This window comes from Dromaius novaehollandiae, chromosome 1, assembly GCF_036370855.1.
Source record: "Dromaius novaehollandiae isolate bDroNov1 chromosome 1, bDroNov1.hap1, whole genome shotgun sequence".
Taxonomy (NCBI): Eukaryota; Metazoa; Chordata; class Aves; order Casuariiformes; family Dromaiidae; genus Dromaius; species Dromaius novaehollandiae.
In genome coordinates, this window is record NC_088098.1 from 34,554,860 (window position 1) to 34,843,217 (window position 288,358).

The window sequence follows — 288,358 nt, forward strand, 5'->3', positions numbered from 1 at the left end:
ATATTGCTGTGCTTAGCCCTGCCTTTAATGTGATGGCTGGCTGTGTGTGTGACTGCATCCCAAAGCATTTCTCTGATCTCAGGGGTCTGCAAATGTTTAAGTTAACAATGAAAATAAAATATTTTCCTTATCAAAAGCTTGCCTTTCTCATGAACTGTGCTGGTGTGTCACAGGGAGACATGAAAATCCTTGCATTCTCTGGTTTCTGTCTGGTCTTCACCCCACTCTTTCTGCCAGGCCCCATTTCCCCTGCTCTTTCCCGCCTCCCCACTGGCTGTCCTAGCTCCAGCCTCTCCTCCTGCCTCCTGCCAGCCTCCAGCTTCCTTCACAGACAAGGAGGGAGGAATGGAGGAAAAGATTTCCCAGCTCTTCCATTCAGCTGATACTCAGTCAGCTCCTTCCTCGCCCATAGCTGTGCATGCACTTCCAGGCAGGCACTGCCGATTTCCTCTGCTACCAAATTCTTTATCCCTGAGAAGGCAAGAGAAAGCTGTAAAGGTACCATTTTTAATCGTAAAGAGTAGCTTTTCATTTGTCTTTCAGGGTCTGCATTTTGAATGCCAAATCATTGCACTCTACAGAAAAATGAGAAGATAGGAGCTGAGCCTCCACCTTAAAGAAGACCCATCAGATGGGCTTAGATTTTTTGGCTTCAGCTCATGCGAGTAGTATGGTCAGTTATCAGAGTGTAATTACAATGTACTTCAGGAGGTGCAGACCCAATTATGTTGCTGTATAAACGATAAGTACATTCATTCATGCCATTAGACAATAGGCAGAGATAACTGCTGTTGGCTTTTGCCAACAAAAAAAATAAAAGTGTTGTTGAGGTGCACATCTATAATCTTTGACAAAAAATATAGTATTGGAGAAGCGAAAATTACTTATGCTAAGTGAGATTCGTGGAATGGGACGCTACGTGAAGGGCGGAAGGATTCATATCTCATCTAAAGGGCTAGCGGGTATCTGAATTTCAATTCTACAGTTTAAATGCAGAGCAATAGCATACGATTCTTTTTAGATCAAATTTAGGAGTGCATCAGAATAATTCACTGCACTGCATAGGATGGTTTTCCACAGGAGCTGTTGTAAACCAGTTTTTCACTTTAGCTCCTGCATCTGAAAGAAGAGTTTTCACTAGCCCTGTTGGCCCTTTGCTTCTAGGTTAAGGAAATAAGAAAGTAAAGTGAATGTTACAAGGGCTGTTCTACGCACTTGATTTTTGATAATGATGCTTCCTTTTCTTCTCATTGCAAAAGCATTGCTTTTGATCACATCTTGTCCTATCCACTGCATTGTGCTTTGAACATCGCTTCCCTGTGCCGGTCCCGTGCTTGGCGGAGATAAAGGAGGGAGCTGTTTGTAGCAATAAACCAGAGAGGAGGACAAAATGGCCATGACCCGCATAGTTCTGACTCTCCCACTAATGCTATATTGCTTGTCAAAGATTGCAGACCTGCACCTTGATGCCAGCTTGGAGCCCTGCAGTGCCCTCAGTAACACACAGTAAGGATACTTGTATCTTGTACCACTGTGGATGCACTGACTCCAATCAAGGGCTGCCAGAACCTTCTCATCTACCCCAGAAGCAGCCAGCATGGCCCTCCAGGGCACTGCACTATCCCAAGGCTGCCCCACGTCCTTCTCCTCTACTTGCTACAGCAGAAAGTGACCTGTCCTGGTCAGACCTACTCCTCAGGATGTCAAATTGTAGCTGCATTCCTGAGAAGCCCTAAGTTTCTTTCTGTGGGCCTGTGAACTCTGAGAAGTTGGGATCCTTGGAAAGCTGAATTAAAATTTGTAAATTATATACAAATATATTAACTAAAACCTTTCCAAGGTCCTGTGCCCCAATAATACTTGAATAGACAAAATTTTATCAGCTACATCTCCTCAGCTCCACTCTTGCAAACACATACTTCTAGACACACAACTAAAAAGACAAAAATAGATGCTAAATTCCCCAACTGTTATCCTGATTTCCCTGGTATCCAAAAGGCCTAGCAAACAAGTGAGATTTGTATGCACTTTAAAGATCAAAAGCTGGGTGAACATTTTGAAAGTGTCTAAGTGACTTAAAAGTTGAACTCTGTTTTTCCAAAGTGACTAATTTGCACTTGATTCCTAAGAGATATGAACATTTTTGAGACTAAGACTTGGGGTTCAGCTATTCTTATGCATGCCTCATCTGAAAATAAGTCTTGGCCTATACTCAAGAGTCGCTTTGGCCTTTGTGAAAATGTTATCCTTTAGTTACTGCAAGGAAAAGTATAAGGAATTTGTACTATGTGAGGTTTCATCATATTGCCAATATTTTAGCTAATATACGTTTACGTGATCTTTCAATGTTGATGGAAATTGAGCTACCCAGCATATTTTCCTCTAGCATTACCTGATACCTTCTTTGTCTCATGCGCTCAGCACAAATCAAGCAATGTCTCATGATTAAAACAGTTATGGCAGGCTTAAGTCTGGCTGATCAACACGTTGCTGTCTGGAGGCTTGCTGTACAGACTGTACGTAAGGGAGCTCCGTGGGAGTCTGCCCTCTGACAGCACACTGAGCTGGGCCCTCTCTGCAGGAACCACAGCAGTGCCCATGTGTTTCATCCCACTGGTGCTGCCGGTCAAGGTGCAACCTCCCGAAGAGCAGTTATAACACATAGCTCAGGAGGTGATGGGGGGGAGAGACTGTTATCTTCTTTAGACTCTGCAGATAGTTGCTGAGTGGATATTTCTCCAAGTTCTAAGAAAACAAGTTCTTAATGTACAGAAAAGCATGGAGAGTTTCTCCTCCTTCCTATTTCTCAGTCCCTTTATGATTCTGGGAAACCTCCAGAATGAGGCAAAGATCCTCTTTCAACTAGAAAATGGTATATTTACATGGACTGCTTCTGCATAGAGGAACTGAGTGGCCTTGTTTTAAGTAAGCTTTGTCTCTCTTCCTCTAGTTCTTGGCTGGCATGCCGTGCACTAACAGACCAACTACCTTGCACATTCTTTTTCCTCAGTAGATATTTTATATGAGATTTACTATTTCTTTTTTTGTTATGCACTGAGGACCCCTTTTCTTGAGGAATTTCTGAGGAAATTTGAGGTAATACCAGTGAATTCTGTTAGTGCACTCTTCTCTTCTGCATGAAAATTCTCGGTGTGTCAGGCAGGTCAAGGTTTCTGAGGTTTGCTTGCTTCTAACAATCTATTTTTGGCTTTGTCAGAGAGCCTGAAGCTTTCTTTCATCCTTCACAATGACAACACAGGTAGCTAATCTTTGGGGAAATGCCTGTCAAACTTCTTCAGTTCCTTTTGTTGTTAAGTTGGTTTAGTGTCTAGTGGTCAATCACAGCCTTAGTCTTGCTGTTGAGTCTACCTAGACTTCCTGCATACTGCTGCTACTCCTTTGCTGTGCTAGTGTCTTTCAGATCTTCTTCAAATATCTGCTTTCTGCTGTAGGCTAGGTTAGTGGTAGAGGAAATGTTTGACTGCCTCAGCTCATCCAAAGCTCTTGAAAATCCATGAAAAAGCTAATGTTGATTTGCTATGGGCTTTGAAGCCTGGCCTTTTATGCCTATGTAGATATACCTCTCGGTTACTCCAGGGAGACTCAGCCGACTGTTAAAAATATGAAGGGTATGGGAAAGACATTTCAATACCACAGAACAGTGAAGCTTCATCATGAAGTCTTTTCCTCAGGAAGGCCAAAACACTTCACAGGGTGGAAGAAAAATGAGTGTGGGTGCATTGCTGTGTCCTTTTTGAGTCATGGTGTACTGGTTACGATAATAGTTCATTTGCAAACCATATTCTCATGCGCTGGCAGGAAAAGCAGAGCCAGATCCTCATTCTGTGGAAACGGGCATTGCTCCACTGGTGCCTCCAAACCTCTGTTGATTTATACCACCTGAGAGTGACCAAGTAAGTCCTGGAGAAACTGCATACATGCCTTCTAAAAGGGGAGGACTGTGTCTTCTTGGGGTTTGGGTCACATCCGGAATTTCCCTAAATTCCCCTCGCATGAAACAAATAACTCAGAGCTCATTATTTCTTTAATCAGTCACTAAAGTCTCTGTTTATATAAAGCTCTGCAGAGATAATTGGAACTAATCATCATATGTAATACAAATAAAGGCATTCCTCCCTTAATAGTAGGAGCAGATCTAAGCCAGTTGTTCTCCAAATGAACTCAGTTGCACTAAGACGGGTTTTCTGCACTTGTAGTGATTGTTATTCTATCACTAAAAAGATAATGGGAGGAGATATTCTGTTTTACAAGGCAATCATTTGGTTTGCAAGGGAATAAACCATGAGGAAGAAGTGTGAGTCATTTATCTCAGTGAAGAGAGTGGATTATTCCTGAAGAAAATGAGGCATTCCTTCTGTTCTTTGAGAAGGGAAACAATAACATTTATATTATCACTAAAACTGAAGTCACTCCTTCCCACCATGTCATCCTGAGCTTGATATCTCCTACCCTCAGATGCATCTCTCTGGGCTTAACCTGTACACAATTGCCTTCATTAATAAAAATAAGAAATCTCTCCACCACTCTCCCAGTTCCATCCTCTGTGCGTTTCTCCATGGCTGATTTAGCCAAATGTTACATGGAATAAATCAAATCTTTTCTTTCTTTTCCCATTGTGCTTGCTGCTGTCTAAAACCAGCATCTGTGTTCATCTGTCTCCTTCAGAGCTGAGTGGATCCATGTAACTCAGGAGTGCTCCAAGCTGCTCAGGACTCAGCTGACACCCAAAATTGGTGAAAGGCGTTACAACCATTGGGGGAAGCAAGGAGAAGGTTAGACTGAATGGAGTTAACATTTTTGTAAATAAACACGGGAAAACACTGAATGATTGTTTGGGAGATGTATGGAGGAAAAACTGTTTCCTGAGGTAAAACTAGAAAGAGAAATTTGAATCTCAGTGGGGAATGCTGTCCTTTTCACAAATAGGGGCATTGCTGAGAACACTGCAGGATTATGATGGAAGTGGTAGCATTTCAGGTGTAGCACTAGAAAACTGAAATATGTATTTCTTAATAGGCGGAAAGGTTTCCTGGCTCAAATCTGCGTGAAAGATAGCAAAAGGCTTCACTATACAGTGTTGCTCTTTTTGTTGGCTTCAGCTGAGACCCTGGGGGAGCCAGACTCTCCCACTGCTTTGTGTATGCATCATGAACAAGGTATAGGGAATACTGCCATTCTCACTTGATGGAGCTGAATGCACACCTCCACTGATTTAAAAGACTGACAGTATCTTAGGAGATCCAATACCTCAGAAATAAAGACAGAGGTATGGAGAAAAGGAAACCCCAAAAGGGCAAACATTCCACTGAAGAACTTCCTTCCATAGAACCAAATAATCATACAATTGCCTACAATATCTGAAAATGGCTGCAAGTACAGGAGACGTACTGTCAGCATGGTTCGGGTGATGCACAGACAACAGGCAGGAGGAGAGGCCATTTTCTGTCTCTGCTGGATATGCAGAAGATGATCTGTATTGTGCACTGGTACAGGTATTATCACAGTTCTCTTCTATTTAGATCACAGCCAGTGCTATGCACTTGTTTTTCACACACACACACACCCCTCGCAAAGAGCCCGAAAGAAAGCATGTTGTAAATCAGCATATGAGTTACCTCAAGGTCTGCAGTGGAAAGTGAGGGATCCCATGCACATGACATTGGTACCTCTTTTACCAGCTTCATGGGGATCCCCTCCAGAGCCTGCAGGCGGGAGGGTGAGACACATGTTAGACACCCGTATCTGAGCTTGTCAGCTGGATTCCCTTTATAGTCAGTGAAGTGGAAGAGGCACTTCCAGGATATAATTCATCTCACCCTAAAGCACATATGTCAAATAGGTCAAATGACTCACACTCTACCCATTTCTTTCCACTGACTGTAAAGTGGATCTAAAGCTATTTCTACTTCAGGCATTGTGTGGAGCAGTAGAGGCAGCTCTGTAGTGCAAAATGGTTGGTGCTGCAGACCTGACATCCCCACTATATGTCTTCAGGGAGTTCATTTTGGACTAGCTCTAGTCTGCTCCTTTGGACTGAATGCCCATTAGCAGTTTGAGCACATTAAAAGCTCTTTGGGAGACTATTTCTTGGCTTAATTTCATCCAAAGGGTATCCAGTGTGCAGACTCTAAGATGAGTGCAATGCAAACCAAAGTGTGGAAGATGGTAGCAATGTGGAGGATCACTTCAAAAGCGCTATCCAGATCCAGCTTAAAACACTGATAGAGCTGCACCCTAAAATAGTTACCAGTTAGTTCAGCAGTCAGCAATGTAGACACGTACCATTAGGTGACATGAGTTTCACTCTATGTGTCTCTAACACTTATTATGAAGTATCTCAATAGCCTGTTCATATAGAAGAACGGTGATCAGCCAGCAAAAAGAAGGGCTTTCCCAACTGCGCAGGCATGTTCTGAGGTAACAGCAAGACTAATCTGTACACGGAGAAAGCAAAATCAGTTTGCAGTTCAGTTCCTATGTAGGTTTTGGAACATGAGGCTCCTTTCATGTCTAGCCTTTGCATCCGTTCTTCATACATCTACATCTCCAGTTTAGCATATTGCAGAGCTCTCTGTGGCATGTATGTGGCACAGCACAGTGCAGAGATGCCCGTACTTTTGTCCCTCTAATGGGACACAAGTAGCGAATACGCTATATTAGGCTGTTCATGTCATTACATATCATCTATTCTATGTGTACATGTATAGAGTACACAGTTATCTTTTCCAGCAATAACCTAGCACATAATTACTGCCTGATTCTTGCCATCTCTTTTTAGCAAGTGTTTCTGTAAAGACTTTTTCCCACTATGCTTTTGCTCATGCTGTTGCAGAGCTGGCCCTTCAAATTTGACACAGATGTGCAGCTGTGGTCCTAGAATGATCATTTCATACTTGGGGCTGCTATTTCTTCCTCTTTTCCAACAAGCTGATAAGTACACTTAATGCTTGCCATAGTTTCTCCTAGCTCTCCTTTTCTTATTTCTCCGAAGTCGGCACTTTTGTACAGTGGCAACCTGTCTGTATCCTTAGCACAGAGTATCACTGGATAATCTAAGGAATGCCAAGTATCTTCTTGAAATGCACTGTCTGTGGGCAGCATACTGAGAGAGAAGTGCTTTGGAGATGCTCACAGCTTCTTGACCCACCATGGTTGTTGCACTGGAACAAAGGAATTAGCTAGAACCATTTAAAGAACAGTCAGCTTCCCTTTCATTTTTCTGGCCACCTAGAAGTAAGTAGATATAGCTCTAATTCTAAATAACTTCTACACCTCCCAAATATTTTCCAGGAAGCTGTCGAGAGGGGAGCCCTATGCCCCCTCAGCTAGTCAGCTGCAAATGCAAGCTGCGTAGGGGTTCAGGGAAGGCAATACTCCCGTCTGACGATGTGAATCCCAGCAGGCACCTCTCTGCTTCTTTAATCACTTTTCCTTTAAATGCCAGCCCTAAGGGCGGGCTGGTTTTCTGGGTCCCAAACAAGCTGGGCTGAGCCCCTGTTTCTCCACTGAATTATGTGTGCGGAAATCCCTGGGTACCAGGGACTGGCAGGATGGGCAGTCGGGGGGCCCCAGCAGCCCCCCGCACTCTCCGTGGAGCTCAGCCTCTCCTGGAGCACAAAGGTTCGCTGTGGCTTTGGTAGGAGGAGGAATTTTGAGGAAATGGGATGTGGAGAGAACCTTATCAAATTTTATTTCCTTCAGGATCTCCACTAGCAGTTTTTTCCCTTTGTTAGGGTACCGCCATCTCTCTGCCACCCTCTGGAGAAATGCTGAGCACCTGCTATTTGCATTAACTTCACAGGGAATTGCAGGTACTCAACACCTCTCAGCAGTGTCTCATGGACAACAACGGGCACTGAGGGCACTCAGTATCTCACAGCTGGTGCTTAGGGGGATCAGGCCCTGGGAGAGGCTCAGGGAAAATCCATGACAAGCTGTAGGACACATGTACATCTGTGAAAGAAACTAAAATTGGGCTTTTCCAAAAAATACATGTGCAACTGAGACTCCGAGGATACTGAAGTATTAAGGAGCTTGTAGTTCTTCCTGAAATTCACACCATCCTGTTGATGTAAAAAAGGTCTCCTGCGTATGAATTTTAAGAGACCTGACTGTGCTCTTCAGAAGGAAAAAACACACAATACCGTAAGTAAACATATAAATCAGTTAGAGAACCTAGAGATTAAGGATTAGGTTCATAAAGCTTTACGTCCCATATACGGAAAGTGCCAAAAGTTGCTCTTAATGACTTTGGAAGAGGTATGTGCTTTTTCTGTACTCTTAGCTCTCTTTCCCCCTTTTAGCAAATGGTTTTATTCTACACTTAAAAAACTCACGAGCCAAAAAAGGGAGAAAAAAAAGGTGAATGGAATTTGACCAAAAAAATAATAAAAGTCATTCGTGGTTCAAGTGCTCAGCCTAAGCTATATTTATTCAGTTGACATTTTTTCCAAAAAGACCAATGCGTAAATTAATGTGCACATGGGCAGGTCTGAATTATACCCTGGCCATTTATAGTATGCAGGATTTTATGTGACTTTTTACTCTCTTGTTCAATAAAACAATAAGTAGTTATGCAGCAGCCAGAGGAGCCAGTGATTCATTTACTTCCAAGGGATGCCAAGAACCTTCTTAAGGAAATACACTCACCAATATGTAATGAGAACCTTTTGTACTGTGGTGCTTCAAGGATTAATAGAATTTCCAAAGACAAGAGATGAATGAGATACAGTAGCAAACGCTGCAGAGGTCAGGGCTGGCCCAGAGGTGACCACATGCAACTCAGCCTTCTCTGAAGCTTCACAGCAAGTGCTTTGCTCACACTGTGGTAAATACAATCAAATGCTGCCTGCTGCCAGATGACTCATCCTGCACAGGCTGCTTGATTCTGCTCCTTCAGTTGATTTTGTTAAGGTTATTGAAACTGCAAGTCAACTGTGATATGTTTACTCAAGTGTGCTCTGTGTGTGCTTGTCATCTTTTCTGACAGACACAAAGTTTCCTTTTGGGTAGCTATAGCGAGTGGAGAAGGGGTTTTCATTTTCTGGGCTGGAATAGGGTGCATCTCTAGGCCATTAAATATTAAGTTCTTTATCTGCAAAGGAAACAAGGAATCAGCCTTGAACTCAGCTGATGGGTGGTCATAAAGAGAGACTGCTGAGAATTGCTAGAAAGGAAGCAAAAACAAGATAGAAAATATCACTGTGCCACCGATAAATCCACACCAAGGGCACACACAGAATAGTGTGCCCATCTCAGCAAGGATATACCTGAATGAGAAATATTACGAAGAAAGGCAGTAACAGAAAACTCAAGTTATGGAACCATAGCCATACCAAGAACAACTAAATGTAGTGAGAGTCTTCAGCTAGAAAGAGATGCAACTGAAGGGATATAAGACAGGTCAAGTCAAAACAAAATGATTATTCACTTCTGCTCACAAAGTTTTCATTCCGTATGATGCTATGAGGTAGCCTTTGCCGGCCACTGCCAGGTTAAGAGGTTAGGTCTGGTGCATTGCAGCACTTCCCCTACTCTTAAGCAACAAATGCAGGGGTAGGTAGAAAAAGTGTCATGGTTGACTCTTTTGGCTTTTTAGGTCAGATTGGTAGAGTAATTACTGATACACAGTCAGACAAGTAGATCTACATCATTCAATAAAATCATGAAAAATCCTAACTATTCTTCTGCATGGATACCAAAATAGGGTATGAGTACTGCCAAAGTATATTCTCTGACTAATCATGTCTCTTGACTGCAGCTGAGGATGCTAGAGAAAGTTGATGGGTCTAGAATTATACCCAACTAAATCCAAAAGGTATTTGTTTAGAAAGACCAAAGGGAAGATGAGAATGGATCAGCATAAAAATATAGTCTGCTCACCCTGAAGAACAAGAAAGGCATACTGAAATGAAAGAATACAATCAGCAAAACAGAAGGGAAAAAAGGGAAAAAGTTTACCTCACAAATATAATATATTGTATTTATTTAGTTGGCCTGGAATATAATAAAATATGCCAAAACAAGTAAATTATTCCAAGTTCTGCACTTTTCTTTGAATATAAATGAAATATACAATCATGCTAAAATTAAGATCAGCAGTCTTTTGTCATCTGAGACCGTGAAAACAACAACTGGTCATAGTCCAACTGTCCGATCTAGGCACAGCACTCCTGATAACATCCTTTGCCCTCCAAAGCCTGTTTAAATAGATCATGCATTTCAAAGACAGGAGGACTGAGAAATAGGGACAAGGTATCATCCAGGCACAGGGCAGAAAGCAAATTGTCTCTGAATCACTGGTCACTCCCTCCATGCCCATCTGCTCTCAGAGCTCATCTCCATCCTGCACAGGCTCTGCTGCTAGGTCGCAGGGACAGGAGCAGCCTGATTGCATATCTAAGCAGATCGCTACTAATGGTAAATGGGAGTAACAAGGGTCTCTTTAACCCTTACTTACTCGCCTGTGTGCGTATGTGGGCAACACTCAGCTGTACCTGATGTGGCTTATCCAAGACCACAGAAATATCCGGGTGTGTTGCTGGCCCCTCGTCCTGCAGGCAGCACAGGACAGCTTGCCAGTCTCCTGCTTGCTTTCTTCCAGAAGTGCTCATTTCTAGTGGAATGAACCCCAACTTACAAATTCTTTAATGTTTTTGGACTCCACATATTTCCAAACGGACCTAGGAAATAAGCCAGCCTTCAGGTGATGTTAATTAAATTAATGACTCATTAAACATTAATTTAATTAAGAAAACCAAAAGACTCAGCCCCAATCATACCTGCAAACAGTAACTTATCATACATTAAATTCCAGATGTCAGAAATTAACTATCATGATCCATGAATGCTGCCATGTCCTTGGGGAGCTGAGTGATAAATCTGCATCTTCTGCAAGAGATGAAGCATTATCATGCCCCAGAGATTCACTGGCTTTATTTGCATGAAAGTCAAACAGGGAGCCAGTGACCCTGGAAAAAGTCTTATACTGGTCATTAACAAACAGCCAGTAACATACCTGTAAGACTTGTTTTTAATGCTTACTGATAACTGCTAATATATATTGCTAGCAAATTCTCTGAAAGAAATCCAGCCCTTGAACGGGCTGTTTCCTGTAGAGACAGTCTGACTGGGATTTTCATTCATATACCTTTGAGGTTATTCCAATACGTCTGACAGTACTATACACACCAGAGCTTCATTCTTCCCTCTTACACCATGTGTATCAGAAGTAACTTCCAGACACAGTCAAGGAATTCTCACCAAGGAAGTGTTGATATGTTGGTAAGAAAAAAATTTTTTTTCAAAATTAAGTCTTTTTTGTAAAGAGTTTTCACCTGTTTCATATTAATTTTTAATGGAAAATGCATTTGGTTAAAAATGTTTCTGCTTTTCATCCTTATGGTAAAATATTTTGGAATTAGAATTTTGTGAATAAGCCAAAAAAATAAACAAAAATCACTTTAAAAAACTGAACGATGTTCAGGATTCTTTCTCAAACTTTTGGCAAGGAATCCTGAAATCACAGAAAATATTGACTTATTTTCTTGTTGTTTCAATCAACTTTTCAAATTTTCTAATCAACTATGTAAGCTTACTATATTCAAAAACAGTTTTAATGCTATTAGGCAAGCGATGGTCTCTTCTCAAAGCAGGGATAAAGCCTTGAAGAATTCTAAAATGAGATACTAAACAGCCCAAAGCATGTTAACACATGAACTTATAACTACTATAAATAGCGTTACAGTTTCTCCACATATTTTTAGATTTGCACACATGATCCATCTCTCACCTCACACCAGTCCCCATTGTCCATGTTTTCACTCATCAGCCTCACACAGGATGGGAGAGGCAAGAGGACTCACAGTGTTTGAGGATGCTGGCCTTGGAGACCAGCAGCATTTGGTCTTTCTTTCTTTGCAACAGGTGGTAGACCAAAATTGACAGGTTGATCGTTGAAAGGATCACCAGATCCACTGGAGAAATCTTCAGAGGAGTCAATGGAGCTGGTGGCATTGGTGTTGGTGTGTAGTCCGTAGGAGATTCCCTACATGGCAACTGGTGCCCTCTGGATGTAACACAAGCTCTATACCCATGTTATTGTAGAGAGCAGTTTGTGGGGCTGGCCAACAGGCTTTGACCCCCGGTATGGAGGCAGTTGGTTGTCAGGTCTTCTACTTCTCTCATTCATTACAGGGCAAGTATTCTTCCTTGCTCTTAATGCTGTGGTCAAGGTCTTTCAGGATGGCCTTACAGTATAACAGATCCATCTAATTTTAGTGCAATAATAATGTTAATAACAGTGCAAATCACAGAACTGAATAATTCAGGCTAGGGACCTCAGCATGTCACCTGCTGAATACCCTGCTCAAAACAAGGTCCATACTGAATTCAGACTAGGTCACTCAAGCTTTTTCCAATTAAGCCTTGAAAACCTCCAACTATGGAGATTTCACAGCTTCTCTGGGCAATCTCTTTCAGTGCTTGACTCCACCGACAAATGGAAGTGGCTGCTATTCATCTAGCCAGGAAACTGGCTCATCAGTAGCCATGATCCATTTGTAGGGGAAACTTTTGACTCATGAATTCTACATCATACCGGTTGCCTCTCAGTTTCTGGAAAGCCATGGGAGTTTAAGGGGGATGTGAAGCAGAAGCATTTGGATTACAGCCTGGATAGGAAATGGCTGAAGAGCATCATGGAATTTGATCATTTGTTGGACTTTGCAGGTATCCAGGGAGAGCGGCTGCACAACTAAAGCTGAGAGGTACTATTGTCCTTAGCATTATGTGCTACAAAGTATTATCCCTATGAATTCTTTTCTCTGTTCTGATTAATCCAAGCTACCTTCTATAAAGTGGTTTGAATACTTTGGTATTGTTCCTTTTGGAAAAGGTCGATTGGCTTTCATCAAGTTTTCTGGTTTTTTGACTGGGAGCTCAGGGTTTCCATGGGCTGTTGCTCAGCGGCCGGGTTCAGGTCAGCTTTTGATGGGGCTGCCTCCGACATTCTTAAACCCTGAGAACAACCACTTGTAATTCTCTCCTCTCCATCACAGTTACTTAAGGCAAGTGTAAGGTGCAGTCATTATTAACACATTACTTACTGAAGATAAAACACCAACTACTTTAAAACTCATGGACATTTCACTCAGTCCTCAAGAAATCACCTCTTCTTGTGGAGTGCTTGCCAGCAGCAGCCCATCTTAAACCTCCTGTTTTGGAGAAAGGTGATGATTCTTCTACTTTGAGGGATGTTGGTTCAGATGCCATTCTGTCATTCAGTCTTTCTTTGCAGTAAGGATCATGCATGAGAAGCTGAAAATTGTTTGCTGCTTATGTAAGATCAAAACCTCCAAGCTATTCCACTTGTGTTGGACTTCTTGGCAGCTAGTGATATATCTAATCAGGGACCATTGCTTCAGCAGCCAGAGATATTGCTGTTTTATTTGAAGCTGCTCTCTGGTGGTTCCTGTCCTTTCGGAGTACTGGAATCCACTCCTGGTGATGGCTGCTTGGACTCGTCACTGAGGGCTCTGAAATATGGGTCAGTTCTGCTATCTGTGTTCTTTAAAGTATAGCCAGATGGGGAGATCATTATAAAATATAAGGTAGAGTATATTGACAATACTCGGCTTGTATTTCGTGTGGACGCTGCAAGTTCAGTCTAAGTTATGGAGGAATGTCTGAATGTTATTGCTTCTTGGCTGCATTAGAGGTGTCTTGTCCTCAGCTTTGGAAAGACAGAAATATTGTTGCTGGATATACTGTCGTCTTGGCGAGAGAGGACTTATCTGGAGACTGTGAATCAGGTTAATAATGCTGGCATCATTTTTAGCATCTCTTTGCACTTGGAAAGCCTTGAGTTGGCTATAAAGTTAAAACGTGATTTCCAGCTACATGCTGTGCATAAGTAATTCCCCTATTTATCTCACTAGCTGTTGCCTGGAGAAGCCTGACTGTGAGACTGGGGTTTTGTACCTCTTCCTCTTGCTGGCTTGTAACTTATTTACAATGCTCATGGGCTTGAAGACCTGTGACAATATTCAACCAATTCAGTGTTTCTTATATAGGGTACCTTTTAAGTGACAGTGAAGCTTAAGCGAGCCTTAAGGCTGTGTAAATCTCTAGCCTAAACTAGAAACTAGCCTGGTTATACCAGCTTGGTTCACCACTAGCCTGGTGGTTTTGCAATCACAAGTCCTTTGGCATATCAGTATTCTTCCAAGAGACCAATAGTGTGGGATTTGCCTCTCCTGAAATCTAGCTCATTTTGTCTCACTCTACATCAGAAAAGAGTTAATTTTTTTTTCTCCACAGTGATGAATTTATTATGACCACCAATGCTGCATAACTATTTATTTCTATTGTTTTTATTTATACATCTGCTCTGAAATTTTGTTGAGATTGAAGTGTCCTTTAATTACTACAAAATTGGTGTGAGAATCACTGTTGAGCACCCTCCCTGGTCTTGAGGTTGAGGGGATAACTTTGCAATGTTTTTAATACTGTCACTTCGGTGCTGTATTTGTTTGACATTCACTCCTAAGTATTAAGTCTGGTTTTGTCTTGCACCTATTCGGGAGGGCTCTGTATATCTCAAGCATTTATTTCTCAGGGTACACTTATTCTTGCCTGACTGAACACATCTTTAAAGACCTTTTCATATAGCTGCACTCAGGAGTTTACTATAATGGTATTATTGCACCTTCTTTCCTCCCTTTTCATGTAACTCTTTTTTCTAGGGTTTTTTTTTTTTTAATCATACACTAACACCTGCGTCATTTCCTGCCAGCAAGTATATGCTCATTGTCACCTCTTGTCCAGCCTGAGCAATGTCTGCCTGCTTTCTCCCTATAAGTCATGGCCCCTGACCTTTTTATCAATTGTGTTGTTAGATTTTAGACTACCCTGGTGTATCACCAGCCCTTCTGAACCAAGGGACCCAGAACAAAGCAGACTATGTGAGTTATGCTCTTGGAGTCAGTGGGACTGCTGTTTTGAGTAAGTGCTCACCAAATTGAGCCAGGGTCTCCTGCCTAAGTACTGAGCTGTGAAAAGGGGAATGCTTTATGTCACTGACTTGCTTAAGTTCCCTCGGAACATGTCCAAAAATAGCAATTTACTTTTTTGAACAAAGCATCCTGTCATGCACTCGTGATTAATTTATATACCGTCACTGCCTCGTCTCTTCATTACTGCCTTCTAGTTGGGGTTCTCTCATTCAGTGCAGTATTTCTGACGCTATTATTTTCCCCTAGCCTCCTGTCAACTGGAGTAATAGCTATAAACAAGTGATATTGCCCATATTGGCAATCCTGAAAGAAAACTCAGCTTTTGTTTTTCCTCAGAACGCCTCCCTGCATGAGGAGGTCAGCTTTGTGCATTCAAACATGTTTTATGGGGAAGGCAGTGGAGAACAGCAAGGAGCAGAGGCAGCAGGGGAAGTACTCCCAGTAATTACTTGGGAAATTGCGCGTTGTTCCCTCTGCGAAGAATTACCCCGTACACCACCAAGCGCTTCACTAGGGCTCTGCTGTAATGAACGCATAGTTTTACTGTTTGCAAAAGTCGCTGTTCATATTGGGCTGAGTCAGCTCCCCAGGAAGGTAACTGTAGTTTTGTCAGCGACTTGCATGAGAACAGGAGCAGACTCTTCTCTATGCAAACTGTTATCTTCTCCAAGTGCCATACTCTCCCTACGTTATTTTGCTGTAAACATAATGAAAGGCTCCCTGTCACTACGAGTAGCACTACTCCGAATGGAAAGTCTTGTTTATTTTGGCCACAATGGTTGCGCTCCGTTGTATTACTACTCTCCACGATCTGTGTATGTATTATTTCTTGACTAAGCACCAGGGGAGATGCAGAGGCCAAATGTGATCCGCAGACGTCAGCAATTCACCTGGTGGCTCCCCGCAGCTCCATGCGCGACCCATGGAGCCAGCAGAGGGGAGCTACCAAAGTCCAAGCCGCAGCTCGGACCATTGGCAGCCGGCCATCCCGCCCCACTGGCCACAGGGCAGCCGCGCGCTGCGCCCTTGTATGCAGATCAGAAGTGGCCTTCAGATGTCTGGCGGGTTGCCAGCGCCGCACTCGGTTGAGCAATATTTGGGAGCTCTTGTGTGTTGTTTGTTGCAATTACCGCTAGGCGAGCCCCGCAGAGTTGGGTTTGTTTGAGCTGCTACGATCTAAGCTGCAGAGCTCAGTTTTCAGAGGTTAGTGCTTGAGCAACCTCTATATATTTACTTGGAGGTTCAAGATCTATTAAAAGAAACCATTCTCCTCCTTTGTCTCCTCTAAGCTGTATCACATTTGGCAGGAATGAAAGAACAATGGTTTCTTTGTATGCAATATACTGCCTAAAAAAAGGTATGTGATTGGAGTGAGAGAGGTGCTGGCTGCAGTTGCTGCCTGGCTGGAAAGGGATGTATTTTTGCTGAGAACAATTGTGCAAGCTGAAGAAATGGTACAAATCAATTGACTTATTGCACATAAAAGTAAAGTTTGTACTCACAACTCTTTACTCATGTGATAGATAACATCTTGGTAAAAGGAAAGAGTTTTACAGATCCAGTGCACTTGCCATGATTTATTGACACTTTATTTTTCCTTTTTTTGTCATTTGTTATTTTATCCCGGACAGTGAAAATTAAAATCAGTCTCATCTTTTACAAATAGCCTCATTAGAGATCTTAGTGCTTGGAGTTCATAGGACAATATCCATTTGTTTTAATGCAGTTTTTTCAATTCACATGTAAAACCAAGAGACGGTTGATTTTAAAAGTTTAAAATATTATTTCTCACGAAATGCTCACTTAACAGCATCTCCAATTAATCTTGAATGAGGAGATCCAAATAAGAGCCATACAGACGAGGAAACCTTTTTTTTTTCTTTAGCTTCATGCTGCATTTCCACACACAATTGTAGGACAACACAGGATACTGCAACTGGGATAAGAGATTTAGTTTCTTCCTTAAGATTTAGGGATTTTATTTATAAAGGGGAGATGGAGTATGGGACAGAACCTAGGTTATCGCACTTTGTTAAAAATGGATTCTTTACTCATGATAAAAAATTACTCTTCAAAGCACTGCTCCTCTCAGTATTGGTAAGAAATCAAGAGTTACAAACAGGAAAAAAGTCCCCACACATGATTGATTGTGTCTCATTTCTTGAAAATAATTCTTTTATGGCACCTGTAAGCTGTAGGTCACCAGTTCTGTCCTGGTGGACTTATAAAATCATGCAGTAGTTGAGCCAAGCCTGTCCTATTTCAAACTAAAACCACCTTTTCCTTCCTTGCTGAGCAATAAATTGTCCTTCTCTGCAGCATGGGTTCCACCAAAACAATTTTTGTCAGCTGTACCAGTTCAGAAAACAAATGATATTATGCATTTTGGCTAAGTATAGGACATACATATCTTCATACAGCAAGGTTAAAATCAATATGGAAAAGTATTAAATTGTATTAAAGTTAGAATCTTTTCTAAATGAGGATGATGATGATGCAGAGATTTAATGTAATCTATCAATTAAGTTTTAGCTTTTTATCTTATTTCACACAGCGTCAGTTTCCCTGAAACTTAGTGTCTCAGGAAGACAAACTTTGAAATGTTTCTGAAATATCTCCACTTATCTTTCGGGAAGTTCTAGTTATTTTGCGAGAAGGGAAGCTGAAAAATCAATTGATTATAATTGAAAGAGGAATCTTACCTCCCTGAATACTTCTTTCTTTAACAGATAGAGTTATTCTGAGAACCTGAAAGTTTTAAATAACGGTGTAAACTTTCTGCCCACATCTTGGTTGAATAGCGATTAAAATCCATTATTTCTGAGCTGATGACCCTGTAATATTTCTCTTCTGAATGTGGATATTTGGGTTCTTCCTTCATTCTTGATATTTTCCTGGAAGCTTTCTTCACCTTTAAAAGCTCAGGCATTTCACCCCCAACTTTCTCAAGGATTTGTTCCTAGCGTAAGTAAGTCATGCCTTTGATCTGGTGCACGGACTGAAGTAAATAGGTGTTTTCACAGGCTATAGACCTTCTGTGACTATAATAGGACCCATGCATTTTCTACTCAATATTTAAGATTTTCTGAATTTCATCAATACCAGATCCTTTTCATTTTTTCCATCTGAGTTGCCATATCAGCCCTTGTTGAGCCCTTGTTTCACAGTATTGCATTGCATACTTTCTAACTGGCAAGGTCACAGCTTGCCCATAATAGTGTATATTTGTGGCTTCTCCTACTGAAATCAGATTGCCAAGCAAAACCAGCACAGCATCATCCACGACAGTAGTCAATACTGAGATTTAGATGTGACTGTACCTACTGATACAATCACCTATGCCAGCGTATAGGCTGTCTTGCAGCAAACTTCACAAGCATTTGTGTCACCTATGTACTGTAGATATAAAAACACTCATCCTTAATAGTATGTCAGATTATCTACCATAGCAGCATGCCACTTTCCTGGAAATATCCTTTACTGCAGCATGATTTACATTATTTCATTTTGCACAACAGAATCTGTGAATTTGATTTGACTCTCTCAACCGTTTAAAAATCCAAGGATCATATTTTGATTTCAGGAAAGGCAGCTGAAAAAGTTGCGGTCAAACTCCTCATATTTTCATCTTGTTCTGAGTAGTGGTTTCATAAGACAAGCCCTTGTTGGCAATTTTAATCTTCCTGTTTTCTTCCTTCTTCTGAAAACTAAGTGTGTCACCACCATTTCTTGTGGTCTTTTGAAGAATATCAACTGTCCCGTGATGACATGGGGAAACATGGTGCCGTTCAGATTTGTCTCAAGTCTTTTTCCAATTAGTGAATCCAGATTATGTGAAAACTTCCTCTGTGTACTTGATCAGAAGTCATTTGCAAAAGAGTAGACACAGAGTGCATTACCATCAGCATCAGAAAAATAGGTCCACTAGAAAACACAAGACCAGGAAAAGCATAATAGAAAGGCTTGTTTTTCCAAAGTCATGCACAGGGAGAGCCCTAAGTCACAGCTGACAAGGTGTCTAACATTGTCAGGCAATTAGCACTTGGTTCTTGTTGCAGATGACACTGGAGACATGTGAATCCTACAACCAGCAAAATTTGATCCACTTGTTGTTGAAGGTATAGTCTCCTCCTTTTTAATCAGCAATGGTTTAAGTGATTCCATTTTTGCACTTTTAAAATGTATACTTTGGGATTTTTCATTTCAGTCAGTCACTGAGCACTTAGTAAGAATGGCACGGGATTAAGGAATTAGACCCACACAATACCGAAACATGTAGCTGGCCCCTGGCTTTTGTATAGCCCCTTGTTCTGTCTGAAAGGGTCTAGAATGAGACAGATGGAAGAAAGGAAACAGCCTTCACCTGATCTGTTCATTGCCCAGAAAACAATTGCTTTTATGTTTTGCTTATATAACCTCTGCTTTCCTGTCTTAGCCAGGGATCCTGACAAGGAAAACAAGACAAATAAGATGCCAGTTGGCGGTCCTTCGACCCCCAGGGATAATTGCGCTGGGGTCAGAGACTCTGCGGTGTCTGGCCTCTCCCCTCCTTTTGTGCAAAGAGCACATGGAAAGCCCACAGGAAGGGGAGAGGAGAAGAACCAAGGAGGAGGCTCTGGAAACCAGGCCCAAGGGATGGGCTGATCTCAGGTCCCCAGCGAGGCCCAGGCTGCTCCACTGCATGTGCAGGGGCTTGTCCACAATGCATGAAGCAGCCTGAGCTCCTCCAAACACCAGCTATCCATGCCAGCAATGCAGGCGCCGTGCTGGGGGGACCCAAGGCCCTCCAGGTGTGCCTGACATTGGCCACATGATGTGCCCAAGGGAGCAGAGGTGCAGCCAGGTCTCCAGACCTGGAGCGAAGAGATTAGGCTTGTCCTTTGCTTGTCCTCTTCTGCTCTCCCTCCCTCCCCATGGGGCCTAGACCCATCCGTGTACTGACACCCATGCAGAGCAAAGATGAGGAATGCTTGAGCACGAGAGAGGCAGGTGGCTGGAAGCTTTGGGGAGAGATGGCAGGAAGCAGTCAGCTGGCAGAGTGATTGGAGCTTAGCCTCAAGCGGGCACACAGAGTCTGCTGTCACACCAAGAGAGTTCCTGCTTACAGAGGTGTTTCTTTCCTGGGGAATAAAGAAGTCACAGCTTGTCACACAAAAAAGATGCTGAATGCAACCTTTCTTGACAAGAACAGGTAAAAACCAGATAGCCAGGACTGCTGGAAAAGTATATCAATCCAAGGCTGAAGAGAACAATGAATTATCAGGGAACTGTTTCTGTTACAGTATTTGATGTAAAACAACATATACATTGTTATATACAGCTATCTATACATATATATGCATACATATATATGTGTGCATATATATGTGTGTAAATATAAACCGGGTGAAGGTGTGGGTGTGTGTTGATTGATTCTAGTCTCCTCAAAATCAACAAACAAAAAAAAGTTGAGTACACCCTTGACTTGTTAGGGACTATAACTACAGAAATGTGAAATCCACAAAATAGCCTGAGTAAAACATGTTCCAGTTTTCTGTTTGAATTAGATACTTTATGCTTCACTGCAAAAAGATTCCAATTACAGTCTCAGACAAATACAATAATTGAATAAGGCCTTGTCTACATGCCCTTCTAGACTGAGTATTGTTAGAGACCAGTTTGGTCATAGACAGCAGTAGATCATCATGCAACAACTGACAGAAAACCCAAAGAAACTTGTATTCCCTTTCACCACTGAGAGAATAAACAAGATGCAGAAAAGAAAAAGCAGAACCACAGCTGTTCAAGGTTTAGTCCAATTAGTTGATGTCCCCAGGTGAAAATCTGTGGAGGATACAAGATGATATGTGGACTGTTTTTGAAAGGTGAGCTGAAGGATGCATATCTGGTCACATAGCAAGGTATCATGGGGAAAGCAGGCCCAGGCAGCAAGCACAGATTGGTAGGACAGCTCATCTGGCCCACCCCAACCCTGGCTTGCCTCTCAAAGACTCTCAGGAAGGACAATAGATTATGGGTGGGAGGGGGTTTTGATCTGGCTTTTCCGGTGGGCTGGATCTGGCCTGTTGGCCGCCTTGGAGTATAGGATCTTTTGAGGTCCGTGCAAGCCTTATAATTCTGGGAATTTTCAGTAAACCATCCAACATTACAGGAATCAGATCTAACAAAACACTGTCAGGCACGGGGAGGAATTGCTTTAGACAGATGCAATAGTGTGAAGAGGACACAAGCCTTCTTGTCATTATTTGATATTGCTCAGAGGAAGTGGAGACAAAAGAGAATAGAAATATGTGCTTTGGTACCTTAATGCTTGCATCACAGCTACGTGTGGTACCCATGCCTCAGAAACAGTGCAAAGGCAAGTGATTTCCGAGAACATACTAGGAAACCCAAGACTTCTGTGATTTCATTTTCCCCTGTAATAACCTCAGTAATCACAAAATCTTATCTGTTAGAGCAATTCTTAGCGCTAAACATATCTTAAACCAGAAGTGTTTTCTAACAGTTATTAGCTGCTCGGTGTTAACAATTACTAGATGTTTTTATCACACAAATAAGAGTGAAATCTACCCTATAAGTAAATAATAAGAGACATATTATCTGGGACATAACATTAGAGGCAGTAAGTAAATATAGAGGCTTTCATAGAGATCTGAGCAAGAAAATGAGAGTCAATGGATTTACACCAATACCGACTGTTGCCTAGATGTTTTTTTGCTGGTTTTTTATACTGTTAAAGAAGAGTTTATTGTCACATTAGGAAAAAGTGGCTGGAAGTTCTCCTAGTTTGCTCCACAGGGGATTTCTCTGACGTGCCTGCTTATCATTACTGCCTTGTGCAAGAGTCAGCATCAAACTGAAACATGGTGCTATAAGTTACCTGCCTGTAAACTGCTGTAAGTGGATACCTGCTGAGAGCAAGGGGTGAGTCTGTTGTAGTGAAACCTATTAACAAGAGTTTGTGAGGAGTACATGGCAGGTGCCTTTACATTACCTCTCTTTCTTCACCCTGCTGCTTGACTTCCCTTCTCAAAAACTGCTCTTTGGTCCCTATGGCACGTAAGTGACACCAGCTTGTACTCCTGTATGCTTTCCTTCCTTGCCAGCATGGTAACTCATACCATTCACATGTAACTAACTCACGCTGCCTCTGAATTCGGCTGCCCAGGAGGCCTGGCTGGTTATTTCACAGCTACCAAGGATGAGTGAAATTAAAAAATGAGCCTGAAGAACTTGGACAACCCCCCAGCTGTGCCCAGCTGCAGTATGCAGGAGCCCGAAGAGCTTTTGCCGGCCAACAGCTACAACAACCGTTTATTACCCTTCCGTTGACTGCCAGCCATGGCGTGCCGGTTATTAGGGAGATATGGACTTCCATGAGTTATAGCTCAGACATGTGCTGCGCATACATGCACAAATAATGACAATAATGTGTGCATATGGTACATGTAAATATAGGTACATGTGCATGTGTACATACATGCATATGGTACATGTAAATCTAGTGCATTTCTCTGAGACCAAGCAGAGTGTGAAATGGGCATGACCTTAGTATATGTTTAATTTTTTAATTCACTCCAAAGCAAAAAGGCAATCTATATGTAAAAATGCTGTAATCTGAAAATGGGTGCCCAGTTCTTATCTCAAGGGACTGAGATACCAGGCTAGAAGCCAGGGGAACTAGATTCTACACTTGGTTTTCATAGTAATTTAATGTCCAATTTGGGGTGAGTTGCTCAGCAAGTCACCTCATCTTTCTGTGCCTTTTTTCTTGCACTGCCTTTGATTTGTCTGTAAAACATAAGCTTTTCTCAGCAGAGGCCCTGTGCTCTCACTGTATTGTACAATTTGTGGTGATCTTGTTGGAGTTTAGTGATACAGAGTAATTCGATCCGGTGTAGCTCAGTAGCATGTCTGCTCACAAATGCCTGTTTGGTTCACACAGGTAGAAGCTCGATGCATGAGAGAGAAGTTCAGGATCAGATGATTTTTTAGTATGAAAATGAAATTCTTAGCTCTGCTCCAATCCCTTTGCACAAAAGGGTGGCACTTACAGCAGAGGCGATCTGGCTGGCCTGGGAAAGAGTAGTCCTGGGTCAGAAAACACAGACAATGTCAGAAATGCTTTTGTGAGCTGCCTGTTGTGCTGCTCAGAAGCTCTGCTCTGACTATCCAAGCATGCATGTTACTCAAAAAATAATTTAGGAAACCAACAAATTTTAAAAAAATCCCCTCAAAGCCTAGGGCTTCATAAATGTACAGTCTAATTCTCCTCTTTCACCGCTTCCTGCGTGTCTGCGCCACGGCCCTTGGCGTTGCTCCTCAGCACAGCCTGCGTCAGGTGGGCAGCACAAGCCAGCAGGAAAGACAAAGCCGTCATATAGTTGAAAATGTCCCTGGACTGACTTTCCAAGTGCACAAACCCACCTGCTTTCTCACTTGCATCATTGCGCTCGTGTTATGGAAAGACTTTGAAATCGTGTAGAGTCTGATCCTGAAATCCTATACGAGTGGCTCAGCCACTCAGCCCTGGTCCAGCTCTGCATCTCCACAGGAAAGTGTGCTCTGGGAGCCTGCTGCAAAAGTTGAGGCTGTGCCTGGTTCTTCCTATGTTAGAGGGGCGACATGTCCCAGCCCAGCTTTCAGTCTCAGTCACTGCCACCACACCGAGATAGGTCTGAAGTGGCTTGGGTCACACGAAAGCAACTGCTTTAGGGTCAGTCACAGCAACAACACCCGCTCCCCACCAGGAGACCTGCTCCCCACCAGGAAAGACTGCAGGAGGGCCCAGGAGCGCGGGCTGAGCCCGCCCCATCCACACACACGCGACGGACCGGCAGCTCGGTTCGTACGGCTCAGCCATGTGGCCGCAGGGAGGACGATTCGTCCCATCTGTGTAACCCCCCGAAAAACGTTGGAGGTTACACAGGCGTCACTGAGGCACTGTTTGGTCCTCGTAATCTTTACTGCTGTTGATGACGGTGATGATGATGTGTGAGAAGGAAATAGCGCAAGCTTGACCTCCACGTCCCTGGGGGATTTTGCAGGGCTGGCAGTTATAAAACCCCTCAGCTTTTCACTTGCAAACTGAGCAAATTTGTTCTGGGAATCATTAATACATAATGCCATTTTGAAGCCAGTTTTCAGAGTAGGATTGCACATTCAACTATCCAAATCCTTCTGTCATCCCCATACGATTCTGCAACAGGGCTTGGACTGAAAGAAGTCAATTGTACTTCGGAAATTGCAGGCGGCTAGTTTAAATAATGAAAAGTATCTGCTATTTGGTGCTTTCCATTCATAATGTGATTCCGCTCTGTTAAAATTCATTAGGTGACCCAGATCCTGAGAACCCATTCCCGCAAATTGCTGAATGCTTCCTGGGAAGTGCTGAGAGCTTTTGACTCTGTGTAATGGGACTTGAAAGAGGTCAGCGTTGTCCAACAACGTCCCTCACGTCTCTTCAAAATAGCACGAGTCTGTTCTCTTTCCTCGAGGTGATGTAGAGGCAGCCCTAACGGTTCGAAAGCAGGGAGAAACGGAAAGTCGAAAATACCAGACTCAAAGTGTAAAAATGAATGAATTCATGACCTCTTGCACAAGCCCACAGTTAGCTCATGCTCCAAGTAATTGCTGAACACGAACTAGAAAAGTACTGCAATCCCAGCCAGGTGTAAGAACTTAGAGACTAGTCTCAAAGCTTTTACTGACACGCCTAACCTTAGCACATCTTACTGTATCAGCTTTTTCCATACATTTCCACTGTACTTTCCTTTCAAATGAAGGCCTAATATCACATAGGAGAGGGCTTCAGCTCATCCAAATATATCATTGGTATTGGAATTTCATGCAGAATTTGCATTTTTTTGCACATTAACTATACAAAAATTGAAAGGCTGTAATGTGCTTGGAGTGCAAGCTCTCCATTTTTGTACAAACCCTCCTTCATGAGAGCTATGCAGACACATCCGCTGAGCTCGCAGAGAGGAAATCATGTGACATTTTAATTTACCAGGGTTATTGTACTCAGTCTGAACTAATCTAAAATTAAATGGAGGGGAAAAGCCTGGACTGATGGCTTACTATAGACACATGGTTAAAGTCACAAAATGTCAGGAAATGCAGAAGTGAAAGTTCCAGCCGCCAACCTTAACTTAGCTACTCATCCTCTGTACTTTGGAGTCTCCATTTTCAAAATGTAGATAATTAATACTTTGGGCTTTTAAATAAGGAAAACAGGAACTGAAAGATGTCCCTGTGTGGCTGAGCTGACATTCTTCTTGAAGGCTTAAAGCCAGTGCCTGGTGCACGTGACTTTTGCCCGCGCAGCCTGCACTGCCTTCCCTTCCTGCACAGCCGAGAAGCAAAGACTGCTGCAGCCCCACCGCCTAGGCCATGACACTTTTTTTTACCACCTTCTTTTGTACAGGGGATTTGCCCTTGGACTACGGCCCTTTTTAAGAAGGCATGTGTCCCTCTTCAAGCACGTAAGCTAGTTGTGCCGGACTCTCCCATTGCTGAATCATGGCTCTCCCGCAAACTGGCAGGTCACGGCTACCTGCGCTGCAAACCGGGAGATGCCACTTTTCTGAAGGCAGCCTTAGATATAGAACAACAACGTGCTGAAGAAGAAACCAGTCACAGCCAGGCAATGGAAAGGTGTGATACTGTCACCCAGCTTCGAGACTAATATTTCAGATGTTTTTGCTAATAGCTGTGTCCAGAAAACTGCTTACCATGGGAAAACTGTCGCTTCTTTTCCTCTACTGTTCCCATAAGTAAAAAAAAGCTGAAGGGATCTCTCTTCGATTTTAAAAAGTAACTGCCGTCCGGCAGTGATTGAGAATGGACAATTTCAGCCCAGAAGAGATTTTTCAGGAGGTTACAAGTCTGTGAAACCAGGGAGTTATGATGGAAAATGTTTATGAATCTTAACTGAAGTGGCCACAGCTATCACACTTCATGAGGCATTATGCTCTGGAAGATCAAAGAGCCACACAGAGCTGAAAAATATATGATTGTCTTTTAAAACAAGCTCATAAGACTTAAACCTGAGGCAATGTTGGTCTCTGGGAAAAGAAAAAAATGAGAATAACACACAAAATATAATCAAGATAATAAATGAAAAGCCTTTCTTTTCATCATTTCTATAACTACCTTAAATATCTGCTGGAAATGATTATATCAGCACAGGCTGGACTGTATTAAAATAATGAAGAGTGAAGTTTTCACTGTGTTCCCATTTAATCATCACCTCACAACTTTACATTTTAATGTCTGACCTTAGGATATCCTCTTCCACTATCACATTAAGAATGTTGAAAGGAAACAGGAAGGGCCACAAGGGCTGTAGTTTCCTCAGAAGAACAGTGGCTATCAGCCTAATGGAGCCTGAATTTCTCAGACAAAGAGCAGCAGCGACTCAGGCTGCAGTGAGAGTTATCGAATGTTCACACAATATGAGCCTTTCCTCTGAATAACAGAGTTGCCTTCAATGAGGGCACTACCTTTTTGCATTATGTTACTGAAAAAAAAGTTCAGCTGCATGGTATGACCTACTCTATAAACAGCCTGATGAAATGCAAAAGCCAAAACAAAATCCATCTAGTTGCTTTTTTCAAAAAAGCTATAGTAAAAAAGTCGGAAAGAAGACCTGCCAAAATATTAGAAACTGCATTTGACCCTTTTTATCTCCACCATGGTTCAAAGCCTAGATCTGAAGTTAATTCCTGAGGTCATTAAGGAAGAATATGGCAGGTTTCTGGATGTCATCTCTGTAGGGAGAAGTTGAACGTTACATAGAGGGGAAATGGCTGAAAGGAAGAACCGGACTGGCTTGTCCACTGTAGTAAAATTTGTAACATTCCCAGAAGGCATGAGAAAAGAAATTATAATGGATGAAAAGAGAAGAATTATTAAATGGAATGCTGTCATCAGACAGGCTGATGTTAAAACTCGGACGTCATCGGTCATGGAAGTCACCATATTCACGTAAGGAGTAAACGGGGAGAAGAGGAGGGCTTTCCATCACTGTACGCTTTGTACAGGGTGGGAAGTCTTGAATACTGTCTTAAAACAATTCCAAATGTGAGAAATATGTTTGTTTTGTGCAAGCCTACATGAAATCTAATATCTAATATCACCTACATGAAATCAGTTTCACATGGTTTTCTCATTTAGAAGTAGATGAGGATCCATTCTGGAAAAAAATATAAAGAGCAATATCACTTTCAACAGTCTCTGAGTCTGGCTGCATGTGAAAAGTGCAGTGTAAATGAAGCTGGATAGTCATGAATTTTTTTAGATGGGAGGAGCTATGGCATGAACTATGGACCACAGTTCTTGATTCCTGTAATTTTTTATGTACAACTTTAAATTGACTTTTCTTTGGTAATATCAGGATGTTTGTACTACATTCATGGGACTCCCTCTGGTGTATAACTTAACAAATGAAATTTCTTGCCTTATTCTTTACCAAAAAGCCTGTGTAGCCCTGTGCACAAGAGGAGCTGCTTTCACGAGAGTGCAGAAGATGTATGACACATACGTTTCTATTAAAAATGGGAAGAATGACAGCGGGTCAGATCGCTGTCATGGTGGGGCTGGGAACCAGGGAAACACCAGATGCTTCCCTGTTTGATGTGTGTCCATTGGTACAAAATGGCTTATTTCTACGTTGGCTCTGAGGCCCCACCAACAAAGGTGCTAAGGATCCCTAGCCTCTCTCCTTTAAACAGGACCCTTCTCTGAAGGAGGCAGCAAAATTTTAGCCAGGAAAGCAGGGTTCTGATAAAGTGACTGGTTTTTTACACACCATCTTTTCTTCACAGAGTTCTTTCCTCTATCCATCTCATATTCAATTCCCTAGAAAAAGGGGGGGAAACACCATAAAAGTCTCAGTCCTGCTCATCCCCAGCCACAAACTATCCATCATATGGGAAGAAAAGGCAGGTGTTCTGCAGGTGAGAGTAGGAGAACATTGTAATCAAAGCCTTTGTTGTGTTAGGGCAAAGGTATGGGTGGATGCTTGGGCAGCTTGATTTTGACATTTCTTGGTAGGCAGGTGTCTCAGTACCCAGCTGTTCTTTTTTTTTCTCTTTCATTCCTTCCATCCTTCCTTCCTTTCTTCCTTCTTTCTTCTTTCTTCTTTCTTTCTTTTTCTTTCTTCTCTCTCCTCCTTCCTTCCTCCCTTCATTTATTCATTCATTCTTCCTCTGTTTCTCATTTTTTCTTTTTCTTTCTTCCATTTTTCTTTTCTTTCTTTCTTTTCCTTCCTTCACTCCTTTTCTCCATTTCTCCCTTCCTTTTCCCATTCCCTTTCTCTCTTTGCCTCTTTCTCTCCTTCTTTTTTTTTTTTTTTTTTTTTTGAGGGTTGGTAGTATGGAATTTCTTAGATGTATTTAAGAAAATAAATAGAGCGAGGGATTCCTTTATTTGCTAGATAGCAATTCATTGCTCCAGTCTGCGCAATTTTTGTGCTCAGTAAGGCAAAGGTTTTGTAAAAAATGACTGGAAATAAAATATGGGCAGCAAAAGAACTCCTTTGCCATTCTGTCCTTCAATATAGCCTATTATGAAGCTATGTTCTTTGTGTATTTTATGGAAAGAGGAGGAGATGCAGGGTTATTTTATGTGCATCCACCAATTAGAAGTGAAAGTCTGTTTTCTTTTGCTTACTCTTGCATTCATCTCCATATAAAATAACAGCAGAACAGCTTCTGGGTTGGAATTTTCCTTCAGTTCACCTGCTGGCACAGAATATCAGCAAACTGATATTATTTATGCTTTGTATTCTGGCAAGAACATGTAAAAGGGTGACCTCCTTTTCCCTCCTTCCATATTAAACACCTTAGATATTCAAAATAAAAGAGATTCTGCAGGGAGTGTAGGGTCTGTGAAGAGATTAGGATTATTTTCATTTTATTCATAAGGATTTGATGAGAGTATGATATTAAAGTAATTTTTATCTCAGTAATTCGAGCTGACTAAAAGCTAAATGTTTTAGGTTCTGTCTTTGATCAAGGGTACGGCTAAAGAGTGATTCATCCCCTCTACCTTAGAAACACCACTTTATGATAGTCAGAGATTCCTCTCATGGTGCCCTGTCTCTTGTCATTGATCACAGACTGTCTGAACCTAGGTACCAAATTTGTTTGGTGGTTCAAGTGAGATTAATCTTAATCCTCTCTGTCTTTCCTGATTTCAGTGCCTAAACTTTAAATATCCTTCTTCCTGCATCAATAGTCCATTGTGTGACAAAATTTACTGCACACCTGTAAACATATTGCTCTGAATTCTTTCAACGTGAAACTAATCTTCTCCAAGGAACTAAGCTACAGCTTAAGGACTGTGGCCTCAAAAGGGATTTTGATACCTAATTTCTACAGAGGATGAAGTCTGATGCCAAAAGTCTGATGCCAAGGCCTACCACTCATGGCAAATTAAAAGTTGTGTTTCCTAAGAAGCAACTGTTCTCAATTTAAAAAAGCACAACAAGTAGTTTTTATAGTGCCCAAAACATATTATTTTACTCTCCATTTTCTCAAAAGGCCTATCCAATTTTGCTTAAAGCAGTTCAGTCCAGCATTGGAAACAGGCATTCCAAAAAGGTGATGTTTTAACATAGTTCTAAGTATCTGAAAATGAGCTTTTGGGATGAAAGCACTTGTGTAACTTCATCTGCGGGAGCTGGCATGCACTCCTGTAGAAAAATGAATGGTATAATATTTTATGTTAGACTTTTAATGGCTTTGTAGTCATTCCCACTTGTCTGATACTAATGCAGCATAAATATCATACACTTTACTTTTAGTTGCTAGAGATAACCATGAAGGGAGCCCTCATTCATAATTTCACTTTATTTTAGTACTTCCTAAGTCTGAAGTAATTCTTAATTCATTAAAAGGAAAATATTTGCTTCAGATTTATGATCCTCATGTCCTTTCTCTTGTTCTCAGAATTGTTCACATTAAAATTACTCTGTTGTTACATGACTGACGTTCTTTTAACAGGGTGGTAATGTCCCAGTGATCCTAGCTGCTATGCATAACAGCAAAATTTTCAGAAAAAGCAGGAGAATAGCTCTGCTAAAGAGAGGCAATGCTGCCCAGAGAGGACAAGTGCCTATGGTCTCAATGAAGGAGCTTTTAAATCCTGCCCGAACTTTTATGACTAGATCACTTGGTGATGACCTTGGCCCTGTCTTTTCATTTCTAAAATGTTATTGGTTATTTCTGACAAGTCTACAGTAGTAGCACAAATTCTACCAATATAGTATCATTGGGAGTCTTTGTTATTAATTTCGATAGTATAGGTAAAATTTCCAAGAGTGTCCACATTCCATTTTTAAAAGTGACTGAGAAGCATACATCTTGAATGACTTCTGACACACTTCTGAAAACAGGATTTGAGCTCCCAAGTCACAGACTTTTGGAATTATAACTTCGTACCTAGTACTTTTCATAGTGCTTCATTTCCTTGTGATAACTGACGGTCCATCTTCACTTGGGCTTAGTATTTAGGTTTTGTGGACCATTGAACAACTGTTCTGTTACAGCGAGTAAGGCCTGGACCTTGACTTGTGCTCTTAAAGGCTGCTGCTATATAAAGTATTACTATACAGTAACTGGAGTACTAGTGGGACTCCAGCAGCTCGTATTGCTGACAGGGCTGTAGCTGTGTTTGTAACGGTAGGAAAACGTTGCAAATGTTTCCTACCATAAACATGTAACTTCATTTCCCCACCTATAAAATAATGCTCTCTTCTTTCGCAGGGGTATTCAGAGGATTATTAGTTGGTGTCTCTCTGTTCATCACTTTGAAAATATAAAGCACTATGTAAGTGTTATTATTGAAGGACTGAGATCTGTGAAATACAGCATGTATTTTGAATTCTAATTTTAAACCAAGGAAAATCAAGTAAGCAAGAACTGACCATGTGTTAAAAACACTTGAAGCCCTCTTTCTTGTAACTGTTTATCTACATTTTAAAACCTATGTTTATATTGTAGTAACAGCTGTGTTTAAAGGGGACATGACAGAGCAGACTGATTTGTAAAGCTAAACTTGATTTTGAAGAAAAAAAAGCTAATGTTTGAAAAAACACTTCAAAAGAAGACAAAAATGATTAAAATAGACATAACCATTTGTTTAAACTATGACTTTCCCAAGAAAAACCAGTCTAATATAAACTGGCCTATGCATAGTCCAAGCAGCTGTTCTGTGTAGCTGTTATACAAACGCTTTGTTTCAGGGAGGGAAAAAATGAAGACAAAACAGGTCATTTTCAGTGAAGGAACCAAGCTAAGGACTGGATTAACAATCAAATGTGCATACACAGGTGAGATTTGCCCCAACCCCTTAGAAGAAGGCATGCCAACTTTTTGACCTATTTGCCCTCAACTGAGTTCTAGCCATGCGTATTGTAAATTTTTTCAGTATATTTATTTTTGTCCACACTTGCAGCAAACCCAGAGCCAGCACTGGCTGAGTTTAAATGAAATGACTCAACTTCCTACTGTAGACAGAGATTTTGTTAGGGGGTTTATAGAATTCCTTACTAGGATGCTGAAATGCTCCTGAGGTAAATCAGATCTATATCTGTTTCATGCAGACTATCAGGAGAGATTTTCTGTCTCTGGTCAAGACAATGGGAGATACATATATATATATGTACACATGTACACATAACTATATATAAAACTGCCTGGATCATTATTAAGCTGTTTATAAGAAAAAATGCTTTATCAAGAGGAAGTTGTTGTCACATGCCCTAACATTAGTCACACTAGATTAAACCTATCTTTGAAAGCTCTTTTGAAATCCCTTTCATTAAAAAAAAAGTTTTCTGTTTATTTGAGTCATGTGAGGCTTTGTAAGCTGTGCTGTCTCAGTAGAGTACAGCTGAACTGGGTGAATCAGGGTTGGTGATGTGACAGTAGTGATATGACTCAAGTGGGTCCTAAGTCAGTCTTGGAGTCTTGTTGAAAGTAAAGTCTGGAAGCAGAAAGCAAAGTGCATTGTAAGCCAACACAGGGCTAGAGAACAGAAAATGGGGGTCCATGCAAACTTGTTCCACTGAGGAGAACAGATGTGTTTGCATCTGGATTCACCCTCTCATAATAAGTATAGTAACCCATCCTGGAGAGGGTGGACACACACATCAAAGTATCCAGACTCTTGCTTACCCAGGGGGAGTGTTTAAGATTTTGGTCCTGCTCAAGAGTTTTTGTCAGTTCCCATTTAAGAAGAACTGAGATCTCATAACTGAGGTTCCCTTGCGGTAAGACCGGTAGCCAGCATTTATTCTGGATAGCAGCTGGCCGCCCCTGTGAATATCTCTGACTTATAGGGTCTTCTGCCAGTGCCAGAAGAGAGGGAGATGCAATCACAGTGCAGCTCTCTGTGATGCTCCTGTTCAGGGAGTTTGTGGGAAGGAACAGCAGTTACATCCTTCAAGTCACTGGGGTTATTCCTCTAAAGGATATTGCCAAACAGATGTCATTTTCTAAATGTAGCTATCTGTAAACACCCTCTCCCAAGATCCTGTTGAAAGTATGAATCTTTTCTTTGAAGAAAAATCTCTTCAGAAGACATGTAGGCACAAGGAAGGTGACTCAGATGCAGGTAGGCTGCCCGCTGAATCTATTAACTTACCTTTGTACAAGATATAGCTCAAGAATATCCCATTTGGGAGAAAACAGCAAACTCTCTGAATATGCCATCCTACCCTTGAGTTCCCTTTTCCAGGGGGAATCTGGGGGGATCCCTCTGAGAACAGGGAGGCAATGTTGCTTTGCTGCCCCACCAGGCTTCATCCTCAGCTCTGAAGATGGCTGAAGGTCAGCTTTTGCCACTTCATGACCTTCCCAGCTCTCATTTAGCAGATCTAACAATCGCGGATGTCTAAAAGGTGATCTCATTGCCAGCTTGGCCTACCTCCCCGGCAAATCTGATCTCACTAGGGGCTAGGTTATTGTCTTGGTAGGGAGGTTTTCAAATGGTTTTGACAATCCAAATGTAATGAGAATGAGGAGGAAGTTCTCATGCACAGCTGGATGTAAAGTTCGCTTTGGCCACTGATAGCTGGCACGGCTGCACTTCAGTGTTACTACTCGGGAATATTTGCACCTGAATGCTGGGCTATTTCCTTCTAGCATCCTTCTCTTATTTAGGCTTTTGCTATCGCCCATTGGAGCTTTACCCCCAAGGAGGTAAAAAATTCAAGGAGGTGTTCAAAATGGAGCTGGCCACTTGGTAAAGAAGCAAGCTCACCTGGAAATCGTGCACTGCGTGGAAGCACTCTGCTGCTGCCACTGGTGTCCATGTGTGCTCGTTTCCTGAGCTTCGTTTTTAGTAATAAAGAAATCAGCACTAAAATATCAGTGCTTGCCTCAAACCTTTTCCCTCAGAGCTGGCTGCTCCTCATCTTCCCAGCATGTTGAGTGGCTCCTCTACCACAAGACAGGTCTCCCATCTCTTTTCTATCAAGTGAGTCAGCTGCAGCATAAGCAGTCACTGGATTTACACTAGGGCTGTTTTTACCTTCCGCTGCGAACAGCATTTGCTGAATGAAAAGATGGGTCTTGTCGTTTGGTCACCAGGTGACAAAGCTGTTAAGTGCTCCTGTAGGCACAAATATGTGCAAAGGTCTGATCCAGTAGTATCCTACACCCACTTTCTGGAGTGTAAACAGCCATGAGACAAGAAGAAAGGGCAGTGGTAGCTAGAAAGAAGGCAAAGACGTGGCTGGCTGGCTGCTCCACTTTCCCATCTGTGGTGGCACATCACAGTTAAAAGGCATGTTACACACTGAGGACCCTGTTTTTCATGTACCCTGGAGCCCTATGGCATTGCAAATGTATTGGAAAATGGCAGCTGGAATAGATCTGCACTGTCAAAATAGCACAGAGGAGCACAGTGTAAGTATAAAACTTATATTTGCAGGCAGGTACTATTTTTTCATGGCATATTTCCACAGAACTTACCACAATGAACTCCACTTCTTGGAGTACCTAGGAAGTCCCATGGTGTAAATAATGCTAACAGTATATGGCCATGCGGAAATGAGGAACATTTTGCCCGTCCAGAGAGTCTGTTGTATCTCAGTGTAATCTGCTTTTGAGGGAGATCGTGGCTATTTTTAAGACAAAATGGTATTTTTCTTGGTCTTGTGTTCCAGTTAAAGACACTGTAATGGAAAGGTGATAGATTATAAACTCACTTAATGGACATCCCACTGCAAAGTTTCCAATAAGCTCAGTCTTTGTACAGAATTCCAAGGGAAATGTTTTCTAAATGCCAGTTGTATTTATTTGTTGCCAGATAAAGGAGAGAACTGTATTTTATTGCTAACTAATTCTGTGTATTCTTATTTTCCCATGGAATAAAACTGACAAATTTAATTTATATATTTAATTTTAGATATATAATAGTTTATAAAGCTGAACATGCAGTTAGAGAGTACCCATAGCAGCCCCTCATTTCAGTGGGATATTTGAGTGTGCAAGTGCTGAAAGACTACTCTTGTTAAAAGTATATATATATAACTGAATATATAGCTGACTATAACTCATTAATTTCAATATACTAGGGACAGTTTCATCTACAATGACAAAATCTCCTTTCAGCTGTATGAACTGAATCAGCTATATTTCACTGCCTGAGTTTTTATACACAAATGTAACATATTTTTCTTCAGGTTGGGTGGACATACATGAATACCTAGCTTGCATTGTTTATTTTTTACATTAATTTTTAAGAGTGAGAAGGATCTTCTCAGCATGAGAAGTGATCTCATTCAACTTTAGATCGGACCCCAAATAGGAAATAGAATACTTGTGGCCTGATACTTAATGCAGTGTGTCTCATTTTCCAGGTGCATACATCTGGTCTTTAATGGCCATTTTATCAGGACTGCATCATTTCATCTTGGTCCTTTCACCACAAATATTTGATTGTAGTGAGATCTGGCCATTGGATCTCTAGCACTGAATATATAGAACAGTTTGGGTTTACAGTTTCTATCTTCAAGGCATCCTATACACTGTTGGGGGTGACAATTTTTTCATGGCAAAACATTGCTGGCAAGATATTGTGCAATGACATTTGCATGACCAAATATCCTGTGAGTAGTCCAGTGGTTAGGATAGGAAACAGAGAGTCAGGATAGCCTGGCTGTGTTCCCACCGCACAGACTGACTCACTGCGTGACCTTGGGGCAAATCGCTTAGGCTGGAATTTCCAAAGGGGCTGCGATGCACAGCTCCTGGGGAAAAGCAGGGAGAGATGGGTGCCTGTCTCCCTTCCATCTCGTGGAAAATCTCGAGTCTCAACTGCTCTGCATCTCAGTTGACCCACTTTAATATAGGGACAATGTTTATAAAGCTAGCTGGATCCTCCAGCAGAAATTGCTTATTAAGGATTGATCATTGTGTTAATCATTGTATGAATATGTGGTCTCTAGCAAAGCATGCTTTTTGGGGGGTGCAAGCAGATGAATGAATTATCTCTTTTGTCCCTTGAGAAATGGATTGTAGGTTATTTTTCTTCTGTTAAGAGGACAAACTAATAAGACTTAGATTATGTCCATTTTCTTGTTAAACCAGTGGTTCCAAAGGTAGTTTGCTTCTGGGGAAGGTTCAACTGGCAGCCATCATGTGTCTCTGTCAGTGGCAGCTCTTGGTGCGGTGGCAGGTCATCTGTATGGGCAAGAGGAGACATGGCTTCTTCCTCCCCCATCACCGCATTCAGTCTAGGATCCCACACTCTACTGCTCTTCCCCACCACATCAAACCATGACCGAGAATATTCCCAGCCCTTTGCACCCTCCACTCTCCTTGCCCAGCGCACAGAGGTGAGTAGACCCACGTACCCTCTCTATTCACCCAGTAGGACACCTCGAGTTGCATCTTTTCCCCCCCACCTTGCGCTCCCTTCTCTTCTCTCCTCGTCCTGCTGCTGTGGCCTGTCAGGAGATGTGGGCGCTGGCATCAGCAGGGTTTTTGTAGCCGGCCCTAAAGCAACAAAGTGTTGTTGATCTGCTGCTGGATGCACGACAACCAGTGTGTGAATACACTTAAGCCAAAACTTACAAATTATCTCCACCTACACTGCTGGAAGCTGTCTGCAGGCCTCGCTTCAAAGTGGTTTACGTATCACCAGTGTACCACAATGTGAGGAGATACTTGTTAAGCCATCGGGCTTGATTCATAGCAGTGCTACAGGACAGAATTTTTTTCTCTAAAAAGAGAACAAACTGTCATAGTATAGGACATTTTACAGTACAAATTTCAACAAGCACTTGGTTTGAAAACAGCAAAAGAAAGAAAGGCAACTCTTCAGATCAAAGCAAAACTCCATGTTTTAAAATAACTATTTAAAAAGAAGCACTGGTTTTTGGATGGGCACCTTCTTGATATTGTTAATATTTCTAAATTTCTAATGAACAATGAGAAAATGTTCTCAAGAATTGCCATTTTCTGATGGAAAACTGTGATTGTAATGAAACTTATTTAATTGGCCAACTTCTTCGAGTTGGGAACATCTGATGACCTCACTTGACTTTGCATTGGGTTTGGGTCTTGTTTAATGTGGGGAAGTGAACAAAAATGAACAAAACCTACAGCATCCCAAATCTTCTGTGAAAGCAGTGCAGTTCCTCCAATTTACCCCAGCAATTAAGAGGCAAATAGACAAGCTGGGAGCTTGCCTGCCTCTGGCATCTTGTGCTGCTTTAGATACCTAAGGTGTCTCTCCTAGTCTCTACCTGCGATTGTGGGAAGGCCATGGGTCTCTCATAAAATCTCTGCCGAAGATACCAGCTTTGTGCAGATGTGTGCAGACCCTAGCAGGTCCAAGGGGCACTAGACACCTATGTTTATGCTCACAGTCCCTCACTGCCCCGAGAGGGAGTTTGCTGTTTTGGAGTCCTGCCTGGCTAGAGGAGCAATGTGTGTGTAGGTGTCGATGTCTGCTCAGCAGTGGCTGGAAGGTTGCGTGTTTGCATGCAGGATGTTGCTCAGCCTTTGCGAGAGGTGCGAAGGGAAAGGCAAGGAAAGGAAAACATTAAGGTGAACAGCACAACAGAAATGAAAATGAGGAAGCTTAGCTCAGCACTGAATGCCCTTCGCATGAGGCCAGGCAGAAGAAGGGGAGGGGGAGCAGTAGGGAGGGGAATTTGGCACTGAAATAACTTTTAGCTCACATACAGTGAATTTCCTTTTATCACTAGTAGCCTGGGTCATGAAGACTCAGAGGAAACTCTCCCATTCCAAATGTTTGATACTGAATATATTTGGCTGGATGCTACTTCCAGATGTGAGTGAATTCAGTTTGTACATTTGTGTGATAACATAGTTTGGCCTCAATCTTTGGTCTCACTTACAAGCACAGAGTACAACTCAGGCACCTCTCTGCTCCCCCAGTTCCTGACCCATGCTCTGCTAAACAGTCTTCTGGCACAAATTAGAGCAGCTTAGAGGCCGCTGTAACTTGCGCCAACTTTCAGTGTTTCCAAAGGGCTGCTACAGCAGCTGGGACCACAGAGATACCAGAATACCTTCACGCTCATCCCGTTTATCATAACATGAGCACCGTGAGATGGCAGCAAGCAACCTCCCTCTGCCTTCCAACACCACTGAGGCAATGCTTGCAGCGACTCTCCTGAGGCCAGCTAGATCTGTTTCAGCACAAGCTTACCGTAACAGAGCAGCGCAAATTTGTCTTAGATCAAAGATGATCTGGCCTCATCTCAAAGGTTTTTTTTTTTTTTAATCTCTCCTTATCTAGCTACCCTGCCCAGCAGCTTTACAAAGCGCGTGAACTCGTGACCAAAGAGAAGTGGAAGTTCACTCACGCAGCCCATGCTGGTGTCCGCCTGTATCGCACGCAGGCAAAGAGTTCCCTCCTTTGGCTTTGAAGAAGATGCAGCTCAGCTAGTGTGAGGGAGGTGACTGGGCAGATAAATTATTAGTGCTGCAGCTGTGAGGCAAAGAAGTTGAGAGAACAGTTGTGAGTACAAAGAAAGAAGGGGGAGACAGGGTGTACTCTCCAGATAAGATTAATCCAGAATGCTATGAATTCTACAAATCTCTTGATACAGTGAACTCAACTCCTCTGGCGAAGATTTGATTGAGAGGGAAGCATTCTTTCTGCTGCAAGATACATAAAGTTTGCCACTCTTACATTCGCTTGTTTGCAAAGCACTGTGGGCTTCTCCAGAAATCATTTTTGATGTTTACAAGTAAAAAAAAACGTATCATCGCAAGTTGTGAGTCTTTGGAAAGCAACTTTAAGAGAGCATTTTTGTGAAAAAAATAAAAACAAGCAACACAGGAATGGTGAAACTTTATTGCATTCAAGGCCTTGCAAGCATTTCAGTGTGTTTAGGGGTTTTGTTGTGCTGTTATCAACTTTTACAAATGGTTTTCCCCTAAAATTTTATCTTGTGTTTTACACACTTTTCAGTTTACATATGTGTTTAAACCTATTCTATTAAAAATAAAAGACTAGGTTATGGCTGCTTTGTATTATTTGTATGCATTGAGAGATGATGGAGAGATCTTCCTGGAAAGGATCGCTCCACCTCATGGAGGATGAGACCCTCACGGAGAGATCCTCAACAGCCCAGCAGAGCAGGTTCTCTCCATACACTGTTTCTGTGCATGTGTTTGTAGTTATTTTATGTGCGCGTGTTTATATGGGCAAAGCATAGGGAATTAAAATGTCACCAGCATGCCTTCTTCGTGCACATACAAACACGTGCAGGATCAGAGGTACCACCGCCTTTTCCCGATGCATATACTCCCAGGCGCTGAAACACGTATTTCCTCTCAATCCGTTTCTGCCTCACTGCAGTCTTCCTTGGGCAAAATCTGCACCTAAGCGGGCAGCGCGAGGTTCTTCAACCAGACCCCGCTAAAACGCCCTGCAACGCCCCCGCCGCCCCCCGCAGCCGCGCCGACCGCGGAGCCCCCGCAGCCGCGGGCGCGGGCCGCTAGGGGGCGACGCGGCTCCTCCTCGGCCGCGGAGCCCCCGCCCGGCGCAGACCCCGCGGGGCAGCGCGTCTCCGCCGGTGCCGCCGCGGCCACACGGGCCTCCCGGGCGAGGAAGCCCCGCGGCCGCGCTGCCTCCGGGGCTGCGCCGCGCCGGCCGCGAAGCCCCCCGCGGCAGCCGGACGCGCGGGGGAGCCGTTCAGCCCCGCCGCGGAGGATTTCTGGCCGCTGTGGTGCTTCTTGCAGCGAGAGCAAAAATCCCGTTTTCCTTTGTGAGGAAAAGTAGTTTTATTGAATGCTATTCCATGTTAATATTAAGACACTAACAGCACTGTAGAAAGAAGCCCCTATATATCACTCGGTCAAGTAGTCTAAACAACCGTGCTGGAAGCTTTCCAGCGTTGCCCAGTCAATGACCACAGAGCGTATCTGGAAAGCAGTCATTAGCAGCGGCAGTCGTGTAATCCCTCATTGCTGCCGGTCGGTTCCTCAGGAACTCTTCCCGAGAGACACACATGCTGGTGGCTTTGCGACGGATACTCCTGGGGGGTTAAGTGCCTGTTTAACACGCGATTTTCACACCCAAGACGCAAGACTGTATGGGTTTTCACGGCTTCAAGGGGTCACAGCTACTTCCCACTCCTAGAACATTTCTGCACTCAGTCCATTAATAAGTATTAGTTTGTAAGTAAGCAGTAATCTTCCGTGTATGTCTTTTTCATGGGAATCTTAGGAGATACTTGAGGCATTCCCCCAAATCTGTACCTTCGTAGAATGAGGCTACAATGTTTAGAATATTGGATAAAAGAGGAATGATACCCCATCTCATGCCCCATCCCTCTAACCATATACAGTGACTATCAAAATAATATAACAGCTAGTTCATTAAATGCGTTGTTTAAAACAACAGTGCAGGGATGCACAGCATATCTTGTCCTATACATAGGAGGTGGAGATCAGAAACATATTCAAGCAATGGTTAGTTTGCAAGAGAAGACTTACAAGGGCAAAGATCTAAGCCATGTGCCTCTATCTGTGTCTCCGTTTCCTTGCTGATACATAGGAGATAATCCTGCAGTGCTCATCTTCTTAACAGGTTTACTGAGAGACAAACTCTGTTAATTGGAGCAATGCATCTGTTCTTTCAGAAAGTAATAAAGAGGGGTGAGGTAATACATCCTAAAAATCTTCTATAAAACAATAAACTTAATGTACCTGATTTGAGCAGACAAGTTTTATATAGGTCATCATACTTAATTAGTATATATAAATGATTTTGAAACATAAAATGGTATGAACAGCAGCTTAGTTTTAACTCTTACTGTAATTATATGAATAGATTTCCTTGGATTCATAATGTACTTGGTGATGTTATGACACAGAAATGATAAAGTTGCAGGGTGAAGTTACAATGTGTCTGATGGATCTATTTGTATTAAACCTTTCATTTTTGGAAATTATCCTGCATCTGTGTATTATTTCCATGACACAATGCAACTTAAAGGATTATTCTTGCCAGGTATTTAGACCTGAAAAATGCGACGACAGTGACTTTCTTTCTTTCTTTCTTCCAATAGAGTAAATGGGAATAGGCGATATGTTTGCTGGCCATGTCTAGTTCCCATGATAATGAGTCTTTTATATACACCTTCTTACCTTCTCTTCAAGCATTTCGAAATGAATTCTTCCCAACAGAAATGCTGAAAGTTACATAAATGTATTTAAAAGCTCGATGTTCCCCTCGTTTGGAACAATATGCAACTGAAATCCTTGATTTCCACAACCTTCCTCTAAAATATAAATTTTATATTATGTAGCCCTGCATCAGAACAATATCTACTGTAATTCAACAGTCTTAACTTGCATCAGATTCATTTCATCCCATGTGAAGTTAGGATATAGAAACCTGCCTGTTTCCTACTGAGCAGCTGCAAATTGCATCCAGTATTTCTCTACCTTCACTAGACCTTCTGTCTAGACTTAAGCAGCAGAAAATCCTTTTTTGAATGTATTGGACACCAGTCCGTATGGCTGCTACAAAAATGAAATTTTCACAAAATTGCTCACTGTAATCAATATCTTGACACTCCATTGCGTATGTTACAGGATTGTCACAAAGTCTCTGATTTCATCATCCCACAATGAATGTGGCTGCAGCAAGTAACCTTAATACCTAATAAAATTATTTTACAGACATGAAAAAGCTCTCTTCCCCCTGGTATTGAGGAATTTGTGGGTAGGGCTTTGCAGACTTGCAATATTTAAATGAATCTTACAGACAAAACAACAAGATATGTTAATACTTTTAATGACATGGTCAAAAACCACACTGGCTCTTCTTAAAGGCAGTCATTTAAATGGCTAAATAAAATGCTTGATTAAATGTAGAGTCAGGATGGGATACTTTATTATGTATAATTATTTGTGACACACCTGAATTCTTTTAACACAGACTCTCATGGCTTTAAATAGTTGCAGTTTCTCCAAACAACAGTATAGATTAGCAAATAGATTAGTGTATTTACTCAGCTTTAAAACAAAGCTATCTCTGAAGCCAGCATAGTGATGACTGTCACCTTCTGTCCCATGCTGTTTTTTTGTGAAATTGCAGAGCTGTGATCCAGAGCAGGATTTAGCCCAAAGGAATTAATTTTACCTGAAAAAGAATGGCAATTTTTGGATCATTCTTTTCTGTAGGATCACTTTTCTGTAAGAATTAACTGCATTTTTGTTGTTTGCCATTTTGTTTTTCTGCATCAGCATCTTTGGCATCCTTGGAAAAACAATTGCTTAACAGTTAAATAACCCTAATAAAACTGATGCCAGGCTCAGGAGAACTGTTCCTAATAAACTCGGATTACAGTTTGTGACTTCACGGTAATTTGTAGGAGGTCTTAGCACGACTGATGGATCCGCTCCCCAAGCACGTACGCAAGCACCAGTCTGCCCGTGAACGTGGAAGCAGAGCTGCCTCGGGTACACACGTCTTCCTCTCGAGGCCAAAGCTCTGCCCTGCCAATGCACCGCTTTAAACTGCGGTTAAAATTGCTTCCTTTGCCTCAGAGGGAGGAGAACAGCTGAGACACAGGTATCCTGGCAAAATCCATGAGAAGGTGTGAGTTAGAGGTAAAAGAAAGTCCTTTTAGGAAAACAGCATATATCATCCTCAGGATGACTTGTCCACAGCAAAAGGCCGTTCCAGCTGTGTCTCTGCTACACCTTTGCCGGTACGGCTCTGCTGGGAAAGTCTTCATGGTGTCGACTGAAACCGTCTCAGTTTCTTGTGAGGGCTTCCCGGGGATTAGCGCGGTTGCCCGTACTGGGGGCCAGCCCTCCGAGCCCAGTCTGGCCCCAGCATAGCATGCCACATATTTGAAGAGCTTCTCCACCATTACTCCTCCAAACGCCCCAAGACCAAGGCAGTTTGGCAACATTACGCGTGCCACGCCATGGAGGTGGCACAGAAGGAGCATGATTTGCACCAGATCCGCAGAGAACCCATGGCAGAGCCCAAAATAGGGCTGTTTCCCACCCTCTGCTCACTCTTCCAGACCTTTCTTTTTTTTGGCGCCCCCCCCAAACTCATCCTGCAGTTCATGAACCTGAACAAACCTTTCAATGAAACTTGTCTGGGGTTTGGATTGGTAACGAAATTTGAAACCAGGCAAGGTTTTGTGTTGGTGCGTGCTGCGCTGTGAAAATTTCACGTCTCTTTTTCACCCCACTTGTTCAGCCATAATTCCCGACACAGCAGTCCAGAAAGCTGCAGGTTTTACTGAACGGCACAGTTTACAAGTAGAAGGCGGTGAAAGCGGCGGGTATGGAAAATGGGCTTTTCGAGGGTTTATGAAGGTTACCACTTCCTCTGGGAATCCACATTCCTTGCCAAATCTATTGCTATTCCCACCCCTGCAATCCCTTTGTTTTTAGTGCAATGGCTCAGTGTATCTAGGAATTTGGCACCACTTATTTGTTAACAGACTCTTCATGTGTAGTTTCAGTTACTTGTAAAATCCTGTTTTCCACAACCTGTACAGAGAAATACAGAGTAGCTAGTTTAACTGAAATCAAAGGAGAGCAATTTTTAATCTTTCATAAAATTTTAAGCAAAAAAAGAGATAAAGGGCTCAAACAATAGTAGTTTTTAATAATTATGTGCTAGCACGCTCCTGAAACCAGTTTGTAAGTCAGCCATGAAAGTGTACAGTCTGAAACATGTTTTCTGCTTGCACTGAGGCAACTAGCTCACTGACCTTCATTCCTAATGCAGACATACACAGCAAAAAGAGGAAAGCTTGTGCAAACTCGTACTCAGCACAGTAGTCCTCATTGATTCCCTGGGGCTTTTTACTGTGCCCACTACAGTCTATAGACTACTAAATTAACGGGAGCAGAATTAGACCCTTACGTGAGATCAGGATCCACGCCACTGCTCTGCACTGGGGAGTAAGAAGCTACAAGAAGCTCTTTTACTTTCATAGCCTGTTGGTATTGTGTTTTAAGGGACAAAGCTGGCTGTCAAATTGCCATTTTAAATTTTAATCCATCTACTCAAGCTGAGCTAACATGGAAGGTAAGTAAGCTGGAACGGTCAAAGTGTTGCTGCATTTTTTATTTTCTCAGTACAGCTAAGGTGGTAGGCAGACATCCACTTTCAGATCCCATTGCGCTGACCAAGGAATCCCCCATCTCTGGCTGCACAACACTTCCCGCCATCTGTTTCGCCAGCAGAAGGACTTGTGGGAGAGTTTAGATAACCCACTGCACACAGAAGCTGCTCCGAGGGCTAAATCCACTCTCAGCAGCCATCTGACTTGACGAAGGCCGTTCATATGCAACTGCTCAACTTTTTTTAGCCACATCAGTTGGTCTTAAAAAAAAATAGACACCACCTCTTATCACTTTGCTCTACAAATCTCACCTTACTTACATTGTTATCCAGTGCTACAACAATATTATAAATAGATAGATAGATAGATAGATAGATTTGTGTGTGTGTGTGTGTGTGTGTGTGTGTGTGTGTGTGTGTCCTGTAAAGTCTTGAAACATGAGCTACTGCACACTTAAACAAGCAATCACATATCCTCAGACTGGACATTTCTCCTCCTCTGCATCTGAACAGCCCTGGTAAATGTAGATGTGCACAAACTTTTGTGTATAAGGAAGCTTATACAACTTTTCCATCCTTGTCTTTCAGTTTCCTGAAGAGATGCAGTTGCTGCTGCTCCTGTGGAACACATGTAAATGCGGTAAAGGGAACATTTCCTGCCATTAAGGAGAATCAGCATAATTGCTGCAGATGGGCTTAGCTTAGGTGAGCTGTGATGGCTCTGACTGCAACCCATTGTTCCATTGTTCCCACCACTGCTTTTGACCCGTTCCCGTTCGCCATGACCTGTCACCCCTGGTTAGCACTCTGGCTTCAGCTCGCCTCTTCCCTTGCTTTTTCTCCTTCCTCGTATGAATACAATAGTTATGAGAAGAAATTTGCCATCTATACCTTGCACATCCAAGGAGAACGTATCATAGACGCACAACATGACACAGTGAATTAGAAAGTTGATTTTACAGAAAAACGTTTTGTTGAGAATTTTACCCTTTTGTGGTCTTTGACAGACTTTTTCAGCAGGCGCCTTCCAGGCAGCTCTGTAACATCTAGACTGAACTGTGTGTTCTGCTGCATTCAATGGAAAACATGATCAACAGCACAGCGGCATCCCAGCGGCCCAGCAGATAAAGCAACTGTATTGTTAAATCTTAGCAGTTTTCTGACTCTGGAACCATACTAGTTATTTACTAAGGATATCTGTAATACCGATATCAAACTAGCTCCAAGCATTCAGTCAATATACAAACCTCCCTCTTGCCAGCGAAAAGACTCTGAAAGCAAATTTTCTGTAAAAGAGTAATAAATGTTAAATTACTACAAAGCTCATTCAGAAATTGTAGCATTCACCATGGTATATTTTAGGCGTGTTTCTTTTTTCTTTTCTTATGAAAGTAAAGGTCACACGTTGGTTGACCCACCGCACACATACATTGTGATTGCCAATTCTGTATGATTTTTGTTTTAATTATGATTCCAATGTGATTTTATTATGCATGATAACCCTTAAGCTGACTGTCTGCAATGGATGGGGACATAGAGGTTTGTCTAAATTTTTACAAGTGTGCTGAAAGTTTCTTTTGTCTAACACACCAGCTAAGTTCTTGATTAGATAAGGAACTAAGAAAACCACTCTGGTGGATAAGATGGCAATCAAATGTGGAAATCTTCACTGTATAGAGCACCCTGGGGTTTGTTAAATATCGGCAGATCTGCTTGTTGTAAGTGACAATGTTTATTCTTGCAAGTGAATTCCAAGATAGCTTGGGTTCCTTGAGGTTTAATCTTGGCCCTTTTTTGTTTCTCTGATTAGTTGAAAACTGTAGCAGGTCACCCAGGCTCTTTGAAGGATGAAGGGCTCATTCCAGGGTGAGGCCCAATGAATTTGTGAATGAATGAAAAGTTAATTGAGGAAAAAGGTAGAGCATATTTCGGTCATAGTTAATTTAAGCAAAGCTGATAAGTTAATAAACAGAAACACCAGTGTGTTCTTTCAAGTAGAATTTCTGCTCCCACCCGATATCTTAGGTGTTGTTTCTCCGGGCTTTTTAAAGGTTGGTGCTTGTCATAAACAGTTTATTATCTAATCTTCTGCCCAAGGAGAGATTCTGTAGTGTTGAGTAATTACAAATAGATTGATCTCAATTGGACGGTGTGTTCACAAAAATAAAAGGAAAGATTATGCCCTGTAAACTTTGTGGATTTTTACTTTTCTTTAAAAATATATACATATTTTTAACAACCAATCTTTGTGGAAAATAACCTGAATGTTACAAATAACCATTTTTAGGAAAGTGAATGAAACTATTGAATTATATTCTGGATTTTTATTACACTTGAAATTTCTTTTGTAAACATTTCGGGATTGTGGTAAAATACAAAAGATGTAATAAAGGCTTAATAATACGTATTTATTCAGTTTAAAACTATTACAAACAAAATACAGAAAACTCATGGAAGCAAATTGAAGGCACTCTTTTTTCTTGTTTAGAGAGGTGGAAGAGAAAGTTGTGTTTTGCTACAGGAAAGCTGCTTAAGGAAAATGCATAATTATGAGCTCTGTAATGCAGAAGAGAAGAACAGTGAAAAAAAAAAGCATAAGGCAGCAGGCAGCAGCTTTTAAAGCCTCTATAGTAACATTTTTTGTGAGTCAGGGAAGCCACAGCAAACAGCTGGAGAGATGGAATCAAACATTTCTTCAATTTTAAATAAATGCTTTGTACTTCTGTGGAGCTTCCCACCCATGCATCTCAGACCCTCTGCAAACCCTAATGAATTTACTCTCCTGCAATACTCTAAGGTGAGCGTTATCCTCATTTGGTAGATAAGGAAAAAGGAGCAGGAAAAGGTTAAACAATCTGCCATACGCCATATGAGAAGACTGCAGAAGAGTTACAAATAAAAGATAGTGCCGGTGAAGACAGACAGCGCGGCCTGGCAATGGGGGCACCACGGCACAGCATCTCCTGTGACACTGCCCCCCCTCCCAGGTGTGCCAGGACAATTTTAGCTGGCTTGTGCTGCAAATGAATTTGTTCGAGTTGTGGGCATTAAAACTACCCGTCTGAAGTTTAGAAAAGGAAAAGGGGAGGGGGGACAACTTTCAGTATCAATCATTTCAATAATCTCTGGCAGTACGGTGCCACACACAGCTGCATTAGCAAAACTGAGGGGCGGACGTGCTGCAGTGCAGCAATGGGAATACGAAGCAAAGCACTGCAACTTATTTAACTAGGTGTATCCCCATGCTCCGGGCGAGGATTTAGGCAAGTGGAGATCCTGCTCTCAGGTTCTGCCATTGCTTTGCGGAGCGATTTCAAGTAGGTCACGTCCTCCCCCTGCACATCAGTTGCTCGCTTACCCAGGGTGGGGACCGTGATGTGGATCTCTGTACAACCTTTGAAAACGGAAAAACAAGAGATCTTAACTCCTTAGATACAGCACTGAAACTTTGGAGTTTAGCGTAATTTAATTTTAGGTCTAGGTCAAGCTCACTGAATTTGATTTAAAAATCATCAAAGCAAGAAATATGAGACTCCAGTTCACACATGTCCAATGTACAATTTTTGCAGGTTTGTAACAGGGCCTAGAGGGGCCCATCTCTCCTCCTTCTCCATCTCCGGTGATGGGAAAGGCTGCAATTCAAATGTGGTCTTTTGGTTTCCCCAGTGGAGGGCAGGTACTCCTGAGATGCATGACTAGGTATTGCCCTCCATTGCGTTATTTGCCTGCATGTGCACATGCGCAAACTAACCTGCTACACAATTTTCTGTGGAAATCCCCACCAGCTAAAAAACTTGAGAGCTGCTCTTACTAAAATAGGAGCTATTTAAGCCATTACAAATTAGAATCCTAATACACGACTACATTAAAGGTGAAAAGTACTAGTCCACTGCTTATTGATACCTAACAGCTACATGTATGTAATGAAAATTAAAATTAAATTTAATTAATCTATAGTCAGATAATAACAATTGCAATGTGATTTAAAGGCGTCTACACTGGCAGAACTGGTTTAAGGGGCAAGAAAACAGGCCAGTTGCCTGAGGTCCCAACCCTAGGTAGGCAGCAATGCCAGACATGCAAGGCTCAGGCAAAGGAGGGGAGAGCCTGCGCCTCTGCCTCTCCTTGACTCCACCATAAGTCCAAAGCATTGAGTCTCCAGCTATATGCTCCCAGAAATATGACTGACTAAAACCCTCCCACACATCCTATTAATAAACTCTACCAATTTAATTTTTGTACTTAATGCCAGAAGAAAGTGCCTGATCCCTCAGGTCTTTGCAAACCTTGCTGCCCCCTAGCTCAGCTGAAGGAGGTATTTATCTTACAAAAATAGAGACAAGAGTTGGGCTTTTTCTGCTGATACTCAGGCATCATTATCAGCAAAATAAACAGCAACTGGTTAAACAAGAAGCAAAAGCTTTAGTCGCTGGGGCAATTTGTAGCAGCCTTAGGATATGCTAATCATGGTCGGTCCTACACATAACCACAACTAAATAGCATGATTTTCATCATTTTTCCCCACAGATACAAAGCACAGAAGTTTTTTTAAAAAAATAACACGTTGATTAAAACACAGGAGTGAGCCCATTTTAAAACTGCATACAGGGGTCCAGATGCAAAAGAGAGGAGACACCTGAAAGCTGCATGATTCAGCGGTTCACTTTTGAGCCCTGACTCGAGAGTGCGGTGCAGGATGTCGGCTCCAGCTCGGGTGCCGCGCCTGGCCGGCGGCAGCGGGTGCCTTGGGACGGGACCTCCCGCAGCCAGCCTGCTCGGGGGCTCTCCTGGGCTTTCTCTAGAGATGCAGGAAGGGTTTCCCTTCGCGTGGGCACCTCAGTGGGGCAGCCTCTCCGGGGGGCTGGTGGCTGCGTTGTGGTGCCCGTAGTGCTACTTGTTGTTCAGCCAGCAGGGCTACCTCATTTACGCAGGCAGCGAGGGAGCTGGGTTTTGCCCTTGCCTCACGCTTACGCCCACCTCCTGCTACGTAACCTCCAGCCTCTGCTAGATCAGGCCACCTTGGGGAAAGACTTCACCTTCCTCACTGCTGGGTGGGCAGCGTCCCGCTGTGCCAGGCAGGGGCAGCTCTGTTTAGATGCTACGCGCTGACTAGTCAATCTAAAATACATAATTTTAGAGATGGGCCCAGAATACGGCTCTCTTGCGTCTCAAGCCCAATCTTCTACAAAAGCAGAAGCTGGCCCACATTCACCTTCCTCCGCTGCATGTTTTTCAGACGGCAGCTGTGGCTGCAAACAGCTTTAGTGCGAAGTCCAGCCCCGTAGATATGTGTTAGGTGCATGCCCTCCACACAGCAGCCTTCTGAGGAGGGGCTGCGCTAATGCAACTTCCGCTGGCATCGCTGGGCCTCTGCACATGTCTGAGGAGAGCTGTGCAGGCGGCCTGGCTGCGGCGTGGATCGGGCGCCTGGTGGGTAGCCAGCAGCAGCCTCTCACCCTGTCCGCCGCTTTGGCCCAGTGCTCCAAATCCATCTGCACTGCCAGGCTTGCAAGTGAAATTGTGAGTGCATGAAGATGCTGCACGCGTACCTGCCACGGACTTCTGCGCTCCCCTTGGAGAGTGGAAATCCTTGGAAGCTTTGTTGTATTACCCTCTTTCTTTCTCCTCCTTTCATTTTAAACATTTCTTCCTTACTTTACCAGCACCTCTGCTATCCACTGCATTGCTGGCTTTTTTTTTTCTCTATAATGGGAAAAAGTGTAAATTTTATTTATTATAGCTTAAAACAGTCAACTTTTAATTTGAAAGAAGTGATTTCCCTCCAGCATTGTTTCCCAGCTAACCCACCACATCCCCAGCACCGCGTTTTTCCTCTGGCGAATTCCCATTGTGATGCTTCTTCTCGTGGGCCCAAACTGCCTCCCTGCCACGCTGCCGCTGCCGCTAACCAAGGCGCAAGGCGACGAAGGAGCAAGCCCTGTGCGTAGAATTCAACCCGCGACCAAGCAAAGCAGCAAGCTAATTGTTAACTTTGACCCTTTCCCTCTCTCTGCTGCGATACGCAACAGGCACTTACCAAGCCAAAGCGGGTGAAATAACAGCCTTTTTTGTTGTCGTTTTGTTTTGGTTTTGCTAACTATGAAGCTGTGCCAGATGAAAAGTCAAGCTTTTGATCTTGTGCAAAGCTGCAAAATACCTCCACGTTACCAGGTGAGCTATAGGTGTGAAAAATATTTGCAGGGTTTTATTTAAAATTAAAAAAAAAAAACAGTGACCAAGTCTCCTTCCACTCTCAAAAATAAGAATCCAAGCCTTCCATTAATTCTTCTCTAACGTTTTTCTTATTTTAGGTATAGAAAACTGTAGCTCCCTCTGGGAAATACACTTTTAATTATAACTACCACTTTCTCTCTTAATTACAGATTCAATGCTTAACAAAATGATATTTTAAATGAGTTAAGTTCTCTATTTTTTTAAAAATTTTTAGGTCTTTTAAAAGTCAATGGGACAAGTCTTTTACATCTCCCAGTAAGTTAAGCAAAACAAATGCCATTCCTACTTGATGTTCTTTAGGCTTCAGTGATTTTGTTATTTTAACATCTCTTAAATGTAAAGAACTTTTCAAGATGTCAATTCTCCCACCAATAAACTTAATTAAAATGTACATTTAAATGAAAGAGATAATTAATTCACACCATTCCATCTGCTTATTACTTGACAGTGAGCATGTATTAAAAGCTCAGACCTGTGAAAAGAAAACACACAGAAAGAGGCACAAATAAAACAATCGGCATCAAAATATCATTTTCTGTCACCATTTTCCTATGTTCCTACAATAAAACTGTCAGCTGAGTGAAGTTATTTTCTGCTTTTTATGAGAGTGGATTATCCTCACTTTCCAGTGAATTAATTTCATTGACACTGTAAATTCTTGTTGTGGCTGTTTTTCTTTTTAATTTTAGAAGTCATGATAGTTATGGCTATTGCTATATTTAAACACCCCTACCCCCCACCCCGAGAGGCCGCCTGGGCTATCAGTAACTTTTTCCAGTTAACTCTGTATAACAAGTCAGTGCTTCCTTTGTTTGAAAGGTGACTTCTAAAACCAGCAGTCACTTCCAAACTGGAATAATACCCATTTCGTTATTTGTTATTATTATTTTCCTTGCAAAAGCCTAACCCATTTGGGATTGTGACTGGAATGTGTTTTGTTTCTAGGCAAATACATAGTGTTTGCAGAAAGTCTAATAATTTGCAAAGCGCTCCTTTCTCGCTCAGGGGGCTCTAGGGACGGGGACCAGAGCTCCCTCGGTAATGCCGGGGCACGCTGGCCTTTCTGTGGCCGGCTGATTAGCTCCCGCAGATCTAGTGCCAGCAAGAAGAGGCAGAAAGAAGCCAAGCTGGTGGTGTGGAGAGCGCCGGCCGCCCCTCGCTCTGCCCCGGAGGTGCCTCCGCCATGCGGGTGGGCACCGTGCTGCCTGCCCCGCTCTCCCGGTGTGCTCGCACGGCGCACACCAACTTCCTCCCTGGCTCCCCACGGAGGAAATTACAGGCTGTCAAGCGGCCGGGGCCATTCCCGGCATAGCTGCCCAAAGCCCCTGCTAGCAGCCTTCGCAGCCCTGCAGCCCGGGGCAGCCCGAGCAGCTGAGCAAAGGGGAAAGAGCATCGCTTTTGGGCAGAACATCATGGACGAGCACAAGTCGGAGCTGTCGCTTCACTTCGTTGTTCGGTCGGTGGCTTGCTTTGGAGAGAGGGGTTTGCTCAGCCCACCTGGGAAAGCCACGCAGGGGGATGAGAAATCGCAGCTTCTGGAGATCCCTCCCGTCAGCCCCAAAGCCCTCGGAGAACCCCTCCCTGGGAGGCTTTCCCAGGAAGGGCAGGTCGGATTACTGAAAAGTGGGGGCTCGGGAACAGCCGGAACATTTACCTAAAGCCTTCTTTATGGAGCTGCGCTTAGGAAGTTGTGGGAAGCAGCGACGCTGACGAGTCTCTGTGGCACAAGCTGTCTTTGGCAGCGTGAACACAACTGATCTGTTCTTGATTGTATGACTGGCTAGGAAATTTTGACTGCAGAGACTCAGTGTGACACTGTCAAGAAAAAAAAATGAGTAAAGTACAAAGGCTATTTTGGGCATAATAGCTAGTCATTCTGCACACTAGGGAAATATCCCTATACACACAGCACAGCACCTTATGTATATGGAGATGCTGTGATAGCTCAGACTGTTTCATAGTTTCCAATAAAAAGTTCTGTTTTCAAGGATTTTACAATCCAACCAGAAGCATTTGCTCTGGGACAAAACTAGACATACAGCATCCCTTGAAAAATGGGGAAGAGGGTTGTAAAAAGCCTGCTACACAAACCCAGTAATTTGATGCAAAGATAATATTTTATTCATAAAAATTCTAACCAAAAATGGTTAGTAGCAGAATAACATGATTGCTTTGTACACCTAACCTTTCAGAGACCATCAATATCTTGTACAGCTTTGATATTCCATCTCTCACAAGGGGTTTTTAAAGTGTTTGCAAAAGTTAATTATTTCAGTGTTGCTGTCAGGTAGACCATAATTATTCCCATCTGACAAGTGAGGAAGCCAAAGGCCAGGGAGGTTCAGCTTGATAAAGAAACTAATGGCAGAAGATGAGATGAATTCCAGGGTCACTAATTCTCTACTGTCTTTTTCTTCTTGTTTTAGGTACAGAAATGTGTCTCTTTGCTTTCGGAGGGAAAAACAAAGACAAGTTCAATTGATTTTCGTTATGATTTAGAAATGCACGTTGATGAACATGTGCTATATGCCCCCTGAGAATGCTGTACTCTGTGTTTTTGTCTCTGTCATGAATGATTGAACATAATAAAAATAGATATATTATCACTCTAGAACATTTGAGCTAAAATCTACTAAGTGGACAAAGTAAAGTATTACAGGGGCTAAAGTTGTTCAGGTTATAAAGTGTAAGGTGGTATGTGTACTGGGAGGAGCTTGCTCCCATTCATTTAACTGGAAACACCCTTCCAGTCAGCATTGGTGGTCAGTAGTGAGTATCTAAAAAACATCAGCTGGTCCACACTTCAAAAAACCCCAATTTTCTATCCTGAGTGATTTCTTTTAAATCATTAGGATGCATTTCTCTCACCTTTTCAAGCTTCCCCCCCCACACACACACACAAAACGTGGAAAGGGAGCTTGTGCTCCCTGACCTCTGCATAGAAATTGAAAGTCACTGGGCTCCAGGAGCTGGAGATTCAGGAAAAAACACAAATACTGGAGATGGGCAATAACTAAACATTACAGTTCCACTTCTGTTGGGCTTGCAACCCCAGATGCTGCTGTAAACAATCTAATTTCTGTCAAGCTCGTGACCCCACTTGTAACTTCTGTGACCTCACTTGTGGTCATGACTTTTAATTTGGGAACTGTTACTGGAGATACCCAATTCTTTATTTTAAACACTAAGCACAATTTTGCTAACCCCCTCAACACCACCAAAGGACATCAGCAGTCAGACTCCAGAAAAGTCATGAGAGACAGAATTTTGAAACACGATAATTTAGAGCCTTTTTTTCTGAGCCTACCTTTTCATCTTAACTCCTCTTTGCCTTCTGCAGAACGCATGCATGGCAACTACAGTCCTACCAACTTCCACGAATTTATAGTGAGTAAAGTAGCTGTCACCCCTTCTTGAAAAGCTCTTGTTAAAAAAAGCCCAGCACAGAATTCATGCGCTGATACTGTTGAGAACTTAAGCTTTTCTTACAATGTAGAAATTCCTAGTGACTGATGGCAGTGGGGGCAGCCCACCCCTTCCCTCTCCTCCCGCTGAGCCTGCTGCTGCTCTGGTGCCGGGCAGTTGCTCCATGCCTGTGCCCAGGCTCGCAGGCACCCAGGCAAGGGAGGGCATGTAGTGCTGGACAGGTGGCTGCCTGGTCCCCAGCAGTGCCAGCTCCTAAATTCAGGACAGATTTAGTTCCCACATCTATTCAAATAGCCACACTTGGGCTATACCTGGAGCTGTAGAGACCTGTCATCCCCTGCTTTCTTCAACGTTACTGGGATCAGATCTAGGCAGTGGACCAGCACCATTTCTGGAAGCCAAGAAGGGAGTCAGAGGGTGAACAGTCCTTCAAAAAGAGGAAGAGGAAGAAGAAAGGAGATCTATCTGCACAAGCGCTGTGGGGCTGTTCCTAGATTTCCTTCTTTCTTTCCCCAAACACTTGCAGCAGTTGTGAGGAGGAAACCAACCCTATTTGCCCCCCATGCTGCCCACCAGGGCAGTAGCTTGCAGATGGGAGCGTCTCCCATGGGCAAGCTGGCTCTTATTACAGCCAGGATCCCCTGGGCTCGCAGGCTGCCAACACCGCAGCTTGCCTGAGTGGCATGTGGCCTTTGGCACTTCTTTATGATGCGTAAAGAAACCCTGAAGTGATATTTTTCTTTTAGCATTAGAAATTCAGGTGTTGTCTGGCTTGAAAAGCTCCATGGCAACCGGGGAGCAAGGGGAAACAATGGCATTACAAGAGCCAAGAGAGTGAAAACTGAGCAACTGAGAACCATCAGTGGAGCTGCCAGCTCTAATGGTTTTCCTTACAGGTTATAGGCTTTCAGACCCTGTGAAGGTTTTGGAGGGATAAACCGTCTCTCTGCAAGAAGAGCACCCCTGGCTGGTCATCACCATCCTCCTGGGTTGAGAGTCTCCCAGAGGTGCTCCAATGGCCTCCATTTAAGGCACCAGGTGCCCCTAGGCTTCATTTTCTGGCTGCCTTGGTCTCCTGCTCACCACATCACTAGAGAGCGGGTGGAATAGCAGGGGGCATATGACAAGGGCTAAAGAAATAGCCGTAGCCAAGTTAGCTACTCAAGTATTTCATGGAGCAGGCTAAATCGTGTCTGGGGGAAGGACAGGTGGATAATTTTGTGCATGGGTATATTAACCCATACGAGAGGAGTGCATAATCATATTCCTGTGTTGGAGCTGGAGGAATAACTACAGATGCAGTAGCATGAATAATTGTGGTACACCATAATAGTGGCTGAGCTTCCAGCTCTTTTTGTCAGTCGTATGGGAAAAGCTGGGAGTTAGAACAGAAAAACTGTGATAGAAATGGGTTATCCTTCCCCAGGGTTGTGGGACTGTCAGCAGCAGTACTGCCCGGGGATTTGGGGAGGTACGGTAGTGGGAAAAAAGAAGTGAGTGGTTTCTCTGTGGTAGGGTACAGTCTGCTCATTATTTCCTATAAAAGTGCTGTCAAGAATTCAAAGCTAGTATACACTGTTCTGACATAATATTCTAGGGACTTAATTTTGAGTAGTAGACACTAGGCCTACTGATCACCGCCTGGTCCTTGCATTATGATAAGCTTTTCTGATTTGCTCCATCTGTAATACATTATAGCTTTTTGTTTTGCCCATTAAAGAAATATATCATTTATGGTATGGCAATGAATTAAATGTTAAGGAAAGCCTATGATAATGAGAAGTTTGTGGAACAAATCATGTACACGGAGTTTTAAGTTGGTTCTGAAATACCTACCCTTGCTACCCACAGCTACCCTTGCTGTGAATATCCTAGGTATTTCACAGTTGCTTTGTATGTTAACATGTTCCACACAGGGGTCAGCAGTAGTTAACCATAATGAGGTAATTACAAGGTACATTGCTTACGGATGTATGTTAGGGGACATACATTAAGGATGTAGACTAATGGTGCTGTAGTGACAGCAAGTTCAAGATTTGTAATAATGTTCTGTATACTGAATGTCTTTAATTTCACTTTTTAAATAGGCTTTTTCAGCTTTTTTCTTCCTTAATACTGTATATATTGCCATATATACATTTATCTGTGTGGAAGCTAACGATACGGGAGTATGTTTTCAGATGTCAGGGATGTCAGTCTAATGAGGCAAAAGAGGTAATCAGTGTGTTTGTATCATTTGGTCCAAGTTTTCTTCCATAGAGTTAAAATGAAGCCATCGTTGTTAAAAAAAAAAAAAAAAAAAAAAAAAAAAGCAAGAGAAAAAACTTTTTTCTTTTTCTGTTAATTTTTGAAAAATCATGGCAGATTAGGTGAAGAGGAGAGGATAGGAAAGCTGGTCTGGTGAAACAGCTGTATTATCCATTGGCTGCAGAAACAAGAAATAATGTGTGAAAAGAATTGAGAATGGAGTAGAGACAAAGTGTATGTTCACATCATCAGCACAGCCCTGGCAGATATCTGAGCTATCTGCAGCTGGGCAGTGCGAGTTCTGCTGGCAGGAGGCACACAGCAGCAAGCACATTCACCATAAAACTTGCTTCAGACTGGCTAAGATCTTGGGTGGTTAATCTGCGCTGAGCAATGCACTGATATAATATTACTACTAGCAACTCTTGAGCTGGTAGTTTAATCCCTGAGCTATGGTGACTGCAAAACAGGTACACCTCACAGCTCTGAAGCACAAAGATATTAAGGTCAAATTCTGAATATTCTTTTGAAGCAATATGGAACCTCACTAGGAGAAGAATGCCCAATTTTTAAGCATTGAGGTGATACAGTTGCACTTTTGGTTCAATATCTTGCCATGGTTTGATACCAGTCAGGAATCTAACTCCATAAGGATGTTGTGTAGATAATTTTATTAACATGTCCAATAATAAGATACTATGATGAAAGAATAACAGAAAGTCTCCTGAATAATTTTATTAACATGTCCAATAATAAGATACTATGATGAAAGAATAACAGAAAGTCTCCTGAGCATATTCTGTATTCAATGTGAGGTTTAAATAGTGTGCAATAATCAATACAAGAAGTCACATATTTAATAAGGATAGAAAAACGATAGTATAGTTTAACAAAAAGTATCCTAAGCATGAAAGGAAAGGTACAGTAGAAAAAACAAGTGTGTTAACATTGAATTAAAAGACCATCATATAGACAGAGGATGAATTTAGATTAAACCATCAGTCTTAACCTATTTTCTAAACTTTTTATGCTTGATCTTGCAACTTGATTTTTTTAAATTACAGTATTTCTATCTTCAGTAACATGTGTACAAAATACACATTATATGTATAATAATACATATCGTTACATAATACATATATAATATGTGTAAATAATACACATACACCTACTTACAGTTAAATCACTGTAGGGGTAATGAATCTTCATCTAAACCAACGTATCAGCACAGATTTTGAGAGACTGCTGGTTACCCGTTACAACCTTACACAGATATGCAAGTGTATGCTTGCATAGTAGATATATATAATTATGCTTATATAAATGTACACGTTTAGAGCGAGATTCTTATTTACCTTCCTAAGGTAATTATCAGCAAAGTATGAAACTACCGTTTTTACTAATACTTGGAGACATTATCAAATTGAACCTGCCTTAATATTTCAAATGTTGAAACTGTCAACAACAACAAAAAACCCCTAAAGCTAATGGAGCCTTTGCCATATAAAGCAAATATTTTTACAACCAGAAGGGGTAGAAATGTAATTTCTTCTTAAATTAAAGCTGTTCCTCAAGCAATCACCTAAGTGCAAGGGCTCAAGAAGCAGCGCCGTGAGAGGCAGATGAGGACTGATGAAGTCTCCTTTGCTGTAGGAGCACTATATGGCATTTGGATTCTCAGTTGCCTAGAAAGATAGAGGTAATAAGTGATGCTTCCCGCAGGACTGAAGCATTCCTGAAAATCGGTTTGTACGCGAAGGAGCCGAGTGCACTGCCAGTGCTGTGTGTGTGTGGCCACTAACAAGGTGTTTGTCTGGTTTTTTTTAAGCCCATCCTGATGCTTTTCACGGAACACTTAAGAAAAATCATTGTATTTGTGATGTCTGCCGTTTCTGTCAGGTTTGGCTAATGCTGGGCGACGGTGACGCAGGTGACCGGGGCGGGGGCACCAAGGGCGGCGGCCGCCCCGGGCCCGCAGCGCCCAGCGGGGGGGCAGAGGGGAGCAGCGGGCGGGCAGCGGCTCCTGCCGCCGCCGCCGCCGCCGGGGGAGGCCCCGCTTCCCGGGGCGATTACGCAGAGGCTGCGAGGCTTCGCCGGCGGGGGCTCCGCGCTGAGTCAGTGCTTCCTGTGCCGGCCGGCGGCGGCCCCACGGCGGCCCGCCTCACCGGCGGTGCGGCCCCGCGGGGGCGCCGCCGCCCGCCCCCGCGGAACAAGTTGCAGGACGGCGCCTTAGTCACCTTCCTCGCTGCCGCTGCCCCAAGCCGGGGGTGTCGATCGCTTCCTATTGAAAAAAAAGCAAAAAACAAACAACCCCGAAACCCTAGGTGCGAGCCGAGGGGAGGCCGGCGGCGCCCGGGAGCCTCTCAGCGCCGCCGGCTCGGGCTGCCCCGCGCAACCTGGACGCAGCGCGGCCCCGGCGCCGCCGCTCCTTCGCGCCGGGATCCCCTGCCCTCCCCTCGGCGGCCCTGCCCGCCCGCCCAGGCGGGGGCGCGGGCGCCGGGGGCGGAGGGAGCCCTTTCTGGGGCTGCGGCAGTGGAAAGTAATCGATCTTGTTTAGGAGCTGGTGTGTAGCTAACACTTCCTGCAGTAATTTGTGACCATGGCTATTGATTGTGTTCATCCTATTCGCTCGCAGCCCTGACGCCGTGTAGTCTGCGGAGGAGGAGCCCGGCCGCGGAGGCGGGGGGGCAGGGTCCATAAACAGAATACCGCGGGGGGCGGGGAGGAGGGAGGAAATCCCCCTTCGCAGCCGCCTTCTTTGGGGGTCCCTGCATCCCTGCACTGAGCTGGCTTTTTCTTGTTTTTTTTCCTTCTTCCTCTTCTCTTTTTTTTAATGAATGGACTGGATGCCCAGTGACAAATTAACCACTTCTCTTTTTCTTGGAAAAGCCAGCCGACATGTGATGAGTTCAAACCGAGTTTCAACAACAAATCTCTCCATTCAGAGCGGGCCAGGAAGGGAAAAGGTGCCTTCTTGTCCCCGCGCCGCGCCAGCCTCCCCGCTGCGCAAACACGGCCCGCGCGCCGCTGCCTGCGCGGGCCGCCCTCCGCCGCGCGACCCTCCTCCCCCCTCACCCAACGGCCGCCCAACGGCCGCTCGCGCGCAGCGCCCCGCGGCCCTGCGGGACGTGCTGCGCGGCGCGACGGCGGCCGGCAGGTTCCGCTCTCGCCGTGAGGTGCGGGGGTGAGCGCTCCCCACCGCGTTCTTCCCCCCCCGCCCAGGTTTCCCTCAGCTCGGCCGCGGGGGGAGGCGGCAGGTCCCGGTCACCCGGAGGTTGGCGGTGCTGCCTTGGCTCCCCTTCGGGTGATAGGCGCAATCGATACGAGGGCCGGGGGGACGGCGGGCCAGTTCAAGTTTCAGTCACGGGGATGGCGGCGCAGCCCTGCCTTAACGCTCATTCATGCTGGCCGCGGAGCGGGATCCCCGCCTGCTGAGGCAAGGTCTAGGACCTCTTGCCTTGAGCTGGAAGGAGTTGGCTCTTTTCGTTTCGGTAAGGCATTTACAATCTCCGTTTTGCCCTTTTAACTCCCCCGACACCCCCGCCCTCCTTCCCCTCCTGGTTTATAGACTGTCCCAGCGGTAGTGACACAGAAAAGATGTTTACCAGACACAAAGGTAAATGGTTTGTCCCGTTCATGAGGTCGCGCCCGCACACACACGTACGGCTCTGGCTATTGAACTGTCCCCGGCGCAGATGCCATCAGCCGGGCGGGCAGGGGCTCTCTGCTTGGCTCTCTGACACCCCCGTGGCTCCGCGAGGGGTGCGCGTGTGTGTGCTCGTGTGTGCGTGCGTGCGTGGAGCCCTGAACGCAGCAGCAATCCAGGAAGGAGGTGCTTGCTTGCTGCTTAGCTAAACTTTGCCACTTACGCGTGTTTATTTTTTATCTGCACTTTAAACGCCCCCCCCATACTCTGTACCGATTTTCCTGTTTCCTTTTAAAACTCGAGACTGTCTAAGTCACCCCTTAGTCCCTGCATCCTTAAGCAACATGATTCATTTTTGTAACCTTCTTCGCCCCCCACCCCGCTCGCCATCCCCACCTCCAGCTTTTTCGGCGAAGCAGAGAGTTTGGGGCGGGGGCTGTATGTTTTCTGAATGGTGGCAAGGAGGAGCATAGGGAAAGTGGTGATCTCTTGCTGCTGTCGAGCTGGCTGCCCTGATCGTGGGAAAGTGGCTGCACGTAAAGCAGCAGATTCTTTGTCCCTGTTGTTCTTCTGTAATCGATCTCACTTCAAGTCGAGGGGTGGAAAACTTCAAAGGCAGATCAGGCTGTTGGAGGTCGGGGCAAGAGCACAATCAGCTCGTAATGCACCCACTTTGCCTCCTCCCCCTCTTCCTCCTCCTTCAGGAGCAGGGGGGTGGATGGGGTGGGGGTGAGGGGAAGAGCCCTCCAATCTCTAAAGTACATCCAATCAATAAATAAAATGCAGACTTTGTGGAAAGGGTGAGAGGGAGGGAGGGAAGGAGGGAAGAAAGAGAGCTGGGGACGTTAATGCACCCAAGTCAAACACACAGACTCCTGACTGCACTGTTTTTGTCTCTCTTGTCTTGTCTAAATAGTTGCATTCTAGTCACATATAGTGGGTCAGGGTTTTTTTTTTGTCCACTAGGTCAATTTTAGTACTGTACAGTTTACAGTGCAAGTTACTATAGAAAGACTAATAGCTGCTTGGCACCAGCCAAGGATTGTCCTTCATCGTTTGTAGTACAGAGCAATCTACTATGGCATGCAGTTTTAGTAGTGGAGGAAGGGGGGAGTACGAATGGTGCCAAGACAATACATACCACTCTGTGGACATCTGCCATTTAAAGCCAGCTGCGGTTGGGAGTTTGGTCATATCTGCCAACACGTGAAAATTACATCTAGGAAGGGATATCCGAAGACATGGAAATGTGCTCTTACACTGAAATACTTTGGATTAGAATACCGTTTTGATAAAGCAGAGTAGAAAAAGCATGTAACTATTTTGGTTAAAGATGGTTTGTGATATTTCCAAGTAAGATTTTCAGGATGAGATTCGGAAAACTGCATTCTATCAGCAGTAGATCTACGCCCCCATCTGCCTATCACAGTTGATATCTTGACTCTTTTGCGTTTTTTGCTATTTATAGTACAGATAGAAGATTGAATTTAACCTTATGTGATGAATGTCTGTGTTACTTTTTACTGATATGTATTGATTAACCATTTAAATGCCCTTTGATCGTATCATACTAATTCCTCTGTCTTAGCTAAACAAGCAAATCTGAAAATAATTGCATTTAGTGAATAACTGGCATTAGGTTCCCCCCTAGTCCCACTTTATGCCTGTCTGGCAGTAGAAAGGTGCACAAGAAAGCTGCTACCAAGCCTATCTTTGAGCCCAGGATTCCTATCTCCGAGCTTGGGATTCTCTTGACAGAAAAAACTGGTAGGATAGAGTAGGTATGTAGCTAGAGCAAATGCTACTATTCTGTATGTTGGGTTGTTGTGCCAGTTACTATAATTTAGCTACTGAAATTTCTGATAGAAACTTAATTAGCCTCAGATAGAGGTGAGGTGAAAAGATGACAGCAAATCAGTTAGGCATCTCCAGTGCTTTAGCTGTGAACTATGTTGTGCTAACAACAGAGTTTTAGTCTTTTTTTTTTTTTTTTTTTGAGAAGGAATGGCATTTTAGCATTCCCCACATATATAATAACCCGTAAAGTATCTTTCCCCCTGTACAGTCAGTGATGGTCAGCTTCCAGTGCTGCAGTAGTAAAATGGTTAATTATAATGCGTGGACACATAGTACAGGTGGAGCCCCAAAGTTTCCTTTGTAAAGCCCTTTTCCATTCAGTTGCTTATAACCTTTCAGTTATTCACCCTTTACACTGTAATTTTCTGTCTGGTATCTTTCCCAGGGTGATTTCTTTCTGGAGCTATTTCAGCAAAAATGATTCAGCTCTGTTTAAATACAGAGAAAAACTGAAAACACTAAAGCACTTCCCTATTGTTTTACATTGTAACCATTTTCTCAACAAGGCTGTTTTTTCACTGTTTTGGGTAGAGTGGGTAGAGACTTAAAAGTAGGCAGGAACTTCTGTCAATTAGAAACAAGCCTTCTAGTGAAATATTTGTACTTGGTGTGATCACTGGGGCTCAATTTTTTATCAAATGAATGGGTTATTTAAAAAAATTCCTAACATCCAATTAACCCAGCCCATGCTGGCTAAGAGAACTATCGTTGCATTGTACATTTCCTCATGGAATAGGAATAGTATTATAGGAGTTGGGCTACCATACATCTGATTTTTTTCCCTTGGATGACAGCTCTCCTTCCCCTCACCCGCCCTCTGGGTCCCATCTGGGCAACATTTCATAATTGCAGTCTGTGTTTTAAAATCTCCGCCGGAGTGGGAACTGGGGCTTTTTGTTTTGTTGTCTTTCTTTCTCTTTCTCTCTCTGTTTCTCTTTCTCTCCCTCTCTCATTTTTGCTTTGTTTTGTTTTGCTACAGGGAGAACTAACCAAGGGGTGGGCTTGGTGCTAAGTGGTATCTAATGAGAGGGTGGCAACAGGAGCACAGGGGGAGAGGCAAGGAATAGGATGGCAGCAGGATGGAGGCTCTTAGTGGAGCAGCTTAGTGTAGAAGGCCATTTGGAGGATGATACTTGGAAGAAAGGAGTCCCTGAGATGATTTGATAAAGAGAGAATTCTGGTGTGGAGAGGCTTCAGGCACAGAAGTTTGGAATAGTGGTCTAGGTTGGAAAGTGTTTGGGGAAAGGCACAGGAGGTGAAACTTGGGGTGTGGTGATCTCTGTGTCAAGAGAATTTAGGATTCTCTCCCTGGGCACTTCTAACAAAGGCCTCAGCTTGTGGGAGGGAACACATACAGGGCTGCTGGACATCATCTCCCACTATGAAACAGGACAAGCAGTAGTGGTGGGCAGGCTATACAGATCTTCTGCACAGCTGCTGCAGAAACAGAACACAATGCCTACCACTTCTGTGATACTGTTAAACCTTTTAGACATGGTCAGTAAGGTTTAGGGTGCTATAAGTGGGAAATCTAAGTCTTTCTCTTCCTTTCTCCCTCTTCCTCCCTCCCTCACTCCCTTTCTCCTTTGTTAGACTCTTGTTTGCCAGTTTATCTTGCTGGAAGAGTAGGATTTATCCCTGGAAGACTTCATCCTCTGGCAGAGGCTGCAAGACAAGGTATGCTGAAGGTGCCAGGGATTACTGTTTGCACCTCTCTCCTACCTCCATCTATGTGCCCAGTGGTCCTGTTCTAAGCACCTTGCCAAGGGTAAGGACACCTTGGCTCAAACAGGGAGGAGAAAGCCCATCTCCTCTGCCCCATCATTATGGTAGAAAAGGTGCATGAATAATACCAAGAAGGCTTGAAGGCAGGGTCAAGGGCACAACAGGGCTGATTGGCATGGGGTGATGCACAGTGGGGCACAAGGCAAGTATGGATAGTATGATTCCAGTATGATTAGCACCTTTTTAGGTTAAAATTTTTAAAGTTTTACCAACATTTTAATATTTGGGTACATTCTGAATAATAATAATAGTGAGATGTGCCTTTTTTTCTGCTCTGTCAACATTCACTTAAATCTGAAGCTGAACTTCCTTTTTCGTATTACTGTTGGATATGGATGTCTCTCACCTCATTTTCTGTCTCAGTGTATAAAATACAGTAACTGCAGTATCTGGAATCTACTTACATGTTTTTTTGGATGTATCCTTACCACGCTACTGTTAGAGGGGTGGTAGTATCCTCATTTTACAGGTGAGGAAGCAAAGTGAAGAAAGACTCAAAGCAAATCTTGATGAATATATGGACGTTTAAGGTGAAACCTCAGGGTCCCCCGGCTGTACAAGCACTTCCTACTCCCTGTCCTGGCTACACCAAATACAAACTTACAGTGGACCTGAGCAGTAGGACCTGCACCATGGTGTGGTACGACACAATCTCTTTTGTAATGTGATAGGAGAGAAGCTACAGCACTGAGCATCTTTTCCTGAGTGCCATGTCTGCAGCCTGGCACCAAAGCTATCCCATTTATATGTCTTGTGGAATCTCCCTAGATAGTAGTGTCTTTCTTTCTAGGCATTTCCCTATTACAGCTATTTATGGATGAAAGGCACTTTTGACCTCAGACTCTGATGATGCTTGTGGGCAAAGCTGGTTAGCTCTCAGGGAATGAGCTAAACATATTTAGCATAGTTGGTCAAAGAAGCTCAGTGGTCACCTTGAAATTGGCCCTGATAGACAAGTCCTAGAATTACAAAGAAAGTCTCTGACATAGCTGGGAACTGAACCCAGACCTCCCCAGTGCTCCTTCAGTTTGCTAAACGTGAGCTCTGCTTCACACTTACCAATACCACCCATTCTGTTTCCCTCCTTTTTTTAATTTCTCCCTTTAGCACTTTCCCACTCTTTTTACTTTCCATACTCCGATTTCTTTCACTTTTCAACTTCATCTTGAAATACTCTATTTAAAAATCTAAGGGCCAGATCCTTGAAGCCAGCCAAACCACACATGGTGCAGGCCCAGGGTATGGGGCGGGGGGGGGGGGGGGGGGGTAGGTGGCTGTGAGCCATTTTTCATCTCCCTGGATTCTAGGTTGACTTGATGCCAAAGTGGCCCCTGGCATAACTCAGAGCAGGAATGCTCTAAATTACACTAGTTAGAACAGTTCCCAAGGGCCTATCCTATGCCACTTGCTCCTTTCCGCCTTGGCCACCTAAGAAGGCCTCCTACACTGCCTTATTCTGTGCAGGGGTTTCCTACATCAGGGAATGCCCAGCTGCCCTATTAAGGCACCAAGGTGATGGAGAATCATTCCCTAAGCATTTCCAGTATAAATAGAGCAATTCTGTTAAAGAAAATTACAGAACTAACATGAAACTAACCTTTTGTCATCTTAGTGACTTTGCTTGGGTATCACATTTTTCCTCCCTATCTTCCATGTGTATTTTATTTTTTTGTCAAGAAAAGGCATTTTTAATTAGGCTGGAAAGTCTTCAAGGTGGAGGTGTGTGTGGCTGTGTTTGTAGAAAAAAATCAAAGTTATGTAAAGAACGGGCTGGAGAACAATACAGAAAATGTTTTGTACCATTAGTGAAACTGGCAGCTTTTTTCCTCAGTGAGAATACTGCATGTGGTTCTAGTCATGCCATTTTGGAGATATGACAGGAGGGCTGGAGCATGGGAAGACTGAGGTTACACTGGAAGGACTGGAAATGATCCAGTTAGAAGACAAATAAGAGGGGTTATGGTAAAAATAGTTAAATATAATCTTGAGCTTGACTGGGAGCCTCTTTCACAAGAAGCAGTCAGTGAGAGATGGCAAACTCAAAACCAGCCCAAGAAAATATTTCCTCATACAAGGAGGTGTTGACTGTGTAACTTGAGTCTTCACCAACATCTTCCAGTGAGGAAGATAGTAAAGTATTCAAAGTGGGGTAAACACAATAACAGAAGCATCCCCTATCACAGTTAATGCTTTAGAAGAGGAGTAGCTTGGATAGGGAATGAAACCTGATGCTTCATAGTTCAGTATGGCCCATAGTTCAAGTCAACTTTTTAGGGGTTATGATGCAATTTCACAAGGGCAGACTATCCCACAGCTGCCTACGACAGACTTCTTGCAGCTAACTCTGAGATATCTGGTTCCACTGGTTGAAGCAAGTTCCTGGACTACACAGATCTCAGATATGATTCTGTATTGCTGTGTCTATATACATAGAGAGAAGAAGAGAGACAGAGACAGACTGAGACTTGCTTTGTATTTGAAGACATCCAAATTCTTCCTTGAGACCCCTGGGTGCTCTCATGTCATAAATAACTATAATTTTGGTCACGACAAATATCATCAGAAGTCAACACAGAGACATAGCGAAATGCCTGTTAAAAAAAAAAAATCAGTGCTAGAGCTGAGCAGAGTGTCTTCAAAATGTGTGTGGGAGAAAGTGGTTTTTTTTTCCCCAAGTGTCTGAGGGCCTGGAGTAAACTTTGAATTTTAGGTATCATACAATAATATCTTACCTTCCTCTTGACATTCATTCTTCATATCCACACCTCCTAGTCTTATGGTGACAGGTTTCCAAAAGGATTGTGGTTTGGTCTAAAATTGGCAATATTAGCAGAAAGCTTAGCTATATGCTATTGTCCAAAGCAATTAGAACTTGAGCCGAATTAATAACCGCAAGTTTGAATTGGCTTTGGAAAGATTAATGTCTATTGCTGAGCTAGCTTATCTGTAGCCAGTAGGGATGTGTCTTCGTGCTTGTTACCATGTATCTCTAATCTCTAATTTGAGTTCTAGGTACCAAAGCTGGGGCTCTGGTATACATCATGTGAATGTTTCAGTCCGTGGTGTATTAGGGTCCTTGATTCATACTGCTTCCTCATATGGAAAGCTCACTGAAGAGCTGGGGAGGAAAGGTTAATGAGCTTTTTCTCTGTGTTTTCCTGGAAATATTTCTTTTAGGGAGAGGGATTTGCAGGTGGAAATGTGAATTTTGAATGCCCTCCAGTTTCTGACACACTCTACAGATTGTGAAGGTTTACAGGGTAGAAAACTCCTCTTGGATGTAAGAGAGATTTGTAGGAATGACTGTTCTTCTGCCTTCTGTGCATCACTGCTTCAGTTAAACAGTATCTCCTGGAAGTCCTAGGTTCGGATAGATAGTGAAACTGCCACAGCAGGCATCTCCTTTGAGCACAAGAGAAGAAGATTTATCTGTTAAAGGGAACCCCTTTTATACTTCTGTGCTTAGAACAAATGACTCAATCAGCTGAGAAATAAAAGATTTTTTTTTCCTGTCAGATGCAAGAGATCACATTCCTTGAGCTTCCAGAACTGTTGTTTGTGAGAGAATGCAGAATGGCAACTGTATGATCAGGCTCTTGAAGGGGTGTTAATGTCATCAGACCTATCTTTTGAAGAAAGAACAGGCAGATCACATCCTTAGGACAAAATTTTCCTTGGCTTCAGTCTCCAGGAATGGTCCCGTGACCTGAGGCTATGTTGTATTGCATTTTGCTCCACTTGCCAAATTTGGGAAACTGGAAAAATAGTTTCTTGCATGGTGGATCACTTGTCTAGCTGTTAAGCTAAAGGCAGCACCAGATAGTGTGCAGTTTTCTTGCAGGTCATTCACTGTTCAGTTTTAATTCAATTCAGTGAGGTTTTATTAGCCTGACAAGCTACCCTAGCACGTACACATGCTGAAAGTTTAGCAAAATCACACCTACTAAAATTGCCCTCTTTTATAGGGCAATTTGTGAAGGACTGGTAGCACTCAGGTGGCATGTTACAGTGTCAACAAAGGCTTTCTGAACTTACTGCTGCCACTGACCAGTAAGAAGAGTGCTAGCAAAGACTTGTATAGCTTATACTTTTCACAGATAGCTTAATTAATCATGTAATGGCACTTTCAAGTATTCAAGTCATTCTGGCGCACTTTGAGGAAGCATTAAGAAAGTCAGTAATGTTTTCTCACATCTGCACTGAGATACATATGTACAGTATGTCAAATCTGCAGTAGGACTTTACATTCTCCTACGCAAACCCAAGGAAATCAGAGCTCCCTACAGACAATTTAGTCTTGCAATATATCTGGCAAACAGATAGAATTCTGATTTTACACGGACAGAAACTGAGTACATAAGACTTGGGCAAAGTCCCATGGGCTGTGTGTAGCAGGACCTAGAAAGAACCCAGACCTATTTTTAATTACAGGTGCATAAAAATGGCAGAAAATGAGGTTTCACTGATTTTTTCTTTTTTCTTGAGAAAAGATTTAGAATATCTCAAAGAAGCTGAACTAGAATTCATGAATGTCAGGTTAATAGTATCTGTATCTGCCTGAGCCAGGTGCCTCTTTGAATGTGTAATTCATCTGCAGACAGCAAGGACTATAGGGAAGAGCAGAACCCACAATCAATACATCCACAAAGTTTATCACATGTCTCAGAGTATGGAATAGTTTTGAACAAATAGTGTTTAACTTATGATTTCAAATCAATAAACTGGAATGAAATACTTGACATTCTCAAGTGGAAATGCATTATGTAGATTGGAGAAGGAAAAATTAATTCAGCAGGAAACTCCAATATTTTGATGTTTATCATCCAGAAGAGGGATGAAATGTTAAAACCTTTACTGAAACAGAAAGTTCCCTGAAAATTTTTATTCATGAGTATCAGAATACTTCATTTCAACATTTTCAACCAAATTTTTTATAAAATGATTTAAAAATGTAGAAAAAATGAGGGACATAACTAAGTTTTCAGCCAACAGAGATTCCGGTATTTGCAGGTTGCTGGATTTGTTTTTCAAGGCCAGTTCAGAATGTTGGTGTCTGTATCACTTCTGATTAACTACCATGGCTGAATTTGGGGGTAGATCTGTCGTCTGAGAGCCATTTGTTTAAATGGGAAAGTTGCTTCCTTTTGTTTGTTAGGTATGTGAATTGGCCTATGGGTCTCATTAGCTGATGAGCTGAGACCTCATTTTGATGTCTGAGAAGCCCCAAAGAAGCCATGAATCTTGCTGCAGGAATGCTTCAGGAATTCCTTCTTGCTGCGGGAATGCCAAGGTGACCATCAGTAACTGCATTAATACGTGCTGGGGCTAGAATGCTACAAGCCGCACATGCTCCATGGAGAATCTGAGCCCAAATAAACCTACCTGTCTAGTCCCGAAAACTCAAATCGTTACAGTGTAATATTACAATCTATGATTCTACCACAGTGGATTATCTGGTATGGACCAGTTGAGTGGATATTGTGGCATATGAGAACAATAATGCAAAATGTGAGGAAGGATGGGGCACATTGGTAACAGTTAATGGTGATGGTTAGTTTTGCCTTCTTGAGTATAAATGGCAATTATACTACAATTTGTTCTGATTCCCAATGAATGTTCTCCCACTGGTGATCTCATTGTCACGGCAAGGGCATAGCCACCCAGACAGATCAGTGGGTGTTTAGCACAACTGACAGAGTAAAACAGCTGAGGTAAGGAATGGTACACGGAAACCTCTTAGAATGATAGTAAAAGTCAAATAAGTTGACATCAGTCAGTCCTAAGTACCTGTGCTTTTTAGAGTTCCAGTAGGTGGGATTCTAGGTTAATTTGGTTTGTGTGAGGCAGGAATAACTTTGTTTTTCAGACCCTTACTCCTGTGAGCAGCCTGACCATACTCATTGATGTCAGTGGGAATACTCATGGGAGGAGAATGAGGCAGGATCAGAACCATGCAGAGGTGTTTGCTCCAGCCTCACATCAAAGTGCTGCAAACAAGAACTTGGATGCACTGACAGCTGTGAGTGAAAGTTTGCACAGTATATGCCCGCAGTTGTTCTTGACTCAGGCCAGTGCAATTTGTCCTTTGCTTTCATATGCACCAAATTCACCCACAAACTTTTTTACGTATGAAGGTATGACATGTTTACATGTTTAGTAGCCAATTTGCAACTTCTTGATTGTTACTACAAAAACAGTTTTAGAGAGGCTAATCATTGTGGACTGGTTTTATAAAACAGCTAGTTTTCAGCTACAGAGCAGCTCCCACACCAGTACTGGCTTCCAACTTTTAAAATGGCCAAACCAATATTCTTGAAAATGTGCTGAGATGAAGTTGTACTTACTTGGAAGTACAGTATAGAATCATATGCAGTGTGTCAAGCAGTTAAACCTGTGTGGGATGGGGAGAAAGTCCTGGGTTTTAATGGAGTTGCTTAGAGGCATTCTACAGCACTGCTTTACTCTATTGTAATACAGCTTTGCCTTGCTTCCTTCTTTCTTGTACTCCTGAACCCTAATGCAGAGCCTGATTCCAAACATTTACCCTCAGCCTAGCCTTAAGTGAAATTACCCTTCCATGCACTTCTCTTGTCTTATATGATCTTTCTAATCCTGCACTCACTTTGTCTCCCTCTCACAGATCCTCTCCCATGCTCCATCATCAGCAAATCACTCCCCCATTTTCTCAGTGCAGCTTCAGCCATAACACTCTTGCCTAGTCTCTGGTTCCTGCAGTTCCTCCCAGAGTGATGTTGCTCCAGACACACATGCAATCTGTTTTCCATCCCCATTCAGATTTTGTCCACACACATCCACTCTAATCTTTTGCTTATCTAGTGCAGCTGCTTTGGGAAAAGTCTGAAGTGGAGGTAAGAGTTCTCTGGCTGGAAAAGTGCCAGCATGGCCTCCATGCTATAGTCATCTATTACAGATTTTAGAAAGAAGTTTTCCAGCAGACAATTATAGAGAAAGACAGTGTCCATTTATTAGAAGTCCCTAGTAATCTCATGCTCTGGTCTATCAGTTACAGGTGTTGCTGGGTAATACTGCTATAACATGCACCTGTTATTCCCATTTTTCATGCTATACCTCCAGTCCCCTTCCCAGGCCTTTTGCAGAATCACACACAAGTGAAAGCCACAGATGGTGCAATTTAACATTGTTCCACAGCCTTTGTACAGCTGAATGCTCATCCTGGTTTGCTTTTTTTCCTGCTATAGCAACTGCCCTTGTAGAAAGTTGCAGGCTCTTACCCACTGCTAGACAAATGGAGGGCATGCTTTCAAAAGAAATGAGCTGGAAATAGAGGCAGCATACTCAGGTGGCTCCCATTTGCTCCAGTGGCTTTGAGAGGAAGGCCAGGAGAAGCTGGAATAGCAGAGTAGGAAGCTGGAAGATAAATGAAGGGTGAGGCAGGAGTGATATTGGGAAAAGCTGTTGGTTGTAGCCTTTTCCCTGGATATGTGTGTGTAGATATTCAAAGGAGTGTCATCCAACCAATACTCTATGGCAGTTATTTTCCCAAAACTTTGCATACTGATCAACACCAGTTCTTTGCATATTAAACAACTGAAAGAGCTATATCTAAGCATAGAAAAATGTCAGAATAAGCATAGAATAATCTCAGAACTTGTTTTCATTTAGTGTGACTGTCACCCTGCCTTTTGCTTTAGGGACCCAAAAAGTGGGACAGAGTCCTGGTGTGGTTGAACTCAGTAACATGCGTCCTATTGACTCAATGGAACAATGATTTTATCCTAGGTTATAAAAGGCAGTTAGAGCTCTCCATTGGAATATTTTCTGAAAGCAGAGTCACAGAGAAATGCCGATGATAGTTGGCAGCCACTAGCCTAATCATAGAGTGTATTTGAAATGATAATCCATTAACCCTGCAAATATAGCACAGAAATTTTTAAATAAGTATGAAGAAATCTGAAAAGAGAAATCTAATGTAATGCATTCTGTGAGAAGAAATGACTAGACAGAGTAAATTCTGTCTATCAGCTTCAGGCTCTTACTGAACAAACCACTCTGCCCCAGCACATCTGTAAATATCTAGACACTTTGGTGTAATTTGTGAGAAAAGTATTGAAAACATGCTTCTTGTTTGAGGTTGTACCATACCACTAGGCTATGTTAACTAGTTAAAGTGAAGCCACCAATTTCTATTATTCATAAAGAAGGTTATTGTTGGTGGCTTTTGTGGAACACATTAATTGTATAGATTTCATGTTCTTTTTTTTTTTTTTTTGATTGTATGAAGCTCTCAGGTAGGAGAGAGCTTCTTAAAAGAACATGGTCTGTTTTATTGCCTTTAAAAAGTTTGTCTGTCTGATGCAATCAGTCTTCTTGTCACTGTGGCAAAGTGGAATACATTCCAGTTATGGGAATGGCTAGAGTTTGAAGAAGAATACAAAAATAGATTAAGATTCAGTAACTCTACAACACGTAGAAATCTTCAGGTTGTTTAGGACCTTCTCCTGACTAATTTTTGTGTTAAAGACCTGCCCTTCATGATGCTTATCCTCCTGTTGAGACCAGGGATAGATTACCCTTAGGATCTTGCAAAACTAGGGCCCATGAGAAAAGTTATTTGATTAGTTAAAACTGTTGCTCTGGAGGTTAATTATCTCACATTTTGCTTTTTGTTGGCAGCTGGTAGCTTTTTGGGGGGCACTCTTTACAGACTGGTAGAAGCACAGATGGCATTAAGGGATCTGACAGAAGTTGTCTGATTGTCATGATCAGACCTATTTAGTTATTCTATTTTTTTTCTAAGTGAAAAGGAGGCAGGAATTAGCGATATTTTGTAATATGGTTTTGCTCAGATTATGGGATGGAGATGGTAACTATGGAATGGATGGAAATGATATTGCTTACACTTGTAGTCGTGCTGTCTGAGAAAGGTTCTTCGCTCAGTAAATATGTCAGATAGCTGCTACATGATAGTTCAGAATGTTAGAAAGGCTCAAGCCATATCCATCTCTTCTCTTAAAGTGGACTTTAAGACAGATTTTTCTAATACGTATGGAAAAATGAGTTTGGTAACAATGCAAAGAAAATGAAAAAGGAAAAAAATCTTTGAGAATTGGTTAGGTTTGTTCTTTTCTGTACTGTTAGTACCATCTGTCCAGCTTTGTTGAACTGTATTAAAGAACGTTTTATAGCTTGAATCAAAAAGTTTATCCACCTTTGGATAAACTGTAATTCCCTAATATTTGAAACCCTTATTACTCCAGAAAAAAGGAGAGGTCCGTAAAGGAATTTCTGGAGCTGCTGATAGTTTTGAATGACTTTCTTTGAGAGAGAGAGACTTATGAAAGGTACAAGACTGTCAAATAATCAAAACTAAACTAATTTGTTTATCCTTAGAACACGTACAACACAGGCAGCAGCTGTGGACATTACCTCACACTAAGCTGCCAATATGTTCCCACCTTGCTCTGAAGAGGAAATTGATTGTTCTCCCTCCATTGTCACCACATCTTTGGCCTTTCTGACAAGGATGATCACTAACAAGTGATGATCTAAATAAGCTTGTCCATCAGAATGAGATAGAAAATTAGCTATTTCTCTTAAACTTTTAAACAGCCCATCTAACAATAGAAAACAAAACCATCACTTCTGAATTTGTAGCAATAGTAAATCTTGGAAATATCCTGTAGTCCAATCAATTATCCAGTACCCCAATACTTCTGATAAAACAAGTGAAAAATACCTGCATCCATGAATAAAGCTTTCTAATATCATTTGCACCCAAAAATAAGACAAATCCCATGAATGACACTTACTGTAAAGAAAGTCTATGAGTTGTTGACTTGCAAAGGTCCTCAGTTGGGCACTCCTGTGTTGTGAAAGTTCCTATGGCTTGATTTCTCTTTCTCTTGAGCCAGGATTGCCAAAACATAGTTTGTTTAGGGAACCTGTTATCTTGCCTCCATTTTGAGAGTGCTACAAAATTCTCCCTGGTGTTAGAAAGTTGTGCTCAATCCAAGGGATCAACACTGTTTATTCTTTCTTTTCTGTTTGCCCTGGTGCAGGCACTGCCCTGAAAGCTGTTGAACTTTTGTGAGACAGACTTGTTCATCCATGTCTCTCATCCACATAGGAGTATGCTTTGTACCTGCCAGCAAAGTTTTGAAGTTAGGTCTGATGCCAGTGCTTTAAATTTCCATATCAGAGTGAAAAATGGCATTACCCTTACCTTGCTCAGCACTTGGCAGACTTACATTAAACACAGGATTGGGATTCACCTCACCTATTTTGGTTTGTCTGAGAGTCACCCCAGGCTCCTTTTTAGGAGAGAAACAGATACTTTCAGAGCACAATTCCTCAACATTATCTTAGGTGTTTATTTTAGAGCAAGATGATTTATGCCTTCTTTCTTTCCATTGACTAATAGTCTCAACTATTAAATCTGATGTAGGTGTCCACACTGTAGGTGTCTGCATTTGGCCAGGTGAGTCACAGTATGATGGATGAATTCGTTAACTTTCATCATCGTGGTTGATGCAGACATCTACAGTTACCTACAGCATCAGGAGGAAAACATTAGTTCCCATGTTCCACAGACAAAAGATACACGGTCCTTAGAAAAAGGTATGCAGAGAGTCCTGAAAGTGTGAATGTGTTGTCAGTGGGAATAGCTAGAAAATATATAAGCTCAAGATCCATAGAAGACAAACTTAGTCAAGTCCTTCATCATTGGACACCATGGATTTCATGTATAATTCTCTGGATTTCTCATCCAACTCAGATGCAGTCATGAAGTAGAGATAATAATTCTCTCCCGCACATCCCCAGGGGAATCCATGCGATAGTGAAAAGTAACTTGTTCCACTGGGCTGCTTCCTTTTCTTCAAAGCTAATGGAGAGACTTCACAGAAAGGGTGTTTTACAGTCACCACACCTCATTTTCTTCTGTACTGGAGAATTTTTGGTCACTTACTGAAAGCTCCCCAGAATTTGGCATCCCTGGAATTTCAACCTCTGTTTCAGTGGAGGTGCCAAACAATTGGGGATTTGTCTTTTTAATTTTGCTCCCTGTTTTTCTCCTTTGTTTGCTATTAACATTTCTAGCCAAAATGTTTGCATGTATCAGGCATTCAGTAGTTCTTGCCCAAGTCAGCAAGTAGCCCCTAACAGTAGCACTCAAAGAAGTAAACTGCGGTGTTCAGTTTATCCATAGAGTTCTGCAGATGGTCTTGCAGTTTTCAAGGGAGTTGAGAATCAGGGAGCCATCTTCAGGGAGGCAGAAAGTCATGCTGGAGAACTGGACAGTGTGGAGAGCAATGTGAGATGGAGGCCTGAGGAGTGAAACCATAATGAACATAATGAAAAAGCTTATACTGGGGGTGGCTATTGGTAAGTAATCAGTAGCCTATGTTCAAAATGGAACTGTTATCAAGATTTGCTAGTACAAAATTTTGTTCCATTGTACCAGAGAGTATGCAAGGCCCTGTCTTAGTTTGTTTTGCCCTCCTCTGCTCCTTCTGGTAGAGGAGAACATCTGGGCCAGTGTTTTTAAAGGGAAGTCACTCCTCAGACGTTTGACTCTTTTGAACCATCTAATCATGCAGTAAAACATTACAAAGGAATATGTCTAGCCAAATAGGAGACTGGCTCTCAAAAGCAATCATTCTGTTCCACCAGTGGCTTCAAGTTCAAAAATCTCAGCCATTTGCTTTCCATTTTATGTATAATGATGCTATTTTTTACTTAGACAGCATTTTATGGGGCCATCATTATAAAGGGGGTTGTGGGTAGTTAAAACTATGTCACGACTTGATGATCATTAGTTGTAAAATACATCTGTTGATACAAATTTATCTCTGTTCCTTTTTCTTTTTTCAGTACTTCAGCTCCTGAGATTATGAGATATCAGTTTAGTAGTCTACTGTACTCTTAGGGTTGATGCCACAGGATACAAAATAACAAGAGTTGGCTAGAGTTAACAAGGGCTGGCTGCAAGTGTATGAAGTACTTACAAAAAATAGACAGGGACATCCTGAACCACAGACTCTGCTGCTTTCCCTGTTTCTGCTGCTTGGCTCTTTCTCTGGAATATAGAGGTTTCCAACAACTGCATCTTCCAAAATATTTTAGCTACAGCACAGGACAACTCTTACATACTGTGCTCTATTTGTAAGTTATTGTTTCAGTATTAACATAGAATAATGCAACAGGCAAGTGTAAAGTGTGATCTTTTATATATTATATTGGCTAGCAGTAGTCACCTTGAAATGCTAGGTTTAGAAAGAGCATTCTCATCCCTGCCCATTGGTAACCTGCAGTCACTACCTTTTTTCTGCGTTGACTGCTGTGTGGAAAGAGAGTGTTTTGAACTGTCCAAAGATGAGCATATCTAATGATATGGGCATGTTTACTACATTGTCTTCTGACTAAATACTCTGGATAATTTATATTTATATTGGGGGAAATGTTTGTAGGTTAACCCTTTCCTTTTAAGCTCTGTGAACCAAACTAGTATAGCGTTTTATAGATCTCATATTGGTCAAATGATAGGCTTGTTGACATTTCTGAGGTTTTACTGGCAGAGCTCTTCTTTAAAAGCAGTTTTCAAAATGGACTACACCATCCCGAGAAATCATTTTTTTCCTGGTATGATCACATCTACTACAGGGTCTGGAGATTTGATTTTTATGTTTTTTTATGTTCTGTAGCTGGCATTGTAGTCCTGGCAGGGGATAAACCTTATTGGATTTTTGGGATATATCTGTACTGTTATCCAAGGGACAAGCTCAGCTGGCTCTCAAGCTTAGGCTCACCAGTCATGTTCATTGTAACCCCTTGTCTGTGCCTGAAAAGGTCACTTCAGCCTGAGCACCCACTTGCTCTGGAGCCTGAAAGCACTGAGATTCTGTTCATATTGGGCATGCATGGGGCTGAGCATACTATAGCCCAGATGGCCAACAGACACCCACTCTGTGGATCCTTTGAGCTGCAGCTGAGGCAATGTGGGCTGACGGTGTGTGGATAACAGAGCTCTAGATACTTACTCCTGTTTTTGAGCCTCCTCTTTACCTTACATCATAAGCGTAAGGTGCTTATTTTTACCTTACTCAGCAGCTAACAGAGCTGCCTGGCTGTACAGTGCATCCAAACAAGAGGAGTAATGATTTGCTAGTACTGTGGAAAGCATGGGAGGAAGGAGACTGTGACCATCCCTTTCACACAGGGCTGGTAAATGTAAAAATTCATCCAGAGTCAAGGAAGAAGCCCAAAGCACAGACAGGGTATAACACAGGTCTTCTGACAGCCCACCAAATGCCTTGACCAGTGATTTCAGGTGACAAACAGAAAATAGACAAATATGAATAGACCGACTTTCAGGAACCATTTGGGATGGAATTAGAATTGATTAGTGGATTTCATCCTGTGCAGACAAAATGTCCCTTTTTAACTCTTGCATTTTAATGCCCAAGTCAGCCACTAAGTTGCATGGAAGTCCCCCATTCACTTCAGAGGAAGTGGCATGGAAAGAATGATGCAGCAGGATGAAACCCCATCAGTTACATGGAGTTTTAAATACAAGGACTTGTTTGTGTGTAACATTTTCCATTATGCCTAACCTAGTGACAGTGATTTGCCACGTATCTTCTTCCAGACTCCTGAGAGCACATAAGTTCTCTCTTCTCTTGTCCCTTAACATAGGGTGCTTTCTATGGATGTAGTGGACATGCATTTTTAAACAAAGGCTTCATTATTTAACTCTTGTTCATGTTCTGGTACTTTATAGATAGCTATACCTTAAATCTTTGAGAGTAACATAATGCACATTGGGATTCTCAGTGGAAGAAATATGCAGACAATATGGTCACTACCATAACACCCCTTTATTGAGCTACAATTGCAAGTCATGAAATCATTGCAAAATAATAAAGAAATGGTTGGAAGATAAACACCATAGATACAGTCCCTAGAAACCACTGCTCACTTTAATTGAGAGCAGCTGCAATGTTGCAGAAGCCTAGGGAAAGTTGCAGTTCATTTTCTCCCTCCCTGGCTTTTTCTAGGGGAACACAATACATTTTGACTAACATACATCCTGGCAAATTCTGTATGCAAATGTTTTTCTTAAAAATAAATGAAATGAATTAAAAAGTTACTCCCACTCGGCCATGTTGATCCATAGATGCTCTACAGCTTCAGAGCCAAACAGGCTGCTGCTTTCTGGTTTCCTTTTTCTTGAAAAATTGCCCATTCATTGGGTTGTGCCTTTGAGATTTCCAGTTGTATGGGCATTTGGGAACTCAAGTGAGCACTTCCACTGCCAATAATTTGTAAGCACAAATAGGAGTGAATTGGAAAATACATGTCTAAGTTATCTGGTTCATCTCCTGGCTCAAAGATTTGGTTTGGCCTGGTCTTTCATGTTACTTCTTTATCATTACTCCTGGAAAAAAAAATGCATGAAGTCATACAGGGCTCCCAGAACTCATATCTCTATTAAAACAAGGATTAGAGCAAAGAAATAGTGAGAACCTGGTATTTTTCAGTCTCACTTATAGAACTGATGGGATACCATAGCATATCCTTATTCCAAAAATATTCCTGTGTGCATTTTCAGAGATGCAAAACATATTTTAAGGAACATAGAGACAAACAGCTTAGTACTCTAGGTGCATAAATTGAACTTTTAAAGTCTCCCCTCCACCATAAGCCATTTTATTTTTCTGAAAGCCAAGTCAGATGTACACCCCCATATAACCTTTTTAACAGTGCCAAAACTGCCTTTCTATACCTTGCTAGCTATACTCTTGCTAGCTTTAATGACTGACTAAGGTAAATACAGTTCTCTGGGGGAACATGTTCAGTTCCTGTCAATGGAGAACCCAGTCGGTGGATCTAAGATAGATTTTACAGTGTATGTATGCTGACGAAAACATGAAGCCGGCATCTCGGAGTGGAGCATTGAACACCATGCTGAATACAGCCATTAGGGTTAAGCTTGCTTATTTATCCTTGTCTCGCACATTGCATTAGCCATTTGAAGTGTGTGCCATACTTACTTTATTTGTTTCAAAAATCCATGATTCAGATACTCTTATAAACACTAATGAATAATCCCTTCAGATGGTTCTGGGAGGGATATCAGTAGAATTACGCCATTTTTATTTCCAGAGGAGAAAGTGAGGCACAGGAGCTATGTGTCTTGCTGAAGATCTCCTAGAAAGCCTGAACAAGAGATAGGAAAAGACTCCAGATTTCCCTTGCTCCGAGCCCTGCATTCTTGACCCTCTTCCTCTGTTCTGTCTCCCTCTTTAATATTTCAGATTAGCCCTAGAGTGTGTAGGGAAAGGGTTTATAATGAGATTTTCTTCTGTGGAATTTTTCCAGGGTTCCACCTAGACATGGCATTTTTATTTTTTATTTTCACAGAAGGACTCTCCCTTCCCCAGGCCCCACAAAAGTTTCTCTGATGGAGAGATGGGACAACTTGGGAGGTCTGTGTGAAGAACTACATTTTGCTGGACACACTCCTGCTGTTAGCAAATTGCTCCAATGGGAGGACTAGCCAACTAACTCAGTCAACCTGCTAAAATGGATTCCCTGTTTTATAGAGATAGATCCTCTCAGTTTACCCATCTGTTAGGCTGTGGAAAATGAGAGAAAAAAAGAGCACACACTACATGGGGGAGAATAAACAAAGGCTAGTGGGTAAGGTTTTGTTGGTATCAATGAATGTTGGTACTTCATTGTGTGCTCTTTGCTGTACATCAGTTTTCATGCTTTCCCTCTCTCTGTTTACCAATTTTGATTTTGATTCTGTAAACATAAACCAGTTTAACCAAAAATTTCCACATGGAGCAAACAAAGAATTCCTTGCAGATTCCTTGCAGGGATTGTCAAAGGGAAAAAATGTATATGCAAACTCCACAAATAATTCTCAGGACACCCTCAACAATGTTTGGATTCAACCTGAGTTCTGTGAAATATGAATCCACCATTTTTTACTGCTACCTGTACATATCAGAAACTGCCCAAGCAATTGGAAAACTGGTCCTAAGTTACAGTCTTTTACTGGATACTCTCTTCAGCCAGCTTTGGCAGCTTATGAAAGAATACTGCCTTTTGCTAGTTCATCACAGCAAAACCATACTACAGAACTGTATTATATCTGTTGCTGTCTTCTATGGCAGATCTCTGGTTCTGCCTCTCATAGTTCACAAATACCCTCAGTTGACTAATTTTGCTCTTGTTAGGCTTCTGTCAACAATAGAGTTACATCAATGAGTTTCTCAAGAGTCTTGGATAGCTTTTGAAAGCTGGTCACATTTTTAAAGGAGCAATGGGTAGTTATTGCTGTGTGCCTTTTTTTTCTTCACCATAGCTAGTGGTGAAACATTTTTTCTTAACCATGGCAGCAGATATGTCAATCGAAACTGAACTCTAGGCTGTAAAGGCAAGAAAGCAGGGCATAGACAGATGAGTAATACACTAGAAAGGCTGTCAGATGGGAGATCCAGCCAAGGAAAATGACAAGATAGGAACTGTTTATTGTATGTCTTTTTGCAAGTTGTATGCAACAGTGAACAATGCAGGGAAGACCAATAAGACACTTCTGCTTGTTGTCTCAATACTATAATTGAAGGTCACTCACTCATCTACAAAGAGAGCAAGATATTACTTAATACAGTAAAAAGCAAAGTGACTTGATTGCCATAAGATTCAGACCAAGAACTTAACAAGCATAAATAACTATATTCAGTTTTAAAAAGTAAACAAAGAACAAGAACTGTAGAAGAGACAAACCCTCATGCTTCATGGTGAAACTGAACTCTTTCTAATGGAAGTAGCTAGAGACTGGTCTGAATAGTTAATTGAGCACAAGTGGCAGTGTATGCCAGTAGAAGGACCTATAGCTTCCTCCCATTAGGTTTCTTAGTTCCTCATTTGTTGTTGACATGCTTGGAGACAGGATATCGTGCTAAACAGGGCATTAGTCTAATCATCATATTCCACATTGATATGCATTTTCATTAGTTAGTTCCTGCTATTTTTGAAGCCATGGTGTGGTGCTTTTGTCAGTGTTTCTGGCAACAGTAATAAACAGTGGCAGCCTAGACTGTCGTGTTATGGTTAGTTCTGGAACAAATCCAGCTATCCAGGGCTGAAAAGGGTATAGTAGAAACCAGTCTATGCTTCATCTCGAAAGCAAAAAGAGAAAAAAGGAAAAGCATGTAATGCCCAGGCTCTTTCTCTCAACTCTGTGGGGAGCCTGTATTCTTACATCTGTAAGTCATGGGGACATTTTTACTGTGTGTTGTTTTTTTGTTGTTATACTATATTTACTGTATCACAATATTAATTGTATGAACTTTGCTAGATTGCAAATTATGGTAAAATGATACCATACCTAACAAACAGATATTACACAATACTATTTAAATTGCTCTCGTTTGTTTCTTCAGTCATTCTCTGAAGACAGTGAGTTCTGGTCTTATAAACCTATCAGAAATGCTGTCTGTTCTTACATGATGTTTGTGTGCCTAGCGGTCTCCTCTCCCAATCTGGCTTCTCAAGTCAAAGATTCCCTCTATTGTGTATGTAAACATCTATACCTTCTTGTTTCGTGTACCCTGGTGCCTGTTACAGGATGTTGCCATTCTGCTAATTTACAGGTGGGTAGCTATATTATACATTACTGAGCAAAAAAGGTTGATGCAAAACTAGCACTCTATAATAGAGTATTCATAAAAACATACTGTTGTATGTTTGCTCAACAATATGAATTTTTGATGAAAAGATGAATACTAACTTACAGTGTACTAGCTGAGCTTTGTAAGCTCATATTTGGACCAAAACATAGAATTTATATAAAGACATGAGGCTGGCTTGTAACTTGGAATTAAAATCCCCATTACAGACCTGAGGAGACTTTCAGACCTTGCGTGGAAGTACTCCGAATCAAATAAAACTAAATATCTGCCTATTTGTATCCCAAGTTCCTTAAGTGGACTAAGGAAGGGGACTGGATTCCCCTGCTACCTTCAACTTGCAGATGAGGTCAGCTAAGCCAGCATACCTTTATAAATGCAAGCTAGAAGACCTAGACTTTCTTTTGGGTATGCAGGCATTGCTCTGCCCAGCATGACCTAAAGAATTTAGAGTTTTGGTCTGGTGTTCAGAAATAGTTCACAGATCCAGAAGACCAGATCCAGTGAGGACTTAGGTGCCTAAAAGTTAACTCTTAAAACACCAGTCTTTTGACATCGGCTCCTCAGGGCTCTATGCTAGGTGCCTAAGCTCCCTCTGCAGTACATGGAGACATGAGGAAGAGCTGAGATCCAGAATAGCTGGTAAGATGAGCTCTTGAGTGCTTAGAATTGGCCAGATGAGAAATTTGAAGAATGGAGAAAAAACTTGAAAACTGCTCCCCAGTGAATCTCATTCAAGGATGCAGGAACTGTTTCCATTCACTCTGCATCTACAGCCAGGCACTTCCTGGAGGAGATAATCAACATCCTTTCTGTCAGGAATTCAGCACCGGTCCTTTTTTTTTTTTTTTAAATGAGGCACCAGTGCTGGTAGCCTACCCCCCATCTTGCTTTTGGTATAACAGTTTGAGCACACACCTGTGATACAGGAGACCAGGGTCAATGCCCAGCTCTGTTGGTGGGGATTCACACCCAAGAGAGTTGTCTTCCAGCAGAGTGTTTTAACCACCAGATTAAAGACTACTGGAAGGAGGGCTTTCCCCATTCCTGCTGTTAGGGTTGTGCTGCAGCAAAATGTGAATAAGAGTTTTGGAGAAAGTCTAAGGCCTAGCATGGCTTTGTTCTAATGGTTAAGAAGATCCCACTTGCTGCTGTCAGTGTGGCTGCTGTATTCTAACAGTTCTTGGCTAAACTTAAAAATTAACCTATGAATGGCCCTGACAGATGGGATGAAAACTCAGGATTTCTCTCTCTGCTCGCTTTAAAAAAACAATGGTGGTTGACACTGTGTTTTGCGAGACATCTAATTCTGTCAGTGTTTTTCATACATCGGTTCTACGTCTCATGTGTCAGTTCTAGCCCTGATAAATGACAGCAGAAGTTTCAGTCTTCTCCACTGTATAGACAGTGGTGTCTTAGCTTTTACAGCTAGCTGCAGCTGTGCAGAGCTTTTCAGGGCCACATCTCGGTATGGAGTTAGTACCTGTTTAGATCAGATCCACATTCTTTTTTGAACCCAGGCTAATATCATGGAACACCAGAGTGAGTGAGGCTCCTCAGCGCACTGAGTGCATGGCTTTGTGGTAGGCTACAGGCTAGCTCTGGTACTGAAAATTGCCTAGATCTGAAAGTCTATCACATACAGATCTTATCTGTATGTGCATACTTGCATTTGTGTATGTATATCCACATGTATAAAATGCTAATCAACAAAATTAGACAATGGACAAAGCTAGAGGATAAACTAACAGAAGGATTATCATCTGATATAATTTTCCTGCATGTCAATGGAATGTCTTTTCTAACCATATGTGTCTTTTGTAATTTTCCCAAAATATGTCCAAACAGGCTAGACGGAAATAGAGTGCAAGGAACCTACTGTGTCACAGTACACTCACTTTATATCCCATCAGAGTGCAAGCATGGCATTCTCTAAGAAGCAAATTTCAAACAACTGTGCTCTTTGAGACCAACCACAAGTATCAGCATAAGGGACTTCTGCAGAATGTTCTGTCCGGTATTACATGCTAATTATATAGAAACACTTCTGTCAGAGTTCAGATTTCTTAGACATTCACTCTCTTTTCTTTTCATGTTGCTCTTCAGATACTAAATAATGCTCTGCATTATTGTAATCAGAAGGACAGTACTGCTCTTTCATTGCATGGGTGTAAATCTAGAGCAAATCTGTTGATGTCAGAGGTTTTAGCCCAGATTTGATCTTGTGTACATGAGGACAGAATTTGGACCATACATCTTATTTTTCTTTTGATATAATCCACAGTGTAGCTGGAAACAAGAAAGCCATATCAAGCTCCAAATCATAGAAGTCAGTTCTTAAAGATATCAACTTTCTTTTACGATCTGGGTGGCCTTCACCATGTCTGGGAAAACATGAACCCAGTGGCCCTGGTAATGCATCACCTGCTTTTTTCCAGACTGCTGTAATCAATTTGTCTTTATCCACCACATTACTAAAAGACACTATTAAAATTCATATCTGTGTGTTCTCCCCAGAGGGTAAACCATCAGAGATCTCCAGGGTTTTAGAGGTTTTGGTGGAGATGCAAAAGGCTTTAATTACATTTACAACAGGATCAAATTTCTTCTCTGCAATAATTTCAGATACATCCACCAGATTCCTGTAGGGCTATTTTGCACTCTGAAAACTTGATCAATCCCCAAGCCCACAAATTACAGCTTTTGTTTACATTTTCCTAGAACCTCAAAGCAAGAGAGTGTTGCCCTTAACTGGCATTCCCAGGCTTAAATAATGATGTTTGAGTTTTTTGCCTAAAGATTTATGATGATCTCTCCATTAGACTGTGGAACAGTTCATTTGAAAAGCATAAGCATACATTAGGGCCTGCAGAATCTTCCTTGCTTTTAGGATAAGCTTTAAGATACTTGGTATCCTTTGAGAGCTGTATCTTGAAGTTATTCCTCAGGCAAAGCTGTTGAAACAGTTCTGCCCAAGGAACACAAGATAAGAACCAAGTAAAAACTTTAAGTTTTGCCCCAAGATACTCACTTCTTAAAATTAATCAAGAGAGACACAGAATTGTTTGATCTAGAGAGATGTATTTCACCGTTTTACTAAAATCCTTGGCACTATAGTGAAGGAAGGAGACTCCATTCTTCCTCCAGATGCCTCTCCCTGCAGAGCATGACCCCAGAGGAGAGAAGAACATCCGAAAGAATATGACTTTGGGCTAATGTTCTCCTGCGTGTATTTGAGGCATCTTCTCTCAAAGAAACACCTCAGGAAAGTAAGCAGCATTCCAGAAAAAAATAGAAATGCAAAACTGATTGGAATTAATCCCAAGATGGGAACTGTTGTGAAGAACCTACTGGACTCTCAGAGCAGAGCTGCCAGTAACTCCACACCTGTGTGTGGCTACCCTTTTACTACCTTCTGCTTGAGCACTGTGTCCCAGTGCATTGTTCTGGAAATCCATGAGAACCTTTGATCACTTCGTGTGAGAGACAAATCTTAGATTTCAAATGCTGTAAAACTTCTTCTTACAGGAACTGTTTATATAAATATGGTTTGGCTTCTCTAATATTCCATTTTAATAACTCTTTTTCATTACTTTTTGCAACATCATATTTCCTGCATCCAATACATACGTCTTTTCTATGTATATTGTTCTATTGCTTCCAGTGTGAACAGAAATGTACTTTCTACAACTGGAGCTGCTACTCATAAACACCGATATGTATAAACCCATTTTGCCTCATTCATACTGTTTTCCACACTCTCCTACTCTTGCTACTACTGTACTGATTCTGTATCTATAGCACTTACTATCTAAAGTCTTAAAGAATTGCTAAATTTGAAGTAACCGTATGCATTGTTCTTTGAGCAGCTAATGAAGCCTGATCTTCTCTGTTAGTTATCCTCTATCCTGTATCAGTTATCCTCTAATTCCCTTTCTCCTTTTTGCTGCAAACAGTCCCACATTTGACTTCTCCTGCCAGGCAAAAAGAGGAGTTTTGCAGGAATCCTAGAACTTTGCATGCTCTGAATGGCCAGTCAGTCAATTGTACTGACTGACTAATAGGCTACTGTCAACTGACTAATAGGCTACTGTCAAATTTAACACATTACACCTGAATTCTGCCCAACATTCCCCCTGTTGGAGCAATCATTTAGATCGCTCTCATTTACTTGCAGGAGCCTAATTATTTTTGAGACCTCAGCTGTTCTTTCAAGTACAGTTGAAACTGATGGATTGTTCCTTTAGAAGAACAGGCTTAACACAGTTGTTGGTGGTGTGCCATCCATTTTACAGAACATACTAGGGGTTTCTTTTAAAAGTATACAACTCTGAGAAGCTTGTCCTCCCCACAGAGCAAAATAAATGACCAAATCATGACATCAAAAGCAAGTTGCCTTTCCCAGATATCCCAGTGCTCAGCAGTCTTCCCCACAATGTCTCTGTGTTGAGACACCCCAAACCCTGCAAAATTAGTGGAGCCTTGCAGCTTGCCCTAAATGTTAACATATTGAGGTACTGATGCAAGAGAAATACTCTTTCTTGTCTTCAAAACTGAGATCACTTCAGCTGATCCTCTCTGCCGATTGCAGCAGCAGCAGCAGCAGAATCCTGCAAAAAAAGATTGATGGTTGCTTGCGGATCAAAACCAGGACCAGTTCAAGTGTTTGGACCTAGTTTTCTCCGTTTCTTCTGTTTCCCTCTTTAGTCTACCTTTTCAAATTATGCAACCCTATACAACAAAACAAAATACACCGTATCAATATATTCAGCATTCAGATGGGAATTTGCAAAGATCTGGAGTACTCTGCATTCTGTCCAGCAAAGCACATAATCTCCTGCTTAATTTTAGGCATGTGGCTAACCCCACTGAAGAGAATGGAATTACCCACTCGACTGGGTCCTGGCCAAAGTACTTAGTCTGTGAAGTATAGAGTTCTCCGTGAAGATAAACTGTCTTGGTTTGAGTGAGATAGACTGCTTGGAAATAGGAGAGTATTATATTCCATGCAGCTCTGTTACTCCATCATTTAACTCTGCCAATTAATGCATGAATTTTACATCTACATTTTTTGACTTCACACAAAGTTCTTGCATTTGTGAGAGTGTTCAATCTGTCAGTCTAAGAATTCCAGATAAATTCATTTTGTTTTAAGGACGTGCACACTTGAAATAATCTAAAATTAAAATGTCTGTTGTCTAGATATTAGGGATCTTGCTCAACTCAATGAGAACATCTGTACTAGTGTTACTGGGCAAAGGTTACTTTATACTTTGTCAGAAAGCAAAATAAAGTTACTACTTGTTCAGCTCTAAGATGTATGCAGTACCATTTTAACCTTTTGTGGGTAGAAGCTGTTCTGTTATAAAATAGTAATGTAATTGTATGTGAAACTGCTATTTATATGTTTGTATTTAAAACATTGTAGGAGTTTAAATATTTGGCTTGAAAGAAAAAGAAGAAAATCAGTGAGAGTTTAGATTTTCTTTGAAATATGTATCTTTATAGACCATACGTTTAAAGACTAGAGACACAAGAGGTATGTTGCATACATTCTACTGGTCCTTGTTTGGAGTGGCTTGCTTTTGGTCCGAAAAAGCAAGGATGGAAACAGGACCAAACTCAAGTAGTCATACACACCAAGGAAATTTCTTGCAAACACCATCTTTCCACAACAAAACATTTATTTTTTTCCCCATAAGTATGGAATATCAACCCTTAGATGCTTAGAGTAAACAATATTCTGCCTGTATCTATTTTGTATTTCTGGTATCCACTTTAAACTATCAAGTAATGTAAAACTTTATTTCACAAGAGAGCTGAGAATCTCTAAGGTTATAGTTGTTAGACCTACTTAATCACGTGGAAACAGACCCTACAACTGCCATTGAACTACTGTACATCAAAATGCTATACTGAAAAGCTGTTTTAGGTAATATTAAGGGGTTTCTAATGTGTTAAAGTGTAATTTTTCCTTCCATCAGGCCTGGTAGTTGGACTTGTGGCACTAAGGTAGTCTAACTTTAAAAGTGCAAGAAAAAAGTGCATGAAAAACATCATCAGTAAAACCCAAGTATTTCCATGAGTGGGAAAAGTGAAACTTAGTTTTCTATGGATTATGCCTTATATACCCCTCTCAATACACCCTGCCAAAACACTTCCTTCTGTCTCCTATTCCTTTTTCCCCTCCATCAGTATCCCCCACTAAGACCACTTCAGCTATCATTGAGGCCAAAAGCAATTTAAATATTAAAATTTTGCATGAATGAAATGAATGTGTAGGTGATAGCTTGAAAGTACCAGTATGTGGTATAAAGGCATTTATTAATACTTGTTTGGGATGATGTGAATTTCTGCTGGTGAATAGCCTAGTCTTCCCAAGCTCATGCCAGTAAAAATGGATAATTTTGACTGAATAGGAACTAAAAGTTTTATCTGTTTATCACTATGCTTATATTGCGTACATCACAGCAAGCAGTATCTAAGTATTTAAACATAGAAATAACAACTTTGATTTTTCTGAGCAGCTGTTTATCTATTACTGTTAGCGTGTGTGAATGCAAAAATGTAACAACATCCTTGCTGCTTCAAACCAAAGGTCCATCTAGCCAAGCAACTTGTCCACAATAGTGGCTAATAGGGGCTAATATCTAGGGAAGAGTATGAGAGCAGGGCAAGCATTTAGTGATACATCTCAGCTTCCAGTGGTTTGCGGCGCAGGGAGTTCCTGAGCCGGAGCTATACCCTTACTCTGCGTAGGCCTTCTTGAGAGAGAACTTAGTCAAAGATGCAAGTTTTTCATTACTTCCAATATAACTAAGATGGGGACTTTCTTGTAAGAGTGAACTTTCTGTTCTATGTATTTTCTGCCATTTTCCTAAGAAACTTGCTTTCATGTCCCTCCCCCTGTAGCTGATTAACAGTCTCATAGTTCTAGCAGAACACAGCTGTCCAAAGAGAAGACACCACCAAGGGACAGGTAATCTGTCAGATGATAAGGATCAGTGCTGTGGAGCACTGATAGACCACTATTCATGGACAGAAAGTCAGTTATGTTTTGTGTCTTAATTTTTGATTAAGCGGAGCTTTCTCAGTGCCTGGGATTTAGCTGTAAGCAATAACTAGTCCTGTCAATCATGAGCAAACAGAGAACTAAGAACTCAGGCTGATAGAAAGGGTTGAAATCTTCTGTTAAGCTCAGATACCATTTCAGTTCTTTTCTTCTACTGGAGTGATTTTGGTGTATGAAGTGACCCCAAGGTTCTGGACTAAGTTAAAACCTGGGGACAGAGGCCTTCTGTAGAGCAGAATGTCGCATGTATGGAAATTCTTTCAGATGCTTCCCTCTTTCCACCAGAATCACCTTAGAACAGCTTGGGTTCAGTTTCTGCCAGTTGTTTTATGCAGAGATCTGGATTATAGTGTGGTATCAAGGCATCTGGGAGATTCTGCTGTTTACATTGGATGAAGAGAAATATAGAGCTGGACAGGCTTTGTGAACTGCTAGTGTTTCAACTCCTTACTTCTTACCAGCTCTTGTAGATTGACAGATCAGGCAAAAACTAAGCCTTGAAAGACTCCTCAGGTGAGGGGGAGGAAATGAAGGTGGCACTGGACTTTATAGTTCCCTAGGTTTGGTCTGAAGGGAAGGGCCTGACTCATTTTGGAGCAATCATATTTGCTACTTTCGCCTTTTAGAAACCAGTTAGGGCTGCCAGGTGATCCATAATATAAAAAGTCCAGTAGGGTAGATGTTAAAAGTTAACTTCCTTTGCCATTGATCTGAGGAACACTATCCACAATATCAAGAGTTAATTATGCAGAGCACTTCATTCCATGAAGATCCTGGACAAGATGATTTTTTGCAAAAGCCTTGCTGTGAAAGATTTCTTGAAAGCCAGCCCTGGAGGTAGTCCAGGAGGGCAGTCTGATCAGAAAAGCAAACCTGAAGGAGGAAGAATTAAGAAGGATGTAACTGGTGCACCCTCTCATGCCCTTTCCACCCATACATTTGAGCCCTTACAGAATCACTGCTGCTGTGAAGAAAAAAGTAAGGAAATAATAATAAGGAAAAAAAATAACTGCTTTTTCTTTGGGAAGCTCTGGAGTTTTTAGTGACATTTGCTTTTGAAAGCAAAGGAGTGGTGCTGTAAGGACAGACTACAAAGTTTGGTCTAATAAATGTGAATGGATATACAGGGCTTGATTGTTCTTTCACACCAATGAAACTCTTTGGACTGAAATCAGGCACACTAATTACACAATATAATTCTGTAAACGATTTGTAACTCTGGAGTGGCTGAACTGGAATATAACCTAAGGCACAATGTGTATGTGCACCCTGGTCCCTGAGGCATGTGTTAATAGTAACACAGCTTGTCATCGTGTGTTTTTAAAATTTTAAATCTAAATAAAATATAACATTGCATGTAATATGTACTTTAAATAGCAGATGTGTAATAAACATCTCTATTTATGACAGACTTAGGCAACGAAACATAATGAGGTGTGGTTCTGGTACAAATTTTGCTTCAGGTTTACTTTGTGCTTTTAACCACCCCAGTTAATTACACAACTAAGATCATGCTCTGGAGAGTTTTAATTTTCTTGTGATTATATAATGAACTCTTACTAATATCATTATTCAAAAACAAATAAATAAAAGGGGAGGAATATTTTCAGATAGAACTTTAACTAGGAAGATCTGTTTGAACATCTTTTTACTATTTTGAGTTAAAACTAAAAATATTTTAAAATGTTTCTTTGCCTTAGGTAATCATACAGCTCTTTGCAGTGTTACACTACTCTCTCTCATATATATGATTTTTGAATGACTGCCATTACCCTAGTTTTTGTAGGCCAGAAATATCTTCATCTTCATAATGCACCTTGAAGATAGGGAGTACTTCCATCTGCTTTTTCCTGACAGGACACAGACTTTTCATTCCTGCTCTGCTCAGTGGGAGGTAGGCAACTAAGCACCTCCAAGGATCTGGTGTATGTGGTTTCCCCAAGGTCATACAGGAACCCTTTGTCATGGGAAAGGAGGATTCTGTTTCCTGAGCTCCAGACTGGTGCTATAAACCCTGGACCCTCCTTTGTAGTCTATATATGCACATGGGGAAGACGAACAAAAACTAATCTAATTATCAAAGAAACTGAACCGTTTGGAAACATGATGACTGTACAGTGTGTAGGAAACAGGTGCTCACCCTATAGACTGCAGGCTTTTGTGGCAGACGGGACGATTTATCAGGCCCGCAGCCTGTTCCCAGCAGCCTCCTTTCCTGGGTACAGCTCTGGAGTGTGTAAGGAATGGGCTGTGTGTCAGATGAAATGTTCTGGCAGCAGCAGCAGCAGCTCCCACCCAGCCCCAGCCTTTCCTGATGGCTGCTTGGCTGCTCTCCCATCACATGATGGTTACATGTCTGGGATGTGACAGGCAAATGACCCCTGGGCAAAATGGCGGCTGGGAGCAGCTGCCATTGCCGGAAGAGTTTATCCAGCTTGCAGCCAGCTCTCCTCCCTGTTCCCAAGCCGCCCTGAGGAAAGAATGAAGGTCGTGAGTGAGGAGCGGGCCGAATGATTTTGCTTCTGCGGCAGCAGCTCGCTCCTGGTGGCCCCGTTCCCTGGGGCAGCCCAGGAGCAGGGAGCGACTTACCTGCGCACACGCACAGCGCAGCCAGTACTTCCAGGGTGCCTCAGTGTATTGCTCATGCACAGCTGGGTTCACGAAAGTGGAGAGTTGCTGTAGCAAATAACGCTGTGTTCCCACTGGAGTAAGTTATGCAGCTTGCCCAGCTGGATAGGCAGGGCAAGAGTAGGCATCTCTTGATCTATGAGGAGTTTTGATTAGAGTGATTACACGTAGCAACATATGCTATGCCATTAGAAAAGATGGGTGTAAGTAAGATACCAGACCTAGATTTTCAGCTGCTATAAATTGTCATTGCTTCACTGGACAGCCTGTATCTTTCCATTCCATACTGGTTTCTTCTCCTTCCCTCAGGGTTTGTTTTGTTGACAACTGTGTTTCGTTCAAGCCATATTACAGTGGTTTTAGGACTTGAGCAGGCAACAAAAGATCTTAAGGATCTTAGTTTTAATGCACACTTACAAAATGTCCATTAATTTGAGTGGGAATGCTGATTTTAACACCTTTTGGAAAATGTGCTAAGAATTTACTGTAATGTAAATAATTTACTGCACACTTTGTGAAAGTAAGTATAGTGGAAAATTATATTTAGCCACTAATTTCTGAACTGAAACAGCAATATACTTCTGCGGTGTAATATATTTTCCAGTCATGCGCTGAAGAGAAGCATTTTTTTCAGCTGAGCTCACCTAAAGTTCAAAAGATAAATATATCACAATGACAAATTGCAAAATGCTATTCATACATTTAGGTAAAAATCGTTCCCTCATTTGTTTGTATTTCACATAAACTATATTACTGTTATTTCCAAAGAAAATACGGTACAAAATAATGCTGATTAAAAAATACAAGTATTGTTAATAGACGAGAGCATAAAGTTATCTTAGCTTGGGGGAAAAATTATAGAAACTGAATACACTTTTTGGGGGCGAAATTCATTCCAGCACAAAAGGATATCCACACAGCCCTCTGATCTGCCTAATCCCTGACTCAGTGCTCTACAAGGTGGGTCGTGAGTGGATAGTTAGTGCAGGAGGTTCTGCATCTGTTCTGTTCTGGGAGTTTGAGAACTCCTCTGCAAGGGAAACCTACAACACTGCAAGAAGTAGTGTGAATTTATAGCACTTGCAGACAATCTTAGGACAAGGAGAAGTTAAAAGAAAGTTGGGAGCAAATTTGCCATGCATTTGTGACTCCATACCTGCAGTTGTGAGGGGACACAGCCTGCTGTGAGTGTGAACTAGTTTATCTGATGTGGTGTGAGCTAACTCACAGTTGCTGTCCACAAAAACTGTCCATATAGAGAATGAAGATGCAATAGATTGAATCCTGTCAGTTTACCATTTAAATGCATCCTCTGTGTGTGGAGCCACAGGAAGGGGTCAGAGGAGACCACTGGAGCAGGGCTACTGATTTCATTTCGTCCTGTCAATGGAGAGGCGATTCTCAATTATATCTTCATAAGCTTTATCCATACATTATGACAATGTGGGTAAAGCTTTTAGCTTAGTTTGGGTAGAGCTTATGATGTATTGAATGAAGCATCAAATCCTGCTTGTACCCAGGATGCCTAACGTGGCCTACATGTGTACATTCTCTGTATGGTCTTTACCAGGTAATAAGCTCTTTGTGTAATGAATAAGGACTTTCAGCTGCTGCCTTAGTTTCATCTTCATATAGCTTTCAATTGACTAACACATTTTATGATTCTGAATGAGACTGAAGGATCTACATTTAGAATGCAAGTAAAAAGGAAGAAATGTGACAACAATAAATCTGATCTGAAATAATTATATAGCAATAAAAGGTGAATTAATCATTTTATTGGTAGAATATATATAGTACAGTAACATGCTGGAATCAAAAGTATTATTTACCACACATACAAGGTAAAGCACTGGAGGTCTATAATTTCACTGCTCACTATTTTTCCTGCTTTTATGTTATCAGTTTAGAAATCACTTATGGAATTAATATACCCCGATTTCTTTTTCCAAACAATTATATGCACCCTACCTCCCTTCCAAGACATATGCGCTCGCGCTCATGCTCTCTCTCACACACACACACACACACACACACACACACACACACACACAAAGGATTCTATAACAACAGGACCATTATAGAAAATGATCTAAAACATGTGGACTGCAGCCAATATTTAGATATGGTGTAGTAAATTCTGGAAGGTATAAAAAGGAAATAACTGAACTCATTGCAGAGAAAAATGAGCCAGTCTTAAGTACTTTTAATCACAGAGTTTCATATAAAAACATATGCAAGATACTGTGCCTAATATTGAAGGAGAAGGGGGCTGAGGGAGAGAAGAAATCCTGTTCCACTGGGCTTTGGGGTGGGACTTTTTACCATTCTTTCAAGAACCTTTCAAAAGATTAAGGCAATGCATTTAAGCAAATGTATAAATATGCTCCCCAAGTGTCAGGCTTCTTGTGTGACAACTGGGAACTTGGTCATGCATCCCCACAGTTCAGTGGGGTAGTTGGTGCGTTGCTCCTCCTCCTTTCTAGGGTTGCTGTGCCATCTGCTTTGCAGGCAGCTCAATTACTCTGCCCATTCCCTCACTTTGTCCAAAGGGATCCTAGCAGGAGAGAAACAGCCATCACAGCAGAAACAGAGATGAAGGAAGAGCCAGCCAGTTCCTTTTCCCTTTCTGGAAATTCCCAGCTGTATCCAGGTTTCTGCCAAATCTTTTTTTTTTTTTGCTCAACATCCCAGCACCCTGAGCTGAGCTCTACAGCTTACTCTAACAGCTGGTAAGCTGTGGACAGTGTCTCTTCTGTGCTTACCTCTTTGCCATTTCCCTGGGCAGGTATGTTGAACCTCTGTAGATAATTACAGGCATGTGCAGTTGCTCAGCAATCTGCATATAGCAATGTTATGTATATCCATAAAAATGCCATGCATGAAATGAAACCTGACTGTGATTAATCAAGGGCTTCAGTGAGCTAGTCTTTCACTGAGGTTTTTCTCGAGCCTGGGCTTCAGCATTTTCACACCTCCAAATTCTACGCACTTTAAAAAATCTGATTACTAATATCTGTCAGATCGGTATTGTGCAGAACTAGAACAAATCCAAAACAACACTTCCTTGTTTTAGTTCATGTTGGTCATAGACGAGGGAGAAGGATAGAGATGGGCTGTTAGAACTATTAATTTTGCTCAGTGTAGGGGGAAACCCATGCATTCCACCAGCCTGTTTCATAACTGCTTCCTAAAGCATATGGAAACAAGTGGGACTGATTCAGCCACTTCTACTCATTTAGAATAGGACTTTACTCCATTAGAAATCAGCTTGACTTTTCATGGTGCTGCTCTGCATAAATAAGGCTTTATTTGTTGACATAAAAAGTTAAAAAACAAAATTGCTCTTGAACGAGACTCTTCAGCCATAAACCAAAGAGCTAGATCTTCATTAAAGAAATGAAAAACAGAAACAAATGACCATGTTTCTATGAGTGATAGCACAGTTTTGAATTAATGAATGTATGAATCAATGGAAAGCCACTGCCAGACAATCACCTCTTTCTCCGCACACATATGTAGGTCCAGAGCTAGTGAGAACTAATGGGCAGAGGCAGTCCTTAGGAGGTGGCAGGAATACCAGTCCGTTGAGATGAAATCACCTGAACATTTCATACAGAACATACCTTCTCTCTGGATGGTAAGGACTGCAAGAAAAATCTCATTATTGAGGTGAAGCCGAAGTTGTTGAGGTGAAGCCAAACCATGTTTTGGCCCACAAGGTGGCTATATTGCATTTTTAAGCTGTTTATAGATTGGGGAATTTCTACTAAAATAATCTCACATGGGCTGATTCCACTGCAGCTGCATCAGTGTTAGCAACAATGGGAGCCTTAGTATAGACAGCTTTAGGCTCCAGCAGCCGTTTTCAACACTGTATCAGTTAACCCTGCGCTGAGGAGGGTTAATTGACACAGTGCTGCAAACAGCTGATGAGATGAAAACTGTTGTATTATGGCTCCCAGCATCCCTAACAAGTGTGCAGCTGCATTCATATTAGCAATGGTGGGAATTTGGAGGAGGGAGGAAAATTCCCTAGTGCAGACAAGGTCTGAGAGTGAGCCTTAATGTTCTTTTCTGGGTCTTGTTTGTCAGTTGCCGATACGCTTCCCTACAGCGTTATCCCAGCCATCTGCAGATTGCTGATTTTGAAGCAGCAGCCTCTTTGGTTCCGTCAGCTGGATGAAAGGAAAAGTGTGGAAGAACTGCAGTTCTCCCTGGCCCACCTGATATATGCACTCAAGCTTCCTGTGTCCAAGTTCTTCTTCTGTCTTGTATTCCAGAGACCAGAGGCAGTCCATTCAAAAAGGACCAGTGAAAATGAGAGTTAACTTTTTCCACAAATATAGGAGATATTCACAAAATGTAATTCTCCTGGGAGGAATGGTCTTCTAGAAACAGAATATCAGTATTCCCAGCTTCTTGAGTACCCATTGTAGCCTTTAACTAGGTAAATATCTTTGGCTGCTCTGGTGAACTACAACAGTGAAAGATCTAACCAATACATGACACTCCTACATGTAGGGTAACCTCTAACACCAGTAGGGCCAGACTGTTGCACTAAGGAACTCTGAGGTGGTGCTAATCTATGAGTGCAAGGAAGGACTGAGGAAATGGGCAGAAAAATTCTTCTGAATGGTACCATCTGCTCTCCCATCCCTGGCTAGAGATCTTTTCTGAAGTGAAAGCTTTGCTGCTACCCCAGAGGTAGGGCCTTAAACTTGCTGGTTTTGCTATCCCTTTGGAGTAACTTGTACTCCATGAGAACTAGGGTGGAAAAAACTTTGGACTCCTTTGAGCAAAAGGGCAATGTGGCCTGACTGTGCCCTTCTTCTTAATGCATACATGCGTATGTGGTGAGCAGGCACCGTAAAACCAGTGACACACTTACTATCACATAGACAACATTGCAGACCTTGAAGGAAATGTTGCAGCTCAAAAAAAGTCTTCTTTCCTTGTGTGATACACTACCAGTTAAGACCATCTGAGCCCCCAGATTTCCATAGGTGGGAGTTAGTTATAATTATCTATAGGTTATCTTAGAACTCCCTGTGACTGTGCATAGCATGAGCCTGTTGACTTACAGGATGTGGTTCTTCTGCTTCTACAGGCCTTTGAAAAAGGAGATGAATTAAGAAGTGAGCAGGAGAAGGGGGTTCTTTGTTGCTATTTATAATCTCCAAAGCATATTTAACCTGAAATTTTCTGACTGGGATATCTTTCTCAAAGATATTGTGGTGCAACTTGAAGTTCTATGTTCTGAGGCAAAATGCTCTTGCTGCTGTTAGACTGCATGATTGAAAAAGATCCCTTCTAAGAACAGAACAAGGTGGTATTAGGCCAATTATACCCCTACAAGCTATCATAACGACTACAGAATAAGAAATGACCTTTCTATAAGTGTTCCTGGTGAAGTAACAAAATCTCCATATTATTAGATGGAATCGTAAGTAACATCAAAATTATCTGGCAATGATACATTGTGGTATGCAGGAAACTGATCTTGAGACTACTCTGTGTCACCTGGCCTGGTTTATTTTAAACAGCTGACCTTGAGAGACATCTGCTTCTTCTGAGTTGGAGTCGCACCCTGTAATCCCCTTCTTGCTCCAGCTGCCAGAAGGTGGAAGAAGGGTTGAAGATGGGCCATAATACCTGCTTCCAACTTGATACCAACTCTCTCATTATCCAGAAAAATACTGGACAACAACAGACCCAATTCAGCAGATTCTCAGAAAGGAATGCAAGATAGAGGGGATTGTACTCAGGGGGATAAGAAAGGAGGAGAGGGGTTTCCAGCACCATCTTGTGCAACAGCCTTTACCATTGAATGACATCTTCCAGGGACATGTTCCAGCTCAGCTATGGAGGCTGGGTAGTGAAAAGAGAGAAATCTACTGCACCTACAGCTCTTAAAACATCTCTGCCACCTTGTACAAGAGATGTACTAGCAATGTGAAAATTTTGGTGAAGACTTCAAATGGCGTTGCTGCTCCCTTTCTTCGTGAACTGCTCCTGGTTTTCATACCTATAATGTGGTGTGTCCCTTTGCAAAGCACTTGTCATAGCACCCCTTGACGTTCCTCTGGCCTGAAAAATCTATTAATTGATTGTTAAGACAATCTTTAAGCCAGAGTAGCTTAAAAGCGTAAGCAGAGCTACCTGAATATTTTTTAATATATGTCACTGTGTTGAATTCTACACTCACATTGAAATCATCATGCATGGAAAAAAAATACCATTCGTTTAATCTTATAGGAAGTTCCTACAAGCTTTCTGTAGAAAATTTGCAGAATTTGTAGGCTCATGGAGAGTAGAAACCAGGCCTTATCTTATGTTTATGAAATGCCTATCTGGCTAGGGATGCTACCAGAAAATAACAACAACATTGACAATTAATACTTCTGTTGATAGACCAAAGCTTATATATCAGACCAAAGCTGGTGGAAAGTAGGTCACCTCTACTCCTGTGGCTTCACAGTATTCTCTTTAATGAATTATACAGTTAAATTTATTGGTGTCTGCTCTAGATGGAACAATAACCTTAAAGAGAATGGACTGGAATTGTTGAAGGAACAGTTCAGTTACCATATCTCTTTTGGGGAGGAATCTGGAGCAAAACCAGGAGCTGTTACTGGCTTCTCTGCTTCCACTAGCCACTTTAGGAAGCTGGGCTTTCTGAATTCTGGATGCTGTATTGCTTACCTGGGTTAAGGTATCTAGGTATAAATTATATAAGAGCAAGTTGTTGATTAGTCTGAGACAGGCTGTATTCCTAGTGTTGCTATCAGGAACATCATACTGGTTTATAATCTAAGAACTTTTGAAGTTTGAAGGAAGGAATTGAGACAGTTTCAAATGACTGACAAACCCATACTCATTTAAGTCTCTGATGATAAAGCTGGGTTTTGCTAATGTTAATTCTTATTATGTTAGTGAATTTGCAGGCAGATATCCCTAGCAGGACAAGAACTCCATTGTGCTGGGAGCACTGCAAGCACTGAGACCTTTCTTGTCCTGAAAAGCTTTCCAACAGTGAGTTTAGAGCATTGCTCCCATGTGAAGATTAGCTGCTTATGGCTGTATGTAAAAATCTGTGGACCATAGTATTGTTACTAGAACTACTCCAGGAAAGACTAATGGAACTATTAATAGCCCATATGGGATGAATCTGTAGAGACAGCAGTTTTGGAGCTACAGGCTTTTAGCAATAGCATGTACCACTGTCTTCCAGAGACATGAATATTCTTCAAAGAGATTAATGGATGTTATAAAAATTATTTGCTGCTACGCTTTAAACTATAGACTTTACAATCTCCGCTTGGAATCTTGATCTCATGCAGCAGCTTAACCTTTTGATGCACAGAATAGATGTAGGGACCTTCAGATTTCTTCACGGTGTGATGGGAACTGAATATTTTTCAAAGTATAGTTCGGACTATAAGACTGTTTTGATAGCTATGAGATTTAACAGGTGGACTGTATCCATCTTCCATAGCTGGTTGCTTTTGGGGATGGGGGGAAGCAGAGCTTTGGAAAGCTTGTGATTGGATTAAGAACACTAGGGGAATATTTTCAGCCTTAAGAAGTGTTCTAGGATTTCTCTTTCTTTAGCCCATCTGTCTGCAGCGTACTTTTCCTATTCCACAGAAAATAACTCAGCTGTCTCCTCAGCACAGTCCTTGCTCTTCAACTCTTGCATATGTTTGGTTGGAATAACTCTTGCCTGATTACGTCTCTTTATCTTAATCTATAGACAGTTAAGAATTTATAATGTATTAAGATAATTTGATGCATCTAGATAACCAGCACAAGAAGTGTTGCAACAGCATCTCTGCCCGCTCTGGAGTTATATAGGATACTGTAATTTTTTTTTGTTTTATTCTAAGGGCTTTCTTGTGGATACCCATCCCAAAGCAGGGGAAGAGGGGAGTGAGGAGGAAGTTACAGGCACAGCTATGTCTTAGCCAATGCCCAGGGTCTTGAGGGTGATGTGGGACTGGGGAACATGCCAAAGTTGCATATGGTGCACAGGGGTTTTGCTTGGGGGATGCAGATATCAGGGTCCCTGTCGGCCCCTGTGTGGAGCAGCTTGTGGAGGTCTCACTGTGGCGTGGTGAAAGGGTGCCTAACTGAGGTTAGGTTTGCGTTGGAGAGGATCAAAAACCAAAGGAAGGAGATGATCCTTCGGGATACCCTGTTTAAGGATTTAGTAAGATTTGTAGACTACAGCTCAGTCGTACTTGTAGGGCCAAAGGGGAGGGGGGCAGAGTTTATGAGAAGTCACTCCTTGAGCCTGTCACTGTCCCCGCAGGAAAGCTATGGCCAGATTTCAGATTAAACTGCCTGACTGCACTCAGAGCTGTTCCAGGCCCCGGAGACACCAAGCCCCCAGGAGGGGGGCTCCAGGGCGGCCGAGCGGCAGCAATGGCAGCGTCTCGTCCGCGGCTTCACACGCGCGTTGGAAGGCGGCGCGGGAGCGCTGCGGGCCCGCCGCGGGCAGAGGCAGCCGAGGCAGGTCCGTGCGCGGCCGCGCTGCCCGCAGCTCCCCGCGGCCGCGGGAGAGTCCCGCCGGCCCGCCCCAGGTGGCGGCCCCGCTCCCGCGGAGCCTTTGTTCCGCTCGGCGGCGGAGCGCCCACGTGCAGCGGCGGCGGCGGGGCGGCCCCGCGCGGGGCGAGCCCTCCGCCCCCGCCTCGCCTCGCCTCGCCTCGCCTCGCCCCCGCGCCGCTGCGCGGAGCAGCGGGAGGGCGGTGGCGGGAAGGCGGGCGCGGGCCGCGGCGCTGGGAACCTCGGCCTGGCCCTTTAAACCTGCCGCGGGAGCGGGGCCGGGACGGTGCAGGACACGTGAGGCGGCCGCGGCGTGCTCTGCCGCCGCTTCCCCGGCTGCCGTATTTCTCATGTTGTATCTGGCCCGCCGCCAGCGCCCGATCGCTAGGTTTTTCGGTTTTTCGCTCTGCCTCCTCCTCCTCTTTTTATTTTATTTATTTATTTATTTTTTTTTGCGCAGCCCCCTCCTATCTTTTCCACCCACGGGTAAAGGTGTTTTTTTTTTTTTTTTTTAAAGAAAACCCCTCATCCTAGTTTAACCCGTGGGCAGGACTCGCATAGTAATATTTCCAGTCCTAGCAGCTCACATCACAGACACGAATCCAGGACCGCCTCCCCTTTTTTTCTTCCCAATCTCCCAAATGGTTTTATTATTTTTTAAATGATCGCTCTATTTGTCCGCTGCTCCCGCTGCTGCCGAAATCCCCGTCTTCCCAGGGTGCATGCTTCTGGCAAGATCGTGCAGTGTTCTCAGTCCATTTTCAGTGTGTCTTATCTTAATTTGTCCTGATCCGATCTAAGGGCGATAGCCACCACTTGCTTTCAATTTGTAGGATTTTTTCCCCCTTCTCGGTTTGCTCCTAATACCCTCGGAGTGTTTCCCCCCTCTCCTTGCATTTCCAGAGTTGCAATTTACTCTGCCGTTTCTTCTTCTTTTTCGTTTTTTTACCTCCCCTCTTTTGAATTGCTTCATGTTACTAACCATTCCTAAATTGTAAGAGAGATTCATTCCCCCTCCTCTTCCACCACCACCAGCACCACTACCACCATCACCTCCTCCTCCTCCTCCTCCCCTTCTCTTCTCCTTTTTGGCAGCACCAGGACGTCCGGTGTGGTGGTGGCAGCGAGCAGCAAAAGCAGCAAGAGCTCGTTTTGATTCCCCCCCTTCCAAGGTGCTTTGGAGAGACTGGTTTAAGGCTGAGCAGCAGAAGTCACGATGAGTGCACAAGGTGAGGGACCCGGTCAGCCTTCCACTGCTGCCCAGGAGCAACCTGCAACCGCAGAGCCTCAGAAGAGAGGACGAGGCAGACCCAGGAAGCAACCACAAGTCAGTATCGTATAGATACATAGAGCCGCAGATCTATAGTATTATAGGCATGTACATGTACGTATTATGCTGCAAGTGAAGGAGTCCTGGAGGCGGGGAGGGGGGCTTTGTTGTGTGCTGCTTCTCGGCGAAATGGTGCCGAGGCGCAGCGAGGGGCTGCGCCGAGCGCCGGCGGGCGCCCGAGCCGGGCAGCGCCGGGGTGCTGCTGCGTGCGCCCGGCCGCCGCGCCGCCGCCGCACTTTCACTATTGTGCAGGCAGCGAGCTGGGGCTTTTCAATGTAAATGGGGAACATGGAGCAGCGCGGCTCCGACCAACCAGCGCTCGCTGGGTCATTTCGAGCTGATTTTGAAATTGCGAAAGCGAGGAGCAGGGAACGGGGCTCTCCTGTCTCCCTCCTCTCTGAGCCCTTGCAATGTCTCAATCTGTGTGTGTGTGCGTGTGTGCGTGTGTGCCGGGTCCCACCGGGGGCTGCTGCCGCCTCCGATCTTGACCAGCCCAGCCCCTGACTGCCCCTAGATCCTGGGGTTGGGGGAGAGGGGGGGGGTCTAGAAAGTCACATAGGTTTTTTTTCTTTTCTTTTCTTTTCTTCTTTTTTTTGGCGCCCCCCCCCCTTCCCCACCTCCTCCCTCGCCCCCGTCATCGTATGCAGAGAGGTGCCCCCATTGCCGATGGAGGTGGGGGAGGTAGCCGGAGGGGGCTTGCCCTGCATTTGGAACACCTTTTGCCTGTGCTCCGGCGCTTTCCCAGGCAGGTCGAGGCAAGGGGGACTGTTCCCGGGTCTCGGCGCGGGGCGCGGGGCCCGGCTGCCGCCCACCCGCCCTCGCAGCCCGTCCCCGAGCCCCGAAGGGGACGCGCGGGGCTCCTCCGTGACTTGCGAGACCTGAACCCGCGCTAAGGTTGCTAGATTTGAGCCTTATTCCCCCCCGCCCCCTTCCCGTAGTGCCACTGTCGCATCGCCGGGAAGCGCGGAGCTGCTTCAGCCTGCGGCTGCCGGCCCGGGCGGGCGCAGGGAGCCCCCAGCTCTTTTCAGCCCCTCCGCGAGCGCTGGCGATGGGGAATTTTGCCTGCGGATGCAACCAATTAAGCTCGCAGGTTTGCAGGGGCTGCGCGGGGTTGTTTGCAGTCCTTTCCATGCCTCGGAAGTAACGACTGGAAGCAGGGCTGCCTATTGAGCTCATTTAAAGCGAGCTTCCGCGGGCTTTAAAAATGTTTACTCCATTCATTTAGCATCAGCTCACTGCCGTGAAAGCCTGCGAGGGGCCCGAAAATACCGAGAGCGCTCAACAGCAGAGCCCCGACCCGGGGGAAACCCGGCGGCTTTGACACCCCACCCCCCCCCCGAAGTGCTCCTGCAAATTGCACAGAAAGTGCTTTTTGGAGAGCCGTAAAAGCGGAGCCCCTCGTTTTCCCGCTCTGCCCTAAGTGACACTTATTCCGCCTGAGCAGCTCAGCTTTGTGCACCACCGGCTCGCTTTACACCCTGCTCCTCCGGCTGCCCTCGCCCAGTCCGAGCAGCCAGCATCAGTCCTGCAAGCTTTCATCGGGGCTTCCTTTTTTTTTTTAGCATTTGAATGTATGGAAGAGAAAGAAAACTGCGTCTCCTTAAACGTGTTCAGCCCAGATGTGTGCAGTGTCTCCGAGGCTCGCCACTGAGAACTGTAGCTGTTAGTGAGTCCCCTCTCCAGCCTCCCCATAACCTACCCGGGAACTAAAAAGCTGAAAGATTTTAAGCTGGTTTAAGTTAACAAACTACATTTAATTAGTTTTACCTCATCCTGTAATCTGAATGAAATGTATAATATTTAAGACTAGAAGAGTTTTATAGTATTTATGATTCACTGAATAAATATTTGGAATCTGAACTCTTAGTAATTCATATCCATTTTTAAAGGACTGGTTATACAGAGGAACTAGTCAAGAAAATTGCTAAAACAATCATTGTTCCTGTGGAGTTGTCTTAGAATTGTTGTTTTTGTATTTTCTATCCTCAAGGATTTTTTGCTTGCTAGTGCTCTATCGGAAGAAACTTCTACATTTGCATTTTAATTCAAATCAATTGTATTTGGAATAGGTGTGAATATAATGCATACTTCAGAACAACAGCCCCCAAAATATTTGTGCACTTGAGAGAGAAAGTAATCTAGCTTGCTTTCCAGTTTTCCAGTAGTTAACTTTTTTTCCCAAAAGTATGTGCTAGAAGTTGCATATGATAATTGTATCTGGTTATAATGAAATTTAATTGAAATTAAATGGGTAACTACTAATTTTTGAATAATCATTCTTACATGAGAGGTTCCATAGCCATCTTCTTTAAAAAAAGTGTTTTGGGGTATAATATACTTGCTAGAATATACAAACTTTTCAGTGTTTTTTATGCAATTACAAGGGAAATTAAGCTTTCTTTTAATATGCAAAATAGATTTTTTTTTCTTTACTTGGAGTTGTTTACTTTTCCATGTTGAATTTTAAATATTGTTTTAGCCATTTATACTGTTAATTCATACTACTCTACGGTTCTAGTTTATTCTTCAGATCTTCTTGTTTAGTTGTAGTTTCTTGCCACAATAGCATGTTTTCCTGTATTTAGGAACCAACTGGTGAACCATCTCCTAAAAGACCAAGAGGAAGACCCAAAGGAAGCAAAAACAAGAGTCCCTCTAAAGCAGCTCAGAAGGTGAGATTATTAAAGTGAGGGAGTTCTTAATGCTATTTTTTCATCAACTGGTAGGAAATATTCCAGTCATTTGGACTGTGAACTGTGGGGTTTGAATCTTTTTAATTATGGAGGCCACATACAGCATGTATTTTGCATTTTTAAGAGTAGAAATAACATGCTGCAGGAAGACCCTAGGTACAGAAACTACAAGGGCAGCTTACTTTTTGAATATTGTACAAATTAGTGAAATAACATGATGGATTTGATATATTTACTGAGATCTACTGTATTTAGTAAGGAAATCAATAGTAAGAATTTTATTTTCCTGATTAAGATTTTTGAAAAAGGAAAATTAATTTCTTGCCCACTTGTATACGTTGCTTCTACAGACCAAATCTGTATATTAAAGCGAAGTGTTTTGTCAAACATAGGTTAATTAGAAGTAAATCCAATTATGTGTTGATAGAAATAACTGCATTTATTGAAATTTACAGCTTAAAATATGATGGTAAAGTAAACTGTGAATTACAGTAAAAGCCTATTATATCTTGTTTACTAATCAGTTTCAAAGCGACTTTTTCTTAAAGTGCTATTAGTCATCTGAACCAATATTTCTTTTTGGTGATGGTAGCAAATTTTTATTATGGTGGTTCTGAATACCGTCAGCAATAGTACAAGCTCATTGAAGTCATTCCATTTAGTGCATGGACTTTAAATCACGTATACAGTTTACAGAATGATTTAATTTTATTTAAATTTACAAAAGCTTAGCATTGGAAAACTGTGCTAACAAGGGAAATAAAACCTTTCTATATGAATAATTTTAGTGGATGTAAATAGTTGTGTATAGGCTTGAAAATAAACACAGGAGTTTTGTTTATGTAGATGGTTGCACAGCAGTTAGCACTAATTTACAGGTACTAAATTGAAAACAAAAGCTTACAAAATCTGGTAGTGAACTGTAATGCTTAAGTGTACCAGTATCTTTTAAGTAGTTGTATGGCAAAATGTGGCTTCATCTAATTATGGTTAATTTTTCAATATGCCTATGGCACTGACCATATTAAGTTTGATAGTTTTCAATGTTATAAATTACTATAGTAACTACTTATAAATATTAAATTATTAGGGTGGCTATGGTTTCATGTCTGTTTTGTTTTAAGTGTTTTCAACATTTGTTTGAGGGACATTTTCCAACTCTCTTTAAATTTACAATTGTTTTTTACTTTCTGAACTGGAAAAAAGCAGTATATTTTGTCAAAAAGTTCATAAATTAGTAAAAAAAAATGCTTTACAAGTTAAGTATTTAAAATGTGTCAAAGTCACTCTGCAACCTAGTGAGCTTAAAATGTTGATTTTTTTTAATATCATAAAAATGTTCCTCAGATTCACTTTAAAATAGTTTAAATTTCACTCTTCAAAAGAGAGAGAGCAGTTTTTTATTAGTCTAGTGAGTCCAAATGTGAGCTTTAGTATTTTAAATATTACTCTTAGGAGTGTTGGCTTTCCTAGAAGAAATATTTGTAGTAAGATTACATTTTAAGTAATTCATAGAAATGTGTTTTCAAAAGATATTTCTAAAAGAAGTATTAACATTTCTTCATTTAGTTGAGTGATTTGAAAATCAGTATAAATGGAAAGTAACTTAAAATCATTCATATGTATGTATGGATATATCAAATCTAGTGCTTCCCATATGATTCTGGTGCGTATAGTTGTTTTTTAGTCTAAGTTATCGACTGAACAATTTCATTGCAACATTTTGATTTTCAGAATGCATGAAATTACTGATCTAGTTAAACCAAACTCTTTTGGGTGCTGATAATATAAGAAGTTGACCAAAGACCACATGTCCTTTTTATTATAAAGAAATCTTTGACAGGTATTAAATTAATTAAGTCTTATTTGTTTCTAGGTTTGTAGATAAAATATGCAAATATTTGATAAATCTTCTAAAACATAAAACAATTACAAAGCATTTTTAGAAAAGAAGTCGTTGAGATCACATTTTAGAGAAATATTTTAGCTCTTTTTCAAAATAGATAATTAACCCTCTCAAAAATGGTTCAGCTTCTCACCTGACATCTCAGAGTTTCTTTTTATGTAATTTTAATTTTGATAATATAGCTAGCAGCAATATGAATTGAAACGTTTTGGCACTGTGAGGAAGCTTCATTTGGTGGTGAAGGTATCAGCTCTTAAAAAAAGTGAACTATATATTTGATTTTGTGGTAAACATATTTACACAGACATACACATACATATATTTATTTAAAGCTTTCTACACGCGTTCCCAACTCTCAGAAATAGAGTTGGCTAACTTTGCTAAAGACCTTGTATATATGAACTTGGGTACTATAGATGCAACTGGAAATTGCTGGAATTTCTAATGAGTACTGTGTGGCCTGTGTTTTTCAAAGTGAACTCATTGAAATGTACTATAGTGTTCACAACATGTAAGATAAACGTACGCCACTAGAACCCATAGAGCAGACATGAGAAGGCACTCATGATTAATTGATCGGGTGTTCTCTTGCAAACCATTACACATCACAATTAAAAATGTATTACAGAAACTGGCAACGAGTTAAAAATACTCAGACAAGTCCTGGGACTTTCTTTTCTTTGTTTTGTTATATTTTAAAAAGTAAATACTCTTAAATCGGTTGAGGGACAATTTGCCCTAGAATCATGACTGTGTTGTACATTTAAATTTCTTGGTTCATGGGGTTTTTTTGTTTTTTTTTTGTTTTTTTTTTTGATTTCAGAGCTTGTGTTTGGTCTTAGTAAACTGGCCTTGGGGCATTTGAAAACAAACTGTGCTTGTTAGGAAATTAGCAATGTGAAACTTGACAATGCATACAGAATGTTGCAAGACCAATTGGACAGCTAATAATTACTCTAATTTCAGGTAATACACATAGAAAAAGGCTTGCATATCATAGATATCTAACTTGTTTTGAAATGCACACAAAAGGTAAACCTGCATTTTATAGAAAAACAAATCATTTCTCAATTGTTTAATTTTCACAAACAGAATGAACGCAACTTGTTAGCAGATGACAAGAGAGAGACTTTTTCTACAAAAAGACTGTAATCACCTTGTACTTGAGGTTTATTCTCCACAATTAGGTTGTTATTGAAGTCTGTGCCTGTGTACAAGTCATTCTGTTATTCATTTAAAATATTTGTAAAAAATTAGCAAGTAAGTGAGGTTTTTCTTTCTTCTAAGGAACAACTTTAGTTTTGCAGAAAGATCATAGCGGGGATGTTCCTTTTCAATTTCCTTGGGGTTCTGTGGCTGGGTTTTATTTGTTAGGTTGAGCTGTGTTCCCAGCCCATCTCATTTCCCTTAAGCATTCGAGGGCTTTTCGTTGTTTAGCTCCTGTAGTTGTGCTTGATAAAAGTATTGTATAGAACATAAGTACTGTCCTGTTTGGAAGGAACGAACACAATTATGAGGTTAAAAAAAAGTAATAATTACTGCGTGTTTGTGTCATAAAAGAAAATGTCAAGGAGATAGCCTAGCGAAAGCTCTTTAGTAAAAATCACCTTCAGTTAAAAGATTTTGAGTTTTGTTGAACTTGGTGCTAAGGTAGTTATTTGTTCTTGATGTAGTGAAATTCTTAAAAATATATCTAGATCTGGAAATACCATACTCCGAAAACCGGAACTTGTGGTACTGTGTGTGACTACATGTACTACTGTTTCTATGTTACATGGCCAGAGTTTGGTATGTAGAAAGGCATATCTCTGAGTTAAGCAGTCCAAAGGTAAAAAAAAAAAAAAAAAAAAAAAAAAAAAAAGTGCATGTGACCAGGACTCTGCCCTAAATTGGTTCCTGAAAATCTATTTGGCTTCTCCATGCTTCATTCATTCTCACCAACACCAGTCATAGCAAGCTTAAAGGGAAAACAAGATCAGTTTTAACAAATGGCATAGTACGGTTATTGTACCTGAAAAGTAAGAGACCACAAAATTAGATGTTTTGAGCAAGGTGGGAGAAGCAGGAGAAGACTGGCTCCTGTTTAGAGTTGAGACAGGTAAAATGGGACATGGAAGGTGTAGTATTTTTGTATCTAGCCAATGCCTAAGTTTCTTCTAAGACTTTTTTTTAACAAATAACTTAATTTTTAGTAGAGGGACACCTCCTTATCTAAGTTCTTTTGACATGGCTTGACAACAGTGATCTTTGTTCTGAGAACTATCAGTTACTTCACCTGACTTATACCTCTGACACATTTTATCTGAGGTCTTCAGCAGATCATTTTGCAAAGTGGATAGAGTTCCCAAAATTTGGATTCTGTTGCATTTGCGATCCTCCCTGACAATAGATGGATGCCCAAAGAACACTTTATAGCCATTCAGTTATTTATACTTGTCTTGTCTTGTTAATTGCCTTCAGTAGTACAGCTTCGGTGTCTGTTTGGGCATGGCACATTTATGCAACAAGGAGGCAGAGATGATGGGCAGTCAGGTACTACATTTGCTGACAGCAACTGTTTGAAAGCAGGATTTGATGGCCTTGTGGTACAGGGCTTAGATGAATTGCAAATCTGGGGACTGTTAACTCTCTTCAATAAGGAGTGGTCTTCATTCTCACCCAAGACAAAAATACCATTTTCTGTATAGATCGTGTACTTAAAAGCAGCTAAATCTAGTTCTATTCCTAAAATGTGACATAGCAAAAATGATGTTATTCTTATTACTGTTTATAGGAAGTTTTATAATTTTTCATGAAATATTCTAAAATTGTGTTTGACAACATACCCAGCCCTCCTTTAAGTTTGGTGATTTTGTGTCATTAGTCATTTCAAATAAGATCATGCCTTATAGTGCAGCATCAAACATTAAGAAAATCCTGACCAAAGACATCTCACTTTGAAACAGTGCATTAGAGGATTAAGGCAGCAGTTTCCTTTTTGACTATGCAATTACAACTGCTGTGCATAGGGTGGCTGAGAACACTTGCATCCTGCTACCCAAATAAGAGTCTTTGTTATCTCTGGGTAGCTTGGGGCTCTCTCCAGATTTGTTCCTAGCTTCAGAGGCAGCACTTTGATTAAAGCAGAGCCAACAGACTAGCATGCTTTAGATGATGTAAATATCTGTTTAAGAGGAAAACCACTACTTTGGATATTTTGTACTTTGAGACTTAGGTATATCTTATTAATTACATGAAAATTGTATGGAGAAACATCGAATTATTTGTCTGACGAGCAATAAAACATATCTTCCAGTAGTTAAATCAAAAGACAGTCTTATGCTTTTGGAGGAAATATGGGCTATGTTTGCAAAATAGTAAAAGAAATCCAAATGAAAAGAGGTGGAATATTCCTAAACTTCATGTCTTTATTATCACCTTTGGACTGCCACTGCTCCTTTTTAGTTGCTCCAGAAGTGTTTTGTCTTTCTCTCCCCTTAGAATGGAGATAATAATGTCCACTTTGGAGGTTCTTGTCATTCAATTTCTGCAGTTTAGTCTATGGAAACCCTCCTATTTACTTACAGAATCTCCCTGTACCAAAACGTAGTATCTGGCATGCCCTGCTGTTTGCTCAGCTCACCTCTGGGAAAGATTTGGTTTTGATAAGAACTATGGAAATGTTTTTCTTTTAACATGAGGTGGAAATCATATACAGCAGGAATATAGTGCCTTTCAATCTGAAGGGTCCCCAAGCACTTGACAAACTGATATACAAACTATAGAGCAGGAACACTAGCCACTTCTGACATGGACCTTCCTCTGGGGCAAAGCGCAGCATTGTTAATGGCAAGTGGCCATATTGCATGACAGTTTATGACAGGAAGCAAAGATTAGTGAGTCAAAGAAATCTCCCATGTTCTCTTTCCCATCAAACTGTATTATATACTGTAGTTAAACTTACAGTTTGTGTCATGTTTTCAGTAACTTTCATTATGAGACCAAATTAGTTTTAGTTTCCAAGAAGTTACATTTTTTTGCGTAGGCTTTAGGAAAAGGGTCTTTCCTTCAAATGTAGTAAAATACAGAAGAAAATGTACGGTGTTTGTGCTTTCATAACATGTCAGGTATTGATTTGTTAAGAACAGATTTAACTAGTATTTTGTTTCAAGATTTGTGCCCTGTGTAGTTTCTGAAATAAACATAAGTGCAAGGGGCTACCGATTTTCAAAACTAAAACACATCGTTTTTTGCTTCCTTCAGGCTATGTGGTCTAAAAAATGAACACTTTAAAAGGAAACAAAACTCTGAAATAGACAGCTACAGTATATAGCAAATGTACTTTAACAAGTATTCTCATAAGAGGGTTTCACCTTACATGTAACACTGGTATAAACTATTAAAGAGCAGGTTTACTCTTTTAACAAGTCCGAGTGATAATTTTGCCCCTTAGGAGTGTGAATTTTATTTTTCACAGCTTTCCTCTTGGTGAGATATTTATTTCAAAGTAATTTCACTGAACCTGCAGTGCAGTTTTTTGTAGAGATTCATCCACTACTTCCTCAGCTCAAGTTCTCTTTTAGAGGCATCCACTTTACACCGCATAGGGTTACAGTATATGTTACAGAGATTGACCAGCAAGTGATTTATTTAATGAGACAGTTGATTTCTAAGGGAAAATCAAATGCACATACAGTTAGCTGGAAAGAAGCAATTTGTGGAAATGTGGAAATGCATTTACAGAATGTGTGCAGAAAGTCTTCATTCTTAGGGGCTTCGTATGCAGCAGAAGTCCTGCTCTCACTGAACCTGGTGGCAAAATTCTCATCATCCTCAGTGGGGCAGGATTATTGACCTGATAAGGTATATGTATGGAGAGAGCCTGCCTAGCAAAAAAACCCTGCAGTTTTCATTTAGAAGCCTGTCAGTATTCTACTGTAGTGTGTAAGTAATATTATTCACAGTGTCACACAGTGAATTAATGGAAGAGCCCTTAGCAAAACCCGCATTTCCTTTAAGTTGTGCTCCAGGACCAACTGCTGTGCTTACATAAATATAGCTGTCACTTTAGGGCACCTTCCATGCTGTTTCCTTAAACCTGAGAAGGGAAGGCATATTTTAGAACAGGGAAAGCTTTCCATAGAGCTTAAGGATGTGCTTTTACCTGGAAAATTTCACATGAAATAGAAAAGTATCCCCAAATATGAATAAACATGTTTATGGTGATAGCTGTTCAAATCCGTTTGATGTGTGAACATCATGAGACTAAAATAAGGAATTATGTGCTGAATGGCCACCATAAGTTGCTTTCTTCAGGCTTGGAAGAGGCTTATTTTTAATTTAATATCTGTAGGTAATTTCTGACAGCCTGTGAAAAACTAGTTTCTGGCACAGTTGGGGATTCTGCAAATTTCCAAACCTCCCTGTGCCCCATTCACAGTGTGCAGCCCTGCGGCTCGCCCCATGGCTGGCCATCACCTGGGCATGCCAGGCTGCACTGCAGGCACCGAGAAGCTGGGTGCATGTCCACACGCTCCTCTCTGCTCTGGCACATGGTGGACCAGGGCTGGGGGCACCCTTGAACCCAGGCAAGGCATCCCCTGGCTGTGCAGGCTATGAAATGTTGGAAAAAAGAACATAATCACGTGCTACCAAAAAAAACCAAAGAGAAAGTTGGAGGCTTGGTGCCACCTGAGAGATATAATTATGGATAATGTTACAGGAAAGGACTTCCTAGTTACCAAGGCTGTTAAATAATGTTGTAGTATAAAATATGTTGTGTTTCTTTTCCCTTTACAGAAAGCAGAAGCCACTGGTGAAAAGCGACCCAGAGGCCGGCCCAGAAAATGGGTAGGTATTCCAATTCCAATCATTTGATTTATTTTTTGTGTTATAAAGCATGTTTTAAGTCCATTCTTTAAGAGAACAATTATTTCTGCTTCATTTGTAAGAAAGAACATCCATCTCTTCTGTCTGTTTGTTCTGGTAGATTGACTAAAGGGTTAAGATAGCAGAGAAGTTAACCACAGCTTCCTACCTTTAGACTCTGGTAGTTTGCTCAAGACATTTTACTATTAAATGTTAGCTGGGAGTGAGTATTTATGTGTCTCTTATCAGCATGAAAAGAGGCACAACTCTTTCTTCAAAAAAGAGTAACAATGAGAAAGCTTGTCCAGTAATTGAGTAACAAAGGTTAAAGGGGCACTATCAGACATCAGAAGGTGATTAAGAGAGGTGATAACATTCAAATGTAGTGTGTACAGGATAAAGTTTAAAAAACAAAATCTCTTTGTTCTACATTCCCTGGAAATGCAGTATATTTCTCCTTAAAACCAGTGAAAAAGAGCAAAAATGAACTGCTGGATACTTGCACCTGGAATTTAGTTTTTCCGTTCTGGACCGTCTTCATGCCTCACATTGTTGCAGTAACTGGTAATATGTTTCATTAAAAGTTTCCTCTTTTCCTGGCTGTTGACTCTGTAGATGTGGCTGTCACACAAATGTGTTTTTGAAAAGTGACGTGATTCTTTGGCCATGCAAAGATTTTGGTCTCAGACACTTGAAAATCAGTGGTCTCCCTTATGATTACAGCTGATGAGAGTCTGCCTTTATCTCTCTCCTTTGTATGTCTTCCCCATATGCATACACTTTCAAAAGAAAAGTGATGAGGATGTCCCTTGAAAAACCTGATCAGGTGTTAGAAGATATGGAAGGTACGGTCATATGCTCCATCATAAGTTAACATTTCTGATTTTCCTTTTCTTGTTCCCTTTCTCTTTCTCTGTGCAACATTTGTTTTTACATTTCTTTTTTGAATCCATACCTCCCCATCTCAATTTTGCTCCCTTATTTTATTCCGCCTACCCTGTCCACTTTGCAGTCCTACCATTTTTTTCCCTTTTTGTTCAGTTCTTTTTGCATAGATGTTAACGTTGTTGTCAAGGTACCTGCTTCCCAAAGCTCAAACAGCACAGCTGAGGTTCCCCACAGTGTCAGCAGCTAAGCACAGGAGAGGAGGGATGGCTTCAGCAGTCACTTTAAGAATTAGTTTTGTAGAGTTGTCCAGGATATTTCTGTTAGTTCTGTGGAGCAAAAGAGACCGTTACATACTAGAGGTATTGTTCATGCCTGCAGCTTTTAAATCAGGCAGATTTCAGGTTCATAAAGAAGCCCACTGGCATTAGGAAACTAGGTGGCTTGTATGAACTTATCTATGCTGGTAATGTTTTCGAGGCAGCCTGCAGAAGACAAATGCAAAGTGCAGTAAAACATAGATCAGTTGCTGTCTGTGTCCTCCTGTTAGGTTCTGAGCCTGCACATGTGGATGCTAAGTGTTACTTGCTTGTTCCTCACCTTGGGTGCGGTCCCAGAGGAAGCAGCAGAAATAGCTGTTTTATGAGAGTAATTTATAACAGCCAAGCCATCTCCACTGGATTAGGAATGCATGATAGTTGAATATGGATGGCTGAATAGCTCTGTGAAAAGGGAAAATGTAGCTATTTGAAATATTAAAAGATTTTCTCTCCCAAACACTCGTAGTCTGAAATTAAATCAGAAATGAATTTTCAATGAAAAGGGCTAAATATAATAATTGTGGTGGTTTTAGGCAAGAATAGTTCCCTTCTATTTTTGTATCTTATATGGGGGAAGAAAGAATAGGCAGTCTCAGTGGAGCATTAAATTCAATGCAGTCTGTTTGTTGGGTGAAGAATCTGAATCACAGAAATGGAAATTATTGATTAGCTAAGAGACACTGACATTACTTTATCATGAGACCAGTATTTTTAACAGGTTCATTTATTTCTTTGAAACTAAGGCATACTTTCAAACTTGGAAACACTTTCTGTTGTTTCTGTTGGAGGCACAGTCCTTTTATTTGCTTATTCCGATAGTATGATTGCTTCTGGTGATATTCAGAGATTATACTCATACCTGCAGTTTGCAGCTGAGATAATTCTGTAGACCATGAGACTCATATGCCGTTTTTTCCTTTCCTTCTCTTCTCTTTCCAGTTCAAATTGGATTTGTGGGTTCCTCCTTTGTACATGATGAAATGGAGAGCGATGCTAGATTTTTCTCCAGAAAGAAATAATGTTAAATTATTATGAGCCATTATGGTGCCTACTGCTTATAAGCCAAGCTTATAGTTGAAGTCAGGGGAGGATTCTGCCCAAAAGCAGATGGTGCAATACCATCCTTTGTGTTTTGACATCTAACCCGTATTCAGAAAACATCCCTTTTTGTCACCCAAATCTCGTTTACATTTTTAGTCATTATTTTCTTTCTTAGTCCAATTTATTTATACATCAAGTGTTAATGATAACGGCTCTATGTTGGTTAAAGTAAGGAGTGTGTAGATTTTCTTGGAGAGGGCAAAATTTTATGTGACAGGTATTTTTCTAAGTTTGTAACCCTTTTTGTGACTTTAGAGGTTCTGTGTCATATGTTGTTCATCAAATTGTAAAGTATTATTTCTGCTGTTTCCTTCAATATGCACATGCAGAGACATACGAGCTAACAGACCACTGTAGAATTCTGGTAGCTGGTCTTTCTGCCGGTTCAAATTAAGTATTTAATGTTTGTGACTCACAATGTATTTATTTATTTATATATTCTATTTTAGAAGAGAACTAAATCTTTTTGACTAGTATAAAACAGGGAAGTGGAAGGGAGAGGGCAAGCCAAGTGAAGAGGGCAAGGAACCCAATTTAACAGAAGTACCTGAGACATCCAGTTGTCTTTTTAATGCAATAGTATGCACTTTGTAAAACTGTCAAGGAAAAGAAGGCCCTTATGAGTAGAAAATACAGTAAAGATTGATGAACTCTTCTGAAAATAAAATATTGAGCCACATAGAAAAGCTTTTCAAATGCAGAGAGCTAATTGAATAAAAATCCTGAAGATAATGAGGATCACATAGCTGGGGAATGCAGATCTTTGGAGTCAGGAACGCAGGGCCTGCTGCTGTAGAACTCATCTTCCCTGTAAGCTGCTGCACATGTGTGAAATGCATTGAAGGCTGTGAGTCCTTTTAATTGGGAGGGAGGGAAACCTCTTCATGACCTTGGTACTGGTTAATTTTAGAGGTTTTAATGCAAGAACATGTTCTAGGCTCTTTGGATGCATCTACGTTAGTGTTTTAGCTGAGATCAGGAGTGCGCTTTGGAAGAGAATCTCCTAATTGTCCCCACTTACTGTTGACTGTTCTGCTGACTGTTCAGGGGTAGGAGTAGAATAGGAGACTGAATAATCGATTATAGTACTGCTCGTTCCAAAGAACTGCACTGAAAACCTCTGGAAATTTCAGACTTCTGATGCTCTCATGCGTTAGTTTAGTGGAGAAACCTGAAACCTGATTCTGAAGTTGATGCTTTAAAAGAATATTTGGTTTTTATTTCCATTGTTTTTGATATGTCCCTGAGTAGTTTTTTGGCATTTTCTGATTTCACCTCCACATTATTTAACTTGAAACACAGATTCAGTATATGGCATGGCAGGATCACTCAAAAAAGCAAGGGACAGTCCAGAGCCTCTTACAGCTTTGAACAGGACTTCACTGGGGAGGAAAGATGGCTGCTACCATGCCATGAAAATGTTTCAAAGGAGAAACATGCAATTCTGGCAGCCACATGATTATAACTGTGGAACAGAAAGAGTTAATTTCCAAATACAGGGTCCCTGTAAAGCATACATACACACATATAGTGCTTGTTGAAGCCCAAATAACAATGCGATTTGTTCAGAAAAACTGACTTTTGCTCTTCCAAACATTTTGTATCTAGATATTCTAGATAGCACATTTCAGATTGGTGGAAGATAAAAGATAATGAGAAATGGATTTAATTTCTTCAAATAGGATTTTCAGTGACTAGCTAGACATCTCAGTATTTTTGAAGCTCGAGTTTTCCCATTGTTAGTGAGGGCAGAGTTTCACTTTATATACTGAGTCAGTTTAAGAGGTGCCGAACTATGTTTAAAAAATCGTAAAGAAAAATACTTCTTTCTAATAACTTTTTCCTCAGATTATTTCCCACTGCAATTTTGACATAGCTCCGATATCAAACCTTAAGCCTTGTATTTATTAGATGTTTCTATTCCAGTAGTACCAGAAAGCCTGTGTCAGGACAAGGACTGCTTATGTTCATTCATGGGCTAGATTTTGAAAATCAGGTTCTAAATTTTGAAGAAATTTCTCTTTCAAGAGAAATCACTTGCCTCTGATCATTTATAATCTAACAGGAATACCAGAAGACGCATCAATATGTTGGGGCTATTGCCTGCCTGTAACGAGTCTTTCTAAACCATATCTAAGAAGAAGTTTCTGTCTGATAGTGCCATATCCTGTGATGTGAAGCTGTTTAACCAGTTTTCCTCATTTCTCATGCAGTGCAGTCTTTTTTGTCTCATATAATGTGGTAGTTTAGGAGATGCTCAGATAAAGTCACTCAGGCTTCTTCACTAGGTAGCGGAGAGAGAAGGACACTGAAATCATAGTCCATCCTGCTCCAAAATAGGCTTTACTGTAGGTGTGGTGAATTCCCATCTGGAGATGGCAATCTTTTGTTGTTGGGGGAGACAACCTAGATAACAAGGTAAGACAAAAATCTGACTCTTAGACAGCAAAAGCTATGTAAGATAAATCCCACCCTTTGATATTAAGGTGCTTACCAATGTATAACCAAGCTAGATTCCATTTTTATGAGAAAATATTTTTCTTTGAATGCATTACTTCATGGTCTGTTTGGAGCACAATGATTGAGGTAAAACTTCAATCACATGAATGTGATGGTGAATGAAAAAGAAGGTTGTTATTTATGTAATTGTAACTAGAGAAGATATCACAGATAAAAATTTAGTTACTCGTAATTGGGAGAATAATGTCATTTGAGATATGTTACTTTATGTCTTTCCAACTTTTGATTGCAATATATGTGGTGTTACTGCTTTGTGTGAAACAAACCATGAAAATGTGCACATGTTGTTGCTGTTATTTTAATCATCCAAACTCCCTACCTTCTTTATTAAGGCAACTGAGCTTATTTTGTTAAAAGGTAATATAAATATCTTCTTCTGTCATGAACGTGTTTTACGTCTGCGTGGGCAAGTCATCTGTGAGGGGTCATTGTTTAAGTGATCTAAGGAACCTGAAGGGGCTCTTATCAAAAAAGAGATTATTGATCTCTTTTCTTCAAAATTACTAAATCTAAAGAGTAGACAAAGAACATGAATTAAAAGCTTTAAAAGCTTTATACTTAGATATCTAGTTTCCAGTTGAGATGATCTGTAAAAGAAATCATCTCTCAAAAACAGAACATTTTGAGACAAGCAGCACACCTAACAATTTTTAAACTTTTCTCCTACGACTAGTACATATTTAATGCTAATTTTTTTGGCCAATTTTTGTCATTTTTTCCCATTCAGTTTTCTGGGGCAAAAAAACATACTTTCCATGCTGGTACCAAATGAGTAAAAATATTTATCAAAAATATGTTATTTCTGCCTCGCGTGTGTTTAGAGGGGTATGTGCCTTCGTTTCCCTAGAAGCTTGTCTAAGCACATTCTGGATACTATTGTTGTCCTTCATTAGAATCTCAGAGTCATGTTCCTTGTTGCTGTAAGTAGATGTGGTACCATTTATTTCAAGTACAGGTCTCCCAGTAGGCCAGAACAGAACATTTAGCTATGATCTTTCTTGTATAAAATAAATTTATATTACCAAAAGGATATTTCACTCATTCTCTAATTCACTTCCACTTCGGGTAAGGGATATTACAAAATGTCCAGCTTTGCCAAAAAATATTTTGCCTTTAACTGTCATTTCAGAGTTATTAAAGGAAAATCTTACATTATGTTTGAGGCTCAAACAGGAAATTTTAACCGGAAAAATACAGAAAGTTAAATCCCCAGTATCAGTAATGAAAAGGTAAGCTGAACTTCTGAGCTGTTTCTTTTTTATGATCTCAGATATTATTAATGCCTGCTCAGAACTTAATTTCTTTAAAAATTAATTTTCTGTTTGGCAGTGTATCTTGATTTCCATAAGACTCATTACCCGTTTTACATATGAGGAAACTGAGCGTGGAGTCTGGTAAAGCCAGCAGCAGGAAGCATTTTTGCACCTTCAGTGTTTGAATCCTCTATTTTGTTGCTGGCACGGTTATCAGCAATTGTGCATCTAACTACCTGACAGAGAAAACATACCAGCTAGTGAAAAGTACATGCACTCATTCTTGCTCCTACAATTCCATTTCCACCATTGAAAATGTTACAAATGCAGAAAGAGAAGCTGGGCCTCACCTCCATTGAAAATGTACTCCACAAGGTTAATTGCCTTGCCCAAGGAAATCTGTAGAAGAGCCAGGAATAGAACTCACATTTCCTGGCACCCTGCCCTGTGCCTTTGGTTCAAGGCCATGCTTCTTCAGTAAAGCTTGCTTGCGAACAGGTTGGATGAGGGAGGGAAAACATACTTTTGAATTCTGTATCTTAAACCAATATATAGCTTTTACTAGTTTCTGTAAATTTGGACATATCCATCTACCATATGTCTAGCTGGTGGGACACTGAGGGGTAGGAGTAAGGTATATAAAAACAATCTGCATATTCCCTATGTAGAAGATAGATCAGAGAGGTTTGGGGTCAGTAGGGTTTTGCTACTTGAACTCAGCCCGACTATCAGCCTGAAATATACTTAACAAAAGCATGAGTATTGGTGATATCCTCTCTTCTCTAACTTAATTACATATGGAAGTCCAATATTGGTCCAGTAAATGACAGATGTAGTCCCCAAACTAAGGTGCCTAGTTCCTTGAATGTTTTCAATGTGCTTAATCCATTTTTCAGGGCTAGCTGACCTTAGCCATAGGTATGGGACAGGGCCATTCCAGGCTGTCACATCCAGAGACAGTATTTCCATTCCCTATCCTCTTGAAAGGTAGTGGTAGAGACGGAATAAAAAAAAATGCGCTAAAGTGTGATCCAGGACAGAAGATTAGGATTCAAGACTCCTAGGTTTTCTTATCATTTCTGACTAATTATGCAGTATATTTAATGCATCTGTGCCAAGTTCTGTTTTATACGGCAAGCTCCAGTAGTACAGTAGCCTTACAATAAAATATCATATTTATACTCCCTCAGTGACAGAAAAGGGCCATCTTATGAATGGCAGTCAGCCCTTCTGTGGATGAATCTACTCCTCTCAATTAAGAATTATGATAGTAATTAAACAGGAGTAATACTTTTGGCTTCACTCTGCATTCTGTACAGACCCAAGTGGGAGATCTGTATGCTGAAGGAATGCAGTATTTATCCTGTTCTTGAAGGGTGGGGAAGGAGGGTAGTATTGTGATAATTAACGTTTAGAAAGTGCTTTTAGGTGTTTGAATGAAAGTCATTATGTGCTATAAGTGCAACTACTATTATTTCCTCTTCCTTAATCTTGGGACTAAGCCTTGCTTTAAATTGCAGTTTAGTATTGTATTTTAGTTACAAGGGTAGGTTTTCAAAAAGAAAGGGGGCTTCTTTAAGTAAGTAGCTGCAGAATGTCCTCACCAGAAGATGGCTTCTAATTTTACCGCACACAGCTCTGAATGTAGAAAAATTTTTTGTATGAACAGTAATGTACTTTATATGTGATTTAGTTAGCATGGCTCATTCTTATTCTCTAGTCTTATTTTGTGCTAGGTACCAATTTAAAAAACAAAGGGAGCACAGTTTACAATAGAGTTCACAATGACATTTACAAGTGCATCTATTTTTTATCCTAACACCCATCCAAGTTATTCGTCAGACCACAAAGGAAAAACAAAATAAAAGTAGAGGGACAAGAACCTGACTGTTAAATCTGAAAATTGTTACTTCATAAAGACCAACACAGGCCTTTATTAATTAAATAATCACCATTAGTGGTTTAAAGATGCAGTAGTGACACTACAGGCAAGATCTGTTAAGGTCCTAGAGAATCCAGATATTTTTAGTCTTCAGGGAGAACCCTAAAACAGGAAACTCCAAGGTCTGGGGAAATGAAAGACTGGATGAAAAAGCCATCTGTTGAGGAACATATAATCACAATGTTGTAGCTGATAATGCTCATAAAGCACTGTTTGTTTTGCAGTCTTTTGTCATTCACTGGTCAGAATGATTCTGATTTCACAGAATATTCTTATCAGCTTTGCTGTTATTGGAGGCTGTTGATGGGGTATGATTTCCTTGTTTGCAATAGGGAGAAACAGCCAGGGAGGTTTCTTCTTTGCTGGTTTGTCTAGTTTTAATGTTCTAGTGATTTCTTACTAGGAAGGTAATTTTTTTGCTGTGCAAGGGCAGCCCCTGGCCACTCTGAGCTGGTAGACGTTAAAGGAAGGTGTTTTTGTTTTCTCAGCACAGGCATCTTTGGATTTCATCCTGTTTCTTTGGTAGCCTGACATAGTGGGAAATCTGTTCCACCTAAGCTATGCAAGCACATGTCTGGGTGAGAACTCCTCAAATCCAGCCTGGTGAAATAAGGCTGCTGTTCAGTGGGACATTTAAAAGTCATGGGGCCACATGGGAGAAGAAAAAAATGGGAAGCCTGGCCTAGCCTAGTGCTTAGGGTGTTCACGTAAAGATCTGGGGTTATGTTTCCTAGGGCTGTTTTTTGTCTGATCTAAAAGGCACACGTTAGAAAACATAGCCATAGAAAACAAAGCTCATTTCTGTCTCAGTTTGAGAATGGGCCTTAACTAATATTCACATGTCAGCCTTTTTCTTGCTTTCCTTCTGCAGCCTTGTCTCTGCATGGCAATTCAGCTTCAAGGGAAAGGCTCAAGAATACTTCTCCTGCAGTAAAGGAAAGGAGCTGGTGATTAGGACACTTGTGTAGAGGGTGTGGGTTTAGATTTTCCTCCTGTTTATTAAAGGGTAAACTGTGTGAACACTCTTACTCTGAGATGCTAATGTACAAGTTGGGTGTGAGCGCTATGAATGAAGTTTGGTTCTGCCCTGACCGCACTGAGTTCTGAACGTTTCTGTAGAGGAAGTAGGTGGATTTTAGGTGTCTATCAGCTGAAATTTTAAATGTGCTAAAGTGTTAGTTGGGAGGTAAGGCTTATTGCCATAGAACTAACAATTCTGAGCATGTGTGCAGAGGCTTTAAAGCTGCATAGGAAAATACTGGAGAATTTAGGAACTTACAGGGTTAGGCAGTCATGGAAAACAGATGGATTGCATCCAACCCTCGAGAATTCTCCACACACGTAAGACATGTTATTTGTGTGTTTTAAAGTGTGGCTGCAAGGATTTTACAGGCAACAGCTCGCTATAATCTATTTGCACATGATTTTAATTCTTTCTCTTACTAGTTCAAACAGTATTACATGTTATTATGGCAAGTATTGCAGACTTTCAGGATTTTGGCGATTCAGTTATACGTGTCTGTGTGTGTGTATGATTTCCATTGCTGTTTTAGGATGCTAGTAATGCATAATGTATGTCTTTATTCTTCTTTTCCTTTTTTTATAAACTTGCTGTCTTCAGTTTGTTCTATTCCAGTCTGTCAGTCCTGGGAACTGTGGAACTGCAGGGTCAGACTTTGGTGCTAATTATGATGATTTAAATAATAGTATTGATAAGTTACATTTGAAATAATGTATGAGTTGTGTATCTGTATCAGTGTCAATGAGAACAGAGTCTGGCCCACAGAGATTGGTTTGCTTTGATTAACAGTGATTTACCAGTAGTAGCAGTCTCCGTTTTGGAGCCATTAAGATTATCAGTGAATTGGCAAGATTTAGAGTCTTTACATCCTGTCTCTTTAGAATAATTGCTGGGAACTTAGAAAACATTCAGCCTGGTAGTTCCTGTATACAGGAACAATCATTACTTTACCCAATATATTATCTTAATCCATTTTGACTGTTATATCAATTATCCTAATAGAGAGCAATTGGGGCCCTTTACAAGATGTAATACAAACACATATGTGAGCTTCACTATTATGATCTTATCAAAGTTGCATTGTGCTAACATGTTCTTGGGGTTTCCTTAGTATTCACACAGAACTCATTCATGCTCTGGCTGCTCATACTGCATTGTTTCCTGTTAACCATACTAAATGCCTTGAGGAATCTGCTTGGGGACTCTTATTCCACAAACAACTGTCTGTTTGGGTCTTAAAAAAAACAATCAATGCAATACTGACAATATATATGTGGTACTTGGATTGTAACATTAAAAATGCAGAGGATAAAAAGCTATCTCTGCCATGGCATGCACTCCTGGATTCATTACCATTCATTAACTATTTAGAGGAAGCGGAGTTATACACAATTTTAAGAGTGCTTCATTACACACTTCCCATTTGAGTCAGGGATGGTTTCATGCTTGAAGCAATTGTTTTATCAAGATTTACACATAAGTCTGATTGAGATGCACTGACAGACTGTTGCCATCTGTCTGTCTGTCTCACTTGCTGCCTTTTGCCAGGTAGATTGAACAGACAGCCTGGAGGTGCATGAAAAAATGTTAGACCTGTTGAAGTCAAACTCCTAATGAAGTCAGTTACCCCCAGATTTCAATCCTTCTTTGTCTGCCACTAATGTGGTGTGTAACTGTGTCTGCTAGTCAGCTCTATAAACCGTGCAGATAGCCATGTTTGTACAAAACTCAGATCATCTGAGAAAGAAGATCTGTACATGTTCAAGTTACGTACCAGATGAACAGAAACTTTATGCTGACTATAGCATGGCAAAGATAGTATTTGAATTGCTCTGTGACTGTGATAAATTTATTATTTGTGTCAAGAAGTTTAGGAGTTGCTGCATGAATAATGAACAGATTAGGTGTGTACAGAGAAACAGAGAAGGGTTTTTATTGATGCTGTTTTATTCTTATAAAGCAAGTTGGTGTGCCATGTAAATAGTATTCCATCTTTTGAAAGTAGAAGTTTATTACTGTTTAATCACTTCAGTGAACTGTTTGAAAACTGGAATATGGACATCTCTGCACTTTAACCTTCAGCAAATTTTTCTGGGAAAAACAGACAGACATGGTTTTATAGAAAGACATGGTTTTGAAAATGGCTGAATGATTTTGCTACTTCCACTTGTATAACCTTCATTAAGGATATGCTCAGCTGTGGTCATATGTAGATATTTTCTTAGGGTATATTACTCAGTGAAGCAGTCTTTATAAGGCAAGACTGTGTAAAGTATTGGTTCGACTAAAGTGGATTCAGTAGGAAGACTCCCTCTGACTTCATTGGAATTCATTTGTGCATGATACTTTTTGCTTAAACTAAACCAAAATTCTGTAGGGTAAAGGCAGTACTCATAGCACAGAGAGCAGCAAAGAGGAGTTATGTTATATTGCAGTTCACACATGCACACAAAAATATTTCAAAATTATGTACTTAATAATAATTTTGCTCCAAGCAGAAGCTATTTCATCTCTTTTGTTGTTCATTCCAGGGAATAGGAGGTCTCAGAGCCAGTGCAGGCAAAACAGATGCCATGGTTTTCCAAAGTACAGATTAATAATTCCGTGCTCATAAATCACTAAGAAAACTATTTAAGGGAGAAGTTAGAGCCATCGTGATCTTTTTTGCATAATTATAAATCATTGTGGTTTGCTTTGAATGATTAAAATTTCAACCAACTAATTGCATAATGTCCCAGAGCAAGCTTTGTCCTTTACAAGTCTTAGTACACCCTTCTGTACACCCCAGCAACCATTTTCTTGAGTGTGTAATGTTGGAATAGAAAACTTTATTGATTTATTTAGTTCCTTCATTTTTGATTGACTTGTTAGTTTTCATAAAAGCTAATAGTGGTCATACCATAAAAAGTTAGGGGAGGGATTCTGTTCTTCCTTTGCACTTACACAATGTGAATGTTTTTACCACTTTGCATAAGCAGAGACAGGAGTGAGCCATAACCACATCCTTTCTTGGTCTCTCTTTCTTCTCCTCCATGTCTACTTTTGAATATTTAGTTTGCCCACTATCCTCATTCAGGGCTATGTATATGTCATGGGTAGAAGCTTTGAAAAATTTCTGGTTTTGAGTAATTTGAGTGTGATAAAGCAGCTGAAAAATGGAAAAGGACATTTATTTAATTAAAAAATGTCTGAAATGGATTTATTTGGAGGCTATTCAACAAAATAAACATCTGGTCCAAGACTAAATATGAGAAATTTCAGGTAACCTTTGAGAAAGTTTAATGGCAAGGAGTAGAAAACAGGCAGAAAGAATGAGCATAGAGCCTAAGTCAAAGCCACAGAGCTAGTGCAGCTGCTCTCTGTGTGTGGTGCCCATGCACAGGACCTGCTGGAAGCACTGTTAGAGCAGGCAGCTGGGAACTGTTGCTCCTGCATTCTTTCCCTGGATTTGACCTCACCAGCTCTCAGTTAAAATGTGTCCCATGCACTGATATTAAGAGTTTTCAATATAGGATGAAAGAATGCATAGGTGCATCCATCTCCCACATTACATGGCTGTGTGGGGCCATTCATAGTCCCTCCACTTCCTGCAGTCTAGAAAATTGAAAAGAAAAATCATTTTTCCTTTTTCAGAAAAAAAAGTGACTCTGAAAGCTCTTTTTTTCTACAGCAATTCTGAGCTGTATCTCAAGGCTCAGGGTGGTTGTCTTATGTACTGAGGTTAGCGGTGCAAAGATACAGTTGAGAAGACTGCATCCTTCCAGTTTTCCCTGTCACATTTCTTGTTTGGATCATATGGCTCAGCCTAACACCTGGGGATCTTCTGGTAACTGTTTATTATTATAATAATATATCATTATTGTAACATTACTGTTGACTTGCTCTATCAGGGAAGAAGTAGCCAGACTCCAGATCTGTTGACCAAAAGCTATGTCAGCTTGGGGACAAGGGCAGAATTATTAAAGGTCTGAAGGCAGCTTAAAATCACTTCATTCCCTTCATGTCCTGTCCTACACTGCACATTTGACTTTGCACTTCCAGAAAAGTGCAGCAAAGAATTGGGTCAACAGCATATGATTTAAACTATTGCTGACATCAGTGTTGTCCCACACAACACAAGCATCAGGGCTGAGTTTGGGTGGCAACATATCAGGACAATGAGCGACTTATGAATGAAATAGAAATTTTTAAAGGGCATTTTCATACTTGGTGCAAGTGGAAGGTAGAGATGGCAATGCAGTGCCCAGTGAAGTGCAGTCTCATTTTTGCTAATTTCAGATATATTTGCATTTGAGAGTGGATTTTCTCCCTCACACTGAGATTCTCCTTCTAGTTGATCTGTCAATGAAGTCATAACCCCATGATTGACATCATAGTCTGTAATCGTGGAAACTATTGCGATCTCATAAATTTAGCTTTATAGCAGTCCCTGAACGATGGAGAAAATGAGCTGCAAGAGGGGAAGTTGCTGTTTAAACTCAAATATCTCTGGTAATTATCAGAAATAGTTAGAGACCCTATTAGAACATAGTTCTGCAGGACAAAATTAGTTCTTGGTGTAGTGCTGCTGAAGGCACTGGAGTTACCCCAGGGAGGAACTTACCCCCTGTGTCTGGAATGACTTGATGGCAAACATGTGAAGAGGAAGTGAATTTATGCTCCAGTTTAATATATTGGAAAGTTTTCCCTCGTCTGAAAGTCTTTCTTTATCTCTGAATTTCCTGGCTTTTGTGGATTTATATTTGATCATTAATGTTATTTCAATGTATTTTTTCTGGTGTTTGATGTCTTTTAGGTTGTTTTTATTGGGGATATAGTGTATATATATATATATTTAGTGAAAGTAAAAGCAATCTTCTATTGAGGAGGTCACAAAGCTTTCATGAACATTGTGTAGCCTACCAAGTGCAAGGCCTCTTCTTATTTGAGAACTGAGGTTGTTGCCTGTGTAGCTAGAGCACTCTTTTCAATGAGAAGAGAGATGTGAATATCTCTTAATGAACATTTTAGCATCTATTTTCCAAAGTTAAATGTTATTGCCTTTTAAAATTTTTAACAGAACAACCACCTCTCCAACTCTACATGCAACATGCTTGTAACCCCTTAAAATTAATCATCCATAGTATAAATACACCATCAATACAATATGCTTGTTGAAAACTTTCAAAAGAATTTTTATTTTTAAGGCACATGGAAAGATGGGTAAAAACTACACGATATACTTCTGTGCAAGCTGGTCACCCTTATTTTGTGTCAGAATTCCCCATTCTGTGCCTGCTGGTAGGCACCAGCCCCAGCTGTGGAAAGGTTCTGTACAAAGTCAGGCCATGGAGAATGAAGACTTTGGGGGATGCAGGTTAATGGTGAGTGTCGTTTGTGTGCTACCTGAATCCTTTCATTCTCTTGCTCTCTTTTGCATGGAAGGGGAAGGACAGAAAGGACTTAACAATGGCCAGAATGTGCTAGGCCAGCTCCTTCTGCCAAGCAGCTGGGTAGAGTAATTTGCTGTGGAGCTGGCCGTCTTTCCTGGTGTTCTTCCTGATTTACAGTGGTGAAATGAGAAGCATTTGAGTCTTGAGTATTTACAGTTTTTCTTTTGTGGCAGATCAAAGCCTGGAGTGAATAGCAGAGTTGTGGAATTTCCTCAGCTTTACTTTAGCTGTCCATCATGAGCAGGATGAAGTGAAGGGGGGAGGACAGAGACCTCTGGTTCTGGAAAACCTTGATGACAGCCAGATGGTATTCCCACACTGCGTGTGCTGCTTGCTTCTAACAGGAATAGATTTTTCACCACTACTGAGTGGATTTTTACCCCTGATACCCAAAATCTGCTGCTCTTTTTTGTAAGTTAGGAAACAGATGAAAGGCATTTTCATCTGTGTTTTTTATATGTGTCACCTACAAAAGCAGATCCAGGGGACTAAAATCTATTTAGGTGCCCCCTGCGTGTTCTGCAGGGCAGGGCATACGTCTGGCAGCTGTGTTCCTGGCGGCGCCAGCGAAGACTGTGATGGGCAGCCTATAGGTGGCTTGGAAAAATGAGAGAAATAGACAGCAAGGATCTGTGCCTGTAACAGGACCAGCTGTAAAGGTACTAGATACCGTATGCTATTCTTGTTCCTCTACTGCACTTGTTGTTCAGGTATCCCATGTCCATGCAGGGGCAGACTACACAACTATGTCCATTACATGAGGGAAGAGAAACTAGGCTTTGTGTAGGGTGAGTGGGAATCAGCAGAATTAGACTCCAAGCCACAGCACTCTGTCCAGGAGCCCTCTGGGAGGCAATCACGACAGGGTTCACTCTGGGAGCCCTGTTGGCTGCGGCACTCAAGGCCTATTGAGTGGACACCTCCCAAAAGTGCTCCTGCGTGCACTGAGGGCCGCACTTCCCACGCTGGCAGTGCAGTGCCACAGCCTCCCTCCCCCTTCCTGACCCCATGTGCCAGATATGTCTGAGTGATGGATTTGCTACCCGACTGCATCTGATGGCTGCTAGCAGTCACAGAGGGAAGAGCCTGCAGCATGGCGCAGCAGTGGGTGGTGTGCTGCTGGGTGGAGTCCCCACATGGAGGCATCCCCATCATGCAAGTGCTTCAGCTGCAGATAACTGCTGCCATACTGACCCACTCAGCTGGCCGGCCTCATCCCTGCCCTGTGACCATTGCACACATGTTGCCTTTCAAAGGGAGAGAGCTTGCAAGTCTGAGCATTCAGGAGATCTTGGATGAAGCTTCACAAGCAGAAGTTATTCTGATTGATGGCACAACAGCTAGCAGCCACGATGGATTGGGTTTAGTTTGTTCTGAAGTCTATCAGGGAGCTTAATTTTACTGCTGTGCCATATGCATCATTTTCCAGGAAGAAGAATCATTTAGTAATCCTTATATTGGCCACATACTTTTTATTTTCTATGTTGAGGACAGAAGAGAGAAGCACAAGGTTGATAGTATTTTTAATGTAAGGTCCTGTGTTCTAGAAATATGTTATCATGGTGCAATAAATATATTCATGATGGGTAAATTTTTCCAAACATTGCTCCTGGACCAATAATTATAAAGGAAATTCTTCTATTTGTGGTCTGTGACAGAACTGTGTGAACATACACCATATATCAGGTTTGAGGGAAAGTTTTCTTCCTTTTTTATTTCTGGGAATAGTTGCAGGAAAACAGGCTCTTTATTTTTTAAGAGTTCATCTGCATAACCTGTTTATTCCCTACTTACAGTTTTACTAATCCTTTCTTTGTGATATCATAATCATTTCCACAGCAACCGATCGTGATGTTGCAAACAAAGGATTATGACTTCAGGTGCAGAATGAACAGATGAACTCTTAAGAAACAGGTTTTCGGGCAAATGTCTCTATTAATAAAGAATGAGAGCAGTGAAAAATAAAAACGTGATATACAGTACTGGTAGAACTGATTTAAGCTGAGCAGTTGTTAGAATTTTCTGTAAGGTCATAGCATTATTTAAAGGCAATTAAAAATATATGAATCTGTCAGAAATATTTTTTTTGCATCTCTATCTGTTAGAGATGCTAAAGTTGCTATTTAACGCTGTTGTGCTTGTCAGAAACAAGTTTCATCCTGACTTGTGTTGTTTTCAAACAGCACAAACCCCAAGGTATAACTATTATTGAAAAAAAAATCTATAACCACTGAAAAAAGTTGTATGTCAAAACACATGCAGTATGGCTGGAAGGAGATCTAGACTGATTCCTCAAAGTAGCATTAAAATATCTCAGAGTCTTGCTCATTCCGAAGTAGCTGAACCTTTTCAGAATGCTGCCTTTCTTTATACTCGGGAAGTCCCTACTACATTTTGGGCTCCAGTACAACCTAAATAACATAAGAACAAACATGTAGGGAAGTTTGTGCTTGTGAAAAGCTTAGATGTAGCCTTGCAGGCTAGCTTTTCTGAAGAGTGGGAAGGTATTTGGGGAGAAATAATATGTTTAATTAGACGAGCTGATGTCTTTGGATAATAAGCATGTTTTTAGGGAGTCAAGTCCTTTAGGCCTGTGGTATTACGATGTTATGACGATGGTTAGAGTTTCATTTGCATAAATCCTAATCCTCTCTATTTCTTGCAAGAGATTTGAATTCCTTCCTTTATCTATGACTTTGTTTTACACTTTTGTTGATCTGCATTTAGGACAGGGAATTTCTCATATATTTTAGGAAGGTCAGTTGGTTATGCTTTACCAATATCAGAGGGAAAACTAACACAATTGATTCCCCAAGGACTTTCTTGCAAAGGTGATTCACGTGCAGCCAACAGGAACAAGGAATTTCCTGCAAGAGATCTCTCAGATTGTCAGCAGCAAACATTTCTGATGAGCTTCAATGGCATCACATTCCCTGCTGATGTCACATGGTGAAAGAATTGTACCAGGATTAGTCTTACCTTTGATGCCAGCAGTTCCCAAATCTTTTTGTTGATGTTTTCTACTTCCAGCTTCACTTACGGTCTTAGAGCTCCTCTTTCACTTCTACTGCTGAGTTGCTATTAGGCTCGTAACCCCACTTGGAGGAATTATCCTCCTCAAGGGTAATGCCAAGTGAGTAGATTTTTAGTTATTCCTCAATACATTGGAGTCATTAGTGCAAACAAGACCTATAGATGCAGGACTGAGTCTGTAACAACCAAATAGTTTCTGTGTTTTATGTTTCGTATGCCTCGTAGTCCTCAGTCCTCTTCCTGGAAGACATTGCAGGGGAGGTCTACAGATCACAGCAGCTGTGTGACTATGTTTGTTATGTTTCTTTCCAGCTGCTAACAGAGATGGAAGTCTGTCCTTGCCCATGCTTTGGGCCTCAGTTCCAGGCTCTGTACGGAGTTTAGCCTTGGTTCGCCTCAGACCAGTAATCTGCCACCCTGTGATGACTTTTTTTTCCCTGCGGTAGCTATCTTCCCCCCGCCAAGGTCTCTACCAAAAAGCACCCGAAAGAGGCAGCAAGATTATGGAGACTTTATTTAAAGAGCTAGCATATCCCAGTGGAGCTTTATCTCTCTGTATTTCTCCTTCTGCTTCTTCCCATGTCAGACTTCAAGACAGACTTCAGTAATGATGGACTAAAGTTGATTACTATGGTAATTCTTAGCTTATTTAATTGCATTTGCATTCTTGAGACACCTTGGTCTTACACTCACTTCCCTCTTCTGACAAAGGCAGGAGGGGTTTCTGTGTGGGCCAGTAGTTCTAACCCTAAATGATTTCCAAATTTCCTTTTCCCTTTAGTTTCCCACAGGCACTATTTCTTAGTTTCTCAGAAAAATTTCCCCTAGGATTTGTCTCATTTTCTCTAGCATTTGAAGGTTTGGACAGGGACTCTCTGCTTCCTGCAGTTTTAGTAATTACATCCTCTATGCCTAGTCATGGCCTATTAATTGAGTCATACACACTAGGGTTCATAAAGGAATTTTCTGTTTGCTGCTCCTGGGACAAAAGAAAGAGTTCTCACCACTGGCCCTGGAGTAATAACAATAAATGCACAGGGTTTTGCCTGGGCAGCATTACTGGCTGGGAGGGGTTGTTGACTCTCTATCCATCCTGAGGAAATGTCCTGTGTGAGTTTGCTCTTTGCTTTTATGAACTGAGAGGGCAAGAGGAGGTAGAACAATCTTTTTGGGAGGGTGGCTTTCTGTGCAGACGATTTAAAAAAAATTGGAGCTCCAGGCAGTTGTCACGTTTTTCGTGTAACTTTTCTAATTATATATCAAGACAGTACCTTTTCCCCTGTGAAAGTTAGGCATTTTTAGCAATTCTGGCTCCAGTACACTTTTGTAAGGTGCTTAAAGATTAAGGCTGTGTGAGGGCAAAGGCACTTGGCAGAAAGAGTTTATAGGGCTGGTGCAGTGATACTGACATCTTTTCAGGGTCTGTGGACTGTATTCAGCTACCTACAGTAAATGCCTGATAAAGGTGATGAACCGCTTTTCCACACTGACTGACTGCATGGTGAGTCAAGATCAGAGGTGATTGCCATTCTCTTGAGCGTCGTATTTGGTCCGAATATGATGACATGCTATGAAAAGATGAGAGCACTAGTTGTAGGGTTCCTGTTTGATTCCTCTTCCCACTGTTGCCTGTCATGTTGCTCCTTTTTTACTTTGTGCCGGGTCTTCCAGCCTGTTGCGGGATGCTGTGACCACCTCTTTCCAGTTCCCTTTTGCCTAACTAAGCCTAACCTATGGGAATAGTGTTCTTAGAAATACTTACTCTAGTAGTAGCCACTGCTTTCTTTGGGCGTTGTATGTAAAAGAGCAAACCGTTCAGCTTTGTGAGAAAACTTGCAGATACTGACAGGTAGTGTCTGCTGAGAAAACCCACTGCATTCATCTAGTAGCTAGAAAATCTATGGTTGTCAATGCATAAATGCAAAGACATATACTACTCGTGTTCCTGGTACATGCACACATATGAAGCACTCTGAAATCCCGTTTCTAGTTATCGCAAAGCCAGTCGCCTTTATGCATTTTTTAGACTACATTTTAGCTGTGATGTGGGTGGTTATTTTAGTCTCAGTTTCACAGTAACTGTACCTGGAATGATTACATGAGATACAATACAAAACATTTTAATGCCAAACAAAAGCGATGAGTGGTGCTGGTTGGAATTCTCTGTCCTGCACCTCTGTAGCAACCTCAGTGGAAGGAGAGGCTTTCTGCAGCTGCAAGTGCTTAACTCTGAGACTCCATGTAAGTGGCTTCTGTTTAATTTTGAGGATCACAACATCTCTGCTAAAAATGAACCTGACTTACCTGCAGCTTGTGGTGCTATCTGTGGAGACAAACACATGCACTAAGAGATTTAGGAGCTGAAAAATTGAGACTAGCCATGCATTTTGGTTTTGATTTCATCAGCTTTTCTGTAGCTTCTTCTCTTTCTAAAATGAGTATTTTATTTCAATAGCCTTGGTGAAGAGCACTTCCAGGGGCTTGTGGGAATGCATTGAAGTGTTCATTGGTTAAATATTCTTCAGATACGTATGATTGTACAAACATATGATACATAAATTTACATATGTACATCTACATGCATACATTTACATATGTACATACATATGTAGAGCCTTGATGGCTGATGAGTACGTTGTAGTATATTTATGTAAGTTGCAAAAATGCTTAAGGGCTTGCGGTCATTTTGTGACATACATAAGACCTGAATAATGCTTTCATTTGTTTGAAGAAGACTTCAGGATGCTGTGAACGGCTGTGGTAAGGAGTCATGCACAGATCAGTCAGATCTGATCTGATCAAAATGGTGAATGAGAACTGAGCAAGGGGATAGTCTTTGTGTAAATTGGATGCCATCTGAGAAAGAACAGATCAATCTGTTTGAGGTTTATGAGGTCCTCAGAAGTACCTGGTTTTGAGCAATTCTTCTGTATACATACAGACACACACAGGGATTTATAAACTGAGAAAATTCCAAGGCAAAAATCTTTTATTATAATTTAGAAAATAAAGGAATATTTCAATTAAAACTTTTCAAACACAAATCCACTCCAAACCCACAAACCAAACCCGGGAAGTATGTAAATGCTTACTTAAGGTCATTCAAACAATTTTATCTTGTCTGATGTTCCTGTCCTCACAACCTAGTATTTTAATGACAACCTTTCACACAGAGACACCACTGCAATGACCCCTAATACTAGAAACATATTTTAGTAAGTTACCTTGCATTACAGCTCTTCGGTAAATATTAGTGAAGACAAATTTTTAACCTCTGTCCCCAGTGCAATCACTTGGTCTGTTTTCTCCTTTTAACTGTGATTTGTGCATCATGTTATCATTTTCAAAGAGCTGGCCAACCTTTTCGGTTCCATTTCCACTGGCGGATTAAGTCATCATCCGCAGTCACTGTGGAGCATTGACAGCTCCTGTTTATGCCCGGCTGTACTCAAATCAGGAGACTCAGCTGTCCTGTGGGTCAGGTTCAACCCACAGGTTATCAGCTGGACATCCCTGATTTATCCCCAATAGTAAGAAAGTAATATAATTAATTTCATATTTCTCTGCAAAAAGGAGTCCATCTTGCTTCTAAAGCCATGCACAATCCCTACAGCATTTATTGACAATTACTTCCATGTCTTTAGTCACAAAGATATAGCATGTATAAACAGAAAATGATCTGATACGTATTTTTTAATTATGGAGTATAATGTATGGAATAATATGGAATAGTATGTAGTGAATACATAAAGTGTATGGAATATCCTAAGAGCAATGTTTAATGATTTGGCAAACAATCTCACTGCCTGTGCTTGAAACTAGGGCTGTATTTAATGTGGTGTGTCCTACATGTGGCATTCAGCTCACTGTGACTTTTCCATGAAGTTTACTAACATATGCGCTGGTTTTATTAAAGTGCTTAGGAAAAGGAAGTTTTGCACCACCTAATCTCTTTCAGGAAAATAATGATAATGCAGCACTTTACAAAATAAATATGAAAGGTAAATGTTTGGTGGGGTTAGTGAGAAGAGTTAAGGTTAGTAGATTATTGTAACTGAACAATCCTGTCTTTTACGCATTTGCATGCTTATAGTGCTAATTGCTGCCTCAGTTTTTATTTTAAAAATTGGAAATTGATACGCTGCTTTAAAAGGCATCAATTTATCTTACCGAGCACATGAGCAATGATATGCTTTCAGAATACTTGTTAAAGAGTCAATTCCTAGTACCACAAACCGAGGAAGTACTTTTAAATGAGTAACTAGTCGATTTAATAAGTCAACTAATGTACTCTGTAAAGGAATGGAAATAATTTAATATCAAACTAAAATATTTGATAAAGAACCTATTGTACCTTCATTGCTCAGGCTTGACTCAAGTATTTTAAATCTGTGGAAGAGTTTTCTGTGACTTTAGTACAGGTTAATCAGATTTTTACAGATGAATTAAACAATTAAACTAGTTGATCCTTTATAGTATGGTTCTTACAGGAGATTATGCAGATAAATGGTAATGTTGACCTTTATTAACATGCCTTCTGTGGTGATCAGTAGAGATTTGTGAATAGTAATGAGATGCAATGTAAAGTTGTCAGTTTGCCATTACTACAGAAATGATTCTTTTCTTTAGTACTAGAATGCAGTTCACAGTGCTAAGCAATAAAAGCTATTTGTTGAGCAAAAACTCCAAAATTTTGATTTTAATATGTTTGTCTCTTCAGGCTGGGTTGCAAAATATTTTTGTGGTTAAAGTGAAGCTAACAAGCTCTCTCACATGAAAAATATTTCCCTTCATTCTAATTTTAAAGCATTTCTCTTGTCTATTTGTAAACTGTATTTGTATGTAAGATGTGCAAAATATTTATGAATTATCTTAGCTGGTTGAGATTAAAATCACTTTCTTTACATAGCAGTAGCGGAATTTTACGACTTTTAAAAAATTTCTTTTTATGTATTAAAAACCGACATAGCAACAATAATAGATGCAGTAGGAAGAATGTATCATGAAATGAATCAAGAAAAACACTCTGGTTATGTAGTTGGTTTTCAGTACTTTTTTCAGTGATTTTGTGATTTACTCTGTTCTCCAGTTAGGAATTTTGCACATGTCAAATGACTGAAGATTCAGTTTCATAGGAAAGCCCTTAATGGTTGATTATATTATAAAGTGATGTGGTTATAGAGATGAATTTGTTTCTTTAGCAATTTTTCTAAAAGAAGTAGAAAATAATAGAAAAACACCTTCTTTTTAAAGTATCCTATATAATGCAACAGCAAAGATACAAGGATTTTTTTCTTTTGTTGCTATTGATATTGTTATTTTTAACAGTAATGAAGTTCAAGACTGTAAAGATTTTTTAATTTTTTTTTCACTAGGGACTGTGAGAGTCAATATGCAGAATGGTATCTGAAATGCTTGTAGCTTTATCCTATAAAAGTTATTAGCAGAGGTTCAGCACTTCAGGCACATTTTATATAAAACTGCACAAGGACCCAATAAAAAAATAAAAGATAAAGTAGATGTAATAGGGAAAAATTGAACAAAGGAAAATTTAGATCGAATATCAGGAATATTTCCAGAGAGTGAGATATATTAGGCTATGGACTAGACTCCTGAGGGATGTACTGGAAACCCTATTGCTTGAGTCACTTAAAGGAGAACTGCTAAACTGAAATTAAATTGGAGTTAAGCTCAGCTGTGTTTGCTGATACCCTGCTAGGAGCTGTGGTCAGTTGTAAGCACAGCACATTTAACTGTTTAGGTACCCACTCCCTTTGGCTGCTCTGGTAGGATTTTGCTCACTGAAACATGTCAGGTTGCTGTGTTGGTGTCCCAGTGTAGGCACTCCCATGATTTCTTGGTCTGGATGGGTTTCCACAGTATTATTTGTTGAGGTCTCTCCGTTCTCTCACTGTGCACATGTTCTTCATTTCTTTTCACAGATGTAAGGCCACATAGCCTCTGCAATCATGGATCACCCTTCATCTCACTCAGGTTCATTTTATCCCAGATGTCCAACCTTGAAAGCAGTATGACATTCTAGTTCTCTCTGGAGAGACATACGCTTTAAAAAAGAAAATTGACATATAAGGGTGTCTAAACATAAGTTGTTTTAAGAAGTTTGCAATTACAGAGATCGAGGCAAAATAATAAATGACCACACGTATTTCCCTGCCTCAGTTTCTTCTTAGGTTTTTGGGGAAAGAGCAATGTCATGTAAGAAGTCTGTGATGTACTTTCCAATGCTTGTGTTCTCTTATGATCCGTGGAGTTGCTTCCTCTTGGCAGTGAATTTCCATCTTCCTCAGCTAGTTCAGCAGTTAGACAGGTTTCCCTCCTATGAAAGCATGTCCCTCTTTCCTGCTAAAGCCTCCTGCTCATGTGAGTCCTGTTCCTGACTGCCTTACCTTGATATTTTTAAAGGGTTGTCTCAACACCTAGTTTCTTTATTCTGCTTTTTGTTTAGACCCTGGGCTTTTGCTGAGAAATTAGAAAAATATGATTGAGAAGAGGTAGCGTAAGAAAGACCATTTGACAGTGATTATGGACAGGTCAGAGCAGTTCACAGACAGTGGGACTCAGCACATACAAAAAGAGAATGAGCAGAAAAGAACATGCTCTTTCTCTCCTTTGGAGCAAGAGAGGCTAAAAAGGGTAGGTAAAGAAGAGGGATTCATATTCTTTAGGCAGTCTAAAGCTAATGTGTAGAGTAAAGCAGTCAAGCCAAGAATGGAATTACTGTTGTGGCAGGAATATTATCAGCCCCCTTCTTTTGCCACTGGCTAGAAGAATTACCTGCGTGCCATACTTGGAACTGCAGGGACACAAATGAGTCTTTCCTCTAAGTCTTTATTCAGAAGACTTAGCCCTCTGATGTGGAGAAGATGGGATGATAAAACAGGATTGAATGGCAGAGATTTAGTGGGAGAAAGAGGAAAAGAGAAGATGCAGGGATAGGTAGAAGAGGCATCACAGACAGAAAAAGAGAAGAAAAAGGGTGGATGAAAAGGAAAGGAAAGAGGAAACAAACACTAAGGACAAAATGGAAAGAAAGATACGTCATAATCTATTATACAGCATAAAAGAAGGGAAAAGTGGAGTGAAGCCAGGGAGGTCAAGAAAAAGCAAGAGATTAAGCTGCATTATAAAGAAGAAGTGTATTAGAAAGTCAGTTGGCATTCTTGTGATTAATGGACTAGATGATGTAAAGGGTCTTTCACAGTTTGGACTTTTGTGGTTCTATAACAACATCAGCATTAAAGAAGCGGAATGAGGAACAGGAAATCAAAGAAGAGACGGAGAAAAAAAGAGTTTCAGTGGAATAAAAAGGACAAAACTCCAGAGGAAACCTCAGAGAATCTAAAATATATGAGTTTATACCTACATATTTATAAAGTGAGAGTCAGTGAAACTATCTGCCTTTTAAGACGTTATTCACTTGGAAAGCTTTGCTGAACAGTGCTGAACACAGTGCACATAGTCTGATGCAGAGCATAGTGTGGTCAGAAGAACTGTCCCACTTTACTGGTCTTTGGCTTGTTTCCAGAGTCTCCAAACCACTCAGCCCAAAAGGCAAATGCAAAACGTTTGGCCATTATGATTTGGCAAGTGTTTCTGTAGTAAAGGAAATAGTAATGAGCATATTTTGCCGACTGACCTGCCCTCTGACTAAAATGTTGGTGTAGGAGGAGAACTCTTATATAACAGCAACCAAACAGAATATTTCTGCTATTAGTGTCCATAGCTAAGGGGAAAAGGAAATAACACCATATCGTCACCCAGCAAACTCTGCACACTAGTATCACTCAAGGAATATTTAGATAGCATTCCAATCTTAGTTACTCAACACTGTAACATACTCCTGTTCCTTAATAATGCCAACTAGAAAGGCAACTACTACTAAGAGTCCGGATATTATTTTCCAGTTTCTTTGTTTCCTTGCCTTTTTGGTAGAGATGGGTTGATTGCTTATAGCGCGTTTAACCCTAATGGGTACCATATAACCAACAACTGTATGCAGGTTTGGGTCTCTGTAACTAATCATCGGTTCCTAAAACTCTGACATTCCTTGACCATATCTGGTGTTCTGTGAGTTTCCAACTTTATTTGATCAGTAAGTAACTCTTCATAGTCTTCCTGGAAAGAGAGCTGTATCTGTATTTTCACATCCAGGCTCTCCACCCACTTGTGCCATATGTTCCATTTAGAGTTCCAGGGCAGGAAGTATAGTAGAGATACCTTTCACTTTTACATCTAAAGACAATTAAGTGCTTTACATTGAGTCAGTTTTTCAGTTTCTCAGTTCCAGCATTCTGCAGATGGGGCTTACAGCTGAAGAAACGTGAGTTAAAGAAGGCTTTGCCTCTGCATTCAAGAGTGTTTTCTGAAATATTCTTCTCTTTTTCATTATTATCCAAGGCAAAAACAGGCAAAATACCTTTTGTTTGTTGTGGATTTATATTCCCATAGAAGGATTTTATAGATGCAGTCTGAAGTTTTTCTGAAAATCTAGTAGTCTGCATTACTGTGACCTTCTCTCATACTGGGGTGCTAACATCTACATGCAGTAGCTAGGTTGTCAGTGGGGGGAGTTAGAGAAGGGTTTACACAAGATTTCCTAGCTGTTGCTATTGAGTTATTACATTATTATATATTTATCTTACATATTATTTGCCTTTTATTCTTTTAATCTGCGGAAGATTGAGACCTGAGGACAGTAGGCCAGAGGCCAGGATGCTATTGAAATTGCCACAAGTTGAGAGGGAGTAACTTGGGAGTCTGTTTCTCTGTCTTCATACCTTGTGCAGTTAGAAGAAGGAAAGACTTCACTTTCATCACACATACACACAGGCATATGCGTAAGACACACCATGCAGTGAAGTACAAACAGATCTTAGGTACATTTGCCCAACTCTTTGCTGGGTTTGATAATCAGTTCATAATAAGTAAGGAAAACTTTGAAAAGACCAAGCATAATGTAGTATTTGTCACCATGCAACATTTACAGCTTCACTAAATGTAGCCAATATCCAATAATTATGAACCTAATTTTTGCCACTTTGGGCATGATACCTCTAGCTATATTTTAATGTTTCTGGGGATGCTTTTATCTACAATTAAAAACACATTTCTAGTCTGTTTTTGAAAAATAGCCTTCGTTTTTGTGCCTGCAAATTTGCTTCAGGAAATAATTGTGGTTGCCATTTATAGTACTTAAAACACTAACAACCTGATCACATCTACAAATTAGGCAATTAGACATCTAAGAACTAGAAAATGAACCTGTGAAATAATCCTTGCAGGTATTTCTGGAAGCAAAATTCCAGCCAAAGAGTTAATGAGGTCAGGCCCTTTCAATAACAGAAAAAAACCCAGCGCCTCTATTTTTTTTTTTAATTTTTTTGTTTTCTCACAAAATGGTTAATGCCACAGTTTTCATTAGGTGAATGATGGTACAAATATTTGATTAATCTGAAAAAGCAATGATCTAAAGCAGTTATTAAAAGTACTGACAAAAGCAGCACATGTGTGGAATACAAATATCTTAATGAAACTAAATTAATTAAAGGTGCTGGATAAATGGCCTCTGAAAATGGTACCCTGCATGCAAATAATAATGTGATCATAGCCAGAAGAACTGCGGATTAGCCCATGCTGTTCCACCAGTTTGCCTCAAGCTGTTGGAGGGTAGCTTTAAACACAGACTCCAGAGGCTTTTCCTCTGAAATCCTCAAAAACAGATACTTGAATGGAAGAATAATATTCACGAGGAACTGAAGTTGAGATCACAAACTCATTTTATGTAAGTCAATCAACTGGGAGTTAAATTGCAGCAATATTCAATCACTAGTCATTTGGTCTGCACTTGAACACATGATTCCAAAGCAAAGAGCATTTTACCACTCCTTGGGAAAAGTAACCTCAAATTATGTTGTATAAAAGTACTTAGTGCTTACTTATGAAACCCATACAATAAGAATCATACTGGGCAAAGATATCTTACTGCATCGTTCTTGTTCTTCTACTTCACTGTAAATTCACCACAACCATATTTGAGTTCATAGGAAGAAGCAACATAAGATTGAGGATGTTGGTTAACAGGGAATTAAAAGGAACAATTGAAAGCGTGAAATGATTTTCATGTGGCCAGAAGACTGCTTATTAGGTGTTCGAAGTAGATGTATACTAGCTATCAAACAGACTTTACTAGGATTACAAAAAGGCTGCCATTTTTAAGGAGAGGAGTAGAGAAACAATTATGTATTTATAATAAAAGTCTTCCAAAAGTGGAAGTCATGTCCAAATGAAGGCAGTAGAAAGGAAAATAACCTACAGCATATTAAATGTAAAACATTGATGAAGCAGGGCTAAAAAGGTTCCGAGGAACAGATTGTTAAAGGCATGAAACTACTAATAAAAACACTTCTAAACATCTTGGAAACAGGAAGTCATGGAAGTGTCTGTACAGGCAATGGATAATGAACATGTAAAAGGAGAGCTCAAGTAAGATAAAGCCCCTGCAGTAGAGAGAAATGTATTCCAGGTAGTGGTGGTTACGTTCAAAGAATTTAAGGAGATTCCTACACCAGAACCTTTCTTTACAGGTAGTGATTTTGAGGAACTGGCTAATGTTGAAATATAAGCGAAGGAGTTTTCGAATGTAGTCACAAATTGTCAGGACCAAATACTGCTCTCTTAAGAAGTCAGATCAAACTGAAATACGGAATTTCCAAACTTTTAGTGGTAGGGCAAAAAGTAGATGCTTCAACATGAGAGAAGCAGAAAGTAGTCATTCTGGCACCAAGAGAGATCCTGAACTACAGACTAGTAAAAGTCTGATTGCCATCCCAGCTAAATTGGTAGAAACTGTGAAAAAGAATAAAATTTTTAGAGACTTGGGTAAATACGATATTGATAAGAAAAAATGAGTAAAAAATAGGAAATACATTAAGCTTTTGTAGAAAGGAGTTGTGTATCACCAATCTGTTAGAATTCTCTGAAGAAAAACTAGGAAGTATGTGGATAGTAGCAGTTCACTCAGTATGATGTGTTTGGTTTTCCAAAAAAGGCTTTTTCAGGATTTTTCACCAAATGCTGTCAAAGGAATTAAGCTGTCAGGGAATGAGAGAGAAGGTCCTCTTTTGGGCTGCTTTGGCAGTGGAGGAGAGATATCAGTCTGCTTCTGCCAGGAACTGTGCTGGCATCTATGCTGTTCAAAAGTCACGATTTTGAAACTGTACTTGAGTAAAATGATGATTTGGTGATGATACCAAATTATTTAAGTAGTTAATACTAAAATTGCAAGTGGTTGAAAAAGGAACTCATAGTACTGAATGGCTCAGCAGTGCAATGGCAGGTGACACTTTGTGTTGCTGTGTTCAGGGTGATGAAAAAAAACTCTACCTTTGCAAGGGTGAGCTCCAAGTTAATCATTTCCAAACAGGAGAGAGAACTTGGAGTCATTATGGATAGTCCTTGAAAAATGTCAGTCTTGTGATAGTGGTCAAAAGAGGCAAATAAGATACTAGTAATTGTTAGGAAAAGAATAGACAGCAAAACATAAAACATACTTATGTCATATATAACTCAGCAGTGCACTTGCATTTTGAATGCATTTGGACTCTACAAATAATAATGGACCAGAAGAAGTACAGATGAATGTTAGGTTGTTCAGAGGTACAGTTATTTCCCCATGATGGGAGAATAAACAGACTGAACTCCTCAACTAAAGCTAAGAGAGAACTGAAGAGGAAATATGAAAGAGGACTGTAAATACTATTTACAGTACAATACTTTTGTATAGGAGATGAATGGAAAATGATTATTTTTACTTCTCAAAATATCAGAACTAAGAGACATCAACTGAAATGGTTAGGATAAAAACCTAAAAAACCTTTCCTAAAAAAAGGAAAGTTTTTTTACACGTCATAGGGTTAAATTGTTGAGCTTATTAGCATAGAAGTTTTATATGTAAATTAGTTTACAAAGCTGTTAGACAAATTCATAGAAAATGAGTCTATTTCAAGTAAGATACAGAAGATGGATTTTTTTATAGACCTTTTATGGAAGTTTTTTTTTTTTAAATGCTGTGAACTTAATGGCATCTCCTGCTTCAGAAGTGCAGGAAGTATCATTCCATATTTGCCGTGTTACTTTCTTCATCATCCATTACTAGCTATTGTCTCAGATGGTACTACTCTGGAGAGATTTTTATTCTGACTCACTGCAAGCACTCTTATGGTCTTACTGTATAGATCAATATGCTTCTATATGACAGTTAATATTTCAATAATAAGAATTTTCAGCTGAAATAGCTGTTCCAACATATTATACCATAAAGAATAAGTATTTTGATGGATGCAAAATATCTGGGACTCATGGACTGGAATTGTCTCTCCAGCTTTCATGAACATCTTTTTACAATGGCATAACTCAAGATTACCATTTCTTTTGTATGCAAAGAAACTGCAGTAGTTTCTGTGTGCTTTCTGTCAGTTCTTGCCTGCCTTAAATATGGCAGAATATGGCAGTATGCTGTATGAGAACTTTGCTGAAAAATGAAAACAAATATTAGCATTTTTCATGAATATGGGTATAGGACAAATTGTCACATGCCAGCACTCCTGCAATTCCATACCAGCCTATCTATGTTTCCATTTCAGTTACTGTATATGCATATTCATCTGTGTGTGTCTGAGAGACAGAATAACTCTTAACAAGTCGCAAGTAAGTTCTGGAGATGTAAAACTTTTCATATTATTACCCAAACATTTCCAAATGTTCAGAGTTAGTGATACATAATGAAGCATATTTGTTAAACAGATAGGAAGGACTGTGAACATGTTGAATTTCAAGTAGTATTGTGGTAGAGGTTACATTTGGATTCACTGAAATTCACTCAATATCATGAGCTGAAACATAATGAATACAGGTATAGCAAGAAAGTATTGTCCTTTCTGCACTGCTCTTCCTCCTCCTCATCCTCCTCAAAAAAAAGAAGCAAATATATGAATTAAAAACACCCTTTCAAAACAATGAGCTAGTTATACCTGTGATATGAGTCTTTTGAGTCAATTGACTCATTTTCCAGATGATTTTGCACAAACAATTTAAATTATGTAAGCCTAGAAGTATGTAAGACCAGAATCTCTTCAGCTAATGCTGGGAGATGAACTACACCATTTTGCTGAGCTGCCAGGGGAGGAAGCAGGTTCCCAAGCAGACAGGGTGGCAGAGGACATCTTTGTCTCAGCTCTCCTCCAAGGTTTACAGTGAGAGGAGCAGCCACTTTTGTTTGCATAGGGTAAGTCCTGCTGGCTGTAGAGGCAGTAGGGAAGCATTGGGTTAGAGAGTGTTCTGCAGTACTGTACAGTTACTCTCTCCACTTCGTTAGAAGTTTTTTTTTTCCTTTTTCTCTGATTTATGTCAATGGAAACCTGCATAAATTGGAAATAGCAATTTGTTCTAATGCATTCAACCCGTGCAGACTCTTTATCCCCTATAACATTTGAAAATGCGGTCTTTGCTTATTGAAGCAATGTCTGAACACTTTCACAAAAGTTTGTGACCTAAGCTGGAATAGATATGAGGCAGTAATTTTGGGACTAGCATTAAATAGTCAGCAAAAATTAGGGTCATTGTCTTGTTCAGAGAAGTACTGACGGTCTTTAGCGCAGCCAGGAACAGGACTGAGATCTGTCAGTGCTCTTGTCTACAGGATCGTTCTTCCTCCTGCATCAATTACTGCACCACAGACACAGCAGCAATTTGTATTATTATGCATATGCTGGAATGCAGGTGATTCATATAATACTTTATGGAGGTTCCTACCAAAGATGTGGAGCCCAGTAACACATTTTTAAAATAAGTTTATGTCAAGGTAATTCAGGCTATGAAAGCATTGACAAATAATGTTGTGTCTGCCTCCATCATGTTAATGTAGATTAATGGTGGTTTAATTTCCCCATTTTTTTAACTCTACAGAGAACAAGAAGTGTTAAAGTGGGCATAAAAATCTACGAAGTATACAAATGTATTCAAGAAACAATGTGACAATAGCACTTCTATTTTCACTAAGCCAATGAATTAAGTGAGAAACCGAAATTCCACTTTTATTTTAGGTCCAGTTACTGAAGCTGTCAGAAGAGAAACTAGATCCTTTGAGCTCCTGTCTTCTTGGCTGAAGGGGACAGTTTAGCAGTAGGAAGACCACATTTACCATTTGACAGATCCTGGGTTTCCCAGAACAACTGGAATGTTGTCAGGAGCAATTCAGAGCAGCTCAGGGCAAAGGCGGGTTGCTGCAAAACCAATTTAGCCGTGCCTGCATATGCAATGCATGATTCCTTAATGGGATTTTAAGAAGCTTAGTTTAAAAAGCAAACAAACCGTAAACAAAAATAAATCCCCAAGAATATGTACTTTGCACGCGTAGCATGAGTCTTGGAAACACTGGTAACTCAGTGAAATAGCCACAGGCTGTATTTTTGTTTCTGGTTAATCTCTGTAGATCTATAAAGAGAACAAGGTGAAACCTGCATTACTCTCCCCAGTTTACCTAATCTCTTCTGCTTTCTGCAGAATGAATCTTTGGGAAAGCCAGAAGTCCTGAAGAGAGCTTGCAGCTGAGCCTATTTTTTGAGCTGGGTAGGACACAGACTTCATATGCAGAGGTTCCTGATCATCATTATTTATAGTTCAGCAGTTTCCAAAATGAGCTATGTTCTGCTTAGTCACAGAAGAGCTTACAGTCAAAAAGTCAGAGGGGGGAAGGGACAAAACAGATGAGTTATAACCATATTTCAAGCCACCATCACGTAGTTCATCCTGCCTTTGGGGAAAAGTCACATGACTGGCACTGGAAAGATGAGATGGCAGCAGGCTTCTTCCTAGAATTGTATGCTGAAAGGCCTTGCAGGATTTTTAGGACCCCTGAGTTCATGCTCTCATCAGAAAAATGTAGTCATTCTACATAGATTTGTAGAGGACAAAGTTGGGATAACTGCATGTGTTGCTTGACCCTCAGAGCAACAGAAGTAGTAATTTACCCAAGCGGCTAGGCCAGTCATTAGCAACTTTACGAGAATAAAAAGGTTACATATAAATTAGTGGACTTGGGATGTTTCCAAGCCCCCAGCTCCAGATGTGTACCCCAGGCATGTCCTGAATCCACATCCAGGCGAGACCCAGGAGCACACCAGCCTCCTACTCCTCCCTCCCCCTAAACGCACACACTTTTCTGTGTATGGAGGAAACCAGAACACAGAGGCCAGAAGGGAGCCCTGGTGCACTCAAGCCACATCTCTGATCTGGACGATTGGCACACCAGAGCATTCAGCCGCCGCTCAGTCTAGACAGAGCCAAAGGAAACTTCAGGTCCCCTCCAGACTCCAGTGAGCATTCCTCAGCCATCCTGGAGGCTCTCTTCTGCTAGCCAAAAGTTTGTGTGTGGAGGGCGTGAGGAGTTAAGAAGAGAGTAGGACTGGAAAAGATGCATAGAAGAGTAAAATGGATAATTAGAGATGTAGCATGGATTCCAAGTGAAGAATTAAACAGAACAGAGCTCTTCAGCCAGGAGGGAAGATGACTGTGGTAGGATGTGATTAGGGGGTCTCAAAAATCAGGAGTGGCACACAGAAGGGGAAATGTACGCTCACTGTCATTTTTCCAGTAAAGAACTAGGACTCATTTAATGAAACTAGTAGCTGGTAGATCCAAAGGAAATAAAAGAAGATGCTTTTCCACACAATATATATTGGAGACCCTTATTATAGGATTATAGGATGTTGCAGAACTGAAAGTTTTTACATGAATTAAAAGATTAATTGGACAGATTCAAAGAAGATAATTTTATTTAGAGCTATTCAGTACTTGGGTTCAGGAAGTCCCAGATCCATTAATCACTGAAAACTGAGACAGCATTATGGAAAGTATCATTACGCGCTTGTTACTTAAACTCTTCCTTAAGTGTTCATTATTGGCCGGTGTTAGTTTAGATAGTCTAACTGGAATCCCTATTCTAATGTTTTTAGGAAAGAGGTAATGGAGAAAAGAGTTTGAGATCTCAATAATGATGCACAGATTCTACTAATAACATAATATTAGCAGCCAAATAAACAAACAAGGCATTATTGTGATTACTAGTAGTGGATAGAATATACCATATTACCAGTCACTCATTTTCATTATGGAAGACCTTTGTAGTTCTGCTCCAACTGTTTGGAAATTCTGTGAGGTCTCAGTGCTCCGAGGTGCTGAGTACTGTCAGTTGTTAGTGCAGTCCTTCTGAGACCGTGGTGAGTTCAAGTTGGCAACAAGCAGAATTAGGTCATTTATCCCTCTTTCCCCCAGATGAAAGTGCTTATTTAGGTCCCGTGGAAAAATGAGTTTCTCCTTTTACAGACATCACAAAATTTGTACATGGTAAACTGCATACAGGATTTTGTTAAATATTACTTTTGAGCTGTAATTTTGTTAGGCAGTCAATTGACTCTTTTGACACTATTTATTTGAGAGATGGAAATTGGTAATTGATCCTATTGCATCATTTGTTTATATTAAAAATGTATATTTATTTGATATGCAGGTGGGTAAGATACTGCAACAGAATATACCTTTGTCAGACACAGGACAGAGTGCTCACATTGGGAGGCTGTTTTCTATGTTTCAGTTCCAACCTGTGACATCTGCTTTTATGTCACTGGGGGCTTTCTTGAGCTGGGTGATTTGTGCCAAACTGCATGTTCACTTGTTTGTTTTATGAGGTGGGAATAAGAGGATGCAAAAGATTGTTTTTGCTTGTAATACAGTGCTAAGACCCTCTGCTTATGAGGCGAAATGAATTAGCATGCTGTTTCTGTTAGCTGAAGTTCCTTTGGTGTCCTTCAAGCTCAATATTTAAAAAATGATTTAATACAAAAATGGAGCTAATTTAGAATTTTTTGTTCTTTTTTATCTTCATGTTGTATAGATGCATAATTTAGTATAGTCTGAATTACAGTTAAAAGGCAAAGGTGAATTAAGAGTAGAATAAAATATATATTTTAAATATTTTTGATAATTTATATTTAGCTAGGCAAGCAGACTTTATATTTGTAAGTAACGTAAAAGGTAAATGTATAGTGATAATATAAAAATAGTTTCTGTTCCTTGATGTTCCTCTTCTCTGCCCCTTAGTTGTCATTTCTCTCATAACATCAAAAGCTCTCATATGAAAACTGTATATGCGACTTTGAAAAGTGCCTCAGTGCCTTCTGTATGTAATTTCTGTTGTTGAACAGAAGTTTTTCTAAAGAATATATATACCAAGCTTCATGGGATTGGCTGAGAATCATGAGAGACTTAAAAGAAAAGCCGCTTTTACGTTCAGGTTTTTGAGCTTGTCCTTTAAAAATAGTTTAATGATGATGTATTTTAATATTTTTATATATGCATTTGGCTCCAGCATCTGAGATTTTAAGAAACTCACTAACTATCACAGGACGTGTCATGGAACTAAGCGCGAGAGTCTTGCAAGGTAGTAACTACCAACTTTTTTTCTACCAGTCTTCAGTGCCGTCCTCTCTTCTGCTCAGCTTCCCGTCCACTCCCAGTCTGGACTGCTGTTTCCTTACCTATTTTACTGGCCCCAGTAGCCCAGCTTTCCGCCTTCTTCCCTTTCCCTGCCTCTCCCGCAGTCCCACCAAAGCGACGCAGAGCTCAGGCTAATCATAGTGTCTAAGCATATGAGTTTGGGCGCCGTGCCATTTCTCACCTCTGTTGTTGCCACACCTCACCCATCAGGAATGCTGCATTTCAGTGTCATAACAAAAAAAAAGAGGTAGTTCTAGGTGCAGTGCACAGTCTCAAGTGTTGCCTGTGTGCGTCTGCATATTTTATGCAGCCCCCAGCATAGGAAGGCTCTGATCCAGACTACTCTAGAAACCTAAAAGCATTTGCTGACTGGCAGGAATGATCATTTTGGCTGGTGTAAATCAGGGATGCTTATATACATAAGTATTTCCAGGCCTAGATCCATGCCCACAAGTACTTCCCTAGTGAGTAAAAGTGGCAAGGTGAATATCAGAAGAGAATTTTTCCAGTTCCGCCAAAATAACCTTTGATAGAAATCTCTCAGGAGGACTTGTTTTTCAACCCATACTATATGCTCAGCAGGCTGTACTGCAGACTGCAGCAGTTCCAAATAAGCCATTTCAACCCAGCATATGAATTACTTACTTGACTGCTTTGGTATGTTGTATAAAATATGTATTTAGGGCAGGGTGGTGGTTTTTTTTTTTTTTTTTTTTTTTGGAAATGTATCTGTGCAAAGTTAAACAAAACTGCTTCTTCAAAGCTATGCAAGTCTGTCCATTAAAGATGGAGAACCAAATCCTGCAGTCTTCACTGGGGAAAACCTCTCAACTGAAGCCATTTTAAGAGGTGGCCTGTAGGCTGTAGCCTCACTCAGCACCAGCAACTCTGTCTCTTCTCATTTCTTAGGGAAAATGTAGTAACTAAGATGCCTCATTACTGAGATGGCGTAGTTTTTACTATAAACTGCGACACATTTTCTGGTATACTATCAATTATTAACAAAAGCATTAAAAATTGAGCTGGAAAACACCAAGCTCCATCAGTCAGGTATGTTATTTCTTCCTCCTTAGTGTGTTTCTTTTGTCACTAACTTGCAAACATGACCAACTTGGACAAGGCAAACCCAGAAAAACCTGGTTGCCATGGGCTACCAGCAGGAGGTCTAGTGGTGCTTTCTTTTCTGAGGATCGGCAAGCAGGATAGGGATGCACAGATGTAGCATACCCTTTGTGTAGCACGTCCCGATTGTGGGTATAATGGTGAGGCAGGATGTAAATGTGATAGATGATGGAGTAGGAGCAGGGCTAGAGTGTCTGTCTGCCAAATAGCTTATTTCCTGAGCTGAGCCGAAGTGGTGTAAAATGGGAAAAGTCCAGCTGTGGTGAGGAAGTTCTCTGCACCAACTAGGCACATATCAGGATTATGTTGAGGAGTTGCAGGCGAAGAGCTGTGTGTCCCAGGTGTATCAGAAAAAAAAAACAACAACCAAAAAACGGATTTTAATATTAACATAGCTTAGTGCTAAAGAACAAGGCTGGGGAGGTATGGCAAACCCACACTGGCAAGGATCCACAGGATATATAATTAATGCGGTGAAGCTGTAAATCATTACTTCCTACCCCGACCCCCATCACCATCCTGGTGAGTACAGCAGCTCTGGGTTACGGCCCGTAGGGAGCCTTGGCTCCAGCAGGTGGTTTGCCCTCCTCAGCCGTTCTGCACTCATTCTGCAAAGAGCCTGCCTGATGGAGTCCGTGGAGGTCTCTGGCCAAGAAAAGGGGTCTGTTGGGTAGACCGTTTTAAACACCAGTATTTTCAAGTCACTAGTTCAGTGTGGCCATGCTGGTAATATATGAGGACGTTTGATGGTGTGTCATGGGCTCTTGGGTCAGAAAGTTTGCTCCCTATAGCTGGAGCTGTGCTATGTGTGCTGCTAAGGGCATACAGAGTCTTTCAGAGGGGTGCACATTTACTGCCTGCACAGCCAAGCACCTCCTCTGTATGCACATGCCTGCAGAGGGCTGGATGCTGCTGCTGGAAGCCGTGGTGATGCACAGGCAAAACTGAATTCAGGAACCCCCCCTCACTTACAGCAAGGCTACAGATGCTTTGTTTTAATCACTGGCTGATAAAGAGTTCATGCACAGACTGAGCATCTTAGACACCTGCTTGCTGTTCTCTCTGTACTGTGAATTTTCACCATCATGAGTGTAATTTAGTGTGAATCAGTTATTGTTCTAATTTCTTCAGTGTCAAGCATCATATGAATTCTGTTTAGAGTATGTATCATGCAAGCAAAGAGTGAGACATAAGAATCCCCGCACAATCAGAATACGTACCTGCTAAGCTGCCTTTTTATGACTGAATATGTTGGTGATTATTCTTTTGTTTTCCCAATCAGACTAGCTGACTATGAGATTAATTGCCTGCCAGTGTTTCTTTGTGGAAATGGAAGATATATATTAAAAAGCATCCAGACGTGGTAACCTCATTTTTTTAAACATTAGTATGATTTTGAAAGAGCCAAACCAATTATTTTTGAAATATGGTAAAAATCATTTGCTCCCTGGCTGACAGCTGTGTGTGCCAAGTTTTGCTCAGTGAGCCAGTTTTACAGCCAGTTGTAAACTCTTGAATATAGAGGTTTATAATGGAAACTGCAACTCTGCCTTCACCAAAGTTGTGCAGACACACCACTGTAATATCGATTTAAATACATGCTGCACAGTTATTCCTGCTAACAAAAGCAAAGGGCATGCAGCGTTTTAGCATCACACATACTGCTTTTATTTGGGATACTTGGCAGGTGAAAATCTGAAGGGGAGAACTAGAAATCGAGGCTCTAAGCTGTTTGAATTCACTCCTTGCAGCACCGGTTTGTGAAGTGATTTATTTGAGCTGCAGCCTATAGACCATACATCACCTTCCTGGTTGGCTTTGTTGGCACCTTGTCACATTCTTGCGGGCTTGAGGAATTCATTGTTCTTGTTTGAACTGATAAGAACAAAAAAGGATTTTCTGCCTGAGACCTTGGGAAAGGCAGAGGGGGTGGAATGTTGACATGAACCAGCAGGGCTGCACTTTCCCAAGCTTTTCAGCGTCGCAGCAGCCTGCATTCTTCAATAGCTGGGGAGCCCTGACTTGAGGTGTGCTGATTGCCGCTTTATTTGCTGTCGGCCACAAGCAGGGCCCGCGGTAGTGGCAGAGTGAGAAGGGAGCGAGGGGGATGGATAGATATTTGCAGAGCCTTGGGTAGGATTGCTTAGAAGGGAATCTCACATAGTGTCAAAAGATCACAGTCGCCAAAAGGAATGTTAAGCGCGGAGTGTCACTTGATTTGAGGCAGTCCTCTGAAATTCACCTCATTGCATGTGAGGATTTTAGGAAAGGTACTACACTGATCTTTCTCCCTCCACTGTAGTCTTGAATGCTCAATTCAGGAAGGCAGCATAAATCTCTTTTGAGGGAGGAACATGTAATGGATATTGAGAGCATCACTTTGCCTCTTACAGGCTTAGTAGCAAGTGCTGCTACAGACATAGTATCTCATCACTTTCCCAGAGGTCACATGAATCAAAACTGTAGTTTGTTTTTTCCACACCTCCTCAACATTATGGAGAGATGCATTTTTTTTGTTTCTCCTAAAAGCACAAAAGGTCCCTCCAAGTGCTTGAGGCTTACAAGGATGTGCTAGAATGAACCAAATCTGTATTGATGAACAGTGAGCTACAAAAAATACCAATTAAAAACAGAATTTTTGCTCAAAGACAATGCAAGACAACCATCTGTTCTGAAGTTTTGCACCTGCTATGTGCACAGAGCTGTGTTTTGCTCTTCTTAGGCCTTCCAGGTATCTGGGGAAAGGAGATCACTGCCTCCTCAGTGTCCCTTGTTGAGAAAAGGATATCAAAAGGACACTAACAAACAGAGGTTGTCCTTAAATAATAATAACAGTAGTAATAATAATAATAGTAATAATAATAATAGGTAGCTCTTTACCTTTCCAAGCAGTGCCAGGCTTAAATTTCAAAATGCTGATGACAAATAGATAGGTTTATATCATTCTTAAATTCAGATAGAAACAAGAGGAGTGTTGGCCTCAAGGAGAAGATGTAAGGTAGGAGTATAGCAGAAGGTCTCTTTAGAAGAGTCCTTGGATTCTGCTTTCATGATTATTTCTCTTACCTTGTGGGCTAGTGATCTGTTGATTACAAGCTACATGCTATTCACCAGGCCTTCTAGCATGGTCTATATATGCAACATGCCATTGGCAGTACAGCCCAGGGTGACAGAGAAAGCAGTGGTTTTCTTCTCAGTAGTGTTGTTGCCCAATGGTAGGAAAGGCTGGAGACCATTACACAAGACAAAGCTGTCTCTCTCAGACACTTTTCATTCATGATCTGCCCTTCAGGGTCACATGCCCACAGAATGCAGAAAGACTGTGTGGTTATTTGAGTAAAAAAGAAGTTGCACCCACATGCGTACTTGGAACTAAAAAAAGCATAGTATTACTTCAAGCAGGATATGGTGAAATGAGAGGCCAAAATAGCAGGATCTGGTACCTACCACTGTCAAATTCTGTCTTGACAGAATTTTTACACATTTCTATTGCCTCAACAGCAACGTTTTATAGTAGATGCTGCCCTAGAAACATTTTGAGGCTACCAAGGCAAGAATGAAGGGGAGGAAAGTAGGAAGAATCAGGGCGAGCTCTTCATCTGGAGCTAGTGGCCAATATCTCTCTTGGGTACCACTACAGAGAGCACAAGCTTGCCTGAACTTCCCAACCCTGTGACCACCCAGGTAGGCTCCGTTGAAAGTTATCCTGGGTTCTACCACCATCAGCAAGGCTCTTAACACTGCCCTTTCTCCTACGCCCAGGCCATCCCATACAGTGGGTAGTATAACTGGTTCACAAGCTTTTCTTTTCTCTCACATGGGTGAAAAGATTGACTGGCTAGCCAGGTTATATGCACTGACTCCCTCCATAACCTGAAGCCAGCTCTGACTGAGCCATTAACATTTGTCACTGCTTAAAGAACAACTTCTGCTTGGGTTTCATTAAGACAAGAAAGACTCCACTGCTTCTCAAGACAAGGTGAACTGGCCATGGCAAAGGCTGGAGCGTGTGTGTATGCATGCATGCTTTCAATTTATGAAACACTGCTCTCTGATGTAACAGCCTCCTTTTGGTGGCAGCTGGAGTAAAACAGGCCGTACAGCTCAAATATTAAGGTTGGCTTACCAGTGCTTTTCAGAGAATGCTATCTTTGTGGTATAACTGATGTTCTATGTTCTTTTCACTGTAAAAGCAGTCGTGTTTAAAAGTGGGACACAAAGCCAGAAGAGCTGAGTTACAGTTAAAATCACGTGCTTTTACCCAAGGGGATGGGTCTCACTGGCCTGGGTCGCCAGCTTGAGCCATGGTGCCACAAAAAGCAGAGGTTTGCAAGCTCTGCGGGGAATGAGAGCGTGGGCTCCCTGCTGGTGCTGTGGGCATGATGGGGTGAGGGAGAGATGGGGCAACAGCCGGGAGGTGACATCAGGGTAAGCGGCTAGTGTCAAGAAGACAGTGGGGGAAGAGTGAAGGGGCAAGAGGGCAGTGGCAGGGTGCTGAGGCTACGTGAGAAAAGGCAGAAGCAGCACTGGAGCTTGGAAGAGGCAGTGGCAGCGTCTCACGCCTATGGTGGAGGCAGGATGAAGAAGTAGCACCTGGGAAGGGACAGGGAGACAAGATAGCAGTGGCAGTGAGACCTGGCTACAAGCAGGTTGGGAACCATCAGTATATAATGCAATACCTGCCTACCCTACTTTTTGACCTCAGCCCACACATTATACTTTCAGTGCTTCAGTTTTCATTGTGTGTAAAATAGGAATGATAACTCTGGTACAGTGAACTTTGTGAAACATTTTGAGATCTTTAGATCAAAGATATAAACATTGATTTTATTAGCATATGGGATACAGGAAAAACTTTGCACTTGGGAAGGCTTTTTTTCTAAGGGGCCAGATCAGTTGTTAGGGCTTGGGACAGATAAGGCCGTAATCTATCTGCGTTTTATGCTTAGACCATAGCAATGAAATCTATAATGTAACAATCAATACCTCTTACTGCTGAAGGGGTAGTTCACACTTTGACTTTGTCACTACTAATAGTGGCTGTTGAGAATATATACAAGGATAGAAGATCAGTTTAAAGGGTGAAGTGGTCCTGTGTGTGCATGTGCATGGTATTTGTATAAGCCTATCCCTGTAATATGTACAGCAGTTTACATGTGACAGGCTTGTCATTTTTTTCAATCATTATTGGTTCATCTAATAGAAGAGTCTCCTTCTGCCTGTAAAACTTGCCTTGTTCATAACCTGAGTTGGTTAAATTTATAGCAACTCTACCATTGCAAACACAGAAGATAGATAGATGTTATTTTCTTGATGGCATGGCATCTTCTCCTGTTCTGCAGAGAGAAATTTTGTTAGTATTTGAACAGGTATATAAGCATGTTGAGCAATGGCTGCCAGAGATTATTAGATACTAATTTGGAGGCAGATGGAGTTTATAATACAAATGCCCCCTGCACTTCTTGGCCTATAGTGCAAAATGCAGTAAGGATCACATATCTGACCTCAGAGCTCTTACTCACATGAGTAATCCTACTGAAGTGAGGGCTGCTGGCTCAGGCTCTGCATTTGCAGGTATTTTTAATGGTTTTCTTTTCAGATAACCCCATGTTGTTAAATGTTTCTCCAAGTCCAGCTCCTCTGACATGCAGTCTGGTGAGCTTGCCAGCTTTGAGCTTTGCCTTTTCTCATGCTTGGAAGCTGCCCTGCTTTCCAGGACTGAGCTCACTGACAGTGTATCACTGCTCTCTGCTGGAGAAGCACTGAGCTGGGCCAGGCCTCTCTGGGTCTCCAGCTGTTTGTCAGGAATGCAGGTGTGATGGCCTAACCGATAACCTCTGAGCCTTCAAGAGCAAACTTAACATACACCTTATTCATGTTTGTCATACAGCATGATCTAGGGTCTTTGTTGCACAGGCTGGAGACAGAGTTTTCAGAAAGAAGATGAGAGAGATAAATATAGTGATGCTGGCAGAACATAAACATCTGCGGTCACATGAAATCACTCCCTCGTAGTGCAGGATAACAGACACTGGAATAATTTTCACAGGTTTCTTCACTAGTCTGGAGTATGACTTCCTGACTGCATTTGCAGTCATTTAATGTTCCATCTGTAAAGTGTTTCTTCTGGTCAGATGCAATGTCCATTTATGAGTGTATTGTTTTTCTACTCAAGGGGTGTAGCAAGCATGAGGTCCTAACAGTTCATGTTGAGGAGATTCATTTCAGTCTTCTCGATTAGATTTTGTTAGTTGCAAAAGTTAATCCGGCTGTTGCATTGAGTCATTTTTCAAAGACATAGGCAAATGATCAGATCTTCTCTGCAAAATGAAAATTTTTTAAAATAGTCTCTCCTGCATGAGCCCACACACACACACACACACACACACACACACACACACACACACAGACACACACACGCATCGTGTGCATGCACACATGATACATCTTTTAATTTCATATGCTTTTGTAGGTCTGGCATCTTTTTTAGTTAAAAACAACTCAAACATAAATCATAAAAAGGCAGCTTTACAACGGCTTTAAAGTGCTATTATATTCTGCAGCATTCCAAGTGAATTATTGCTGTGCTGTCAAAGAAAACAAAAACATTTGGGAAGGACTGTTTATTTTACAGTGGTTGACCAAAAGTATGCAAGTGGTTATAAAAAATGTAGACAGCTAACGATGGGAGGTGCCATTGCTCATTCTGTAACCCATTCACAAACCTTTGACACTGATTTTAGATCACTAGAGATAGACTTAGGCACTTCCCACAGGGAAGTGCACACGCTTCCAAATCACGCAAGTTATAATCAAACAAAACACACCATTCTCCCCTCCCTTACTCCACCCTGAGCCTTCTTCCCCACCCACCCACATAGCGAGACAAAAGGCATGGGATTTTTATATATGTAGTGAGGCCTAGTCAGTCAACTGTTTTTCACTATGGTAAGGTGTAACTTGCAGAGCTGTGTATTTAAATTTTGTTCAGAGAAACTTTTCATATAAACTTTTTTATTAAGGCTGTACCATTTCTGGTGCTACAGGGGGCTGTTTCCTATCATTAGACTCCCTTTGTATCAAACTCCCTGTCAAAATTATTGCATGCAAGTTGAAGGTAAGTTGCAGTCTGTATGCTAATATATTTGTCCACGTCTTGAATACTGCATGCAGTTCTAGTCTGCTTATCTCAGAAAGAAGGTAGTAGAACAGAAGAAGGTTTGAGGGTGATCAAGGAGATCTTTATGAGTGGTTACCCTACAAAAAATGACTGAATAAGCTGGGACTCCTCAGCTTGGAAAAGAGATAACTTAGAACAAAATCATGAGAGGTTTGGAGAGAGTTGGTAGGAATTGACTGCTGACTAGTTTTTCCAAGACGAGAGTGAGGAGCATCAACTAAAATCAATAGGAACCTATTTCAAAACAGACAAAAGGAGACAGTTCTTCACAATACAAGTTGTAGATCAGTGGAACTCCTTGCCCGAGGGCACTGTGGATGCTGAAATTTTCTGTGGGTTCAAGGGAAGACTGGATCAGTTCATAAAGGGCAATCCTTTGAGCCTTACTAAACACATAGAGACCATATCTGTCTTAGGAACTCCCAAAACTTAAAATAGCTAAAGGCCTGGGAAGTATCAGGGGATTATATATCATTGTATGCTTTCCCTGTGTGTCCTTTCCTAGGCATATGCTTATAGAAAAACAATACTAGGATAGATCAACATTTGCTCTGTCCTAGTAGGGCTGTGCCTGTGTTCTAGCATACAGAGCATACAGGGAAGATATCTTGTATGTGTGCTCAGTTTCTTCTTACTTCGCTCTTACAGTATAACACAGGCAGGACTTAATTCTTGAAGATGCTGGGCACCTTACTCTGAGCATCCTTACTTGGACATGTATTCTTCTTATATGAAGGGATGAGCACTGAACAGGATCTGCCTCCAGGGACAAAATACTAAGGGCTCAGTCTTAATCTCCATGTTGACTTCATTGGAAATCCCTTGTGCAGGGAACCAGTCGTGCAATAGTCTTAAATCCTTTGGTCAGGATGCTCATGAGCTAAGTGCTGCCATTAGCATCCTCAAATACACCTCACAGCTGCCACCTTTTAATAACATCACAGGCAGAATAAAGAAGGGCCACATGCACGTTTTCAGTGAATCTAAACATCAAGACATCTGTGTTTATCTGTCAAAATAGATGTCGTACAAGCTCATACTATACTTGAGCACATTTATTCTGGCTTGAAAATAAGTAAGTGCATTTATCAGGCTGATGCAGAGCCCACTGAAGTCAGTGGAAAGCTGGCTTTACTGAGCATTAGATCAATCCCACCTGTAACAAAACAACTGCCTGAAGCAGAAGTGCTTTTACAGAAAAATGGGAATTGTGCTTGTTATCAAGTGAGCCTATTTCTTGCAGGAAAAGCCACCTCTGAATTGGGAATGGTCTTATATGGCATTTCCTTGCTCTCTGAAGTCCCTGAATTAACCATCTTGCTTTGGCTGATCACAATGTCAATGTTGGTTGGGTGGAGGAGGAATCCTTAGAAGTTTATTAAGCAATCTTTCAATTAAGAAGCAAAATAATAATATATGAAAATAATAATATATGAAAAAGCCCCCTCATAAATCCTCCTATGCTGTGTGAAGCAGTGGAAAGATCAGCCTCGATCTGGATAAGTTTTGATCTGCCAGTATCCTGCAGGAAAGAAAAGAGAGAAAGAAAGCAAACAGCTAAAGAATTTGGTCCACCCACTGCCATACCCTGTACACACCGAAATGCACACATCCTCCATGCAGTTCTTAATGAAGATCTGTTTATGAAGGAAGCATGTTAATCCCAGTGAACCTGCCTTTCATAAATGTGCTGGGATTACTGAGTCACTGCTGTTTACACATTTTTCCTCCCCTGTAGGTGCACACCCTTTCCCATGTGTTCCCGCAGTGTATGCGAATTGGTCTGAGGAGTCCCCAGCTAAGCCCCATTATGTGGATTTCATTAGAAAGTCAAGGTGGAGAGTATCTGTGAGCTGCTTAGCAGCCGATCAGTGTTTTTGCCCTCTATTTACTACCCTAGTACATCAGCAGTGCCAGAGATTGTACAGTATTACCTTGCATGGCTACATAATTAAAGCTATCTGTCCTGACCAGAGGGAAATAAGCATGGAAAAGCCTGCTGCTGTGTGCCAAAAGCAACCCTAGTCAATGGGAGAGAGAGAGAGAGGTTGTGTGCTTGGTCTTTTTGCTGCTTGTATTAGAATCATGCACTGCTATTTCTACTGTTTTTGCCAGTTGGCATCAGTCCACCTTTTCTGTTCATGCTCAAGCAGCCAGGAACACTACAGCGGGAGAGGAAGCCCCTTCTCATATGTTGCTAGCTGAGCTGCCAATAGTTGTGTTTGTAGTGGATCCAGCAACAAAACAGAACAAAACAACCCCATCGAATCAGCTGTGTTTGCTAACACATAGATCTACTGAATAATGTTGGAGCAGTGTCCTGGAGCTCCCCTTCCTCTTCTGTCACAATAATGGCATTAAATTTATTTATAGTCAAAAGCAAAAATGGGCGTTATGTTTCTCTAGACTTGAATAGCTCCTTTGTTAGACAAAAAACATCAGAAGGAAAACCCCGAGTCACTTTCTGCTCAAATGTAGATGGAGGTGAATGAACTTGGTCTGAACAGATCCAGTTGATTAGATGATTTCATTGAACTCTGGTACAGCAGAAAAGTAGAAATCTTGCCTGACCAGGAAATGATAAATGCTGCATATAAACAGCATGTACTGAGAGAATCTGAGTCATCAGCTTACATGTGCAGACTGAGTATACACTGACGTATCTCCTGTCTAAGTTACAGCCACAACAGAAATACCTTTTGGGGGCTGAAAAATGGTTGGGAGGGACAGAGTTGGACAGGCAAGAAATAAAAGTGGAGTAATTGAAAAGATCTTCTGGAGAAGTAGCCTACAAATGGTACTTGGGATGCTAAATGTGAATTTGCAATATGAATACAGTCTTACTGAAAAGATATTTGTCTAGTTGGTTATCATTTGGGGACTGCTAAATTCAAAAGGATAACCTTGCTGATAGAAACAGCCCTATCCCAACTTTCCTCAGTGAGAACAGTACCTGCTGATGCTGTGGCTGAATTCTTCTCATGGTATCTTGTTGAAAAAGGGTCTTTCAGTTTTTCTTCCATCCACACACTCTGAACCACTTAACTTATGTGATCACCATGGGAGTCAAGCTGTACCAAAGGTGCTGTGTCCTATGTTAACTTTAATGGAATGAGTTTTAGTTCAAAGACTAAAATCAGTCTGTTAGGTTTTCTAAAGCAACTTGCTATCAAGAATGATGGAAGGGAATATTTCTAACAAGAATATAGTACAGTCTTGTTGTACTCAGACACTTTTATTTCCAGAATTTATTGGTGCCTACAAATACTTCTTTCCCCCATTAAGATAGAGCTAAGAATGATTTATTCAGCTTTCTGGAAATTCTAAGCTAAGAGACTGTAATGTATTTAGAGGAAGCTAATGATCATTTATTTAAAATGGACTGACCTACATTTTAAATAGTCTCTTTTTCTCCTGAATTAGCTGGTATTTTTGTTCTTGGTGCTTTGGAACTCTGATTAGGGAAGTATTTTTTACAAGAGTGAAACACTGCAAATTGAATCCTTCATATGTATACCACATTTCTGATCTTCAGATCTTTTGGACTTTGTATAAAAGAGAATGCCACTGTCCCATTCAGGAAATCATGCAGCAGAAAGTGAATTAGTGGCATATTCCAACTCTTCATTCCCTGTCTGATAGACTGTGCTTCTTCTTTTATTGGCAAGTTTGTTTCAGGAATTTAAATTATATTATAAATTACATAATGTATTTTTCTATTGGTTACAAGAAAAATAATGTATTTTGAAAAGTTTTATCCGTCAGCAGGGAGAAAAGGGTACTGTGAATATGTTTCAGAAGCTCACATTAATTTTTCTCAAAGAATATCCTTTCTCTTAGATGGAAACTAGCCAGCAGTTTCTGCCTCTGCTCCATACTTAGGAATACTTTGAAAATGGAAAATCTAGTCAATGGGCTACTCATGTTACAGAAAAAGAGCAGAGTTTGACCCTGGAAGTTTTGCATGCTCCTATTCATTCTCTTTCCTGTAAAGCAAGTCAGAGCTGTAGTAGCCATAGTATGTTACTTCGTAGAGACAGCTCATAAAAAGAGTGGGGCCTATGAGCAGGTTTGCTTGTCAGCTGAGCTGCGGTAGCCAGCCATGTGTGTGTTGTTAGCCCACTGCAAATGGAGGGTAAAAGGCATCGCTGAAACTGCTCTCAGTGAGTGAGCCTGTGGGCAGCAATTTGATTGTGTGTCTGAGATTCCTGTTTTGAAGTGACCCCAAGGAAGTCTGTTGGTAGTAAAATCTACCTGAGAGACATTTGGCAGAGAAAATTTAAGACATGACTGATATGGAAACAGGCCTAGTAAAAAGGGGATTAATTCAATGTAAATTGGAAAAAGTCACTCCAAACATTTCATCCTCGTTTTAGCAGAATTCTTAACTTGGCTTTAATGTCTTGGGAATGTGGGCATTTACTTCTGGGAAGTCTATAAGCTCGGGCTTCTTTGGACGTGGGAACATTACATAAATAGAACAAAGCACCAGAGTACAGAGATTCCAGAATTTAATATCCTTTGGGGTACTTTTCCTTCCTTGCTTTTATGGACAATGAATAAACCTGTGAGAATAATATAAGTCTAGATTTACTGTATACATTTTAGGTCTTATATTCTTTATGGCACAAGGTGAGTTGTAAAAGTTCCAGGTGTCAGCTCGGTGTGTAAATCGGTGCAGATCCATCAGAGTGATTGGGACAGTGCTTGTGTATAAGAATCAGGGTATAATTTGAGGGGGGGCGGTAAGGCTAGCCTAATATTATCCAGCTGGAACCTTTTCTCTTCACTACCTTAAAGCAAGTAAAAACATCCAAGATTAGTAAAACTTTTCCAGTGGCAAAACGTTTATCTTGATCATTTTTCAATCATTCAGGAGGAGGCAAGAAATCTGTAAGGGCAGTTAAAAATGCTTATAGTTGTGCCTTAAAGAATGATTCTTTTAATTCTTCATTTTAAAGGCCCATGGAATGAATGGGTCTAGCAAAAGCTTGCTTTGGGTTTGTCCCTGAACTCAGGTTCTTCAGAGGACAACTGTTTCTTCCAAAGTCAATCACCCTTGCACATCTTCACATTTTTAGGAAACACCTGGTAGCCAATTGCCTGTCCTAGGACATTGCAGCCAAAAGAAAGGGTGATATTTCACAATGGGAAGAGATGCTATGGACAAGGGATGAGTTATTGCTACGAGAACTTAGAAGTGATTATTGGACTTAACTCTCTAATCATGCTTGTATATGTAGTGCTATGAGCTGTCACAACAGTTCTTATGAAAATAAAATACTTTGTTTAAGATGGACAGTAGTTTTTGTACAGGTAAATAATATCAGCACATTATATGAAAAGCATCTGAAAGATGGGATTCTTTTGTCTGAAAACTTTGAGGTTCTGCATTAAGGTGCTCAGGGATTTCCCATTATTTTGTTTTTACCAGAGGTTTTCGCAGTGTTCTAGGTGCTGTAGGTACCTGATAGCAGCTAGCCAGTGGATTCAGGTGATGATGACTTGCAAGTGCTGTGCTCGCTCAGTCTCTTGCTCTCTCTCTCTCCACTTTTTTTTTCTTAAAAATCCTATTTCAGGATTCTGTACTAGCATCTGTTACTGCAATGTGTGAGTGCCTTCTGCATAAAATCATTGCCAGTAGTGAAGGCCCTAAAAAAGAGCACAGAAGCTCTCATTCGTTTCCCTGGCTGATGTAAAAACCTTTATGAGAGGCATGGGTTTATGAGTTTGGTTGGCTGGAAGGCTGGTGGCTGGGCAGCTCAAGGGTAAGGCTCTGAGGGCCACTCTGCTTGCTTTCAGGGAAAGACTTTCTTAAGGAGGAGGTCTGAGTTTTGTGAACGTGCTTGCTGGCCATCCAAGATCCTTCCAGCCCTCACCTCAGCCCTTGGCAAATTGGTGGGTAGCTCTGTGAAATGAAGGAAGACTCTCAGCCATTTTTGTGCATGTCCACTGCCTGTTGAAACATCCATAAGTCTGTATGCTTTAATTGCATGCACCCCTTTACATGTACAGTATATTTATTATTGCCTCAGCTACAAGCATGAATTTGGCACGTAAAACAGTACTATACATGCTATCATTTTCTTCCCCTTCTGCAAAATGAAATGGTATGACCTACATGCTAACTTTCCTCAAGCTCCTCTGAGCCAGTACCCTTCTTCCCATCTTCCCATCCACTATAGACTGAGGCCCAGATAGTACAGCCTCAGAAAATAGCTCATGATAAAGTTACATATCCTCATAGCTCTGTTGTGTAGGGATCTCTGTTGCTGAAGAAACATGCCTGGTTGAAAGCAGTGTTGTACTGATCAGACATTACAGGACAGATGGAATAAGAGTGTTTCTAGGAATTCAGGAGGGTTGGGAGGAAGGAGAACTGCCTCGCAGCATGAGGGGTGGGCTGCAGAGCCCGCTCAGGCACTCCTGTGTTCCTTCCCTTCTGTCTGTCTCTCCCCATTTCAGCCTCCTACTTACATACTTTCTGTTTCTCGACCTGCCCCACCACCTATTTAGCGAGCGCTGTGGCTACAGGTTTCTAGCAATCTCCGTACTTGTTTCCTCGGTGAAGAATACGGGAGAGAGCGAGCCCTGTCTCTCCCACTGACACTCACGCTGATGGTCTTGGCTGGGGGACAGATACTGCTGGCAGAGAGCTGAGAGGAACTCGCAGTGGTAGCAGAAGAAAAGAATTTGGCAGGGAGGTGAGCCACATGATTGTGATTCATACTGTACTCTTGAAATGTGGCAGGAGAGCTAGGAAAGGCTTTCGGTGCCAGCACAGAGAGCAGAGACACTCACGTTCAAACATCACATTCTTTTTATAGTAAGGCATGCTTCATAGGAAAAATATTGAACTTGGCCTTCCAGGATGAAGAAAATAGGCCCAACTGTGATTTTACTGCTTGAGTCACTCACTTAATCAGTTACTGGTTGCATGTAGGAAGCCTTCTATTAGGCTGACTTGGAAAAATTGTTTTTAATTAATTAATAGTGACACTGAGCTGTTTTTTAATTTGCTCAAAGCTGCTTTCATTTGTAGTTCCTTTTACGTAAAAACACTCTTACGCTTTAATTCAGTCACTTGACTTAACTGCCTCCTAGATAGGGCTTATTTTTTTTTAACAAAAAGGTTAAAGTTTTGCTAGAAAGGTGAACAAAATTGTACTGGAATTGTGATGGCTTTGTGGGCCTGATTTTCTTACCTTCCCTAACGCTGAACAGTCCCTTAGCCCTGGAGTGCATGCACATCCCATTCACATTCATTCCCAAATGTGAATGCAAGCGACTGAATTTGGTCATTTAATATACCTGGAAGTGCAGGATGGCAGTTGAAAGACCATGTAGCAAATCAGTTTCAATCCAGCTAAAAAAGTCTGGTTCTCCTTTTGTAGGCCACCTTACTGTAAAAGTCAAGAGTCCTTAGTTGTATTTTGACCCAGCTCTGGAGTCATGTAGGGGCTGGTTACAAATGCAGTTATCAAAGTGTAGTCCTACCGAGTAATGCACGTCAGCACAGCCATGCACGTTTGCAAGGCCCGTGTTGGCTCAAGGGCTTATTGCTTCCCATGCGCCATAAATCTGCATCTGCATCAAAAAATGTAGAGGCTGCAGTGTATGGAAGTTCCTCTTCCTCACTGAGTATGTTTATGACAGATTTATATTGATGGCAGCACTGCACTACAGTCACAGACTTCTGTTATATTCAGGCTCTGCTAACTCCGTCCCTGTTTCCTGTTTAAGGTGAGACAAGGTCCTGTATGAATGAGGGGTGAAATTACAGCTGAACTTTCTAATTGCTGTTAGTACAGGAGAACCTTTAAGAAATACAGCAAGACCTTTTGTGTTCAGGGCTGCCTCTGCCCTCTCTTCACCAGTTTGCTTTCTGCTAAGTTCACTTTTGTTCCTGTGAAAAGCCAGTAAATGTATGCCTATATCTCTCATGTTTACAGCGATTATCTGGAAAAAGGTCAGAAGTGCTTTAATTCTTGAAAAAAAAACCAACCTGTTTCAGTTACCTAGAACTTTCAAAGTGTGTACAAAAACACAAATGTTGGTAACTGTTATTTTAGGCCTCAGGCTTAGACATGCTAAGTTAACACTGTCCAGATTTCGTTTTGGAAGCAGCACCTACTCCTGCATAGACAGATACATTCATGTCCTGATGAACTCTGGGGAGGGTTGCGGGTAATCACAGGATCCTCTGTGTGACCTGGACGGTGACTGCTTCCTGCTGCCTCATGCACTGGTGCTGAGCAACTGACTCTGCAGGTAAACACTGGCCGTAGCTCCAAAAGCCAAGATGTACCTTTCAACTCTGTCAATTTAACTTTGTCAGAGTATTTTAGGAACAGATATTCCTTCTCCATGTCCTCTTTTCCTTCTGCCTTCTTCCAGTTTCATGGTGACACCAGAGGAGGAAAACTCAAGTGTTTACAGGAAGGGCTTCGAAAGTTCCCAGAGCGTTTTAGGAGTGTCAGTATCTTTGATGCTTTGAAGAATCCTATCATGAAGCTGCTTTGATAAGCCACAGTTCTCATTCTGGTTTCCTATTGATTTAGCACCACTGTTTTAATTGGAATAATTCCTTCTCAATTCTAAGTCTAAATCGGAAACCAAGAACTTATACTAAGTGGCAGAACTTGGTACTGCATAGAACTTCGATAGTGAAGAATGCTAAGTAATAACTGGAAAGAGCCAGTTACACATAGACCCTTTTTCCTCTGTGAATGTTTTTACCTCCTGCGTTTGTTGGAGAAACAACCATTTTATTTTACTTGCTGTTGTGGGATCTGATCGCCTCGCCAAGATACAGGAAGAGAACTGGGTGTCCCACATACATGAACAGCAGCTAATTACTTGAAAGAGACTGTCGTGGGGTCATGAACAGCTAGCATTATCTGAAAGAAACTGAACCAGCCTAACAAACCAGGGGGTGCAAGACCCTCATAGCAGCCTTTTCGCTTCTCTTTTCATCTGTGCTGAACTATGAATCTAGGCCAGTCAGTTATTTCTTGCTTCAATCCCTGTTTCACTACAGGATTTAATGGCTTAGGACTTAATGGCTGTTTGCAGTAGTAAATAATTCTGGCTTTGATTGAAAGGAGAGTTCAAAATCCTGAACTGAATCCTCTCTTTAAACAGCCACTCTTTTTTTTTTTCTTTAAAGAAGAAATCACCAGGGTGTTTCTGTCTGTGTTTGCTGTGATTCACCCATCTGCCAACTCATGCAGGGTGGTTTCATGCTGTTACTTCCCTGAGTGTCTGTGTCACTCTTCATACTGGAGGTTATGCTACTGCCTGAGCAGAGCAAGGTATTTGTTTCTGGATTAACACAGTTTTTGATCTGACATATTATTGCAAACATCCATCTGTGCCTTTAGGTTCCTAAAATGCCTTTAAATGTCTGGGTCTAAGTGACTTCCCAAAGACACAGAGGAAGTCTGTCATAGAACAGGAATTGCCCCTGGGTTCCTGGATCCTGGGGTAGCACTCTGGCAGTGCATAACCGTGAGTAAAACAGTACGTAAGTCATGGACATTTCTGAAAGGAGCTCAATATGTGGGCTAGTAAAAGAAGCATGTGTTAGATGATGTAACCTCTGCTTGGGAGGAAGAGCTCAGGGTTTCACACTACTCCATGATAGTCTGACAAGTAAGGATTCCTGTAACGTTTATTTACCCTAGTATTCTGTTTTGTAATGAATTGTGTCTAGAGTTATTACAGTCTGTTTGGTGAAAAACAAACAAACAAACAGATCCTATAGTTTTAGGAACATATTTTAAAATCTCAGCCATCTGCCAGGCAGAGGCTCAATAAATCAAGATTGTATGAGAATGTTAGCGCACACACATGTGCATGTGTGTTTTGCAGGCTTTGCATATTTCTCCGATGACCAGTTTTCTAAGTTAATGCTTATTTTGCAGAAGATGCTCCTAGGATTTTTGCAGCTGATGGCAATTAAAGAAGTATGCCGTGGTGACATGCTCCCCTTTTGGAGGGAATTTAATTACTGTCTCTCAACATGTTTCTCTTTTTCTATAGCTAACTGTGCATTGAATGTCTAATCTTGTAAGGTGCTAAATATCTTTGTTTTCCATTTGAGTGGAAACATAGGTGTTGTATACCTTTGCTGGAGGAACAATGCATCGTGAAATCCATCGTTTTGCTGAGTATCTATGTAAGTGTGCGCCCAGTAGGTGCGTGAGTAGGTTCACAGCCCTTTCTGTCTGGCTTAATTCTGACTTTTTTTCTCAAGGCCCCATTCTCAGGGCTTGTCACCTGTGAGAGTAGTTTGGTATCTTACTCTCAAAAGAGTGTCATTGAAGAAAATGAGCCAGCATGAATGAAGGTGTAGAATCTGGCACTCTACATTTCCTACAGAATAAAGAGATAATGGCTCAGTTTTGCATTCAATTACAGAGGCAGTGCTCCCATTGATTGTGAGGGAAGCTAGAACATCCCCCTAATAGCCTGGTTTGGGGATATTCAGAAGGAAGCAGAACCTAGTTGTTAACATAAACCTTTAGCTGCTTTACTTCTTTAAAAAACAGAGGAAAAGAAGCCTTTTTAACATTACTGGTTTTTTACGCATAACTGAGTAATGCAGTGGTGCTCTGCACAGTGCACAGTTTTGTTTGTGCACACAGCTCTTTATCCCTCCACTGCCATTGCGCTGCTTTATGAATGTAAATCCACTTGGACTAGTAAAAGATCATTTAAAACAAGTAGTAAAATGAACAGCATTTGCAGAGCAATAAAGCAAACACCTTTGCAAACAATTCACCCCCATTTTGAAAAATGTTAAGAGTATCAGTCTCCAAAGTTACAAATAATTAATATTTTATTAGGTTTCAGGTGCACACAGACAAACATACATGCACAAAGATGTACAAGCTTACAGAGCCTAATTGGAACTACAGGATTATTACTTCACTCCATCATCACAGCAAATTTGTAATGCTGAACATAAAATAAAAGCCTGCAACAATGTTTATGAGGAAACATATTGTATTCAAGGGCACATTGTGAAGAATAAGGCATTAAGATTGTTCAGAGCTTAGGAAATGAGGAGGGTAGGAGGAAACCATGTTTGTTGAATGTGTTTATGTGAGGATTACATGCAGTTTATGCAGTTCAAGATTTCAGAAACAGATAAGATCTTTTAATTCAGCCATAAAATCTGTATCTGATTTTTCACACCAGCAAAAGAACAAAAAATGGTTTTGTTTTCTCTGGAGAGAAACAGAGTGAAGGAGGCATAGGGCCAAATTCTGATCTCACTTATGCTGGTGTTCAGTGAAATAGTTGGAAATATTCAGGCTTTACACTGATGTAAGTGAGATTAGAGTCTTGCCTGTGGCAGACAGAACATTGCCTCTGTACGTTTAGTATGGTTTGTGGCTATTTTTCATACAAAAGCTACTTTAAGTACATTGATGCTGCTGTAATTTAGTTGACAAGATCATGGTAGGCAAATATGGACAAATGTTACATAACGATTTGTAGCTTTAATATTTTTTTTCTGATATTTGGCTGAGTTATTTGGGTGTCCATGTAGTTTTGCTAGTTTAAATGTGTTTCTTCTGAATGAGTTCTTAACTTAGAAGAAGTAAAAGAGCATCGCCCATGTAAGTCTGAAATGAATCAACACCCACATGTTACGTCCTTTTTAGTTGCTAAGTGACAGCTTGTCTTGTTCAATCGTGTGAATTTAATTTCTGGCTGGATGTGTTTATACTCTCAAGATGAATCTAGTCAGGCGCATCCTTCATTCGACACTGCAGTCTCAGTTACTGCTGCATGGCTCATAGATGATACATATTCATTTTGCACATACATTAACAAACTGGGACAAATTGGAGAAGTGGTATCCACCTCAGTTCTATACCAGTTGTATTCCATTGCTTGTGTGTCTTTCTTTTATTTTATAAATCTGAGGTCAAATTCTATATTGATGTGAGTCAGTGGAGCACCTTTTATTTCAGTGGGTCAGTAGCAATCTGCTCTGGCTGAGAATCAGGCCCCTAAAAGCTTGTGTCAACAGAAGTTTTAATTAGGAAGAAGGAATAGAAAAACTAAATAAGTGAAGTTGATGCTGTAGGGAGGCGTTTCTATTATGTAGTCCTAAAATAGTAGTGTTTTGAGTATAGCCCTTTCCGTTCATCCTAAACAGAATTAGTACAGTTAAGAAGGAGGGGGGTGTGAATGTTTCGAGGAGGTCTTTGAACGTTTTCTTCAAATGTTCATTGGATCTAAGATCCCACTTTTTTTGTGTGCCTTTATTTGCTCCAGAATACCGCCAGACTGCCAACAAAGGAGGGCCTGTCCTCCCAGGAATTTGCTGCATTCCTCGCTGGAGTAGGCATTTTTCTCAGCTACAAAGGCCCTTTGGCAAATTTCCTCTAATCATTGGATTTACCCTGGGCTCTGATAGGTGCCATTCATGAACTTGGTCTTCTGTTTGATGGGGCTGAAGCATTAATGGGATCTTTTCATGATAAACAAAACAGAGTAACATTACTGGAGGAATCACAAAGCTGCTCTTGTAGGGCAATGTGCTTCTTTCTCCCTCCTCTTTTCTCTATTTTCCTCCATTCTCCATTTTCCTTTAGCTTTTTCCTCGTTCTTTCCTTGTTTTTTTTAATAAACATATATACATTCTTTTTTTGTCTGTATGACTATTTTTAGTGGCAGATCTTGTAAACTCTGATCACCTCAGTGAGGCAATGACCCTTTTTGGACCTCAGGAGAGTCTGTAAACTCATATAACCTGCAGAACTTTAGCAGCTCTGTTTTCTCCAAGTGGTTTTATATGCCCTCAGAGCAGAGATATTGAAGGATCCTGATTGCTGTGTTCCCCTCACATGGGTTCTGGGTTTCAGTCCCATTAATAACTGCCATTCAAGGGAGGAGGGGAAGGAAAAGGATGTTGAGGAATGGCTCACCTTAGTATCAAAATAAAAGTCGAAGTTTGCTCTGCTTTTAAACTCTGTCTTCCTAGAGGTAAGTAATATACTTACTTTGTAGTGTTTCAGACAACATATTTGCCTTTTCTTTCTCTCTCCAGTAGCTTATTAAAAAGTACTATGCTGCACTAGTAATGGATATGTTGTGAAAAGTAATATTCTGAGCTCAAGAGGTAATACACAAGTAGTTTTATTTATGAAAAATAGTTTCAGCAACTAAAGACAAGACAGAACTGCATCTTTTCTTTAAAATTGTTTTTGCTTGTCTTTCTGGGATGATGGGACTCAATAAAATATAAATACTGGGATGCTCTTTCCCACAGCGTTTGACCTCAAAGTTGGTTAAGATACAGAAGTGTTTTCTCAGTCTGAGGGAAGTTTCACTTGCTTTTATCAGAGTATGATGCTTGGTCTTCATGTGCCGTATGTCTGAGCCCCAGGCTTCAGAGCACCCTACCCAAGTTGAACTCCTCGGTGAGCATGGAGTTGCACAGGATCCCAGGGGAGCAAATTGTTCCCTGCAGAAACCTCCATATCTTTAAATGTCTCAGGCTTTTTCTGAGGAAATATCACACCAATGACTTCAGTGAGCAGTACACTCCTTTTCGAAAACAAAAATTGCAAGTTTTTTTAAAGAAAATCTTTTGTTTGAAAATTCTAGGTTCAAAAAATACTGTATTTCCCACTGGCAGTTTCAAACCAATTCATTTTCACATTGACTACTTACAGTGTTAGTTCATCTGTCTTTTAAGATGATAATGATAATCAGTTAAGAAAAAATAAAACAGACATTTTTGTTTCAGAATTTCTTAAAGACTACTGATCTTTTTCCCAACATGACTTTTTGCTGGAATTTTCTACACCAAAATTGAAAGAGTAGGGATCATACGGAAGGGACATGAGAATGTCATCTTCCATGTGTCTCACAGAATTTTATACACTTCCAACCCGCTGAATAACACATTGCCATACCAGGGTGTTATGAAAGTGTCAAGGAGAAGCTGGATGCACCGTGAATTTGTTAGGGAACTCTGCTTACACTTGTAAATAGTAGATCAACAGACCGCATGTGAAGGTGTTACAGCCCACAGCTCCCTTTTTTGGTATCCGGGAAAACCCTCTTAGCTATTCTGATAAGATTCTTGACCTTAAGCACCTGTTGAGTTTGTTTAGCTTGGAAAAATCATAACAGATATACTGTAACTAGGCCTACTTGTAACCCTTTCAGGGGAAGCTCCTGAGGGCTTGAAAATTTATCATAGAGTTTAATGCTTTGGCCTGCCTTCCTTCCTTCCTTCCTTCCATCTGTCCATCAAACTGCTAGATTCAGTGTGATAGCTTTGTGTGTGATCAGGAACAAACAAGAAACACGTTCTGGCTGGTTAGTCTGTTAATGTGCCTCAGTAATGGGATCTGCAGCTTAGCCTGTTTTCTGTTGTGTTAAGAATGATCTTAATGCCTTTTTCTTCACAATGTGTCCTTAAATATGTTTCCTTATAAACATTGTTGCAGACTTTTATTTTATGTTCAGCATTACAAATTTGCTGCGATGATGGAGTGAAGTAATAATCCTGTAGTTCCATTTAGGCTCTGTAAGCTTGTATGTGTTTGTGTATGTGCATTTGTGCATGTGCATGTGAAACCTAATAAATAATGCGATTATTGGTCCAGTAGACTGAGATTCTGACCTCACTGTAGTGTAATTTAATTGACTTTGTGCATAATGTGATTTACAAAGAGGCAAGGGAGATCAGAATCAGAAAATGTGGTACCTTTAAAAAGATTTAGACATTGCTCTGCAGCACATTGCTGGCCTAAGCAATTTAAATGACTGTCCCATCTTTGCAAAAAGATTTGGCCCTTATCTAGGAAAGGATGGAGCTGATAAACTGGAACTTGAGGTACCAGCATCCAAAACTGCACATCTCAAATATAGCTGGTGCTCAAGATCACATGCTTCTGAGTTGTGCCTTCAGGCTCACCCAGAACTTCTGAGGTCCTAGTAATATGGATCAACCTAGGGCTTAGCTCCTGGCAAAGCCCAGTCAGGATGCAGAAGTCAGGTGATTTTCCTCCTCAGTCCCCTGAGGGTCTGACCAAGTGCGGAGGCTCGGCAGTGCCCCCATGCAGCTGACAAGGCTCCATGCAGAGTGCAGTTGCAGCTGCCAGTTTCTCCAGGCAGGAGGAGGCTAGTGGCTGCTGTTATACAGTATCTAACCAAGCAGAAACTTGGTCCAGTCTCTCTTCTGCCTTTGAGGTTTTAAACCTATAGTTCCTGTAATGGTGCTTTTACCACCAGTCTTTATTAAGCAGAGGGGAGGAAATGTGTGAGGGATGGGGTATTTTTGGAGTTAGTTTGAATAGAAAAAAGAGTGGATTCTTCAAGTTCCTTTAGAGAAAAGAGATACACATGCCTAAATTCAGGACTGTGGAGCCCAAAGCCTTCCTGAAGCCCTGATGGAAGTTGCGAAGTCCCGAGGAGGAGTTTATATGTTATATTTGGGGAGCTGGAGGGTAAACAGCCATCAAGTCTGTCCTTGGGGGTTTGCCAGCTACCCGTCATGCCCAGCCCAATCTCCTGCTATGTGTGGGCCTGTGACCGTTTCCGACCAGATCGAGACAGCTTCATGCTGAGCAGGCTGACTCTGGGCGGCTTCCTCGGCAGTGGGCAGGCTCTTTGGACCAGCGGGTAGCTCTTTCCTGGGGCACCAGGCAGGGGAGTGGAGCTCCCCCCCCAGGCAGGGCCCTCTAGGGCTCGCTTCTGCAGCACCCGAGGACTTTGCTGTTCCTGGCCTCATTGCAGAAGCACTGGGGAAGATGGAGCCTTTCTGACGGACTCGGGGGATGGAAAAAGCTGGTCGAGCTGACAGGCGTGGGAAACTGGGAGTGCCTGATGATGCAGCTGACAGCTCTGAAACAAAAATGAATGTGAATAAATGAAAGCAAGTGAGAGGTTGCATCTCTCTGACAAATGAAAGGAAAAATGGGCTGAGCATTGAGTGCAGGGCTGTGTAAGCTAATCAAAGGCGAGCATGGTGGGGTGGGGCACCTCCTCCGTCATGCCACAGGCATGACCTGCAGGGCATATTTCACTGGCTTGCAAGCCAGTGAGGGTACCACACCTGATAGCAAGCGCACGCTTGGCAGTTCCTGAGGGTGGGGAGAAAGCAGGGCAGAAAGCAGTCAAGGCACCAGCTGGGCGGCATCAGGTGCAGTTACAAAATTTCAGTTTCCTCAACTGTAAGGAGACACCAGATATGACCTCAAGGCCCCAGAGCTCTTCAGCTCTTCCATATCAGCTTCCAAACCTGGGGTACACAATGTTTTATTAACAGTTGCTATAACCATGAACACTTACTTGGCACCCATCACTGTGGTATCCAAGGACCTCCATGAATTTTAGTGAGTTAATTAAACATATTGCAGTGTTTAATGCCGACGGTGGGAGGTTCTGCACTGGGCCGTGCAGACTCAGAGTACGCAGAGCTGGAGTGGAACGCGTGATTAAAGGATGATGTGTAGTCATAACTCCAGTGGGTGTACTGACAAGTTTATTTTGTATTTGTACTCTTCTTTAAATTCACCTTCCAAAATGCTCCGTGCCAAAAATACTGCAGGCATAATGAAATAACATGAAAGTAAGGTTATGCTTGAAATAATATATTACACCTCCTGAGAATATCTTGAATGATGTAGAAATTTGAGATACCTTTAAATAATGAAGCCTCTTTTCCTGAAGAATATTGGTAAAAATGAGCTTTGCTGTCCTCGAAGAACTAGTGCTATAAAGTGCCAGTCATGGTTTAATTGTGATCCAGTATGTTAATTACACATGACAGACCAAAGGTCTTTGAAGTCTAATTCTTGATTGTGTCTAGTAATCTGTTTTTTATAGTGCTGAACTTTAAAACATAGGCCTGCAGCTAAACTCGTGTAGGGAAATACAGACATGAGGTCATATTTAACAGTGATTGAAGGTGAAATCCTTATAGTGTTCAGGTGGAGACTAGAGTAGAGTCATGAAGGGGTCACCCCAGAGGTCAGTGGCTCCAGCAACAAGCTCAAGTTTTGTGCAGATCTATTTCCCATGTATTTGACTAAAAAATGGTAAGGATAATAGCTTGAAAACTGTGGTGACTCATGTAAAATGTTGCCTTTTCCGTCAAACATCAGAAATATTGGCATGAGGAGGGGGAAGGCTGCACCTCCATGTGCCATTTGCCCTCTTCCAGCCCACTGAAAAAAGACATTGGACCTTTGCCTCTGCAGAATGGAGTAAACTAACAGATGAGGATCTGCTGAGGGTCTTGTCCATAGCCAAACCCTTCTGGGTGATCTGATTCCTTTAGGCGAAAAAAACTTTAGTTAGAATACGTGCTCCATGCAGCAGATAAAATTTACTTGGAGATGACCTTCTAGCATTTTGGCCTGTGGAAAAAGTGCAATGACAAGTCTCCTCTTAATTCCCAGTGATGCTATTGAGATGAAATTACTAGCTTCAAGGGAAGAACAAATGACAGCATACATACGCGCATGTTTTGGACATTATTCCAAGTTAAGAAAACAAAAGACACATGACACGTACTTCCTCAGAAAAAGGATGTACTGCTCATTGCTTCCTCTTGCTGGTGGCTTCTGCGCAGATGGGCTGTGAGCAGTCGTGTCCCACTGTTGCGGAGAGTTCAGAGCGCTGGGCCCAGTTTTCCTCTTGGATGCACAGGTGGAGTTCAAGAGCAATATGAATTGAATGTGAGGATATTCATCTTCTCTCTGTTATGCGCAGAGCTACAATTACAGCTACACCACAATTTGAGATGCATTGGAGTGTGATTCAGCTTGAGGAAGAGTTCACTGGAACTGGTTTGGAATTTTTGGGTGATTTCTTGTTTCATCCAAAAATACTAAATTCTTTAATCAGAGATTCCTAGGAGGAAAGGTCCACCTCAGTGCATTTCACATTTCAGTTAAAATCAAAATGTTTAAATGTCCTGTTTCAGCATTTCCTAAATGAAAAGGTCTGCTTTTCTGCTTAAAATATGAATCAATCTATAATTAAAATAAACATTAGAGATCAGAAGTGAATGTCAATATCTGAAATGAGAAACTTCAGTTGATTCATTTTGTTTGTATTTTTCGATCCTGAACCTTTTTTGATGTTTTTATTTTTAAAGGACTCTTAACCACCTTATTTCCTCAGTCCTTGAAATACCAGTTGTTGGGTCACATAACTTCCAATTCTCTGTCCTTATCATGGGATTTGTTAGCTCGCAAGGCAAAGGCATTCTACTTTGGCTGTATCACAGAGGCATGTTCTCTGTCTTCGTTCATATGGAAGAGCTAGATCTGTAGCTGGAAAGAAAAACGTGCTCTTTGATGGTTAGCGTCTTGTGCTCTTTTAGCCTTAGGAGCCGACTTTTCAGCCGCAGCTGGTTGGCAAACCAGCCAGTCTGGGAGCCAGAGAAAAGCCATGGTACCACTGCTCTCATAGTTACTGTTGTAGATTATTCATCTTGTGCATGAATTATGAGACCTGTCAAGTCCATTTTAGTCTTGAGATGGAAACTCAGTATGAAAAGTTCTAACAAGGTAGGGAAAATACTGTTCAGTGCTAAATTCTGCACAGGATATTTCAGAAAGATAGTATAGCCTCTTCTGTGGAATTAAAATAACCCCATGAAACTGATATGATGTTGATTCTTCACGAGCGTCAGAGGACCAGGACTTGGCTCACTAACCCTTTGTATTTTCAGTTCCCATATGCACATGAGGTATAAATTTTTAAAAATGAAGGCAATCGATCATGAGATGAGCTTGCTTAGGGGATGTGGTGGATCCTTCAAGACTTGTGGTTTTTAAATCACAATTGGATGTTTTTTCTGAAAGATATGCAGTACTTTAACCTGAAATTACAATGTTGATGCAAGAATTGCTGTGCAACACTCCGTGACTTGTGCTGCGCAGGAGGTCAGACTAAGTGATAAAAATGGCACCTTCTGGTCTTATTGCTGACTGTAGTGGGTGCTGGGGGATTTATTATCTTTTAATACAACCTCTAGACTGAGTCTTCATTCTGTATTCTATTCAGTTTGTGGTTACCTTTACTGCTGTAGCAGTAAAAAAGACGTGAAGCACAAAGCTGCCTCCCTTTCAGAGCTGCGTGCTGGCAGGAAGGGAAGGGCTCCCAGGTGGTACAGAGCAGGGAAGCTCCATGGAGGGAATGGGACAGAGTCTGTCTACTGCTGTTTGCCAGATCTTCCTGGCTCCCCAGTGCCTATGGAGGACCTGGCCTAGTTCAGCTGTAGGAAGATGTCCCCTTCTCCCTCCAGCTGTGCTGGTGGAAGAGGTCACTGCCCTCAGCTGCCTGGCATAACCCCCGGGCAGAGGTGACTGACCTTGCCCAGCTGCAGGCTGAGCACTTTCTAATCCACTTCAAGCAAAATCAGCCAAATTAGTTCAGTCGGTTTAAATTGTTGATCTATGCTAGCCTGGCCAATTTTGTCTGGAATAGATAGGAAGCAGTCACATGCAGCATGCCAGTGGCAGAGCTGGGAGAGAGGCAGCCTGCAGCTGGGGGCTGAGGGCTCTCCGCTGGCAGCAGGAGCTTCCCCTGTGTGGCAGAGGACATCTGTCCTCAAAGTTAAAGCACCGTCAGCGGTAAGCTGGCTGTCCATTCCCTTCCCTCTCCACTGCCGAGTTCCCACCTTTGAGACTATCTCATCAGGAAGAGATCATCAGGCCCCTGTTATCGTATATCTAATTATGCTATGGCACAAGGCCTTTCATGCACTTGAGCCCCACCTGAATTCCACTGTAATTATCTTTGCTGTATCTCTGCCATGTGAAATCCAGGTTACAGGCACATCCTTCTGAAAAGGATTTGTTTTATTTATTTGTCTAGGAAACAGAAGTTCACATCCTGTGGGTTGTACTGGCTTTGTTTTTCCTGACGCTACCCTGCCTACTACTGTGAAAATCTGTTTAACTTCTCAGCTCCCAGTGTGCAATAATTGCATAATCAGCTCTATCAAGTTATCAGCGAACCTGTAAAAGGGCATCTTTTCAGGAACCCCCTATACCTTGCAGCCTCAGTGCTTTCAAAACAGTACACATGAAAGAGATTGCTATGCCTGGCATCAGTACAGACTTGTGCTGAGACCAGCCTCATTTAGTGTAAGTTTTATTACCTGTGGAATTTAAGAAGGATGTTCAGTGTAGCATGTCCGATGGGCAGGAAACAAACTAAGGCTTGATTTTTAACTCTGGTTAATATCCAAATATTTTGTTGTACAGGAACTGCTAATTTTTGTTTAATCTTTTCAACAGCTTCTGAGCCAAAGTCAGCCGTAGTCATATCCGTGTAATCTTGGTAAGGAGACTGAGGGCTTGAATATCCAGCAATGATATTCTAGATCTAAATGAATGTAACTGAAATGGGAATCTGGTCCAACATTGGTAGTTTCTGTTGACTTTAAGAAGGTACATCAGTTTATAAAACCTGCTACTCGGTGAGTGCAATTTGAGAATAGCAGTCTTAGAGAACTGACAGAAGCCAGTCCACGCTAGTTTTATTTTATTCAGAGCATAATGTTAGTTGGCATGTGATGAGATCACAGTTTCTATTAGATGTTAATTGAATTTATTACAGCAGTCCTTGCTAGTATCGCTTCAGTGGAGGTCCTGTCAATGTTTCCATTATAAACTTTGTTTATTAATGGTGTTATAACACAGCCATAAAAATTCTCTCCAGATTGAATGTAGTGCACAAGCTCTCAGCCCAGATCCAAGAACATTTCTCTTTTCCTTAAAATTTGAAGGAAATTGGTTTGGCCATGATTTAGTTAGAAGAAGAGAAAAATAGGATTTTGGCTGCATTTCGACATATTTTATATTTCTTTTACTAAAACAGAAACAAACATTTTATAGGCAATAATTTTCTTTACTGTTTTTATATATAACAAAATTAAGGAACTGGACAATAAAAAGATTTTGCTTACAATTTAACTGGCTATCCACATGTGAAAATATGTCATAACGCTCTCTGTCTTTAGCAAGTGGATTCTATTTTAAGGTTGGTGGGGAGGGAGTAGGGCTTGTTTTGCTGTGAAAGTATCATGTAGGTATCTCCTTCAAACAAATTTATACACAAAACAGGATTAAATCATTGGTTCACTAATCTAATGTCTTGTATATAGTAGTCAGCAAGAGAAAATGTTACAAATATTCTCATAATAGACAATTATTAACTAAGGAAGCCCATGGGGGAAGATTCTTTCTAGCTTATGGGCCTTTAATGGTTGTCAGATGCCCTGGAACATGAAGATTTAGATGTAGATCTCATTGTTTCTAACCACTGTCAAGTGGCCCTAATCCAGCTTTTCATTTTCGTCGATTCTCCTTTAGTTCTTCTAGCTACTCTTGTAGTTTGATGTAAATAAAGAACCAGCAAGCCAGATTCTGGCCCTTCTGACCCCTTTTGCACCCTTCCCAGGGCACTCTGTGGCTTTTCATAGTTTGGGAACTGCAGAAGTGACACAGTTGGCACAACGAGAGAGTAGCTGCGTACTGGTGCTTTGGACTTTTTGTGTCTCCAGATTGGTGTGCTGGCAAAAGGTGATTCTTTCTCTCTGCCCTCTAGCTCCCATCAGCCTGCTATCTGAAGTGATCAGCAGTTGCCACTGTATGATACCCTGGTCACCAAAATTGGTGTTGTTGCTGTCACCTAATGTAGCGAGGCTGGTCCCAACAGAAGTGGCCCTAGGCTTGGGAGAATGTAAAAGAAAAGGGAAGAAAACTGCATCTTCTTGCAGTTGGACTGCACGTCTTTTCTTCTTGGCTATTTTGGGGAATTTCTTTGGAGGCAAGAGAGAGAAGGATTTGTAAGCAGGACTTTTGTAGGCATTGTTAGTCTGTAACATCCACTAAGTTCGTTTGGAAATTCCAAGATTGTTATCAAACTGCCATCAGTGTTTCCCAGCCTGTTTTGCCGAGGCCAGCACTATTTATGTTCTTCCTTTTAAAAACTGTTTTGTAAGGTGAATTTAATGCTTGCAAAAGGTGTTAGCCTGACAGTTGTGGAAATCAAAGTCATCTGTTAATCCCTTGTCCGCATTACATCATTATCGTATTATCATTATTACCATAGCTGCCTGGAAAAGATACTAGCTCCATAATTCCAGCAAACAGTCAAGTTCCGAGTGGGAGGAACAAAAGGGTCTTAAGCTTTTTTGCTGGCTCATGATCTGTGGTTGCTAAAAGAGCTCTGAAGAGCGGTGATTGCAGCATACATGGAATGAAGAGGAGCTGCTGGTGAAGGCCTGGGACCCCACCAGGATGCTTTGCACCAAGGGAGTTGGTACAAGGTTGCATGACACATGTTGTATGTTTATTAATTTTTTAAACTTTAATGCTAAAGGCTCTCTAACCACTATAACTGCTCTGAAGGAGCCATTAAGATTGTGATGTTGATGACTAGCACCTTAACTGTTTCCAGCAAAGCATAGGCTGGTCCGAGCTGGGCTGCCTGGAACACGTGGTCCCACTGCTCTGCAGGGCCAGTCCTGCAGGGAGTGCTGGCAGCTTGGGGAACACTGCTGCTGTAGCCCTGGACTAGTCCATAGGGAAAGGGTTAATGTCCCTGTCATCTACACTGACATGGTACACCATAAATGACACTTTTCAGACATACTTTTATGAAAGTCCCTATGTTCAGCAAAGGCCAACAGCTTAATATTTCACTTCCCAGACTGCTGTTACATCAGATTTGACAAAGGCTCACACAGATGTGATGGAAGAATTAAGAATGCAAATATACGCTGCCTGAGAGACTTCAGGAATGTGAAGTGACCAAAGGAGATTTTAAAAGTTTAGGTGTCATGGATTCTTTTATGCTGCATAAGCATGGCTGCTAATATGTGCAAGAATTTGATCCAGGCTCCTGAGAACATCTTTCAGAGACACTTGCTGGCATTAGATAAACTCAATGCAGAAATTAGGTTGTTTCTATAAGACAACAGGAAGGGAACAAAAAAGAGAGCATCATTTATTTATATACATTTTTAAGTGTATGGGAAATTCTCTAACACTGTAGCAGTAGGAGCCTTATACAAACTTCACACTACACTGAGTGACTTGGTTGATTTGGGTTCTCTACACTGGAATTCCTCTTAGCTCTTCATAGAAGAGTGTGTCTCCTTGCTTAAGACAAGCTGTTCTCACCAGTAGTGCATCACTGGCATGAAACCTGGTTGAATAATAGCTTCCAGGTTTTGATTTTGTCTGCACATCCCCAAATGGCTTATATTTGACTTTCAAACACATCACTGTTCTTTCGCTTTGTAGCTGTAGCAGGTAAATCCGATGGTGTAACATGTGCTAACCTCTATGTTTAAGTGACAAAAGGACATCAGCAGGGTGCTTTTGGGTCTGAGTCAATGAAGTCTCCATCCATGGATCTTCAGGACATAGTGAAAGCAGATATATGTGAGGCTTGAGAAGGATATAGGTTTTGGGAGCGGGAACACACAGGAGTGTACTGTTATAGCAGAGTGTAATGCTTTGGTAGCCGCTATTGAGGCTAGGAGAAATACTTCCGTTGAGATTCTTCCATCAGAAAATTGGGGTTTTGGGTCTTTGAAATTTAGAACTGAAGGTGCTTGCTCACTCCAGAAGATTTTATCTTCATGGGAACCCCCACAATATAACATTTTATCCTCAAAGCCAAAAAGAGCATATAAGTAATAAGTTTTTCTATGGAAAGCTGACATCATATCTCCCTCAATGTGTAGAAGTGTGTGCACTGTGGGGGAGGTGGCAAAGGTGCATGTGCGTTTTCCAGCCTGCTTTCACGTGACCTGAACAGAATCCAAGTAGTTAGCAGAGTTCAGAGGCATAGAGATAACAGCATTAACCCATTCATGAGTTTCAGAATTAGGGAAAAGAGGAGGTACTTACGGAGGTACCATGCTCATGTGAACCTCGTGGGCCAGCCATTCAACTGGTGTAAATTGGTCTAGCTCCATTGACCTGGAGCTATGCTAAGTATGCATTAGGGGGTCTGATGCATTCAAGCAGATCTTGCTTTGTTTGCCTTCATTCAAAAATTCTGCCTGTGCCCAAAGCTACACAAGCACGTATTTTAGAATTTAAAAATACAAATCAGCCTAACTTTGGTTCTGTTTTTTTTCTTTGTGTTAGCTATTTATAGCATTGGAAACTACAAATTAACATGGATCCCAGGGAAGTGTTTGATCTAAAATAGGGAAAATTCCTTTAAAAGAGAAACATTTAAGAGGCTGATTGTTATTTATTTTATTAAGCGTATAAGGGTTGTTTGGATTTGTGTCCTGGCTATAATTCCTGTGTTCAGAGCGATACTGATGGGAAAATGGTATCCAGCAATTTATGAAAGGTGATACTGTGTCAACAGATACGCAGTGGGTTAGGACATGTGACAGTAATCTTCCACGGCATTCAGAGCATTCAGACCATATGCTTTAAAACATCAGTAAAATACATGTCAGAACCACTTCCTCCCCGTTCCCCCCCTCCCCAAGAACATGGTGGGGGGAAGCGAGGAGGGGAGCCGCGAGGCTGCTCTGCAGCGCTAGGACGGGGGCTCACTGGTGGAGAAAGAAGCGGGATAGTGGAGAGAACCACAGCAACTTCTTCCAAACGAATGAATTAAGTTTGAACGTGTGAGGAAGTGAATGAGTGGGGGCAGCAGTTGTGTGACTTTAAGAGGACGCAGTGTACCGGTGTGAGATTTGCTCATGAATATCTCTCGAGTACTTTTTGGAAGGGCTTGTTGCAGCACACTCATGTAAATTAATGCTGAAGGCATGGTTGTTGGCTCTTGTTTCTACTCCTGTTTTTGCACCATTCTGATTTTCATCTAGAGGGTGTAAGGGCTTTTGTAGAAGTACAGCACATCTTAACATATATAGTTTGCTGAGGGGATGAAGGCTAAAGAATGGTACAGAAAGATTTGTCTTTGGAGGCTAGCAGCGGTGAAAGATTATTTTTCAGTTCAGTCAAAATCTATTGTGAAGACATCTTACCATATTTACCATCATCTAGTCAGTGAAGGCAGGGGTTGCAGATATAAACTCAAGTCACAAAACTCAAGAGAGTAGTTTGGGAGCCCTTTGAAGTGTACGTACCACCCAGGGGACAGAGGCAAAACCCCTTTAAGCTGAAAATGTACCTCTTTGGATCAGCCTAGAAAACTGAAAGTTCAGACAGGAGGAAGCACCTCAAACCACAAATAAACTGTTCTGTTCATTTGAAGGTAATGGGCCAAAACTTGATATTTTTACTCGGGCAGAACTCTCACTGAAGTCATTAGGCAGTGTGTCTGAGGAATGACTGCAGGCCTCACTCTGCAGTTATTTATTAGGACCAGCGTTTCTGAACCTCCTGCTGGTAGCGGTCATCTTCCTAAAAAACAGACTTCTTGGGAAAGGAGCGACAGGGGAGTCCTGTGTGGAGGCTATAAAATGGTTTACATTCTGTATTAATATTGATTTAACAATCATAAAAGGAACATAAATGTTTAAAAATTAAACATTTTTTTGTTTAAATATTAAACATTGGCATTTCTCCTCCTCCTGATTTTTAAATCAGCCTTGAAGGAGGCTGGGGCTGGTTTACAGTCATTTCTTGCCATCCCTAGGTAACTTTTTAGCACAAGAGCTTCCAGACAGGAGAGGATACCAAATGGCTAATTGTACTTCAAAGGGTTGTCTCCAAATGCACGTCACTGTTTATTCCTGCTGAGAGGTGTTCCTCACCTTTTGAACTTTTTGACTGCCAGCCCAGGTTGTCCAATGTGTCATGCAGATTGATATTTCTGAATTCAGTGCCGCGTAAAGAGGGGAATAACCCATTCAGGCTTCTTTGAAAGATCAGTGACAGCTTCCTTAATTGAATAAGGGGTGACTCAGGATTTTATGAGCATCTCTCAACACAATCATTAGTTTTATCAGTCCAGAGTTTTAAAAGACAGCCTTTCTGAAAACATGCTCTGAATCCATGCCAGCTCACAGCACTGTTCTGCCAGCAAGATGTTACCATCGACTCTGTCTGCTAAATCTGAATACCTGGACAGGACTCCCCACTTCATACCACTGGGTGTAAAGGGTGAGAGGCTCGGCTGGTTTGAGAGCATCCCTGCAGCTCAGAAAGGACACGGTAGTGTTATACCTCTTTGCATTTCTTCACCGGGGGCAAGAGATGCCGAACAATCTCATGTAACTTTGGGCAGGTTCCAGGCTGCCTGTATCAGTGGTACATCTGCAGCTCAGACCTGCTGGCATAGCGGTCAGTTTTGGCTCTGCACTGGGGCCCAGCGTAGACAGGAGTTGGTGTCATCTATCGACTCCACCTAGCCTGAAGGCCCCCCAGAGCAGGCTGGCTTACTCCCTCAGCGGCAGTGCAGCACCCTAAAGTGAGCAGGAGGGAGGGTGAGCGCAAGTCTAACTCCAGTAGGCTACCTGGGAGTGTTCTCCTCAGCTCTTGGCTCCTTTGTGCCCCGTCGTCTGCAGGCAGAAAGCAGACTTCCTTTCATCCTGCCGGTGAGACTCGTTGCCCTCCCTCAGTAGCCTCCAGAGCTGTTGCTTGAAATAGAGATATGTCTTGAAATACTCTCATCATAAAAAAAGTCACTTCAAGACGTTCCTTCCAGAAGCGAAATCTCAGGGACACGTTCTGTCAGCCAAGTAGAAACTGCAAGAAGGTTCCCACAGTCATGCTTTCTCTTAAGCCACTAGTTGAATTCCATCAGACCTCCATAAATAAAGCCATTTTAAGCACATTTCTACCTTCATTCAGGTTGCCTCATGTGAATCATTAGCTATATTGCTGGGCGCAGGGCAGACTCACTGGGAGAAGCACTAAGCAGTTGTAAATACACCTCTCCCACAAGATTTTGCGTAGCACACACTTCCTGGCACATGTGTGATGGGACATGATGTGCAGCCTTCCCTGTCGCTCTTATGGCTTCATCTGCTCCAGGCACATACCCAGCTCAGCTCTGCAAAGCATGGCTCTTCCCAGCCTGCATAAGCTGAGGAGGAGAAAACAGAATGGCCAGATGAAAGGCTGAGTTTGAAGAACTGGGAGAAAGGCTACTGCAAGTTTAATATACTTTATGTTGTGTGGAAAATGCATCACAAATGTGCAGGACTGCAGATTCCCTCTAACAGGTCTCCTCTTTCCTGCCTGGTTCCTAATGGTCATGCTAAGAATACCAAGGTAATAAAATGGCTGGAGTCTGTATTGATGGCAGCCTTGAAGTAACCCACAGAGGAAAACATGCTTAAGGGCTGAAGTTTGTTTTGGGATATTCATTCCAGCTGTTGTGGAAGTTAGCAAGGCTTGTAGGCACCTAACCAAGGGCAGCTCTTCTTCCCCTAAGGATGGTCCCAAAACACTGCATTTTCACTCCCAATGGATAAAACTCTAGAAGGAAGCCGTGTAAGTTCCTGTGGAAACTGTGTTCAAATCTCCTGTATTCTTGTAGCAGAGTAAATCCTATGGCTGTACCTGCCACCTCATTCTTCGGTGCTGTTTACAGAGGATGGAGGGCTGCGCTCTGGCAGTAACCCAGCGCTGGCTGACGGGCTGGCCAGGCTCGAGGAGCTGAGTGATGCAGCCGAATTGCTCCCATACTTCTGCAGCAGTGATGCTGAGGGCTGTGCATAAAGCATGCATATCTTTCAGCAACAAGTTGTCTTCTCACTCTGATTGTTAGTGACCACGAAAAGCTAGCCGGAGGCCAGCCAGGACAATGATTCACTTTCTTTCTCTCCTTCTTTATAGCTTTCAGGGATCCTAACGCTTCGGGATAATGAAATAGTATAGGTTGTCAGACCAAAATAATAACACTTTACAAAGTGGAAATGCAAATTTCCTGTGATATCCCTGAATAGCAGGTGGTATTTCCTGAGATATTGTTTCTGACCTTCAGGGAAATTGATATTATGAACTGACTGAGAAAAATTAGTGTGGTATCAAGCTCTGACAATTAAAGTAAAACAATAAGAGGATAGTAAACTGAGTGAAGCAACAAGCAAGAAAAGGCTTGGAGTTTGTATGTTTGTTGTATTTTTTTTTAATGCTGTGGGCACAGAGTGTGGTTAAGATGCAGCAGACCTTTTCACAGTTAAGGCAGTGGTGGAAAGCAAATGCAAGAAAATGTTTAACATTAAGTTCAATTGCTTTTGAGGGCACAAACAAATAATATAGAATAATTAATATTATTGGTCTTATTAAATAAGTAAAAATTAGTTGTGTAAAAAGTTAACCAACACTTGTATATGTTCAGAAAAGCAAACAAATACTCACTTAAGCTTCTAACAGTAAGATCAGGAGCAAGTATGTTTGTGTTTCCATTAATTAGATTTTGCTTTGAAAACAGGACAATCCTTGCTTGGTTACAGTCAGGCAAAAATCACAAGATTTAGGTTCTGATTTTATAAAAAAGAGGTGAGGAGCTATTGGGTTTCCTGATCCCTTCATGTAGTATCATTCGTATGTCATTGGAGAGAAAATAGTCTAGTGCTATGTTATTTACATAATGCTGTGTCCTCAGATTTATTCAAAGGCAGTACCTGCCTAAAGCAAAGACTGATAACTCATTTTACATTTCTTCTGAGCAGACATTGCTGCACATTCATATATTATATATAACTTTATGGCTGAAAAACCTATACAATATCTTGGCTCATCTGTGGAACCTCTAAGATTCATTTTCTCTCAGTATAGCAGTCCTGTGCTCTCCCACATGCCGTTATCCTTACTCATGCTATCAACCCAGTTGATTTGAATTGCATTCACTTCCATAAGATTGTTCAAACAAATTTGGTGTTTCTGGTTATGTGTACATGGTCTTAGTGTTTTTTATGTCAACTCCTTAACTTTACTTGATCATAATTTATCATTTAATTTTTTTGCAGCACATGCATGTGAGTTCCTGTAATCTAAGGAACTGTTTATGAAAAAGAAACCCTCTTGGCAATAGTTCTACAAGATAGACTAGCTCTCGCTTGTTAGAGTAGTGATGTCAGCATCGGACCCTTGATTCACAGATGCTAAAGCCGGGTGGGACCATGTGATAATCTGATGTGACCTGCTGTGCAGGACGGGCCATCAGAGTCCATCACAAGCAAAGGTGTGCTACAGATTGCTTAGAACTGTGCCCAGAGAGGGATGCCTTTCTACAGGCGGCATTTGAGTGCAGGTGACAAACTCTCATAATCTTTTGAATCAAATTGAAAAAAGGACTGTGAAAGGGCTCTAGACCATTCCAAGAAACCTGCATTCAGTGGTGTTTCTGAGACTTGACATGTTGCGTAAAGAAGCATTTCATCTCTCTGGGCCTTTTCACTTCACAGCCCACCTTCTGTCAGTCTTCTCTGTTTAGCGTACCAGTTCTTTGTATGAGAGACTCAGTTGTACAGCATCTAATGCAGGGACAGCAAACTCTTCTGTTTCTAGGAGTGCTGCATCAAAATCTTGTTGCTTCAGAGTTTTTCTGCCTCTCTCTCTGGGCTTGTTGCCCCAGAGCTGTGTGGTTGGGTGGTGGGACAGAACCGGGTGACCATTTGCTGGGCAACCTGGAAATGTCTGCTTTAGCAGGTCTTTCTGTCTCCCATAGCACAGGATTTGCTTTACTCCCAGTCCCACTGCTGGTCACAGTAACATAGTCCAGCATGAGACTGCTCTTGAGCTGCTGGAGAGCTGTGTACATCAGTTCCTGGAGCATTAGGGCCTGCTCTCAGGTGAAACGATCTAAGAAGTACCCTAGAAGGAACAGTAGCTTATTGAAAAGTGCATGCTGTGTTGTGCCAAAGAGTCTGTACAAGGCAGATGGACTGCTGAATTTTATTTTAAGAATAAAGACTGTTTAAATATGAGCTTTGTAAGCCTGCTATGAAAATCTAGCATGCATTAGCCCCAAGTTCCTCACTCCAAATCTATAAGATTTGGACATAATTTTTAGTCTATGAGATATTTAACTCATGAATGAATTGCAGCATCTCAGCTGAGCCTTGATAAGTATTGGTAATGATATAATTAGTAAGTATATAATTAGTAACTACATAATTAGTAAATTGTGCAGAATGCAGCAGGACTAATACCACAATGGGAAGTTGTTTTGGCTAGTAGCCATTCATAGATTTAAAAGTCAGTGTGATCCACATTTGAGACAGCAGAAGTCAAGTCACAAGATGATCATGGGATGAGTATAGCCCTTTTGAAAATAGTGGGGGTGTGATCTGAGTTTTTCATAAATGCATCCAGCACAAGCAGCATTCTGTCTTGTGACAGTGTCCTGTTCTGTTTTCACATCGGTACTGTAAAATGGGTGTGTATATATCCCCTGGGCTATCAGATTATATAGGCTAACTGGGAACAAAATTCGGTACCTCCAAGGACACCTAGCTGCTAGGGTGGAATGCGCTTTTCTTTCTGATTCACTTATGATGAATGCTGCTGCATGGTACTCAATAAAATTGTGTGGTTGGAGGTGTTGTTTTTCAGATGAGATGTAAAATCAAGGCCCTGACCACTTGTGGTCATTAGAGTTCCCATGGCACTTTTGAAAAGAGAAGGGGTTTTGACCCCAGTGTCCTGGCCAAATTCCAATTTGGATAATTACATCCTTCCTTCCCTGCCACTTACGCTGGATATGGTACTCTTCACCTCATGCCCTAACTGTATATAACATTGTCTTGTGCTGTTAAAACAGCTGCCAGTTTTCATTGCAGAAATGGATGCATTTCAATGCAGAGTGAAACAGATCACTTTATAAGGTCCACATATCACTTCCAGTTTGTAGATTGCTTTGGGATCTGCAGAGATCAAAAGGATATGCAGAGATGAGATTATGTATTTAAATATTCTGATCATTTTAGTAATCTCATATATTAATTCATATTCTTAAACTCTTTGTAAGAATGCTCTTGTTGAACTGAGGAATAGTACCAGTATGACCCCTTACACAGTGTTACAGGTCCCACAGGTCCTTTCATAATGTGTTAGATTTCCATTTCAAAAGGAACAGTGAAAGTTAAGAAAAATGTATTTGGAAAAAAAGAAGTTCCCTATGAGTGATACTGATGAGAAGATAGATTTTCTTAATGTTTGTCACTGTGGTGCCCAAGCACTTCCCAAGTCCTTTTGCTTGGAGTTAGCCCTTGTCCACTATGTATCAGTTGGTCAAGATCGGATTGTAATTAGTTCTGTAGTCTTTAGGAATGAGACATACTTGTCTCAATCTATCTGTCTTGCTACAGAATGCCAATCAGTGTACACATTTTTGTATGCATTTTGTATGTATTATGCATTTTGCTCCTAAAGTCTCTGTGATTCACTGGCATCCCAAGCTCTTCCAGAAACATTACTCCTGCACACTGAAGACTCCTCCAGGATGTTGGCAGCCCTGTACTTGGAGTGTAACATGGCTTGAGATAGGAGACCTTGACCCAGAGGAAAAGTATACTCACAGGTATTGCAAGCCAGTGCTGTAGGTGAAGCAGAAGGTCCAAAACTTTAAATGGGCCATGTAGTCTCTAGGGCAGGGCTGGTTAAACTAAACCTCATGGGCTGGATCCTGCCTGTCAAAACTACCTACAGTGCAGAATTACCCTGCATCCTCTTTTCTGAAGGCCCTTATCTGTTGGTTAAGAGTAGCTTCTTTCTGCTGTGTTCTCTCTTCAAAGACATGTGGATCTTCCTCTTCACCCATCTGATCTCATGTCCATTAGTTGGTCCAAGCACATACATCACCTTATCATGGAATGGGCACAGATGTGAAAGAAGTGTGTTCCTGCCTTAAGTCATGGCTGGAGTGGAGCATAAAGATCTTGAGTGCCTCCATAAGAGCCCCTGCAACCAACCCCAAACCAAAAGATTGAGACTTATGACACTTAAGAGTCAGGAGAGGGAGGGGACCACCACAATACTAAGCAGGGAAACATATGGAGCTTATGTGACATTGAGGGGTTGACTCTGAGGTACAGAACATTCATTAATAATATCCTAAAGTGCAGCTCTTACAGAAGTCACAGATTTCTTGTCCATCAGGAAGCTTTCTGGAACTGTGATGGTGCATCTGGAAGACTCATGAAATTATCAGTTTGGGGTTAGCAAAACACTGTCTTTTTGACTGAGAAAAACAAGCAGCCTCCAAAAAGAAAAGAAAAAAAAACAGTATATGCTAAGCAAAGTGAAGCTAGACTGTATCACTTTCATGAGCTCTGTGTTTGTTTAACCATAAGAAAACATCTAGATTCAGTAATAAAGGATAATTATATGATGCTGAACAAGCAAAACAACCACAAATTGCCAAGGGCATGTGCCAGCAAGGGCAGACAGGAATTAAAGTTAAAAAACATGGCTGAAAAGGCCACACGTTTATTAATGTAAACCCATCTAAATTATCCCGGAAGGCAGACATTCCTGGGAGGTGATGAAAGGCGAAGAGGCATGGGCAGCTCCTTATCCCATCACTGTCCCCTGCCCTTTTGTAGTGCTTGTATAACAGCGAATGTCCTCGTTGTCCCGCTTTCAGGGCAATCCAGCCACAAGCTGAAGGAGAGCTGATTGTGCACAGATTGCGGTGCTGAGAGATCTATAGAACTCTCCTTCAGGAAGGACATGAGCCCCTGCGGATCCTGCTCTCATCAGCCTTGAACAGCAGGTTGTTTCTCTGCTTGCAGGAAGGGGCATAATGTGCCACTCCCTAAGGTAGTGCAGTCGAAAGGCCTTCCTACTTCTAGCTTCCTTTTCAAGTTCTGAGAAGGAGAAGCACTCCCATAATGCCTACGAGATCCTAATGCCTGCGTCTGATCCTAAAAAACAAAAAAACTACTGGTACACAAAAGCAGTCCTTCTAACAAGCTCCCCATCATTCTCTTTCAAAAGGCTACAGTGCCCTTGACATAAATGCAAAAGCCTCAAATATATCACTAAAGCATACACTTTAAGAACATAAAAGGAGCCAAAAATATGACAGCAATAAGACAATCTTGTGAGGGTTGGTAAAGAAAAGGAAGGATGAATACAGTATTTCTATATGTTTCCTCTCAGATCCTTGCCCATAATGGGTGGCACAGAGACCTTGTTCCTATTTGTGTGCAAGCAGGGAAGGTGGTGTGTGTTCAGTTCCTCTCCTTCCTTTCATCTCTTCTTTCCCCCTTTCATTCCTTTGTCCCATCTCTTGAGATCTTTCACACCATGAAACCAACCAGAAAATCCAGGCACTGTTTCTTATCCCCCCCAAGATTTCCAGAAGCTCCTAGATACTCTCACTGTCCCAAGCACAGCTCTACTCAAGTTTCCTCATCTCCCCCTCCAAACGCTGGCCCTGCTTTGCTGGTGGCTTCCTTGGCGGCCATGGGGTTTGCCACAGAGAACAGTGGGCTCACAGACACCTCTAATGTCCATGCAGCTCCTTCAGAGCACGCCTCGGGGTGAACCCATGGCTCTCCAGCTCCTTTCTCAAGATAAAGCCTTGCGTGAGGCTGGGCTAGGGAGTGCCTGGCAGAAGACAAGAGACGTTTAGTTGCCTCTTACAGGCTGAGCGCTGCATGTTGGCCATCAGCAGAAGGACCTTGCTGTACACCATCAGTAGCTCCCGTACCTGTTAATATCTGGAGTATCGGGGTGTCCTTTGCTGCATCGTTACCAGTTCCTGATCTCATGGAGGCAGATTACGTTCTGCTGCAAATCAAGCTTGTCTCTACCCCATGTGGTAGGTTGGTGCCTAATTCCCAGAAAGGAAGGATATGTCTTTCTGTGCCAACCACAGCAGCATTTGGAGGCCAGCCATCCTCCATCCAGCAAGCTGCTTTCAACCTCTGCTGCCAGGACCACCTAGCCACAGATGCTACCAACTTGTATCTTTTTGGCACCCCTCAAACCACATAGAATCCAAGCAAAAATAGAATCTGACTGCAAGATGGAAGCATTTACCTCTTTGGGTAGGCTCTGCAGCTAGGTTTTAACCAAGAGCAGAATTTAGCCAAGGATAGGATTTAGCTCTGTTTTTTTCAGAATGAAAAATTAGTTTGTTTTGTCACTTAGAAACAAATAACAGAAACAACAGAAAATAGAAGGGTTTATCAGGACTTAAGAGTAAATATTGAGCAGTCTGATTGTCTGGATTGAACTACATTTGGTAAAACGTTCACAAGAACTCCCTAGTAACAGTCACAATTTAAAACCAGGCTGCTTTCCCAGTGGCGTATGGTGCTTTGTGAACAAGGAAACCACTTTAAGCTGTACCAGCAAGCAGGGTTGTAGTAGGGTGCTCTAGGCACTGCATTCTTGATGTGGTATCAAGTTACAGTAATATTATGAAAAAAGCTGCAGGGGATTTGCATGCATACCTAACACACATACCTTTGATGTTCACATTGTTAGATCCAAGCAACAAATAGGATCTTCGGGTCAGATGTAGCTTCCAAAAGGCTATTAAATAACTGTAGCTAGACAGTCAGGTAATTGTCCTTTAAAAATTATGGTTAAATTCTTCTCTCTAGACTGGGCTAAATTCAGTATCTGTCCAGAGACTTAAACAGAACAACTCCAAAATTACACCAGGATTATCAAGAGCAGAATTGCTTTCTCCCTCCCTCTCTTCTCTCTTCCTTTTCTCTCAGACAGAGAAGCATGTGCATACAGACACCATTCATACTTCTGCTGCTGTCAACAGGTTGACGATAGGATATTATAGGCTCTGACTTTGCAATCCTTTAGCAAATGGGTTCTTGCTGAATAAAAGAGAAGATAGTTTTGCTATCATCTTTTAAAATATGTTACTGTGTCCTGTGGATTTCACAGTGATGCATATGATGAAATTACCATTACAGAGTGAATAGTAAAAGCTCACCAGAAATGCAATCCAGGGGGTATTTTTCTTTTGCTTCACAAGGAGTGCCTACAAATCATTCATTTGGACGTAATGAATGTAATTCCCATTAAAAAATAACAATATGAACTGAGTTCAGTATTTAATGTACCATGCACCAGAAAGGTCCCAAAATATATCAAGGGAGCAAATGGATTAATTACAATTTGCCACCAAGCCCCTGGTATATTTCAAGTATATGGAAAATGTATTTCTATTTTGGACACTGACTCCTTTATGAAACTGTGCCAGAATGTCAGCAGACTCTGTTCGGCCTCTCTGACAGACACACGCAGCAGCATCAGTTTCCTGGGGGCAGTAATAATTATCAAATCTATTCGATAGACAGACAGCTATCAGACATCTGTATATCCCAGACGTACAAAAACATACCCAGCCAACCATGTGGCTACCAACGTATCTGCTCAGACAAAGAAGTTCAAGAGAAGTGCCTCAGGCCAGATCCTCAGCTGCAGAGAATCAGCGAGGCACTGTCGATTGGCCTTCCTTGTGCTGTGTGCATCATCTTCGGAGGAAAGCCCTGCCCAGCCGTCCCAGGGCAATGGGAGGTCACAGAGGGAACGGGCTGGATGGGAAAGGGAAGCTCCTGCAGGATTTCAGGACTGGGCCTGGGAATGGCCATAAGCTCTGTACAAGCTGCTTTACATCTCTAAGAGGGCAGAAACAGCTACGCAGAAGAGGCTGCCTAGGTCCCTGTACCCGTGCCTCAGTTTGTGCAGATGAAGGGCCGGATAGCTCTTCCTTATGGGATCTAGAGTTGTGTCTGCACTTAGTAAGCTGAACAGCGCCTGGGCACAGGCTCAGGCACTGTGCTGCAATCAGCTGTGCTGTGCAGTACCACCATGTTGGCCTCCTGGCACGGTTCAGGAAATGGCACAAGCCATGGACTGTTTCCTCTAGGCGGTTTGGAAGAGATGACCCTGTTTGGGAGGAAGAAAGTTTGTATGGACACAGACCGCGTTGTGGCACTTGCCCCCTGGGCCAGAGGACAGGCTCTGGCCTGGTTTGTTTTCTACTGTTGAGGAAATCTGCCATTTTTCTGGACAGGGCCCGCTGAGCCAGGTTTGCACAACCGAGGACTTGGACACCTAAGGATTTGATAGTAGCCCTTTAGTAGAATACTGGGAAGAGCCTCCCAGATCCAAAAGGGGTATTACAGAGCAAGGGAAGAGAAAAAAGCATGACGTTTTCCAGTGGCATGAACCTGAGTGAAATCAAACAGTCTCCGTTCCCACTGAGTCTTTAAGGCGTTAGGTGCGCAGTGCACTTACAAACAGGCACTGGTCTTCCAAGCAGAAAGTTCAGTGAATGCTTCAGATGCTCATCCAGTATAATTGTCAGGTCTATCAGGTACTCATCCCAGGCAACCTCAGTACCGCATGGAGTTATCGCAGCGGCCTCTGTCACACATCACTGCAAAATGGGCAGTGCCACAGTACCCCCAAAGATCATGTTTTCCTGCACCCATCTTTGCATATGGCCCTGTTCCATGCACTCTGAAGCTCACCTGCACTGGTTGAGAAGTGCCTCGCTAAAACGTGAAGCTCAAAGCTGTGGAGGCAGCAGCACAGCATGCAGCTGAATTGAGGAAATGTGCCATTGGCTGCCTCTGAATCACTGGAGTGATGACACTGGGGTTCCTTGGTCTGAACTGTGAAAAGGAGGAGGGAGAAGCAAAGACTCCTGTCATGTTGCACAACTATCTGTATTTGCAGGAGCCAGCTCACTATTGCTTGTCCAGAGTAGTGCTTTCCGGAGAGAGAAGATGCCCTAAGCATATGCCCCAACCACCAAGGGAATTGAATATACTATTTTCCCCAATATTTTTCTTTAGGCACTTTTGTGGAGAAGGCAGGACCAGGCTGTAGTGTAAGCACTGTGGCAGCACTCTGATGAGACATGGGGGATCAGACAGAAGCACACATTTTCCCACTGTCATTTTACACAGCCTGGACACTGCTGTGCCCCTCAGGCTGCCTAGCAGAGCAGAGTTCACCAGTTGTTTTCTGCCACTGCCACTTTAGTTCTTTTACCATCCATAACTCTAAGCTTGGGCCTGTTGTTGACAGAAGCTTGCATAGCCCTGGAAGTGAATTTGGTTGTTGATATCGAAGCCTACATTGTGCAAAATGGGCTGCGTCTCCAGATGACGCAAGAACACTGTCGCTGAATGAGTTAAGGTCCTTGTGACCTTAAAATTAGAAGAGAATGAATGTACAAGGCCAGAATGAGAAATGTTACCTGAAAAATCATTACATTTTCAGCTAAAGCCTTGGGGTTCAGAGTTCACTTTCCAATCAGTATCAGATTTTGCAGAAGGTCTGGTTTGGTACTTTGCTGGCCAGTTGACCATGTTGTCTCACTGCAGGCCAATGGAAAGGTTGGGGGATTCAGGAACTCCCAAGCAGTCAGTCCAGAGATGAGCCCACCAGTCCCTTTCTTGCAACTCGGATCGGCTCCATGCAGCCACCAGAAGTGAGACCTCTGGAAGCAGTCTCTAAAGCAGGAACTGCCTCTGTTTTTTCTGTACGTGTGGCAGGAGGAGCCGCAACAAAAAGACAGGGAAGACTCTCAAACAAAAGTTGGAATCGGATGGTAATGCGATACAGTGCTTTTCACCTCTAGGTCATCAAATCAGATCTAGCCTGTTTAGTAGTGACCAAAAATTATTTCCATATGGGTCATGAGAAATGCATGGTGATTGCAGGGATTTCTGTATCAAAACAGAGAAGATAGTCCAGAGATAAACAGTTGCACAATAGTTACTTGTGTGGAGAAGTCTGCAAGGTTTTGAAACTAAGTCATTCTTGATCAGTTTATATCCCTGTATCAGGAGGGTTTGGTTTCTTTGCAAATAAGTTATCATTTATTTTTGTCCACTAAAATGTAGTCCTTTGTAGTTCTTATACTATAACTGAGGATAACTCAAACCTCCCATCTGGCTTTCTCAATAATCTGTGTAGGAGGTGATTAATAGATAGAGAGATATGAAGTTAGCTAAGCAAAGGAGCCCAGCCCATGTTTCCTTAGGTGCATATCAAGAGAACATCAATGATGAATCGTTTACTAGAACTATTCTGAAAGGCAAAAAAATTGCTTATTAGTATTTTAGCAGAAAAATGCACAGAGTGCTGACATAAACCTGAATAAAATGCATCAGGAAGGCTTATCAGCTGCATGCTAACTGATAATGCAGTAACAGGGGAGCCCAGCAGAGCAGAGATGTCTCTGAAGAAGAGCAGTCAGGAACAACAGGTCCTTCTGCAGCCAAAACATAGGACTACAGCAACTTTATTGATTTTAGCTGAGTGCATCATGCAGACTTTGCTTTAACCTTTAACCACCAATACGAGGCACATTAAATGGGTATTTCATAAGCTGTACTACCCTAAATATTTTATGGAAATGTAACTGATACCAACTGAAAGATTATAAAAATTAATAGCATCTATCAAGAACACTGAACTAGTGGCTACTGTGCTTTGAATTTTGATTACATCGTTGACAAGCTCAGTTGGGTATTGTTGTGCTTGAGTTAACAGCTGAAGAAAAATTACATTTTTCCCCTCCTATTCTAACCATTGATTTCTTACCAAGCATCTACAGTGGTGGGAAATGTGCCACTAGGAGGAAGGTTGGATCAAAGCAACTGAAAAATAATGAATTATACCACTGAAAAAGAAAAGAGAATTTGATTTTTTAAGACATTTCTTTCCACATGTTTATCCTTTGAGAACAGAAAAAGCACTGCAAATGTAGCAACTTTTAAATTTTTGATAGTGAAGGTGTCCTTCTGTGAACAAAGAGGATGAAATTCTAGCCCCACTGAAAACAGTTGATTTCCACTGGATATATACTTACCTGATTGGGTATACATGCCAGTGCCTGAATTTTCACACTACCGAAAGAGTAATTTGAAGCACTGTGATTTGAATTTGCCAATTAAAATATAAAATCTCATTGCTGGTCAAATAACTATTAAAAGTCACTTTCTGTACTTTGAGCGCTAAAATGCTTGCTGTTCTCCTCGACAAGTGAAGTAAAGTACTATTTACTTTGTCATCAGCTAAAGTTACTGGTGCAGCTCCTGAGATGTTGCAGGGTTTTCCAGCAGCAGTCAGGGGAGGTCAGTTTAATAAGCTAATAAATATTTTTTGACTGACCTGACGTTGTATTTGGTATTAAAAACTCAGAGTAGTGCCAAGTAGGATAGAAAATAAAGAATAAAAGTTCCACAGATTTTGCCAGAATTCTCCACAGATTACTATTAGCCTCATTTATTAGACTGCACAGAGGACTGTGAAATCTCCTTTGAACTCTAAGGGCCAGATGGTTTTGCTGTTAGATTGTAATGACCCACAGCGGTGTGCGTACACAGACACCACGGTTGCCAGTTGACTGCAAACAGGCAATGCAGGCGAGAGAATTCATGACCTGTGTTTCCAAAACACAGGCAATTGCCTCTTGGGGTCAGGGAGAATCTCCATTGCCATTGATGATGTAAAAGCATTTCTGCTAAGCTCTCTAAACCAAGAGCATTTCTAAATAAAGCTATGGGCATACCTGGATAAAGGCAGCAAACGACAGGCATACTGTCCCCCCATAGTCTGTGGTGGTTCCTCCTGAAGGTCATGAAGCTAAAAGTAGCTTTTGTCAAGGGGTGAGGACTCTCTCCCAGACTGTGGGCCTCCAAGCCCTGCATTGCATCACTGTATCCTTGAAGAGGGAGGAAAAGGTTGGATGCAAACCAATTAAAGCTGTAGGGCAGAACAGTAGTTATTATGCTCTCATATGGAACTGCTTGGAAGACATGATTTATTTTGGATTATATTGGTTTCAACTGGTATAATATGAACTTCTTGATTTTTCTAGGATATGTAGGCAAAAAGTCTAAATATGGTTTTACTCATCTTTTAATTTAGAACTACAAGTGTTTGGGTGACCTATGAAATTATTTTAATGATCTCCACACAACATTGAGCTGTCAGCATTATAAATGTCATCCTAACTGGGTATTAGTTTCCATCATGGTCATTTAGTCTCACCAGCAGAGCTACCTCCATACAAATGTCTTGTCAGTGTCAAGCTGTGGGAATAAAGTAAAGAGTCACTGCTACCAAACATCTTCATAATACTCAATTTAAAGAGGAAGATAAAATTGCAAAATCTAGGAACCCTGTGACTGTGCCACATGCTCCTGGAGCTTCAGGCACAGCATTTGGTGAATGACTTGCATTGAAACCCAGTGCTTTTATCTCTGATCATTAAAAATGTGTTCCAGCATCGGTCATATTACTTGACATAGACTTACCCTTATCTTTACATATTTTCCATGACACTGTGAAAAGTGATAAGGTAAAAAGAAGTACTCCAGAGAGTCAGAAGTGTGGCGGCTTGATTTTGATGCAATTTTTGATTCCTGGTACAAGATAGATGTGGACTTGTCACAGGAGGCTCATATAGAAGGCAGAGAGATTGTTTGACCAGTATCTGTATTTACCAGCATACAGAGAAGTTATCTGATGCTATAGGTTTTGTCAGAGACAAGGAATGCCTAAACAAAATTTTGACTGTAAAGATGCTTCTAAGATGTTGAGAAAAAGTCAAGTGACAGAATTTGAAATTGAAATAAGTGAAGGGTGAGGTGACAGAGGAGGAGTGGAAAAAGTGCTGTAGACGGTAAACGGTTAGGCTTTGAACATGCAAAACTTAAAGATAAAACCACCAAAAGATTTGTCTACATTGTTCTCTAGGCAGTTTATTTTTTTCTCTTCAAAATTAAGAATCTTATCATGAAGTTTTAAATTACTGTATTTTATCTTAGCTAACATACTTAATAGTTTAAACCTGGCAAAACAAATTAAGCTGTATTTTGGATTTATTTTTGTATAACAGACATTTAAATGACATGGACATTTTTCCAACACTTGTGCTGTCTGTATCATACAGATTTGAGAAAGTTACTTATGATTGACTTGTATTTGCATTTGAACTAAAAAGGTGAATTTTGCTTTCAGGTCAGCTGATACACATTCAGTTTAAAATAGTCAATTTTTAAACTTAGGATAAAAATAAAATGGGAAAGCTCTATGTTGTACAAAGCTTTGCTTACGTATGATCACTGCAATAAAGGGACAGCATCTGCCAAAGCAGGAGATCTTCTGTCTTACCCTGTAGGCTCCTGGAGGGATCCTTAATAATTCAGAGCTCTGATGGCTTGTGTACAACTTTATTTTGCTCCAAAGCACTTCTGTAAGTCTCTTGTCTTTGGGTTTTTTATGGTTCCAATCTTTTTCATAACCAAGACAAATTATCATTCTTTCCAGCCAGTTGAACATGTAGTTGCAACAGTCTTTTGAATCAGAGGTGTCTCCTTTGAAGTCCTGAAAAGATCTCTTAACTCAGTGAACGCAAAGCTTAGTGAGTAGAGGCATTTGTATCCCTAGTCAAGAAGTTTCCAAAGACAACACATCCACAACAGTTAAAGAAATAGAAGAGGGCACTTAGGAAATGTCTCATCATTCCTGTATGCCTCAGTTCTTCAGGTTTGGGATAACCTAAGCGCTGTGGTCTTTGAGTGAGCAGACGCTGCAGTGCTCGCAGGAGCAGACCTTGCTTGATTTATCCAGCCTGCATTTGTGCAGATAAATCACCCACTCAGCAAGAGTCAAGCAGGAAAAGCAATGCCCCTGAAACCCAGCGCTTGCCCTGCTGCACTGATTCAGCTGTCGCAAGCTAGAGCCCTGCGCTTGGTGCAGCCGGGCGCGCTTCCCAGGGGATGGTGCTGTGTGCCATTAATACTGTCTGGGGGCCTGAGCCCTGCTTTTGCTCTTTCATCGCTGTGCATTTAAGTGCGAAAGCCTAATGTGCGCTGTGCTGCAGATCGCAAGTCCACTAGAAACCTAGCTGGCAGTAAGCAAACGCTGCCAGTGAGCTCTTGATGTTAAGTGCTAAGATAGCAAAGGTCTTGAATGAGTAAGATTCTTATAAGACTTGGTCAATATCAGAAACAGTTTCCAACTGGGCAAAGTACAATATTTTCCCTCTGCTTTTTATGAATGGCTGTATAGTATTGTGCTTGAGTCAGAGTCCCCTGCTAAAACCATTCATAAAAATAAAAACAAAACAAAACAGACACACACAAAAACTTTCTAGGTCCAGCCTGGAGCCACTGGGTGCCACAGGCTGGGAAAACATGCTGGCAACTTGAGCCCCAGCTATCACTGGAAGTATTCAAGGGGCTTTTTGGTGGTCTGAAAAGTATGAAGTGCTGTGTAGAAGGGCAGCTGGTAGAATTACTGTGACACATACTAGGCAGAAAGCCAGAGCTGGCCTTGTTTCAGACATTGTCTTTCCTCTCATTGAAGTGTCAGAACCTAATTCATGGAAAATTTGGTGAGTTGGCAGCTCTTTCAGAAGATTTCATTGAGCTACAGTGTGTGAGAGTCACATGAATGCAGAGTGCACAGCCAAAAATATATGGGGATTTCTGAGCAGGAGAAAGCAGTCAGCCTCTAAGAATGTCTGCGAATTTGATGTGGCTTGAGAGTAAACACATGTACAGGTGTAATCAGCAGGCAAAAAAGGAAAATAAGGCAGAAAAGTGCTAATGGCAGATCACTGAAGAGCTCAATGAATTCTGTAATTACAAGGAATTCCTTTGAAACAAATAATTTCTCTGTCCAAGGGCAGCAAATGTCCTTAATCAGTTCAGGGCTTGCAGTCCACCTGGAGAACGCATCAACAAAACGTGTGCCTTGGTAATAGCTTCTCTACTGCAAGGGAATTTAATGGAAAAGAAAAGGATCCACCCTGACGTTTAAAAACGGACCCAGTCATCACACATTCTTTTCTCATATTTATTTGAGAGCAGAACTTGGAGCCTGAGGCGTAGATACAAAAATATAACAGCAACAGGATTCTGCTGAATTAGAAAATGACTGAAAATAAACAAAGCATCTCTTGTTAAAATGGGAGGCTTGTGGGGGGCAGCCTGAGTTGAATCAGTTACATTTAATGTACATTTTCATCGATCCTTCCCACTGAAATATTGTTCCAAAAGGCCAGTTACACTAAACTGTTTATTCAGAAATATTCCAGTTATTTCCTACTACTACACTGTTGTGAAAATTAGGTTTTTGGCCATCCAGAGGGACGGCGTGTTGGCTTCTGCTCAAGTGAGACACTAAAACCATGGCTGGGATTAAGACTAGGCAGGAAGGAAGGGCAGGAAGAAAATCACTGGGTGCAATTCATGCATTTTGAAAACAGAAAATCCCATGAGGGGTGGGGGGAAAGACAGCTTTGCCCCACTGAAGGAAGAAAAGCTCTTTTGTGCTCACAGTGTCAGGATTTCATCCTCTATCTGTGGTCTTACTGTTCTATGCTGTTCCCAGGACTCATAAAGGTTACATCACCAGAGTGGCAGTGGTGTATTTTAAGTGCATGGGTGTTAGTTCGTTGATTGGTACTCCTCCTCTCCTCTGCTGGGACGAAGGGTACGGGTATCTCAGTGGGTTTGCAGACTCCCCTAGGAACCGTGTTTCCCATTCCCAGAGGGACCAGCCAGAGCAGACACTTGCCGAGGAGCGGCTTTAGAGCATGGTGCCTGCCTGCCTGTAGCCAAATGGTGGGCTGGCGGAGACAGCCACTGGCTCTCCTGATCTGCACGCCAAACCACCTACATGATAGGTGGCTCCGAAATCACATCCGTAGGCATGATGCCAAAGAATAAACAGCACCAATGGAGACAACAAAATCTGGTTATAGAATTAGGCCACTCTCACAGCCTGACAAGTAACAAAGCAAAGCATGTAGCATGCTGTAGCTGTAGCATGGAAGAGCTGAAAGATCTAAGTTAGGTCTTGATTTTGATTATATGTAATTATGTATTCCTCTGGATCCACAGTAATTTGAATTACTTCAGAGCAAGGGTCACAGCTAAGTGCAGGAGAGGCTGGATGAGAGCAGGGTATGTTCATTGCATTTCTGAATGCAGGCTTTCCCTGTGTTTTATTTCACATGGTGCAAATATTTTTCCAGCATCCCTGAGAACACTGTTAATTGACCTAAATGAATTTTGTTTCTCACTGTGCTTTCATTTTTCTTTTCAGCCTCAACAAGTGGTTCAAAAGAAGCCTGCTCAGGTAAGAAAAACTGATATAAATTCTTTAGACTATGTTAAGTTAAATACTTCTTCAGTGTTTCAACTGGTCTCATTTATTATAAAGAATGAAGGAAAATACGTTAATAATGTGGACTGGGGAATAGCTGTCGGCTTGTTAGACACAACCACCAAACCAACTTACATGGTTTGCAGCTCCCCAGTCATTACTGAGAGGGCCGGGGGAAAGAGCGAAGGAAGAAGTGGAGCTGCAGCCTAGTTGAATGGCTCTTGCTCACAAATGTCCTTTTTCTATAGCGGCCACCACATGACGATAATGCAGGCGTGCACGCACACACATCTGATACGAGTCCAGCATGTGATAGATATCTGTGTGTGCACTGAACTTGGGTAACGCTTTTACCATATCCTGCATTTTCTTTCCCCGGCCCACTCTGTGTAAACAGACACACCGAGCTCTGCCACTTTGTTATATACGCTCCAATACAGAAAACTGCAAGGGCATGGGAAGAGGTCCATCCTGGCTCAGCAGAGGCCATAGATCTGTGCTACCATACTTCAGTGAACATGAATGATTGCTGAGTCAAGAGCATAAAGGACCCATTGCTTTTCTGGAAAGACGTCAGTTTTCACAAGGGAATGCTACTTTTGTTATTCCACCTTATGGCTTTAATACATTATTGTACAGTGTACATTATTGTAATGTCTACTGTAATCTGAATTAAGAGCTGTTACATAAGGAACAGAAAACATTCTAGCTGTGAGTTGAAGGGGTAAAATGATGTAACTCTCAAAAGTATGTGCAGGAATCAGGTTTCCACGAAAGAAATCAATATAGTCACAGCAGTGATGAATCAGCGGCACTGACAATAATATGAATGTCTCCTAATGGGAGAGATAACCTTCAGGGTAAATGTAGTAGTATTTTCAGGTGAGGTAAGTTTTGCAGGGAGAGGTAATGTCTTTTATTAGGCCAATTTACACAAGAAACACAACATCAGCCCCTGAGGACTTACCATCTATAACCCTCTGACTGCAACACACAATTCAAAACACACCAAGTTGTTCTAATAAAAGGTATTTCCTCTCCCTGGTCTCACTTATACCCTTCAACTGTTACAGCCACAATCACACTATTACCAGTACAACTGGTAGTACAACATGTGCACGTGAGCACAAAGCCAGCCATCCCCTCCATGGCACCTGAGAGACTGGGAGACTTAAGCCATGCTGTGCGAAGGGGGCCGGATCCAGGAGGCAAGGAAGGAGGCTGCTCGCGTTGCTGTTTCCTCCGGTGCACAGCAGAGCTTGGTCTCGCGGGGCTCAGCAGGATAAAGGGGTCTCACGGTTGTCGCTCTAGCAGAGGCCCAGCCTGGCAGAAATCCTTACAGCCAAGCATGTGTGGTGCCCCAGCTCTCTAATCTTGGTTTCTCCTGCAAGGGTTTTGTTCGAGCACTGATCAAATGCTTGCCCTCCCACAAGGGAGGGAGCAGGAAGGAGTGGCTGGGTCTGAGACCAGGGTTAGGGTGGTAAAGGAAAAAGGGGGGAATTGGGACTCTCTCTTGGTAACAACAGATTTTAGTGATAGTGAAATGATGTAGGGGTTTGAACCGAAGTGCAAGGGTTCCCTGTACGGATCTGCCTGGCCTTTCTTTCCCAAAGAGGTGGCCGTGTTGGGGAGGCCATGGATGCAGCCAGTCGGATGCAGCCCCTTGTGCATGGTGCCTCTGCAGCATCTCCGTGGTCAGAGTGGGGAAGGGAGAGAGGGAGAGAAGGAGGCCCTTTGAAATTCCCGTTAGTAATGGAAATGTTTGTATAGAAAACAAAGAGGCATAGAAGAATGCATGAAAGGCAAGAGAGTGCTTTTTAGAAATCCCCAGTCATCACAATACAACTAGTGAAATTATACTCTTTAAATTATGTGTGCTATGTCTTCATTCAGAGAACATTTCTTTTTTTTAATTCTTGGCTTGAGGGATTTTCAGTGAAATCACTGCCTTGTTTTTAACCCTTCATGATTTTAATAGGCCCTGCTCCCACACTTAGGTTGACAAAATGCTGCAGAGAATGAAGATTATTGCTTGGAGCAAGCACTCGTGAGGGTCTTCCTGAGGCTGAAAAAAAGGGGGAGGTAAAACAGTGTAATTCCTGGGACAAATAGGAACTTCATGCTGCTGAGTTTCTCTTAAATCCAGTTGCCTTTCTCCATTTTCTTTTTACACTACTGAATTTCCCTTTAAAGGAGGGAGGTTCAGGCTCAGAATTAGCAACAAGAACATGAGCTCATGCAGGCTTCCTAATCTGAGCTGTCTAAGGAAATAGTGATAAATTATATAAACACGGGGACTACATGGAAGTTCATGGAGGATAATGTAAATCTTACACTACATGCAGAAGAATCTCTTCCTTTTCCATCTGTTTCCTTCAAAATATCCTCCCAGATGGCTTTACCATGTGGCAGTCTGGATTAAGTTAGAAATGTATCCTTTCTTCATCAGTGGGGACTGTAAGAAGTTATGTTCAAGAACTGTTGTGTGATGGTGAGCATGTTACCATAATCTACCTTGGTAAAAGTGGTGGAAACCCTTGGTCAGGTTTTACGCCCGAGTGCTGTAATTTGAATTTTTGGTATATTTTCAAAGATTTTTGAGTGCTAGGTTACATCACTGTTACTGTTGTTATTGTTGCCAGTGCATATGCCTCTTGGTTTTAAGTCTTTTTTAAAAACACAGAACCAGCAAAATCAGATAAAATTCTCTTTCTATTCCTAGAAATTCTGTGCATATGAATTCTGTATTCTATTCTCTGTTCCTATCACCATTTCCCAGATTTTAAGCATTGTGCAGAGCTCCACCATTCTTTAAAGCTCTTTATGGATATCTCCTGTCCAGTTTAACACCATACAGATGCTTATATAAACTTCTGCAATATCTTCAAACATCCCCAGAGCCCTGAAGATTTACTGTGATGCAGCCGGTAAATGCAGCAGTAAATTCCACTGGAAACCTACACATCCATATTATTAATACATGTTAATACAAAATAATATGGTCTGGCCACATCTTTATGATCATCACTGACACATACTCTCACACTTCCTTGGGAAACTTAGAAAAAGATAACAAGCCTAACTGCATGACATCAGTACGTTTAGCATCTTCGTGTAAGTATGTGCATAAATGTCAAAAATGCGAAGCTCCTTTTAAATCCACTGTCTCCAAAGAATAGGCAGCAAGATCTTGCAACTGTGACGTTGTGATATTCTTAGTGAAGTGTACAAATAAGCAATCCAAATGGAAACTTCTCAGTTTCCTCGTTTTTAAGCCATTTGTAGCAGCTGTGTCCTCAGCCATATGGGGGAGTTACTCTCGTAAGTAATGCAAAGGAAATAGGTATTTTTAGGAAAACTTCATGAAAGCTATGAAAAGTTTTTTGGAAACAGGACATGTTTTATTTTTATCATTTCTGGAGAGAAGAAATACTGTGTATGTAGAACAGTCCTTTGAAAATCTTCTTATAATCTCTTTGAGAGGTCGATTAAAATCTCAAGTCCTTGGAGTCTCTTCAGCTTGTGTCTGAGTCTGAAAGATAGTATATCAGACCAGATCTAGGTAAACTTTTCAACCTAATGTTAAATGCATGAGATGCTTGTAAAACAAACAAACAAAAAAAATTAAATCCCAACAAGAATAAGAGCTAAAAAGAAAAGTATTATTTCTGAATAGGAAAGGAAATACAGATTCGTTACATTTTTTCCTGTTACTGATTTTCTGATTTCCTGATTTTAGTTTTGGTATCAATAAAGTTCTGCATGTTAATTACTCATATTGTATATACACACTCAGAGCCTCAAGTTATATGAGTTCTCCAGATACACCCATCACATGTGCCTGCACAGTGTAGGACATACACACAGTAAATCCTAAAAGCATCAGACGGGCCTGTAGCCCAGGAGCTAAATCAGTGGTTGGTGCATACATAAGCAGTCCAAAAGCATCAGACTTCCCGAGCTTACCAGGCACCTGGACATGCGGTGGTTGTGTTGCAGGTCTGATGCTGCTGGGACACACTGGCCAGGCCTCCCATGCACGTGCTGCGTTGCCTCTCTGGGCAGGTGTCATAAATCAGCACTTCCACAAGCTTCAGATTTTTGTTTTCCCCTATGGGAAATCCCAGGGAGAAACTTTAGTGAGGACTCAGGTGGAAAGAAGCATCCCCTGTGCAAGGCCACCCGCCGTCCGGCCGAGCAGGGAACGTTGCCACCTTACTTTATAGCCAAGGCTTGGCTATAGAAGCTTTGGAAAATCTCTGCTCTCGCAGCTGACCTGGTGTCCTGGGGTTTTATTAGTCCTCCCACTGCGGTCAGGAAGCCGTGTTGTGTGTCTGTGTATTTCTTCCATGTTTACTGATACAGAGAAGCAGAAAGTTGCCAGTTCTCAGAGGAAGGAAACTTTATTTTCTAGTCTAATATGTATGTTTATACTTGAACATGGGGTAACTGGATGTGTGTTATACACACCACTCCAGAACATCCTCTGAAAAGCTGATCTACTTTTCTTTTATTAACACCATTTTTAAAGCAAACACTGAAGGTTTTCCTGCAGGCCCATCTTATTTGTGGTGCAGGCCCTTGGTACCATGTGCACATGTGCTGAGCAACTGTACGTCTCAGCCCACTGAGTCCGGACTCGCTGCATGTCCCAGGGCAGATCCTAGTCTCAGCAGAGCTGCACAGCGCCTGCACAGTGGGGCTGAGCCGTCTGGCACCGACCCTGCCGAGCAGTGTCTGTGCAGCCCTGGCTCAGGGGCTGCCTCCCACTGCCGGGCAGCAGGCAGGGTGCTTGCCCGAGTTGGTCGGATTTCTGTGCATAAATAGCTTCACAAAGAAATAATCTGTTTTTATTGACCTTTTTTCCCCATATGTGTCCGTGGAATTTTTGTTTTTCTGAAGCTCCACAATATTATTATCACTTGGAGACTGAGTTTTTTTAATCAAGATAGGCTTTGATTTTGGTTTTTGAACATTTTTCCTTTGGAAAATTCTTCTAGATTTTGCCTCTTACTATTCCGAGAACATTATTCTGTTTTGGAAGATCAGTTTAACGAATGGATAAAAATGTCATGGAAAGTCTGATGAAAAATGGCTCCAATTTGAAAATTATATTTTACAGTTACCAATTCTGCTGTTCATGTTTCAAGCAACCTGTAAACATTGCTTGATATAAAATGAAAAAAATAATGTAAGAATAGTATCAAATTTGTGAACCAGAGCCAGAATCACTAAGAAATTAGGTGGATGCCTGTACTGAAGGAATATACCTAACATCGCTCTGAGACTGGTTTAGATTTGATTTTAAGGAAATTGGGAAAGTCTCCTGCTTTTCTCATGGAGTTTCTCATGGAGGGTGCAGGGCTCTAAGATCTTACCTTCTTTCGCTTTCCACGGCAAAACTACTGGTCATCTGAGTCTGCAGGTCAACTGCATGATGTGGTTTCCTAAGGAAGACGTATTCAGTCTTATTATTGGTTTTGTGTGACATCCTGGGAGTCACTCCCTGTGACATCAGGGAGTCTGAATGGTTGGTCTGATGACCAACATAGTTTAAAAAAAAGGACAGGTTTTTAAAACTAACACAAAACAAATTGCAGGGAAAATAAACACCCCCAAAATAAAGGAAGTTGCAATTACCAATCTTGCAAGCAGATGAAGCACTGAACTTAACTGTGCTAAGGAATGACGGCTAGAAGAGGAAGTCTCATATTTCTGGCAGCAAATTTTTCGTTATTTATATGGCATAACTTCTGAATAGAATCTGAAGAATGTAATTCAGTGGGGCTCCTCTTAAATACCCAAATTGGTAAAAGATGCAGGTTTTCAGCATTTAAATATTCTGTGATTTTTTTTTTTATTACATAACCATGATAGAGCAACATTTCTGAGACCGCAGCTTCCAGAAATTCACTTGTAAATTTAACAAATTATTTGTGATACTATTTGTCCAGAGGGAAAGAAAAAGAAAGAGAAAAATAACCTTCAGGACAGGAGGAAGATGGTGCTCGAAAATTTGGCCACCTTTAAAGAGTCAAACATGAGAGATATAGTGATCTGAAGATATAAATTGCAGTTCCATGAGGCCATCTTTTTTTACATTTTTATGGTTTCTTTTATCGCTGATGGAGGGTACGCGCTGACCTCTCAATGTCAGGACAGCAAACACTTAGCCACCAAGTATTGTTCTGCACACTAAACATAGGAGCCACCAGGTCATCCACTGAAAATAGCTATTAGAAAAATTACTTTTATCACAGCTCATTTAAGTATTTTCTTTAACTGAACCCATTCTGCCAGTAACAAAAATATACAATGGCTTTACCCAGTGTTTCCACCATTTTGTGGAGACTGCAGAGGAAACTGAGAGCAGATTTTTACAAAGTTACTCAAACATACAAGTGTGCATCGTGAGCCGCTGCTGCGCTTAACTGCGCATCTTTAAATATTCAAATAACTTTGCAATCCAGCCCTCAATCTTTCTGGTCCAAATTTACTGAGAGATACAGGCAGCCTCGTTTCCCTGGAGGCAGAATTGAGGTGTTAACAGAGGAAGCCACAAAATCCCGACCTTCTCAGTGTCTCTCGGCGGCAACTGGCACTTTAGCTTTCCTGCAGGACTTGGGGGGACATGCACAGCTGCCCTGTCATCAGGCACCAGCTACTCCAGGTTCCCAACTCAGATTATTTGGGATTTACAAGCTTCACACCCTGTAAATCCTTTGCTGGTATCCAGTATTTTACGGGCTGAGGGGTAGAATGAGTTTTGTAGGGGAGCAGGAGTAGTCTGCTTTTCACAATACTGTAGTGGTGACAAAAGTTACTCTGGAAGTTTGTCTCCTGGGTATGAGCTTCACTTGTCGAAGGAGCGCTCCAGGCTATGGCAGTGCTGAGGGAGAACGTTCCTCTGTGCCAGTTGCCCAGCCTGGGCTGCTGTGCAGCTCGTAATTCAAAGGTCAAAGATCCACTGCAAGAACAGGCTGGAGGAAAAGGGTTTGGTTTCATCTCGGCTCCATAGAAGCACCTACCTCACTGCTGCACGTCAATGCCTGAATCCAGAAAAGAAGCACGATTTTGGACAGTCTGCTGATCTGTTCACAATTTCCTGCAGACTGAATTATGCCTCCCTTAGTTTGCTTAGCAAACTAATTGGTCCGCAAAGGCTGAGGTGCCTCATTGTCCGCATGCACTGACTAAGGAACAAGGGTGCCCAGGTCAGCCCTGCGAAGGGTGAGCCTCCTGCTTGCTTTGAGGCTGTTAGCGCTGAGCACTGCAACGTGTAAGTGGCATGTGTCCCTGTGCCATGATTCCCCATCTGCTAAAACGGAGATGCTGATTCTTCCTTCTTGCATAAGGGAGTTATAAGGGTGCACGCATTTATGATTTGATATGACTAAAAAGGAATCAGATCTTGAAAGATATTTTTGCATGCCCTCTACCCAGTAACTCCAGAGAGAGTTAGGTTCTTGAGAGATTTAGCCTTCAGATAACACAGTTCAAAGGGACAAGTACATACTTCACAGCTTGTCAGGTAAAAGTTGGTGGATTCAGCGTCACCTGCAGTAAAGCACAGCTCAGGGATGTCTTGTCCCTGTCAGAGACATACAGCCAATTTCTCTGAGTCTGTCTAAGAACAGCAGTGTCACCGCATAGCCCAGCATGGGACGATTCCTGAACGCTGAACAGTCACCAGGCAAAAAGATTATTTCAATATAACTGCAACATTTAATTCCTTTGAGACAAGACCTAGGGCAGGAAGCAACCTTCTGAATGCAGCACTGGTCACACATTTGCCAATTTGATACAGACATGCTATCAGGTTACCAGGCAAAGCCTGTCCCTAAAATGCTCTCTACTAAACACACAGGAACTAGAAATGTTGAGCAGCTCCACACTTAGCACTCGGAGCAGGCCCTGCGCTTGGTGATGAAAGACTTGAGGCTGGAGGGGTAAGTTAAAATATTTCCCTAAGTCTGCAGCACTCGTCCTTGCCCTCTCTCCTCCTCCTCCCTCTTGCATTCCTGCTTGGCAAAGAAGCCTAAGATGGGCAGGCAGTGGCTGTGACAGGATAGGTTTGTATTTAACCCCATGGCTGTGACCAAAAAAAACTGCTTAGGGTTATACTCTGTGCAGTTCAAAACTTGGCTCTGGTTGGAAGCAACTGAAAATCTCACTAACAATAGCCATAAGAGAAGGGGCAGTGATATGTGCTTGGGAAACACCACTGAGAAGGATGGCTGGGCAGAGAACAGTATTTTAAAAATGTAAGCCAAGAGTAAATTAAACAGTGCTACTTTTGCATGTGCATACTATATATTTTGGCCAAAATTTCCACGAGCGCAAGAGTCTGTACTGCTAATGTCTGGGTATCTTACTTCAGATGCTTTTTAAAGGTTGGATTCTAGGAAGTACTTGGCTACCCTCTCATGTCCCCACAATGATATCCAGAAAGTTGAAACTACCAGCATGATCAGCCTTTGGGCTTATTACAACAAAAATGATCAGAATAGTAACTAGTAAAGATGAAGTGTGTGAGAAGGCTATGCCAAATGAAAAGCGCTCTTTCCACTCTTTACTGAGCTGCTCATAGAGGCTCTGTGTCTTTCACAGTCAGTGTCGTAGTTCCTCTTCCGCACCCAGCTGAAGTCATTGAAAGATGTCCTCTTTGCTGAAATAAAAATAATAAGTATTCCAGGACTGTAAGCTACTGCACTGAAGAACATGGAAGTGAACCTTCTATAGCCCAGATTGGCCTCAGAATTATATGGTACTATCTTGAACAAGAAAACTGTGATCCACTGTTAGAAATCGTTACGTCTTTGCCTTGCCTGTTCAGGACCATATAATATTTTGTTGCAAATTGCATGTAAAAAATTAGATATGCTGTATTGGACACAGAATAAGAGGAATGGAATGAGATTTAACGTTAAAACCAAGGAAAATACATTCATCCTCTGTTAAATACTTTGCTAGAATGGTCAGTTACAGTGTTTGCATGCCAGCACTATTAAAAAACATTTGGCTGGGGAAAATAGCAGTACGTTCAGCCCTTGTTAAGTGATATATATCTTAAAACAGGTTCTGTGAGAAAGCAATAGGACAATATTTTATTTTGTTCTTTGCAATTTCCATGTTATTTGGGAACTTTTGTAAGGTCCCCTTATTCCCCCAAAGTAACAGTCTAAAATAGAATAAGAAACATTTTTCACAGCTGCCCTGCTAGGCACTGAGGGGCATTTGTGACATCCAGGGAGTTTATTTCCTGCCTGGCACCCCAGGGTGACATCTGGCGTCCTTGGGCTGCCAGTCGGCTTGTGCCACCTGTGCCAAGCTTTAAGGCCCAGGATGGAGAGGATGGACCTACGAGCATGCCGCCTCCCGTGCAGCTCACAGAGGACTCAGGCAGAGGACGCTTAGAAGTCAACAAGTAATAAAATCACAATAGACACTTTAAAACCATTTTACCCCCACTGAGTGTCCATCCGATGTCCCCTTCATTGGTTTCCTCACCATGCCATCATGTAGCCCCACAACTGTGTGAAGCCACCCACCTGGTGGCAGGAGGCTGCTGTTTTGGGTGCTGTTCAGAGCACGTTGTCATCGATTGCAATTGGGTAGTGATACCGTGATGCTGCTATGTTGATAGCGTAAAAATTTTGAAAGTATCACAACCTTTTAGCAGACCATACAGGGAGTATTATGCTCCTAAGTACTTATGCAGAGGGCTGCAGGAGTACCTCGGTGTTTTACAGACATCAGCGCTGCCAAGCGGTGCACAAAGCACCCCCACCCAAGCCTTAGGCATTCCAGTGTCCATAAGCATTTTGAGTTCTTTGCTACAGAACCTAAATGAATTAATGTGTTTTTCTTATACAGAGGCAGGAAAAAAGCCATTCAAAATGACTGCCAGACTATTGGCCACTGTAGCACTCACATCGCCAGGGCAAACTATCTCATGGATCCTGTTTCAGTGAGACCCAGTGCCACAAATGTTAAATTATTTATGAAGTCTGCTCCAGCAGATGTTGAGCATCACCATGATGAAGTTTTGCTGCTGATCCCATTGTTCAGCATTTCTGGAAATGCCGGAGTACTTTCAAAAAATGTTGGCCGTAATCTAGTTTTAAGAATGCCTGTTGCTTTTATTAAAAAAAATGATATAATATTGCTGCTGTACTTCTTGCTTTGCCTCTGCTCTATTGGTACAGTAACATTGTTCAGGGCTGATCTCTGATCTCAGGTTTGGAGAGAGTTTGCCACACAACAACCATGGGAAAAGAGAAGGAAAGAAATAAAAAAAATGAATCACCCATATTCTGCCTGAATTCAGATCTCAGATTTCCCACATCCCGGTTTTAATTTCTCACAGAGTTACCAATGGTTGATCTCACGGCAGGATTAGCGGGAAGAAAAATGAGAGCTCCATTGAAACCAGACTTGGAGTCTGGAAGGACGGGGCAGTGAGCTCTAGGACCCAGGAGATCTCACTTTTAGGGCAGTGAATGTTTCCCCGCTTCCCTGTTTCTCATGCTTATTTTGAGGCAAAATCTGGAAACTGAAATCAGAACAGCAAAGAGACCGTCACAGTATTTTAGGCAGCTCCCTCATCACTTTAGTAGTCTCCTGAGAACTGTTTTATACGATGGAGCATTAACTGTAATTTCTATTAGTATTTTTTTATTTTTAGGAAGAGGAGAATAGATTAACACTGAGGTATAAATTGCGGTAAATCTGTCTCCCTCCTGGAATAAAATGTGTTTTGAACATAGGTTTCCATCAGGAACCTTTACTGATTTGATTACAGAATATAGATGTGTTCAATTGCAAGGGAAACTCCCATAAAAGGCTCCATAATCAAACAGAAATAATCGCTATCTATCAAGTTGGACAGCCCCACTCCTTTCAAATCAAGCTATCTAGAGGGGAAAAAAGCTTCACTCTCTGGTAACACAAATCGCAGAGCAGCTGCAACTCGAAAAGTTGGGTTCCTGCGCCATGCTGGAGAGGACCATACTTTATTGCCCTTTCCACCATACTGCGAGGAGATATTCAAGAAGTTGAAAAAACTTTAAATGCATCACTCTAAATCCTTTAGGAATTGAACATATTAAGATGACAAGAGGAGTATGTCATTAAATCATAACTACCCTTTTTGGATTACCTGGTATTTGTAGATTTATTGGCAAGATGGCTTAAATTAGGGATATATTTTTAGCCTGCAGCATTACATAATAAAATAGCAGCAGAATTCTTTGCAGTAAAAAAGGGAGGGAGTGGGGGGGAGTTTATTAAAACCAACAGAAAGTTCTCTGATTTTGCGCTCTTTCGCCTGCACAAAGAGGTGCTCCATGGTTACACAATCAGTAAAGTTTGCAAGAAAAGCATTTCCATTACCCCATTTTGCTCCGGAGTCGTCGCCCTACCTTTCGCTGCAGACCTGCTGTTTAGTCTGAAACTGAAAATTAAACCCAGAACTTCAGCTCTCAAAGTTAAATACTCTGCTTTACTGCCAGCACACAGCCTTACCAGTGTCTGTGTGGTAAGATCTCTGATTAAACTCTTCAGACATTTTTAAAAGCGTTTTACAAGTCTGTTAAGCTTTAGTGTTGTTTTTTTTTTAAGAAAAAAATCATTTAGCTGAATTACACCGCAGAGTCTCACATGAAGTCTGTTGAATCAAATCCGAGTAGCCGGCTAGCTATCTTTCAGAAATATGTTTCTCATTTTGGGCGGTGGGAGGGGGCTTTTCTGAGCAATTCTCGGGGAAGGTAGAGCCATCCTTGCTAAACTCTTTCCTTCGCAAGCGAGAGAGAAGTGAAGAGCACAGCGGGGCAGGTTCGGAAGCAGCGCCGGCCGCAGCAGAGCCACGCGGCGTCCTGCGCCCTGCCCTCGGCGGAGGCCGGGCTCGCGCTCCCCCCCGGCAGCCCGTGGCGCCGCGTGAAGCCGGGTGCGTAGCCGGCTGCGAGCCGCGCAGCGTTTCGGCGCTGCTGCTCATAAAAATGTCACTGGGGCACTTCCACTTTGAAAGGCCCTTTTATCTTCACCTTCCTGCAGGCTCTTTCCAGTGGGTAAGCATGCTTGACCAGGAAGCTGCTGCTTGGCCTTCCCGCATAGCTGGGCCCTAATGAGGTGTGTGCGGCTCTTGGCTGCAGGTTTTCAGTCTCTTTCTTATTACTGCAAAGCTGCTGTTCCAAGGTTCAGACAAGTTTGATCACTTGGCAAAATCTCTCAGCTGGGATTCCAGAGGAAGATATTTTATTTTATTATTTATCATTACAGATAGATAGCTGTTCCGAAACCGCAGTTGCCAGCGGCCGTATAAACGGGACCATAATGCTTTTTTAAGTGATAAAGGATTGGAGGTGAATAACTTCTGGCAGTTGCTTCCCATCTGTAACAAGCAGTCATTCTGGGGAAAAAGAGAAGTAAAATAGAAATGTACAGGCCTTACTTTATTCTCCTTTCCATGATCTAAAATATGAGAGAGGTGAAAAGGTAAACGGTGTGTATTTGACCTTCCTTTCAGCTTGTCACAGTGTCCTTTTCCTTATGTCTCCTCCCTTCTAAGAGCCAGACCGTCACCGTAGTCCTTCCTCTGTCACTGTACTTAAAATTGAACATTAAGAACACACAGAAATCAACACTGTTTCGAGTACCATGGGAGCTCAGGAGGATTACAAGCTCTGTCAAGTTTACCTATGTGGGCTGCGATATCCTTTGGGGCTTTGCAGTCTCCACTGCCATGAGAGAGGAAAACTTACACTGTGACCTGCAGTGATTCAGTGGACTGTGTAAGCCTGCAAATTTTGAAAGACTAAAATGCACACGTTTTGCTCTTGCAGCTCATTATAAACATATGTATTATTAATTAGAGGCTATTACCACAGCCTCTTGTTTCCTTAAGCTCCAGAAACAATCAGGACCTTGGCTCGAGCGTGGTGTCCTGGGTGAACGCAGAGCAGTTTACAGCTCCTCTGGTTTAGAGCCTCCATGAGAGGTTTGTAAGAGCAGCTTCTCAAAGCTGGGTTTAGCCCAGCTTCATTGCTGCCAACTTTTCTTTAATATTTTATTTTCCTCCCACCAGATTTGTTTACACCTCATGGAGCTGAAGCTCTCCAAGACAAAAAATGTGTCTTTCTCTGTGTTGGTAAAGCACCCGCAATGGCTTCAGGCAGTATTTTCCCTATGGGTCAATGCTTTACAGGCTTTAAATGGTGCTCCCTGCAAAATTCTTCTGTCCACTACAGAGATTTTGGTGGAGATTTTCATTCTCCTTTTAATCACATGAGTAACAGATTTTTCAAAGTATTTTGACCTGCTTAGGTCGAAAAGGCACTTGCTATACTCAGATGCCAAAATGCGTTTAAGGAATCCGTTCTGATGTAACTTAGACAGCTGAGGCTCAATTTCAAAAGGCTTCAACAGTGCAGCCTTCAACACTGCGTGGCCTACTGCCTCGCAGAGTCCTCAATGCTGAGTTAACGTCAGGGCTGCTCTAAAATGCGTGGAAACACTGGGCACCTAGAACTGAGGTTCAGTTAAGCCCATATGTAGAAAATGTTGAGAGGCAGAGCCTAAAATAGCATCTTTCCAGGATATTTAAGCCTAGGCCACCTTGATTCCTGTCTCTGGAAGTTCTCCTTGTGAGCCCTCCTGGATTTAAAAATCCTATGTTAGATAAGCCCTTTCTCTTAAAATAGCTGGGGACACTTATTCTCACTCCATTATATCAAACAGTTCACTGGGTAGCCCTAGTGGGAGATAAGCTAGGACATAGAGAAATGTTTTTGAATCCCCCTAAATATAACAGGGAGAAGAAACTTGAATCTATGTTTAAAGAAAGCTGTCCTAACTTAGAGAGGCATGTCCCATCCTGTCCCGTCCTGTCCTGTCCAGATGGGATTCTTCTGAGCACTGTCCTGTTCCCCTCCGGTTATCTGAACCTGTGACTCAAGGACCGAAACTTGGCCAAGCCTTGCAAGATGCATCCTCCAACAGAGAGAGAGGAGCAGTAGGGGTGGTTTGCGGGTGTGCAGTGACACCATCTCTCACAGACTCCTGCTGGTGTTGTTAGCCTGGGCTATGCTTACCCAGCAGCTGAGTGCCTGGGCAGCAAGTTCACTCCAGCTGCCCCAGTTAGTTCACTTCCTCCAACAGCTGGGGATGTGGATTATCTAGTAAACCCTGTGCAGCCTTTTTGTTAGTCAAGCAATGCTGTTCCAGCAGTGAAAGGAGAGGACACCCTTAACTTGCTTAGTAGCTTTATCCAGTTCAAAAGCCACAAACTGGTCACATGCAGGACAGAGTCATTGTTTTGCTTTATTTTCTCTGCTCCCTTTCCATCCCTTAGGGAATATTTTGTTTTTTATATGAAAGTGGACTGACTTCAACAGAAGAAAGATGCATCTTCCATATCCACGCTTGGTGGGTAGGCATCTTCTGGGAGGTAGGAGACCCAGCTGACTTCAGATCAGAGAGCATGGGGATTTCAGAATAAGTCTCCTTACTGCTTAGGTGAGTTTCCAGATCAGTGCTGCTGCTTACATGTGGAATCACAGATAAGTTTTGTCCTTGCTGTCTGTTGTGCATTGCCTTACTGAGAATGGAAGCTCTGAGGACATCCCCAAGCTGAAGTGAACTTTAAGACTCTTGCCAGCTCTCCGGCTGCTCCCAAGAGTGTTAGGCAGTTCTGTGCATGCCCACCAGCAAGCACACAGGCACTGAGGAAGTTAAGCAGCAGCGCAATGAGACTACTTGTTGGTATCCAAACATTGGACTCACACAGCAGCCAAGTAGGGCCTTTGAAGGTCCAGATCATTAGCTGACAAGGTTGTCCTTTGAAGGCTAGGTTCAATAAGGGACATAGACATTTAAAGCAAGAATGTTGATTTCAAGCCCTTAAGTCACAGTCCAAAACTGCCCCATCAGCTACCGGTTGTCTCTCTAATACCATCTATGTACGGGGAGTTTTGCTTCTTTGGGGGAAACTACCCGCTAGCTGGCCCCAGGGCTGGTCTGTGCTTTAGTCAGTGAGTACGGAGTGTAAAATACAGTGACAACCCTGCAAGAGGGCAGTGGATCTCCAAACTGCTCTGTTCTGGCAGAGTTTTTAACCATGAAGCTAGAGAAGTTGTGCTCCTTTGTGCTTGCCAGCAGTGAGAGTGCACAGAAATTGCTTGCTTGTAGGCTGGTGACTACTTTGTATTCAGATTCTTCAAAATCATTTCTTTAGATGCCCTTCTGAAAACATGCTGTAATCCAGCTTTAAGAGGAATCTTGTGGCCTTTTTATACACGGTCGTGGGGATCTCTTCTGCCCTGATAAATACTTTTATTGTAATATGTGAAGCAAATACCTTTAAAAATTTGAGCTCTGAATCTTGATTCCCATATTTAACTTGGCCATACTCACTGCTGAGTGACTGATGTCAGTGAGCTCAGCAGGGCTGCGTGGTGATTGACATCCTTTCAGAGCCTAGGCTCCAGATCTTGCCAGTATGCTTTACAGAAGGTGATGTAGATCGAAGCAGCAGATTCCACTCAAAGCTTTGTACAAAGCAAACCCCATCTGAGTATCTATTAGTGCTATAAGAATTCATAAAGAAGTTTGTTTTGTTGGCTGTGAAGAAGTCCAGGTGGCACCGTGTCTCAGCTGGGCACAGCCTGAGCTTCTGCAACTGCAAGAGGAGTCACTGACTTCAGAGACCCCTCTGAAAATATGAGCTTGCATGCCAGGGGATTTCAGACAAGTTAACTGCAGACAATGGTCCATAGTTTGCAAGTTGCTCTTGTCAGCAGTTCTTTTTGACATATCTATTCAAGCATACCCTCTCAGGCCTTAGAAAGCAGCCAGCAAAATCTGTGCCAATAGCAAATACTTTGTTATAAAATAAAAGCTCTGACAAATTCAGAGGCTCCACATGTAGCATTACCGTGATCCTGCAGTTCATCTTGCAAAACTGATTTTAGTTTTTTAAATCAGCAATTTGGAGATGCATGAGCAGAAGGTGAAAAATGTGAGTTGCCAGCTGAATTGCCAGTGAGCTTCTTGAGGCAAAGACAATTAACCTTGAAGTAGCTATAAAGGAGCTTTGCCTCAGGGAATTAGAACAGAATAAACATTTTTACAAAAATGCCAAACAATTAGCCTTCTGCAGGTGGGAGGGAATACTGATTTCAAACAGAAACAGTTTTCTCATCAGGTTTTCTTATGTTTGACCCCTCCCTCACCTTATGGAGGTGTACCACAAAAAAAGATGCAGATGAGATGTAAAGACCAAACTAAGTCTATATGTTCTTGAGGGCCCCCAAGGTGCTACTGACTGCTGTTACACATGGCCAGAAAAATAACATGCACCAGCCAGCTCACTCTGGATCACCAAATACAGGCCTCAGGAGGCAAATAAATCTTTTTTACCTACACCGGATATCACGGGAAGGAGGTCTCTTGAGAGCGAGGAGTGACTCTGACCTGAAAAGGTGCTGTGGTTTAAATACAGTCATTAGTGGCACAGCTGCATTCTGGATGGTCCTAGAGCTGAACTGTATAAATGAGAAACATTTGTTAGTGGTCATCACTTTATTCCTGTAATTTATGCAAGTTTTTTTCCACGGTGGAGAACCTACAAAAGCAGAGATGCAACATTAGTGCTCTGGTGAGGGTTAGTGGGTCCTGCCATGGGGGAGGTAGCGTGGGATCCAGTTGTCTCGACACCATGGTCCAGGCCCCTTTTAGATTTTAGGAATCATAGACTTCCACGTAGGGCAGGCAGACAAGATAAGGGAGACCAGCACCCTTCTGGGATGGCTGCTGGAAGCCATACGAGATACCAAGGGCATCTAAAATGGCCCCACCCCTTATGTTCAGCACCCGAATCCCACAAAGGGATGCTTTGAAACGCCTCGTGCTTATCATGAGACTGTCATTAAGGAGGGGGAAAGACGCTGCTATTGGAGTTCCTGGGCTTTGCTGCTCTCTTGCAGCAGTTTGCCCAGGGGCAGGCAGAAGAGAGGCGCCTTGTCTCTGTGAAGGAAGGTTTCACAGCAGCATGCCTGTAGCAGCTTTACTCCCACTAGCCAGGTAACCTGATAGTCTAGTCTTTATGGCAAGTTGGGCCAGCGCACCAGGCATGCTGGCTACACCCTTTACACATCTAACGGAAGTCTGCCACACTGCGGCCTCATCCTTTTTTGCTACCTTCATCACTTTTAAATCAAAGCCGACGACAGCAGTGCCAGCCACCTATGAAGTAACCCTTCTGAAGATAGATACACACTGTCACCCCTTGGGAAAGGTTGTCCTTTATCTCCTGTTGGGACCCCGCACCAGTAAGAGGCAAAGGAGTGGCACTGGTGGGTCCCAGCCTGGTGTGTACATCCGCCAGCCACGTGCACAGTGATATCTCTGTGAGCACTTGTGCACCCAGGAGCTTTGGAGATGTACGTCTCACTGCTCTTTGCTGGGAGAGACAGCAGCTCCACATCACTCCCTGCTTGGTAGTTCAGCTCAAGCAGCTAAGGTTGGAAATAACCGAGGGTGCTGGCTGACAGTTTCCCTTGAAATATCAAGCTGTGACCTGCAGCTGCTCAGGAGAAATGTACCCATGCACAAGACAACTGGGGACAGGACGTGCCAAGTAAAACTGCCTCTGCCATGCACACTTCTTGTCAGTCAGCCCCTGAGGATACATATGTCCTGGGCACAGAAACGTGGGGAGCTCGCTCCAAACAAGCTAGCTAGGATGTTGTTTTAGCAGCGGGGAGTTAAGTCTAAACTATGCATTTGAGTATTTACCCGGCCTTTCAGGTTCTTGTCCTGTTCCCCCTGAGCTCTGCATGGCTGTGGCTTCCCTGTTAGCTGCATCAGACCTGGTTAGTTTGAAGCTTTCTCAGGTTTCTCTTTGCAGTCTGCTACCCCAGCCTCTCTCTAGCTTGCTCCAGCAGAAAACAAATAACCAAGAGAGTAGCTTTTCAAAGCAAAACTGGGTCGATGAACATTTACGCTCAATTAACACATGTCACCATTCTGTCTCCACAACTACAGTGAAAGCACCTAAAAAGTGAGAACAACCTGAATTAAGGCTGCCATGTAACTTGAAACCTTTGCTGCTTAGGCTGGGCGCTTCCTGTGGTGGTGTTTTTGAATTTATGCTCTGTGTGGTTATCACGCTGTGACTGAGTGACTTGGGTTTCTGATGTCTACTCTAATGACTGTGCTTTCCTTCTTGATTTTTGCCCTTCTCTTCAACTTGATCAGAAGCACATCTGGACTTACAAAGTATTTCACGCCAGCCCCAGTTGCTCCTTCGACTTTTGACTCAGGGATTGAGCCTCTGATACAGGGTTATGCCAGCCCACCTTGGTAGATCTGTGAGCGTTTGTAATTCTCTGGAGGACGCTAAGGGACGGTCGAGCAACCCGTTCCTCAGGTGCCCGATGCCCTGACGGGCCGAGCAGTGCACTTCGGTGAATCTTTGGCTGAACTGGGTACAGAGCAGGTTTGCAACTTAGAAGGAGTGCACAGAAGGTCTGGCCCCCTCCTGCTTTTGGGGAGATCGTGTGTGTGTGAGAGAGACACAGGTAAAGGCTGGGTTGAGAAGCACAGCTGCACAACCTGCTGATCCTCGTAACCAGTCCTTCACCAGTATAAAACCCCTCTCTGTCTCTGTCATACACACCTGCATTTTCTCTTTCAGAACCTCTACTCACTTCTTCCTTTGGGTCCATGCATGCATGTATGTCTGATTTGTATCATCTTGTTTGAATTGTAAGTGCTTCGGAGCAGCAGTTGTGGCTCCATCTGTGTCTTGACAAGGGACTTACATGTTACATTGCTTAAAACCATCCTGCTGTAAGGGGGCTATCTTACACTCTTGCAAAGAATGACCTCCATGAAGGCGCCTTTTCTTTTTGTTATGCAGCAGTCTGTTCCCTTTGCCAGCTTGTCTTCATGAAAAAAAGTCTTTCCCAAAATTGACATGGATTTGAAAAGCAGAGTTCCCAGTCTCAGATATTTTAAATGATAAGTTAATTATTTAAATGTTACAGGGTTTTTGGCTTGATTTTTCATTTCTAATCTGTCCAGGTACTACAGGCAGGCATGTGTATATGCATACGTACATATCCATGTATATATATGGACATATATATATGTGCATATGTATGTGTACATATGTGAATATATATTATATATACACATATATACATACATATATAATTCAATGGAGAATGAGCTTCTTCATTCATTTTCTTGGTCACAGCAGCAGGGGCTACAAGAAAAACAAATTACTGTGAGGTTCACAGTAAAAATCACTGGAGTGGACAACTTTTTAACTAAAAATAGCTACCTCTGGCTCCCCTGGCTGGCTTCGGAAATACATCCTTCCACAAGCTCTTCCTTTTCCCATTCTTCTTCCCATTCTGCTGTGATCAGAAATCCACCTTCATGGAAAACAGTTTAATAAGGTTTCCAGACCAGCCAATCATAAACGAAGCGAGCTGCTGTGCCGTGCCGTGCCGTGCCGTGCTGTGCCGTGCCGTGCCGCTCAGCCCCCGAGTGTGTGCTGTGGGCTGCTGGAAAGTTTGGGGAACTCACAGCTACCCCCAACCTGCTGTTAGGAAAAGATATTTATAGAGTTCAGGGCTGATAATGGTGCTGTAAGGAATTAAGCATGCGATCATGATCAAATACCATTAACTGAAACACACCTACCTGTATTATGTTAAGAATAGAGAACCCACGGTCGTATTTTTTACCTGAAAATTGCAGTCTGGAGGCAAAGAAATTGTTTCCCATGATCCCGAGTTCTCAGTTTTCAAGGCTCAGCTCAAAACGTTTTGCACAGCTGCTCAACGTGCCGCCCAAGTCAGCACTTCACTGGGTGCCTGCAGATACCACTTTAATTCGTGGCTGAGAAGTGGTACCAGCCCCGGTGCCGTTCTGCGCGGAAGACAAGCAGGGAAAAGGTGATAAGCGTTAGCAGGGCTCGATGGCGTGTTAGTGCACTTCCCTGAACACTGAAAGGGACAGAGTAAAATCCCCTTACTCCTTTTGTGGGCCCGGGGTGATTTCCGTAGCAGCGCTCTAAGCAGAACCGTGTTACAAGCAGAAAGGAGTTGTTGTGGGGAAGAAGTTGTTCATCTGCATGATAGATTGGTGTCTCCTGGAATTTAAATATTAATTGAAAAGCCGAGGTCAGAGGGCAGCTGACACTTGGCTTTGCTCTCTTTCGTCCGTCCACAGCTTTGATCATGCTACATCTTTCTTTGTGCCTGGTACTCGAGAGAGTATCCCAGGGTCATGGCCTGTTTCCTAGTCAAGAGGTATAAACCTACTGGCTTAAATATTTGAGGCCCAAGGTTTAGCAGGGGAGTGGGGGTCTGAAGGGAGAGGGGGGAGCGTTTGCTTCATGCTTTTCACATTTCCCACATAACCCAAAGCAGACTAAACAAAACCAGTGTGAAATCTCATGGCTTGATGCTGCTATGGTTATATTTTTTAAGCTGTCATCCATTCATTTATACTTATGTTTATTCCCTGGATTTACAGCTTTTTTCAGTCTTTTCTTGGGGGGGGGGGGGGAACCTTTTGAAAAGGGATTGCAGTGAGCGGTGGCCCCTGTGATTAAAGCCCAGTGTTTTTTCTTGATGCCGCTCTTCTGCAGCAGTGTCACACATGGTAGCATTTAGGAGCCCTTCACAGCTGAGGTGTTTCAAACACTAATGAATGGGAGTTTGGCCATATAATGCAGACAAGCTTTAAGGCATGCTTTACTGAATGGCGTACTGTAGCGGCCTGGGAAAGGAAGAGAGTTATAAATTGTGTCAGTTAGCCACCCAGACAAAATGAAGCCATGTGGAAAATCAAATCTATTAAAGTATGAAGACTGTTATAAGCTGTTTTAAGCTGGTCATTCTTAAAAGGTCTCCGTTTGCTGAGGGGGTAAATTCCTATTCTTCCCAGAGCTTTTTCACGTGCTGTCTTAGGCGGCGATGTGCAGCGTTTGATAAAAACCAACTTCTCCTAACAGCCCCTTCTATCAGACATGTTTATTGTCTCCCGTCTACCACCCGTGTCCCGAAAGGTGCTGCACGTTGGTTAAGTAAGCAGCGTAAAGAGGCGTCGAGGCAGAGGAGGACGCCAAGGAGACGCATTTGCTCTTTTTTACGATGCTGCGCCTTAGGTGGCAAGCCCGCTCGTGGGCGGCTGGCTTGCCCAGGGCGGCTGGCTTGCCCAGAGCGACTGGGTGCTGCTCGGCGTGCCTGCTGGGCATGAAAGGCCCCTACCAGAGCACCACGGGAGTTTCTTTCCCTGCCATCATATTAAAAAAAAAGGTAATTATTTTTTCTGTTTGTATATTCCAGGAAGAGACTGAAGAAACGTCCTCACAAGAATCTGCAGAGGAAGACTAGGACACCACACCACGCAATTTCTACCTCATCAGCAGTTGGGTCTTTTGAAGGGAGAAGACACTGCCTTGACCACTTATTTTCTATTGCCATGGTCTTTCCACTTTTGCCTGGGAAAAAAAAATCGCATAACCTTAAAAAGGATTTGACTAATCATCTTCTTTGTAATCCCTTCACAGTCCCAGGTTTAGTGAAAAACTGCTGTAACACAACGGGGGACACAGATTAACGATGCAACTTTTAATTACTGTTTTCTTTTTCCTTAACCTACTAATAGTTTGTTTGAGCTGCTAAGTAAGGGTGAATGGGTCAGAAGAGCTTCGAATCAGGTTTAAGTCACTCACTGCACTGCATATAAACAAGAAACTTGTAACATGTTAATTATAATGGGCATTGAGATAGGAAAGGTTGCGTGTGTAACGTGGAGCCTTACAACACTTCCAGCAACCCACTCCCTACTTAGTAAACTCCCTGTTTTAGAACACCAAAGATAAGGGATAGATACTACTCTTTTTTTTTTTTTTTTTGTAACCTTCTTGTAGACTTGTACTTGATTTTTTTTTTTTTTAGACTTACTGTTATTTCAGGAAAAAAATTGAAAGCTGATCTTTCACTTCATTCAGCTGATAATCAGAAGAAAGAAATCAACAAGAAAAAGGTACTTTCATTTTGCAAAAGGGAAGAAAGACAAAGATACGTTGTATAGTTACAGATACAAACATATCAGCAGAAGTAGTAATAAACATGAAAAACATGAACACCCCTCATCTTCTGGACGCTAGGAAGTCCGATGGAGTTGGCTTTCTGTAGAGCCAGACATTGTTTACGGACGCAGAAATGACTGACATCAAACACTCTTACACCAGTAATGACTAAGCCTTTATCAAGAAAAGTGTTTTAAGACATATAGAAAGGTACCTCAAAATTAGTCATGAATTTATCTGAAAAAAAAAGCAAAAATAATCCAGGTGATTTGGCTACTTTCAACTAATTCCACTCACCCTGTACCAGTATTTCAAAAGAAATGAATCTCTCCTCACTACTCATCAGTCATGATGTAAAGAACCAACACCATGTACCTCAGCTAAGCTTGTGTATTACTTTAAGCGATATATTTTGACATAGGATGGTTCACTGAGCACTTCCATGCCAGTGGCATTTCTCCATCTTTTCATTCAAAGCAGCACTTTTAGCAACAGATGCAATATTACCCCACTATTCAATGCTACCTCTGATTTTTACAATTAACTCAACAGACTGATAAATACATGCTGCTATACACATACAATGCAGGAAATTTTTACTGGGTAGATAATCGTGAGTATCTGCATTTTCCCCTTATTTCTACTTCAACACTTAATTGCAGCTAAGGAAGCAATATCTTTATTGTGTTTCAGCATGACTATGTATTTTTCTTTCTCTTGTTTTTTTTAATGTACTTATCCTATTCTCTGCTAGACTTCTGTGTAATGTACTGTTAACTTGAATATATTTTTGTACTGAATTGCTGATAGGTTTGTAAGGATAATTTTCTTCAATGACACTACATGACATAGAAAAAAAATTAGCTGTAATGTTTAAATATTACTGTCCAAGTTTGTACCTCAAATGAATTGTTTAAAGAAATGGACTAATCGATTGACAAAGACCTACCTCCAGACTTTAAATGGAATGAACTTGTTACTTTCAGCATTAGTTTTGAGACGTTTGAAACAGTTAGGACTGCAACTAATCCCTAATTCAAAACTATTTTTGTAAAATAACTTGTGGAAAATGAACACGTTTTAAATTACTTTCGTATTAAAAAAAAAACGAACAAAAAAAAACCTTCAAAGAAACTTGAAGCTTTGTAGGTGGGAAGCAACAAGCTCAGCTTTTGCATAATGCAATCACAAATATGTGTATTAAAAAAATAATTAGTAGATTGTAAGAAAATACTTGACAAGTATTTTCATGTATTTTACACAAATGTGATTTTGTAATATGTTTCAGCCAGATTTATTTTAAATGCTTCTTATGTAGAGGTTTTTTTATTCTTCTCTCTCACACTTTTGTTTTCCTTTCTCTCTCTCTTCCTATTTCCTTTCCTCTCTTTCTGTTTTATTTCCCTTCTTCCTCTCTTTCCTAGTCAGTACTTTGTAACATTGTATTAATAACTGGGCCAGGGGTAGTTTCTCAGGAAGGCATCTATTGGTATGGCTTTAGTACTGAGCCAAATGCAATTAAAGATAACTACTTACTGGCTTCTTCAAAGAGGCAGTGTCAAGAAATACGGACCTCCTCAAAAGACCGCAGAGGGTTCATTGGCGGAGACCGCTGAGAAAGAGCTGATTGGAGTGTTACAGCTAGACATGTTCGTATTAAGTGGATGAGGACTCATCCTAGCTCTACAGTAGCTCTTACAGGCCAAATCCAGTGTCGCTTGAAGTCAGTAGAAGGAATTCTGCTGCCTTCAAAGGGCATCGAATCCAGCCTTAGCAATTGCATTGTAGGTGTTTTTTTGCATTTTTGTAAAACCGCAGTATTCAGTGGATGACACGGAAGTAATCGCTGGATGCATGTCACACGTCAACCTCCGAGAGACTTACTGCTCTGATGAACTGAATCTTGTATTTTCTATATATTGTAGTACAATCAAAACACATTACTACCTCTTAGGGCCTACTATACCTCATTTTTTTCAGACTGAAAAATTGCATGTGGCCATTGAATCAGTGAGAACATCATAAAATTTTTTATATATATAGTTTATTTTTGTGGGAGATAAATTTTATACGACTGTTCTTTGCTGTCAGTGGTCACTGCTAAATAAGACTGGACATTTAACTCTTCTACCATTTCTGCAAGAGAGGTGTGTTTGCAGGAAAAAAAAAACGCTTCAAGTTGTTTAACTACAGTTTACTTTTTCTTTTGAGTGTCTTCTTACTTTTTACTTTGTTCTGCGTGTAGAGTTGCTGTCTATGATTGTACTTCAAATCGCTTGCTTGTTGAAAATGTTCCTTTAATGGATTATCACAGTCTGTTCAGCACAATAAACATAATAGCCTCTGTGATCCCCATGTTGTTTGATTCCTAGACTTTTGTCACAGTTCCATAAAATGGGTAATAAAGTTTGGTCACAGTGGACCAAATTTGTAAAAGCCTTGCATACAAGTAGTCTTTTTTGTCCCATGCCGTAGACAAGTGCCTGAGAAAAAGTGCATTCAGGGACCCCAAGGGGGAGCGCAACCCGCCATGCCGAGCGGGGGGCCACCACTTGCCACGTGTCCGGCAGGGAGGGCGGCGGCGCAGCCGGCTCTCCGGGTAGAGCCATGCGCCGAGGAGCAGCGATCCTCCCCTGGACGGGGAGCACCACCACGACGGGGAGGCAGGGATGGTTGCTGTTGCCTGGCCTTGCCCTGCCTCTTGGGTGGCAGCCATGGTCACGAGCCGATATCCCCTCTGTTTAGGCAGGATCGTGGCTTGCATCCGAGACATGGAGCTCACCTTGTGCAGCCACGAGGTTAAAAACAGAAATAACCTGTGGGGGAGGAATGAGAAGTCCGGTTAGTCCCTGCTGCCAGGAGAAGGAAGAAGGTCCAGTCCGGCAGCGTCTCACCATCCCGTGTTACACAAGAAGTGAGCCACGTCAGAGCAGCGGGTCTTCTCTGCAGAGCTGGATGCCTGTTTTCCACATCCCAAATAGCGGAGTTGGGAAAGAGGCACCTGGAACCGAGCTCCCAGAGGCAGGGATGTGGCCGGACGTTGTCTTGGCACCACTCGCGCCCAGGGAAGGACATGTGAAAGCCTAGAGCCCCACAGTTGTTGCAGGCAGGTTGGGCAGGGGTCCTCTGATTACCATCTTCCTTGGCTCCTCAGGGTCCCTCTGGCCTGTCACAGTGAGTCTGAAAGATTGCAGTGCCCATCCATCCATTCATATTTACAACCACGTATCTTCTACCCAAGGTAATCATTCGGGTAGTATTTTCTCAGACAGTTTTACACATTCTCTGTATTAATTCATTTGCAAACTATCCTCCTAATCTGTTTTGGCCTAGTAACCTCTGCTTTCCCAAGGGCTTTATGGCATGTTCACGTTGGACTTGGTTACTTGTAAAATAACCAAAAATGTAACCACAAAACAAGCATTAAGTAGTAACACATTCAGTCCTGAGTCAGACGTGAGTAATTGCACGCATTGCGTTATGCATCCTCTCCCGTCTCCCCATGCTCAGTGGCATTAAAGGCTTGCTGCCCGGTTTAGTCTTCCTGGTGGTCTTCCTCCTCGTGGCTGCCATCACTCAGCCCTTCCTGTTGTTTTATCTGATGCGATGCTCCAGCTGTAGCCGTCCACCTGACAGATTAGCCGACTCGCTGAACCCCTGCTACTCTCTGTTGAACTCCCCTCTCCTCCTTATTACTCATTCCTGCAGCTCACTTCCCTCCCACTTGCCTTCCCGAGGCATCTTCCAATAAGATATAATACAATGTTCTGTAAGTATGCACGCTTAATGCCACAGTGGGACTATTTGCGTGTATAAAACTAACCAGTTTCTGCAGGATCGAGGCCCATGTTTGTCCTGTTTCCAAGAGTATTTTGTTCTGGATGCCTGTGGCAAGGGTCATATTAAATTTCTGCCATTGCTTTCCGCTCCCATCATGTCACATTTGCACAAAGACAGGGGATTCCTCAAAGCTGGCACTGCCACTAGCTTGTACAGCAGTTTGATGGTCTATCATTTTTTACCAAAAAATCTGCTCTGTTCACCGTTAGAGGCAGTATCCAACACAACACCACCAGCTCTGCTCCTGTGATCAAAAGATGGGAGTCAGATTTGGCACTCATCAAGCTTCAGCTGAAACCTGAATGAAATCGTATTTTTCACCCTGGCGCCTTTGCATACTTTGATGTAGAATTTCTGTCTCTGAGAGATTTCATCTATTTTATCTGCCACCATCTTCCTCATCACATGAATTTTTAAACATAAAAAATGCTTAGGCGCACAGTTTTTGGTATGAATGAAGGTCTGATTACTATATGCCTCTTGATTCAGAAATAATATTCATGACAACTTTATTACTTCTTTGCCCACTGCCCAGCTGCCCCCCTTGCACACACGCAAGGAGCAGATGGCCCTGGGTGCACACACCACCTTGCTCCCTGACATCTCCGGACACGCCGATCGCGAACTGGCCCATTTGCTGTGTTGCACCCTCTGCAATCCAAACAACCTTTTCGCCTGTTGGATATTTTTCTCTTTTCTTTCCTACCCACCTGTGATTTAATTCTTTTTTCCCCTTTGCTAGAGGCTGGCTACTCCTTTTGTAGACTTTCAGCGCACTTGTTCCAGTATTCAAGAAAAAGACGGCATCTTCCCATAACTGATACGCTCTGAAGATATGCAGACATAATTATGATTCACCTGAAGATATCAGCCCAATGTGGTATCTGTCCACCTAGGGAGCAATCCATTGGCACTCCAAATAAGGCTGCAGATGGTTGTGCCCAAAACCTGCAGCACGGGATTATTATCAGCTTCTATCTGTGAGCAAAAGGGGAAACTGAAGCATTGGGAGATAAGATGGAAGTCTTCAGCAATGCTCTCCTACTAAGATGGGAATAATTAAGCACAGCTAAAGCCATTAGCCTTGTCACATGAAGGAGGAGCTTTACATTGTCAGCAATGGCTAGGGAAAAACTGGAGCAGGAATCCAAACATACACCACATTAAGGCATGCTGTTAAAATAATCAGTGGAAGAAAATAACAAATGAAACCTGGGTGGATCTGAAAAATCAATGGCAAGCAGAAACGTTAATTAGCCAAAGAGGAAACTTAGCAAAAGCAGAAGTCCCATCAAAAAACAAGATTACATTACGTTTATATGAATGTCAGCTACAAAATGTTATGTAGGACCACCAAAGATTATGATTTTAATCATAAGAGTTTTTAATTCAGAAAATCCATTAAATATATATAGTCCCTTAAGGCATTTTATTCTTAGTTCAGGGAGTAGGCAGAAAAATAAGCACTTTTTTATTGCACTGGAACACATTTACCATAAAACCATAGTTTTAGCAATATCACATAATAAAATCTAAAATTTAAATCAACATTTGAAAAAAAAACAGCTCAGCAAATGCATAGAAGGAATTACTTTGGCCCTATGTAACTGCAGAGTACTGTCTTTAAAGCTACCATCATAGCCTAAGATAGAGGTTTTATGAGGCCTGATATGTTCTCAAGGTGTTTACAGTGAATTACCACTCCTGGACTACAACTGCACTTAGGGCCAAGATAAACCAATCTCTTTCTGAGACACTGTTATAAGACTATTTTTGCCAAAGGTTCATAACATGCTTAGTTTGGGATTGTTTAGGTTTGGGGTTTATATCCCAAGAAACACACAGTAACTTCAATGAAGGCCAAGCCAGAGGGAATGTCCCATGCCGGCTTCCCCGCCCACGCGCCAGACTTTCGGTCTGCCAGACAACAGCAGGGCCACCTGAATACGTCTCTACTTGCTACTACTAGCGATGCACTTGGGATGTGTCTTATCACCCGGTTAAATTCCCCAGAGGTCCTAGAGGAACCACCACAATGGGCTGATGCAACATCTTACTTTTCTGCAGGGAGAAAGGGGTCTTACCTCTGCTAACACCCTACATGTCAAAGCCAATGGTGGCCCACTCTCACCTAGGCGAGCATTTTGCAGTCAGGAGACACATCTCTGCGGGTCCTTGGCTATGCGCATGTGTGCAAAATTGTGCAACAGGACCATGATCGTGACTGGCTTTTTTTTAACACATTTTTTAAAAATACATATTTTCAATTTTTCAAAGGTTTCTGGTGACTCCCCAACACATGTGCCTCTGGCATCATTTGCACTCAGCAAACTATTATATTCTAATTACAAATAAACGACAATACAGCAATGACACAGCACAGGGGAAGGGGACCAGAATTAACGTCAGAAGCCTTGTATTATCCAAACCAATGAGTACAAGGGACATTTGTGCACTCAAAATTGTTCTAGTGCATCATTATTCCCAGTCTTATGGGACAGAAGCTACATTTTATATCTTAAGAATAAAATTGCTCCATCAGCACTCAATTGTCTTTGCTTGGATTGTAAGCTGGCTACGTCTGTCAGACTGACACAAAACACCTCAGCTTGGTTGTGTGTGTTTATAAAATTTACATGAAAACAGTTCCCCTCTTTCCTAACCAAGATGCACAATTATATGATGTAAGTCCTGATTTCCATAGGAAATAGGTCTAAGAAAGGAAAATAGGAAGTTTTCGTTTCCGACGGAACACAGGAAGCTTGCGCAATCTTCTGTCTGTCCCCTCTCCCTGCACAACTTCAAGGCTGTTTCCATTCTTTTCAGCAATTAGCCTTGACCTGGAAAAGATGACCTCTGCTATTGCCTTTGTCTCACGAAGTTTTGACTTATATCAGCTTGTAGTGCACAAATTTACTTTTGAACTTTTCTGAACTCTACATTAGGGAGAACGTCAAGGTCTTAAATACATCCTTAGGTACGTGCGGAAGTAAACCGTCTTGGATATGTAAAGGCCTTTTTGGTAACACCGAAACCTGCATTAGGTGCTTTTATGCGTTATTTATAAAATCACTTGGCTGAATAGACACAGATGTGGTGCACATAAACGACAGAGGCAGAGAAGAAAACAGTGCTGGGGAGCTGGGTTAAATCTTACTGAAATTGCTTATGACCACGTATGTTTTAGCAATAAATTGAGCTCTTTTATGGAGCTAGATACCTGCTGAAGTCGCAGCCGCCACCCAGCCGATAGGATGTGTGAGAGACAAAAGCTAGTGAAAGACCTTTCAGTGCTGTTACAGTAAATTACATGAGAGAAAAGCAGGAGAGAAAACAGAAGCAGAGTGAGAAGCAGCAGCATGCCACAGGCAGCACCGGGTCCGTGGCCCAAGGCAAGCTTAGTGAGAGCACTTTTGGCACAGGTGCAGACTAGAAAGATGAAAACTGTGAGCAAAGAAACTACGGCTCCTCAGTCAGTCTCTGCTAGGTCCTCACAAAGAGGCAGGCTTACGTCAAGCAACACTTGACTCAATCATCAATTTGTCTTGCCAAATGAAACGACATCCAGGACTCTGAATTCTGGCTGATGGCTTGGCTCAGAAAGGGGAAAGTATTCAAAACCAGTCACATGCACACATGCCGAGCACAGCAGCCAACATCTCGGAGCGTACCGGCAGGTTGGGACTACTGCCTCCGCTTGCAGACCTGGCCCGAGGATGGAGACTGCTGCTATCATGCTGTTTATACACCTTGCCTCTCTTCTCTATCGCTTTATGGAAATTCAGAGACTAATGCACAATTCCTAATAAATTTAGCCTCTGTTATTTGCCTGAGCATAATGCAAGTTACTCTAGAAAACTGAAAACAAGGAGGACACATCAATAAAGCGTTGAGGAGTAATTGCTCCCTGCCTGTTTCACATTACCAGGGCTAATGCACTAATTCCATTACGCTCTGCAATGCACTGGCTTTGAAATAGCCCTACCGGCAAGAGGAGGACATTTGCTAAAGCGCATTTGAAAGCTTGCCAAGTGCAGTACGGTCTACGGGCCTCCTTCTAGATGATGCTGATCATCCTGCCCCTGGGACTTGAGGGACTTAGCACTTAGTGCAGGACCTGGCCTTGAATTTGTCCTCACTTTAGTCCCCCCACTAAGGCTGCTGCACTGTATATGGAGCGTTAAATTGTTTTTTGTGAGGTTTCCCTTTTTCCCTTTGTTGTGATTTTCAATAAATCTGTCCGGTGGTGAATACGCAGAGAAAAGGAGCCTGTCCTCTGAGAAGCTTCCACAACACTTCTTATTTTTGTAAGTTCAGTGCACCTGTGCCAGTCCCACAATTTCCCGATGGGTTAATAAGACGTAGGGGTGCGATTTTACATCATAACATTTTTACATAACATATTTACAATCATAACTTTACAGCTCTGCAAGATCACAGGAACAAGCGCATATGGGAAAGAAAAGAAAGAAAAGAAAAATATGAACAGGAACACTAAAAGTAGTATCTAACAACCAGCTATCACTTTCCAAATATTTTTCTTCTATTAATTTTAAGGGGGAAATCATTTGGTGGTAAATGGGGAATAAACTGAAACCATCTGCACCATGCTAGGCAGCTGTCAGAAAGCCAAGCAAGTTCTTTGGGTATATAGGGCTGACGTTTAAATCCACTGAAGCTATTCCAGCAGTGTCAGACACGGTGACGAGAGCGCTTTCTGAGCGCTGTGTGCGAGAGGCTAATCCTGCCGTTAGAGCGGGGATATTGCTAAGACTAGAAAGGTGCAGCAGATAACCACTAAAATGATACAGGCTTGCAAGAAATGACTTGTGTAGAGAGATAAGTCATATGGCACGCATCTATTTTAGACTAAAAGGAAACCAGGAGAACAGAGAAGAGATCTCATGGATTGATGAGATAAGATGCCTAACACAGTATGTAATTTAAAAACCAGAGGTCCGGACTTGAATAGAGAAGGGGGTGGGGGGAAGCCTATAAACAATTTGAGAAGAATGTCTTAATCCAAGAAGCTGCTAGCAGATAGCCTGATTGCTAACTCTGGCAGTTTGTTCTAAGCAATGAACACCACCCGTCCTGGCGGAGGGAAACTCTTTCTGAAGAAGGAGTAAACTTAAGAGTATGTCCCATCGACGAGATTTTTGAGATAAGGGTAATGAGAAATAGGTTGATTTGTACTTCCTGAGTTTAAAAGTGCAGATCTCCATGGATCATGATGTCCTGCCTTGGCTGCTAATGTTCTTGTGTTAAATAAACACAGCTTCTCATCCGAACGTTAAGATAATGCAACAGGGCAAATCTAAAATGTATTTTATTCATTTTATAGGATCACAGCTGCGGGTATCTGGGGAGGAGGGAAAAGGGTCAGCATTTATACTCCAAGATACTGAAAACACTTCATCTGAGTCCAGCTAAAGATTTTGTAACTTTATGGGAATGACAAGCAATTCAGCTAACATGAATGTGGATACTTCTAGTATTTTAGTTTAATATTTTTATCCCACTGAGCAATCTTTTGCAGCTAAAAATTCCAGCGTGTAAAAAAGGAAGTATTTCTTTTAAATCCATTTTAGATCTCCAGACACTTCCTTTCTCCTTGCTCGTACAGTTTAAGGAAGTCTTGACCAGCCTTGCGTGTATTCTGCGTTATTGCTCACAGCCCTGCCACAGTGCCCTTTCTTTTTGGGGGAAGCGGGGTGGGGGCGGGAAATGCAGGAGCTCTTCTACTGAGTTGCTTGGGCCAGAATTTGTTGGAGTAAATACCTTGCCTTGCCTTGAACTCCATGCATTTCAGGTTACGCATTGCTCATCCAGAGCCACGGGCCCATCCGCCCAGCGGGGCTTTGCTGAGCCGCTCAGCTGTATGTCCAGAAACACGCTGCCTTGCATCCACCGAGCGGAGGAAGGCTAGAAGGGGAGCAAATGGGGGATGGCAGGCTATGGAGGTGCAAGTGCAGGGAGGTGAGCAAAGGAGGCTGCAGAAGAAAGGAAGCGTGTGAGACAGAGGGAGAAAAAAAGTCTGAACTTTTGGGGAAAAGGGAAGGAAAAATAGAAAAGGGAAAGAAATGGTTCGAAGGAACATGCGTTTGGAGCCACATGGCCACTATAACCAGGCATAAATCTGTGCTGCTGCTACAGGCAGTCTCTCCTCTCCTCTCTTCCCTGTCATTTCTACCATTTTCCTGTTACTAAACTACTAAAAAAAAAAAAAGAAAAAAAGAAAAAGAAAGAAATAGAGTTACAGCCCCCTGCAGCAGTTCAGGGGACAACCACAGAAATGCTTGTGCGGTCCTGAAGTCACCAGCGCTGACATCCTGCAAAATTAAATTTAATAGCGACATCTCTAGGTGGTCCCAGCACCGGTGTCCTGCTAGGTGTCATAGAGAAAGGTGTGTTTTCCAGGGGCCTGTGAATTAGGCTATAGCATTCAGCAGCAGGCACAAGTATGTCTAGTAATTTCCAGAAGAAGAATTTAAACTCCAGGAAAGACCGTCCTTTTCTATTTTGCTCTGTTGAGCTGTCACACATGAAAGAGAAATCCTTATTCTAAATATTGCTTCCTTTCTTTCCTCGGCCCCTTTTCGACAGCCCGTTTCCAGGAATAGGTGATTGTCCCCAGGCCAAGAGCACGTCAGCACCTATATTCCCCAGCCGCCGGTAAGTGCTGCAACCTAATGAGGTTCTCACACCCGGTTTCTGCGACCAACGTGCGCAGTCGAAGCTGCGACTGTGCGGTGCTGCGAGGCGGCTTGCGGCGCTCTGCAAGGTCCTGCCCAGAAACGCAGTGCCCCAGCTTTCAAAGAGCCGGGTCAAACTTTGATTCAAAGACTTTGGATAGGATAAAAGCAAAACGAAACTCGCCTGGGTTCTCCTTTGGCCTCGCAGGGCAGTCTTTCCTCCTTTCTCTCGCATCCGCAAGTGGTATCTTTTGTGAAGTTTAAACATTAAAATGCAAACAGCAACAGCTCTGCACCACAATGCACAGGGCTTACGTTGCCACTTTCATCCTATTTGCTTCTAACAGAGGAAAGTGAAATTGTTAAAAAGGATTAACACAGAACAGCTTGGACAGAATAACACCATTGCAGTGAACTTCTCTTCTCAGATTTTATTAGTAAACTACAGCAATAGTAGCTTCAGTGCTAAATAATGAGAAATGATCTGTTTTCCATTCCATATCCCTGCACAGAGTACAGATCAATGCTTAGAAAAACATTAATTCCACATACATCTGTAATTTGCAGAGACCTTCAAAAAAGCTGTAGTAATCTTTGACTATGGCAAATTGCTAGCTCTCACCATCACGCTCCGTGGTCCGTCCCGACCCTGGAATCGCAGCAGGCGGGAGCTTGTTTACAGCCACAGAAACTGTATTTTTCTGAAGTGGGGAAGCCTTCTGAAAGGCTTGCGCACACTTGCCATGGCATTCCTGAAAGCTTTTTAAGAACTAAAATACACGAAATCTCATTCTAACTTTAAAAGGCCAAGCTTTGTAAAGCATCGTACAATCTGTAAGCAAAATCAGAATACCCTTCTCTGTATAATACCCTTCTCTATACCCTTCTCCATAACTACCTTTCTAAACCTTTGTGGAAACAAACCTTTTATGCTGGTGGTGAGCAAATAAAGCAGAATTCTCTTCTTAAGTACTCTTAAAACAGTTTTGCTACAGACCCATCATATTTCTTGAATAAAGCTATAAGGAAAGAAAACCTTTCTGTGAAGGTTTATGAGCATTCTTCCATGAAGCAACAAGTCAAACAAAAGATCAAAGCCATGCACTGAAAAGAAAAAAAAGTCAAAAAAAAAAAGAAGGAACAGTGTATTTTAGGTGGGAAACCTATTTGGAGCAATTCAGAAAAATGTTTAATAGCTTTTTAATAAAAAATGAATTACTCTATCCCAATAGACACAGCGTATAAATATTAACATTTCGGCTTTATAAGCAATGCTGATCGTGTAATATTTTAGCAGTCACATCATACAGCAGCTTGAAAGGAGGCACAGCACTTTAGTGGTAACAGCGAAACCCATCTGCTAAGTGCTGTTAGAACAAAGCAAATGCCTCTGTGTTCTGCCTGTAAGTAAGTTCTCTGGAGCCAGGATTTCCTCCATCGCTACCATATATAAGGGTACTCGTTACGTTAGCCCGTCCTGAGCGTTGGCCCGGCCCCAAATATCCCGTGAATGGGGAAATCACTTCGCATGACCCGGAGCGTGCAGCCTCGGGAAGGCGCAGACCAGCGAGCTCCCTCCGTCGCGCAGCCCCCCGCCGCGGCTCTCGTCCATCCGGGGCGACCGGGTGCAAGCGCAGGGACCGTGCTCGCCAGCCGGAGATGCAGCGCTGGCCAGGATGGAGCCGACGGGCTCACTGCAGCCCTCCGGGTGGTGAGACTTGAGATACCTCATTAGCGGGGGTCGTCTGAGATTTCAAGCACATAGACGGACAGACTGGCAGGAACGCATGGCTGCTAAATCAAAGTCTGAAGCCGGTATTAGTGCTCATGACAGCAGCATTATCCTGGGGGGATGGTAGGAAAGCACAAAGCAGAATTTGGTCAACATTTTCTGGTTTGTGTTTCCTATAAAATATTAGTTGGGGAAACACGTACAGTATGCCACATGTGGTGGGTTAGGGTAAAGCTGTCAGGTGCCTTCCCCGGATGATTTAGCAGCCCACGGTGCAGGCAAAGCCACTGATCTTTATGATCTTAAATAGTTACTGATGTGAACCAGAACGGCCAGCGGGCTGGCGAGCAGAGCTGAGTCATGGGTGTCCAGACCTGGGCCTTCCGCTGTAGCTTAAATGCCTTGCCAAAACGCCCTCTTCATTGAGGATTTCAAGTCCCCTACCCGGCATAAGTGGCTTATTCTTTCAGAGGAGAAGTAAAATGCTGCAGCAGACCTGTGCATCAGGCCACCTGCACTCACTTGGGGTAGGTGCATTGCTGGCCCCCACTGACTTAATTGCCCAGTATCAAAGTTATGCTATTCAGCTGGATGGGGTAGACCTGGATTCAGATCCCTAGATTATTTTTATCTCATGACCTCGGAATGTAAAAAACACTTAAATCAAGGAACAGAGCTCTGGTGCCCCAAATGCCTTGCAGATTGCTTGTCCTCTCCTCTGGAGACTTTGCAAATCCAAATTTCAGTGTGCCCAGGCACTTACACACCTTCCCAACATCTGCTGAGCTAGAGTGTGCTGCAACACCAGGACCACAGAGTACCTGCAAAAGATATGACTCTTTTATACCATCGGAAAACTTCCACCAAGTCACATAATCACAGAATGGTTGAGGTTGGAAGGGACCTCTGGAGATCATCCAGTCCAACCCTTCTGCTCAAGCAAGGTCATCTAGAGCACGTTGCCCAGGACCCTATCTAGACGGCTTTTGAACATCTCCAAGGATGGAGACTCCACAGCCTCTCTGGACAACCTGTGCCAGTGCTCAGGGGCTACCCTCCCAGCAAAGAAGTTTTTCCTCATGTTCAGACGGACCTTCCTATGTTTCAGTTTGGGAAGTTTTGTTCATGAAGTGGTTGTTCTTCACATCCAACAACGGTTTGATTGCTGAATAGATCCAGACTGAACACATATTGAAGCATCTAAACAGACACCAAATATAGCTAAGAAATGCTTGATCATAAATATGTCAATTGTGGAAAAGTCTCATAATACTGTGGAATCTGCAAGTTTTGGGCAGGGGAAGGTTGTGCATAGGATAGTTATTATGTTGTAAAGGCACTTCATCTCAGCTGTTAATAAGAGAAAAAAATCATGTTTCTGGTACTGTGAAAATAACATTTTAAAACAAAAAGGGAGTTCAGCCTAGTATGGGGTAGGAAAAGGATGAGAACGCTGAGCTGGTTTTAAACCATTTCCAGCTGAAACAGTCACATACTGCTGCTTGAACTTGGCAATATCCGTAGAAAATGGCTTCCACCAAGGACTAAAGGCCTGTTATGGTCTGGCACCTGAGCGTACATGAGGGGATGTCAAGGTCTGGATAAATACAGATAATAATAGTTTATCCCAATAAAGTGTAGGGATAAGCCACAAACATTGCAAACCCCCAAATTTCTCGGTCGGCCTTTGGGAGCACACCATGCAAGGGCAGATGCTTTCTCCCAGAAACCATGAAGGTGAAGGTTGGCACCTTGCCACTTAACCCCACGCCACTCACAACAGCCTTTGTGGCATTTGCCACCAAGTTGGTGGGATTGCCCGGTGCAGCCAACACCTTAATTGGGGGCCACTAGTTTTTTAATATATTGCAGCACTTGTAAAGCACTTTGCAATAACAAATCTTTTCATTATTTATGACATTTCCCCCGCCTTCTCTCTCAGCATGATAATATATTTTTAAAATAAACATTATCAGTTTATACCTTCATTAAAACTCTATATATGCTCTTCTGTGTCCCCCAGGCATTCACTGGAATCATAATTGTAAACAGTGTGTGACGTAAAAATTCCAGCCTATAAAGCTCATTCATAGACACTTTGCAGCATATGCCGTTTATTAGGGTTTCCATTAAAGGTATTATGTTGCCATACTTTGCAACCATAAAAGAGTAAATAATTTCAAAGGATTGCTTGATAGGAGACTTCTGTTTTAAATGGAGCTCGGGTAGATGTGGGAAATCACTGGCAAAAATGTACCTAATTGACCCATTGCTGTGTATGTCTTTTTACTCTCCTTTCAGCTTTGTAGGAAGACAGTATTCCTACGGGGAAGCTTTGGGGGCTGAAAACAGCCTGCACTGGATTTCCTGTGTCTTTTCAATGCTTAGCACAGAGGGCCAAGCATTGCCCTTGGATTACGGTATTGCTGCTCCGGGTCCACCAGGAAACCCTTGCACGTGGGCAGCATTCGGCTGGTTTCAGGTCATCTCCGGAGAGCCTTCTGCAAGCCCTCTTTCAACCTGAAACCCAAAAGGTTTCCTGGCCTTGTACACTCCTGGCCGTCTCACAAGGCGAAAATGTTCATTAAAAAGCCTTGCCTTTTGCACTCTTAGTTCCTTAGTCATAGTTTTTTCCTCCACTTCACTACCTGAGGCAGCTCGTCCCACTTTTTGGTTGAACAACTGTTCTAAAAGCTGCTACATTTTTGCTGAAGGCCTTGGACGTCCTTCCAGAGAGGAATAGCTCTGATACCAGGGAACAGTTTGACAGTGCATGGTCTGCAGCAGCAGCTGTCCATGGGAGAGGAGGACAAAAGGAGCAGAAATACCACCAGTAACTAACCAGTACTGCTGGCAGTGCCACTCTGATGTCAAGGAGGGATATAGGTGCTGGTCGCCCTAGAGACTTCCTTGGGGTTTGCTGTGATTTAAATGAAGGGGAGAACCTGGCTCTGCTTTCAAAATAGATATCTACAAAGCAACTAGCACAATGGAAAAGGAGTGATGGAGTTGCTTGAAAAATTCATATTTCAACTTTTTTTCAGTCAAAAAGAGAACACTTTTTCACAAATACTCCTGGGAAAAGAGTTCTACCATTTTACCACCCAATCGACCAAAAAAAATCCAATGTTGTTTCATAACGAGATGTATAAAAATCTTGACAAAAGATGCAAGTATTGCTGAGTCTATTCAGTTTTAGAGAGTCTTATTAACTTAACTTTATTTCATCATTCAGACATAGTTTTAGTCAGTTTTATTCTTTCTTATACTGTTAGCAGCGATAAACAGAAAGTGAGGTAGACCCACATTTATGTATCGAATCATATGTCAGCCAAAAATAGAGTATATAATTTACTATGATTTTGATGCATATGCTATTCTTAGGCTAAAGTGGTTATGAATATTTAGAAAATAGCAGTTTTATCTCAGCTTTTCTGCTTCTTCCAGACAAAGTGCTCATATGACAAGCACACATCTGAATAACTGAATACATATGGATAATTCCACCAAACTCAATGGAATATGTATGTCTGGAGAGTAACTTGAGTATAAAAATGTTTGCAAGTGGAAGTTTACACATTTCAGTTTGCTTGGCTGATCAGACTCACCTTTCAACAAGATTTCATATCCAGCATTGTTAATATTGTGACATAAAATTACATAGTTTTATTCCCTTCCCTGTTTTGGGCTGAAAGTACACACAGTAAAAACACAATCAAAATATGGTGCGTCACTGTCACTATTTTGACATATTGCAGATTGTCCATCATAAGCCAACATTTTCTTCATTTGCCATTGTCACCAAATGCAACAGATGAATTTTGTGGCACTAAAACAAGGGAACGGAAAACAAACAGCACTGAATTAGAAACCCAATGCATCCTGCTGGCACTGAAACCAGCATTTCAGCAGATAATTAGCACACCTGACTGTAAATCCACATATATGTTCATTAGAGGCTAGTTGCAAAACAGCCTGCTATTCCAACAAAGGCAAGTTAGATATTGAGAGCACCCAGTTCTGGTCCTGCTGTAACTGCTGGAAAACTCCCACAGTTTTCAATAGTCAACTAGACTGGGTCCAAAATGCAGACGTTAGATATACCATGAAGGAATGACTGTCTGGAATTTATTATGCAGCAGATATGCCACCAAACTGGAAATTTCACATAGGAGAAAAAAAAAAATCACATTGTGCCTTTAGCTTGGATAGGTTGGAAATGATGTAATAGAAGCATTATGATTTACAAATTTATGAGCTATGCAGGCAAGCCATTCTCCAGGGATATATGTGGTAAATGGAGAATACCAGTGGCAAATAGAATTTACATCAAAGCAATCCTGCAAACCTCAAACACTTATTACTCTATTCATGACCTTTGTTAGTACACAGCAGTAGAATACAGTTTAACATAATGTAACATTTACCTAAAATGAAACATTTCTGTTTAAACGGTTACTGAAAGTGAGATGAAAACTTTACATAAGCTACACAGCATATATTTCTGACATTATGCGCTGTTATTTAAAAGCAAGCAGCCTTTAGGGACTGATGTAAATTTATTGAGTCAATGCCCTGAAACTCAACGGGCTGCTTTTCCGATAAAATATCCATCGTGCACCTCCGAGGGCATGACGTGAATCTAAGTGAGGCTTATGGTAATGCCATCGTGCGCTCAGGCAGCTTTGCTGCCTTTTTTGTGGACAACAGACCACATAACGGAGCGCAGCACATAGTTCACTGCGAACGGCAAACTCTTTCTGCAGACATCCAGATTTCTACAGAGCTGGCCCTGAGATGAAGGTACGTCATGCCCCTAAAAAGGTGCGTAAGCACTTGGGGTGGAAGCAGCAGTCGCAGGGCAGTTTCTGGGGAATTTTCTCTGCGCTTCTGCAAACAGTTGTGTGGTACCAGGCCCAGGCTCTGATGAAATACTACATAATAGCAAATAACAGCTGTACCAGGTGAAACTCTGCATCGCACCAGCACACGTAGTCACCAAGGACTTCATCCAGACACATGGCAAGACATGGAGATGGAGGGATAGAGGCAAAAAAAGGCTTTTACAGCAGGCTGCTGTGGAAGTTCAACCCAGACAGGTCTCCCGCATCCTAGCCCCTGCTCCATCCTTTGAGTTGCACCGCCTCTGCCAGAGCCGGCCAGCAAACGTACTGATGGTGTCCCAGCCGCTTGCTCCGTTTTGTATCTGCGAGCACAAGGAAAGCACTTTGGGCTCCCATACTAGGAAATGTGAAGGGAAGTTGCGTCAGGTGGTCCCAGACCTCTTAACTTTAGATAAAAGTGAATATATCTAAAAACAGTTAGGTATGATACACTTAGGTATCATACTTTCATTGACATCAGGGGAACTGGACTATTTCTCAGCAGCTGAGATGCAGCAAAGGATGTCTTTGCCCAGCTTACTGTTGCTACTTTGCATGAGATAAAACCAAGTGACCTGCTATGTCTTTCATAGGGAAGTGGCAATATGTGGTCAGAAAATGAGATGTTCTAACCCACAACAAAAAAAAAAATCAAAAGATATGTATTCATTCTTCTGAAACTTCATGGTGTTTCCCTGAAAACCAGAAAAATGGAACACGGAAAACTACTCCCTCCCCCTACATCTTTAAGCCACCTTTTCACAAAAACCTGAAATACGTTCTGCAAAGAAGCTGCAAACACACTTATCAGCTGAACCTTCTCGATCAGCTTTCAAGTAGGCCCATGATGTTTCATTCGGACCACACAAGTCAAGTGATCCTAACTTCAAGAAGTTTTGCTCATCCCAAAGTCCTGTAGGCCTGCTTTCGGGCTGTGGATTCCCCCTCAGTAATGGCCTGTGGCAGCAGAAAGAGTCACACCATAAGCCAGTGTCTCCAGGAGCTGGGTGCACCATCCTGCGGCACAGGAATGGCAAGAAACTAAATCAGAGCATCAAACCCAAGTCCCTCACTCTGAGGAACAACTGGCTAAAAGTGAATTATTCTGCCAAGATAGCTCCTGCCATTTTTTTAAATATTCAGTCACCCTGCAGGAGACTGAATAGTTTTTGAGTCTTCATGAAAACAATGGTATATTTATCTCAGAGTTGATCAACAAAGAAAAAGAAGGATGCTACAAGGATAAGCTATTCAAACATAAGTGTAATGTTGGATGTCAAACAATAGCATATTGTAAGTAATACCAAAAAAAGGTTTACTCCTAAAGCAACATTTAGGGAAAACATATGATAACAATAAAAATGATTTCCACAACCTTTTCACCACTTGTTCCATGTGGGAACGATAAGTGATACTCCTGCTCTACATTTTTAAAGAAATATTCCTCACAAATAATATATTATAAGCTTTGTGCACTGAGCCTCTTTTGTGCGTGTGTTCTCAGTTATTGCTCTTCTGGAACATGAGTTGTATTATGAACACCAGTGTGTTAACTCCACTTGGGCTCATTTAAAGCCATTTCAAGGGGCTATTTCTACAACTGCATTCTACCAGAATTAAGGGAATGGTTTGGTTTTGAGTCATCTTCCCCTAGTTGCCATTTGAGCACAAATATTCCAATTTGTTCTTTTTTAAATCAACACCGGATGAGACCATTGAATAATATACATTCGTTAAACAGATCATGGTCATGATCTGCATCAAGGCACTGCCAAGAACATATATATGTGTATTATTGCTCAGTTCTGTGCTCTGGCCTACATTTTTAAGCCTGTGTCAATTCATAGCAATACTTTTGCAGCCAGAAGAAAGTGGATGAGCACTGGATTTTTTTTTTTTTAAAAAAAAGGATCCCTCCAGCGGCAAGACACACGCCTCTCTCTTGGTAGAATCAATGAACAGAAATACTACAATAACTCGCATTTATGTGCTTTCCGTCGGAGGACCACGAAGCATTTGCAAACAGTGATTATGTCAGCTGCTCTACAACCCTTAAAAGAGGTAAAATTGTACGATGACTCTGGTACAGATAGCTAAACTGATGCAAAAAGCACTGGAGGGCATGATTATATGAGCTGCAATCATGCCTTGGATGGCAGTGCGGACAGACAGACTTGCTCCAGCTCATATGGTGAAACCCTGGCAAAGCTTGACACACCACCACCAGCAACTCCTTTGTTCCAGCCTGGCCTCCTTGGGCTGGGTTTCATTACGCTGCCTTCCTCATATCTCCTGCTCTTATATATGGGACTAGATCAGACAATGAGATTTTTATGAAATGTAAATCTTCTTCTCAGCTCCCTAAATCATTTCTTAAAGAAGGCCGGTTCAGCGATCGTATCTCGCGTTACTAGCCTGCCCTCACTTTTCAATTAACGACGCTGTTGTTTCTTTCTGCTCATCCCTGTATTTCATGTTGCCGAAAATAGCTTTTTAAAATGAGATTTTTGCCTACACAAAAGCAGCGATTTCAACAGAGCAGAAAGGCACAAAGACAGAGGGAGGCAATATTTTACTCCTCCAGGTTTTTCCTCTCCCTCATCGCTCCTCACAGCTATACTCAGGTTTATCTGAGGATGGGAAGAGGGAAGGAACCTAAGGTTCATCGTTGTAACATTGCTTGCTATGTTCACGTTTTTATTGAAGGTTTTGAGCTCCAAATCAAAACCACACATTTTCAAGTGGCCAGCTCCAGGTGCCCCCCAGACTTTCCCATTCCCAGGTAGCCTAGTAGCAGAATCTCATTTACACTAGGCTATTTTTAGTGGTTTATTTTTAAATTCAGAGTTGATAAAGTGTCAATTTTTCTTCTACTGTAAACAGAGATACCCCAGTCTTTGGAATTAAGTCCAAATTGTTGGTCTGGACATGAACTTCACAGTGAGTCCCTCCTCTCTCCTGGCTGACATTTTCCCATTAATTTCTTTTTCCCTTTCATCCATTCATTGGCTGATGAGCATATAAATACACTTCATCTGCTTTTACTTTGCTTTTTAAGCATAAACCAATACTGAACACGTTGACTTGATTATGTCCAGAGGCAAAAGCCTTGCATGTTTCTTAAGTCATAGCAATAGCTTGAAACTTGACTTTCTGCTCCTTCTGTCCGTTAGGATAATCAGTGGGTCACTACTCACATGCTCAGAGCAGAGTGTCATGCGAAAGAAATGTCATCTTGGAAAAGTGAGAAATACCGCCACTTACAACCAAACCGAGCTGGAAGACGGGGAAGTGGTAAATAGTGACCAGGTGCTCTCCAGCTTCCTGCCCTGGCATGGCTTGTGGACTGCAGAAGTTTCTGTCCCTGTCCCCGCAGGAGACCTCTGCCTTCCCCAATTTCTAACGCGATGCAGCAACCGTTCCTTCCAGGAAGGCGCTGTCAGTTCTACCTGCAGCCTGTCCACGCACTGACATCCCCTGCCTAAATCGGTGCCTCCTTCCTCTAACCTCCGTCTCCCAGCATCCTTCTTTAATAAAGATGCTTGCCTTGATCCATGCAGAAGATTTCAGACCTCGGCAAGGATCCTAAGAGACGTTTTCACATCAGGCTCTGCTTGTGTGTGTGCTCCCTCAGCTGTGCCAAGCCCGCGGCAGCAAAAAGCCACCCCTCCCATGGCTCAAACTGAGGTCCAGCCTGTTTCCAGAGATCCAGGTTAAGAGCGAGCTGGATACGCAGCTCTGCTGCCGTTGCCCGCTGCAGGGGGGCAGTGATGCACAGCCGGGGCCGGGCTGGAGGTGGTCGTGTCTCCTCCATGCGGTCAAAACCGAATGGCACTCACCAAGGTGAGCTAGCTGGATGCGACAGCTGTAGGAAATGCAACACATATCCTGCGTTATCACTGATGCCTCTTTTTCGTCCCTGAAATGTTCTTAAAGGGAGAACCATTCAGAAGTAGTTGTTCTAACACAAGGCACACAAAAGCCATAGTACAGCCCTCATAAGAATTTCAGATGAGAATGTGATTGTAAAAGGCAGCTTGCTATTGACATATATTGAAATTACATTTTGCATTGTATCTTGCACTACATTTACATAAATTACAATTACATTTTGCATTATCTTTACTTTTCCAGATGACTTAGCAGATTTATAACCAAAGTGGTTACTAAATCCAGTGCTAGCAAACATTGCAACAAGCTTGACCAAGTGATGGCTCTGGCTCTTCATGCAAGCACCACAGCAAAAATGACATTCCTCCTATATCAGCAATAACAGGCAAAAAAATTCATCCAAACTCCAGAGAAATCAAAGAAAGTTTACTACTGGATACCATGGGCTTTGGTTTGGGTCCTCAATTCGTATCAAGTTCCAGCCCTGTGCAAAGTACAGAAATGAACGGTTATAACCCATCGCCAGATGAAGTTTGCCATAAAAAGCAGCAATTCAGCCTACATGTTAGCAGCAATGCTGGGTGCTGCCGGAATAACAGGATACAAAACATCCTCCCCAAAGTGTGCAAGTGCTCCTGCTCTGTTGTGAGCTTGGCAGTGTGTGTTTAAGCTGCTGCTGAGAGCTTTCCTGTCACTTCCATCAAATGGGAAGTTGACTCCTAGTTCAAGGAAATAACCTAAATCATGCCCCCTTCAGACTAGAAAACCATAGCTGGTTTTGTTCCATGTTAATTTAATCATGTGATTTATCAGTCTTTGTATTCAGAGCATAAATGGCATTAAAAATAATCTATCAATAACAGGAAAGCAAACCAAAAATGTGTGAGAAAATGAAAAAAACGAGCCAAACGGCTAGAATTCCAAGATGAAACTGTAAAGAAATCTCTTGTTCTTCCTATCAAGTTTTTGCAGGTTTCAGTGGAAAGGGCATATGGAGTTTGAGCCTGTCTCTGTGACAGAGAGCTTGGCCTCCCTTCCCACTGCCCCCACTGTACTGGAAGGCTTTTCTTCCAGCTGCTCGCCGGTGTCTGTAGCACAGTGGCTTCCTTAAAAGAAACTTTCCAAGGAAAAAAAGGATTAGACTTGTACCACTTATCTACACTTTATTGCGTGTGAAGATAACTTTGAAAGCTGCATAGTTTTTGTGCTTCCCTCCCATTCGTGTGATCAATACAAATTTAATTTAACTAAATCCCAGCAAAATGAAAAGGGCACTGACATGTTTTGCAGATAACAACTGGCCAGATTCTCCGCGGGACCAAATCGCCCTTCCCAGATCTCCTGTGTTAGCATCCCTCTGCCCGCAGCACGGAGCATGTGCTGCAGCCGCCACGGCCGAGGCCAGCTGCAGCCTCCATATAGCGCTTGCATGCCTACAGTGGGGTATAAACAGCAGCGCTGGTCTCCAGCCGCACGATCCCAGCTCATGCAATAGCCTCAGATCCCGTGCGGAGAGGAAGCGCGAGCGAGTGCTCCCACCGACCAGGCTCCCCGCGGCCCCGGCTGGTGGGCCGATGCCAAGTCTGTGGGAAGATTAAAAACACGACGTCCGCAGTATCGATATGTCCTTGCAGCGTCACCCAGCCCCACTGCTCCCTGTCATTTATAACTGCCTACGTGGCTGACTCCTGTCTCCTGAAAACTGCGGGCCACGGCCCTGGTTTGGAAGGAATGCAGTGTCCCACTCCCCCGGCAGCTCCCGCTCGCCTTCTCCTTGTCTCGTTTATTAATTCATTCTGTGCCAAGAACAGCACGGTGATGTAATAACGAAACGCACTTTGAAATCAACATGATATAAAGGACTTCTGCAAGGCTTCAGCCCGGCAAAGCACTTAAACACACGCGTGACTTTAAGCATGCGAGCGGTAGTCCCATTGGTTTCAACAGAGTTACACATGTGCTTAAGTGCTTTGCTGGATCGGGGCCCAAATTTGACAGACAACTCAGGTTATGCCTTAAACAAAGAACCTCTTTTACACAGAATTTTCAAAGAAAAACATCCAGTTTCACATAATCCATCGAAGCGAGGTTAGAGCCAGTCCTTATCCCACAGAAGCTGATAGCAAGCCTCCCATTGCTTTCAGTGAGGGCGGCTTTTGCTCCCAGAGCTGGGACTGGATGCGAGTTGCAGCTGCTCTGTCGTTTTGACTAGGAAAAAAAAAAAATGAAACCATTCGTATTAATCAAAGAATTGAAAATAAAACTAGCTGACTGCCATTGGTTACAGCCCAGGGATGTGGTAGCCGGTTTCTGCACAGATTTTTGCTGTGTTATTCTTGCAGAAAAATCTTTGACTCTAAAGAAATGATTCCGTTGTCTGCACATACAGACCTGTCAAGGTTGAACAGTTATGTTCAGTGTCACTGTAAGCAAAACTGACATTTTATTTACTCATTTGTACCGCTGGAGTGTCAGCCCAGCAATGATTAAAGCTGTCAGTAGAATCAACAAATAGTGTAAAAGCACCGAGCTGCCAGTCCAAGTTTCTGTTTCATTGAACATGTTCGCTTGAGTGAAGCTTTGCCTGCATGTTTTGATGGTTTTGTGGCTTATTCTTCCCTAATTAATTTGCTTGACGATTATCCTCTGGAGGCAAACAATGTAATCGACAAATAAAATTACTCTCATTCATTCCTGCCTCGAAAGGAAATCCTGTGCTGTTGGACGTGAACCTACAGCCGAGCTGTGCTCTTGACCAAAGCCATTTGTGTGCCGCTCTGATTTTTCCCAGCGAGTTGAGAGTCGCCCACCTCAAGAAGAGATTAACACAGGTTGAATCGCAGGCTGATAAACGTGCATGAAGGAAACGACTCGCGGTGCTTACCTGCATGGAAAGGCTATTCGAATAGAAGTTGGTAGGTTTTCTTCAGCCTGTATAGTAAAGGGAAGAGGAAGGGAAGGGAGGGGAAACGAGGGGGAAAACTACTCTGCGCTTTCAGACTTGTTCTCAGACCTCAGAGCTTAGCGCAGGTTGGTCTGCAGATTTTATTGCTTTGTTCACACACAAAATTTAGCACTGGAAGTCCTTAAAAGCCAGGTTCAGCAAATTTGCTCTTGCTGCTGATGAGAGAAATTTCTAAGATTACATGGATATAAGGTGCGGTCCCACTAAATGCAAAATGTGTGAAAAGACAGCGAGAGTGCAATTTCTCAAAACAGGATGCCACGTGTGGTATTCCTAGACCAAGAAATAACATGGCACTCTGTGTACAGTAACGAAATAGCGAGTACTTGCTGCGTGGCTAATTTTAAATCACTTCCATGACAGCTATTGACTTTCCTGACGGAGGAGCCACTCAACAGAACTAAAGCTACATGAAGCGTTCTGTGGAGGAGAAGAAATATCTTCATTGCCACACGTTCCACGAGGAACAATTTAGGCAAGGATCCAACCAATCCATAAAACAACCCAACTTACATCTAGGTAGACCCGATCCTGCAAGAGAGCAGCACCGTTGCTCACAGGTGGAGCTCCACTGAGCTCGGCAGTGCCAGTCCCTTTGCAGCCCCAGCAGCATCTGCGCTTGACTTCCCGTATGTGCCTCCCTGTCTGCAGGACCTGCCCCTTTATCGCTAGGTGTACATTAGGCCAGGGCAAAAATAGATCGTGTAAGTATGTCACTGAATGTCAGATGTTCACAGGCTGGTTTCTACCATGGTAACGGAGAAGATTTCTATGACTTCAAGCAATCAAACTATAAGTACTGCAAGGCCATTCAGAGACAAATGTTTACCCAACTCCAGAAGCCAAGAAAAACTGCATTTCTTTTTAAAATTCATCTTAATGCTCTTTACCACATGAAATGTAATCGTTACTTGCTGTGTTTATAAAATCTAATGGAACAGGTAAAAGCGTTCTACATGTCCTAAAAGAGAAACATCCCCTTTTACTTACATAAATTTACAAAAAATTTCCAAAGAAAGCTATGTCAAAAAGTTAGTCCACTTTTCCCATGTTTTTGTGTTTACAGTTGAGTGTGTAAAGATACCAAGGCAGAGTCACCCAAGCTGTTTCCAGCATAAATCTGCGTAAAGGCTAAGCACAATATTTGGTTAAATTTTCCTTTCAATGGAAAGCTTCAACTTCCTCCCCCCCCCCCAAAAAATCTTCATTTTGCACAGATAATAAAGCAGGTGTATGCTGACCAGCTAAAATCATAACAACCTGAGAGCAGTACACGTTTGTAACCGGTATCTATGTGCTAATAAAATTCCAGGGATGAGCGGACATTGATCTGCTTTATTCTCTCTTTTGGATGACACTTATATTAGGTTCTAGAACACCTCTATTTTTAACAAAAAATGCCTTCCAAAATCAATTTTAAATGTATTATGTTGCAACCCTCTGCCTGTACCATACTTTTGTGCCACTACAGTACTTACTGTGGAGCCCATTTCTATGACGACATTTTTAGCAGAAGCAAAGTCCTCAGCAGATTCCTTTAATCCTCTAAGTTGTCGCTCTGTAAGAGACCAAGATCATGGGTCTGCTTTCCTCTCAGAAAAGAACAAGATCTCAGGCATATTAAATGCAACCATTTCCCAGCAAGTCCTTTAAATATTTGCTGCTGTTGTTGCTGTTCTAAAAAAAAAAAAAAAAAAAAAAAAGGAAAAAATTATTTAGTTCAGTAAAGGCTCTACAGGACGTAGGTTTACCTTAGGTGACCACCTACTCAGTAGGTATGTAATGAAGCTGAAGTATTGGGGGGACAACATCTGGCAAAGGCTTGTGAATTACAATTTTCTTTTGCAAGTGGAAAACCATATCCTGCACCAGGTCTCAGTGGGGTTTAATGCTGTCAGAGCATACAAGGTTTGTTTTGATCTGTTATGGAGTAACACACATAGCTTTCAGTTCGCACTAATAACATCCCCGTGCCTGGGGTATACACCAATCCAGAGGCTACTAATTAAAGGTTAGAATTAACCAAACACAGTTCCACTACAAAACATATGAAACTTATTAAAACTTAAAAGTGACATCTGGTTCTCAATATAAGCAAGCAAAGAATGCAAGAGTATTGTGGAGGGTTATTTAAGCACATTTTATTTCAGCATATTAAAAATTTCCTGTGTCTGCCAGTTCATAACATTTTAATGTTTCATGTGAAAACACAGCAAACTTTTAAAGAATCAATTATCAGTCCTGCATATCATAAAATAAATCCTGTTTTCAGTATTACCATAAAGCTTTTTATGTCATTTTGATCTGAAAGAACTTTTTCAAAAGTTCGCAATTTTAAAAGGAAAATAGCACAACAGTTGCAAGCCCCCTTTTATTTATTTAAGTTACCAGCAAAACATTTTGGGACTAACTTCACAAACAGAAGTACTCACACAAACCATAAGCGCGAGCAGGCTCTATTTCAAACTTATTACACTAGCTCTATGTGTAAGCACAACCAGGCGCTCCTCTACTAATAGCACTTGATCGAGAGGCAGAAATGGAGGGAGCAATGTAACCTGCTAGTTTTTATTCTCATCAGTTCTATCTATAAACCAATAAAGAGGGTATAAGAGAAGTGTTAGGTAATTTATGTGCCCACTAGATGCTCATATTTACATTTTGAAAATATACCCTCATTACGGCACCCAGCATTATCTGCGATCTTTGAAGCAAATGCTTTTGGTGCAGATACACTATCTCAGTTGGCAGAGCCTCCTTTCCTCAGCTGTGAGTGTCTTCAACATGACGCAGCCTGTATGCTGAGCCTGATAATGTCTTCGTAGAGGACTTAATGAACTCATTACCCTTAATGCTGTTGTAACAAGATAGCTTGTAAATGCACTTATTTTTAATTAGCCCTATTCAGCTGTATGAATTGAATTATATAAGACTAATTAATTAAAGTAATTGAAGACCTTGTGAGGATAGGCTTCTCGAACTGGCAAAACACACGTTTGTCAAATGATTCTGTTCCCAGGATTAATTAAGGGAGACCTGGAAATGGCAATGTCAAAGCTGGGAGAAAAACTTAAACTCTGTTGAGGAATAATAGTTACTGTAAGAGCTCTTTCTTTGACAGTATTTTTCCCACTACTTCACTTTGGTGCAAAAGAAAATGAAAGGTAAGACTGTAAAATCTGCACTTGTAAGCTGTTTAAAATTGGGTTAGGGTCCTATAGCTTCTAATTAAAAGATAAGAGCTGAAATCGCTGAACATAGATGTACGTTATTAAACTGTGCACATGCTGGTTTACAGCCAACACAAACCTTCCTCCCCCAAGCTCCCTTTTTTTTGCTCAAGCTGTAACGTTATAAAGACAACTGCACAACACGCGTGCACAGCTCCGAGCATGATGGGGTCCAGCTCCGCCACCCAGGCTCTCCGGCACCGCGCTGAAACCGCTTGTACCCAGGAACTACCGCTCTTAAATGCGGCAGTGAGGGATGTATTTGTGCTGCCAGATCTGGCCCCTGATGCTCATGGCTACAGGGCTTTGTGATACAGAGACTTTAACCGCTGCGTGAGGGTAATCAGAGCTTGCTTTTAGTAATTCATCACATAAAGGTCGTTCTGAATGTGTACAATAATGTATGCTGTTAGATTATGAGACTTTTTTACCTGAAGGTAGCTATCCCTGCTATCCTCCTTAAGAACAGTGTAAAAAAAAAAAAAGATCTTTTGTTTGAAAGCACAAAAGCAATATGAATAATTTGTGTGCTTTGGAAGGAAAGGAAAGGTGAGAGGTCCGCAGCCCTGTCCCTTCCCTCTGCCTCCCACCACAGGTTCAGCGTGCAGGCACCTCATCACGTGCGCTGCGTAATCTCATCTTGCAGATCAAGCCTTTACCTCACCCCGGGTAATAAAATTTGTCAGACAACTCTAACACCCGTGGTCACAAGGGCCGTTTTCCAGAGGTATGCAGGGTCAGGATTGCCAGTTGATTCCCCGAGGACTGCAGATAGCTGCCTCCCAGCTGGACCATAGGCAAATTGTTGTGCTATTGAGGAATAGGTTTAAACATTTACTAGAAAACGGTAACATGAAAAGCCATTTAGATGAGTGTGTCCTCCATAGGAAGAAGCAAGGTGCTGAGGTTTTCTGCTTCTGGCTTTGGCAAGGACACAGATAGTGTACCTGTGATATGTTTATACAGTATCTATTCCCTATCACAGATAAGTAGTGGGCTGGGAATAAGTGCAAAATGTTGATGGAGGAACAAACAGTTTTCTGGGCCCATCCTACCTCTGAGACACAAGTAGCTGATGAGTTGCGACCCCCTTAACCAGAAGACAGGCACTGCTTTAGGTTGGAAATGAGCAGAAACTGCCCAGAGGCATGGCAGTGTCGGGGACGTGCCGAGGGCAGTCCGGTTCCTGGCTGACTCTCTGCAGACCCGGTGCGCTCTGGCCGTACCGCCAGGCTTGGCATGGGGCTCCTCGGGGCTTCCCACGGTAGCACTGTGTGCCTTTTCTCATCACAGTGCCCAAAATAACGAGAACGCTCTATCGCAGCCTGCCAGGCTTGCTGTTTTGGCATGCCCTGAGGGTGTACCCCGTCATGTGTGCATGGGATGGATGAGGGTGCAAGGTTTCCTTGGATACCCGTCACGCGGGGGAAGCTCTTCCAGCTAAATAAACTCACCGAGACTTGGATACTTGAGAGAGTGACACAGTGACAAATGGCTCCACAGTACTCAGCTCTGCATTAAATTCTGCCATTTTCCCCCTCGCCATTTCTTTTTCCTTTTCATATTTAAAACTGTTTTAGTAGGCGTTAGCATAGCATGTAAGGTTTTCTCCTCCTTCCTCAGCAAGGAAAAGAGAGGTTTACAGCTGAAGTATCAGTTATTTTATTGTTACATTTTTTTTCAATTTGAGAAATTGATTCCCTGGAGGATAAATACCATAATAGGTAATAAAACCTAAGAGAGCAGTCATGATCTTTCTAGTAGAGGATCAGTCATCTTTACCTGCAGTGAGCGTCATGCTGTTCTCTCCACTTAAGCTGTCAATTATGTACTGGGAGATTAGCAGTGTCGTGCAGGTGATGGATATGTTCTTCCTGCAAAAAAATGGATATTATGATAAAGCAATTGACCTTTTACACAACAAGCAATACAATTAAAAATTGTTACGCCAGGCCTTCTTAACCACCATAACACTAAGCGCCCTACAAGGGAAGGCAACAGTGGCTTGCTCCCTTTCAGTCAACACTCTCCCTCTGCCAAGGATTTCTAAATGTCGCAGGAATGTAGTTCATGTGTTTCACAGATTATGAGCTACTTTTCCCAGTGCTTTGACCACCAGACACAACAGCATCCAAATGCAACACAATCGTAATTCAAACAAGACTGCAGTTCCTATTACGCTATAGGTGTAACACTGGAGTGGGAAGAAATCAGATCTGTGACCTCTGCACAGGTCCAAAAAATGCTTTTTTTTTTTTTTTTTTTTAACCATAGAGAAGAAAAGCTAGAGAAAGTGAAGTTGTAAGACCAAGGGCAATGCAATCAGCAGGACTGAGCCTCAAATCCCTTTGATGGATTTGATAGTTTGTCTTCAGGATGAGCTCTCGATTCCCAGCTGAGGACACAGTCTGAGAGTTGTCTCTGATTTTGATTATTTTGTAGCTAAGGGTGTCAAAATCTTGCACAACTGCAATTTGCATCTACAAGAAGACACTTTCTGTGTCCTCTCTGCAGTGTGAGCTCTGTGATACCTCCTCCAAATAACCAAGAGGAAAAGCAAGCAGGCTACAGACACAGCTCTTTTGGAGACCTGCAATACTCTGTTCTTACAGCTAGTCTGGCCACAATCCTGGAAAAGCCTATGCACACATGCTTAACTTGACTGTCACAAGAAAGTGGGTGATAACTCCCACAATGGAGAAACTAAACTCCTCCGGGATTATAGGTACAATTTCTAAATAGTCAAGTTGTATGGCACAGGTGCACAGCTCACTGATTACGGGAGACAACATTCTTTGAACAATAACACTTAACACTGCTAATATCATTTTCCCTTCTGGATCCTTAATTGTGAGTCTTCCATTTCCAAATGTGAATTTCTTGCTGTTCTGTTTTCTATGAACCACATGCCCAACCAGACCATGAACTGCAAATACGTAAAACTGTTTTTGTCAGAAAGCGCTTACCCGAATGTTTCTGGATTTACTGTAAGCTTGCCTGCTTAACCTCTTAGAGGTTAAGATGTTTTATAATAGCTGGATTTTACTGCAAAGAGAAGGTCAGGTGGTGTGGTGAAGACCTCAGGATAATGTCTGGAGGAAGACTGCGTAACGCTTCAGTGACTGGAAGAAAGAGTAAAGAAAAAGAAGAGCTTGGACAGTTCTAGGAGGAATTCTAAATTTGGCAGCACTGTGACTCAGACAAGTCTCTCTTCAAAGCACCATTATAGTGGCAGCTACCAGGAAGCACTGGAAAATATCCAAACATTTAAAGAAAGTGAAATGAAAATTATGAAATGGAAATCTGTTGCAGTCATTTTTCGCAGGAAATTATGACTATTTCAGTCCAGCTGAATGGCAGAAGTGACGGTACCATGTAAAGGGTGTACCTGCTGATACACGGGCTTCAGGCACCTTTACTTTGCTTATCCTGGGCTGAGCTGCACACTGCTACTCCAGGTCATTGGTTGTTGCTTACCAGGCCAACACCACGCAAGCCTTCAGAGGCTGCGCAGATTTACTCCAGATGAGTCACTGCCCCTAGCTCTTCTTCTTTAATTTTTCTTTTTGCTCAGGTCTTCTTTAACCTACATTTAACAAATGCTGGGAAGGTCTTTCCCAGCAGATCGTGTTCTTCTTGCAAAGTTTGTTGATCATATGCAGTGGAGGTGGTAGCACTTCTCACTTGTGGTTACAAATCACAGATGGAGGCATGAAATTAATCTCTATTCGATGCCACCGTCATCTTTACCTTCAGATTCACAAAGGCAATCTGCCATTGCCAGGCTTGGCTCTGACACCAGAATTTGTGAATGCAAGTGGGATACCTGTGGATGATCCTCAGTCTCAGCGATGACTTTGGCTGGTCGCTGGGAGGCAATGGGGACTTGAGGCCCCTCAGTCGGGGGAGCCCCACCGGTTCCTTCCAAAGGGAGGGCTCAGGCCACCAGGCCCTGGCACCAGGATGCTTTGCCAGTGTCTACCCATCAGGGTGGCTTGGGCAAACCCCCGGCCATGATCTCTGCAGGTCTCACAACTCAGCCACCGAGACAAGCGCAAGCACCTGCCCCACATTCCTGGAGACTGTAGCTGGGAAAAAAAATCTTCCTAAAGTGTCCAAGGTGATGCTGAGCCAGCTGTGTAGGTATCTCTCTCCTGTTTGGACTTCGGAACAAGAAGGGCTGCCCCAGTGCCTCCATGCCTGAAGGCCTTGTGCTGAGCATCCTCAGGCCAGTGCCAAGTGCAGCTGAGGACATGCAATGCAGAGGCGGATGGCAGAGGAAAGAGCGGGATGTCCCATGCCCTGCTCTCTACATTTCTTTTTGTCTTTATCCAGTGATTGAAATAAATTAATACTGAGTCCTGGAAAGAGGGACTGGACCAGCAGGCTGCCCCACTACCAGCAGTGGCCCTCAACCATAAGGTTAGGGAATTAGGTTTGCTTTAGCAGAGTCTTCTCCTGGACTCAGGAATTTTGCATTTCTGAGCGCATTGCTCTAGAATAGCTTAAAGCACTCGCCTGCCTGCAGAAGGTGAAGTCTGAAGTCCCTTGAATGAAGGAATACCTGGAGCTCCTTCCTGAGCAAGCCTCCTCACTACTCTGCCAAATGGACAAACAGCACCAGCGTTTCCAGGGAAATTTGTGATTCTTGTGGTGCTTATGTCTAAAAACTGGTCTTGTCTGCCAAATCTCACTTTTGCAGATGTACATGAACACAGCCCTGAGAGAGCCACCAGCACTTCTGCAAGGCAAAGAGTTTGAAGCTCTCCTCCCTTTTTTGGCATTCTCTGTGACCGCAGACAGCAGGTTCGTGGCTGCAGCTCTCAGCGCAGGCACCGACAGCCCTCTGCTTTTCCCTGCTATGGGCAACCACTGCAGCCATCCAACTCTGCATCCTCAGGGCTGCACCTACAGCATTGCACTGGCTTCTGGGCATGATGCTGAACTGATGGTGCCTCCGGTCTCATGCAGGGGTTCCCAATCTGGGACCATGGCAGAGGAATTTGAGATCTTAGGTGCTTAATGGGGCAGGGAGGAGGGAGAAGAAATTCTTAGTTTGCTCTCATGGACCTAATCTGCTCTATTCATCCCTTCTAAGTTCAGGTGCTTAACTTGGGTGCCCAAACTAGGACCCTGGTCACTACAAGTTCCCTTGACAGCCCCTGGAGAGAGCGCGAGACGATGAGCTCAGCGTTTCAAGGTGCTTCTCTTTTTTGCTGCTGATTTCAAGGGATCCTGAAATCTCCATGTTTCACGTTGGGGAACCACTGTAGCCCTGGTTAAGGTTAAGGAGTGGGAATCTGAAGCTGGGGACCCCTCTGAGGGGGGTCTCTGCTCCCAAACTCCCTCAGCGTTTCAGGCCTGAAGGCTATTATTAGACAGACAGCCTTTCTTTCTTCAGAAGAGACTCTGCATGGAATAATAGATGTCTTACTACAAGTAAGGTTGATCACATCCAATTCTCATTGAATAAGGGTCTGCCCTCTTTGGGAAAGCATAATGTTCTTTCACCAAGCTGAAAGGTGCACAAATAGGCCTTTCTGCAACACTCTGCTTCTCCGCAAAGCTCCAGCTGAAGAGGACCCGAACTTCCATAACCCAAAACATTCAGACAAGTATTCAGGGTTTCCACCAAGGCCCTACAGGGTGGTGGCCCACCACAATTTCATTTTTTACCCCTACACATTTCCTTCCCGGGAAGCCTCCACCCACCATTAACTTCGTCTTAGATAATGCCAAAAGAAACAAAATTGTCTTTTTTTATATAAAACATTCAAGCTTCTACCACAGAAACCACCTGATGGCTCAATTTTCACTCTTCCTTAAAAATCCTGTGGATAACTCATGGTAAATACAAAGGCAAAAAAATACTGATTACTACATACAGAGGATATAGAACCTGCAGATTTAGTTTCTTTCATTACTGTTTTCTAAAGAAAACACTGAAACACAGAGTAAACAGTTTAAAATAAGGGAGTTTTTGATGTAGATAGAAATTCTGAGTGGAGGATGAGCAAACTCCACATTTCCTACCAGCTACTGAAAATAAGGGAGGCTTTCTCAGCCCTGGCTTTGTGTGGCGAATGGGTGTAGGTGTAGAGTCAGGGCGGAAGCAGTGTAATAGCAGGGAGTGCATTAGTAATATGTACTGAGAAATTATAATAAGGCTGAATCACAAGTTACTCAGCACTTTCTCCATTTATAATCTTGAAAGCTTGTCATGACTAATACACGAGGCACTGACCTGGCTCAGCACATAGCTCTTTAAACAAACAGAGACATTTCAGGGCCAAATCACCGCGTGCCAGAGCTTGCACCACCCAGTTTCATATGCCTGTTATTGATAGGGGAGGCTAGACCCTTTGCCTGGGTGCTGAGGGGTGAGTTAGCTCTCTCTGGAGGCACTCCAGAAAACCCAGAACCTCACACTGAACAGAAAGAGAGGTTAAGAGATGCATGCCACGACTCGCTGCCCTGCGGGTGCCTGTCCTCCAAGCTTGGAGGCTGAGCTCTCTTCTTTAAAAACAGATCAAGCCTGGTTTTTTTATGCTTTTTTGTGTCTCTTTTTACAGTAGTGCAGTGGCAGGAACATTCATCCCACATGGGGAAGACCCAAATTTGATTTTCTTGTGCACCTGGAGGGATCTAAGCTCCTACCTCTCTGTACACAGAGGAGGTACCTTAGAGGGTCCTGTACTCTGTCTTGAGGAGGGCAAAGATACACCCACTCCTTTCTGGACAAGTCACTTCAACTTTTTTTACACAAAATGAAAAACTTTGGGTGAAGAGGCTGTGCACAGCTCCCCAGTGAGGGCGGAGCGGAGTGTGCCCCCAGCACACCGAAAACTGGGCCAACCTCTCCAACAGACATGGGAGTTCAACCCATCTTCTGCAGCCAGCTCAGCACAGGACATTTCTCTCCCTGTCCTACCATCCTGCCTTCGAAGAGCCCGACAGCTGCTCCTGCATTTGTGAGGGACCTTTCTGGCAGGCGTGATATGTAAACACTTAGCAGTGTGAGCCTGCAGGTGAAGGAAGAACACCTAATTCGGGGTCCCACCAGCCCTGCAGTCCAAGCCCGAGTTCCTGGGCCCTCTCAGAGTTCTCCTTCCCTGCGTGCAGAAGCTGAGCTTCCAGCACCCAGGGTTTTCAACTGAAGCACTTCCAGGATTTCATCACCTGGGGCACTCGGCAGTGGAGGAGCAGCAGTGTTGGCTGCTCCGGGATGGGCTCCCAGATTCTGTCTGTCTCCTGTTGCAAGCGCTAAAGCTCCTTTCTGGGTCGGGGCTTTAGTGATTTCCTGCTCCTTGGTCAGAACCAGTCGCAGTGACGGGTGCAAAAAGGATAATGAGCAGCCTGATAGGTGTTGCTGAGGGCTAAACCTGGTCCTGCTTTGAACGGTAAAGCAATTTCAGCTACACGCAATTTTTTTTTTCTGATTTCAAGGAAGGCAAAGACGTTGCAATTAAAAATAAAAAAAATATATATTTGATTGCTTTCAGTTGATGCACTTTCTGGAGACATGAACTGATGCTGAACTAAACACACTCCTTTCATGGAAAACTACATAGGAATTCTTGTGTTTTGCCCCACACACATTTAGCAGCTCAGCAGACAAAAGATTAATCTTTCTACCTCATTCATTGCTGACCCTTCTGGCACATGTACACTTTGGAGCTACTGCCTCCAAAGATATAACCCTAGGTAACTGTTCACAGGTCACAGCTTTGAAGAGGAAGGAAAAAATGTTAAAATTAATCTGGCTGCCTAGGTATTTGCATTGTCCCCATCAGCGTAGCACCTTGGCACCTCACAGTCATAAGTGTATTTACTCTTGTAACATCCTCACGTGGTCGGGAAGTGCTTTATCCTCCTTTTTAACCCTGTTTCCTCAGCAAACTAGATTTATGTAACCACACTGTCCATCTGCGCATTAGTCCTCCACGCAAATACCTTTTTTTTAAAATAAAAAAATATATATATTTATTGTCTTCCTCTGTTGCCTTCCTCTGCCTGTCCCATCCCACCTTTGCACGTGGGACGCGTTTGGAAAGGCGCTCTCAGCCGATTCCCCTGCCTGAGGCTGGCTACCTGCTGCCACCACGAAGGCAGCTGGGGTAAGGGCTGGTGGACACAGTATGTCCACCCACCTCCACTTGCAGGTTGGTGCAGTGCCAAGGAATTGCGAGGGCCTCATCTTTCTCCCAGATTTGATTAAAGTCTGCACCTGAGCATGGGCTTGCATCCACATGAAGTAGCCACAAAAGGGGTTCAGCACCAGACCTGGACCTGCCGTACCGCATCCCTCTGTCCCAAACAGCGCGCTCAGAGCCACAGTGGGTATCTGTGGCAGAATCAGGGACTGAGCCGACTCTCGAGAATTTCACATCTGTGCCTTAACTGCAAGCCCATCTATTATTTTTATTTTTATACATTGGAAAATAAAAAGTCCACACTAGAATGATTTTCTGTAGCGACACCTTTCCATGCTTCATGAACTGTGAATGATACTTAGGTACCATTATATACTTGGTAGGTCCAAAGGAACAGAGCAGCATACATGCAAACATTTTGAAATAATGGCAGTCCTTCAAAATGCGTTTTGCTTAATGGCTCTCATACTCTGTGCACCCAAAAGTGCAGTATCTCCACAACCTCTCCCTGATCTTCACAGGTAAAACAGCCGAGAACAAGAATGCATTTGACTATTTGATAGATGACACTGATGCCTATTCTTTGTTACAACTCTTCCAACAAAACTGAAAAATCACTGAAAACATGCATATTGAGCAAACAAGCAAAAGTATTTTGCTTTTTTATCTTTGCAGATGGAGTAAACAAAGTTCAGCAATCTGTGAAAAATTACTGAAAACTGGCAAAATTAAGTATAAGTATATTAAGTATATCCCCAGTATAATATCCCCAGATTTCTTAACAAAGCTAAAGTATTCCATTAGCTACACTGGAAAAGATAAGAATAACACAGTATGCCAGATGGATTAGAAAGGGTCTTCAGTGTTTATAACTATTTGTCGAATTGATGAAAGTTAAATATTTACAAAAATGTATACTATTCTGACATCAGTCATGCAACACTACACCTCTAAACTGCACTTAATAAAAACTCCTTTCTGCTTCCATTATTCCATCATGCTAACACGGCTAATGCAAACTACAAAAGTGTTCTTCATGGTCCAAGCTCGAGGTGAATGGTTAAACCAAGAGACTGTATATTTCAGCCTCTATTAATAGCTCCGTTATTTTTTAATCGTACCTAAAATGCAACCAAAATAAAATAGACATAATGACCCTGATTCACATAGCACTTAAAAACTTGCTTTGTTCTCGTGAATAGGACTTGCCTAAAGCACATTAGCTTCTTGCTGCCCCAGGTCAGCATAAAATATACCCACAGCACATGAGTATGAAAAAGTGAATGTTTTGAATCTTTACGGAGCTCCGTTATGCTGTTGCTACAGATCCTCTGAAGATTAATTCCCTTTTTTGCTGCTGGAATCCTGACTTCTGATAGAAGACAGGGAGGAGAATCAGACCCTTAGGAGAAGGAAACTACAGGGGCTTGAACTAGGAAAAGCCTTAAGTAGGAGCCTAACTCATTCCTATGCACAAGACACATAAGTTTTAAAATCTGTCAGCATTTGCTTAAAATAAGCTTGAACATCTTGCATTAATGGAAAAACAACCTACTTAGGTTTTCCCGTATCACATCCACAGTGATTTTCATCTAGTTTAAAGCAAGTCATTCATACCTACTCATAGATTACTTGGTGTTCTCAGAGAAAACATGAGTTTTTTTTGTTTTATTTTGTATTTTCTTAAGAGTTTAAATGTATTTAAATAGCCAATAAAGGAAGTGGAATCTGAACTTGCTAGAACATATTTCCACTTAATGCAAACAAATACTACTTTAAAATATTCCATTTGTTTTCCAGTTGGAACTGTTTCATTCTGTTTTGTAAGATGATTCAGTTATAACTCACAAAACCTACCAGCAGACTCAGATTTTGTTTTGAAATAGAGCGGTGTCTAAAACATGGCACTTTTAATGGCTTGCTTATGACTTTTTTCCTTCCCTTTCTGTTTGCAAATCACTTAGAGTTTCTTAAAATAGTTATTAAAAGCTTCCCCCCACAAGAAAGAAAACCAAAAAGAATTGGTTATATCTTTAACATCAGGAAATGCATGTAGTAAGAACATAATAAGTAATAAAATCAGTGTGGATAGAAAAATAAATATAGCACTTTTGCCTGGGTTAAATGTCAGATGTAAGGAAGTGCCGAGCATCCTTACTTCCTATAGAATCACTCATCCTTCCTCTACTGAGGCTGTTTCCAAAAAGGCTGTTATTAAGTCTGGGAAAGGATGTGGCAGCAAAAGATGGTAAAACACTTGAACACATGTGTATCGAGCACCATTTATTTAACAAAAGGAGCGAACGCAATGTCTGATGAAGAAAAGTCACCCACAGGATTCCATAATTGTAGTGAGGCTTAGGTAATGCACTGTACAGTGTTTGATTTAAAATGTTAAAATATTATAAGAAGTCTTCTGTAGCATAGTGTTCCTATCAAAGTGAAATGACTCATAAGAATGCTAAATTCAAACCAGATGGGCATAAACACTCACTGAAAAAAATCAGATATTTCGAGGTCAGGATGGGTCTTCATAAAAACGAAGACCTTGTCTGAGTTACTGAAAAAAGAACTTCAGTGCTAAAAAAGAAAACGAGAAAATATTAGTGATTCTATTTTAATTATACAAGCCACTGTCAATTAGGAGAACTAACATTTACAAAACTTAACATTGCCATTTTAATTCAAAAGCAATGGCGATGGTCGTCCTCCGACTCCAGACAAGCAGCCCTTGAGCGCCTGCTGTGCAGCGAGGGAGCGGGGCATCCGCCAGCGCCGAACGCCCACCAATGCTCCGCAGCAGCCGCCGCGCGTCCCGCCGAGGAGCAGCCCTGCTGCGGGATGCCTACGGCACGGCAGTCTGCAACCGCAGCGCTGCGGCCTGCCGCCAGCCTCAGTGTCCCTCTGAACCAGACTGCGGAGGGGAGAAACGGCTCGTTCCTGTTGTCCTACGAAGGAGTTCATACCACCCAACATCTCTGCTGCTCTGTTGCTGAAAGTGAGTGTTGTTTTGTTTTCCTTTCCTCATTTTATCCATTGCGCTCTACCATTTACAGATTGTCTGGAGCGTGTACTTATTTTAAACTTCTATACCCTACCAAAAGAAAAATATGTGGGCTCAAAATTAATATTGTTTTTGACTTATGGTGAAATTCCAGTAATGTTTAACTTGGATCACTAGACCTGCGCATTTTACAGAGAGCAGAAAAGAATACTTTTTGAACTGAAATGTGTAATGGGAGTTCCCTACTGTTTTGTTGCTGGGACCTTGGACAACAAGAAAAATGATGAGCATATAATTAATTCCTGTTAAAACACACAGACCAACTAAGTGGAGAAAATAAGGGTTCTACCCATGCCATAAGCTATAAAGGCATATGTTTGTATCCCTGTTCCCTGATTAATTTGTTAACCACTACCATTCAACCTCCTAATAAAAAATGATTGTTCAATGTGTATTACTGTCAACGATTTTACATTCCAAACCATAATCTCTCGGGGCACAAGTCAGCAAAAGATATGTGTGGCTTCCATTGCGTAGAATCCCACACAATGCTGTGGAAACCAATTTTTCTGGGCTTCTGGGGCCTCCTGCGAAAGGGCCATAATATTATTTTGCAGAAAAAAGTGCCTGTGCTTTTGGCCTATGTTTTGCTACCGATGGCAGGATTCTGGGGCTAAAGGTAATGTGCAAAGAGCTGGTCCCAACCGAGTCACTAGGAGCTTTGCTGCCGGGATTAGAGAAGCAAGCACTGCCTGCAATGTGCACAGGGAGGTTCTGCAGGGTGAGCGCAGAGGTCTCACGGCAATATCCTGAAGGCTGCATAACACAAATGTTAACCATCTTCGCTTTGGTGGCTCTTTCGGATTGATCCTTAGTCTTGCAGTAACTAAAACCACCACTCGGAGCCTGGATGCCTTTACTCAGCGTTCTGCACACATCTCATTAGGGAACCTGCCTTCGAAATGCCCGGGGGTCCGAGCAGAGCTAAGAGCATCCCAGATCTCTCCAAAGCTGTGCTCTATGCCCCAAAGCAGTGCAGAGCCCCTGCTTGCAGAAGAGTAGAAAAAAACCCTATGCTGAAATCTCTGCGATAGTAAACTGTAAAACACTAGGAGAACCATAAAATGCTGAGCAGGCACTGGAGTGCTCCCTGTGAACTGAAAGACTATGTAAATCTTCTTCAACAGTGTTACTTCTGCAGAGAGGCCCACATGTGTGACTGTCATGAGTGGGGTACTTCTGGTAGTCATTCTTCAAATACATTTTTAGATGTCTGCCTTTCTGTGACATTGAACACTGCATACTCTCACTGCAAAATTAAGGGAGACAATCCAGCTTCACCAGCTTACAACACTGTTATTATCCATTTATTTCCTAAAGCTTTCTTCATCCACATGTTGCTTTCAGTCAAATGCTATTACCCATTTCCTACTACTACTACTACTACTACTATTATTATTATAATAATTATTATGGGTTTGAACAATTATTGTCAAATGCTTTACCAGCCTCCATTCCAAAATATGTGAGGAAGTAGCTGTGTGCACAGGAGAGGGACAAAGGGGCAGGGACACAGGGGAAAAGGCCAGGAAGAAAAGGCAGAAGCAGCAAGCAGGCCGAGAACCTCTCTGGATAAGGAGGACCAAGCCCATGGTGAACCAGCGTGGGTGTGCTTACCAGGTGTGATGGAGAGCTCACACAGCACGGTGAGAAGTTTGCAACAAATACAGCAACCAACAATTATAGGAACTTCTGCTGCATCATGAAAACCCAAACCAATGATGTGAAAGGCTAGAAGAGCACTCCACGGTCATAGAGGACTATTACCTCCCTTTCAGCCCAAGCTCTTAAGGGCCAGAAGCAAAGACACTGCTTCCCATGAGGTGGACTGTGGCAGCCCCAAAATTATGGGCAGTTCATGGAAGCAGTTAGAAAGATGCCAGGCTGGGCATTCGGCTACAGCAAAGAAGTACTGAGATCACTACACACCAGCTAGTAGTTTGGGTGCAATGGTACAAAAAAGACCAAAACACAAATACCCCATGAAGCAATGGCAGGGAGCAGTAGGCCACAGCATCAATGCAGTAGCTACTGATTCAGGGCCGTACTGGAGATAACCCCAAAGCCAAACGGGGAGTACCACCAGGCAGGTAGTCAGCACACCTGAACATACAAAAAAAGGCAGGTTTAAAGGTGGCCCTTGCCATCAGCTGCCTTGGTGCCGGAGAGGTAGGGGAAAGGGGCACCATAAAAACTAAGATACCAGATGAGGAAAAGAAGGCCCAGAGGGACAGCGTGGCGCGGCAGGGGGTTGGTTATACGGCAGCAACAGGCGTAGCCGAGGAGCCGTGAGACCCAGCGAGTCGCAGTGGGCTGCCAGAGGGGCCTGCCCGGCTACTGTGGGCTACAGGGACTAGCAATTTCTGGTTGAGCAATGCAGTGTGCACTGACACAAAAGGTACAACACTACATATGTTAATAAAAGAAAGATGTAACAACCTGGCAAAAACAGGAACTTTGCAGGAGGGAGGAGACATCAGGAAATCAGTCTGTTTGCAGACCAGCAGGTCAGCTGCACTGGCAGCATCTTCCTAAATATTTCTCTTAATGCTGAAGCAGTTTAGTTTTATAAGCATGGGATCTTCTCATGTGGTTACTGAGCATGAATCAAAGACGGCTGTGGCTCTGCACTGCCCTATTTTTTATTGTGCTTTCTAGGCCATCCTGGGCTTGCACAGCCCTAGCAGGCGGCAGCCAGCCCTGCAGGGCTGCAGGCAAGGCATCCTCTACCACTGCTCACCCCCTGGTAGGGACCAAGGGGAGGCTGCCCTGGTCCAGGGAAACCCCCCCAGAAAGCGGGATTTGAGGAAGAGCATGAGGCCAGGCTGCCAGACGGAGAGGCCATCTGCCCAGGGAAGCAGGCAGGAGGAAAGGCATAGGAAAAGGTGCCTAGAGCTGGGCATTGCTGTCCAGCTGGCTGTGACGTGGGCACCTGGCTGAGCTGAGGGCTAGTTACAACCACACAGCCTGGCTGGGACAGGCCGTGGGGCCTCACTCCTGTCACAAGACGATGTGCTCCAGATGTTCTCTAGATGTTCTAGGTGTCCTGCAGGTGATGCACTCATTGCCTGCCTTACCCAAAAGTGGTGGCTGCTGGAGCCAAAGCATCCCAGAGTCGTGACCAAGTGGCTCCCTCAGTTCAGCCGGGGGCTCAGCACAGCGTGCTGCTGCCACCTGTCCCCCCGCCTGCCCACCTGGGGCTTTCCACACTGGGATGGGCTCAGTCTGCTTGGCTCACACTGGCTATAGCTCGCAAGAGGATCATCCTCCCGCTTCTCCTCACCCTAGTCCTCATTTTTCCAAACCCAAGGTGCATCAGTGCAACAGGGAAGGTAAGTGAAACCTCACCAAAGGCAGAGCATTCCCCAGGGGCCACGGGAACAAAGTCTGTGTGAAGGGTGTCCACACGAGGACATGCAGAAGAAAGAGAACATCCGCACTGTCTGAAATCAAAGGGAAAACAATGAAAGTGAGCCATTCATTTTTACTTATGTATCTGGCTGGTTTCACTTTCTAGTTTTCCTGCCACAGTTTTTGAGCTACAACTAATGGGAATTTTCCAATCCAAACAAAACAAGCAAACCAAACAAAACAGCCCTGCGAGGTTACTGCGACAGGCCAGGGAGGAGAGGCAGGCTCGCGAAAAAGAAAGAGCGAGGCTGCAAGTGCAATTCTTTTACCTGCTTTTGTTAGATGATTTTAAGAGAGGGGTGACCAGGGCTTTGCCCGGCACCTGCGAGGTGAGGAGGGCTCCTCTTTGCCCAGCCTGAGCTTATCGGCACAGACATGATAGGTAACAAAAGCTGGGTCGGGACCAACTTGAGTCCCCAGGCGATGCTTATCCCTTGTGAAGCCGCAAACAAATCTCTATTCTGGATCCAGCTACGCTGCTGGAAAAGACCGTCATCCCCGCTGCGTCCTGCTGCTTGTCATCGCCCTTCTCCCGGATGTTATCGCTGCTGGAGATCTGTGCCGGGGCTGCTCGTGCAAGTGCTCCCTAACCTCTGTCAGTCAAAGCGAGACAGTTAACATAAACAGTGCAAGCAGTGGGTTGCTGCTGGCTTGGCCCCTCCGGGGCGAGAGCCGAGGGGCGGTGGCGTGCAGCTGGGGGTTTCACCTCTGCTGCCAGCCCTGCTGCTTGCAAAGTGCCGGCCCGGCCATACCCTGGCTGAAACGGCACGAGCAGACCCCCGAAGCACCATCCCAGCCCCACTGCAGTCAAGGCGAAAGCCGTCGTACCGCTGACTCCCCCATCACCGAAGTGGAGAGGAGAGATCCTCTCTGGGGAGCTTCCAGGTGGTCGAGGGCTCCCTGGGGGAAATCCTGGCTCCACTGAAGTCCGTGGTAGGACTCCATTTGATGTCAATCAGCCTAACGTCTCACCCAGCGAGTCAATTGCTAACACATTTTATAAAAACAGACTTAGATAAGGTTCAATAAATGTCTTTGGGTGATTTCAGATTGCCTTTTTTGTATTTTATGAAAACGATTTGCTTTCTGAAAAAAAAGTGTGTTTAAGTTTCACACCTTTTTTTGCATCATCTGTTGTTATTTATAGACTCTACAGATGGAAACGACCTATTAGGTCATCCAGTGCGCCCAGCCAGCCAAGGATTGTTCTCTATCAAACATTTATTATGGGCTTGTTTAGACTAGTTTCACATGCTCCAAACAATGAGGTTTCTGCCACTTCCCAAGGGAGAGCAGTCCGCAAGCTAATAGCATTTACTAGCAGGAAGTTTTTTCCTGATTTTCTTCAGCCTGTATTTTCCCTCTTCGTATGTTTCTTTCCATTTTACAATCGAACACCTATTTGATGTGAGTTTTTCCTTAGTATTGCCTACCACCACGAGCATGGTGCTCCCTCCCTGGTGCTCAAAGCTTTTCAATTGCGTATGCTGTGACTGTGGCCCCTCAGCCACCCCATATGTACCTCCCTGAGGTTGCACGAATGAACATCCTTCCTCCCCCTGCTGCCTTTCACCATTTTGATGCTCTCTTCTCTAAACAATTCTCTGGTTTGTACATAACTTTCTGTCAATGACTTGCCTGGAATACAAAAATGATATTGCAGATGCAATCATACAAGGAAAGAATTATTTTCTCTACTGGTATGCTGCCTCTTTAAAAACAAACCAAAATTGCAAGGGGAGTTTTGCCATCATAACACACAGTAGATTCACATCTCATTTACTGCCAACTGTCTCTGCAAAGTGTCTCTTGATGTTCCTGTTTTCTGTATTTCTACAGCCTATTGAATGTGCTTCAGATGATTTCTGCCCACATACAGTTTCTTGGGTTTTTCCAACTCACTGTAGCTTATAATTTTTAAATTTTAAAAATAAAAATCAAGTCATCTTTTAATTATTTGCTTTATTCTCAATAACAAACAGTTAACTGAGAAGCAAATGAACCTTACATAGATAAAATGAGGTATGAGTATATAAATATAACGACAGGCCTAACAGAGTAACTTCCTTTTTTTTGTCGTAGTTGGGGTTTGCTAACAGTAAACTGGTAAGACAGATTCTATTAAAAAAGTCATTCTGAGTGTCAGATTTTAGAAGTTAACATTCTTCACTTATGTTAGAGAAATCAGCTCTAAGTGAAAATGAAATAGAGTGGCAGGAAAATTAAGCATTTCTGTATCAAATTAAAATACAACTACTGAGCCAGTGCTAAATAACCCGTTGGCTTGCATGAAACACATTGCACATGTTCATACAAGAAAAATAAACAGAGGAAAAACATAAAGAAATTATTTCTTTACCCATTTCACAACAAATTATTCCGAGCTCCACAGCTCACTAGTGCTCTTTATAAAGGAAAGTAATACAAAGTGAAAGCTGGCAAACTGAAAATACAGGGAAATCAAGACAAAAGCTAGACCAATAACCACAAATGGAAGGGATCATCTTGTCAATTGAGAAGAAAGATGAGGAATATGAATACCAGTTTTTCCCTAAACCCTGAATGCTGATGGCTCCATCATGCTTTAATTTTCTACCCCTACATATGACCTCCTCTGCAAACTTCCCACATACTTTCACTTAATTTCAAAGTGTGGTCCCTCTCTGAAATGGCACTGTAAACATTTCATTGTGGGGTTCCACATTTAACGTCTGTCAGTGATTTTCAAATCAAAACTGTGCACTTAACAAGTAACAAGCAGGTTTCGTTTTGTCTACTTCTGGAAGACCTCATCTGCAATATGAAAAGCAAGCTTGGGGCTCGGTGGAGTTTCCCAGCGGAGGAAGAGCTGGATTAGGATCCAGCTGCAGTAAAGCCCGGAGAGGGCCGGGGCCAGGCAGGTTTGAGCTCCGTACTGCCAACCTCCGACTCTTCCTGACGGCCCCTTTCCATGAGGTGGTCACCTATGGAGCTCTGCTGGCAATGTGGTCGTTTCAGCACTCTCTAATCCACTTTCATGCAAAATCCACCAGGTTAGCTTAGGCAGTTTAAATTGAATTAGCCCTGCTGCTGTTGCCTAAAGTAGATTAGGAGATGCTTATATCATTTCTCCAGCCAGAAAGAGCTAGCAGTGAGCAGCTAGCGAAGGGCAGCCTTTTCAGCAGGCACAGCTAGATCTAGAAGTCACCACTCTACAGCCTTATTGTCTAGAATCGCCTTATTGAGAGATGGCAACACCTAGCTGGATAGCCCTTCTCCATTTTTCTATTTATTTATATAACATAACCTTCCCCATGCCTGACCAGTTCCAGGACTTCAGGAAATATTCTAGACCTCAGTGACAGGAACAGATTTGGAGAAGAATCAGGAAACCAGATCCTGGAGAAAGCGTGACGCACGGACTATGGCCATCCGTTTACTAGAGCTAAGCTGCGTAAGAGCTATCGATCGAAGTAGTGATACGCTCTGTCATGAGAATAGCATTCAGCTCTGCCCAGCTCCCGGCTAACTGGCATCCTGACTTTTCGCCAAGACAAACAACTATTCTGAGCACAGAGAGGGAAGGGAGAACTGAACTCACAGTGTGGAGAAAATGGGAGGTATGGGCGTAGAAAGAAGGGGCCCAAAGAAAGCCCTTCTGTGAGGACATCATATTGGATTTTTGCTAAAGATCTTTGCAAGGCAAAATGACCCCTGCTTGTCCTGGCTCAGCCACTCAAGAATTTTCTCCTATGAGCTCAATTTAAACATATACTTTTATGTCTCACTGAATGAAGTCACAACCCTGCAAGTACTTCTGGGGTTAGTCATTATATAAAATGAAGTACACTCCCAAGCTTTACAGGGTCAGGGCCAAAGATGGATTTGTGCTTGCGCATTGTTGGACCAGAACGACAGCAGCATTCATTTCATAGCATTACAGGATAAGACATTGAGGAGTATGATGCAGAAATTAAAGATGAGAAAGGAACTGAAAAGCTTACCTCTCTAATAAGGAGTTGTGCTACTAGTATTAAGGTAGATGCTTCCACCTAGTGACTTATAGCAGTAGCTTATATGTTTTTAGTTTAGAAGGCTGGATGGGCAGCTGCAGCAGAAAATAAAAGTATAGAAAAATAGCATTCATTATGTGCACTCAGAAAGAGACACGGAAACCTACTTTACAAAGGGGGCGAAAAGCCTATACATTGAAACATCAGCAATACTCAGAGTATCCTTTCCACAGGCAATGTGAACTCAGTGCACGGCACCCTGATCCGCCTCTGGATAAGCGTCCATCCAGCAGAAATGTATTTCTTGCTGTGCTAATGACAATCTTGCCCCCTCCAAGCCAACACACAGCAGATCAGGAGGCACACATCCCAGCGAAGGGAGGTTTTTGTGATATCCTAGCGTATCATATTGTATAGCTGTATTCATTACAAGCTTAATGGTTTTGCTAGTATGCTCTCTCATTTATGGTTTACTGAATTAACATATATATTAACCTCTTCCGGTTGCTAAGTCACCGCTCTAGATCTGGCTTTGGTTTGAAATGAGCTAAAATCTGTCACTATATAGCAACTTCTAGCCATTTCATGCAAATGAGATGCTGGTCTTACTCCAGCACTAGTGTTAAGTTGTCTCAAAATGTAAAAAATGCACATTACCATCAAGCACATAGAACTTAGAAAAACTGTGCGTCATTAAGATTCTCACTGATAACTTTAATTACAGCTGGAAAACACAGGAAACAACCTCCTTCTACCAACCATGTAGATGAACAAGGTGTTTGGTGATCACCTGTCCCCATCTAACACCTTTAATGATCGCAACCCCCCCAAGCTACTCACCAGTTGCAAAGCCAGGTGGGACTACAAGGCTCATCCCATCAGGTACAGTTCAGGTCACTCAGCCAGCTCCTAAGGAAAACGGGAAACACTTTTTCAAAGCTCTTGTTCTCCCAGATTTATATTGTACTCTCATTTTATCTACAGTCAATGAAATTTCTAAGCTTTATTAAAGTTATTACTTTATTAAAGTTAAATATTTGGATTTATAACATTTGAATTTGAATATTATTACTGCTGTATATGTATCTACAGGCAGGTATGCATTCACACATGTGTAGGCATATATATGTTAAGTAAGTTTTAATTTTTATATGTTATAATCTATAAAACATTGTATAATTTATTGACGTGCAGAAGACCTATTTTCCTTTCTCTTACTCTGACAGTCTCTCTCTCGCCCACATGGTTTGTATGAATGATATTTATAACAGAGTTGTTTTGATCTGATATAGCTTCAGTGAATTTACTGCTCTTCCTACCCCACTGTAACCTAAACTGACATGAACCAGAGGAATCTGCAGTTTTATTTTGAGCTTTATAGGTTTTTGCTCACTCTCTTTTCTCATGACTGGCTGGGGCTGGCAGCTTCTGGTCTACAGCACTTGCAAGCACTGTATGAATTGCTCCTTTGACCAAAAATAGAGGCAATTTTCACCAGCTAATAATCATTTTGTCAAAAATTTGAACAATGGAAATGTTTGTTTACAAAAAATTGCAATCTTTCCTTGTATGTAATTAACACTTATCATGCTCACAAATAACATAGGGTACATGTAAACAATAGCCTTACTATTTTAAATGCACTGCTGTATTTTCCAATAATTTATAGGATTTTGGAAAGGGAAGATTGGCATTTCCCCTTTGTTGAGACAAAGATAAGTTTCTGCTCCTGTTACGATTTTCTCCTTATAATTGCATATGAAAATGAAACTACTTGCCTAAGAGCTCTGAACGGCTCAGAGGAAAGACAAATAGAACTTAGATTTTGCCCTACTAAGAGGAAAGCTGTTCAGGCATTCACTTGATAATTAAAGTTGTTACTTTAAGGTAAGCACTTAGTAGCTACAAGCAAATATAAAATTGCTTTTAATGGTTTGTTTTGCTTTTAATCTTCTCATAGGTATTTTTACATAGCAATACATTTTTGCTGATTGCAAACAAACACAATTCTATTGCAAAAGCAATTGCAATAGAATCACAAAATTAACTGAAAGTTTATGTCATGTGAGCAATGTGTTCCTTTTCATCGAGTTTTAAGATGCTGCAAATTCAGCTTCACTGAAGTACATGAATGAAACTCACAGGAACTGCACTCCCGCTAAGTCATACTAGAATCCAATGCAAGCTCTTTTTCAGACTGTATCCAGATTTATTAGCAATCACCAGATGGAATCCCAGTGTAACCTCAGGGAAGAGAACTAATGGCTTTCCCATCAAGTCATATTTGGATGTGATCCAGTCACTGTTAACATATTCAAATTCATTAGGAGCCACTGAATCCAAACTCTGTCTAACAAAGAAAGATACTTGGGAAAGAGCATTTTGGAAATTATTTAATTTCCCTGCCTCGGCAAATTCACATTACCTCTAAAAATGAATGAAAGCTGTGGGGTTTGGTTTCTATGACCATGGGACCCTGTTTAAAGATTGACAACTGATGGGGAGAGATGGGATCCACCTCACTAGAGGATGGATCCCAAAGACATGCACACGTGTCTTTGTCAACAGGTTGGCCAGCCTAATAAGGAGGGCTTTAAACTAGGAAATATGGGGAAAGGGGAGAGTTATAGAGATAGGGCAGTCAGCAAAACATGGCTCAAGTCAAGATGCCTCCAGCAGGTGCTTACAGCTGGGGAAGTGTGTACGGGACATGACTATGCAGGCTCCTCTTGCACCCCTCCTGGGAAACCTGCATGCTCAATTACCCCTCTGAAATGCCTGTACACCAATGCATGCGGCATGGGGAATAAACAGGAAGAATTAGAGATCTGTGTGAGGTCGCAGGGCCATGATCGCATTGCAATTACAGAGACATGGTGGGATAGCTCGCATGACTAGAATGCTGTCATGGATAGCTGTGCTTTTTAGGAAAGACAGGCCAGGAAGGCGAGGTGGTGGGATTGCTCTTTATGTGAGAGAGCAACTGGAATGTACTGAGCTCTGCCTAGGGGTGGTTGAAGAGCGACTCAAGAGCTTGTGAGTACGGATTAAAGGGTGGACTAACATGGGCAACACTGTTGTGGGTGTTTATTACAGGCCACTTGATCAGGAAGAGGAAGTCAATGAGATCGTCTACAGAAGTAGCCTCTCAGTCACAGGCCCTGGTTCTCATGAGGGACTTCAACCACCCTGATATCTGCTGGAAAGACAGCACAGCTAGGCACAAACAGTCCAGGAGGTTCCTGCAGAGCACTGATGATAACTTCTTGACACAGGTGGTGGAGGAGCCAGCGAGGAGAGGTGTGCTGCTGGACCTCATACTAACAAACAAAGAAGGACTGGTTGGAGATGTGACCATGGTTGGAGTTGGAGCAGTGACCATGAGATGGTGGAGTTCAGGATCCTGCGAGGAGGAGGCAGGGCAATAAGTAGGATTGCAACCCTGGACTTCAGGAGAGCAAACTTTGGCCTCTTCAGGGACCTACCTGGAGGAATCCCATGGGTTAGGGCCCTAGAAGGAAGAGAGGTCCAAGAGAGCTGGTTAATATTCAAGCATCACTTCTTCCAAGCTCAAGATCGGTGCATCCCTATGAGTAAGAAGTCAAGCAAAGGGGGCAGGAGACCTGCATGGATGAGCAAGGAGCTCCTGGCAAAACTCAGACAGAAGAAGGAAGTACACATAATGTGGAAAAAGGCACAGGCCACTTGTGAGGAATACAGGAATGTTATCAGAGCATGCAAGGATGCAACGAGGAAGGCTAACACCCTTTTGGAATTAAATCTGGCAAGGGATGTCAACGACAACAAGAAGGGCTTCTTCAAATACATCAGTAGCGAAAGGAAGACTAGGGAAAATGTGGCCCTGCTGCTGAATGGGATGGGCGCCCTGGTGATGAAGCGTACAGAGAAGGCAGAGTTACTGAAAGTCTTCTCTGCTTCAGCCTTTACTGCTAAGGCCAGCCGTCTGGAGACAAGAGAGAAAGTCTAGAGAAAGAAAGACTAGCCCTTGGGTGAGGATCGGGTTAGAGATCATTTAGGCAAACCTGACACCCACAAATCCATGGGCCCCGATGGGATGCGCCCATGATTGCTGAGGGAGCTGGTGGATGTTATTGCTAGGCCACTCTCCATCATCTTTGAAAGGTCATGGAGAACAGCAGAGGTGCCTGAGGGCTGGAAGAAAGCAAATGTCACTCCAGTCTTCAGAAAGGGCAAGAAGGAGGACCCAGGAAACTACAGGCCCATCAGCCTCACCTCCATCCCTGGAAAGGTGATGGAACAGCTCATCCTGGATGTCATCTCCAAGCATGTGGAGGAAAAGAAGGTGATCGGGAGTAGTCAGCATGGATTCACCAAGGGGAAATCATGCTTAACCAATCTGATAGCTTTCTATGATGGAATGACTGGCTGGGTAGATGAGGCGAGAGCAATTGATGTTATCTACCTTGACTTCAGCAAGGCTTTCGACACTGTCTCCCCTAATATCCTTATAGGTAAGCTCAGGAAGTGTGGGTTAGATGAGTGGACAGTGAGGTGGATTGAGAACTGGCTGAATGGCAGAGCTCAGAGGGTTGTGATCAGTGGCTCAGTCTCGCTGGAGGCCTGTAGCTAGCAGTGTCCCCCAGGGGTCAGTACTGGGTCCAGTCTTGTTCAACTTATTCATCAGTGACCTGCATGAAGGGACAGAGTGCACCCTCAGCAAGTTTGCTGATGACACAAGAGTGTTGCCAGCAGGTCGAGGGAGGTCATCCTCCCCCTCCACTCAGCCCTGGTGAGGCCATATCTGGAGTACTGAGTCCAATTCTGGGCTCCCCAGTACAAGAGAGACATGGAACTACTGGAGAGAGTCCAGCGGAGGGCTACGAAGATGATTAGGGGACCGGAGCATCTCTCCCATGAGGAAAGACTGAGAGAGCTGGGCCTGTTCAGCCTGGAGAAGAGAAGACTGAGAAGGGATCTTATCAATGTATACAAATACCTTAAGGCAGGGTGTCAAGAGGATAGGGCCAGACTCTTTTCAGTGGTGCCCAGCAACAGAACAAGAGGCAACAGGCACAGACTGAAACACAGGAAGTTTCATCTGAATATGAGGAAAAACTTCTTTACTGTGAGGGTGACAGAGCACTGGAACAGGTTGCCCAGAGAGGTTGTGGAGTCTCCTTCTCTGGAGATATTCAAAACCCACCTGGACACGATCCTGTGCAACACGCTCTAAGTGACCCTGCTTGAGCAGGGGGGTTGGACTAGCTGATCTCGAGAGGTCCCTTCTAACATCAACCACTCTGTGATTCTGTGGGTCCTCTGTTTCTCATGCAACAATCTCTAAAGATATCAGGGCAGACCACAAGCTGTATTCGCTGGTTTGCATTTTTGCGTTAGTGAGGTTTTTGGCAGAAATAAGAAGGTCCTAAAATTTACAGATTGTAAGTGAAAGAGGACATAATCTAAAATCCTTTTGTTTCAAACATATCTAGTAATTTAATTTTCATTTTTAAAAGTTTTGCAAAAAACTTTTTAACACATTTTCGCTAAACAACAAACAGAAACAAATCTAGAGGGTTTATCTTGTTTGATTTTAAGCTTTAATCTTTGTTTCCTGGCAAATCAATAGCAAAATTCCCTTTAATTGAAATGTTACAAATTTAGATACAACATAAATTAAATTTATTTATATAGATTCATGCAAATTTAATCTTTATCTATCTTATATTTCCAAATATGAATCTGTTTTTCTAAGTTAAGCAACATTTATTTTGTTACATTTGATTTAATATTCTTCATTTTTAAACATTAATCCATAAATTAGTTAAACTGTATCACTGTTTTTGTTTTTTAATTATTGATGTTTAGATAATAGAATCTTGTTTTCCATTTCTTTATTAAAGACTGAATCTTGTACAATGATTATCTCTAATTTTATGTTATCTTGTGTGTATCTTACTGCTGAAACTTTTTTAAAACTTTTCTCAGCTTCAACAACAGTTGCAGAAATGCAGGCTTTTGTTGTAAGAGTGGTTTTTTGGTATAGGAATAATAAAATTGTTTTCTATGCATTACTAAAAATAGAAGCACAATTTCTTTAAGAATGCACAGAAAACAGTTTTTGTCATTTTAAACAAATTCTAACCTAACAAAAAAAGTTATCCCTTTTGGTGCTCCTAAAGACTACTTTTGGAATTAAAAAAAAAATCCAATTCATTTTTTACCATGTAAAACTGCTGTTTTAAATTATTGCACATCATTACATTTGGACAATGAAAACAAAACAGGCATTTTTACTTGTCTCTGCTCAACTTCACTTTTTGGTTTCCCTGCCGCAGTACCTGACTTGAGATCATCATGTGGAGATTTTAAAATCCAAATAAAACAAGAAAATAATACAGAAGCACTCTGTTTCCCCTGGGCTTCTGAAATTTTCATTAAAAATTTCAGCTGATTGAGAAGAGCTTTGTCAAGAACCTCCATCTGAAAAACAAAACACTAGGTATCAAGAAAGAGTCATGGGTGCCTTTATGCTCTTCTCTGAAAAAGTGACATGCTTAAGAAGAAAAAAAAAAGAATTTGATTTGGGAAGCATTCCCATACAGTAGCGGCGTTAGTATATTTTTAGAGGATATCTAAATATCAATAGCTATATTAAGCGATTTTGCACTTTTAAACGACACTCCTTACTGGCGCAAAACTATCTTAAAGCCACTCCGGCCGCCGGGAAAGCGGCGCCCGACAAGCGCTGCCGCCGCCGGCACGAAGCCCGCGCAGCGCCCCGCGGGGGGGGGCGCCCGGCGCCCGGCCCTCCCTGCAGCTAGCGAGCGCGCTGCGCGGAAGCCGAGACGGTTTTTAAATGCAAGGAGAGTTTCTGGAGCAGCGCAGGAGGGGTTTCTCGCGATGATACCCGACCTGAGAAAGCCGCAGTAACAACAACACGGTAGTGTTAGTAACACCGTGCCGGAGGGGTCCGCGCGTGCCGCCCCCGCGGGCGGCGCCTGGCCAGGGAGGCCAGCGACGCGCTGGGGGCATCTGCTAGGAGCTAGACAGAAAGCTGCTTTTCCACGGGGGGGGGGGGGGGGGGGGGGGGGGGGGGAAAGATTTCTTCCCGCTCTAGTCTAGCAGGGGGTGAAGTTCTGGAGAGGAGCTCTGCTACCACGGGTTAAGAAAACGTGCATCGGTTGCTAGCATCATACTGGTTAGCTCAGGGAGCAGGGCTGAAAAAAGTCTTTATAGCAATCATTCTGAAACACTGGATGCTTTAAGGGCTTAGCAGATTAGTATTCATTTTAAACATCAAGTAAAATAATAAAAATAAGAAATGTCTTTAAAAGAGATGGATAAAACTGTAGGTTCATACATATGTGTGTGTATGTATGTATGTACACACACCATATCCTACATTGGAGCAATGGTTCCTAAAGTTCTTGGGTCAACAGGACAACCTGTAATCTTCCCCAGGGATCGTCTTACACCCTTGTCTTATACTCAAGGAATTTATAAATTTTACTGTTCAACACGGTGGTCTTCAAGGCTATGATGAGCAGTCCAGGCAGCTACTTGAGTAAGGACATGGTTTCGCAGCAGTTGATCTAGAATAAGCTTGTATAATCCTGTGCCATTTTCACAAAAATTAATATGAGCCTAAGAACATTTAGCACAGAAAAAGATAACCAAAGGGTGAGAGGGCACTAGGTTGGGACTTGGGGGGGGAGGGGGGGCAGTTTGCAACTCCATGACCAGCTTCCTCTATAACCTGGTGCACTCTTTTCTCCAGTTCCCTGCTGTGTGTCCTCTGACGTTTCCACCCTCCATGGGTAGCATGAAGTCAAGAAAAAGAAAGGTATCGAGGCATTCCTAATTATTCTTAACTGCCTCTCATGAGCACTTTATGCTTAAACATCTTTTAGTATATAGTCTGCATGAACTAACTTGAATTTTGCACTAGCAGTAGTGATCATGACCTAAACTTGAGACGGTATGAGCAAGTTGTTGTTGATACACAGCCTTCCCTCTAAAACGTCATATAATCCTTCATATTCACTTGTGAGACAAACTGGCTCTCATCCACTCTGTGGTGATTTCTCTTGCATTTTGCAGAAGCAATACTGACGGAAATAAACAGTAATGCTTATAGTGCTAGGCAATCAATAGATCTAAAAAGTTCTTGTTTTGTACAAGGTATGTTCCACTTTGCCATAGCAAAGTTTACAGAATGTCTGTTGTCTCAGTAACTTAAAGACTCAAGGTAGCATGGAACATCTGTTGCACCTATACATTATGAATTTAGCAACTTTCAAAACAGACCTTACGCACATTCAGTATACCAGCTACAGATTTGTGATGGAGGGGTTAGCCGGATAGGTTGAATGAGCAGTGCTGAAACACAAAATGTCCTTTTGCTTTCTGAAATACTGTCCCAAAAGCAAAATTTCTGGTTAAAGGAAGTAGTTTAAAAATGCTGTAAAATCTACATACACACTTCAGTGGCCTTGCAAGAAAATTAACTGCAATTAGAAAGAAAAGATGAAAAATAAATTTAGCAAACCAGAATGTAATTCATAATCTTCATAATCTCCTGAACGGTTGACTAGATTGCAATTAGAGGACAAGAAGTCACTGATTGTTTGCTCTCAATATATACACAAACCCTTGATGAACAATCCTCCTCTTGCAACCTTGCACGAGGCCCTTGATGAACAGTCCTCCACCTCCATACTGTGCACTGTCCCTAACATTTCAGACCTTTTATATCTATATATGGGAGTCAAAATTTAGAGATCTGTGAGAGTGACATTAAAGGGAATGGGAAGGGGGAGCAGTGCAAAAGTCATCCTCTTCCCGTTCTGTCTTTTCCTTCCCTTTGAGTACTGTTGCTGTTGACAAGGGCAAATTGAAATCAGAACAATGAAGGAGCATTGGGAGGAAAGGAGTGCGGCAGAAAGAGGGGAATTGTCACAACTGTGCAGTGTTTACTGAAATTAAGAAAGTTGTCAGTTCTCTCACTTTTCTCTCTCAGAGAGAGAGAGAGAGAGAGATTCCCAGTGTCTGTTTCTCCCAAAGCTGTAAATAATTAATTGGACAGGATCATGTGGCTGAAGGGAGGGGGAAGAGTTGAAGAGCAGAAGAGCCTTTCTTTGCAGCACTGAGCTATCAGATGGCTCAGTCTTCCCCTGGAACCTCACCCTTAGGTTAGTTTAAATTGATGGCAAAACCCTGGCCTCAGCTGAAAAGAGCAATTTACAGCTATTGTTTGAGCTTCTAATCATTCCTGCAACTGCTGTAACTGAATTAAGATGTTGCCACTTGGAAGAACAGATTGCTTTTCACCCTTCAGATTTCTGCAACACTAAGACTGTGGTTCTATAATCTTCAACACCAGATAAGTTCAAACTACAAATCTTATACAGATCAGACATCCAAATTCCATCAAATTCAGTAGAACCCATGAGACAGTTTAGGCTGCAGGAGGAAAAGTTAACAGGCACTACAATATCTGGACTAAAAGCTAGAAAAAGGCAGCCTACTTTTGTTAAAAAAAAAAAAAGTGAGCATTTATCAGAGCAGCATTTTGCATCATGTGACCATTACATTTTTCTTCCAATACTAGACACCCCAAAAACATATTTGTATTGTATTATAAAACTTAAGTTTCAGCCACAGATAAAGCTACAGATGAAGGGAAAAAATCCATTGAAGACTGTAGCTGATGGCATGCACAAAAAAACAAGCACGAAAAGGACTGTAGGAAAGAGCACTGACCTCAACAATTCTTTTATTATAACCTCCCTTACAAAACTTTCAACTCTAAACAGGCAGTAAACCTTCAAAACCACCATGCAATGCATTCTTTCTCCACCTAATCTCCAGAACCTCTCTGTCTTCAAAATGCTGTATTGTGTGGCGGCTGCAATAAGAGACATTACTGCAATAGGAGAAAAGGTGGCACGTGAGAACGTAGCTCAACATGCAGTTCCTTGTACGGCAGTTCTCTCTCTGCAGTCCCACCCTCACCAGCCATTTGTTCCCAGTCTCTATTGCCTCCTACTGACAAGGCTTTTTGTACAGCAAGGCCGTGAAGTGATGCAGCTGAAAAAAGTGGGGGAAAAGAGCAGTATTTTCAGTGTAATTCAGCTAGATTAGTTCCTCTATCCCCTTGACTATACCATGCAGGAAAGGAGGTGTCACAGAGCGGGAATGAGTTAACAGAAAAGCCCAGGAACTGCACTAACAACACTACCGCTCACACAATGTGAGGCATCTAAAATAACTCACTTAAAAACCAAGCCCCGTTTACTGTGTCAAAAAATACAGACGATGTCTTGTCAGGAAACTGTCAACAATCTGTGGAACATTTAGAAATTGCTAATGCAGTTTTTATACTGTATACACATACACATCTTATTCAGATAAACATTTCCAAAAAAATGTCAATATTTAACTCTTTTAGTTCTGGCATTTGCACGTGCAGTTCAAAACTGCCTACAGTATTCCCCCTGCCTTTCCTAGCTCCATGAAAGACAGTTACCACAGCACATAGCAAGTAGGTGCCAGTTACAGTAGAAGGAAGTTTTAACAAAGCAGTTCCATAATAGTGCAGATAGGGACCATAAAAAACCCTCTGCCAATGCCATTTGAATAAAGTCAAAAAAATATGTAAATAAATCTGTTTAATTACTTGCAACTTTTTTTGCTCCCAGTCACAGGAGCTGTAAGTTTTCTTGAAAACAACAAATTATGATATAATTAGAATGCTGTTTAGCAGATCAGTTACTTTTCAGAAAAAACCCTGTAAGCACTTTTAAAACATGCATTTAAAACAGCTAAAACCTCACATATTTAAATTTTGCTGCTGTTATAAAGAAATATGGATTATATTTTTTCATTAATTGATTAAACAGAACAGACTCAGCACTACAAAAAGCATGCTTAACAACTACTAAATATTTGACATTTATGTTCAAAAATGTAACTGCTCAGAGAAGATTCCAAAGCAAATTCCAGAAAAGTTACAATATTCATACATATGCTGAAATCCTAGAAGGGAAAATTTCCCTGCTGTATCTCACCCAGCCTCTGAAGATACATCCATGCTGCATATTTAGCCAGGTTCCCGTTGTTCTGTCCACAGCGAGCCTTCGGCCTGGATTACAGATCCCACCCCGCTGGGCTCGGAGAACCCTCCCTGGCCCATAGAGACGTCTGCCTCATAAAGTGAGCTCTGATTTCAACCTCTGAGAAGAGCAAAGCTACTAGACTAGTAGCTATCTCTCAGTAAAGACTGGGTTTATTGCTTTCTTAACCTCTGCTTCAGTTCAAAATCAAACAGGATGTCTTAAAATATCTGTAGTTTAAGTGAACCTGTTTGACTTATCCTGGACACACCTAGTACTGTTTCAGCGGGTAGGAAGCAACTGCTAAATAAAAGAGTGCATGGTCTGTTGTCTCTGAGATTCAAATCCCTAATCTGGTCACAAAGTAGCAGATTAGTAAATCTGTGCAACAAAGCTCAGTGATAGATCATAAAAGCAGAAATTAAAAAGTATTCAGTTGCCCGGATCATTTTCTCTTTTAGTGGGAAGAGCAGAGGCAGAACTGGAACAACTCCAGAGAGGAGAGGATAAGGCAAGTACAGCAGTGCAGGGCTTGATTAAGATTAGGCACAGAGTATGGCTGTGCACCTAAAGAAAGTTAAATGGCTAGAGAAGATTACTGTTTTTCACACAGTATGTCTATTCTAAGCAGTTTCTTCTTCCTCAAGAAAAAAAAATGACTGAGAAGCTGTACATTTAACGGAGCATCAAACCGACAGTTTGATTATCTCCTCAGGAAAAGCTGTTTGCTTTCCCACAGGCTGTTGCTTGGAAGTAACCTGATTTACAAACAAAGATGTCAAAATAGCACTGTACTCACTCCACAGGAAAAAACAAATTGTTAGCACTTATTCCTAAGAAGCTCTGCTCCGCAACTCCCAAAAGCACTGCACATACATTAAGCAAAATACAGCCTACTGCATTAAAATAGTAAAGAAATACAAACTGACTATTTATTCCATTCAATTGCTGGGTAAAAATAGATTATGAACCTTAAATGAACATCTTCCTCCATATTAATCAATTTTAAAGCAGTATTAACCTAAATGCTAACATTTCATATCTGATACTGAAATCTAGACATATTTATCCTAACAAAAAAAAAAAAAAAGGACCACAAGGAGCATCTTCTATTTTTAGCAAGAGTATTATCAACCTGATGGAAATACTTTTAAGGTACAAATATAAGTTGTTAATGGCACACAATTTAGTAAATTTTAATCTATACATCTTACCAAGTCTCGTTAACTATCAATGTATGTGAAAACAGAAGAATCCTTTCCCCAACACTCAATAATTAAAAAGACCTATTTTTCCAGAAAAAGTAAATTTTCTATCAGGTTGATTTCTTTCTAGTGTTTTTTAGCACAGTATAAGACAGTGTAATTGTTTTTAAAAGGCTAAATCCAATTTCCTATGTCCAAGTTATCACGACAAACATATCACAATTTCTGTGCAATTACAGAAGGCAGATCCCATTCTTGGACAAAGTTGTACATAGGTAATGCTCTGTATCGATTAAGGAACCTTCAATAGGCAACACACTACAGGACTGGTACTGTAATTATTTCCATCCTTGAAATGAGAGACATTTTAAAAACACTGGCTTTCAGGGTAACTAATTCTTGGATCTGTCATCACATGTTACTGCCAAGTAATATGCAACCAACTGTAGCTAATCACATATAAATGGCATCTGTTATGCAATCATGCAATATTTTATCCCATGTCCACATCGTAAAACATGATAGATGAGTACCAGCTTAAGAGGAATATAAGGCTACTGAAAACACACATGGAAAAATAAATTCTCATTTACTTTACAGAAGTTTGGAAAAGGTTTTAGACAAAATTTACCTTTTACAATCTGTGCACTTGCATACTGTCAGATGGATAACAAAAGATCAGACCATTTTTTACTTTCAACTGTTCAGTTCCTATGATATTTCAGTTGCAAATAGTAGCAAAAACATCTTTGTTTAAACAGCCTTCTCTGAGAATTAAAAAAACCCGAAAATCGTGCTGGCACTTCTGACACTTTGTCTTTAGTTTTACAGAAAGAAAATTTCATGAAGCCTTGGTTTTGATTTCAGTGTATGATCTCTTCTAAGTTACATGTTAAGAGTCTGTTTTCATTAATTACCAGATGTTAAAAGCAACACAGATCAGCACAACAAAAGTCATTTTACAGAAGACTAAGGGATGCAGCCAGTTTACAGAATCCTGGGGTAAAATTACTAAAAGATAAGTTACATTAACAAAGACTACAGTGCAAAGACCATTTACAGCTTCATTATTTTTATGATTTCCTCAGCATTTTGAGTTTCCACATTATAAAAGATGAAGACCCTCCCCGCTCAAGAAAGCAGATAACCACAGATCTGTTCAAAGGCACTCAGCTTTTTTTTTTTTTTTTTAATTAGCCAGATATCAAGTTGATATTGCTTTCATCATTTGATGGCCTAATAGTCTCTTCAAAAGTTCAGGCAACACAACGATAAATTATACTCGGTGGCCAAGCCCGCCCCCCCCCCAAATCATGTACTTATTTGGGATCTTTATTTTGTAATTAAAATATTCACCATTTTACAAAATTTCTTGAGTCTACCAGGCTAAGCCTTTGGCCAACTTTGCCTTTTTTTTCCCTTTAACACGCTGCGCCTTGAGCTTCTTTTTCTGCCTGGAATTCATCCATATTGGGTATTGTCCATGCTGGTCTAGAAGAGTTTTTTTGTTTCTTTTATTATCTGTGTCCATTTTGCAGTCATCTGAAAATGAAAGGTATTTATAGTCAGTAAAATACATGAATCAGCTTCATAGAAGCTATTTTATTACTAGATTCACAAGCATGATAAAAATATCTCTACACACAACACTATTTGTACAGAAAGAGCTGAAGGCTTTATACATCAAAAGTGCTTTCCAAAACAATACAACTGCAACCAGGAACTTCAACAGCTGATAGTAAATTTGAAGAATTTCCCCTAAAGGCCCATGTCTGGGCAAAGCACCTTATCCTTCAGTCTGCCATCTGTTCCAGTACTGTGTGTCTAAAAACATTGTGTGTGGTCTCCATCAAAAGCTGCAACCATACAGGAAGCCATAAGCTTACTGAAACATATATACAATTAAACACTTTTTACGATGTAATGTTTAAGATCCAAGAAAGTTCTGAAAAAAATGTATTAATTTGAGCGGGAGATGAAGACAGGTAAGGAGGAGAATAGAGAGAAAAGCTGAAATACAATGATGGTATAAAGCATGAGCCAGTGATGCTACATTTGTCTCAAATAAGCAAGCACAAAGTCAAGTCTAACTAGAGGTAGAAAGAGAGGTTTGATCTCTAGGATCAGGAAGACTACATGTGATATGGTCACTCCTGAGAATGCTGTTCCCAGCTTGCTAAAACCACATGAACTGCATCTTTCAGTGAAACAAGGCTACAAGGGGAAAATCTTGTTCCTAAGTATAGAGTTGAACTGTACTCTACTATTTCATTTCAAACTTGCTTCCAGACCTTCCATATGCAACCTCAAAAGCTCCACCATGAACTTTTACAGAGAGAAAAAAAACCAAGACTTTCTGTTACGCCTATCTGATGTTGGAAGACGAAATTCATCAGGGTAACAACGCGCAGCCAACATGCTGTTTCAATAGAGGAAGCATGTCAGTATAAAGTGGATCATGCAGGCAGCCTAGAGGAATCTGCACCCCAGGGGTGTGCTTAGGGAGCCCTAACGCTGAGATACAAATACTTCTAGTCAGCAGAGAATCAGCACAGGGACCTATTGCTGGCTGGCACAACCAAAGGCCAATCTGGCAAGGGATACGCAGCAAGAGTCCCCGTTCCAGAGACCTCCTGAAACATCAGAGAAACACGACATGAGGCCTTCTTAATAGTGTTGTTTTCCAAATGTCATAGAAGGAGAGATGGCTTGCCCCAGACCAAAGTGCCAGATGTTGGGAGCAGGGCTAACTCAGAAAGGAGAGGGAAGTTTGAGTAGATGCGGAGAATGCAGAAACAGGCAGTGAGAACTGCTATGCTCATATAAAGTGCAATTAGCTGGCAGTTCAGAGCTAAACTATCACACTTCTTTCTCTAGTAAGAGTACCTAAAAGAAAGGATCCATGGTACCAAGCAGTGTGAATAACAAGCATCAGCATGAGTTACACCATGCAAAAATCTGTTGAATGTAAAGCAAAAAATAAGCCATCTCTCACTCTTATCCAAATTGAGACTTCCCAAACAAAGCAACAATCAACAAAAAAAAGGTCTATAGTAATGAACCAGGTTGTATAAATATTGGTTTGTTTGAGATCCTTTTGCCTTCAATCAATTAATTCATAACTTTATGTATGGTTAGTGTGGTAGTCAAGGATTTCTGTCAAAGTCAGCCTTTTCCTAAATATAAAACAGATATGAAAAAAACTACCGTCAACAACAACCCCCCCACACACATACACAACCTTAAATGCCCTATATAAGCTTCTTCTCTGGGTTCCTGTCCTATCATATGAGCACAGTTAAACTCTTAGGGGAACTGGCTTTTGATTGCAAACAAATATATCCACAATACACATCAGCTGCAACATTAACCAGACAAAGAAATACTCTTGAACAAAGAGTATCACTGTTTACATAGTGCAACTTTTTCACCATACTTTGCAATCTCAAGGATGCTGCAGAAATCAGGAGCAGGAAAAAACCTACTGAACAGAATGGAGGTCCAACCACATGAAGAAAACATATCAAAGGGGTGAAAGAAAGAGAAAGGGACAAAAAAAAGCTATAGAAGCAGGTACTAGTAATGGATTCAGCTATGATTATCTTCAAAGATATCTGCATGCCCACAAAGTTTTAAAAACAGCTGCTAAACTGTTTTTGACTGAAGGCCAGCCAGATCTTCCACCATTTTTTCTAATAACTTAAACCGAAAAAAATTATGTGGTGAGAAATATCCTGAAGTAACACAGGAAAATATCCCTAATGCACCTATATACTTTCTTAGGCTGGCAAAATATTCACCTATCAAGTATCTACCTGGACAAGTCTTTTCATATACTTTGGTCCTTCATAACATTTTGTAACAATGTAAATTTCCTTTTATCCAGAAAAAAGGATACCTCTCAAAGAGGACACTGCTCTTTATAAAATGTAGGAGTGTAATATTTTTGAGGCTGCTAACCCTCTACAAAGGCTGGGTGAAATTAGGTGAAATTGGCCATTGTGTACAAAAGTTACCAGCAGACATGGCAGGGGGTATAGGAATAATAAATAGACAGACATTTCCTTCAGAAACTGGGTTTAAAGATGAAGGTATTTCTTCCAGCTTCAGCATAAGTATCAAAAAGCTGATAATGTTCCAAAACATTTTGGAACTCCATTTGAAACAATCCTGTAAAGAACAACTTTTACATCTGGTTTACAAGACAAACCAGAACCGCAGTCTTCTATTTCCACATCCAATATAATTTACAGGCTCTTCTATTCAACCTCACATTCCCCTAGCTTTCCCAATTCCTGAACCACTGACAAAATTGGCTGCAAGACTGATAGTCATTACTAGCATTATTTCAAATCCTTGCTGAGACAATTCAACTAGTGTCTCAACAGACCTCTGCATCCCACATAAAAAGCTTAAATCAGCAACATCACAACAGCATAAGTGGCATAAGCTGGAGGAGAAGAGAATAGGGCTGATTTAGTTTGGACTGCAGTTTCAGCGAGGGAAGGCATCTTTTCTGATTCCTGTCTGGTACGTAGCAATTTAAAACCTTTATTTCCACTTAACCTGGATCACTTCTTTATAGACAAAATCCTGCACAAGGAACAGAGAGAAAGATGGCATTATCCATCAATGGATAAAAGCCATCCACTCCAATACTATGTGCAATGCAGCCTTAATCAGCATGCAAAAACAGGGTCCCTGCTGCCCTGACAATAAGATATTACATTTAAAAAGGAAGACTCACTCCATCTTTCATAAAATCTCTACAAAGTGATCTTAACTTTAGGCCCAACTTTTAAATTTTTGGTTTCCCCCTTAGACTGGAAAGGAAGTTATGTCCTATTTCTAGCTTAACAGCAAAGATGCTGATGTGACTGGAACAAACTGCTCAGGAAAAGTGATGAATTCTCATTCATCAGATGTCCTGACAAAAAGATGTCAATCCAGAAGAGACTACATGCTTTAAATCAAATGTTAATAAGTTCAGTCCACAAGCAACTGGATACAATACCTAAGTTGCTAGATGGCCAGATTCAACAATTTAATAGCACATTTTGGCTTTAAAAGATAAAGATTTTGCTTTTCAAATCACTGTTCTAAACCTTCAACAAGCAGAACTTTAGTCACAAGAGTGAAAATCAGAGGAATAATAACAACACTGCAGGATGTCCCTGCACTGGGAGGGCAGCAACAGGAAAAACTGGGGCAGTGCAAAGCAAGCTAAGAAAAGGGGGGATAAAAGGTGCCCTTGGCACATAAAAAGGCAGGTCTTGAGCAATCACCGGCGCGTTTGACACCCGGCCCGGACGAGGCAGCACCCCTCGGGGCCTACTCCGGTTTCTCTGCAAGGCCCCGTAACTTCAGCGCCTCCAAGCGACAGCCGAACTCACCCCCCTGCTGGAGGACTTTCTGCGGGGGGAGGACGGTCGCCACCTCCTTGACCTCCTCCATGACCACGTCGGCGTTGGTTCGCAGGATGCTTTTCAGCCTCTCCAGCTCCTTGGGCGCGTTCTTCTTCCTCTTCTCCGCCCGCATCTTCCTCTTCCATTTGCTCCTCAGGCTCTTCGCCATAACCTGAGGTGAGGGAGGGGGAAAGGGTGAGGTCGAAGGGGCCGCCCGCCGCGGGAGCGCCTCCGGAGAAGCCGTTAAGGCCGCGCGGGGCGCCGTTGCCGCGCCTCCCCCCCACACACACCCCAACCCCCCCCCCCCAACGGCCGGTACGCGCGCGCGCGCGGGGCACACCGACACGCACTCACCGCAGCCGCGCACGAGGCCCGCCGCCCACCCGCACGCCAGGCGCCGTCGCTGTCTGCGCACGCGCGGGCCGGCGCACGCGCGGCGTCAGGGGAGTCACGTGACGGCGAAGCCTTGCCTCCACAGAGCTTCCCCCACCACCACCCCCGCCCCGAGGTACAGCGGGCTCTGCCGTAAATCTCCTGGTGCGTCGGCACCTCCGCGTTTCAGGGGCACGTCCCGCTGCCGTATTTCCACGTCGGCCCGCCTGCGAGCTCAGCGCCGGTGCCGCAGGGCGAGGGGCGCCTGCCTTTGCAGGGCTGCGGGGATGGGCGGGCAAATGAACACATCCCCTCACAAGGAAAAAGTGAAGCTTTATTTTTGGCTACTTCCACACATTTCTCAACAAAACCTTAAGTCAGAAAAGAGATACCATCACACTGGCTCAAAACAAACAGTTTGCAGACTTCCTTTGTCAGCATCCCCCAGTAAAAACTCCAGCATGGAAAATACACACGGCCATGAAACGTCCCGGCTTTAAGGCCAGAAATACATATCACTTCACCTCTTTGTCACTGCTGTGACAGGTGAAAGGCAAACAGTACTTCAGACATCAACATTAAATATTTAAGCAAGAAATCAACTGAAAATGTTTTACCCTGCCTGCCATTTCAGCATTTCGACAGCCTGGAAAGCAGCCACCGTCACGGTGCTTCTGCCCAATTAGCAAGTGCTTGCCTGCCAACTGATGGTTTACATTTTTCATTCTCAGCCCCCTGAAGTTTGCTCCTCCACGGAGCTGCAAGGAAAGACTAAAGGTTTTCCAATTTTTACTGGCAGATAATTAATCTTAATATATGCAAGTCGGTAAGATGCCACATTCCATCTTTAAATGATTTTTCAGAATACTGAAAGATAAGCAATAAATTACTCTTAATAAATGAAGAACATTCTCTTGAAGTGTTTTAATACCCTCCCTGCTTACATAATAATATGAAAGCCTATAACAGGAATAGAACCTCCCTTTTAGAGAGGGTGTTCCATTTTACCAAACAAAAAAACAAAAGAAATGTTTAGCTTAGTAAGCCATTGCACAATGATAAACTGAGAATACCTTTATGCTATATGCATAAAACCCCAAGGGAAACATTTCCAGCAGCTACAGAATAGCAGATAGAGGCTTTCTGATAGCTTATTCTAGAGAAACCAGAAGCTGGCAAATGTTTTGATCATGAATTATGGAAAGTGCAAATTAAGTTAAGTAATTAAAGTGACTGAAATGGCTACATCTAACTAACACAGATATTCTGGAAAAGAATTGTCAGCTACACGAAAAGCCTTTCATTTCTAGGGAGGGATCAATATTCATGGAATGAAAAAGTAATAGAGATGCAGTCTCTAGAAGATAAAACTATACAGTTTGTAGATCACCCAAACTAACACTATTTAGGTACTTAACTTTATATATGCTATATTCAAACCATACTGCATTTGATTACTTTTTATTAAATGCCTCTAGTAAACGCAGCAGGTGTAAGAACAGATTGATGATGTCCAGGTAGAGATTGATTGCAGCCAATATGTACTCTTCAGGGGATAATTTGTGCATCAGCAAATGAGTGTCATAAATAATAAATCCACAGAACAGAAGCGCTCCAGCGGCAGCAAACACCAACTCCATTGTCTCACTATAAAAAAAAAGCTGGAGGCAAATGAAAAATAATAAGAGACATTTGTAAATTTCATTTTCTTTTTAACATAAAAATCTCTGCAAAAAGATATGCCAGATGTAAAACAGAGGTCTTGTGTCACTACAAGACAGGTAAAACATACTATCTTTTTACTGTTATATACATACAGACAAACATTACAATGACATTTTGATGTTCTTATTTCATCTAGTCCCCAGTTATACAGCCTCTTTAACTGGGTAAAGTATATCCTTGTAAGAGAGAGGAAGTTCTGGTCTCCAGAACAGAAGACAATTATCCAATTAAAACACAGCTATCTTCCCCATTCTTCCAGTCAAGTGACAAAACTGCCAGTCAACTGAAACACCACTTTTATACTAGCAAGAACAGCATCCAGCAACTTTGAATTTGCAATGAATGGTTAGAAGATCACAGCATAATCTGACAGTAATGAACCTGGCTGGGAATATTTTTTCATGAAAATATATTGAACTCTCCAAAACTTTTTTTTGTTACAGTATAAGTTAATAAAATATTTAAGTTGAAGAATATTTTTTAATCTTGAACACAAGGTATCTTACCCTCAAGAACCCTGAGATGATTAAAATCCACAAACAAGCAAAGAGGCTGGAAAAAAACAAAACAAAACTGTGAGCAACAATACTAACTTTGCTTAAAACCTCTTCCCTTCCCATTAAACCACTTCACAATATATTTGTTAAGTAAGTGTCCATAAATCTTAGATGTCAACAGTTCACTGGTTTCAGCAGTAAAACACTGTTGCAGACAGCAGTCAGAATTGATGGCTGAAATTTACTTTATATTTGAATCAACTCCCTTCTGTCTCAGCGACAAATCCAGATAAACTAGTCCTTTAGCATAGTACTACAGTTTTAAGAATCATAATCACACTAAGGAGTGCTATGCTAAAAAGGATTTCTTATCAAGAGAGCAGCACTGCATAAAATTAATAACTTAAGTAACACTCCCAACATTCACTTGAAGCGGGGTAGTTTCTATTCATCTGCACTAATTCTTATGTCTACAAAACTTGCTAAAAAAACAAAAAACAAAAAAACACACAAAATGCAACATCATACCCTGCTCCAAATTTGCTGAAGTCTCTCTTTGATTGCAAGGTATATGCAGTCAGTCCAAGGAATACAGCAGTAGTAAGAATAAAGGCTTGGAAGACGATGGATACATCGTAGAAACTCACTATAAACAAAAAGGTAAATTGTCATTTAAATAAAATAGGCTATGTACTTGCCATCTTTTAACAAAATGGAAGTTTAGACTTTAACAGATAGGAAAACAATCTTAATTGTGAACAAAGAAATAAAATTATGCCTGAACTTGTCTTTGCGCTTCAAGATGAATGCATAGGATGCACTGGCCCTTGCCCTCGCTAAGTTTGACATTTATGGTATAGCTGTAGCTCTCTTAAAAGGAGATAACAGATCTTCTGTACTCATAATAAAAACTGTATGTTAATCATTGACGTGCAAGACTGTAAGTAAAAAATTTTTTTGGAATTTTTCGTGACACTGATACAAGACAAAAATCACAACACAAGCAATCCTCGGAAAAAGCTCAGAAGAATTTTGACTAGGAGGGTAGGAAGGGAAAAAATAAGTAGGTGGAACCTTCCCCCTCCCCCCTTTCCTGCCTCCTTAATCTTCCCTTTCCCCAAATGACTCTTTTTTGCTGGAGGCCAGAAACCACAATGAAGATATTTCATCTTATGCTGGAAGCTATACTGCAAGGTGATACCGGGACTTCTTCCCTCTCCCCACACCCTGCTGGCCCTTGTGCCATTGCCTCCCTCAACAGAGGCTACAAAACTCTCCAACTCAACACAATTCTCTGGAGGAAAGAAGAGGGGGAGATGAAGACATTTTACTTGCAGATCAGCTCTGCTCCGCTGCAGCACACTAGTGGGAAGTGCCTTATAAGAAAGGGCACTACTAGCTGTACTGAAAGAAAAGGACAGCACAGCTCACTTCAGGTTTGTACAGTTTCAGTTCTGGATCACAGAAGCTATCCAGGTCTGGAAAAAGGCAGGAGATGGAAGTGAAACAGAATGAAGCCAGAGAAGGCCAGGAAGATTAGCATTACTATCCTGTATCAGCAACTAATAATCTTGTTATCACATACGTTCAGAATCCTAATATTGACATGGTATCATTATAGAAAAAGCACAAAGCTATTTAGTGTTAGCACAAGGAAAGCGAGGGGGGAAGAAGAAAGGATATTAAACACATTGCTGTAGTTCAAGAAAAAACAGAAACTTTTCTCCTATTATTGCCACTCCAGTCACTTGTGGTACAGTGGAACTGCAGAAATTACTATTTGCGTTTAATAGTTAAAGGGGGTTCAAAATCCAGCTTCCTCCCTTGATTTCCAGGTGTTTGCTAAACTCACATCACTGTCATTATAAATTTCAAACAGGGGATTTATTATCACTTTAGTCACATCTGGAAATCTCAGGTGGCAATGAGTGTAACATACTGAATTTATTTTCCAATTTCTGTAAGAAATCAGATAATAGAAGGATGACAATCATTTACCTGTAATAGCAACTGTCAGTGCTTCCAAAAGGGTCTACAAAAGTACAAACAAAAAATTGAAAGCGTTAAAAAAAAAAAAAAAACCCACAGAGGGACTTC

The 288,358-nt window shown here is 42.0% G+C and overlaps 3 protein-coding genes and 2 long non-coding RNA genes across 6 annotated transcripts in view; 2 read left to right on the forward strand and 3 right to left on the reverse strand.

The window, feature by feature from the left end:
- Positions 1 to 12,566: 12,566 nt before the first annotated feature.
- On the forward strand, positions 12,567 to 45,543 carry LOC135327837 (uncharacterized). Its single transcript, XR_010388252.1, has 2 exons — positions 12,567 to 12,788; positions 44,226 to 45,543. It is a non-coding gene; the product is annotated as an uncharacterized LOC135327837 (long non-coding RNA).
- Positions 45,544 to 56,198: 10,655 nt separating this feature from the next.
- Positions 56,199 to 59,843, reverse strand: LOC135327838 (uncharacterized). Its single transcript, XR_010388257.1, has 2 exons — positions 59,150 to 59,843; positions 56,199 to 57,825 (listed from the first exon to the last, which is right to left on the reverse strand). It is a non-coding gene; the product is annotated as an uncharacterized LOC135327838 (long non-coding RNA).
- On the forward strand, positions 58,894 to 222,451 carry HMGA2 (high mobility group AT-hook 2). 2 transcript variants are annotated; one of them, XM_026092390.2, is made up of 6 exons: positions 58,894 to 59,035; positions 99,856 to 100,087; positions 102,676 to 102,762; positions 110,468 to 110,518; positions 197,932 to 197,964; positions 219,354 to 222,451. In XM_026092390.2, the coding sequence occupies exons 2-6, from the start codon at positions 99,977 to 99,979 to the stop codon at positions 219,399 to 219,401; spliced, it is 330 nt and encodes a 109-aa protein (XP_025948175.1). In that variant the 5' UTR covers positions 58,894 to 59,035; positions 99,856 to 99,976; the 3' UTR covers positions 219,402 to 222,451. The 2 variants fall into 2 exon arrangements, with proteins under 2 accessions (XP_025948175.1, XP_025948178.1); XM_026092393.2 differs by lacking the exons at positions 58,894 to 59,035; positions 99,856 to 100,087 and adding an exon at positions 101,472 to 101,752.
- Positions 222,452 to 277,958: 55,507 nt separating this feature from the next.
- Positions 277,959 to 284,177, reverse strand: LLPH (LLP homolog, long-term synaptic facilitation factor). The gene is made up of 3 exons (XM_026092365.2): positions 284,022 to 284,177; positions 283,656 to 283,839; positions 277,959 to 279,804 (listed from the first exon to the last, which is right to left on the reverse strand). Exons 2-3 carry the CDS (start codon positions 283,834 to 283,836, stop codon positions 279,641 to 279,643), a joined length of 345 nt encoding a protein of 114 aa, XP_025948150.2. The 5' UTR covers positions 283,837 to 283,839; positions 284,022 to 284,177; the 3' UTR covers positions 277,959 to 279,640.
- Positions 284,178 to 284,352: 175 nt separating this feature from the next.
- The window catches only part of TMBIM4 (transmembrane BAX inhibitor motif containing 4), an 8,230-nt gene continuing 4,224 nt past the window's right edge, over positions 284,353 to 288,358 (reverse strand). Inside the window, exons 4-7 of the mRNA XM_026092364.2 lie at positions 288,260 to 288,293; positions 286,790 to 286,907; positions 286,271 to 286,316; positions 284,353 to 285,700 (exon numbers count right to left, since the gene is read on the reverse strand). Of these exons, the coding sequence (XP_025948149.2) occupies positions 285,494 to 285,700; positions 286,271 to 286,316; positions 286,790 to 286,907; positions 288,260 to 288,293 (405 nt within the window). The 3' untranslated portion in view covers positions 284,353 to 285,493. The remainder of the gene's footprint in view (positions 285,701 to 286,270; positions 286,317 to 286,789; positions 286,908 to 288,259; positions 288,294 to 288,358) is intronic.

Excerpts from the sequence above, each read along its gene's own strand:
- LLPH (XM_026092365.2), bottom strand. The coding sequence starts at position 283,836 with ATGGCGAAGAGCCTGAGGAGCAAATGGAAGAGGAAGATGCGGGCGGAG. Across the intron at positions 279,805-283,655 it reads GAAAGTCCTCCAGCAGGGGG|ATGACTGCAAAATGGACACA; the intron begins GTGAGTTCGGCT and ends TTTCATTTTCAG.
- HMGA2 (XM_026092390.2), top strand. The coding sequence starts at position 99,977 with ATGAGTGCACAAGGTGAGGGACCCGGTCAGCCTTCCACTGCTGCCCAG. Across the intron at positions 102,763-110,467 it reads CCTCTAAAGCAGCTCAGAAG|AAAGCAGAAGCCACTGGTGA; the intron begins GTGAGATTATTA and ends TTCCCTTTACAG. Across the intron at positions 197,965-219,353 it reads TTCAAAAGAAGCCTGCTCAG|GAAGAGACTGAAGAAACGTC; the intron begins GTAAGAAAAACT and ends TGTATATTCCAG.